The sequence below is a fragment of the Vanacampus margaritifer genome, chromosome 7 (genome assembly GCF_051991255.1).
Source record: "Vanacampus margaritifer isolate UIUO_Vmar chromosome 7, RoL_Vmar_1.0, whole genome shotgun sequence".
NCBI classification, from domain to species: Eukaryota; Metazoa; Chordata; class Actinopteri; order Syngnathiformes; family Syngnathidae; genus Vanacampus; species Vanacampus margaritifer.
The window spans coordinates 17,864,485-18,128,683 of NC_135438.1; the positions used below are offsets into that span (position 1 = coordinate 17,864,485).

The following is a 264,199-nucleotide window of genomic DNA, read 5'->3' on the forward strand; positions in this document are numbered from 1 at the left end:
AGTTGAAATGAGGTTGAAACTTGCTGCTTTTACAGTATGTGTGCGGTGATCCAACTTTCCTTGCTTCAGTGAAAACAAAACCACAGAATTTTCAGTAAGTTAGATAACATTCAGGCAAATGATGCAGCACCTAAAGGCGAAGGAACCAACCACAACAAAAAATGTATCCAAGAAGGAATGACCATGGCTTTTGCTGATTATACAAGCAACAAATAAATAAAATAAATGTACTCTAAATGTTTAAAAATATATCTTTGCTGTGTATTCAATGGTATAGATAACAAGATTTTCAGGGCAAGAACAGTGTTTCTCAATGAACAATTGCATGGAATTTAGAGTGTGTTGTGCATTATAGAGTGCAAAATACAACAACGGAGACCCCGGACTGTTGAGCAACAGAAGTTGGACATCAAGCAAGAATGGGAAAGAATTCCACTTACAATGCTTCAGTTCGCAAACAGTCAGTAGGGATAGACTCCAGCACCACCACGACCCTAATATGCGGTAAATAAAATCAACAAATAGCTAGACATACAATTTGACTAAAACAATTACAGTAGTGAAAAAGAAACAATTTGTCACATCCATTCAAATATTACACTTATTGTATTAAAATATTGTTTACAGAGCCACAGACAAATATTACAATGAATGATTTTATCCAATCTATGACCTGGCCCATCTGTTCACTTTAAAAATCAAATGTGTCCTTTGAGCTCGTGTCATCTACAACTTGGCCTCATACTGAGGCGATATTGTAACGTTTGCTTGTCCAACTCCAGGAAGGAAGGAAGGGTGGAAGGAAGGGAGGGAGGAAGGGATTGAGGGATGGAGGGAGGCAGGGAGGAAGGAAGGAAGGAAGGAAGGAAGAAAGAAAGGAAGGGAGGAAGGGGTTGAGGAAGAAGGAAAGAAAGAAAAGAAGGGAGGGAGGGGTTGAGGAATGAAGGAAGGGAGGGAGGGAGGAAGGGGGAGGGGGAGTTGAGAAAGAAAGAAAGGAAGGATGGAAGGAAGGGAGCTAGGGGTTGAGAAAGAAAGAAAGAAAGGAAGAAAGAAAGAACACCTCCGACCACCAGAGGTCACTATTTGCCAAAAGCGCTCAGTGGTCCTAATAGGTCTCCACTCTTTCACCAGCAAATGTTTATACCTCCATGGTGATGCTCGATGACCTCGCAGTTGGCCAGCAAAGATTCCAAATAATAAGAGATTATACAAAAAATTTTTTTAAACACTTTAACTAATCTCTTTTTTTAAATGAAGCCTTTACATAAATGCTCAGTTTGGATTATATACTGTAACATTGGAATTACTCAATGAGTGTTTAAAATATTTTAGGGGATTTCCTTCTTTAACTCAAAGAGTGTCAAAAATATTAGGAACCTCTCAATATGAATTACAGTGCAGTTTCAAATAAATACCTCCCAGTAAAATGAACATCACCATAAAGTCAGAATTGCTCTCATTAGGTTGTTGTTGTGGCTGGTGAGTGCATTCCAAGCCCTTCCAACCAGAATTAACCCTATGTCAGAAATAGTCGATGCTGTAAATGATAGTTACATCATATGTAGGCCTACTTTACTCATGTGACAAAAAAGACTAAGCACAGATTAGTGGTGTGTGTGTGTGTGGGTTGAGGCGCATGCATGTCATGTGTTTATAACTGTCATGTGCTGTGTGCGTGTCAGTACAGTATTAGGTCCATGCTGTAACTGTAGACAGATGGGAGAAATGGCTGAGACTAATCTAAATGGGTTAATCCACTAAATGGCTGCAGGTTACCCCACTCATCTTCTGCATGTCGTTTGTCATTTCAGGCTGTGTAGACTTTTGATAATGGAATTTAAGCAGAGAGGTGACACATTTTCAGTCATCAGATGTCATTAAGTAGCTATAGCTAGTTATCCTTCAGAAAAAACACACACACACTTACACTGCAAATTTGAGTCTCAGGAATAAACTCTCAGGGCCCTTTTCGTGCCCAGTGCACATGGGTGGAGTTTTCTATCAGTTGGTATTCTCCTAGACTTTCCACAGGTAGGAAGTGTTTGCACCACTGTGGGATGGACTGCAGCCGACTCCCGGCCATTCGAAGCAGCTCCCCTTATTCCCATTAACTCTTTGACCGCCAAAAACGTTTAATGACGTATACTAAAATCCTAATGAATGCCGCCAATAACGTCAATTGACGTCAACTACGTTTTTCTTTCTTTCTCAATGAGCAGTGCAACGTCTTGTGCAGTACTGCCTTGTCATTGGGGTTGTAAAATTCCAAAAAGGCCACTAACTATGGCCAGCAGATGGCAGCATTGTATCTCTTTTCAATGGACTCCCGGTGTATGGAATTACAATGAAACATGACAAATCTGATTAAATAAAACATTTTCAATGATGACGTGAATGATTAAAGCCTTTGTCACATTAAATATAATTCACAGAGCCTCACTAAACAAAAAATATTGGTGTCAAAGTCACTGTTGTGCAGAAAATCTCCTTATCTTTTAAATTTTCGCTCAATGTCACTCAAATTACCTATTTTCAAATGATGATTACTAAAGAACGGAATAAGGTAGAAACATACCTTTTTTTCTAATGAAAGAATGGAACGCGACTTTCCATTTGGTACCCACCATGTATACATGGTCAAAACGCACAATATTCTGTTTGCCTTGAAAGATGAGTTAAAATACTCGGAATCGGCTGGCATTGTCGGGGTTCTTTTTGGGATAATGTTTGACAGTCAAAGAGTTAATCATTCCCATTCCCAGTGTGGTGGAAGCGCACACAATGCGTAGCATTCTGGAAGCACAGATTGACTCGCTGGGGTACGTGCATGAGGTCGGTGCACACAAAGTGTGTTTATGCAAGTAAACTGCAAGATCTCCCCTTACAGATGACGTAGTCATCTGCGCACGTGATGTGGGCATTTTGGAGACCGTGTTGCACCCTTTCCTTTATGTGAACACACCCTTAGAGCTACAACAAAAAAACAAAATATTGCCATCAATAACTCAAACGACATGCCCTGTGTATCCTCTTAACACATTCAAGCCATGTATCATAAATGAATTACCTTAAATGATGACGTTTCATAGCCTTAACAATATCTTATTTGAATACCGTTAACAGCGTCTATTTACCATTTTAAACCTTGCTATTTGCCCTTGTAAATCCCTTAAAACAAAAACAATCATACAGAAATACAAATTAACAGCAAACAATACAGAACCTTGAGCTATAGCGTTGCTAAATTTTTACCAGGGTGCGTCAGCGTGCTCTAGTGGACCAAAACGGTAATGTTTTACTATGCAGTAAATCACACAAACGTGAAACATAACGACATTAGATAACAATAAACCTGACTTTAATACACACCTCGTTCCCTTCTCAACCAGGTGCTAAAATCGTTCACCGAATTAACACTAAACTTCAGATTTCGGTTCTTCTGTGGTGCACGCGCGTCCTTTCTGCCTATGAAGATTGCACGACTAATGGCAGTACGTCGGTTAGCTACGTCATTTCCTACCGGTTCATGAGACCCTTTCCGGTATCCTTCAGAATAAAAGCATCAACCATATTATAATAGCACAACAAAACAAACTAACAAAGCAATTTTGCAATACAAAAATGTAATAACAAAAATAATAGCAGGGTCATTTACGTTGTGCCTTATCCAAAGTGTGTGTTTGGAAATGCTTAATGTAAATTTAGCTACCAGATGATGTGTTGCGTGCCAAAATGTCGTTATCCACACTTTCCACTAGTATGAACTCACATAGATGAGCAGGTCACTTCCTGCAGCACAAGGCCACAAGATATGGTAATAGGGCCTGGGGGATGGTTTCATATTGCATAACGTGAAGCTGATTCATCCTCTCTCTCTCTCTCTCTCTCTCGCTCGCTCATGGCCTACTTTCTTTTTTAAAGGTGCACAACTTCTTTGCGGCCTATTTCTGTCACGCATCGATAGAGGTCAGTGTCTGTCCGCGCGCACGTCAATGAGATCACGCATTCTCTAATCATTGTTCTACACACATCCATTGTGGTGTGCACACACACCGACACACTGACCTAATTTTACAGCACAGCCAACCTACCTCACAGAAATTACTTTACAGTCACTTAGATGTTTTTGGTCTCACATGTAAAATAAAAATAAAAAAGAAAAAAAAAACACTTTTATTTGACATCGTCAACTCAGTTCTTATTACTCAGTTGTTATTCACTCAGTGGTCATAACATTGGTGCACCTGCAACACCTAATGTAGTTAAATAAATAAATAAATACTGTAAGACCCCAGGGTTACCAATTTTCTAACCCGACTATTTGGTCATATAAACACTTATTGGCGTACCTCCTTTGAACAGAACTCTGTTTTGTACATGCGTGATTCGCAAAGTATCTCGGTCTGAAGAACTATTTGGATGCGTGGCGGTCAGCATTTTACGTTACTACTTGCGAAACGAGCCTAACTTGAATACATTGATTTCTCCGTGGCGTTTTTTTACATTATCTTCTGTCTCTATGGCGACAATAGAATTTAGAATTTTGATTAATCATGATTTTTCACTTAATTAAAAATGCTTTTTATCAACTTTTTTCACCCGCCAAATTAGAAGAGGACCTGTTGTGTTAATTGTTTCTACATTTAATGTTTTGAGGACATCTTCGAAATGTTTTGATCCACTGCACACTCTCCTTACCCTCCTTTTCTAATCAGTTAATTACTTGACTTGCATAATTTAAAATAAAATAAAAATGACCCCAATATTTTGACGTGAACAAATATTCTGAACGTCATACGCAAACATTTAAATGCTTTACTTTAATGCAGGTTTAATGCTCAAACACAACCTGCCCTACCTTAAACGTAACCATCCGCTGTCAAACTCAAGGATCATCTGCAGTCAAAATTAATAGTGTGATTAATCTGCGTTAAAACATGATTAATGCGATCATTTTTTTGTGATTAATCAGTGAGTTAACGCACTAGTGACACATTCCGTGCATCTGGCACACAACTGGAAATACACAAGCAGAGGTAAACACAATTGCCGAAACATGGCGACACAGAACTACACTTTAGTAGGAACCCGACTACTTTATTCGTGTGGTGAGTGACATCATGAATATCTTTTATTGGCCACCAAAAAGTGAAAAGAGGAATTGCTATTTTCGCAATAATGTCCGCGCAATGCAGTTTAAATCGTAATATCTGTCTACTCGTGCATATTCTGAACTATTCACAAACAAACAAAATTGCCTGCGTGTAAACATACTGTCAGGGAAGCATTTGATTAACAAGGTTTTTAACAATGTAGTTATACAACTTAATCTATAATAATAAAAATAATAAAAAGTTCCACTTTCATACAAACAGTTGGAGCATTACGTAGTTACATAAAAACAAGCATCGACTGTCCCTCTTGACTATTACGTGGGACGTCACTGTTCGTTCCCTTCTAGGGAATGAAATGTTCCCTGCGGTGTGATGGCATTGCGAATCTGCTCGACACGAGGACATCCATCTTAAATAACGCTAGAGGACACGCACGCGCGCGCGCGCACACACATCCGCTCCTCGGTTACATCCTTACCCCAACCCTGCCTCTCCTTGTGCTGCTGACCTACATACTGCAACATCCTGGTTACATAACCAGCCTGGGCTGTTGATCACTGCGGGCGATGCAGCGCAAACACGCTCAAGCAACTAAGCCCCCCCCCCCCCCCCCCCCCACCACCACCACGCACACACACACCACCGCCACTTCACTTTTCTTTTTAACTGAGTTCATTGCTCAACAACGTGAATGTTAAATTAATGATTAATTATTGTTCAGGACATTGAAGTAGGCTAAATCGTTGGTCAGCGTCAGTTCAAATATTTGTACGGAACATTTAGTCAACATTCCATTCCCAAAAAGTAAAATCCAGCATGTCCGAGGGCTTTGTTCCGCTAAACCTGCTCCCTCAAGCAGCAACAACAGGGCTCACATCTGAATAGTTTGCCCTAATGTACACTGTAGAGGCAAATTATGTAAGCCTCCTCTCTCCCCACCATCCTCCCCGATCCCTTCTCACTGACCTACTTTAACGCTCGTGGCCTTTTTTCCATTTTTTTTTTATAACAGCCTGTGCACAATGCACAGCACCACGGTGGGCTGGAAAAAGGAGTGAGTAGATGATGTGTGTGAGGTCATCGCTCACTGCTATTTTCTGGAGTCGCCTTGTTGTGGAAATTTGTTTTGAATAAAAGTTGAGCTTGTCCTGTTCCTCTGAGACATCCAATACTGTGCATGAAAAAGACAAACAGTTCAGTATGTACTTAATGTCATCGAGACGAGGATGATTGCTCAGGATAGAACACCTCTGCAGTCTTCGCCTGGCATTCCCGCACTGGCTCATACGCGACCCGTGTCAGTGACACCTCGGCCATGGCAACAGCTACTGAGCCATCAGAGCCGAGATCTTCATAACACTTGTTGTGTAACTCTGCTGGTTGCTCAGCTACAACCGGCTGTGTGACAATACGTTCATGGTGTTGAGCAATATTGGGCAACTGAAGATTGATCAAAGCTTCAACTTCTTGTGTGTGAGTCATGTGTCACTTTTTTTGGCTGGAAGGAAAAGGTTTACAAGTGTGTAAAAAGCCAAACCCTGTAAAGGCAAATATTGACCCACAAAGACACTAAAACATGCTCATGGCCTGCTGAAATTTGGGATTTGTTCGTCTCTTAACAAATAGCAGGAGTACAATCAGTTTCATCTTTGCATTACTTTCAGTAACTGTAAGACTTTTACATGAAAATTAAGTGGGATGTTGACTTTGTATGTTGGAACCCGCTTAAAATGTGATCAGTCATTTAAAGGGGTTTATCCAAAATACATGTTAAATGTCAAATGTTGTACAAAGTAACGTAGCATACAAAATTTGACTTTGCCAAGTTTTTTTCAAAAACAATATCCAATGATTATAGCACACGATACTATACATGCTATCAATGGAAAAAAAATTTTGGCGGCGCAATTTTGCTAATCAATGGCTTCATTTGAGGAGCAACTTTCAAACTTTGAGAAGCAAATTTTTTTTTTGCAGGCTAATCGCAGGGAACTAAAGTAAGGGTTTTATTAATCAACATAACGAACAATTGGCAACAATCTTTATTTCTAGAATCAATATTTTTTAAATAGTTTTTAAATTCACATTGTGCAGAGCAGCAAACTATATTTTTATGTTTAGAGTGAAGCTAAATTATCGGGATTTTTTTCCTTTCTTTAAAAAAGAAGAAGCTTTACTTACTTTATAAAATAAAATATATTGCTTTATGTAATTTTATCAAATAAAATGTATAAAAAAATATTAATTTATCTATTTGATATATGTGTAGCCAAATAAATATAAAATAAAAATAATATAAGTACTTAAAGTAGCACTACGGAACTTTTCAACCTTAATAAAATATTTTCATAACTCTTCTGATGAAACATCAACTTAAAACTGGTTGGATTGTAGCTTTGCTATGGCCTGAGGGGGTCTGCATCATTTTTACTGGCACTAACTTTGCATCCAAAATGAACTTTTGTATACTTAAAGGGAAATAATCCAAAGGATACTTGACTCATTCAGCCAATTTCAGCAATAAGAAGTTAATATTTTGTGTATAAATTTCTTTGTGGACATTTTTCAATCAATACCTTTAAAAGCTCTTTTAGCCACTTGTTGACTGAAAATGACATCGTGGTCAAGGCTAAGGTGATGACCAATCATGGCTCAGTTTGTGAATGTCACATGACCACATCCAGAAAACAGGTGAACCGTGATTGGTCGTTACCTGAGCTCTGAGCACCTGTGATGTAATACTAATTTTCAGTGGCAGCAAGTGGCAACATGTGTTTTCAAGGTTTTCATTTTACATGAAAAATATTGAAGTTGTTAAATGAATTCTAGTCATAGTAACGTTTTATTGCTGAAAATGGCTTAATGAGTCAAGTATCCATTTAAGTACCTCAGCTGGGAGCTGATTCATTTTTTCTGTTGGAAAATATCTGCCATGTTTTGGAGAAGATTCTCTCAGTAGGGACGGACATTGCTACAATGCATCCAGCAGCAACAAGCATTACTGGCACTTTCATTGAATGTTTTGCTCATTTCCCACGTTGTGCTTATTGGCTATAATGTGCGGGCTCTTTGAAGTGACGAGAAGGCTCGCGTTCACTTGTTTCATTTGTCACCGACAGCTGGACACAACACTACTTTTGTCTCGAGCAATTTTGCTAGTAATTGTTTATCAATGAGAAGCAAATTACAAATTTTGGTTGTAAACTGCGATCCAAACATGCCAGGTTTTTTTGATGTTAAATCCAAGTCTTGTATTATATTTCATGTAGTCATGCAGTTTGCCAAGTAGAACAATGCACTGCATTGCATAGATAAGCATTGGCTTAGTCTTAATATCGTCTCTAGTTGTGTTGTTTGAGTGTTCCAACACTACACTAGTGACAAACGTGTTTCTTGTCTGATCATGTGGAAGGTACTATTATGTGCGGCATATTTTTGTATTGCAATCACAGTCAACTCAGAAAGTTCTAACATGACAAATGACGTTTCAACAACAGCCTTTTATTCTTCCCCATTTTGAACCTTTACAATCAAAATAAAGCACTTTTTTCTTTCTTCCAAACACTGCGCATATCCATGTGAAGTATAGCCATACATTTTCACTTATGGACAAGCTTCTCTTTTCGGGGGTCTCATTTCCACAAAAGGTTTAGGGGAACGATACAGGTTATACAGTAACACAGAGTACAAATCATTGCATGGGGGATAGCATGAGCAAATACACATCACAACCGAGAAGAGCATCGAGCAAAATGACACGACAAGAAAATGACATATAATAGACAAAATATTAACCCAATATAATAGAAAATAACAATATTAATAAAAATAGTGACCGCAGTATACAAGTGATCAAGACAACTTTACATTTATACAGAGTGGCCAGAGGCAGGCACCTGGAAGGGAAACTGTTGAAGATTGTATGATTTGGATTTAGTGCGGCTGCTTAAGGTCAGTGCACAAGTGGGCATGACAAGTCGTCGGCCAATGTGGGGAACAAGAAGAGACGGCACAATAAAAGAGGCACCTTATGAGAAAACAGCAGCTTTGCTGGTTTGAGATGGGAGTTGTTCTTTTGACACCTGCAACGTGAAGGTGTATCCATTCTGTTGTGTAGTCAGTAAGGATTGCCTTGTGCTTGTCAGCTTTGTATGACTGCATAGTCTTGACTGCTATCATTGGAATCAAGTGTTTGGTGTGCAGGGTTTCCCCCAGCGCTTTACAGGCCAGGCGGGCAAACGTCCACACCGTCCCCGACCACCAGGCTTAGCAAGTTTTCTGGGGGAAAGTTGATCCATTTGTCTTAAGGTGTGGCCTTTTTTTTATTTTTAATTGCTTTGAGTCAATTTACTTTGCAAGTTGTTTAAAGTTTTAAGATCCGATTTTTTTTCTCCCCACATTTTTTAAAAATGTATACCTCATATATGCAAATGTATGTCACAACATTTTACAATCCAAGTGCTTGAAGTGAACAGGACGTGTGGGACTGACAGCTATCCAAAGAGGATCAATATACACGGTTACTGTACCAACAAAAGGTGACATTAAAGAAAAACAAATATTCTTTGGTCAAAGAAATGTTCTTATAATGCCACAATAAATGTGTAATTATCACAAACTGAAAAAATGTCATTCTGTTCCCTCCCTTGTGTGAATGATGTGTTCTTTAAACTGGAAGGGTCTGTTGGAGGTAGGAGAGAATAAAGGGAAACAGGTGACAGTGAAAGTGGATAGAAATCACTTCCTAGCCAGGCCTCATTTTTGCTGACAGGATGAACGAAGCTGTTGATGCTGCAGAGTCCGAAACAACAGCACCTCGCAACAGTTCTTCCACACGCCTCTAACCACTACCGGATGCCTTTTGTGAGTCCAATCTCTCATCTGGCCCGAGCTCGAGCTCCTCAGCGTAGTCCACCTCGTCGTCTGCCTCTCTGCTGATCTGGCAGCTGTTCGAGTTGCTAGGCAGTGCCAGGTAAGGGTGCTGGGGCAGGGTGGGGGACGGGGACATGGAAAACCCCTCCATGTGTGCTCTTATCGCCCCGCTGGACATGGCTCGGTTCTTGAGGCGCAGCTTGTGGGGAAGGGCGGTCGCTTTGACCTCAGCCTGGCACTCTCTGTGCGGCCCGCCGGTTGCTGACGCTTTCTGGTGGTAGCTGCTGATGTCTGAGGATGACGAGGAGGGGGATTCGTCGTCGGTCGAAGCCTCCTTGTCGGAGCTCCGGGGGTCCCCGTCGCTAGATGACGTATCTTTAGCGGAGGAATTCTCTCGGTAGAAGCCATCGGCTCTCGGGCCTCCCTCATAGGTGAGAACCGGGGGCTCTTCGTCCATCGTGTTGAGGTAGCCATTGTGCTGCGAGAACGCCGACAGGCCCTCCTCGGTGCTGTGGACCAGATTGGGAGCAAAAGGGTTCCGGTGCTCAGCTTCCTCCTGACCTCGGCAGCTGTACGGCCTGTGACGGCTCTCGTGCTGCTGTTGGCTGCTGTACTGCGCCTGCAGCTCCTCGGAGTATTCGTACTGCTCGCAGTCCATCGTCTTTGTCCTCTCCAGCTTCTCGGCGACCTCGGCGATGGTCGCCGAACATTCGGAGAACTTTGAGTGCTGGCCATGCGGCTCGTCTGGCCTCTGGCTCTCCATGGGGTAGCAGCCGCTGCTAGAGCGGTACAGGATGACACTCCGTTGCGAAGAAGTGGCTTGGGCGACGGAAGACGAGGCCTCCGAGTGCCCCTGTTGCTGGTAGTCGATGGCAGCTTCGGCCAATTGTGTGCTCTGCTGGTGAGGAGACATCAACGCAGGATGGATGCCGTGGTAAGGACGACTTGGCAATCCGTTGGCCGAGAGCCCGGCGCCATCCAGTCTTGCCATCTCCATGTTATGAGGCTCCTTCTTGATGTTGTAGCCCATAGGTTCGGGGCTGTCCCTTGAGGAGCCATCAGACAAGTCTGAGACGGATCCCCTGGGAGAATACTTGGGGAGCACCGAGTGGCGCTCGCCGCGGCTGGGCTGTTCGGCTTCCGACGAGTCCGAGTTGAGCATCACCTGGGACGCGCTGGAGTAGCCGCTACTTGAGAGGTAGGCGTTATTGGGGGTGCCGCTGCTGCTGCTCCCGTTGCTACTTATGTTACCGGCAGCCGCGCTGCTAGCGATCTGCTGGCTTTTCTCAATGTAGGACGCCGTGCTGATGAGTCCAAAGCGCAACTTGAGCTGCAGTAGTTCTGTTTTTAGACGAACATTCTCCTCATTCAGGGCCATGACCCGGTTCTCCAGAACCATGTCATTCAGACGACGTTTTTCCCGTGAGCGCTTTGCTGCTTCGTTGTTCTTCCTCCGTTTTTCCCAATATGAATCGTCTTTTTTCTCATCGGAGATGAACTCCCGCTTGCGGCGGGATGCCACAGAAGGCTTGGCGCCTTTACCCTGGCGGCTGGACCGTGCCCCGTCCTCGGGAAGAGGGGACGGGAGATCGCCATAGGTAGTAAAACTGTCCACCTCCATGGCATTTTTGGTGCTGGTGGATGAGATGTGGAGATTCAGGTTTTCCATTTTTTCAAGGGGGGCCAGAGTGGAACTCTAGCAAGTGTGTAGGGAAAGGTGCGCAGATATGACACAAAGACTTTGTTTACGTAACTATTTCCACTATGTTGCGGGATCAGCAAAGACTTCTGAATGAGGTATTTGAGCACATCTGAGAGAGAGCCTCATTGATTTCTCTTGCCAGTAGTTTCCTCGATCAGAACGTTCAAGTGTCTAGATTAGCCAAGAAGATTAAAAAGAGGTGGAACTCCATGAACACCTTTGACATTGAACTTATTTTCTAAACAAAAAGTCTTCCAAAAAAGAATTGAGCTTGGATTTCGAGTTGTTTGGTTTCCTTGGCTCACTGCAAGTCTCTGGAGTCTCTCAGCAAGTCAACGGGAGTTTACTGATGTCTTCCCAAATGTTCTGCACAGCTGCGGAGCCCGTCAGGCCACGGCGCTTCTCATCAGTGTCGTACAGAAGATGTAGGTCAGGCTGTCTACTTCAGGCCTCCCTGAGGATCCAGCTTAAATGCCGCTGCTATGTGGAGAGAGAGAGAGAGAGAAAGAGAGAGAGAGAGAGAGGGAAGGGGAGGCAGATAAATAGTTAGATTGGCAGTAATAGTCTCTGCAGTCAGCACATAATCAACATTTCAGTCCAAGCTAGGGGTCCACTTGCACACCCTTCCAAGAACACTCATTATTTCTATTGAAGCTAATTTTAAACTTGTTTTGTTGAATGGTGTTTACAAGAAAACTGGCAGCACAGAAAGGAAGAACATACTTCCCAAAAATTTTATGCGACGCTTGTTTTTCTGGTTTAGTACTGCCTGTAAAGTAATTAAGTGACTATGTATAATTTCACACCGCAATCAGAGTAACAATTATTCTTATTTCCCGACTAACATGAGACGATAAGCTCAACAAGAATAGCCAGTATTTATTGTTTTTTAAATTGTTTTTATTTTTGTATATTCTTATTTTGCTTTGTTACCAATTTATTTTATGGTTGTTCTTTTGACATATATTTAAAATTGAGCTTTGAAGAATTCAAAGATTTTTTAATATATGATAAGATTGTGGTATATCATTTTGATATGAATGTTATGGCACAAAATAAGACACCCGAGGACCAGAAAGTCCCAAGACTTGTGAAAATAAAAATAGAAGACCAAAATAAGATTAAAAAAATAATCAAAGTGTTCAACATGCAGGGATGAATGGGCATGAGGATATGATGGTAGTATTGAGCAGTTGAGATTTTGTAACGATACGTTTTTAAATGGATGAATAACTTTTTATTAATTGTGATTTCAATATTGATCAAAATAATTGTGAATATTTTTCCATAATTTCTCATCCCTATAATGATTTCCAAACAGTCAAGTTTAATAATAAATTACAAAACCCATGTCTAAATTTAAACTATTAAGTTTAGTACCTTCATAACTGTACACTTAGTCCAAACACATGTAGTCAGTTACTTAATACAGAATTATATATTACATTTGTGCTCAACATCTGTGCCACATTCCCATTAAATGTGAGCATCTGGTTATTGCATTACTTAAGCCGGAACACAATGAATTTGTTACATCATCTAACAGTGAGCAGAAAAGAAAAAAAAGTAACCTTGAGCCAGCTTGCGTAATGACGGTAATTCCAGAGCACTTGTTTACTCACACCGGTTTTCTTTGTAAGAAAGAAAGACAATGCTTGCTCGCGAACCAGTATGACCGCCATTTATTTTTCCCTTATATGATCTTGAGTATTGCAACACAGGAGAGAGAGAGAGAGAGAGATTTGGTCACAACAGATGTGGAAAAATTTAGGGGTCAACCCCTCCTCCCCACTACGAATTATTTTCATAAAGACCGCAGTGGGAGGGGAGGGAACAAAGGCGGGTGGGAAGGAAGCTTGCGTACGTCTGTGCTGTCCCACTGACCTAGAAACAACGCTAAGCAGTAAACACTCCTCCCGTCTTTGACAGTACGCCATAAAATAGGTCAGTAGGAGAGCGGGCGGGAGAAGGAAGGACTATTAGAGTGCACTCTATAAATAGTCCCAAAAAAAGGGGGGTGAATGACAGGAGGAATTCACGAGGCTCATCAGGACGATATAAAGAGACAAACTTGATACGTCCATCGCATAAAAACCCGATTATGAAACGATTTGAATGCAACTTCAATATCTATGTGCTAGAAAGAGCCAGCAAAGCAGCACAGAACAATGAGCATCGGAGGCAGATGAAAAATTATAGCTGGAGATGGCATTGACGTCACAGCACACACCCATCGCCGCAGCCAAACTCATGCATAACAGCCTCGCTCTGGACTGCATGGGGAGGGGCTGTTCAGCTTTCCCCCCTTTCTTGGGTACGTGCTCTGAATCGGTCTTGTGTAATGTGCACATCGCGGCAGTTACACTTTACTAAAGAGAACGGAGGGGGGAGGAGGGGGGGAAATAAAATTGAACTGCTTTGCTGTCTTTGTTACTGTAATGTCATCCCTAGTACAGACAGGACATATTCTGTCTTTTCTGCTCTGGATTCAGAATACTTTGAAGCTGTTTCCAGGAACTTTCTACTTGGAGAGGAATGCTTCACCTCTGACCCCTACTGGGGCAAGTGTGAGTCAACAGTGAGGCAATCCCTGCTCCCCTCCTCCAACTTTTTAAGAGATCCAACCACACACGTGGAGCGTCCATTTTGCCCCGCTGCTTTGTCTCTATGGATTCAAAAGAAGATGGGAACGAGAGCCTATGCCACTAACTGCCACCAAAACGTGTGAACTGCCTGTATCAATTTTTGGCAAGTGTTCATATGAAACTCAGATGGGCAAGTTAAAAAAGAAAAAGAAAATAAATTGTGTCCTCTTCACAGGCGTGCATTAGATCCGATTCAATACATCCTCAGAGAAACTGTTGTAAACCCAGAAATGCGTCAACAATCTTAAAAAGCATTTTAGCATTGTATATTATTTTTTCAGACATTTAGTATGGGTGCAGGGGGACTTTATAAAACTGAATTGGCCATCTTTTAAAAAGGCACGCAGCAAAGTTGTTAAAATTTACTTACGGTTGTGCTCATCATCACTCATCATATAGGACAAATGAGCGAGCCCTGCAGAAATTTGCCCTTAGTCCTGACTGAAAGGTCAAAGTCAAAGTCTGAATAGACTTGTATGGCGTGCGTACCGTCACCCAAATACAGGTCTGACCTACATTCAAAAGCAGACTGGGAAAGAGCAACGCAGACGCTCTGAAAACAGACCAGCTGGCAGCAGGCGGGCTGAAAGGGCTCACCAGAATCCTGCCTGCCAGACAAGCCTTTTTTCCATGCATTGCATCACATCCTGAATGTTCACTTGTTTCGTTCTCATTACGCTCAAGTCACGACTATGCCATGTTGGGCATCTTTCGGGAGCAGAAGAATACTGTTTCAATTCACAGGTCCATGCCTGAAACTTGTATTATATATTAAGGCATTCGTGTTGACTTTTTTTTTATACGCCTCCTCTCACTATTATATCACGAATAATAGGCAGGGTGTAAACGGGAATCAATTACAGGACCTTTTGTCCCAGGAGAGAAATTTGCAGCTCCCTGCTGCGTGCTGGTTATGTCATCGCTTCCGACTCCCCCAAGCAGCACTTCGTGCTTTACTTAACGGACATTTAGAATCAAAAGAAGTCATTTTGAAACATCCATCCATGCATTTTCCGAACCGCTTATCATGTAGGAAATTAATCGATTTGTGCTTTACAACCCACACACGTCTCTCGCTTCGCTAAATATTCTCATTTCAATTTATGACCAAAGCTATGACAAAGTGGTAGTATTGAAATTGTCTCCATTATGCTAGCTAAGCGCCATGTGCGGGAATCAAGTGTGTGTAATGTGTACGCGTGTATTATTAGCATTATTAGCCCAAGCAAGCAGCTGCCTCGGTCAGCTCGCTGGAAAACACCACCGGGAGGAAATTACCTCAACTTGACATTGAACACGACATGCGTTTGCTTTGCAGGCTATTTTTGGTCCAGGTATCAACGCAGGAGAGGGGACACACAGACATAAAGTAACAAAAGAATCCAACGTGTTGTTTGTCCAACGGAACGTCTCGAAGTGACGGGCGGGTTGCCGGACTGAGTCGCCATGTGAACAATAACCGGCCATAACCGGTGTGTCCTCTTCTCTAAAAATACTCCGTAAATTTTCCGCATAATTGGTAATTATTGGACGCATCATTATTCATAGAAACCGAGAATAGAAAGGGGGGAAAAAACAAGAGAGAGGGTCGCACCGTCAAAACATACCTTTGAATGGTGGAGGAGGGGAACACAACCTTCAGGCTTCCCCGACACAAAAGCTGTCTCGATCCCGTTTCCTCCTTTTCTTTATCTTTAGACAAAACCGATCCAGAAAAAAAGTTGTTCCCTCTTTGGTGTCTCTGCGCGTTCGGGTCCAAGGTATCTGTCTCCTTGCTCGAGCCGCTCCGTGTTGTGAGCTACCGGACACTTTGCTCCACTTTGTTGCAGCAGCCTTTCTTGAAATATGTGTTAGTAGGTCAGTGGTTGCGTAACAGCGCCTCGGCTGCCTCGTCACGTTTGTGTCCTCTGTGTTTCCACGCGAGAGTATGCGTGTTACATACACGGCACCCGCCACCACCCACCGCGTGTTTCTGTCTCTCCTTCAGCAATGGAGTACATCCATCTTCCAGCGTGGAGTCTCTTTACAACACGGGCAGAAACGCGAACACACGCGCCATGTGAGCCACGACGTGTGGCCTGGGGGGGGGGGGGGGGGGACGCCATTAGCAGTACACTAACTGTTTTGTACACTCCAAATGTAGGTAAGCTACTGTATTCGACATTAAATAGCAGTCACGGACTCACCTCACTACATGATTAGGATCACCAACTTTTTTTTAGGCTGAGAGCTTCTTCTCCCTCATTTTTTGCTGGTGATAGCCGGCCTCCTCAATAGGTGAATTTCCGCAAAGTGGTTTATGGCGTGTAGTGTTTATTATTATTATATTCAGGCTTGGGGAGTAAATACATGTATAGCCGTTACCTAATCAGATTACAAAAAAAATGTAACTATTCCGTTACAGTTACAGGAAAAAACATGTCATCAGATTACAGGTACATTTATTAAAAATGGGGATTACTTCGAGGGATTACAATTTCTACAAAGAGAGTGCGTGCACGCCCGCGCGAGTGGGACCGTAGCTACATGTCGGGGAGGTGGGGACGAACGAACTGACTAGTCGTGTCCTCCACATGCGGGCAGTTTGAAAAAGCTTCACGGACGGGAGGAGGAAATGGCAACCGTTATTCACTGGAACTTACTCGGAGCGAAAGTTTGAGCTGAGAGTCCAGCGGGATGCTACGCGCTGTAGCTTCTTGCTAGCTAGCCCGCTAGCCTACAACCATAATGTGAGTTACACCACCCAAACAAATCTTCCTCCCACCAATTCACTATTTAAACATCATACACAAAATATACACGGCTAAACTCGTGACTGGGATAAAAGTACATTTTGCCGTTAATGTCACACATCGTCATCCTCATTGGATGACTATCTATCCATCCATCCATCCATCCATCCATCCATCCATCCATTCATTCATTCATTCATTCATTCATTCATCCATTCATTCATTATCCGGGAGGGACTCGGAGTAGAGCTGCTGCTCCTCCGCATTGAGAGGAGCCAGTTGAGGTGGCTCGGGCATCTGGTTCGGATGCCTCCTGGACGCCTCCCCAGAGAGATGTTCCAGGCATGTCCCACCGGCGGGAGGCCCTGGGAACGCCTTGGGATCCCGCTTGAGGAGCTGGTTGAAGTGGCCACAAAAATGGCTGGACACAAAAGTTTCTGCCTAATTGAGTGACAGCCCTAGTTGTGTATAATTAATGAGATGTATTTAGTTGAAAAAGTTATTGATCATGCTAATGATGTCTCACAATTCTGTAATTAGTAAACAGATTAATATACTTTTCTATAAAGTGCTTCCATTGTTTACATTTTAAATGATCACATATGCAACATTCCTAGAAAATCACAATGATTCACCACTGATGAGCTATTTATGGAACAGCTACTCATGTGGCCCTTGAGGGCTTCTTGATGCCTGCGGTCACGACGTTGGTCACACCCGTTGTTCGCTGTCATTGTGTGTAAAGTTACAGACATGGACAAAAATATATTCAGCTATCTTTATTACATTAATTTGGCCATTCGACATATTTTCACATAACACAGTGTGATTTGTGCTTTTTGTGTGAAGATATGCGCGGCTTTCTCCCTGCACGAAGTTATTTGCTGAAATGTATGAAATTCTTACATAAACTATTCCTTTTTTTTCTTTTTTTTGTGAAAGCGGGTTTTACTCGAGGTCAAAATGTGTTTTGAGGAACAAAACAAACAAAAAACGATTGATTGCAATCAGCCATCTTTGCAAGTGGCACAACCTGAGTGGGAGGAATCCAGCTTCCCACTTTTTTGCCTGAAAACCCGGGGACGCGAACTTCGCGGCCTGGGCTTTCTTTTGAAGGCGCCAAGGAGTGAGGTTTTACTAATACACTGTATGTACACGTGCGCCAGCTCAAGATAGCTCTGCGTTGGGTCAGGATGTTTTGATGCATGCTTTGATATTGACAAGTTATGATTTGGCTTTGATGGGAGCATTGGCCTGCTATTGCCTGGCAACCAGTTCAGGGTGTACCCTGCCGCTTGCCCAAAGACAGCTAGGATAGGCTGCAGCACGCCTGCGTGACCCTTGTGAGGATAGCGATGTGGATGGAAACAGGAACAAACTGAAGTAAATAGCAATTTTTTGCTCATCTTTATTTATTTGTTGTTGGGTTTTTTTATCTCATAATCTTCTTCATGCATTGATTTGCTAGCTAGCATTGTTTTGAACCTCATACCATACATCTTGTCATTCAACACAAGCTGTGTGATGAGATTGTGGCAAGTGTAATAATATCCAGAAATATATTGATTATGGTCTCCAATGTGATCTTCCTGCAAAACGCCTTGTAGGGATTTTTTCTTGTATGTTACCTAACACTACTTTATGTCCTCACCACTCCCACCATTTTTTTCCCCAAGAAGTTACATCAGCACTGCTTAACCTCACATTCTCGTTTACAACCCTTCCCCGCTCTTTCACGCACACATGCATGCGCACACACCACATTAGATCATGGTTAGGAGCAGAGGCCTTGAATTTGTCTCACTCCTCCCCCCCCCGCCACCAGTAGAATGTTGTTAAAACCACCAACCCCTAACGCTCACTAGACATTCCCTTGGTGAATCTGAATTCTTATTTCCTAACAATAAATGGCAAGATTTAGATCGAAAAAAAAAAATCCGACCCAAACCACTGATTGATGAGCTGAGATGTTTCTCAAGGCCACAGCTGTTGTCTCTCTGATATCAGATTTGTACGCTCTCAAGTTGTTAATATATTCTGAACCTTCATCCTTCCCTCGCACATTGGCCAATCAGTATCCACTGAAGTAGTTTTGAAGTTAAAAATAGCTTTTCTGTGTCTGATGTGATGGATGACTCATGCAGCATCTTGCACCTCGCCCCGCGACTATGCACCATCGCTCACGTCTGCTTCAATTTCAGGAGCAAGGTTACTTGAAAACAATTTATTGTACCATGTAGCATTAAAAGTTGAGCGTTTCCACTGACAGATCAGCTGAAAAATTCAGATATGCTCGATGATATATTGTACTCAATCACACCCGGCCTCTGATGTTTAACATAATGAGGCCTTATAAAGTTATCCTTCTTAGTTACATTTTCCAACTGTCCATCCATTCCACAGCTAGTACCAAGACATGGCCCTTGAATCTCGGAACTATTTACCTCATGCACCTACTACTGTAGATGAAGTGAAAAAAAAAAAGTAAATGATCAGCTTTGTTAGAAATGTTTAATTCATGTGCAGTTAACACACATTTAAGAGGAGGAAGCAATTCATGAACGACTGCCTGTTTGTGTTGAATTCAGTGCTTGTGTCTAAATTCACAAGACTGGGTCCTCGAAGGTCGAATTTGTCGGCTGCATGACGTCACTCCCAGCGCGATTGACAGCACGCACGGACTTATGACTGATTTATACATGAATGGATTGTCGGTCAATGTGCTACCGACAAGCAGTATTGACAATCCATTTATATATAAGTCGGTGCGTGCTGTCGAGTCGCGTCAGGAGTGACGTCATGAATATATATGAATGAGTCACTGAGTTGGATAAAAAATTACTTGTGAACACATTTTCTTTTGGTCCACATGTTTACATATCTTTGTTTCATGAAACATGAGAAGTTGAAGTGACTAAGCCACAGATTTGTTAGCATTATTGTTGGAATCTGTTTTATGACTCTTGTTTACAACACATTTATTTGGTCGAATTTTCTTAAGTTGTCTTATTGCTTAACTTAAAAGACATCAATTAAGTAAACAAGTCTAAATGAAGTACCAGTAGATAATCTTTCTTTCAAATTAATGGTCCCTTTTCCTTTATTTTAGCCTAACCTATATGAGCAAAACATTTATGCAAAATAAATGTGATAATTGTTGTAATACAGACCAATTTATTGCTTGTGTCTATTATAAAATACAGTGCCCTCCAAAAGTATTGGAACAGCAAGGTCAATTTCTGTGTTTTTGTTGTATACAGTTCTGAAGACATCGACTTCACCAGACTGTTGCATTCTTCATTTGAAATATGTTTCCAGGTCTTTACTGCCGCCACTTTCAGTTCTTTGTTTCTGGAGCTTTTTTCCTTCAGTCTCCTAAAATGCATGCTCTATTGGGTTGAGTTTTGTTGAATGCAGAATTCATTCCAGAAGCAGGAGGAAATTGTGTTTTAAATCATAAGCAGATCCTTTCTTTCGCAATATGTTTGTCTTTTCCATTGTTGTGGTAGAGGTTAATCATAGGCTTAAGGTGGAAAGGAATTGACCTTGGTGTTCCATTACTTTTGGAGCGGACTGAATATGGAAAGTAGTGATGGCAGTGCGACACTGAAGCTTCGATACAAGCTTCAAACCCTGAACTACAATTCCATAGAACCACTGCTTCAAAGCTTCTTTTGGTGCGGAAAAAATCACGTGACATATGACGTCCGAAGCAGCGACTGATTCGTTGCCCGAATGAATCACATGCCTGGTTCGCGGTCCAATCACGTGATTCTCGATTCTGACAGGTGACAGGTTGAAACAGTTTTGAATTTGAGCGTCAACCCTTTATGACCACTCTAAACAATGTACTATTCGTGGGTTGTCAGTGTGTTGTTGGTGCTGTTGAATTGTCATTGCCTTGCGTTGTTACATTTGGTCATTCATGGAGCCAGCCAGGAAGAGAAGGTCGTTCTGAAATGTGGGAACACTTCAATCTGATCGCTCCTGATAAGGTAGGTGTGCTGGCTGTTTAAAGTTATGTATATAGATCAGAATCAGAAAAAAACTTTAATTATCCCCGGGGGACAATTATTTATTGATTTATTTTTTCGAAGGGCATTCTTTTTTTCGAGGTGCAAATTAAATAAAAAACGTTTTGACTTGGACGGCAATGGAACCCGAGTTACCCGAGTGGCAGGTGATAATTTTACCACTGAACAACCAATGTTTGGTTGTAAACCTTCTGTAAATAGGCTTTACCTTTTTTACTTTCTTCAATTGATTTGACCTCAGTCAGGTGCATGTGTAGAAACAGTATATGTAATATGATGCACGCCAGCATCGTCGGTCCCGTGCGAGCGAGTTTTCTCGAAATGTGGAGAAGTGGTGAGCAAAAAAAGAAACCGGCTCAATCCAAAAACAGTGGAAAAAATAATGTACCTCAATAAAAATCTTTGAGTGTCCCCCATGGCCCCCTGTCAGTTACACAAGCACACCCAACCTATGCCATATTTTACCAGCACTTTCTCCTCAATAACAAAATACACACATTAACTCTTTGACTGCCAAAAACGTTAAATAATGTTTCGTAAAATCCTATGGAGGAGTGCCAAAGACGTTAAAAGACGTTTTTTTCAAAACAGGTGAAACTAACCATTTTCTATTGTTGATTACTCAAAAACGGAATAAGGTAGAAACAAACTTTTTTTTTTCTGATGGAAGATGAGAGTCCAATCTTGTTTTGGCAGTATGTGTGTTTCCATAGTCCAAACACATAATTTTCTATGGACCTTGAAAGATCAGTCAAAATGCTTAAAATCGGCTGGCACCCACGGCATCCCTTTTCTGAAAACGTCTGGCAGTCAAAGAGTTAATCAGTCTTTAATTGTCAATAGAACATGCTATTCGGTCTTAGTGTGAGTCCCATCAAAGAATTTTCAAAGCAAAGATGCTTTAAATCCACTGCAGCCTTGCAGTTTACCAGTAGAGGTCACTGTAACTGAAGCTTCGAGTAATGAACCTATTTTCAAAACAATTGGCTCAAGTGGTTCAGTGCTTCACAAAAGCTTAATTTGCCCATCACTAATGGAAAGAGGACCTTGAAAACATAATCACATATTAAATCACAATCACAATATTGAGGGAAAAAAATACAATTGGATTATCTTTCAAAATAATTCAGCCCTAGCTCAAATCTTCACACGTTGTTCATTTTCAAACACTCTTGGAGAGCAGCTGCTGAGCGAAAAGCTGCTTGAGTTGAGAGAGGCCGCTGATCTGAGACCCGAAACTGATGTTCTCAACTGGATCCCTTGAAAATGGATTCTCATACTCCTCACTGGACCACACCAGCTGACCTTCATCAGGACCCCAACAGGCTGCATGCGGATGGCTCGTCTTGGAAATGTTTGGCTCGACTGTAGCTACAAGCCGGCCAGCGGATATATGGTCTGATAGGGGGGGACGTTTCACATGGTCGCTGTTACTAACGGATTCTTGAAGTTGTGCATTCTCTTTGTGGTTGAGGGCAACACCAAATGGCCTGCCATGGGACCTGTCTTCAGTCGTGCAGCCTGCAGTGTGTCCTGGCATTCTCAGACACTCCCGCCACGTGCAAATGAGTGAATCAAGACTGCAGGCTTTGAGGGTGAGGCGTGTAGCAGTAGCACCATCTGGCGGCAAAAACAGAAACTGCGTTGAGAGAGATAAATGTTTTTTAATTCTTTTTTTTCTTTTCTTTTTACTGTGGTCTTGTAAAGACCTTTGAGACTAGTGACTTACATATGCAAGTCCATATTTGAGACACTTGTGATTAAATATAAATGGACTAAACTTAGCCCATATAGCACTTTCTACAGGGCAATACAAGTTAACCTGACTTGGAAAAAGTTATGAATAAAATTAATGCTTGTAATGAGAAGTAAAGTACAAATTCACGGATCTATTCTTTAAATGAGTACTTATATTTTGATGACTTTTTATTTTTACTCCTGACGTGAAAACAGATACTTTTGAGTATACTCCTTCATTTGTGAAAAGGCTCACTAACCTCTTAAAGAAAAATAGTGAGAGGTAAAATCATTTGAGATCTTGGTTGACGATTGAGTGACATCTTTGGGGACGTAGAAGGTGGGGAAATAAACGGGGACAGCAGGGACATGGTGGGACATGAACCAGGAAACGGTAATGAAGACTGGGAGAAGCAGGATATTCCCCATCCATGACCGTATTTGAGAGAAATAATATATAAAAAAGAAAAGCTTCTGGCGTTAATTTTTTTTTTTGTGGAATCTGGAGGAGTGGGGGCGGGGTGACTTATGTATGTGTGTATTTCATTTGTTATCATTAGCTAACTTGGAATTTTTGCTAGTCAGTTCACAATTCTAAGCAAATTCGTGAGAATTTTGATGTGGACACCCTTCCGCCCTTCCTAGTACAAGTCTATGAAAGTTATTAAGAGTGAAAATACCTTTTGCGCACCAAAGTTACTCTTTTTCATGGTGTCAATTCATCAAAATGGGTATTAAATATACTGTACTTGTATTTGACAGTAAAAAAAAGAATAAATCGCAGAGTCATATTTTTATTTTATTTTGTTTACTTAAGTAAAAGTGTTGAATCAGTACTTCTCTTACCAGAGTCTTTATTATGCAAGCATCTGTACTTCTACATCAGTACAGAGTATGAGTATTTCTGTCACCTCTGAAAGTCTGCGTAAGTGTATCTCAAATACATTAAGATCAGTTTCCCAACCTTTATTCGGCCACACACTGAACAAAAACAGAAATTTTTATTTATTTTTATTTTTCATGAGATAAAAGCTCTAAAACATATTCAAGACAAAAAAAGCCTGTTCCTCTAAAAATTGATCTCTGAATCAGTTTTGTGAACACTTTACAAAGTAAGGCAAGGCACTAACTCGTGTACACGTTTTGCAGGACAGGAGTTGTAAAGGTGTCAAACTCAAGGCCCATGTGCGTCCACTTCATGTTTCTTGCTAAAATACGACAATTGCTAATTGTCTTCTGAATAACATTGAGTTATGGCAAATGTTTTTTGGTGACTAACCCTTCTTTTTTTTTTCAAATAAATTGAGAAATAGTTGAACAAAACTTTTTACTGGTTTCTGAATTCACAAGTAGCTATCCACAATTTGTTGTGTTTGTGTTAATATCAGGCAATCATACATTTACAATCAATATGTGTTCAGTCATAACGGCCATCCGAGGGAAATGTAACTACATTGTGGCCTGCGATAAAAATGAGTTTGACATCTCTGCTTGATTAGAAAATCGTAGAAAGGTTAAAAAAGTAAAAACTAAATATTATATATAGATTCACTACACAGAGTGCAATATTTCATGGTTTAGTTTAATATGATAGTTTATATGTCTTTGATACTTTAATAGTTCTCAAAGTACTATGATATGCTATAGCTAACCAAGACCTACAATGACACAAACAATAAAAAAAAGAAATCAGGTTGGAATTAACTCTCTGAAATGTAATTTCGCATATATTTAATGAATCAATATAATATACAACTTTCACTTTTTGCGTCGCACTACTTAACTCATTCACTGCCATTGACGGGTATAGACGTCAAAAATTCTATTTATTGAATTATTTCTATTAGTTTCACATTTTTTCCCACTTTTGTTAACAAGAGTATAAAAACCTAGAATTTTTTTATTGTACATTTAGAACAGATATAACATTTGTAATTAATCGTGAGTTAACTATTGAAGTCATGCAATTAATTACAATAAAATATTTTAATCGTCTGACTTCACTAGTTAACTCATAAATTAATCACCAATTTTATATCTGCTCTAAATGTACAATAAAAAAAATTCTAGGTTTTCATACTCTTGTTAACAAAAGTGGAAAAAAATGTAAAAACTAATAGAAATAGTTCAAATGAATTTTTGACGTCTATAGCCGTCAATGGCAGTGAATGAGTTAATTTTCACAATAATCTAATCTAAAGATGCACTTGTATATACCGCTCAAATAAACGTAAGCTTTTTTTTTTATACATTTATTTTTTTGAAAACCAGGATTTTTTTTTATTTAGATACATTTTGAAGAACAAAGCATCGTTAAGTGTTTACTCACAAATGAAGCAGTGTCGGAGCTGGAGATCGCTTGTGGAGGCTCAGCAACTCATCTGCTCCTCACAATCTCCACATCTAGTTTTTAGTACCACCCCCCCACACCCACACCCAACCCCAGCATTCCCCCTCTTTCCTGGGAGAGATTAAACAAAAAAATTCAGTTGTAATGTATGGAAATTATGACTTGCACACAGCACAATATTAGTCACGTGATGTCGGCCATTGGACTGTTATAAACACCATCTCCATGGACCAAAATACTTCACAATAGTCACAATGTCCCCAGCCAATCCCTGCCACATGTTATGTAATGTAAAAAAAAAGAAAAAATGAACCCCCACTGAAGGATGCTGAATGGAGATGAAAGCCAATTAATGCCCTGAACTGAGATTTGTTATGTAACATACACAAACAGAGTGAAAGAGAACGAGAGCATGTGAGGACAGCCGAGTGCTGAAAGTTCCTCTCGGGTCGCGCGCACACACATGCAAGCACAGACTGAAAAACCTCCATTCTTGTTCGACAAACAGCCCGATGGCCAGTAATAAAACCTCCACGCGCACACACACATGCTGCCTACTGGACCTCTTTGTCTCTTGGCCAGCCATCAACCATTCATCTTTTCATGCCATGACAATAACATGATTGTCAGGTAAAATAGCCTTAACAAATGCACTGTATTTGACCATATTGTTGTGTACATGTAGTATCAAATGCACTACTGCAGCAACTGTCAAAAAGTGTCACACATACGAGTACCACAGGTACGTGGCCTCCTAATTATTGAATTAAATACAAATACAATTTACAACGTTTAAAACATGAAATACATTTCAACAGAATTCGAATAAAAAATAATAATTGTGCATTACATTGTTTTACTTTTCAGGTATGGTACATTTTTTAGGTACAGTTCAGTTGTAGGATATTAATTTATTGTTGTAGCAGTATAAAGCTGCACTGCATCCTAATAAAACAAATTGAGGAAATATGCGTTTGTTTGTTTTTGTTGAGTTTTTTTGTTTTTGTTTTTTCATATTTTGCCCCTCTTAAAATATTAAGCTTTCAAAATATCTTATTTGGTTTAGTTGTTCGTGTATATCATTTCTTTCAATTGTAATTTTAATTTATATATATATATATATATACTGTATAACTGTTAATGATTATACATGGCCATAATGATATATTTGCAATTATTTTTTGTAATTATTTATATTAGCATATAATGGATTGAGCACAGTACTTTTATTACTTTAACCATTATTTTTGCTTTTATTCGCTTTGTAAGCCATAAAGGATCATGCAAATATGAAAAAATATATATTTGTTGCAATGTGCTACTGTAAAATAAATTTGCAATGAATACTAATAGTAATGTTAAAAGAATACACAATTAAAAAAAAAATCTAAATGCAAAATTTTGGCTGCAAATATTTTTTAAATTGAATTTTATTGTATCTCCTTAGACTATGGGTGTATCAAATGCTACGGCCAACTGATGTATGTCTGCCTAATGGTACAAATGGTTTAATATGATGCTGTGCTGATGGAAGCAGCACATCAAAACATACGCAAAAGCACAATAAGAAATTGCATAGAGTAATGCGCTTTTAGGTCTTTCTTTCATTCATGTGCCATTCTTCACAGCAAATTGGAGTCTGAGAATTGAAATCAACTCAATTTAAATGTACATGTGAGACCATCAAATAAACCAAAAGTCTTTTTTATTAGAGTTTACCTTTTGACTCTTAGGAGTTAAAAGTGAACTCATGCAAGTTTAAATCATACTCCCATGTAGATTGAACTCTCATTTTTTATTTAAAAAAAATTGGGAAACTCATTATTAGTGTAAACAGTTAACACTTTATACTGGGGGAGGTTTAACCAGTGAATGCATATTTAAAAAAAAAATAAAAAAATAAATAAAAAAAATAAATAAAAAAGTTTTTCAGTTAAAAAAAGAAAGAAAAGAAATATAGTAACATAAAGTCTTTGTTAAAACAAGCAATTAAAAACACTTAGCAAAACTAGTTAAGTACCTTGGCACAGTGCCAGTGCCCTGGGCAGTAGACTATACTCCACTCCAGCGGCTTTTGTCTCTTTAATCATCAACCTATTGGAGATATCTGGCCAACATTCTCATTACTTAGAATCATGTAACAGCACTAATATTATTCACACATGAAGACTGACTTACTGTAAGGGAGACAAAACATAATATGTACCACTTTGACATATCTTTTCATTCTCTTCTACGCCAACACACGTGGGAATCTTCCTTGTCCTTATCTTGGTCACACAAGGACTGGTCCATCCATAGATACAGTATAAACACTACGTCTCATCCACCCTATGAGCCAACGGGAAAAAACATGATCACGGGGCGGCCATCTTGGGACAGGGCTGCTCGATCACTCATAACATTACAGTCAACGGAGCACGGACTTTAAAACAATTGATTGCTCAAATCTCCCAAATTCTCAACCAGTTTTTTTTTGTTTGTTAGATATGACACAAGAGAAAACTATTCAGCGTTAAAAAAAAAAAAGATTTAAAAATTCAGCCTGAATCATAGCTACTTTAATAAATAAGGTTTGTAATGAACCAATTAATTTTAAAATCAAGAATTCAGCGAGTTATGAGTATTTAAGTGAGTAAATCATCCAACTGGTAAAATGGTTAAAATATATATATATATATTTCATCATTTTTTGTTTATGATTTTTTTTTTGATGCACCATTCCTGTGTTTGCAATGTTCGACTGTTTGCACAACATTTGCCCCTATCATCCACCATCAATTTGTATTCTCTTTCTTCATCGAACAGATCAAGCATCACATTTCTTTTCTTACAAAGCTTGGTTTTAATGTTAAATCTCTTCTGCATCAGTACACAATATCCATTAAACACCAGACTAATTGGGTGGTGTTTTTTCATGTAAAAGTGGTATAAGTCTTTATTAGAATTAGACAAAGAAAGCAATAGTCAAGAATTTTAAGCATATGTAAAATGTAAAAAGCGATATAAAAATGTCACAATATCTAACATGTAAAACTTGTCAATAAATATGTTGGTCACTTGACAAAAGACACACACAATGTGTATTTTTTTTTTCAGTCGAGATCCGTCCAGACAACTACACAACACACACACACACACAACACAATACTATACAACCCTGAGTTAAATAATGAATCTAATAATTCAAATCTAAACAACTGTAGTGGAAGGGAAAAATGCAAGGAATGGAGAAAAATAGCAAATAGACTCGATGTGAGTGCCTAATCTTCAAACCTACTCACCTCTCAGTAGGTCTTGTGTTAGTGTTCGAGTTTCCTGTCGACATGCACCATATGTGTACAGTGTTTGCTCATGTTGGTTCATTTACTGGGCCATCATTTATGAGCTTAGTTCATTTTTCACATGATATAAAGAATTTGTCCGTTTATAGATTTGGTCGGACACGTGGATAGTTTTAAGCTTGAAGAATATTTGAATAAAAAAAGACAATTGTTGAATAAATTACTTCTGCTATTTATCACAGGAAATGTACAGGCTACAAGCATATGAAAATAACATCATCAAATTGTATCCTAGCAACTACAAAATTGAAAGCCATTTCGCAACAACAGCACACACTTTAGCTGCACCTGCACATATCTCAAAGAATGAACTTAACTAGATGATAACAATGCTCAGTTTTTGATGGACTCTGCCAGGGAGGGATTCATTTACAAAAAAAATTCAATTGTTGTAAAATTGCAGGGTTGTTGAACTGAACTGCATCGCCCATTTCAATGAGCGAGATAAGTGCTGAAGTAGAAACTCCTCATTGGTACACCCACGCCTGGACTGGCACAAAAAAAATCAGCCCTGGCATTTTGACTTAGACCCACCGGCCCAGCCCGACTCGTGCCGAACATGTAATTCTGTCACTAATGTTTATTGATTATAATTCAGTTTGCTAACTATAGTCGAAATGGATTAATGAACTTGTTCTTCTAAATTGTGGGCCAGTGTCTTGTGGTAAAATGTAGGAAAATAATCATTAAAAAGAAAGAAAAGGTTCCTAATTGCTTGTATTAAATAGGAAAAAAAAAATCTTGACAATAACATGTTCTATGCAGCCCCACTAGTCTACGATATTCTGGTTAATATTATGTAAGTGGAATTTGAGTTAAGCAGCAACATCCAGTTGTTTTTATCATTAACAGAAGGCGGCCATTTTGTCACTACTTGTCGAGTGACAATGACATCATAGTTGCTTGGGTCTCAGGTAACAACCAATAAAAAGCTCAGCTTCAGAAAACAGATGAGCTGTGATTGGTCGTTGCCTGAGCCCCGAGCAACTGTGATGTCATCTTCAGTCGACAGAAAGTGGTAAAATGGCCGCCCCTGAGATGGATAAAAGCAGCTGGATTTTGCTGCGTATCATCATCATATTCCCCAAATGTAATATTAATCAGGATTTCATGTTTGGACCAGTGAGGTCACAAATAACATATTATTGTCAATACATTTTTAAGGTTGATTTCCCCTTTAAACTGTTTTGGGATTATAGTTTGCTGTATATTTAAAATTTTAACTATCACTATACTTTTTGGTGGGTGATTTTTTTTTACATGCCTGTAACTGACACATTGTTTCTAATTGCTTGTATTAACAGTTTAAACAGGGGGGGATGACTGTTTACATCTTAAACGAATACCCCCCTGACAGTGTTAAATAAAATTTAGCATCTTTGTAGAGTCAGAACTGTTGATAAAGCTCCTGTATTGGATTTCATTCAAGATGTGTGCCGAAGGAAGTGGCCACTGATTATGTATCTTGATATCGTCCCGGGCATCAGGTGTGTCTCTTCATATGCAGAGCCAGGTGGTCAGAACGGGAGAATGCCCTCTGACAGAGCACACATTCGTAAGGTTTTTGGCCCGTGTGCTTGCGGTAGTGACGCGTCAGCTCATCGGAGCGGGCGAACTTCCAGCTGCAGCCTTCCCACGAACAACGGTATGGCTTTTCCCCTGCAAAAGTACCAAACATGGTATAATAGTCGAGAAAGTGATGGTAAAGTGTTCTGTGATAGGGCCATTGGACTTACCAGTGTGTGTGCGGAGGTGAGCCTTGAGGTGCGAGCTCTTGGTGTAGGTTTTGCTGCAGCCTGGGTATTCGCAGCTGTGGCTAGCGGGTTTCTTTTTCCCAGTTGACTTTCGCCCGCGCTTCCCCTCCGCCCCACCAGGGGGCATCTGCGGCTCAACCATCTGTTGCTGTACGGCCAAACGACCCGTGGCTTGGTTGTGGGTGTAGTCGCAGAAAATGCTAGCACTGTGGGTAAAGTGAGAGGGGTAGTTGTAGTGTCGAGGGTCAGAGGTCGTGGCTTGAAGTGGGATGAACCTGCCGTCAGGGAAAGCCACCAAAGAAGCATGCTGTGGGAGGTAATGTGAATTGAATTCCCATGACGTGACCTCGCCAAGGCTCCCTGTGCTGTGTCTTTCCTGGGAAAAGCCAAACTGCTCTACTTGATTGGCAGCTGTCGTTCGACATGCCGGGTCATTATAACCTTGGTGGTACACTTGTGGCTGGAATGTTGCAACCGGTGACATAAACTCGGCCATGAGACTGCAGTCCATCTGCTCCTGACCCATATGGTCATTCGCCATGCCTGCCTTGTGGTACACTTGGTCTTGGTTCAGGTGCTGATGGCAGCTCTCATTACTGCAGGCCAGGGAAGGGCTGCGGTCCGGTGAGGGGCTGCTCCACTCAGACAGCAGTAGCTCGATGTCCCAGGAAGCCTGGCTGTCATCATCCAGAAGCTCCTCGCTCATTTGCTGGGAGAGATGCAGCTGCTCGGGGTTGGTAGGTGGCGAGCCGTCTTCACAGTTCCACTCCTAGGATGGTTTGGCACATTGAGAAGCAAATTTAAAAAACACTTTTGCAGAGTTTAATATGTAATACTGGGCTAGAGTATTTTTTAACTCACTAAAAGCAGAGTTAAATTAACACTGTAGGAGTAGACAAGTAACTCTGAGTTCGTTTGATTCTTGAAATGTTAGTCCTGACTGGAATTAGATCTGAGCCATCCAGCTGCAAATTGATAATACACGATCATGATAATCAAAACACACACAGACAAAAAACACTGTCAAATCGACTCTTGAAAAACACTTACTCTTGAAACCATTTGACTCTGAAAATGTTAAAATGACACTTTTAGAGTTGAAATCAACTTCCAAAAATGTAATGCGGCCCTATTTAGGGCTTAAGGATGGACCAATAATTCAAATTTCAAAAGATGTCTATTCAACAATATGCGACCAACTCATGCACAATACCATCAAAGTACATTGTAATGGAAGCAAGTATGCACAAAATGCTAAATTGCGGTTCAATGCATCTAAAAAATAAGGCTTCCCAAGTTCCCACTCACCCACCTTTGTCCAGTTAAAAAATAACTTAATTAAAGAGTAAAAAAAAAATTGATGTAATTTTGGGAAGCATGGTGGAAAAGTGGATAACAAGTCTGCCTCACATTTGTTGAAGTTGTGGGTTTAAATCTTAGTAGATGCCTTCCTTTTGGACAGAGATGGAAAAAGTACTGACGTTCTGTACTTGAGTAAAAGTACAATTATTTTTGTAAAAAAAAAAAAACTTTGGTAATAATAAAAGTACTCACTCAAATAATTACTCAAGTAAAAGTTTTTTTTTTAAGTACAGGCTCTGAAATGTACTTGACGAGTATAAGTAAAAAGTATTTTTACCGGATGTACCCTCCTACGTCAATTTGAAAGATATTAGCTAATGGAGCAAAAAGGGGTATACATCGGCCAGTTGACTGACTTGCTATCAAGTTCAAATGATCTTCTGTTGTGGCGGCGCGCATTGCCCTCATATTTACTGGTTGTTCAAATCTGACCAATTGCACGTCATGTGTTCACATGTCGTAGAGCCAATCACAAGCTGGGATGTGCGGGACCGTGCATAAGGCTTCGTATTATTGGCAGAGCCAGGATACATTGACGGACGCTTTTTCTTCCAGGTCTTCAGGTTTTCATGCATTTAAAGACAAAAATAACAACCTTGTTTTGAAAAAAAAATAAAAAGTACAGAAACTCATGTTAAAATGTAACGGAATAAAAGTAAAAAGTAGGCTAAGTACTCAGGAAAGTACAAAGTACTGAAAAAAAAAACTACTCAAGTAAAGTAACAAAGTATTTGTACTTCATTACTTCCCGTCTCTGCGTTTGAAACAAAATTTGAACGTAGCCTCACTAAACCTCACCCCCTACGAGTCTCTGGCTAGTCGCGCCTTTCACTAATGTGAGCGCGATTAACTAAATAATGTAGCAACGCTAGCATGAGCACTGTAAACAAGGCTACGTTAGCCACAGCTGCTAAGTTTGTTTCATGAGTCCTGACATATTTATAATCATCTTATTATACCAATAAAAAAGCTTATTTTTTTCTCTCTCGCAAAATTCAAAATGTGGTGCACAGGTGTCAAATCCAGATCTAGAAGGAAAAAAAAACTGCTACAGTTTGGCTTTAGGCACAGGTGCTTCTTTTCAACAGCTCGTTTACCTGCCGGTTGAGTAGAAGCACCTGTGAATAAAGCCAAACTGTGGCAGGGTTTTAATTTTCTGAACCTGGATTTGACATCTCTGAAGCAGTAATAAACTTTGTGACTTAGGGTCACTTCTGAATGCTCAGTTGCCGTTTAAAAAAAAAAATTCTTATGCTCAATTGTTTTGCAAATGAGTTGGATTTTTATTTTTTTTTTTTATGGCCTAAACCTGCACGGGTGTGCTGGTGACCAACTATGAATGTGCCTGCTCGTTAGATAGTGAGTTCAGATGTGACGATTAACAATTAATCATTTTCAGTTGTTGTTCTCTGAGAAAATTGATAACATTTCAATTTCAATTGAAAGACAAACTGGACTTTAATATATGTATAATGTGCTCATTGGTGTACATTTTAACTCTTGAGAAGTCCTTGCCGCATTTGAAAAAAAAAAGTAGTTGAAGTTCAACATTATACTATGCTTTCTCTTTTCTAGACTTTCATGGCATTAGGTAATTTACGTGTATATAACAAGTGAAGTTCAAACAATACTTACTTTCATGTCAGGCAGGTTTGAGAAGGAGCTGAAGGAAGGCAGCACAGCCTGGGTGGCAGCCATGAAGAACTTGGATAAGTAGTCAGCACTAGTCAGGTTTTGTTTTCTGTATTTTTTTTGTTTTTGTAATGCCTTAATATCCTCGTGGCCCTCGGCTAAAAGTCGCTCACTCACAAGCTCCCCAAGCTGCTCGTGGCAGTTACAGTTCACGCAGTGACCTGAGAAGCAGTTTGTTAAATTTGCACTATTCCTCTCTGCTATCTCTCCCTCCTCGTTCTTGTCTATCTCTGTCAGCTGGGACTCACACTTCAAATCTCTCTTTTTCATGTCGCTTTGGACCGTTAGGAGGTGGCGCGCTGCCTCAAGATTTGCAATCGTCAAATTACAAAAAAAAACAAAACATTGAATTTTGCATCTACCTGTTCTGCTGCCTCATCACAAATTCAAAGCAGTTGCAGTCAAATTTTTCAAGTTATGACTTTATTTTGGTACTGGCCGCAAATGACTTGCACAAATACTGTCAAAACATACGTATGAATAACTGGGCTTAACTGGATGAACTTGATTAATTGACTAAAATCATAATTACAGTCTACTTTTTATTTCAAGAGAAAAAGTTGTCCAAATTTCCCTCACATATAAATATGTGTCAGACCAACTCCATATTTTTCTTTTACACTTCCTGTAGTATTGTCGTCCCAATACTTTTAGGCCCCATCCAGACGGAAGCAAAACCGGCTTCGTTCCTCAAACAAATCTCATACACACAGAAGCATTTCAAGATATGGCAAGTCTGGAGTGGCGCTGTAACGCAGCCACAGGGAGTTAACGGAAAGCGTAGAAGAATCAGCGAAAAAGACAAACTTTTTTTTCAACTTTATCGCAATCAACAAAACAAACATGGCTTTGCATGTATCAAACCAACATGAAAAAGACGAACACAAGAGAAGTGACAATGGCGGGTGATTCAAGTTCAACACCGCTTGTTGAATGTGGGAATAAAGAAGTAAAATATTTTGCTGCAAAAGCATAAGCAAGCTAAGTAGGCTGCGCAACACGAACTACGACACGGCTATCCGCCATTGTTGTTGACAGACTGACGGTTTGCGCGCAGTCACACGAGAGTCGGCGCATACGTCATCAATGCGTCGTCATCGAGCTTCGACCATTACGTCATCACTAGAGGAGTATCCTGCATATGGTGTCCAGACGGACGCGTACGGGGCGCGTTTTGAAATCTTTCCACTCTGGAGCCCAGTTTCAAAAGTGATCGGTTTCAAGTTCCGAAACCGCGCCGTCATGTGGACGAACGGCCGAAACGGTAAGAAACTTGTGAGGATACATTGAAACTGACGGGGCCTTAGTTTTTCCCTTTTTGTCAATTGTTGTCACATCAGTTGTCCTTGTCACATCTTGTTGCTGTTTGTTTGCTATTTTGAATCAAGTCTATCCTATTATTTGTAACTTTAAATCTTGATTTTGGACTTTGTTGATTTTTTAAAAAAATAATCCAAGTGATGTACATTGTTTGCTTTTTTGATCTCTTTGATGTAAATCAACTTCTTTTTTTTTAAGTGCCTTGTCACATCCATACGAAACGTAATAAAAGAAACCACGGTAAATATGAGTATATGGACAACTGGCCTTTGTGAATGAGCTTGTCACATTCTGTCTTTCTACAAAACAATTTTGAAGCCAGAGTAACGATGAGCTTTGAACGCAAACGACAGGACCACAACTTGATGTTGACTATTTAATAAAACAGGTCACGTACTATGCTCATAATGACAGTATCTTCGTGTGTTGCTTTTATCATGGCTTCATCTGTACAACGTCCATCTCAATCCCAATCAATTACAGTATTATCACTAATCACGTCTCAACCATAATTAATTGTTCCAATAAAGAAACATCTTTACTCATTTTCTCATTGTATTTTTTTTAACAAATAAAATCTAAAATAATGTACGAAATGCTGTAATCCTGATGTTTATTTTTAACTTAATTATGAAATATGAAAATATTAATTATACAATGTATTGACCGTAGGCTACTACAAATTAACCAATATCGAATTGGCTCCTATAATAATATAATATAATATAATATAATATAATATAATATAATATAATATAATGATAATGATAATGATAATGATAATGATAATAATAATAATAATAATAATAATAATAATACAACTTTGAACACACATACACGTAGGTCACGTAGCTTTGACTTCTGAGAAAATGTGTGTTCGAAAGGTGATTATATTCGAGCTAGTTTTTATCTTCTGGCAGGCAGCTGCCCCTGCACAGATAATGCATGACCAGCCCATCGCTGATAATGACTCCCTCTCTTCCCCCCCCCGGGTGATGACTGCACAGACATCATCTTCAGTATCCAAAAGTTGCGCTTGACATCTTCATGCCAAGGAAAAAGAGAACATTCTTAAAGGTCTTGAAATCAAAGAGCTCTTTGCTTTATTTTCTTATCTCCCAATCAACTTTTCGAGGTTAACCTTCAAATTCCCCACGGATGCTACTAGCTTACTAAAAACAAAAATATTATTCTGTGTAATTTGTGGATTTAATGTATTGTGGTGGCAACAACACAGTTGACTAGTAGTTACCTTAACTCACAGTTGTGAGTCTCATTTCAAGTTCTCATGTGTGGAGAAGCATGTTGGCCGTTCTCCCATTTCCTAAAAATGCATGTTATGTTAATTAAAGGCACCACAAGCATAAATGTGATAGTTGTTTGTCTATATGCCCTGATTGACAGGTGACCAATCCAGGGTATACTCTGCGTCTGGCCCAAAGACAGTTTGGATACTATAAGCTCCAGTTTACCCGTGACCCTGTTAAACTGGACAGAAAATTGATGATTTTTCAGTTCTACAGTCCAGTCTAGGTTTATATGTGTACAAATGCACATATATGTCAGCTATTATAAGGCGTTTTGTTGTGTTTTGTTCATAACCTCACATCATGGTCGCAATAAATGCAATGCTTGACCTTCACATTTGTCGCCCCCTGGTGGCAGTTTCTGTTAATGCTAGCTTGTTTCTGCCAGACGCACTTTTTTTCTTTTTCTTTTTCACCCTTTATGTTAATAGTCCGTGTTGTTTGATTCACAGATCCGTGAACGTGCATATTTGATGTGTGTGTGTGTGTGTGTGGGGGGGGGGGGGGGGGGGGCAGATGTCTAACCTAAACATATAGGTCTCTTTTGCGTGTTGATTCTTGTTGCTATGGATACCGAACGACAGCTCATCCACGCCATGGACGGTTGAATTGGGTAAATTACTGAAAACTATAATTTTATAATTACTCCCTGCGAGTACGCGCGTGCGTGTGTTCAAAAATCGCCCCCCGACCAGCAACAACCCCTCGCGCGAACCCATTCTTGTTAGCTTAGCATGATTACTTCAGCGAACAGTACGCGCAAACTGTTATTTCCCCCCTTTTAACCATTAACTTTAACTTCTGTATTAGCAGAGGCGATCAAAGTTCTCACACTTAGGTCAGGAGACGTAGCCTATTGATTAATGATTGAAATGACTGGTTTTTATTTTTTTATTTATCATGTGGAAGAAATAGAAACCAGTGGTACCTGCTTTTTTTCAATTGTTTTTTTTAAACCAAGAGCTAGCATTGGCTCAGGCTTTTAAGCTATTAAAACAACGTGTTTGCTCACAAATGATAACAACTGAAAAAATACTCTTAGGTGTATGTATTTTTTTTTCAGATTAGAAAAGTTTTTCTGGTGTACTAATACTAATAACAATAATAATAATGAGTCAATTAAAGAAAGAAAATATGTTTGTTTTCAAGGTGTATAGAAAAATAAGTAGCTAAGGAAAATTTAAGCCATCTATGTAATATCTCTTTCATCATAAAATCGCAGATTCATTGACTTCAAGCACAAGCTCATCGGTTTAATTTGGAGAAAAAACAACAACATTAAGTCCAGAAGTGGGACGCACAGATGGCAACGTCGTCACAGAGCGGAGTGACAGGAGGCCTGTGGAAGCACCCAAGTGCCAATCAGTACAGCAAGCAGACCCGGGACCTGCTGACATGTGAGATGCACAAAAGACACGCAGCATATAGAAGTCAATACATATTTATGCAATTATATTTGTGGTACCCTATTTTTTTTTAAATATCCCATTCTGTGTACAGCAATGATGCAGGAGTTCACTCTCAGCAACCTCCAAAGAAAAAAGATCAGTGACTGCCTGAAGGGTACGTTTGAGAGCTTTAGGGAAGCAAACCGTATTTCTTTTAAGGATGGGTAATTTAAATGATGGAAGAGGGGCCTACTTTGAACTGCACACTTCCTGACCATCCATTATGGCCAAGTCACTCACTCATATTTTTTATTGCTATGTTTGTGTTTTACGTTTATATTTGTGTTTAAATAGTTGAACAAGAATGTGATCCAGTCGTTACCGATACATTTGACACTGTTACAGATCTCTCTTCTTGCATTAATGTTTTATTGCTGCAGTAAAAGCCTAATATTCCGCCCACAGATGGCTCCGCCTTGCCTCTGACAACCGAGCCTTCATCATCAGCTCCCTCTCTTCAGCCTAAAGCCAGTCAACGCTCCCAGAACCTTCTCCTAGTTCGGCCTTTGAGACGGAGTGCCGCTTCCTGTCGCTCTGGAAACAGCTACGTCCGAGAAAAGTTCTGTCCTGCTCCTGCAAGTATGTTACTTAAAGCCCAAAACAGAATCTACTGTATACAGTATAAAGCTACAATGAAAAACATCAGCAGTTTTGGAGATGACCAATTTGTTATGTCACTTTGCCTCTCAAATGTGCAATTATTATTTTATGAGAGATTATAGGTTGCTTGATGGAAAAGGTTCTGAAATAATTTATCTTGTTCTCATTTTTCTATATCACAAAAACCTGGCATTTGAAGAGATTATGAGGAAAAAAAATGGTTTCATTTTTTCACATGATATGAAAACATGAAATTCATTTTTTTGCAACTCCCCTGACTTTATCTAGGAGACCTAGAAAAAGAGAAGAGGAGGCTTCAAAACATCTTGGCAACTGGACAAGAACATGAAGATGCAGCCTCCCAAAATGTTGCTGCTAATCGGAAGCCTGAAGTGGCAGAGGAGACGGACCGCTATCAGGAAGGTCAGGATGTATGCACATGGCATTGGTACATACAGTATTTAGCAGTGGAAGATCATCCTGTTGCTTAAGTGTCATGAGTTGAAAAACATGAGAGGGTGGTGATTAGCGGACAGCTTGGAATGTGCTGTATGTCGTGTCTCGCCACTGAAGACACGTCGAGTTGAGGTTTCAGTAGGTAGACCTGTGGGTGGCGGTATTAAAAAAAAAGTGTTCTTTTGTAGTTCTGGATGAGATTGAGGAACGACAACAATTCCTGGCTGATATGGCCTCGCTAGGGCAGGATAAGCAGTTCATCCACATCATCAACACTGAGATATCACAGGTAAACATTCAGTGTAAATATGCTTACATTTAAACAATGTCATTAATGAATAAAAAGATGTCTAGATCAGTTTATACTCATTTCTGAACTGTATTGTAGAAAATCAGAGAACTGGAGAAGCTGGATGGCAAACATCCTAATCAGGAAGCCACGTGTGAGCTGAGTGGGGATCACAGATTGCAAGGACGAGCTCACAGTGGCCAAGTCATTGCGTCTTTAAGTCACATTTCATTTTCAATAAATAAACAACAGTAATGTACATGTATCAAATTGCTTTATTTGTCTGCCTTCAAGTCTCGCCATCACTTGCATAATCTTGCTGCAATTGCCATAAAAATGAATCGAATCGCTGAGGGAAAAGATATAAACACACAATTAAATAAATGACAGTTTTGCACATTATCTTCTCCACCTTCGACAACACACACATGAAGCACATTCAAATATAAATTAACACAGGGCTTTCCAAGTTTAAAAAAAGATGAGAACTTGTTTCGCTATTTCTAAAAAATCCCGACGGCCCGTGTGACGTTTAACATGAATATTATGCTCACACAGACGTCATGATTCAACATATTCGGAATAAATGTGATTTGCGTCCAAATAATGTCATTAAATACTGTCACTCTGCTACTCCACACAATATCTTTGCCATGCTTAACAATAGTGAAGCCTAAAAGAGAAAAAAAGGATATTGGGGCCCTTTTTTCGACTCCCCTCATTTCCATTAAAATCCGGCCGGTACAAGCACACACAGTCCTTGACATTGCGGGAGCAGAAATGAACTCGCTTGTTTCTGAGAGATGATTGGTGCACGCAAAGTGTGCTTATACACACAAACTGCAAGACCTTTTCCACTAGGGCATGATGTAGTCTGCAGCACGTGACACGGGCAATTGGAGACCCCGGATTGTGCATATATGTATGACACACGCCCCTACTCCTCCCCACCCCATTCATTTAGTTCATTTCTTCAATGATTCAGAGCGATTGTCCCTCACTTTTGTCATGTTTTTGAATTAAATAAGATGACATCCACCACACACATCTGTGGAGCGCACAATCGGTCTGCCTGCGCCTTGAATGAATCCACCAAAATTGCGTTACATCACTTGCGCCACTAATTAGGCCTGGTGTTACCAAGTCTATAATACTTTTTTTGTCACCAAATTGACAGATGTGCGGCAGTTCAGTCTGGAACGCCCATTAAAGCATAGTGCATCTACCAAATTACCAGCTCAGTGGCCTAGTGGTAAGAGTGTCTGCACTGAGACTGAGAGGTTGTGGGTTCAATACCAAAAGACTATAAAAATGGGACCAATTGCCGCCCTGCTTGACACTCAGCATTAAGGGTTGGAATTGAATGATTCCCGAGCATGGCCCCTGCGGGTCAAATGCGGAGAATGAATTTCGTCCCACTTAGGTGGGTGTGACAATCAGGGGTACTTTAAATTCACAAACATACTAAACTAGACTTGCCGAGGCACAAAAATGACGATGAGCACACTCAATCAATGTTTTCTGTAAAGCAGCTAACATGAAGTCACCTTTTAGACCATATTAGTCACTTTAGAGAAGAGAACCCAAACAGCCTTTGATGAGACATCATCCGATAAACTGCGAACATCAGGGGCCATAAACTCCAAGCTACTTGCCTAGGAGACTGATTAAAGGTCAGTTGAGCTTTGACCAGTGGACCAGTCAGGCAACAGCTAAAGAGTCGGTGCAGTACCGCAGAGAGCTACTCAACAGTTCGGCGAGCTCTTAAAGCACTTGGCTCTTGGTGGAGGAGAAACGCGGTGGCAGTCAGTGTGGCACTTCAAGACATTCATGAGAGTTTCTGAGAACACTTCCAACGGCGCGGATCAACTGTTGTCCTTACGAGGACTTTTTCCAGGTTCTCCTTTGTGACTCAGCCTCTTCAGAACCTTCATGGGTTTGAACTTTGCCCCTTTTTTCTTCTGCTGGTCTCCATCTGACTCCTTGTGGAAGTCTGATGAACAGGGCGAATGACACAATAAGTAGAGGACAGAATGAAGTCATCGGAATAAGAAATGTTTTTGATCCATTTAACTCCACACAAGAAGGTCTTAATTCCCCAAATGTTTTGGTTTGCCTTAGAAAATTTTACAAGAGGCTAAATATTGACTAATATTGACTGATTAAATGTATCTAAAACAGGGACGGCTAACTGCGGTCCTCGAGGGCCGGAGTCCTGCAGGTTTTAGAGGTTTTCCTACTCAAACTGCAATTAACAGAAGCATTATCAGGCTTATGCAGAGATTGCTGATAAGCTAATCATGAATCAGCTGTGTTGAAGAAGGGAAATATCCAAGACATGCAGGACTCCGGCCCTCAATCCCTGATCTAAAACAACAACATTTCAAGTCAATGTCATGACTATACTACCATATGAACGATTGCGCAACACATCAAGGAAGTGTGCGGACCCACCTTTTTTCTTCAGCACAGCTTCCATGAACTTATCCTCCTCTTCCTCCCTGTGAGAAATGTGCTGTTAGAGTTGACAGTAGTGGCACATCACGATGCAGGGCGCCTATGCACTCCCAAAAATATTTATTCATTATTAAAGACAAATATATCTCTTCATCTATCTATGCCAGCGATCAATCATTCCGACAGTATTCATACTTTTAGTGACTTTTTTTGTTTGGTGGTAAAATGAGGGCGCCATGACTCAATAAATGTTACAAAACATTGTCCTAAATGACATGATTACCTTTGCCTGTCCTGATCCATGCTGTTGACTATTTGGTTGCGTTGTTCAATGATGGTCACCAGCTCAGCCATCAGCTGCTGCTCACGGCTCTTGTCCTCCTCAGTCCAGTCTTTCTCTGAAAATGCGAAACACCTTTTTCACATTTTTTTTTTAGGTTGAACGAGCAGTTTATTTCTCCCCACGGCAGAGGAGGCCTTCAATAGACACCATGCGAATGTTTGAGCATTGTACAACTGTATAGCATTAACGTAGCTTACTTCATATTTACTTCAAGCTTATGATATTAATACACACAATAGGCACTTCCTGTGCCTCCACACAGTCACGCTCAGATGGAGCAGACGAGCTTTGCGCAGCTTTGAAACAAGCAGCTGGATAACAAAGGAAAGCGCTCTTCTCTTGAGCCCTCAGCCAACCTGGTTTGTTGAGAAGGCACCTCAGCTCGTACTCCACATCGGCCTGTCTCTCCTCAAGGTTCTGCTGCTTCGCCCTGTGAGGAGCATGAAAAACAATGAGTCGCACTTTTCTTTCAAAGGGAAAAAACAAGACTTAATGCCAAGGAGGTATGTGACTTTTGTGTTATGTTTCAACCAAAAAACAAAACAAAAGATGACGTATGAAACAGTAACTGGTATTGATCCTGGCAGCTGAAAAATGTGCTCGATGGATTGACATTCAAATTGAATTGAGTTTTTTTTTTAGTTATTGAGGTCAAAACATTGTCACAATTGCATCTTGCTGCATTCCAATACGTACGTGTAGACCAGCTCAGCATCCCGCCGGACTAACTGATGTTTCTCATGAATGAGCGTGAACCAGTCAACCAAAAGGCGCTCCTCATCCTCATCTGAAAGCACAGACAATCACCTAGAAACCTCGATGGCATCATAGACACAGGTCGGTTTAATTTGACCTTCTGTAACCTTTTGAATGCATATGTCCAACTGTTTTCTGCACAGTGAGGACAAGCGGTTCAGAAAATGGATAGATGGATGCAACTTGCATTTTGCCTTTCTCGGACTCTTTCAGTCTCTTTGCATCCATGTTGCAACTTGCTGATGACACTCAAAGCTCAGTGGCCACTTCCCCCCTGAGAACATCCTCTTTGAAGTCTTGCAATGGCAAAGTACTGTTGATCAATTGATACATCTTGGCCTCATGATCTCAACAGCAGGATGAAGAGGACATGTATTCATCTTTCCTCATCTAGTCATCCATCAAATGCCTGTTATGAAATTTGCCCTTCAGCTCCTTGTTAGAGAACAGCAAGTTGAGCAAAAAGTATTGAAACATTAAAAGGTTGGACATGTGCATTCAAAGTTGGTTTAAATTATATTCACCTGAAAAGGTTATAGTGCAATTTGGGTTCTTGAAACTGCAAAGTCAAATAACTTTTTGGGAGCAGTGGGTGTTGTTTAGTGTCATCTGTGGTGATGGTGTTTATTTTTTGTGTGTAATTTCCCGACTACAAAGCTCACCTGATTAAAGGCCGCAACAGCTAAATTTAGCAATATAAACAAATATGTACGACTAGTTGTACAGTTAGCCTGAAAAGTCATTGATCTCTACCTTCATTTTCCTCCTCCTGTGCTGTGCACTAAAGCCACCAAAGCCCTCTTTTTTAGTGTCGTTAAACAACAGCCCCACAACTCCTTCGTTACATACTTTCTCAGTCTCGTCGCAATGAGGCAAATTCGCAGAGGAGCATTTGCAGTCCTCTTCATCGCGCAGCATTCCAAGCCTTTTGAAGCCCGTTGGTAATAATAATGAACTATTTGACACTGCTGTCAGGATCCACTGGCAAACCTCAGTAATAGTTGTTCCTGTAAGTGTTACTGTTACGCTTCACTTTCAACATCCAACCCCCCCACTAAACTATGCAAATGACTGATATGAATATTCAGTATGAGGGTGGACTCAGACAGTTTTATTGGTCCACTGTGACGTATTGGGTAAGTTTTATTGGTCAGATGTGACGAGACTATCTGCATAATTAATGGTGGCTTGAAACTTGTCAGTAAAATTTGTGAAATAAACAGCAGGATTCAAAGTGTGGCAAAAAAGTAGCGGCCTATATGAGAGGCACTCTGGCTTCATACCATTGGGGTTGTCTCTGAGCTTCTTCTCCAACTCCACGCCTCTTAACTCCAGCTCATCCAGCCGTATCTCCAGCTGACTCATCTCCCCGTGGATATCTTCCACCGGGATGTACTGATCTGACTGCACCTGGTCAGTTTTTGCATGGTGAGAACCACGTAAGTGCAAGTTTGGAAATATTCTCTCGAAAAAAATGTCAGTGTTCGTACCTTGCGTTTGATAAGTGGGAAGCCATGACCTGGGGCTGGGGGTCTGGAAGGACGAGGACCTTTTGGGGGTTTGCTTTTGGATTTACCACGGGAGGGAGAAACTTTCCTGTTGAATGGATTTTCCTTACAAATGCGCTAAAAGAAAAGAAAAGAGATCATTAGTCTTCATGAATGTTCTGTATTTGTAAATGATTCTGTTACCTTGTGCGAAGGGGTGGCCCCTGAGGCTAATGGGCTGGGAGTGTTTGTGGGCCGTGGTGGAGAAGGTCCAGTCGCTTTGGTCTCGTGGCTGCGACTGACCTGCGGGGTGGCAGGTGCCGAGCTCGCATTTGACGGCGCGGGAGATGCAAGGCTAGAATGAGGCAGAGGCTCAGCGGAAGAGGAAGACGAGGCAATAGATGGCGAACAGATGGAAGGCTCCGAGACGCTTTTGGTGAAACCGAGTTCCTGGTCACTGCCTCCACCGGGGGCCGAACAGGCTTGGGAGGAGCTGTGGTCGGAGCCAGAGGACAGACTCTCCACACTGAGAGCTGGAGAGCAAGAAAATTGATGATAATGTTAATGAACTGAGTGGCAAACAGGGATATAAGAAAGAAGAAACCAAAGGAGCAGAAGGGTGTGAATGTAGATGGAATGAAAAAACAAAAAACACATTTGAAAAACCAAAAACATTATTATTCAGAATAACTTCAGGGTTTCCCCCAGTGCTTTATAGGCCTGGCGACCTGCTGGGCTTTTGTTAATAATAGTAACAATAATATTGTCATGTCCACTAACCTTGGTAAGCAACAGGTGGCTGTGGTGCACGAGGTGCCGGTCGTTTCTTGCTCTTCGCACTTCCTGGGCTCGCCGAGCAGGAGGAGCTTCCGGTGCTGGGGGCCGTGTCCACATTGGAGGCATCAGCCACCTGTGTGATGCTGTACCACGGATGACTCGCCGCCAGGGCTGTCGGAATCGCACTGCCTTCCTCCTCGTCCTTTGCCTCGTTCTTTTCATCCTCATCATCCTCATCAAAGGGGTTGGAGGGTAACGTGGGCGTACTGGACCTGGAGCTCTCCTCTTTAAGAGAACACACAGAGCCTGTGTTGGGGGGTGTTGCCAGTCCTGGTGGGGGAGGGGGAGGGGGTTTCTTCTTCTTGGTTTCTGATTGGACCAAGGCAAGCCAGGGTGGGTCTTTGGGTTTATGTGTGCCAGTGGACAAGCTGGACAGTGAGACAGACACATGGAAACATCACAGAGGTGAAGACCACACATCCAAACAAAGGCATGATGTGGTCAACATTTAATATGATGACAAGACAAAGAAAACAAGTGATGATGTGGTCAGACATACTGTATGAAAACAAAGAAAAATAAACGGGTTCCATAGAAATTCACATACCTTCTTGGAGACTGGGATCTCTCTCTGGGTTTTGGAGGGGTGGGTGGCTTCTGGTGGTCACCTGCAATTCCAGAACATTTGTAATCATCACTCATTTCCACCTGTCAATCATTTTGACAGCACTCTTGATCACGCACCTGCTGCTTGGCTGTCTGCTGTCCGTGGTAGCTTGACTCGTGGGGATGGGCGGGGCGGAGGTCTGGGCTCCGCAATCCGGCGGGGCGCTGGCACTGGTCTGGCGACAGTTTCATTTTGATTGACAGGTTTAGAGGGGAGATCCCCATTCACCTCATTACTGTCTTCTGCCACTGCTTGTTCATTCTCATCCTCATCACTCTCGTCGAAAGGGTTGGGAGGAGAAGATGGGCGATGTTCTTCTTCTGCTTGTCCACTGTCATTAAGCAAATCTGTGTCTTCCAAGGAGACCTCATTGTTTGTTGGTACAGGGGTGACTATGACAGTCACATTAGCTGGTGTGTCAGTGTCGTTCACTTTCCCCACAGGGGATGGAGTCATTTGCTGGTCTGTCTCAGAGGTTGAGATGTAAGGGGTCTTGCTGCGACCTATCCTCACCGATTGGACTGCAATGGGTGGCTTGCTAAGATCTGGTCGGCCATTTTGGTTTGCTGAAGCTTGCCTTGCAAGGTGGTGGGTGCAAACCAAAGCCCCAGACTCACTTCCTTGTTTGTAAGACCCAGGTAGCAAAGTGCTACGACACTCAGTGCATCTGGAAAAAAGAGGCACAGGAGAAGGCTCAGAAAACCAACAGCTCGGACAATCAGATATTACATAATTATTTTAACATAACTAAACACTATCATATATGTCAATTGATTAATTAGTGAGTATATGTGACTTTATTGCCATTAATCTTGTTGTTGTAAGCTTGCCATACAGAACAACTACCAGAAGTTTTTACTAGGGGTGTCAAAACTAGTGCGTCAATTTTGAGTTTATTTAAAGTGTCTTTAATGCCACTAATTTTTTAAACATGCGATTAATGACCACCCCTTACTTTGAAAGCCTGTATTGGGGAAATTCCAGTCGCAACGCAGCAGACATGTCCATGTCAAAATTTAGCAGCAAAAAAATTAATAATACTGTAATGCACATATTTGTGGAGACTGGGGTCAAGTTGTATTTTACAATTTTAAAAATGTGCGGAATTTCACAAGTTACTTCATGCTAAAAATTAGATAGCTCTTAATATGAAAAGAAAAATGCGCAGAGCTGTCACCAACGTCTTACAAATTATGCCATCTAGCGGCAGAAAAATGACCAACACAAATGAATATCACTCGTTTATTGTTTTTTAGCACAGTACATCTTTTTAATTTGAACTTAATCTTGTGAATTAGTATGAAATTGCTGTATCAATGACTTAAAGATGCAGCCACATTTCTATTCGGTTAATATTTTTCCACTTTTATATTAACAAGAGTATGAAAAAATTGAAGAAAAAAAATATATTTTATTGTACATTTAGTACAAATAAAAAATTTGCAATTACACGTGAGTTAACTATTGAATTATTATAGGATTAATTTCAATTAAAAATTGTAATCGCCTGATGGCTGACAACCCTAGTTTTTGCAAAACATCAGGAAAGCAGGATCCGCCAAGACAAGTTTGGAAAAGTTCAGTGCGGAAGAACTTGACAGCCCTGACCTCAATTGCATCATACCTTCGGTATGATCTTGAATAGACATTGTGAGACAGTCCTCTGGTCCAATATCAATGACCTCTGACCTCCCAATTTCCCACAGACACTATCTATCCAGGAGAACGGGCGCTCAGTGCTCACCTGAAGCAGTTTCGATGGTACAGCTTGCTGTCCACCAAAAACCGCTGCACCAGATGGACGTGCTGCTGACAGGCAGTGCAGATGCTGCTGAGTGTGGTGCGTTTCGACACTTCTAGACCCGCCACCTTCGTCTGGCCCGGCTAGTGCAAGTATTTCACAGGCAAAGGACAAGGAGGAGACATCAGGGGAGAGGGGGGGGGGGGTGTTGTTGAGATGCAGAGCAATGAAGGAGGGGAAGATCAAACATGGAGTCAGGATTTGAGGATGTGAATTCTTCATTGTGTTTACCTTGCTACATCTACTTCCTGCAACATCTTCAGCTTCATCCAACAGCATTATCATTTCAAAAGTATAAAAGCAACACTTATTGAATTTAAAACATCCCTTGATCGATATGAAATACACTCATCCTAACTTAATGATTTTAATACGAGTTATAAAAAATAATCACACCACTTAGGTTAGTAATGGTAGCTTTAAATTTACATTATGAAGGTCAAATTTCCAGTATTATTTGAAGGTTTTTAAATTGGGGTAGAGGATATTAGTGGTTAGCAGCAACCTATTCCAAAGCGTGACACACAATGTTAGGAAAATACAACACCACTATATTATGTACAAGAGCAGGTTAAAAAAGACTGACCTATCTGTTTTACTTTCATCTCTTAGCCCCCCACCACCCATTACTGCCTAGGCTCAGGAACAGAGAGTGGAGGGGGGGTCAGATTGGGGGAGGGGGGAGTACACGAAGAGGTAGTGGAATGGATTTCCACCTGAAGAAACGATGACGCCAGTACATGGGAGTGTGAGATGAAGGAAAGAAGATGATGGCATGCCAAAGAGAAGAGAGACAGGATACACAGGCTCTCTTTATGGACTACGACTGTTGTTGCCCTCACAGAGAACACGGAAATATTAAATACATACTGTATTTATATACTGAAAAGGAAAGATGGGATTTTGTGTTTTACAGAGTTAATTTTACCCACAAAATGCACATAACATTATTTCAAACCTCATATATACACACAAATATTGGACAAAGATTGAGTTTGCTTATTCATCTACTAAATGACACATTAGAGCTGAAAAGTAATGCATGCAGTTTTAGAGGAGAAATGAACTGGCCTGAGAAATCACAATCAACACATGCATGAGGAGGACCCTTATTTGACTTATCGTAACTTGTTTTCACAATTTCCTCAAGTCTTTTTCTTACCTCAGACTCATCCTCTTTGTCCTCTAGTGGAGTTGGAGGCCTTTTCGGGACAGGTTCATTTTGACTAACAGAACCGAGCCTCTTCATGCTGGGAGGGTTTGCTGTAGGAGTAGACGATGAGCTCATTTAGCAAACACCTACTGGATGAGTATTATATATAGCATTTCACAATACAGTACAGCATTTGGACTCAAATGTTGCATTTCTGTAAATCAAAATCAAACATGCCCTTTATCCAGCCACCTACAAAATACAACAAGATCAGATTCTGGGTTCAGATCCCAGCTTGGATCTTTCTGTGTGGTGGTTGCATGTATGTCATGCCCTTACAGTTGATATAAAGACTCTACACACACTTGTTCAGTATCTTTTTTTGTGGGGGCGGGGGGACAAGTTAAATCATTTTAAGCTTTTTTTTTTTTTTACAATTCAAATTGGGAACAAATCTTTTCACAAGAACTAAAATTAAACATCTGAGATAATGTGGTTGCACAGCTGTGCACACACTCATAACTGGAGATGTGGCTGTGTTCATAATCACATTCAAACTCATGACAAATACAAACCTAATTCCCAAAAAGTTGGGACACTATACAAATTGTAAATAAAAACTGAATGCAATTATGTGGAAGTGCCAAATTTTAATATTTTATTCAGAATAGAGCATAGAGAACAGGTCAAAAGTTTAAACTGAGAAAATGCCTAATTTTAAGGGGAAATTATGTTGATTTTAAATTCCACAGTGTCACCAAGTTTCAAAAAAAGTTGGGACAAGGCCATTTTCACCACTGTGAGGCATCCCCTCTTCTTACAACAGTCTGCAAACGTCTGGGGATCGAGGAGACAAGTTTAGAAATAGGAATGCTGTCCCATTCTTGTCTAACACGCATCTCTCTAACTGTTCAACTGTCTTGGGCTTTCTTTGTTGCACTTTCCCCTTAATGATGCGCCAAATGTGCTCTAGAAGTGAAAGAAGTGGACTGCAGGCTGGCCATTTCAATACCCGGATCCTTTTCCTACGCAGCCAAGATGTTGTAATTGGTACTGCATGTGGTCTGGCATTATCGTGTTGAGAAATGCAAGATCTTCTCTGAAAGTGATGATGCCTGGATGGGAGCATATGTTGTTCTCCAATCTGAATATACCTCTCTGCATTGATGCTGCCTTTCCAGATGTGGAAGCTGCCCATACCACATGCACTAATGCAACCCTATACCATCACAGATGCAGGCTTATAAACCGAGTGCTGATAACAACTTGGCTTGTCCTTGTCCTCTTTAGTCAGTATGATATAGCGACCCAGTTTTCCACAAAAGAACTTCGAATCGTGATTGGTCTGACCACAAAACAGGTTTCCACTTTGCCACACTCCATTTGAAACAACCCCTGGCCCAGAGAAACGCCTGCGCTTCTTGGTCTGCTTTAAAAATGGCTTCTTCTTTGTACTGTCGAGTTTCATCTGGCAACGACGGCTGGCACGGTGGATTGTGGAAGTATTGCTGAGCCCTTTTTATGATTTCCCTTACAGTAAGCATTCCTGTTTGCGGTGCAGTGCCGTTTAAGGGCCCGAAGATCATGTGCATCCAGTAGGATTTTTCGTCCTTGACCCTTACACACACAGATTGTTCCAGATTCTCTGAATCTTTGGATGATGTTATGCACTGTAGATGATGATTAGCAGGAGCGGTGGGAGGCGAGACAGTTTTGAGAGAAAAAGCAAAAAATAAAACGACAGGGTTGACTATTAAATTAGCCTTTGACGGATTTGGTCGTCAACATAGTTGTGACTAGTCGACTAATCTTGGCAGTCCTAATTGAAGAACAAGAAAATCTATTATTGCCTTCAGGGTCTTTTGTGTACTAACCTTGCGACTTGTTATTGAAGAAGTTGTAGTACTGGGAGACATAGGTTATGACACTGAGCCTGTCAGGAACCTTCATTGACACCATGTCTTCTGGATCCAACAGTGCGGGTATCCCGAGCTCTGCCTCGGCCACCTCAAAGGCCTATGTTAAAGCAAAAACAAGAAAATTGCCAACATAGTCTCTCTTTTGTCTTCAGCAAACATTTGTAATCATCCTTGAAGTGGGGCTATAAACAGATCATGGACACACACAATCGTGCAAACAGCAAACTCATTCTTGGCCAACAACCAGTAAATACTTTGGACTTAAAACCTACTTCGCAAACCATTGGTGTGTTACATCACATCACCATCAGCAGGTCATAAATTAGTGTTTTGTTCCTTTGCCACATGCCTACACAATCACAGTGTCCTAGTAGAAATTAGAGGCTAGGTCCTGCTATATTTAACATCACTGGCCAGGTGTATACATATACAAACTCACACACAGGCCAGTACACGACACATAAAGGCAGGACCAAACCATTATAAACTGTGGTTACATGATGACAAGACATGTGACAGCAGTCTTATGAAGAGGTTGAATATGGGCCGACTGCTTGTTTACAAGATTTGTTGGGAAAGACAACCAGAGAGGAGTTCAGCTCATGAAAACTAAAACAAAAAAGGAAAAAACTTAAATAGTTGCATGCGCTCCTCATTTGCGGTCATAAATGACTTACTCACGCCTAAGCCTTAGGGATATAATCAACGATTTGCTTTCACTCATTAGTCAGCAGATTTTGTTTCGGGTTCTTTAGCCAACGTTTTCAGTGGCTAAAATAGAGGTTGGCGGCAGCAAAGCCCTGCCAAAGTTGAGCTCACACGTACAATGAGGAGACTCCCATTTCAGCACTGAATGTACTCTTGGTATACTGACAGGTTGAAAACTCTTTAACAAGAAAAATATGTTAAGTTTGTGCTGGTTTCATAGTCAGCCCTTATGTGCAAAAAAATCTAATTTTGCATTTCTTGTCCTCTTTTTGTGGTAAGAGTACCGGTACTTGTCAGAAGCGTTGCTTATTTGCTGCAACGGAAGCAAGGATTAGCGACTTGGGAGCAGCTCTGCACCGTCACAGGACAGTGATTAGCCACGTTTGCTATCCAGCCACATCAGAATTCCCACGGTACTTCACAAGTATCAGGGAAAGGGAGGATGGTCATTTAGCACTGTTTTTAACCAGCTAGGAGCTCAGCTGACCTCGCCGTTCCTCCAGCTTCGTGGTCAGACAGACTGAGGCAGATACGTTGACGTGATCAATAAGTCGGTGGAGTCCAAACCTATACGCAGAGGTCAAATTGATTCTGTCTACTGCATATATGGCACGCCACTACTTGTATACCAATGCAAAATGCTTGTAATGTAAATGCACAGTAACACAATTGAATGCGGTGTGCTTGAACCACTTACGTGCGCCTCTGACTACAATATAATAACTCACTGGCTCTCAAATCATCTCAAATTCAAAATGTATTATGCTTTTACAACAAACGTCCTCACACAAAGAATGAACTTACCAGTCGGTTGTTCTCATAGACGTCATCTTTAGACAGTGAGCCAAAGTCTCTGCAACCAGACACACACACAACATCAATTTGTCAGAAAGTGTGTAATGGGACAATTTACAAAGAGAAAAGTGACTACAGCAGATTTGTATTTAGTGACCTACTTCTGTTAAGAACCTCCAAAAAAGGTGTCTGAACGGCACGATGGACAGACCTGCTAAGCATTTAAGCTATTTAACTGCTACAGTTTGCTACTGCAACCCCCAACTCAATGATACAGGGTGGGGGAAAAGGACAAAAGACAAAAAGTGGCAGTGGTATGATTACAAAGGGCCCGGAGTTAGGAAGCCAGGTTCTCCTCAGTAAACATCCTGCTTTAAAGTGGAAAATATCTGAGGTGTTCCTGGATGAAAGCGTGCTTATCCGCATGTTTGCAAAGGCATATTGGAAAGAGTGTAGAAGTTTAAATAACACTGAAGAGGGAAAAACACAGAGAGAGGGCTTGCGAGACTACGTAGGTGGAAATCCCATCAAGGCCAAACCCCCTGAAAGAACTCACACAAGTGACCTGTGTTCATTCAGAGCTGGTCCCAAGCGCATAAACACAAAAAGCAGCAGCTCCATTTTAAAGGCTGGACTTGATGGTCTAGCACACACTGCAACTGTGTCAAATCTGTTCAGGATCATTTTGGAGTGTCACACCCTCATACCGATGACGGATAGTGAACCCAGTCCACCATGACTGTGCTTCATTCCATAGTTTATTTTTGGCAAACTGTGGGTGAGATCGTTTTGTGTGTCATACTAGACACCTGTTGTACATGTGCAGAAGAAGTTAGATTATGCCATTCACAACGTTTTCACAAGGATCAGTGAAAAAATCTGGATCCCTAGTAAAATTTGATTTTATTGTACAATTAATTGTACATTTCCTTTGGGCCCACCACTGCCTACTACAAATCTTAAAGATATTAATAAAAAAAAACATTTTTTGGGGGCATAATCTTGCTGACAGTCAAACCTCAAAGTTGGATAAAAAGAAATTACTTGCGCAAATTTGCAATGATTAATCAACAACTAACTAATCAATAAATATTTTGATAATCAATTAATTGGATAGAAGCTTTGTTGAATTTAAAATGGTCCAAATCCTTGGAATTTCATCTTCTGGACAGTAAATATTGTCTGTTTCCAAGAGTCCCCTATGAAAGCAAAATGTGACTTTTGCAAACATCTGCCTTTATGTTTGCAAACAATGATCAACATATTTTTGCCTATTTTCTGAAATGTTATGGACCAAACCAGTAAGTGAATCATAATTTATGCATGTTTGTGCATTTCTGTCCTGAGATAATGTCCCTTTTTTAAATAAATGGATGGAAATTAAAACTTTTTATATCCCATTCATCGACAAAATAATTAACAGTTCAATTGATTATTAAAATTATCATTAAATGCATATATCTGGTCATCAAAATATTAGCTGTTCTTTGCCCTTGCCTGAAAACGGTCAAACTTACATTGACATTTAATGGGGATGTTTGTATAGATTTAAGCACATGTATACTTACTTACTAATTTATAATCCCAAATTATTTTCGAACTTGTGCCGCGTGCACCCAATTCTTGTTACTAATTGAATACATAATTTCACCCTGGAAAAAACCTAATTAAAACCCCCAAACTAATGTTACAATCATGTCCATGATTTACGTAAACTTCTAACCACAACTGTCTAACTCCATGAGAACGCAGTGGCTGCAGAGACTCACTACAATGGCCATATTAGAGAAGTAAATCCAGTTTGACAGGCAGAGGCCTTGGCTGCAGATTACCCTGACGGGCTGTCTGTCTGGATCAGAGCGAGCCGCACTGGGTGATTGCAGCTACTGTACACACTGGGGGCCAAACAGGGAGCCATGCTGGGACACAAATGGAAGAGACAGAGCTCAAAAGATGACTATTTAGCGCTTAGAAACTGTGCTACTTGCAGAGTTACTGCTGTGCACAGTTCAGACATTTTCCATTCCATTGATTTAGTCATCCAGGGGAAGTTTGCTCTGTGCTCTCATTTTCTGAACCACGGAAGAAAAACTTCCTCCGCATCCCATTTCCCCTTACAAAATAGGCGAGGGATTACTGTCAACAACACCTTGCACACTATACCCCAACAACTGCTAAATGGGCTGCATACACCATACCTTTCACGTAAAGTAAAGTCACTTTTCGATTTTCACATGTGGATTATATAACATAAGAGTTGAGCCGATCTGATAACGGATTGGAAATGTGGGGCCAATCACGTCGTTTTCAGCTAATTGGTATTGGGTGAAAAAGATCTGATTTTCTTTCAATTTGAACAGTCATAAAGCATCATTAGCAATGCATTTTTACACATAACAGCCCGGAATAGAACTTTTATACCCATACTCACTGCAGTTGAATCATCAATACCCCTGGTAACTCCATGCCTGTAACTGGACGATGACCTAACAGCAGGTCACTTAATCAAATAATTGAATGTAAGAGTTACAGAAGTGATTAAGTGGTGGTTACATTCCATTTAGATGAGCCGGTTCACAGCACATGACTGCTGAATAGACTTGCTAGGATTATTAATGGAGTCATCTTTAACACTATGACTCAATGTCAATGTCTCCTGTTCCAACAAATCAAATACGTCGGATGTGGAAAGGGCCCGCTAGGACAAACACACACAACACAGTGTTTTTATATTCTATCTAAAGTGTGTTTGTGTTTATGAAAGCAGAGAGTGGTGTTGTTGTTCCGCGCAGCACAATGCTTGTTAGGCTGTGGTAATTACAGCACAATGAACTTTTTCCCAATGTGTATTACAGTTGATGTTGGTGTCTCATGGATGCTATACTCACATTCACATTACCAAACTAAGGATGTTTAATACCACTTTTTTTCCGGACAGATATCATTATTAGCAGTACGGTACTCAACTCTTGAATAGTCTCTAGTCACTGTTACCGATACCAAGTACTGATACCACTACTTTTGATACATAAAAAAACACACACAAAAACAAAAAATATCCATCCCCTAAAACTGCATGAAATGAATGGCAATTTTATATTCTTCTAATTTGCAGTTCATGATTTTAATGTAAAACAGTCACAAGAGGGCTGCCTATCCCGTTGCGAGTACAGATTCCTTGAAATTAGGCAAGATATCGGCCGGACTTGATACCTGGTATCGGTACTCGCTCGTGCCATGCCTAATAAAATAAATAAATTAATTAATTAATTAAAAAAATATATATATTTCTGTGGTTGGCTATGATATTTCGGGATGTTAACTGCTATGATATGGTATATCGTACGAAACCTGCATAGCGATAAGTTGATTTATTGGTTATTTTGCCGGAGCATCACCATCATCTCAGCATGAACAAAATTATGTGTACTGTGTACAAGCGAATTTGCCGTGAACGGATCTGATTGGTTAATCGCCGGACCAAATCATGCACTGGGGTGGGCATGGTTCCTGCCTCGCCTTCTGTCTTCTTTCACAAAGTTTTCATTTTGTTTTGCCTCCGAAGATAGGCTGCTATCGGCATTACCAGCCTCACCCTAGCCCCTAACATGAGAGCATATGGGCTGTTTTCAAGAAATTGTATTAAAAAAATTGTATTATTTTTAAATGTAGAGAACGAGATTCGAATTGGTAATATCACAACTTTGAGGTGAACTGCCTTAACTATTTGGCACGAGCTTCTGGCGCAGAATTTGTTGGTTAGTACGGCACTTAATTCCATAGTATCACATTTCCACAACCACTGGGAAGTGTACTTACATCAACTCTGGCCTGTAGCGATGTATGATGGCACAAAATGCCAAGCCGTCCCGAAAGGACGTCGACATGTCCTTGATTTCCACATCGTGATAATTTTCACACTGTATCCGACACCACTCCTGAAGAGCCTTCAGAGATCCCATCATCGTGCGGTAGTGTTCCAGGCGGCGTCAGTCATCAGAAGAGTTTCGCCGAGGGGCGACGGGAGCGCCGATACGTCACTTTTAACTACCAATGCGACACCGCGGGAGCCAGCCAAATATTAGCCAACTTTTTCTAAATAGAATTGCATTTTAGTAACAAAATTCTGACCTCCGTGATGATATCTTCACTGGATTTTAATTTCAAGCAGACAGATGGAAGGACACAGCTGATATCCCAAGTTAGTTGCTAGCTCCAAGCTTACAGTAAAGTTCTTACAGCGGCCAACTTTGCTAGCAAGCTAGCAGCGTCCCAGGCAGTACACTACAATGTTTCTTTAAAATCACGACTTTGGGCAGAACCGAGGAAAGATAATTCAATTCCAATCCAAGCAGATGTATCAGCTTCCTCGTAGTGTTAGGTGTGGACCGCAACACGCTTTTTCTTTTTTTTTCTTTTTTTGAGGGGGCTTGGTTTGGCTGTACCGCAGTGGCGGTTATCGCTTTGAGAGAGAAAAAAAGTCAATTGTTATTCCTACGCAACGTTGTTAAAAATCGCCCCAGTCGAGCACAGAATCTTGTCGCCGATGTCAATCCATCCTCGCTTGCTTGGACTGAAGCGTTGGCAACCCTTTAACCTCCACAATGTCACTGATGTTTGATACCGCGCCGCGCCCCACCGGGGGCGCTATGGAGAAACTAGACGTCCATTGGATAATCCCGCGATATTACAAAACAACGCGAGATCTAACCCCTTGTTTGGAATTCCCAGAAGATGGCAGAAGCGCCGCCGGAAGAGAACACCCTCCAGTCGCGTATCAGTAAGTAATATTAAAGATAATGTACGTTTATAAACGTATCAAGATAGTGTATTTACGATAGCCAGTCCTGATTTGTTGCTTTCGATTGTGGCTTTATTAATAATGGTTCCTTTCGACTCAAGAATAAGTGCCATCAAAAAACGTTTGGAGAGTAAACAGTGTTGGGAAAGATTTCTTAATCAATGTGTCATTTTATCTGCATGTTTTCCACGTTTACAGACTTACATACTATAGAACGCGCACTTAAAAATAGGTCGCAAAACAAATGTGGAAGTCTGAATACTAATTTAATTTAAAAAAATGAAGCTGCCTTAACCCAAATGTCATATAGTCACTTGAATTAATGAATCACAAATAGACGCGTACAACGTTGCAATTTCACTTTGATCCTTTGAAAACCGTCACGAGAAATCACTGTCATTCGTAATTAAAAAAACAAGGTGTTTGTCTTAGAATAACTAACGTCTGAAAGAAATCTGCCTCCTACAGATAAGGCCACCAGTCCTTTGAATAAGGACGCCGATTGGCAAAATATCAAAGCGTTTTGTGAGCTTCTCGACAATGAACCTGACGGGTGAGCATTTTAACCATTTGCATACGTACAGCATTTTCCAAGTATCGCAAACCGTTGTGCAAATTCTCCTCACAATTTCAACGCTTCTACAGGTTTTGCTTTGTAAAATCATGCGCTCCATAAACTCATCACAATGATACATGCCTGATCTTTTTTATGTTGATTGTACTAAATTTTATTTTAATCCATAATTTACCACCTGTATGTTTTTAAAAATCAGTCCCCAGCTTGCAACCAGACTCCTGGCCCACAAAATCCAGTCTCCTCAGGAATGGGAGGCCATGCAGGCACTACTGGTAAGGTCTTGCTTACGGTATTGACTTTACCTACTTTTGTTATTTCAACACAATCTCTACAAGTAGGTTTTGTTGTTGTCTCCAGGTTCTGGAATCCTGCGTGAAGAATTGTGGCAAGCGGTTTCACAATGAAGTTGGAAAGTTCCGTTTTCTCAATGAGCTCATTAAAGTGGTCTCACCTAAGGTAACGATTACTGCTGTTTATCACTTCAGTTAGTCTTCCACAGTAAATCAATGACAATATCAACAGGAAAGGGAAACTGCCACTAAAATGCACATTACAGTGTTTTCAGTTGCAGGTTCAACCAAACTTAACCTTGTATTTACAGAAAACAAATATCTAGTTTACTGTATGCTATGAGATGTGTAAACAGCCGTTTAATGGTGAATTTCTGTGGAGGTCAAGATACACACCCACGTATGATTCGTGATGACATGGCCCCGCTTGGTCATCATTGGCTGTAGGTGATCATGCAACATTGCTTGGCCTATCTGTGCTGCAGGAAATTTGGTGCGCTTAGTAAATCGACTTGTGACTGTTGTGATGGTATGTCATGTGATTTTTTTTTTATTATTTGAATCTCTTCATGCTCACTGTCAGGCAAAAAAAAAAGAAAGTACTGTTTTCATTGTACCCTAAGATGCATGGGAATGGGGACAATAACACAATTCTTGTTGATTTCAAGGTGAAAAGAGACAGATTTGCTGAAAAGGCTACCCTCCCTCACCAGTAAAAACCCTTTGTGTTGAATTTAGGAAGAAATATATATATTTAATTTTCAATAAAGAAGGGTTTGGTGAATGCGCAAAGGAAACTGGTGGGTTTCAGTGCCTCCAATAAGGTTCAAAACTACTGGTTCAAACACATGCTGGACAGCTTTCATTATGCCGCAAGTCTGTTGCTAAATTCTTCAACAGTAATATTACAATTTTATCGTTTGTTTGCATTTTCTGAAGAAAAAAAAATCTTCCTCAATATCTCTTTCATAGTACTTAGGTATCCGTGCCCCTGAGCGAGTCAAGACGAAGGTTCAAGAAATGATGTTCAGCTGGACAGTGACACTTCCAGATGAGACTAAGATAGCTGATGCCTATCGGATTTTGAAGAAACAGAGTGAGTCCATCAGGCGTTTGAGAATATCATTAACCAAGTTGAAAGTGTTTATTTAAGAAGCCATATTTCCCCTTGGATGTTTTCATATCTGTTTTCCCTTTTGGCACATGCTGAGCAACAAGCATGATACCATTGCTCCTAGTGATTGCTAATAATATAAGCAAGTGAGTCAATTTTATTTACGTAGCACTTATCGCACTGCCTGCCTGCATTGTCTTACTGTAAAGTAAAAAAAAAAAATATCTAGTCCTACAGGAATGCCTGCCTAAACAAATATCTTTGTCTGCTTTTTATAATGTCTGCAGTGAAGGCAGCTGTTAGTTCAAATGGACGTTCATTCGGACTGCAACGGTGTTACATTTAACTTTTTAATGTTGTGTGAGGAACAGTTAGCAATACAATGACACCAAATCCACAAAGTATGGAGGGGAGTATCACTGAGCACGTTAAATAACCCCTACAATGTATGTATAATGTCATAAGTAACAACCCACTTGCCCCAGGTCGTTTAAACAGGATCCCTGCTGATGACGAAATGTTTATTCAACTATGGTTGATATGTGTCTCTCTTCCAGGTATTGTCAAGCAGGATACAAACGATAATGTGTCCTTCCCAACCCCTCCACCTAGAACTAAAAGCACCATCTTTGAGGATGAAGAGAAGTCGAAGGTATGTATACTTATATGCCTGATTATGAAGAACCATCGAGCAAGGATACTTTTGACCAGTCTGTAATGTTTTTGTTTTTTTTAGACGCTTTCTCGCTTATTGAACAGCACTCGCCCCGAAGATCTAAGAGCTGCAAACAAGCTCATTAAGGAAATGGTCCAGGAGGTGAATCATTTGTTGCCTTATTACCTCCCGCGGTGTACAGCATGAGGCCACACACGTATCTCTTTGAGACACAGTAAACATCTGTTTGTCGCAATGGATTATTTTCCAGACCCACCCACATGACAGGGTAAAATCTGCAATACAAGAGACTATGTCATTTTTTTAAATAAAGTTTTATCCCTTCCACACACTACAAAAACATTTAAAATATGAAAACACACCATCGTATTTATTAGTGCACGTTGTTACTCTGTAGCTGTCAAGTGTTGGGAGATTTAAAGAATGTCAATTGGAAGAAATGAAGACACTCGCACGGTCTTTCTTATAAGATGTGAAGAGGAATAAATTTATTTGTCGTCTTTGCGTGTTCCAAAAATATGAAGACAGATTTAATGTAAGAAAAAACACCTTTGCAAAAATGATTTAATAAAAAAAACAGAGATCTCTGGACATCGTGACAGACTCCAAACATCACGTAACAGGTGGAATTTCAGAGTGTCGAATGTGTCTCTTCCGCGGGGAAGATGGCTTCTTATAGTTAAACCGACCGCCTCTCTTTCATTTGTAGACAAAACGTACTCTCTGGGTACTTTTCCGTGAGCGATGGCGCTAACAGATTCAGGGGTGTGTGTGTTCGAAGCAGATTCTGTTCTCAAGGACCAAATGTGTGTTTTCGCACAGAACACTGAGAAATAATTTTTTAGACCAAACAATATGTTCCAGCTTAGTTCAAGGTCAAATTATACTGAGTTCAACACTATCTCACATCTATAAAACATTTCGACATGGTTAATATAAAGAATTAAAATGTTAATAATGTATAACAATGGTTAATATATGAAATAAAGAATTTAAATGTTAATAATATCTAACAGATGTGACGCTTGCTTGCGTCAATCTATTTATTTTTTATGTACTGGTTGAAATTTAGTGTAGAACTGACACGAAAAACAAAAGAGAAGTAAACATTATATATTTAAACACCAAATTGTCCAACCAAACGATATAATTTCATCTAATGACACTTCGTGAGTTTAATGCTCACATATAATGTGCAATGCCATAGATAGGCTAATCGAAATTAGCATAGATGTTAACGGTTATTATAAACATTCAGACGGTTACTTAACACACGCGCAGCTAAACTTACAAATCACAATTAGAGCCTACAACAATTCTCACAGGTTGGTGGCATCTTTAGTCTCTGATATAAGACAATTTGATGCACATCTCGACACATGGGGTGCAATACGTTTCAATTTAAAAGTTGAATGATTTGATTCAGTAGGATTGCGATTTGATTCAATGTGAGTTTCTTTTTATTTTACATACAGATGAATGAACTTGTCAGTGATGTAAATTTGGCATTTCCTTCAATGACATAGCTCTACAATAAAAGACGATTCGATATGTATCTCAATATATTTTGGAACAATTCTGTTTGATTCAATGCATTCACATATTTTAAATCAAAACTGATTTTCTGATTCAAATCAATTTTTGATACACCACTCACTACTCACAGGCCTTTTTTAATCTCTTCTCTGTGGCAACACCAATTGTTATTACCTCATCTTCTTGCTCTTAGTTATGCTCAGTGTGGCCCAGCATAGCATAACATGATGACACAAATATTTGATGTTCTGGGGAGGACTTGCAGCAGCTTTTACAGGTTGTCAAAATTGAAATGCATAAATTAAAACATTGGTTTGATTTAAATAAGCTATCATTGAACTGAACCATAACAAAGTGCAGTCATTTTGTATGCATTTTGAATGGTCATGATAACCAAATTGATTTTTTTTTCTAGGACCAGAAGCGCGATGAGAAGGTTTCAAAGCGGATAAACGCCATCCAGGAGGTAAAAGAGAGCGTGAGCCTGCTGAGTAAGCTACTGGAAGATTACAGCGAAGAGGGCAGCTCACAGAGCAATCGGGAGCTCATTAAGGTTATAAAGGCTGTGCAGATGAATACACGCCTCAGCTGCAGATTCACACAAATGCTGGAGGTGAGGCCTTGGTTTTATTTAACATCTGTCTTGTCTTAACAGAATCTTTACCAGCGCTGTGAAAAAATGAGACCCACACTGTTCAGGTTAGCCAGTGATACAGAGGACAATGATGAAGCATTAGGTAAGGGAACTAAAATGCTGAGGGAATGAAACGGAAAGGGCCCTAAATGGGACACTATAACCGTTTAATTGGTCAAGCCCTACTGTTTAGATGACAACATTTGGGCTCATAAATAGGTTTTGTGCTTCCAGCGGATATCTTACAGGCCAATGATAGCTTGACGCAGGTGATTAACATCTACAGGCAGCAGGTGAAGGGTGAGAAGGTGACGAATGCCTGTGAAAACACACCTCCACACACAGGTAGGGTCGAAGATATGTGCGTTGGTCACTACATCGATTTTGCCGCCAGATCATCTCAAACGTTGCACGTTGTTTTTGATTCAAAGAGCAAAACAGTAGCCCCACTTTACTGGAACTGACAGGACTGAGTGCACCAGCCAACACGTCTCCATTAAACGCAGAAGCCTCCAACATAGATGCCCTGTCTGAGAACATTGGCAGCAGTCTCCTGGTTGATGAGCTCATGTCGCTGGGTAAGCACAAATTTCTCAGCTAGCGTGTAAAAACCTCAAACTGAGATGCTGGCCGAAAAACGAAAAAATGGGTTGAGTCAGCTTTGTTTGCACAGCAGTTTTGTCTTATTTCCATCGACTTGGACCTGCTGTTAAATAGCTGTCTGCAACCCACAATGTTGAGTCAGTACACAATGGGCTCCATCTGAACCTTTTTTTTTTTTGTATCTATATATAATATTTAACAGCTAATGCGTCACCTTTAATTGTTGTTCATTGTTTCTGATCTCCCAGGACTAAACATCACAGAATCTTGTGAGCTTCAGAACACTTTACAGGTGGGATTTAATACAAGTTCATAAGTTAGTTGAAACACATCACTTGAACTGCTTGAGGCTTTGGCTACACAGGAATCGTTAAAAAGAAATGTAAGAAAAAAAAGAAGTAATATTGAGTGTCATGTACATGGCAATGCAGCAGGTGGTCGTATAACCCAGTCCTTCTCAAATGGGAGTGGGGTGTGCCTAGAGGGGCATGATGTGATGCCAGAGGGAGTGAATGTGACTCCAGGGAACGTTTTTGTTTTGTTTTTGTGTTTTTTTTAGAATAAATTGTAATTGCACATCCACTACAGTAGGTGGCAGTGGTGCTGTCATTTTCAGAGAGTACACAAGGAGCATTAGCGTCTCTGCAGATGTGTACTTAAAACAATTTTATAGACAAGTGATACCAGTATATTATTTATAGTATAGAGCAAAATATAGATACATACTTATTTCAACACAATATTTAAAATGAAAGAGGCATGGTCACCTGTTGTCACATATTTTGTAGATTTACTCGTAGTTATCAATTATTTGCGGAGATTTGCCAAAGGTGGCCTGGCTCGGTCCTTACCCCCTGCGAATAGCTGGGGTTTAATGAGTATACTGAGGAAATTAAACTTGCATGTCAAAGGATCAGTGTATATTTACATTTGCATATGTACAGTACATGTCCTGAATGAAAGTTAAAGCGACGCTTGACAACAACTAAAATGTAGGTTGTTTATATATAAAAAAAAAGTGTACCTTTGTTTTTTCTTCTCCATCAGTCTTCTGCCATTCCAGAATTCTCTGCTCCAACAGTCCCAGCTTCAAAGCAGTGCTTGGACGTACCCCAAGCTTCACAGGCTGTACCAGCGGCACGCAAGGGAATGGATGAGCTCAACCTGCTGGGGAAGACATTAATACAGCAGTCCCTCCCTCCTAAGGACCAGCAGGTCAAATGGTGAGAACCACTCTGTGGGATTCCCTGGTGGAAGATTTGTAACAAATAATTACAATAACCGTACCATCTTATTATATAAATTGTTCAACCACACACTATGTGGACAAAAGAAATGAGACACACCTCTTAGTTCCAACATTGAGGGAACAGAGATTAACTTTTATCTTTATTCCTCTGGTTCAACAAACCTACCAGCAGACACACAAAATCTTATAGAAAATGGAAATCCTGTAAATATAAAGTCCAAGTGTCCCAATGCTAATGTTCATATAGTGATTCTCAAGTCAATCTTGTAAATATATCAACATTATTTCCTTCTTCTGATTGTCGATGTTAACACGCAGGGATAAACTCCAACCTCCGTCCAGAGTCAGTTTACGAGAGCTGCAGACCAAGGCCAACTCTAACTCTGGTCATGCGCCAACTTTAACGTCATCCAGTGCAACTCCTGCATCCTCGTCAGTCCCCGAACAACCCGACATTCTCCACTTCAATCCTACATGTCCATCTGTAGACAAGAGCTTGATGCCAGCTGCTGGCTCCTGTGACCTCTCCTTATCTGATGTTACAGTGCCACTGGAATTAATCCGTCCCAGTAAGTTGAAGCTGCTAGCCCTCGGACATGTTTCCGGATTTAACATCATTTTTGTATTTGTTTTAGGCAGCTTGCTACCAGTGACTGTATTTGACAAACACAGCCTGAGGGTCTTGTTCACTTTCGCCCGTGACTGTCTGCCGTCACGGCCGGACGTGCTGGTGGTGATCATCTCCATGTTGTCCTCAGCACCCACTCCTGTCACTAACATCCGGTTTCAGGCAGCTGTGCCCAAGGTGTGTTCATGTAGTTCTTGGCATCTAAAGTTTGTTTTTATGCTCAGATAAACATAAGGTGTCCATGTGTCCATGCCTAGGTGATGAAAGTGAAACTGCAGCCACCTTCTAGTAGCGAACTCCCAGCATTCAATCCCATCCTGCCTCCGGCTGCCATCACACAGATTCTGCTACTGGCGAACCCTCACAAGGTTTGCTTTTGTCAACTACGTCCATCCATAGCTGAGTGCAATTTAAAGAATCCTTAGTTGCATAGACACATGCAGAAATAAATATCCTTTCTATTTGGATCAAATCTTTTGAAAGGGAAGTCAACCCAAAAAATGTCTTAACAATAATGTTCTATGTGCCCTCACTAGTCTAAACACCATCTCAGGTGGCGGCCATTTTGTCACTTGCTGTCGACTGAAGATAACATCAGTTGGTCAGGGCTGAGGTAACAGCCAATCATGACTCACCTGTTTTCTGAGGCTGAGCCATGATTGGTCGTTACCTCAACCTTCAGCAACAGGGGGCATTATTATTATTATTATTATTATTTTAGGGGCACACTTCTTCAACCTAAATTTGAGGTCACGTTAAAGTGGCAGTTCATCTAAAAACAACGGTGTAGTTCTGTGCACATTTATTCAACTCAGAAGTTATGCTTCAGCATAAACATAATGCACGGGTAAACATGAGCGCTGATGTCAAGTTTAGCAGTGAAGTAAACATTCAAAACTACAGCAGCTAAAGAGCATAAGGAGCATCATAAAGGCTAGCGTTTTAACGTGGACCTCGCTGTTGTTGTCGTTATCACTCAGGTTTCCGCCATGTGGATGAGTAGAACCTGCCCGGTTTCACGCCCTAGCTGCTGTAGCGAACCCTCCTACTATGAATGATTGCTTCAGTGTTCAGCTCGACATTAGTGCTTGTCCAAATGAATGACTCTGTGGCCCTCCCCCGTGTATCTGCGATTGGCTAGCAGTTGCCTTCATTCGCTGATTGGATTGGTTGTATTGAATGACGACAGATCAATATAGGAAGCATAAAAGGCTGGCGTCCCCAAAACAGCTTCCAATCCAGCCATGACGCCGGGCAGGACTGAGCAACTGTGATGTCATTTTCAGTCGACAGCAAATGACAAAATGGCCGTCGCCTGAGATGGATAACAACTGGTGGATTTTTGCTGCTTAACTCATATTACACATACACAATATCAAATCAGAATACCGTGTTTGGACTACTGTGGCTACATGTATTATTGTAAAGAATTTTTTGGGGGGTTGACTACCCCTTTAAAAATATAATGCTCGATTTTCGCTTAACTGTAATAGTTATTTAGTTGTGTACTATAATTCTAGACTGATATTGTCACGTTTCAGGAAAAGGTGCGTTTGCGGTACAAATTGACCTTCAACCTGGGAGACAACTCTTATGATGAATCGGGTGATGTGGACAAGTTCCCCCCTCCAAGCACTTGGGGAAGTCTTAAGTGAGAAAGGACTACCTTGCTGTCTGTCATCTGATTCTTGCTTCCCTAAAGATGTATCTGCTTTGAGGCAAAAGTGCCTCTTCATTATAGGAAATGTTCTACCTGGTGCCTTCCTGATTGTTTCATCCATGTTCTTGTACTTTCTACTCGTGCCTTTTTCTTCATCCAACGAGCTGCTGCCACATTGAAACTTCATCCATTCAATCCAGAGACATTTTGGAGAAGCTGCTCTTTTTCTAAAAAATTTATGTTTGCATTTGCTTATTTTTTTCCACTTGTGGTATGACCTTTGGTATGGGTAGAAAAATGAAGTAGCTCATATGCTCATGAGTGTTTGAATCACATGTGCAGTTACACAGCAAAACAACTGGGTACTCACTCAGGCAAGCACTACCTCAGTGGTTGAGAAATCAAAGCTAGAGTAAAATGTAGCTGCGTGTGTGTGTTTTGACAGCAAAAACAAATTAGATGCTGACATGATTACATTGTCTAGTCTGATGAATTGCCACCATATTCACAAGACACTTCACGGTCCCTTGCACACTTTCCATGAGAGCCTATATAATATATATAAAAAGGGAAATAAAATAAATATATAATACAAAAGCTGTAACGAAGACGATTTTACTGTTTTGCTGACACTGTAATGTTTCATGAGATTGTAATTTATGGTTGTATGTAGTATTGATAAACTGCACATCATACTGATTGTTGTAAAATCTTAAAAACACTTTTAAATATCAAAGTAGTGTTTGTTAGATTATGCAGGTGTACCTAAATATATGACCGGTACATGTGTATTAACATCGTATTATGTGCTGTGACACATTATTGTTGACGACCTTGTACATTTTTTTTTAAACAAAGGTTGACTTTTTGTCAGCATTTCTGATTCACAAACAAGTGGCACAAAATTTGATTTCACTCCATTTTTTTTATTTTATTTCATACATCACTTTACATTCACTTCAATTTTGCACGTGAAATGTCATTTTGACAGGATGTTGCCTTCGCTCTTTTTGCTGCCTTTCTTGACGTTTGTCTGACCCAAAAAGGGACAGCACAAGTCCTAAAATGACACCACTGACACCTGATCAGATTCTACCACATGTGCCTGAGATTCAAGTCATTGTTTCCTTTGTCTAAGTTGTGTAATGTAATATGTTCATGGCCACATCAAAATTATACATTGATTTGAGTAACTTGCAGCATATGCCTATGCCAATTTAATTATACAAGTATTTAAATAAAGAATGATACTGAAGGCAGATTGGATTCTTGTCGACTAAGATTCTTAACTACTTTTAATGTGCTAATCTACGAGGTCTGAGACATAATTTTCTGTATTTGTTGAGTGCTAATGTGACTGCATCCTAACATTAAGCTTGTTAAAGGTCATCTTTTGTAACAATTTCACGCAATACAATAACGGTCATTCAAACATTGCACAGGCACATGCACATTTTTGACAGTTTTACACTAAATTTGGCATCCAACATTTCACAGGCAGATATACTGACCTCACCTGGACATTGTCCCAAACCCAAACAGTCCTACTATTGTGAGGCCCAACAAGATCAGAATTCCAGTTATCCCTAAAGAGTGAAAACACATCAGTGTGTGCAGAGCTTGAATCAAATCATCATATTATATAAATGATTATTCAAAAATATGATAAAATGGAATGCGCTAATCAAAGGCAATAAGTAGCCTACGCGATTCAAGATATGGATGCACAGTCCATAACTACACAGGGCAGCCAAGTTTGAATGTGACTGTGAAGGTGACTTCTGATTCACTGCCCAAGTTAAGAAAATAATACAATAGTGTATACACCCACACAAAATGTTATATAATATATATAAAAACTAAAAATATTGTATTACTGTGAATAAGTGGTGTGCTAACTTTGGTAGATATGAGAGACAATTAAAAGAATGTTCAAGAGATATCTCTTGTCTGTAGCCTGGTGGTCGAGGACAACAGCCCTACATGGGCCAAAATCATTATTTAAAAACTCCACTTTATATAACAGGTGTTACATGACTACATCTTCTAAATAAAATACAACTATAGTAGAAATGATCCCTGAGATTTGAATTCATTTTCCCTTTTTAGGTGTCCACTGATCCAAATTCATTTAAACTTGGACTGCACTCAGCAAGAGGGCAAACCTCCACCCAGGCTAAATAAAGCATCGACACCCAACTCCTGCATATGCATGAATGTTGTAATGGCATACAGTGGTCCCTCGCTACTACGCGGTTCACTTATTGCAGATTTCCTCTATCGCGGATATTTATCCCCCCACTTTCAATAGTGAGTACTGTACCCCATAACATTCTTTATTTATGCTACTATTTGTGTCCTTTTTGTAATATTTGAGTAAATATAAACATCTATTTCTTTCATTCAATACAATCTATTATCTTTTAATCAAAATATAGAATATTTGGTAATAATTAAGAAACGTGCATCATGAGTAAAAAAAAAAACAAAAAGTTTACTTGAGTTGAAAAGTTGAGTTGATTTTACTTGTTCTTACGCCCAATTCACACTGACTGCGGAACGGACGCGGTGCGTTTTCTGTGCGGCATCCGCACGGGCTGCAATTCACACCAAGTACGTTGCGTGAGCTGTCCGTACCTGGAAATCTGCTCCTGACAGACAAGATCACGAGGGTTCACGCTGGTGAGTTCAGTTCACGCGATAACAACCGTGTCTATAGAGTCCTATTGGTAAACAATAGCCACACTTGCCTGTTGTCACATCGATATGCTTTTGGACATGGGTAAGTACGTTTTGTGTTTAAATAGTGTTATTTTGTCATGTTTAATTTATTCTCAGCTCGTCTTTTTGTCTTAAATGTCCGACTCATGCGATGCTGTGTAGTTAGCTAGCTTCCCTCCCCAAAAAATTGAGTTTGCAAACTGTTTTATTTTGAAATATACCGGTTCTACCTTGATGCCGACGCTCGACTTCCTGTCCGGCTCGTGTAATTTCTTCAGCGTCATGAAAATCCGCATACGGCGTCCGGAAAAAAATAGAACGCTTGTGGAAACCTTCCGCAGCGCCGCATCCCTTCCATTGCATATTAAGAAACTCTGCAAGAAGAGCACGTTAAGATGACAGACAGTATTAGCGTTATTGAAGGGGGGCTGGAACTTTTTTTGTTTTTTTTTAACGACCGCTACTACGACCGAAATTCACTGAAAAGTGAGGGAACACTGTACATGTAATTAATGGTTGCTAGCCAAACACCCTATCCCCTTTTCAATAAGAAGAATTCTGGCATGGCACTGGATTTACAAACCTCACCTTATCATTGTGAAAACATGTCTCCTACTCTTAATGTTTTAAGCGAGACTGAAAAAACTGGGTCTGTCCGAGAGTTAAGATGGTACAAAATACCAAAAGTACTCAAAACTACTTAAAAAAAATATATATATAATATATGCATATTGCAATGAGTGGTGTAAATGTTTGTACAATTTCACTAAGGTGGATCAATACAAACTTTGAACAAATAGTCCAAATCATTTCACTACTACGATTGGCTCGCCACCAGTCCAGGGTGCACCCCACTTGTTGCTCAATGCCAGTTCACCCGCAACCCCAATATGGACAAGTGGTCTAAAAAAAGGATGGAAGGATGGAGATATTACTACTAGCGAGGAGAAGGGCCGGAAGGAGGAGGGTTAAACTGGAAACTGGGTTGAACTGGTTGCCCCACGAATCCCATTAACGGGGGCTGAGACATGAGAGGCTGTGGCCCAGCTGGCGGCCCAGATGAAGGAGGAGGCTGGGCAAACTGACCCTGAAGATGACTCGAGTGATCCGTCCCTCCGCCGCTAGGAGACGGGCCTCCACTAGCGGCGGAGTTGTGGCTGCCTCTGTAGCCCTGGTACTGATCCGACAAACTGTGGCTGCTCCTGCTCCGGTCTCTGTTCCGGTCACCGTAGGAGGATGAGGGGTGGTCATTGTTGCGGCTGTAGCTAGAGCGGCCGTCTCTGCTACCGGGACGCATGCGGCCTTGACACTCATCCTGGTACATGGTATTGGGATTGTTGGAGCTGCTGCCACGGTAACGCATTCTGCCACCTGTGAGTAAAAACAGGAAAGTGGTACAGTTTTAAATTTGCTGATTAATCGTGCTCAATGCTGTCCCAAATAACACAAAATCTGTCTGGAGCCACTAAACATTTGAATATTGTGATGTACGAAACAGTGTGTAATGAGGAGCCAAGAGCTCATTAGAGCTGCAATATAACAGAAAAATATGCAGCATCCAGTAGTTTGACATTATTTTATTTTCCCTTTTGTCTTCCGTGTTTGGATTTTTTTTTCTTTTCTGCCTTTCTGTCAAATGTTCTTACATGTTTGACAATTTTATTAAAATATTATGGTAAGATTCTGCCGCTCTTCCTTTTCTGGAAAATGTATGTTTTTTTTAATTTTTCCTGCCTTTTTTTTGCTATCAAGTTTCTGACATTTTTGGCAATTGTGTGTACATTTTATGTTAATTTAGGGGGATTTCCTCCTTATTTTGACATTTTATGGTTCCATTTGAACATTTTCTTTCCTACCTTTTCTTAAATCAATTTTCTGACTTTTTTTGTAGACAATTTATGGGAATTTTCAGGATTTCTTCTTTTGTTTTTTTGACATTTGATAGTGGTTATTTTCTACTTTTCATCTTCCTTTTTGGACATTTTTATGAAATAATTAAAACTTTCATCGACCTTTTTTTCTGAAAACCTAAACATGTACCTAAATCATTCATTCATGTAATAATTTTTTTTTCTAGTTATTTTTTTTCTTCTAAAAACAAAGGTGCTATAGGTGTAATATTAATTTCTAATATATTATTATTTTTTAGATCCACAGGGAGTCACAGGACACCTGTGTTGTACCGCAAACTAGTTAACATGGCGAGTTGCAGCCAAGTAGTAGACTTCGTTTTGCTTCAAGACAAATGTCTCAATAAAAGTTGGGCAACAGTGCACCAAAACAAATATTTCTCCACACAATTTTTTTTTTTTAAAAATCTGGCGATATTTACCACTTCCTCTTCCGAGACCCGAATCCACCATCTGAAGCAGTTTAGGGTTGATGGCCTGATTCGCCTCCTGCAAAACCCGGACAAGGTCGCGGGCCTGCCGTGCGTTCCCAGGAGTGAAGAAGGTGTAGGCAGTGCCCTTGTTGGTACTACGGGCTGTACGTCCAATACGGTGGACATAATCTTCCGAGGAATTGGGATAGTCAAAGTTGATGACGAACTTGATATCCTCCACATCTTTTGAATAAGAAATATTTTTTTAGAGATTGGCAGATATCATGGTTATCAGAAGAAAACGTCGATCGGAATATTCTTGTTCAAAAGCTGATGATTACACATTTGTGGATATTTTGCATCAGATGTTTTGGATGAACTTACCTCTTCTTAAGACATTCGTAAATGTTACTTTCACTCCCAAGAGGATTTACCCTCAGTGATAGTGTACAATAAATTAAAATCCAAAAATCATTCATGGATGCAGCACACTGTATCAACATTATATCTCACTGGCCATCCTCCAAATATTTTTGGGACTGAATAGAAGGTAACATTGATATTAATGTTTACAACAAGAAAGTGATGTTCATAGAAAAGCAGCTTTGCTTGTGAAGCAGAGGCACTGTTTGTAATGCAGCTCCTACCCCTACTGGGATACAATAATAATTCAAATATACTAAAATTACTAATTGAATATGGCTGTGTATCTATCTACCACTGTTTAGTGGACCAAAACAAATGTCACTGTCGTGTGCCTATTTTTCCGAGATATCTAACATATACACTTGTACCATGCTGATCTCTTAATTTTTTGCATGTTTCCCCAACATCAAACACATATAAATATTACTCAAAGACAACACAAGTAAACACGGATTGCAGTATTTAAATTAAGGTTGTTTTTTTTGGGGGGGCCCTGTGTGAAAAATTGATTGCCTCCTCCGGCACTCTAAGGTCACCCTCAGCAGCGATATCCCAAATCAAGTGTTTTCTATAACTACCAGTGAGTCTTTCACATCTCTGTGGAGATATTTTGGCACTCTCGCAGGATTTTCGAGCATAAACAGGTTTTTAAAAAGTTATATCAAAGCATTTCAATCAGATTCAAGTCTGGATTTCAACTTGGCCATTCCAAATTTTAATTTTGTTTGTTAAGCCATTCAGAAGTTAACTTGTTGTTTTCCATTTTTATCGTGATGCGGAGCCCAAGGGCACTTCAGCTTGAGGTCACAAAACAGATGACCTGATGACGAGCAGGATTCATGGTTCCGACAATCACAGTAAGTCATCCAGGTCCTGAAGTAACAAAGCAGCCCCTGTATTTTTACACCAGATGTAGCGAGACACATACCTTCCAAACAGTTTCGCTTTTGTTGTGTCGGTACATAAAATATTCAGATGTGATTTGCAAAAGATGAGCCTTTATTTTCTTTTTTTGGTCAGCAGTTGGAACTCTATGTCATTTTTGCCAAGTCTCTTCCTCATTGTTAAATACTGAATTTAACTGAGGCAAGGGAGGACAACAGTTCTTCAGATGTTCTCCTGGGTTCCTTTGTGACGTCCTGGATGAATTGTCGCGATTCTCTTGGGGTTATTTCAGTAGGTTGGCTACTCTTGACCTCACTTGGCCTACTCTTGACCTCTGTTGCATGTTTTCTCAAATTGGGAATAATGGCCCTAACCGTGATTTGCTGGAGTCCAAAAACTTTAGGAATGACTTTGTAACCCTTTCCAGACTGTTAGAAGTCAATTACTTTATTTCTCATCTGTTGTCGATTTGTTTGGGATCGTGGCAGCTTTTTTTTTAAATTTTTTTAGCTCTTTAGGTCAATTTCATTTTGTCACACAGGTTACTATTTAGGTGAGTTCTTGATCGAGCATGTCTAGAGGTAATCAGGTTTGGGTGCGGTCAATGAAAATTACCTGAAAAATGTGATTAGCCACAGTAAATTCATGATTTATTTACAAGGGTGTCAAGTACTTTTTCACACAGGGTCCAGTAGCTTTGATAGTTTTTCTTTTTTTCTTATAATACATCAAATCAACATTTAAAAACGGCATTTCATGTTTACTTAGGCTGTTGTCAACATTAAAGTGGGGAAACTATGCAAAACATTGTAGGAGAGAGCAAACAATTTTTCAACGAACTGTACATTTGCTTTCTTCAGCTTTGTAACTTCACAAATGAATGCATGTTCACTGCTCATTTCTGGGTCTACCACAGGAGCTGTAAAAATGTAAACTACACTTACTAAACAACAGTTGAGGGAGCCCTGAGCGTGACAAAACCACTATTATCACCTGTTGCTGCTTTGATGTGAAACACTCGGAATAAGTACAACTTTGACTTTCACCTACAAGACAACACTAATTTGCCAGCATGTTTTTCAGCACAAATGCAATGATCTTCACTGGCCAATCTGTGTGAACACAAATTGTCTGTTTCTCATTACAGAGGACGTGGGGGCTCTGAGCGCACTGCTGAGTCTGATCAGATCAAACAAACACTATCTAAATGTAGCTCATGTATGTTATTGAAATACTATGGAAGGCGGATGGAAGTAGCTGTATGTAGCTAACGGAGGGGTTAAGAGAAAGGGGCGGTGCGGTACTTACCCCCTTTGTGTGTCGATCAGTCCTGGTTCAGAGGGAGGGGCCGAGGGTGAGGGAGACCGGATTCTTCCCTCACCTTCTGCGCACACCAGCAACGTCAGACGGGAGCAGAACCGCTAAACCTCAAGCGACACTAACGCAGGTTCTGTTGCTCTCTCGCCACATTGCAGGACCCTCCTCGGGCCCTGGCCAGGACTGGATCCAGACGAGCCCATCTAACACGCTCACTGCCTGTCTGCTTTTTTTGGGACGGGTCGCCGAGCAGACAAACAGGCACCTCCGGCAGCTCCAATGACAGGCTCGTTGGATTCACACACTGACAGTATCGGGCTGGGGAAAGGGGGTCTATGTTACCCATGAGAGGAACAGGGGCTGTAGCCCCTCAAAAACTAGACAAGTATCTACTTTTAGCGGGACTGAGCGTGCGGCGACAGCAGCAGCGCAGACTGTTATAGCTGCCGCATGCTGCCAAACCCTGAGAGGAGAAGAGGGGACAAAAAGGAAGAAAAATATAATAATGGGAGTTTTGACAAGTCAACAACCCTTCACTTATCCCCCCTTCTCGCATGTAATGTCATGTCAACAAAGATCACCACATCATTTTCTTCTGGCTTGTCATTTAATATTTGTGCATGCAGTAACTGTCCTAGACACCACACACAAACAGTATGTATGAGTGAGTAATGTTTATCGCTCTGGCGTGACTACGTAAAACAGACACTCCACTCCGTTCAGGCAGCGTGCCAAAGAGCCCCGCTTGAAGGATGCTTTGTAGCTATAGCAAGAAACAGACCAGTGGACCAGAAAGCCAGCAGCCTCCATATTGGACACTGGACAGCCCCGAAGCTGTCAGGCTGTAACACGTGACAAACCTCCTTGTAATGCCTAGCAATCATTCAAATTCACACGCTCTAATATGAACTCATTCTTAAATAAACAATACAAGACTTTTAATAGGAGAGGAAGTCTTTTTAGATCTGCCAATCAATTCTACTGCTCATTTACCTAGTGATCACACTCAGGGGGTGGGGTGGAGTGTGGAAGGGGTGGGGGGTGGTAGGCTTGGGGGCGGGGGTACATTAGATCATTAATTTGTGTCAACCTTGTGTGCGTGTGAATTCAAGTCAATTCTAAGACAACAAAAGAGGTAAGATATTATTTGTAAATGTGAAAAGACATACCCAGACCACGAGAAGCAACATCTGTCGCAATCAGAATGGGAGCTTTCCCGCTTCTGAATTCTGTCGAAATTGAGAAACAATTTCTGAGACAACTCACAATCAATTCCCACATAACCTCTAACAATAATTAGGGGAGTCGGGCGGTTAATTTTTTTTATCGCTATTAATCCCATGACTTCAATAGTTAACTCACGATTAATTTGATATCTGTTCTAAATGTACAATAAAATGTAAAAAAATTTTTTTTATAGTCATACTTAACATAAAAGTGGAAAAAATGTTCAACTAACAGAATATGGCTACATCTTTTAGTCATTGATACATTCATAATAATTTATAAAAGTGAGTGAAAATTAAAAAGATGTATTGTACCGTAAAAAATGTGTGATATTGATTTGTGTTGGTCATTTTTCTGCCACTAGATGGCATAATTGCATTTGTACGACGTTGGTGGCAGCTGAGTGTATTTTTCTTTTCATATTAAGAGCTAGCTAATCTTTAACATGAAGTAACATGAAATTTTGCACATTTTTTAAATTGCAAAATACAACTTGAACCCAGTCTCTACAAATATATGCATTATTATTAAAGTTATTACTGCGAAATTTTGACGTGGACATGTCTGCTGTTCTCCGAGTATAGGTTTTCCTAGTAAGAGACGGTCATTAATCGTGCGTTGAAAAAAATTGTGGTGTTAAAGAAATTTTAACTCAAAATTAAAAATGAATTAATTAATTTTGACACCCCTGATAATAACTGATATTTTTGTCCAACCTGTGAGCACCCAGTCTCTTTCTGGCTGGCTCTTGTCTCCGTGGATACACATGGCTGGCCACCTAGTGTGGAAAACAGCAGCAGTCAGGTCACCTAACAATAAAGGTTTGACATTTCCACGGTAAGTTATCAAAATCGCAGTCATATTCCTCACCCATCCCTTCGCATCCTTCTTGTCAGTTCATCACAGCGTTTCTTGGTCTCCACAAAGATGATGGTTTTGTTCTCCTTTTCTGCCATAATCTCCTCCATAAGCTGCATAAGTCTACACACACAGAGGGAAAGCGGCAACATTATCCATCCATATTCAATTCTTCCGTTACCAGACAAAATTTGACCCCCGACCCCCATCATTAACTTACAAAAACTTGCAAAGGAAAAAAATAGATGTAAAAATAAAAGTCTACCTCTAGTCTAGTGGGAAAAAAAAAACTCCCTTCAAACACAGTCCTTATTGCATTTTAGCAAACAATTTAGCATCAAAATTAAATTTCCTCTTCTGGATGAATATAAAACTTTAAAATTCTCTGAACGTAACATGAATATGATGCTTTTTTTGTCCTTTAAAATTTTAATAAAATTGCATCCCATGTGGACAGTCCAGTATATTGCATTCTAAGTAAATGTATGGTGCCTCTGGTAATAAAGTTTTTGGCAGGGAATATAAATCTGTCTACGTACAATATCAGGCTTGAGGCGTGTTTGACATTACAATGCCACCCTATGAACTAGAATCACCCTTTGGTGGGGCACTTGTAACAGACAGAAAGGTATTTACTTGGCTATATTACTTAGCCGTGATACATTTATTTCATGCTGCATCCACCACTTAAGTGGATTAACATGTGGATATATCACTCCTTTTGGCAATGTGAAAATGGGAACACCATAAATTTGGCAATGCACAACACAAGTGGCTCTGATTCCATCCATTTTGTCTGAAAGTTTCTTAGCTGGAGTTTTTTTTTCTTTTTTCTTAGCTGGAGTTTTAAAGGCAGTTGCATAAAGGGCATCACTTCTCCCAATCTACTGCATGTCTCCATTTCAAATGTTGAAATAATTTGGCAGTGCTATGGAAGATGCTGGGAAAAAATGTCCCTACCCATCAAGGTTATATTACTTAACTAAAACTAACAATAAAACTAAAACTAAAATTCAAAAAACAATTTTGTTAACAAAATAAAATAAAAACAAAAATGCTTTTTAAAAAAACGAAAACTAACTGAAATTACATTTTATGTTTACAAAACTAAAACTAACTATAATTATAGCAAAAATGTCCTTCGTTTTAGTCTTTGGTAATTAATTTAATGCATGAGCCTTTGGAGATGATTTTAAATGTGATTTTCAGTAAATTTATTCTGATATTAACCGGAATAAGGACCTTTGAAAGTGTGTCACACAGAAGTGACATCATCTAGTAGCAGCCAATAGAAAAGCACCTTCGGATGATGTCGCTCCCATGGTGTTTTTTAAATATACACTTACTATACTTTTTTTTTTTTTAACTAAAACTAATACTGAAACTAACTAAAACTAAGCATCTATTAAACAACTAAAACTAATAAAAACTAACAGAACCACCCTGAAAACTAATTAAAACTAACTAAATCTAAAAAACAAAACGAAATAAAAATTACCAAAAATGAAAATTCTAAAACTATAACAACCCTGCTACCCATAAACTCAGAATTAATGTATAAAATCAATCTGAGCCCTAAAAGCACAATGTGATCAACATAATGGCATATCCATAGATGTCCCCATTTCCTTACTTATGGTCCTTTTCGCTGTCCATGCAGACATCAACAATTTGCAGGATGTTGTGGTTGGCACTGAGCTCCAGGGCTCCAACATTAATCTGGATGTAGTCCCTCAAAAAGTCTTCAGCGAGTTGACAGACATCTTTGGGCCAAGTTGCACTCCACATAAGGGTTTGTCTGTCGGGCTTGGGTGCAGAACCGTGGAATATAAAAGATGAGTGAAACTCGTGACTTCATCAGATCAAATGTAGCCATTACAGCATTCTTTCTCCTACCCTGATTTGTTCAACTATCTTGCGAATCTGAGGCTCAAATCCCATGTCCAGCATGCGGTCAGCTTCGTCCAGCACAAGGTATGTGCAGCGACACAGGTTAGTCTTCCCTGACTCTAAGAAGTCAATCAGCCGACCAGGCGTGGCAATGCAGATCTCAACACCTAAAAGAGGAACGTAAACTGAAACTAAAACAAAAAAAAGTAACGAGACTCCACGTGCGATTGGGTGTGCCTTGCTCAATGGTACATTAGCAACACTCAGAATCCATTTACCAGTTCCCAATTCCAGGATTAGAGGTAAACGGTTGAGGTAAACATTAGTGCTGTCAAAGTTAAAGCGTTAATTGATTAATTAATCACAAAAAAATTACCGCATTTATCATGAATTAACGCAGATTAATCGCACTAGCAATTTTGACCATAGATTAGCCTTTAACGTGACAGCGGATGGCTACGTTTAAGGTAGCACAGGTTGTGTTTAAGCAATAAACATAATTTCATGCATTAAAGTAAAGCATTTAATTAATGTTTGCGTATCACATTTAGAATATCTGTTCATGTAAAAAATATTGGGGTCATTTTTTTTCCCATTTTAAATTATGCAAGTAATTAACCGATTAGAAAAGGAGGAGGATGAGCGTGTGCAGTGGATCAAAAGATGTTGAAGACGTCCTCATAACATTAAATGTCAAAAGAATTAACACATAATCTCTTCAAATTTGGCGGGGAAAAAATGTTGATAAAAAAGCCTTTTTTTATTAAGCAATTAAATGTGATTAATCAAAATTTTAAGATGTGATTAATCTGATCGTTTGACAGCTCTAGCAAACATGCAGATCATAATGAGGAAGAAGTCATAAATGAGCAGATTTTTTTTAGTGTTGTTCTGTTTTTGAAGAGCCTAAACATCATTGACTAAAAGGTTCATTCCAAACTTCTCACATCATGCAGCCAACTGTCATCTAACATACACACCCCTCTCTAGCTCTCGAATCTGCGGTCCTTTGGGTGCTCCACCATAGACGCAGGTGCTTTTGATTCTGGAAGACTTGCCATATTCAGAAGCCACTTGCTGAACCTGCTGGGCCAGCTCTCTGGTCGGGGCAAGGACCAAACACTATTAGGGGAGAGACTTAGTTAGAGATTTCCTGACAACAACAAATGAAGCACAGTGAACCCCGGAAAGTCAATCAGTGTGGAAGTGGAATAACCCATATTTGTTTTACAAAAACCAAGCAGCACATGAACTTACGATAGGTCCATCTCCTCTCTCGAGATAGGGCTGATGATTAATGTGCACAATTGATGGAAGAAGATACTACAGAAAAGAGAAAGGCAGAGCCAAGTCCAGTGTCAGAAACAAACATGAAATTAAGCACAACTTGCAATTAACTCATTCACTGCTGTTGACGGCTATAGACGCCAGAAATTCATTTTAACCATTTCTATTCGTTTAACATTTTTTCCACTTTTGTTAACAAGAGTATGAAAATCTAGAACTATTAAAGTCATGCGATTAATTAATTAAAAATATTAATCACCTGATGCAATTAGAAAAAAGATTATTAAAAATTAGGGGCGTCAGGGACTTCTCTAGTTAACTCACGATTAATCACAAATTTTAAATCTGTTCTTAATGTACAATAAAAAAAATTCTAGGCTTTCATAATCTTGTTAACAAAAGTGGGAAAAAATGTTAAACTAATAGAAATAGTTCAAATTAATTTTTGACGTCTATAGCCGTCAATGGCAGTGAATGAGTTAAGCATTTGTTGTAAAAGTGTTTGAGAAATAAAGTTGAGTTCACAACAATAATCTTGAATATATTCACATTGAATTATTTAATTAGTAAAGAAAAACAACAATTGTATTAATCCTTACAGCTAGAGTCTTTCCAGAGCCAGTCTGTGCAATTCCCACCATGTCCTTGCCACTCAGAGCCAGAGGGAAGCCCTGAGCCTGAATTGGTGTTGGCTCTACAAACTTCTGATGCATGAGCACATCCATCACATATTCTAATGCAAGAAGGGAAACAATAAGTCAGCAGCGTTACTACTAAACCAATAACTTACAAGCTTACAAGTAATAAAGGTCACAAGTTTTGATGATGTAATGCACAGTTTATTGCTGGTGTACTCACGTGGAAACTGTGCCTGTTGAAAAGTGATTACAGGCTTAGGACAGTCAGAGCCTTTGACGGTGATCTCTTTCATTCTACGAAACTCTTCAATTTCATACTGGTGATGTGAAAACGGGATATGACTTACACAAGATTTAGTTTTCATCTACCCGGCAACTATTGCATGCCACTTCAATGAAGCAAATAAGGGAAGCTATAAGATTATGGTAAATTCAATCAAATTAAAAGGTATGTATGTACCGGATTCAAGCGTTGAACTTCTGGGTGCTCAGTGTAGAAGTTCTTCTCAAATTTTGGCAGCTCATCCAGGTTCCACCTCTTCTTGCGGAGACGGTCGCCTAGATTCCCAGTCTTCATGGGTGGGGGGCCATTACTGCGACCACCCATTGGCATAGAACGAGGCCTATGAGGTTACACATACAAGTATGTCACATCATATTGGGTTAAATAGCATAATTACTATCAAGATCATTTTTAAAAGCTGCATTTGCTAGATTTGATTTTACAAAGTAGTATTCGGGCCACAGTGGAAAAAAACAGTAATTATTGAGTAATAACTCAAGTCATAATCTTACCAAGATTAGAGTAAAGTTGAGAAAATTAGGTTGTATATTTAAAAAAATACAGGTAGTGTGTTTTAATTGATTCAATATTGTAATTGCGTTTAACGTCAACAGATGACAGTAGGCAAAAGCCTCTTCTCAAGACTACAAATATTTGCGAAAAGAACAGAAGAGTTACTGCGTTTAGCAGAGAGGCTAGTAAAAATAAAAAACAAAACAAAAACAAATTGAAAAAATACACAATAAGAACATTCAGCACTATATTACTACACGTTTCTCGGCCCCCAAAACGACTTTTCCCCAGTTTGAATACGATTTTGCATTAAGTATTTACGTTTCATTTTACAAAAAAATCAAAAAAAAATTGTGGGCGTGTGTGTGTCTCGATATCTTGATTCCACTTCCAAGTGCTGCTTCAACTTCAACTAATTGGGCCCGCCTGAGACAGAAACAACAACAATGCTGACCGAAGCCCTGCAACTCAAGACGTAAACTTGAAACTACGACACAACTGTGGGCTCTGTTCAAAGTTCCAGCAATGCAATTGGCAAAATGAAACATTTAATGCATTATATTATGCCACATGTGAAAACGATCAGTACCTGTCTCGTCCACTGTCCCTGTCTCTGTAACCATAAGAAGAACCCCGCCTCATAGTTCCAAAAAACAGGACGTGGATCGTTGGCTCGTCTATACGTCAACAGGCTTTTTTACGCAGTAATTCACCCCAGAAGCACGCTTATTTACCTGTAAACACCCGAGACAAATTTAGCACACTAATAGTACACTTTGTGACTAAAATTACGATTAAAAACTGTCCAAGTTTTGACGCGTCACGCAACGCAGGCTAAAAGCAACTTATCTCTACTCTCTTTATTTGCCCCGCCCTCTTCTGAGGCGTAATGTCAACTGATCAGGCAACGTATCTCCAGAATTTGGTGGATTGCTGCGTAAAAATATTTACGTAGAATTAATAGTGAATATAATTCAACGTTTCGTTTTTCGAGACTAAAGGGTGAAGTCACTATGGGAAACGCCTTGGGGTGTCGCTGTGGCAGAAACATTAAATTACACAGTGTAGAAGAAGTAGTCAGTCCCAACATTTTTTTTTTTTAAATTAAGGTATGTAGTCGCTAGTCATTAGTCAATAAAGTAGTATGTTAATGATTTTAGGGACATGCCTTTGCTCACTCAAAATATACGAGTGGATCGTATAACTTCGACCGCAGAGCTCTTCGACAAATATCCACATTTACAGGTCGGTTTGCACAGTTTGGCTAAAGTTAGCAGTCACCACCTAACAACAAGAACATTGTTTCTTACAATAACCTCTACTCTTTGGTAGACTGTTACCTGTATCTATATATATATTGTCGTTTATCATAATCAGACTATTGATTGGTGTCATGCACATTGCATTAACCTAAACGGTGTGAAATGGGGTTGAGATGATGTAATCATGGGAAAACAGCGTGATGTTTAGTGATCTAGATTACTTTAGTGATTTATCTTCGGTCTGTAATATTGCTAGTCTACCTACATTATGTAATGAAACTATGATCATCCCATACTAAGGGTTAATGTAGAGTGCCTTTTACTAGTGTGATGTACTTTATCATATTTTTGAAGGTTAAATATGTTTGTTTTATGTCACAGGAAAATGCTAAAGCCTTTCGTTCCCAGCCGCTCACAGATGTTGACCCTAAGTGCCTCCTGTATGTCCAACAGAGAGAGTTTGCTGCAACGATACCAGCAGATAGTAAGGGGAAAAAATATTACCCATAAAATTGTTTTAGTATATATACAGCATTATCTATTAATGGATCTACCAGTCTTATATGAGCAAGCCAACAAAAACATCACTGATAAAAACGTACAAAGCTAATAATGTTAGCACTGCAGTGTAGTACATAGAAACCACTTCACCAACAATGGTTTCAGTGTAATGTTGAAAGCACCACACACGGACAAAATTGTTGGTACGCCTCTGAAGAAATAACTTGAAACTGAAAAAAAGTAATACTAAATTAAAATGTAATGAATATTACAGGGATGTGATTTTTCCGCTAATTCGCGGAATTCCGCTTTTTTTATCCCCCTCCCCCCCCCAATTTTTTTTTTTTTTTTTTTTTAGTAGTTCATTGTGTATGCACATGACTCCGACAGATAACATCTTCTGCTATAACAAAGACATTTGTGGTATGCTCTAATATGAGTTACTTTTCATTTGGTCATGATACAATTATTTGTTCATGAAATTTGAACTCTTCAACATTATTTATGTGTTAACTTAGTAATCACATTAGTTAGATATGATGATATTCTCAGTGATAGTTTTTAAAAGCAAAGACAGTCCAATGTTTTTGAATGTGACTGATTTTGAGTTTACTAAAACTGCCATTTTATATGGGATAGTTCAATATACATTGAAAATTTATGCTGTTGTTTTGTCTATTTCTTTGTCATGTGAGTGCATTGAAAGTACTTAAAAACACGGAAAACCCATGAGCTCCGGGGCCCCGTGTCCCCCCACCAGGGCACTGCCCTGGACCTAGCTGGGTGCCAGCGGCCCCCAGACCCCCGGCTAAATTTTCAGATAATTTCACTTTGGTCAAATCACATCCCTGATATTAACAAATGGAAATTGCCATATCATTTAGTCCGATTAACCTTTGTTCGATTGAAGTTATTACTGTTTTCTTATTTCAATAACAGAGGGGTACCAACACTTTTGTCCATGTAATTGTATATGTTTTGTGAGCCAGACTCCATGATAGCAGCCCGAATGGAAATTTTGATTATACATGAGTCTTATCTACTGTGCCAGATAACGTTTCAGTGATTGGATCTGAGGATGCCACCACCTGCCATTTGGTTGTGCTGCGACATACAGGTAAAACTTGTTTACTGGATTTCTCACTTGTGTCTTTTTTAAATCACGTTTCTCGTTGTTAGGAAGTGGAGCTGCTTGCCTTGCACACTGTGATGGTTCCAACACTTACGCTGAAGTTCCCCTTCTTCTCAAATCAGTCACATCACTTAGTACCTGCTGTAATGAGGGCAGGTATGAAATGAACATGCAGTACAATTCGTAATTCATTTACTTAATTAACCTCTGAATTTCTCCAAGTAGACTTGAACTCCATCTTGTTGGTGGATTTAAGGATGACGCGATGACATCCCATGAACTCAGCCTTAACATACTGGGTATTGTCTAATTCACTTAGCTGATATTGTCCTGCTAAATAATAACAGAACGATGCTGAACTTAAAGGTCTCTTACAGCAGCCTTCCAGCAACTGAAAGATGATATCCATCTGCAAACGTGTTGCGTCACAGGTAACCTAATGTGCCGATTAAATATTGTCCACATAATGTCATCATTCCTGTCTAATCCATTCATTTCTGCTTTTTTCCCCTCCCCAGAAATGAACGATTTAGACGTCAATGGTGTTCATAAACCTGCAGTTTATGGTGTTGGTATGTCAGTGTTTCCCACACCATGTTAATACTTGGGCGGGCCACTCAAGAAGTTTTCCAGAAACTATTAAAAATATATTTAAAATGCAAAAATAATGTGTCGCAACAGGATATACCGCATGTAACTTTAGTTCGCCGTCACTCACTTGTGGACAGTGAGGCTAGAGGAGACGTAGTAACAGGACTGAGACCCACTTCCCGTCCAATCCACCTCCCATCCCCACCGCCCGAGTCCACCCACCCAAGTAGATTTCAAATCTTTGGGAAACACATAATGTGTATGCTATCCAGCAAGTGATGTTTTAAATGCATTATGCTACATCATTTGCCTTTATTATGTGTTTTTAAGGTGTAAATGTTAAAACAGGCAAAGTGTTCCCTGCTACTTTTCCTTGTAAAGGACCAGCAGAGGACCTGCGGTCAGCACGCACCTTCACAGGGGGACAGGTACCTGAAGCCCATTAATTAGCGCATGTAAATTAATTCACCAAATCAAGAAACCTTTAGATAGTATATGTGAAATGTTTGTTTTGGTGTCACTGACAAAATGAAACTATTGTTTTTTCTCCTAACATCAACTGAATCATGTTTTTAATGTTGTACAGATGGTTGACATTTATGACTCTAGTCGAGGACTTGTAAAAGTCGGCCCTTGCAAGTGGTCTCCTAATCTGGAAATTGCCTTTTGGTTGTCACAAGAGGATGCTATAATTTTAAAGGTAAAAAATCTATAAACAGTTGTTATGACCAGCAATGCAAACTGTGTCGAGGAGCCGCCTCCCGGTGTGTATATTAAGTACTGATTTTTTTTGTTTCCTGATTAAGTACTTGTCCACATCGCCAAAGGCTGAGCCGCCGCACTTTGTCCACCACATCAAATCCACCATCCAGTTCCTCCTAAAGCACCCAAGCTCTGATGGTCTCTTCCCTGGGGGTCAGCCACAGCTCTATCACAGGATTGAAAGCGGCGACTGGGAGAGGATTGCCGCTCAAGTTGATTCTTGATTGATTCTTTTTGGCCATCCAATCACCATCTGCTTTTCTCATTGTGTCTTAAACTGTACCCTAAATCTATCAAATAGCTGTCATGACTCATCTGGCTGGCCCAGTAGAGAAGTAGACACAAACTGCATTCTGTTATTGTCTGCAGAGAAGGTATGCTTCTAGTATTTGTGAGCTGATGTAAAACTTGCACCTTCCTTCTTCTGTATCATGTTAATGGCCCTCTATTATATGCCTCATTATTTTCTTTTCACACACATTTGTGAATCCTTATTGTCTTTATTGCAATTAATAAACTTGTTTTACCGGCTAGTGCAGCTTGATTTAACAAAACATCACTACTCATAACAAAATGATAAACACCTTAAACATGCTTTGTAGTATAAATGTCTTCAACCACCTCTCATCAAGAAGATGCTGACTCGGTATCAGTGATTGAGATGTTATCAACAATTTTTATATTCCTTAAGAAATGATACTTTAGAGTGTTTTCAATTACCGTATTTATGGATTAAAAACACATTTTAGCATAAAGTATAAGTGTAAGAATGGCATTCACTGCCAACCTTCCCAGTTACAATTCCTTTTTGGCATCTATAACTGGCAAAAGCCATGAATGATTAAAAAGCTAAATAATGGTGTACTAATTAGAGCTTCACGATATTGGAAAAACATGACATAGTTGTTGAATATAGCGATATTGAGATTGTGATATTTAACATGTACCTAAAGAAATTACATTTGTTATATAATGAAAGAATTAACCCTTTTTTCATGCGGTGAAATAAGCAAGCTCAATGTATAGATATTGTTCAACTATTGGATGGCGATGCATTTTTAAGTTTGTATCTGACTGATCAAATTCAAATAAAAGCATACAATTCCATATGAAACTTATTGCATGTCTTTGCGATATGCATATTGCATGGGCCAATATTGCAATATTGATATTTTTTCCCGATACATTGTGCATCTCTTTTACTAATGAAATTAATTTAGGGCAACTGTGACATCAACTTTGTGTGGTGGTCTAATTTGTTGTTTATATCTATCATTTTATTATTGTATTAAATGAAGAAACAGTTTTCTTTCATTATAATATATTTGAAAATAAATGCTTAGGATGTACAGCAAATTAATAAGTAACCATGAGAGACTTTAATGAATACACTTTCCTGGCGGTGAGATAGTGTATGTGTTAAAAAGCCATTTATTTGTGTTAGCAAATAAATTAAATTAAGCAAACTATTAAAACATTTTTAGTCACATACATGAAATGTTAGTTTAAATTCCGGCGTGAGAATGTATTCTCTCAACCATCTGAGATGCTTTAATAACATTTTAAGGCACAGTTTCATCCCCTCATCCGTAACTCAATGGTTTGTTTATTAACCCCGCCCAAAAGATGAGCGAGCCAATCAAAATTTAATATGAGCCGGAGCACGCAGATAAACACGCCCCACGAGTACCCACTTGGATGCCATCGCCGACTGCCCACACGAATAGTGTCGAAGCGGAGTCACGGACAAGTGCTGTATCTCGTCAAAGGCTGAACATTTATCTATATGCTTAACCGAACATACAATATGTTCGTATTGTGAGTGTTTTCCGTCGGAAATATTCCGTTATTTTGATGCCGGAATATTTAATATATATTATAATTTGGATATGACGCACGTCGTCTTGTCATGGCTGAATATTAACATTCATTGAACGGCATGTTGTGAGGAAAGTCATTTCCCTCCACGATGCAAGTTAATTGTGTTGCCGTCTGTACTGTTGTTATATAACATCGTGCGTGTTCTATTTAAGGCTCCAATAATGATAAAGGCGTTTGTCCGTCGGTTCCCCTGGGTCACCAATGTTACGTTGTACGGTTGCCTGTTCGCGGGAGGGGACTTTGTCCACCAGTGGTTTTCTCACCGGGACAAAATGGATTGGGAGCATACACGGAATGTCGCCGTGGTGGCGTTCAGTTTCCATGGCAACTTCAATTTCTTCTGGATGCGCTTTCTTGAGCGCCGATTCCCAGGGAATTCCGCCGGGATGGTGATGAAGAAGCTGCTCCTGGATCAGACCACGGCTGCGCCCTTGGCCACAAGCGCCTTCTACACAGGTCGGTTAATGGCTAACTTGCTAATGGACCACTTATTTGACTGCTTGCAACCCGATCCCGATCTGCACTGTTGTTGTGTAAAGGTCGACAATTGTTCTTTGACCGGATAGTATCCACAGTTTGCTACATGTTTCTTCCAATATATGTTTTTGTTTCCCCCTCAAAACTCCACACACAGCACCTCATAATGACAATGTGGGGAACGTTGTTACGATTTTTATACTAATGAAGCAAGGAAGTTCAAAACTCATGAGGGGGGAAAAAAGGAGTTGTTTGTAATGTCAAATGTCATGTTCGCAGGACAAGGCAATAGTGGCCTCTGGACAATTCTGTAAAAGGTGTGTTAATGAAGTGTATGTGTTCCTTTTGTCAGTTTGATTGTGTGGTGTCCTTTGTGTTCATTGTTCAACAGGTGTCAGTTTCTTAGAGGGCAAGGATGATATTATGGAAGACTGGAGGGACAAATTCCTAAACACTTACAAGGTGAGTAGAACAAACAAATTACAAATCTTGTAATCATCCAGTTTGTAATGAAATTGCTGCTGGTTGCTTTTTTATTTCATCTTTGATTGTCATCAATGGATGGTTCATTTGGTGTCATTTTTCTTTTCAGACCGGGCTCATGTTCTGGCCCTTCATGCAGGTAAATATTCAACCTCCTATAGCATTTGACTCTTGGCCTTTAGTGGCAATATATGACTAAGAAAAGTGAATGCTTTACAGCCCCTAGTTACATCTCTCAATGATTGATATTCAAATTTGTTAAACCTAACAGACAAATTAAAGTAGCAATTAACTCATTCACTGCCATTGACGGCTATAGACGTCAAAAATTTATTTGAACTATTTCTATTAGTTTACATTTTTTTCCCACTTTTGTTAACCAGAGTATGAAAACCTAGAAAAAAATATTGTACATTTAGAACAGATATAAATTTTTTGATTAATTGTGAGTTAACTAGTGAAGTTATGCGATTAATTATGAATTTTTTTAATCGCCTGACGCCCGTAATTTTTTTAAAATAATCTTTTCTTTGTTTTGTTTTTTAAAGTAATAAAAAAAAAATTGGGGAACATTTTCAATAATCTTTCTTTTTTTCTTTTTTTTTTTAAAAAAAAGAAAGAAAAGATTATTAAAAAATAGGGGCGTCAGGCGATTTAAATTTGAAATCATAATTAATCGCATAACTTCACTAGTTAACTAACAATTAATCACAAAATTTATATCTGTTCTAAATGTACAATAAAAAAATTCTAGGTTTTCATACTCTTGTTAACAAAAGTGAGAACATTTTTTAAACTAATATAAATAGTTAAAGTGAATTTTTGTCATCTATAGCCGTTAATGGCAGCGAATTAGTTAATTCTGTTCTCACAGAATTACTCACCGTTTCCTTGTTGAATTTGAACAGCGAGCGGCGCTTCGTGCATTTTTATTTGTTAAAGATGTTTGCGCTGCCCCTCCCTCCCTAAGACAAGACGGAAGATGACATTTTTATCCGTTGCGTTGATTGGTCAAAACAATCAGCTTCCTTTCCCGAACAGATCTACCGAGTGAAGTCCCAGATTGATAATGTGAAGAACTCCCTTGAGTGAATCACAGTTATCAATCTGGCTGGCGAGGTTACATTTTAGTTTCTTTTTTAACATTTTCTTTTCTTTCTTTTTTTTTTCTTAAAAAAATAAAAATACAATTCTGACTTTTTTGGCAGTTACAAAAATATTTTATGGTAATTTTCTGTCTTTCTTTTGTTTTGGACATTTTAGGTTACGTTTTGAACATTTTCTTTTCTGTCTTTTTTTTTTTCTTTAAAAAAAAATATAATACATTTTCTGACTTTCTTGGCAATTTCAAAAATATTTTATGGTAAATTTCTGTCCTTCTTTTCTTTTGGACATTTTAGGTTATGTTTTAAACATTTTCTTTTCAGTTTTTTTTTTCTTTAAAAAAAAATATAATAAATTTTCTGACTTTCTTGGCAATTCCAAAAATATTTTATGGTAATTTTCTGTCCTTCTTTTGTTTTGGACATTTTAGGTTACGTTTTTCCTTTCATTTCATTTCCTTTTTTGCCTTAACATTTTTTTTTTTTTAATTCTTTGACATTTTTGGCAATTTCATGGACATGTTATGGTCAATTTCTGCTTTTCCTCTTCCTTTTTAGACATTTTATGATCACTTTTTGGACTTTTTAAGGCAGTTAAAAAAATCTTCTTCTTCTGACAACTTAAAAAATTGGACAAACATTTTTTGGGAATATTTAATTCACAATTCATTTTTTATCTAAATCATTAATTGATTTGAAGAATATTTTATCTAAAAAATACATAAAAAAAAAAGAAATTGACACAGGAGGGGGACTAAAGAGCCTCATGTGGCAGACCCCTGGACTATATAGCATCCCTAAGTTGTTCCAATATTTAACCAATGAAATCATATTGAAAACTAAAATCCTTCAGGAAAAATTCAAAAGTCTGTACTTTGTATGATATAATAGTAGAAAAAAATCTCTCTTTGTCTTCCACAGTTTGTAAACTTTGCCTTGGTGCCTCCATACGTGCGGACAACCTTCAGTGGCTGCTGTGCCTTCATTTGGGCCACTTTCTTGTGTTTCTCGCGTCAGAGCGGCGACGGCACCGCTGGCGCTGCTCTCAAGTGGATGTTCCCCTCCAAAGGGGACGGAGCAGAGAAGACAGACAGTCATGTAAAAAGTCAGGCGCTTGCTTCTCAAGAGCCAGCGCTGAGTCCTTCAGCCAAACAGAAGTGAACCGCACACGAGAAGAAGGTCATGAAGGAGAAAGAGCAGCTCAGGAATCACTCAGGAGTCAACGGTGGTCGAAAATTGCCAAGGTCATCCTGGTTTATAAGCTACACTTATCAGCTGCAATATAAGGTGGGCAATTAGAAAGAATTAAACATATAGTGTCAATAGAAAAGCACTTTTACAATAATTAATACAATAATCTTTAAAAATCAGCAGTCTTGTTACAACTTCTGTATAGTATTTCATATAGTGAATGTATGGTCAGAAGGTGCTCCTCAATACTGTTTTAATGACAGGAGGTCATTTTTCATTTTTTTCCAGAGCACAGTTAACATCTCGTTTTAACGCTCTCACATTTCTTCTCCCGAGAGCTTGAATCAAGACTTTGGTCAACTTAGTGGCTGATATTTAAATACGTGTTTGCTTTATTGTACAGAAGCGCGGAACGTTTGAACGTACTTGCAAATATATTTAAAAGTATTATAAAATATGTTTAAACATACTTGTAGGCTAAATGCTAAGAAATTAGCATTTTTCCCCAATAATGCCATGTTGTATTGACTTGATGCTATTTTTTATCATTTGGCCTGCATTATACCAATACATTCATAAATTAAGTACATAAACATTGCTTATCCATATTTTTTTATGATTTATTATATTGTCTGCATTGCATGATTTCTGTTTGGCATTTTCCCCATAATGCTGTAAACATAATTTATTCCGAATTGTTATTTATTATTATGTCTGCAGTGCCTCTTTTCCCATAATGTCACAGGGTAAATCACTAATGAGTCATGTGACCCTAATCACATATTCAGTAGTTCCATGTTGTGCGCATCAAAACAACCAGATAATGTTTATTACTAGCGTTAGCATTTACTACATACATTTATTAACTTTTTTCTCTTCTGAACTTAAAGTTCAGTTATTGAATATGCAACTCGCGGTAGATACACTTCTCAACTGTAGGGGGAGCCCATAAAACAAGCTGGTGATGTGACCTTCTTTTTTTGTTGTTGCTCTTAGCAGCTAAAGCCGTCATGACAGAAATGTGAATTTGTTGAGCTACTGAAAATGAAAACTTGGAAATGTGAATCTGGGTTAAAATGGTTGGTGCTAATATCACTTTGCATTACAAGCTGCTACTGGCACACAATATCATCTCCACCTTATATGATAAACGTTACCTGGGGGTGTTTCAAGGTACGAATACAAATACGACTACAATATATATTGGATTTAAAAAGTCTACACACCCATGTTCAAATGGCAGGTTTTTGCGATTTAGAAAAATGGGCCTGGTAAATCATTTTAAAAAGTTTTTCTACCATTGATATGAGCAGCTGAGATATGCACAGGTGTGCAAATTAACCATTCACGTGGAAACTCGCGTTGAATGGCAGTCAGCACCGGGGTTAGAATAGTTTGGGATTTTTATTTTATTTTATTTTTTTAAGTTTTGATTGCCGTTTTTTTAGATTAGGTGGGAATTATAGTTGATAATAGGAAACATTTTTGATTTTTTAAATCTTTGACTCTTTTAAATATATATTTTTGTACATTACAAAAAAAACATTTAAGCAGGAGTGTATAGACTTTTTTTATGCACTGTTTGTACTTTGGGGCATGTTTACATTCATCACAACCAAGTATCAGATACATTTAGACAATATGATAAGGATCATATGCAGGGTATGCATAACATACATACACACATTTATATGTAAACATACTGTACGTATATACTGTATATAAATAAATACACATATTGTACCTATAAATGCATCTACTACTTGAATTAGCAAAAAACGACGCTCCTTTCTTTCTGCCTGATAGGAATGTAACAATATCATCTTTACACCATGTCCTCACTTTACCACCTTCATGTGTTCATTTCATGGAACATGCCTCCACATTGTTTTCATCGCATGCTGTATTTTGTCATTGAGACATCTTCATGTGTACAAACATTAGTGACCACTATCAGTATAGTGTATGTAAACGTTTGTTTGTGTATAAAATGTTAAACCTCTGCCAAGACAGCTTTTTGGGCAAGAATTGTTGCACTCGGGTGTCTACAATCATATCACAGGAAGAGGGTGTGAAAGAGTCCTTTTAGTATCCTTAATATAGTTATATTTATTTGATTTGTCTCCTTGACATTAAGGAAAACCTGTAATGACAATGTTGATTGATTGTGTGAAATGTTAATTTCATATATATTAATCCTGAGCTCTTTTATCAGACACCTTTCAACTGTACTGGAATTTATACATTATTTGTAGTATTTTTTAAATGATAGAATTGTTGTGTGCTAATGTCTAATACATAAAGTCAAATTACTGTATTTGTTTTATTAGCTTTTTGTGTACGGCGTGCTGGCTGGTAAAACTACATGCTGCATTGATTTTGATACTATAAAGACAATTTTTGATCAGTAATGTAGTGTTTTATCATATTTGACACTACTTAAGTTATTGTGACTGTGATAGATAAATAATATATATTAAAGAATACATACAACGTACTAGTGTGGTGTGAGTCTTTTATGTCGGTATTGTATTTTGCAGAAATCATTTTGTCCTTAAGTGACCTTTGTATTAACAGTTACAAACTTACTAGCCACAACATTAGGATATACTAGTACATTGAGATGCATAATAGATGAGTTGTGTAAACCTTACAGCATCATATTGAGATGTGTTTATAAAATATTGGCATGATTACCTCATTTTTAAACGTCAAATATTCCATTCAGACATTTTCTATAGTGCTTGTCTTCATTAGAGTCAGCTGGAGCCTATAACAGCTGACTTGGGCGACATGGGCACACCTTGGACTAGTTGGCAGCCATTTTGCAGGGCACAAACAAACATTCACACAAACATATTTTGAGAATTCAGTCTTCAATAAACCAAACATGGGTTAGGGTTGAATGAAAAGGATTTGCAAATCACCATGTTCTGTTTTTATTTGCATTTCTTTTTTTTAATGACAATCACAATGTCCCATCACTGGTGAGTTGGGCTACTCGGGGCCACTGGCGGCTACCTGGTGCCCAACTTGGTGCCCGTGGGCCACGGGCACTAAGTTGGTGACTTGAAAGCTATAGAAAATGGAAGTTTAAATCATTTAAATTAGGCATTGTAAGTAAAATGAAGGAAATCAAAATTTAAAGGCAAAGCTGCCACCAGAACTTATGGTATATTCAATAAGCATACGCCTTGACTTTTTAGCCTATAAAAACACTCAATTGGAGATTTAAATTATTATTATTTTTAACGATTTATAGATTATTTGCAATATTATATATATTTGTGTAGCACTTATTTGTTCGAGCTGCGGTTGTTTTCGAAAGAAAAAAGTAGAGATCGGCATCATCTCGAAGCCAGTGGGTGTCTCCTGCTTTTTCATTTCCTCGTCAGCACTACGCATGCGCCCTGCATCCCCTCCATCCGCACGTCGAGGGACCGACCGAGGAGCCCGAATAAAGATGCTTGGCATCTCAGGCTCAGCCGGCTGAAAATCCATTAGACTAACGTTAAGAAGCGTACATTATAGGGAGCTCTCTGTGCGAACATGGAAATGAAGAAGTCTTTTTCTGACACGGAGCGGACACTCCGGAGCTACGGCGCTGTGTCGCAAACGGCGTGGACGACGGACAAAGGTGAGCACTGAGCGGCATCCCGGGGAAATTCAGTCGCGGAGGTCGACGTGCATGCACACTGAGCTAAAGTCCGACCTGTCGTTCGAAGACAGCGACAATGCGTTGTTCAAGATTGCAATGTGCATTCGTGCCTGATTAAGGCCCATTCATTCCTCTGCTCGCTGACATGCGCAATTTGGACATCCGATTTTATTATTTTTTATCGTATGGAAGGTCCGGATTTCACATTTAAAGAACGCAAAGTAAGTTTAAAGATTGAGACTTCACATTGTTAAAAATGCGAATCATTAAACATAAAAAATATTGTTTATATTTATTTTCACATCTAGTCCAACAGAGTAGCATTTTGGTTCCATAATATTAGCTTGAGATTTATTCAAACGTTTAACTGTAGAAAAATACAATTGTGTAGTACGTGTGGACAATTTTTTTAAAATAAAAGTAGTTTTGTATTTGTTTGCATATTAAGTCTAGCCTCTCTTCTTTCTCTTTCCATGATAGTAAATAACTAATGAGAACTTCAGCCTTACAGGCAATAAATAAATAAATCCTGGTCACTTAATTATTTGTAGCTATACGTTATTATAATATTTCAATTGCATACCATTGTATTTATTACTAATTACCCAAATGACGCAAGAGTTGACATCGTCTGAGATATTCCCCACTGAGGCTAAATCATTACGAGGGAGCACGGTGTGAACTTCGGATACGAGGAAAACAAAAGACGCGGCTATATTTGTAACAATAATCTAAGCTAGGTTTTCATCTCTATGTACATACACAAATGAAAGTGAGGGTGAAACAGAAGCGCATCACCCCCTCCCCGTGCAGGTCTCCTTCAGGGAGGTGGGAGTGCAGTCCAGAGTGTGTACATTGTGACTGCAGGATGTGTCATCAGCTGGATGCCATGCAGATGCTGACATTCACCTGTCGCGGAGACCCCCGCATGCTGCCGACCTGGGATGTATTAATTAGGAGCAAGCAGAGATCGACTCACATGTCAAACTCACTATTAGTGTGAATCTCGAAAGTGGCGACGCAGGTCATTCCTTGTTTTCTTGGGGTGAGAAGAGACAGTTATTTGGAGTGTTGTCTTTTAAAAAGTCCATTCAGCTCAGTGTACACAAATTTTGAGAAAAGGACGAGCCTAAAAGCACTCAGGTTTGTTTTGCATTGTGCTGTTTGCTGGCCACTGTAGAAACTTTGATCTGCTTTCAATATTGGCAAGGGAACAAACAAGCCCTCGTTTTGCTTGTGGTGAGTCAGCTCCGCAAACACACTGACTGCAGTTTGGGTCTCTGCAGAAACTCCAGCCTTCTCACTGAAACATCTTCGATAGCACATGCAGGGTAACAAGTATCAGTGCCCATATGCATGTTTTGATTCTCATTTTTTCCATCTTTAAAGGGACAGTTAGTGATCCCTAGCGCCAGCTAGTGGTAAACTAACCAATTCATTCATTAAAAAAATGTTTGTCAATATTATGCAAAAAATGTTGTATTGCATGAACTTAATTTTTTTTTTTTTATCATAGGTCTAGTAATCGGTAAATATATTACGTGGCTGTATAGTCTCACCTTACTAGAGCTGCCATCTTCCTGCTACGGATGCCCCAAAAACTTCCACTAGCCACTCGTTAGCTGCTCTGGCTAATTCTGGCTGGCTGAGTCTTTCGGCTTCACAACGGCTGCCAAGTCGCCGTCGCTTGCTGAGATGCTCGTTTGCTCGCACAAAAAGGTGGTGGGCTTGTGAAATGTGGTCTGAGCCACTGTAGTACGCATGCTCCTGCTAAATGCTATTCTTTGACCACTAGATGGCGCTAAGGGCTACACACTAGGGATTTATGGTTGTTGTCATTAAAATCAAGACAAGATAGCAAGGTATTGTTTAGTAGCCAATTCAGTCGTGGTTGTTAAGTCTCGCGGTCTAAAAATCTCAGCAAATAAATTCTCACTTTCATGCATCAACACTTCAGCAGAACGTTTTATTTCCCGTTTGCGTTTCCCAGGTCACTCTGACGTTTCCATGGCCGAGAGCACCATGTGTCCAGAGGAGATCGAGGTGGAGATGGCTCGGATCCAGCGCCTCAGGGAGGTCCTAGTGCGTCGGGAGTCCGAGCTGCGCTTCATGTAAGATGCAAAATGTCTTTTTATTTTTAGAAGACCAGATAGAAGGGGGGCATGTCGAAGATCTAATCACACAAAGGTCACAAGAATACCAGCTGCTGTCATCGGATGCTGGATGAAGCCTGTCGCCATTTGCACACGATACATTTTCATAATCAGTCTCTCTATAGAGCACGTTTTTTTTTAATGAAATGTTTTTGTCATTCTATTAGATAAGTATCGATTCTGAACTGCTCCAAATGTGGTACAGCTGTGTGTTAGATTGTGGTTTTGTGATGTGATAGTGCTGGTAATAAGAAGTGGATTATGTCAGGAAAGTCCCTCGTACCTGCCCTTCGCAGTTGATTAGACGCTTTCTATAATGAATTTACCTCATTAACATACAGTAGAAGGATTACAGTTAGGCCTATAGATTTACCACGGTCAATCATTTCACTAGTTGCTTCTTTGTGTTACAGTTCGGAGCCTGCTGCATTTTTCCTTGATCCAGCCACTCACTATTTCCTTTGCTTACTTTCAATAAATAAAAAAATAAATAAAAAACAGATCACATCGGCAAAAAAAAAAAAGCTTTTACATCACAAGTCAAAATGGTGGTCTTACGCCAGGAAACAAGCTCTCCCCTCACTGACAAGTATTGGTTTTTGAAATATTGTAATTTAATTTGTGAGGATTATTTTGATTTCACTGCAGAGGCACAGTTGCGACATGAACATCAATTGGACGTAATTTTGTCTAACGTTCGATGAATGTCCTTAAACAGCCAAGAGGCACTTTTACAAAATGAAGGACTCAAAACCGCATATGTATACAATTTAGTCCTGAGGTCATCAGAATATTTTACATTAAGCTAACCATGTAAAAATTGTCCCGTGGAAAATTTAAATGCGCGACGTGCGAGCTAAAACATGTCAAAAGACTAGCTAGCATATGGCACGTTCGCTAGCACGGACCTGTGGTGGTTTGATCTTGGGTCGAGAGTTAGCCTGGCCAGTGAAGTTTAGGACATTTGTATCCAAAAATTTAGTAATTAGGACAATCAGTGTGATATTTTGCCTATTTTTTTAATTTAGTTAACATTTATGTTGGCCTAATGCATTCCTGTTGCTAAGAAAAATAGGTCAGCGTATCTCCGAGGAGAGCGGAGGGGGCTTTACTCCATTTATATAGATCATGATGCAAGATTGTTAACGGTTAAGATAAATAGAAAACAAACATTTTAAAAATATTTTTTTTTGTTGTTGTTGCTTGTGTGCACTGTGAGATGACCTCACATGACGCCAAGTGACTTTGCGGAGCATTCAAGTAGCCAGCAAAAGCCTCACTTGGCTGCCGCCATGTAGTCCATCTCTCTTTGTGCCAGCCTGCGTTTGACTCCAGCTGCCACATAAACACGAGGACGCGTGTAAAAGTGGCACTCAGAGAGCAGACGCTTCTGGAATCCACTGATAGCACTGAGACTTCAACATCAGGCTGCGGGAGGGAGGGAGGGGGGCTGCGAAGGGAGCAGCGTGGGTAAAGGCGGAGAGACGGGAGGAGGCTGTGCATGAGTCATCAGGCTGATGTGTCACTGAGAGAATTAAACGTGTGGCAGCCGTCACGGAGAGAGAGAAGTGGGGATGTGCGGGGGGGGGGGGGGGGGGGCTGCTGAGGCCCTGAGACGTCAACAAAGTGTGGATTGATCAGTGTCTATCTGCCACACATACCGTCTTCATGACAGGCTCAACAGGCATTTAAGCTCACAAGTCATGTCAATCTGACAAGTCTCACCTCCAAGCAAAAGGAAATAAACACCCTCACAGTCACCATGTCGATGAGAAGTCAATTTGAATGTTTCCATTTTTTTTTTTTTTTACTTATAGAGAGCACAGAACCACTATTATATCTATGTACAGTATATTTTGTCCCTCTCGTGTAGAAAAGACATATGTCAACAAGCTAGTAGCGTCTCACAGTTTTGAGAATTGGGCTCGCTCTCTGCTGTATTTCTTTGTGTAATTTGAGTGCTTGTGTTCAGGTTTACTTTAAATGTGAATGGTTGTTTGTATACGGTATTTAAATGGTAACGGTACTTCATTCAGGGATGTGATTTGACCAAAGTGAAATTATCTGAAAATTTAGCCGGGGGTCTGGGGGCCACTGGCACCCAGCTAGGTCCAGGGAGAAGAGTTTGAAGAGTTCAAATTTCATGAACAAATAATTGTATCATGACCAAATGAAAAGTAACTCATATTAGAGCATACCACAAATGTCTTTGTTATAGCAGAAGATGTTATCTGTCGGAGTCATGTGCATACACAATGAAAAAAAAAATAATAATAAAAAAAATAAAAAAATCGGATTTTTTTTTTTGGGGGGGGGGGGGAGATAAAAAAAAGCGGAATTCCGCGAATTAGCGGAAAAATCACATCCCTGTTCATTTATATAGCGCTTTTCCACCTTACAAGGTCCTCAAAGCGCTTTATATTCGACTACTGATGACACAGCATCAGGAGCAACTGGGGGTTCAGTATCTTGCTCAAGAATACTTCAGCGTGGCCACAATGGCATGGAATCAAACCCACAACCTCTGGGTTGGGAGACGACCACTCTACCACTGGTTCACGCCACCCCCCATTATGTGTCCTGCGATTGTCTGTTGACTGGTCCCGGGTGGCCCAAAAAGTCAGCCAAATGAGGGCAAGTGGGATTAGATCATGGATGGATATACTGTACATACCAGTGTTGCCACAGTTACCTTGAAAGTAACTCAGTTACTTTACTGATTACTCACTATAAAAAGTTACGTGGTTACTTTAGTGATTACTTGCTTTAAAAAGTAAGGATAGATGTCTAATACTTTTGCTACAGTTATCTTGAAAAGTAACTCAGTTACTTTTTACAGCGAGTAATCAGTAAAGTAACAGTTACCTTGCTGATTACTTGCTTTAAAAAGTAAGGATGGATATATTGTACATACCAGTGTTGCCAGTTACCTTAAAAAGTAACTCAGTTACTTTACTGATTACTCGCTGTAAAAAGTAACAAAGTTACTTTGGTGATTACTTGCTTTAAAAAGTAAGGATGGATATACTGTACAAAGCAGTGTTGCCAGTTACCTTAAAAAGTAACCCAGTTATTTTACTGATTACTTGCTTTAAAAAGTAAGGAAATGGACACAAGTGTTTTAACACCCAGTTACTTATAGAGTTAATTCAGATTCATATAAGAGCACAAAATTTGCCATAGCTAGAGTCTTCATATCATATAGTGCAGTGTTTTCTCATACCATATATCATGTCAATAGGTGTATAATTTGTAATCCTAATAAAATAAGATATGAAATTTATGTCTATATTTGCTCTTTAATGTGACGAAACGTCTCTTTTTCTTATAGGATGGACGACATCCAGCTGTGCAAAGACATCATGAGTTTAAAGCAGGAGTTGAGACAGATTGTTGCAGTACCAGGTACACCTCAAGCCCGATCCGATGCACGCACACACTCCTTTCTCACACAATCAAATCAGAGAGGAAAAGAATGACAGTTTTCAGCATCGAGTACGTGTGCATGCGTCACAGTGCTATATAAATAGGACATACACGGGATGGGTGTGAGTGACGCAAGCGAGAGAGCATCTTTGAACACCAAAGCACAAGTTGAGCTGCTTGGTGTTGATTGCGCTGCTGACTGAATGCAACGCAAATTAGACGTCAGCTGCACCTCATTCACCGACACCACCATTAGGCATACCTGTATGGTCTCATCGGCTCTAATAAGAGTTGACGCCCGGACACCCTGTGGCGGGAACTCCTTTCAGCTAGTTGTATCTTGTTCTTTCGGTCATGACCCACAGCTCGTGACGTAAGGTGAGGGTAGAAACGTAGATCGACCGGTAAATCAAGAGCTTTACCTTCCGGTTCAACTCCCTCTTCACAACGACAGACCCATTGAGAATCCGCATCGATGCGTCTGTCAATCTCCCGCTCCATCCTCCCCTCACTCGTGAACAAGACCCCGAGGTATTCCGACTCCTCCGCCTCGGGCAGGATCTCATCTCCCTGACTTGGACAGGGCACTCTACCATTTTCCAACTGAGGACCACGGTCTCAGATTTGGAGGTGCCGATTTTCATCCGAATCGCTTCACACTCTGCTGCAAAACGCTCCAGCGAGAGTTAGAGATCGCGGTTTGATGAAGCCAACAATACCACATCATCTGCAAAAAGCAGCGATGCCATGGCTACACCTAGAAATTCTGCCCGTCAAGGTTATGAACAGAATCGGCGACAAAGGGCACCCTTGGCGGAGTCCAACTTTCACTGGAAATGAATCCGACTTACTGCTGGCAATGCGGACCAAACTCTGACCTCGGTCGTACTGGCACAGGGACCACCAGCCCATATCAGGGGGTTCAGTACCTCGTACTCCCAAAGCACCCCCCCCACAGAACTGTGAGAGACACAGTTGAGCGCCTTCTCAAAGTTGACAAAACACATGTAAGCTGGTTGGTTGGGCGCATTGCTGAAGCTCATGGTATCTCCAATAGAAATCTTTTTTTACAAAGTAAACTCAGCTTAGACTCGTCCGCTTAAGACTCGAGACTTGACTCGGACTCTACTTTTGAGACTTGTGAATGCTACGAGTCTCAATGGTGTGCCTTGCTCTCATTTTCTCTACTCACTCCAAATGTCTGCGTGCATGCGGTTCAGGTGCCGGCTTGTAAGTTGTCCCTCTCTCTCTCGCGAGTCTAGTTTCTCCATACCTTTCCGTGCTCCCGACCAACGTCCAATGTTAATGACGTAGAGTAGACAATCATCAGTATGGCAAACTTTGCGCTTCTGTTTGTTATAGCTTTTACTTTTAAGGACTTTATCCAGCAGAGAGTCGGACTAATGTCAAGGGAATTGAGACTTGACTTGAACTGGGCTGTAGAGATTTGCGCCTCTCTGTCCAGCCATCAGGCACTTCTCATAAGAACTCTAAGAACTCCCCAAAGCTACTGAAGAGATTGCCGACCTTTGCACACTGGAAGAAAAAGCAGAAAGCCTGGCTTTGGGCACTTGCCGAGTGCTGCTTCACTCCCAAAAGTGGAACTCATCTGGCCTTTCTCAGTTCAATAAGATTTCTCTACTTGACGTTGAGGGGAAACTCTTCTGGTCACTAATTACCAGAAGATGAACTATTAACCAACTTACCAATGGCTATTTTAACAGAAGAATACAGAAAGGATGAGTCCCAGGTTACTCTGAATTCCTGAAACAGGAGGGGCAACAACATGCTCTCACCAACCTAGCTAGACCTCACCAAAGCATGCCCAAACTACCATACCAACTAATCCATAAGGAGCACTATGGAGTATCATCAGAGAGCAAGAAGAGATGCAAACTGGGGGTCAGTCAAAGACATTCACGTGCACAGATGCTGACATTGTGGTATTAGTGAAAGAAAATACTGTTCATTTTACCCAGTCTCAAAGGTCCATGACTCAACTTTAGCTTAAGCCACATACTGTATAACACAAGCCTACCTACTGCCTGCTTTTCCTGCTCTGCCGACAGGGGAATTTATGCATTGCGATCATTACCCAGTCTCCTCGCTGGCGCCCACCCCCTCCTGATTGTCCCGGCTGCAGGGGCTACACACAGTTGAAAACGGCATGAAAAGCTGATTTTGCACTCATAGCGAGCAATAGCAGACACACTCACACAGCGGCTGCGGAGCAAGGCTAATTCTTTCCATTTCATTTTCATACACATGGAATAATACGAGCCCTAGAGGCTTCATATTAGCATAAGTATGCAAGCTGTAAGGTCACTTAGAGGTCAATTCTGACAATTCTCAATTTCTCTTATTGTAGAGAAAGACAAAAACAAGAAAGACAAACAGCAAGAGGAGGAACTGATCCTGAAGATCCATAAACTGGTGCAGAAGAGGGATTTCTTGGTGGATGATGCAGAGGTGGAGAGATTAAGGTAGAGCTAAGAGAGGAAATACAAGCATGCATGTGTACTTGAAGTTCAATCAATGTGAATCATTTTAATATTACTGTGACTCAGGGAACAGGAGGAGGACAAGGAGATGGCAGAGTTCCTCATGCTGAAACTGATGCCATTGGAAAATAAACTCAAAGTCAAACAAAGTGAGTGGAAATATTTGAATGCACAAACATACAAAAGCTCACAGGAGAAGAAAACACTTCTAAACTGTAAATGTCTTTCTTTCATTGCATATTCAAAACATCAAGATCCTCCAAAGCCCAAAAGACAAGTCCCAGAGCCTCCGCCCAACAAACCCTTCATCACTAAACCGGGCGTGGCCATTATTAAGGACTGCTGTGGCGCCACCCAGTGTTCCATCATGTAATTGGCGGAGGGCTTTAATGCCCTCAAAACAAATTCAGCAATCATCACTTCTTGCGAATCAGAGAACCTGTTCAAGCTTTATGTTCCACTTGAAGGTGTCTATAAAGCATATTTGCAATACATGTACAAAATGTCAGGGAGTCCAAGTGTTTATGCGCAAGTTGCAACGTAGTTCATCAAGTATAGTAGCTTACAGTAATCCCCTACATATTCACCGTTCAACATTCATAAAACCACCTATTCCGTTTTTTTTTAACATGGACTCAATCCTCAACTATTTGCTATTATATCTAAATAGCAAAAATAGTGTACAGTAATAGGGGTCAAAGAAGCATGTTGTCATCTAATAATAATTATTACCAAGGGAAGTGTTGTAAGATGAGTTTGAAATGATGTTAAAATGTTTTTGTATTATAGTTCTTATAGTTTTAACTATTACTATAGGAAATTCTTAACATCCCGCAGTAAGGCTCAATTTTTATCCTCTGTGAAAAAGGAGGATTACTGTATTAAGTCTAGATTTGTCAAGGCATTCAATAATTGGCATTTCTATTTCAATTTTGTTTTGTTTTACAGTGGTAATTAAAATTTAAAATCAAGAAAGCAGGACTAAAAGCACAATGTCCATAAAGTGAATTTTATTAAACACTGTATTGGGCTTCTTTGACAATTGTTGTAATTTTGGGTGAGCATATGGTAACATCCTCCATCGGTGTTTATCAAAGGAACAAGATTTATATGCAACTAAAGTATTACAAACATTGCATCAAAGTAGGGTTAGTCAAGTCAAACTGTTTCTTTGCTAATGATGACTACTTAACATGTTAGGATGATTGTTGTGCTGGTTCTTTTTCTCAGGTGATGAATATTGTTAACTTGCTCCCCCAGTCACTAAAAATTACAAATAGGATTATTTATTGCAGATCAATGTACGTTTTCCCCAACCCTATCCTCAAAATGTGTCAATTATACTTGCAGAAAATGACCGTCCGCCACCTGTAGGTTTACGTATAAGGATTTATTGGCAACAATAACATTTAAAGCTTAATAAATGGTTTTCCTGGACAACACTAACTCATCCATAACTCAGTTGTAGCAGTGTTTTTACATTGGTGATCAAGTTACCCAAAACTGGTAAGTCGGGTTTTATGTTGGTTTCAATTAAATTTGGGTTATTTATTGTATGTGCAGCTCAAGCCTCTGAATTGTTTTTAAGGATGAACACGACATCTGTCATGCGATCTTGTAAATACCAACATTTCCATGTATGTTTGAGTGCAATACGAACATTTGCATAGCTGTTCTTTATGTTCCTTCTGATAACCATCTGTAGTGCTAGTGAGTTCATGAACTTCTTAAGGATGAAGATGTAGCAGATATGCAGAAAATAAGATCAAACTACCTGTACATACATGTTGAAATAAACGTCATCTTTCAGGAACCTGCCACTAGATTGCATCTTACTGTCAACCAGCGACGTGCGGTCAGGGCAGGCTGAAATGAAAGTTGAAACCGTTTGGCCTTTTCTATTTATTTCATTTCAGAAATCCTACACTGATTTAAAAGTGACAACATTTGGTGATTTTCATACCTCAATTAAAAAATGACTCATCACTGGCCTGCAGGCAAAAATGCAGCAAAAATTATCCTCCTGGAGGCACAGAGCTACTGTGCTTTTCCCAGCCCTGTGATGTGAGTTAGCGCATGCATACTCAGTTTCCCAGTAGAAAAGTCCTTTACGCAAATAGCCAGATTGCTACGGAGTCTTTTTACGTCGATGTATTATTCCTATGGGAACGTACAGTCGCACACTGCATTCAAAACAGTGTACAGCAAGGCGGTAAGACGACGCCACTCTGGAGAATATAGAACTATTTTTACTCCTTTCTTTTGAGGTAAAAGGCCATATTTTGAAGGATGGGAGACCAACGCCTCAGCTAAGGGATCTTCAGCAAAGTAAGGGACAAAGACTTATTCGTACTTTTCACAAAGGTGCAAAAGGAAAGATTGGCTTCGTGGATGTGCTTCGATTAACTGGCTGTTTCACTAGGCCTAGAGCTCACTGCTGTCAACATTAACCAACCAAGAAACTTAAGCCAAGAAGTAATGCTTAGTGAAGTTTATTAACAGAATTGTATTGGTCCCTTAAACAATGTTTGACAGTTGTGGTGTGATAAATTGGGAAGGAGGCGGGATGGTGAGCAAGTAATGATTACATGGCATCTTTGAATTAAAATGACTTTTTTTTCCTTTTCAGTTCTTGAATGCAGAACAACTGGTGTACAAATGAAAAACTTGACAAGCTATACAATTTGTGTTAGTACAAACAGGCTAAGAATTCCTTCATTTCTTTCTTCAAACACAGTCGAACTCCATATAATTGCAATTTATTTTCATTAACCAAAACTATGCAAGTAAGCATATTTTCAAGAGCTCTTTAGAGATGAGACCTGCACAAAGGAAAAGCTAATGTGCTACTGTGCCCATTATGAGAGGGATGCCACTGCACGGAGAGCGCTTGGGTTTACTCAAAAAGTTTTAAATAGATGTTTATCAGAAGAATTACTGCTCCTATTATAATCAAATCAAAATCACTAATTCAATATTTCACATTCCTTGATCAAATAGTGTTCAATTGGGTCTGTAAAGGCCAGAGAAATCTACGCCGCAGCATTTGTAATTTGAATAATTTAGATGAGAGGTCAATAGTTGTCGGAAACGCAAAATGTAGTCGTGTCGTGACACCAGCTCAACGTGTCAACATGTAATGATTGGCCGCTTAAGTAATGGGCGCTTACCCATTCTCTGAATGCTATTCTCTGCCACGGCACATCTGAGGCGCATGACAAACTTACAGTAAACCCACAGCGACTTGTAGCAAAGACAAGCCAGCAGAAAACACATGACGACAAGAGAGGAAACAGACACATGGGGACGTCAAAACATGATAGCCGGGGAGGTACTCTGGCCATTCCTTTGTCGCCGTGGCAAATACAAGCCATTGTAAAAGCCCGGCAAAATCCAGAGAGCCACAGAGGGTTCTCTTATGTGGACGTGACACACTCGTGGAGGCTTCACACAGCCCCTGTGCCGCTCCACTAACCTCCCACATATGTCTATGCCCCAAAAACTCACAGCCATGCACCTCATCATTAAAAAGCAAAAACTCCATGGTGCTCCCCTCGAATCATCAACTCAAGACAGGAGACCACAACAGAAACTACCAGCAACAAGACTGAGAGGGAAATAAAAAAACCTTGAGTACTTCAGTAGCGTCTACAAAGGTGGCCCCGCCTCCAAGAAGCCAAAAACAAGGCAGAAACAAAAGACTTATCACAGGGAATGCTTTTTTTTTTATCATCCATTCCTGTCTGCTGCTGTTGGGTTTATAACACACATCCACTCATGTATGCACACTGTGCATATGTCACACTGCCTACAGTGGAGAACCACTCAAACAGCTAAAAGTACACAGACACTGGCTGCTGGCTTAAAGTTTGTCAAATACGCACAACCCTAGCCATGGTCTTAATCAGAAACAAGGGCCATTAACTTGTTGATGACCTCAGAGGCAACCTGTCATGATGCCTGCAAACGTGAATATGGATGTCTTGGACTTGGGGTTCTTTGGCACCACCTACAAAGTTCTAACAAGAATATCAACTGCATTTTTTTTTTTAATATATAGTTGAACACCACCTTCAAAGCTTTTATTTGATCAAGCTCCTGACCTGAGAATAAGTTTGCTTTAATGTCTTAAAACACAAGTGTGCTGCTATTCATCTTGAGCATCTCTCCAAATGGTTTGTGTGCTGTATGCAGTGGCATCCAACTCGTCGGGATTCCCGTGTGCACTTTCTTGGGCATAAAATGTAACTTTATGAAATTTTAGTAACCTTAACTGGGCTTTACATTTGCAAATTGCAGCAGATCTGCAAAAGGTAAAAATATCAAAAGCTTTGTGAGTACCACTGAAAGAAACATTGATTGTGAACAGATGGAAAAGATTGTGACTAAGAAAAAAAGCAGAATATTAGAAGGCAATGGCAGGAAGCAGCAAAGCCAAAATGCCCTTCAAGAGTGGTTCATCTGCAGTGCAATTAGTGTAGCTACCTCAACTCTCCGACTCAGAGTTACACAGCAGCTCAACTAGTTTGGCTCACTGTGCATGTGTGTGTGTTGGTTCAGAGACCTGATTTGAATGCAAAGTTGGCAGCTAGCTTGATTCTACTGCGGGGGCCTCTTTTGCTGGGACTATCCATGGACAAAGGAGACTCGGTGTCCGTGGCTGCTGCAGGCCCGTTGTCTTTTGCTGCAGCTACTGTGTTGAATTCTTTGCTCTCTGAAAACATAAGCGCAGACAGAGAAGGCACGTGATGAAAGGTGCTAAAAGAAGCGTGACACACTCATCACAATGCGCTTATATTCTCTTCTTACACCTAGTTATCTAATGCAAACCATCATTGAGCCAAGGCTCGTTTTTTACATTTGGAAAAAACTCACGGGAGAGCGAACAAAAGTCGCAAAAGGAAAAAAGGATCTCGTATATATTTACCGGTACTCACACAGTGTGAAATCTGGATCAGTAGCGTTCTATGAAAAGCAACAGGTGCATACACAGGCTAATTGTACCTTCTGCCAGCTGGAGGGAAACCCTGACATTAAACACTGCTAGCATAGACAGACAAACAAAGATGCATTTGTAATACGTTTTCGGACCAATTAAGTGAAACTGCATTATTTCCCACGGCACAGTTGATGATCTCTCACAGCACTTTAGTGCTAGAGAATCACTGACCAAATGGAAATTCTCCATACTCGTGCTGACCTGATGTGTGGGGCATTGGAGGTGTTTTCTCCTCAAAATGAATCAGATCAGCCGGCTGCATTAGGACTGGGTCAGGGTGGAGCTCAGGTGACGGCAGGCAAGATGGTACTGGGCCACAGAGAAGGTCAACTGGGGACGTCAGACACAGCAGCTCAGACACTGGCGCCGCGGTGGCGCCTGGAAGGTAAGGGCGGTTCAATCCATGTTATTGATGGTAAACAAAAAGGAATCGCAAAACAAAGCACAGCAGACAAAATATATAAATTTTCTGGATCAAAAACATTAAAGCAATCTTTTACTTGGACTGTGTGCTTCAGAATGGATGGTGCTTGTGGGACTGTCTCTGGGGCTCTCCACGTTACCTCCTGACTGAGGGCTGCTGGGGACTGAAGCGTTCGCCCTCTCTGCATGACACCAAAACACAAGCCTGTTATCATTTCTAGTACATAAAGGTCGCATTACCGCAATGAAAAGATGCACGGAAGCTTTTGCCTTTCATATCGTTCTTCAAAACGATAATCCTCTTGTGACCGTGCCCTTTGATCCAGACCACCTGATGACGCAACAAACGAAAACAAAAAAGTCAGGGGGAAAAAAAATACAATAAGAAATATATACAATCCAAAAGACGTGCAAAAATGCATAGATAATTGAATTGTCACCTGTGGAATGGCATTGAGCAGCTCATCAGTGCTGGTGTATCCATAGGCACGCGACTCCAGGCCACAGCCAATAAACCTTTTATAAGCTCCATGGAACTCTGACAGGAAGATCTGGTTGTAGTGGTAAGTGTGGAGCAGTGCACGTACGTTACGGGCAAACTGGTAAAGCCTCGTCAGCCTCACCCACTCCTCACTAGGACCGTTTGTGGTGCTGGCAGCTTCAATGCTTTCATCAAGTTCTTCACAGTAAAGCTGCCAAATTTGACAATGAAAACACCTCTTAGTTTAGTGAAAAAAGGACGTGATGTCATTGAATAAATGGCTTCTCTCACTTCGACAAGGTAGGGCAGACTCTTGAGTAGCTCGCTGAGGGAGAGGAACCCATATTCACAAGGGTTGAGTGGGACTTTGTGGACCGTCTGGTAATGCTGGCTCAGGTCATCCACCCTGAGACCTTGGTCGACATCTTTCTCTTGAGACATAAGCAGTGCCAGAAGCTGTGACGTCAGTAAACGCAGAGACTTCCTGTTGATGAGCTGAACTTCCCGTCCTTCTGCGCCATCCACCACCTTGAAAAGCAAAGAATAAGGAGATGCTTGTGAAGGAACAGTGTTTAACTAGATAGGTGTTTCCCAACCTTTATTGGGCAAACACATCACTACACAAAAATGGCCAAAAAAAGTACATCTAATTAAATAATCTTATATCAATGTATTCAGATGAAATCTGGTTACTCTGTGTGATATCTGGGCCTGGTTAGTTGAACACAAAGCTAATATACTATTAGCTATCCATGACATATACTCTGTTTTATGAATGGCAAAATGGGTTAGCTTCTGCCTGTCATTATATGTTGCACATAGACAGCTTAATTTGTAGTTAATACATTAACAATTGTGCTCCACAGGATGGACAATGAAATATGGTAAAAAACACATTACCTTCACAACATGGCAGAGTTTGTTTAGTAACGCCGGCAGGGAGCTGGTGTCGTAGTCCTGCAGTCGTAGACCATAACCAAAGGTCTTGCTGTACTCCGTGAGCAGCTGGTTCACAGGAAGGCTCGAGTTTATCTGAGCTCGAAGCAGCTTGACCAGTTGAGCTGCCAGAGCTTTGATGCGCTCAACCTCTGTTAGGGTAAGCATCTTCTCCTCCCCACACTCCAACACCTGCGGGGTGGAAGTTAAAAAAGTTGACTTGAAACGCACACAATCACATAGCTACTAGTGCCAATCAGTCGTCTCCTCACCATTAGCACTTCAGGGATGGCCTCAAAGAGTTCTATGAGTTTGGTGAAGCCGTAGTAGCTGAGCTTACACTGACGTCCAAAGTGGTGGTGGTAGGTGGGGATGAACTTGCTGAAGGGCATTCGGCAGTGAGGTTGGTGACGGAGGAGGTCAATGACCTCCTTCCCAAAATGCTTTGTGCGCTCCATTTCATGCGCAGTACGCTCTGTGGTTAAATAAGCAGTTTAGTTGCTAATATACATCAGGTTTTCGATCTTTTAAGACATGCCATCATCTGCATATCACCCATTGATCGTCGATATATTGCTATGGCTGCAGCGATGAGGGGGTTGCAGAAATGTGTGCCTCTCCATGTGTATTTCTTTTCTATTGGCAAGCTGAATGAGAGAGGCAGATTGTGTATTTTGCAAAACTAAGTGAACAGATGTCTCGAGGCTTATGAAACGTTGAACAAAGAATCAATGCAAACCCGCTCCTTTAATAATTTGTCACTGTGCAGTCTTATTTAGGAAAGCTCAGTGTGCCATCTTGGCACCCTCTGGTCTACTTGCACACTCACACCAGTGAGTATGAGACTAATGAGTGTGTTAAAATAACTGGAAGATGTGAAGTTAGCAGTACCTCTCTTGGGAACAGAGATGACAGTGTCATTGTCGTGATGTGTGGTGGTAATGGTGCTATCGGGAATCTCAGACAGCAGGTCATTGAGGTCACATGTGCCATAGTCTGCTACATTCCAGTCTCTGGAAAAGCACCTGATGAACATGACACACAGCACATTCGAACCCTGAATTACTCTGCAGCCCCAAACCCAACTTCAATGATATTCTGATATGTTGACGGACCAGTGGTATGCTTGCATGAAGTCCTTGACAGCAACTTGCTTGCTGGCTTGAAATTTGAGAAGTTTTAGTAAGTCTTGAGTGAAACGCTTAACTTGGGCTCGATGAGTAAGGGTCAGCAGTCGTTTTGTACCCATGCCTAGGATCTGAAAAGTAAACATTATGCAAGTACCAATCAATTCCGAGTTGGCCGCACACCAACAACTGCTTGTTCACCAAATTACCAGTAGGTCTGTATTTAAAATGATACCCTCCGGCAAGTAGGCTTTTTACAGTTGTTCAAGCAACATAAAAAAACAGAGCTTTACTTTTAGTTAGACGAAAACAACAAACTTTAATATAATGCATATTGATATATCAGAAGCACGAGTACATTTGTCAAAAACATTGTGGTTAAGGCACAGATGTGCAATACCTGCAGGACATGTGGCACTGCTTCCAGCAGCTCAAACAGCTTTGTGTACCCATAATCGGAGACGCGGCACTGTTTGGCAAAATGATGATGGTAAGAGGGTATAAATTTGCTGATAGGCATGATGCAAGATGGTTGACCCTTTAAGAGGTCAATAATCTCTCTGCTGAACTGAATGAGTTGAGGGTTGCCAACTGGACTCTTGCATCGGTGGAGCCACGGATCTGGAGGCAAACGAGGTTAATAATCACAAGACAGGATAGAAAGTTCATCATCTCCAAAAGTGTTAGTATAGAAAAAACGTTTGAAACTGTAAAATAATAGTTCTCACCAGAGTTTGGTGCTGGTGGTTTGTTGTGAATCCACTTGATGACTTTGTAACCGTTTTGAGCTGTGACTATGGTTATACTGGGGACACATGTGATGAGGTGCTCCAAAGGAACACTACATTCCAGAGTCTCATTGACCAGCTGCAGCCGACTAAACTTTGCTTCATAGCAGTCTGTAAAGCTAAAAGGTAAAATAAAACAACACAGTGACACATTGACTTTTATTGAGGAAAAACATAGTTCAACTAGCCTAAAATATTTTACATGAATTAGAATGGATACGCATAATGTATGCTGTCACCTGAGGAGGGGAAGAGTTCCTTCGTGTGATTGCAGCAGTGCGTGAACCTCAGAGGCCAACGTGCTTAGAGATATGACCACAAATGGAATTGTGTACGAGTCTGGGTCAAAGTCATCCTCACTATGAAATTGAAAGGAAAAGCACCATAATCAATCATCAGACATACATCAAGCTGGCATGTCAAAACTACGCTATTCATATTAAAAGTAAATACAATATACAACTTTAGAGAACGAGAAAACATTTTCAATTTATGATCAGAGATATATTGATAGATCTAATGGCAGATGTTATTGTAAATAGCAAATTAAAAACTAATTTACTGTAGACAGTGTTTCCCACACCATGTTAATACTTGGGCGGGCCACCCAAGTAAACTGGCCACCATCCAAGTAGATTTCAAGAAAATTTAATAAAAAGTGTGTATATATATATATAATTTTTTTTTTTTTTTTTTTAACCGTGTCGCGACTAGATATACCGCATGTAACATTAGTTCACCGTCACTCACTTGGGGATCATGATGTTAGAGGAGTCTATGGGAAACACTGGTAGAGGATAGCCGTTAGCCGAGCGCATGGTTGCGTTGGCTAGCATTAGCGCTACTTGACTATAATTAAACCTACTGTGCACTGCTTTGCCTCATTGCGGGTCATGAACGGGACACATGCGAACTGAATAGAAACAGTTGAATCAAACTGTCTAACCAGTTTTCAAAAGCAGTTCCACCCCTACTGTGTGCGCGCGTGTTTATATCACATCATGGGGACAATTTTCTGGGTTTAACTATTATTGTGGGGACCATGTGTCCTTGTGGGGACATTTTGGTAGTCCCCATGAGTCCAAACCTCTTTTTTAAAGGTCAAAACTTGGTTTTAGAGATTAGGTTTGAATTGGGTTATGGTTGCGGTTAGGGTAAGGAATGGGGGTAGGCAATCATTTTTGATGGTTGGGATTAGGGGAAGGGTCTAGGAAATGCATTATGTCAATGAGATGTCCCCACAAGACATGTGCGTGCGTGTAACTCGTACACGTACTCATACAGCGGCAAGCAAGGTGACTGACAGGTGAAGGAACGAGGTAGTGCGACTGAGTGTTGATGAAGTATGTAAACAAACACGCATATAAATAACCATTTAGCACAGGGGTGGGGAACCATGGTCGACAGCCACTGTCCTGCCCGTTTTCCATGTCTCCCTCCACCAACACACCTGATTCATGAACAAGATCATTATCAGGCTTCTACTGAGCGTGCTGATTAGCTGATCATTTGAATCAGCTGTGTTGGAGGAGGGAGACATGGAAAACAGGCAGGACAGTGGTTCTTGAGGACCATGGTTCCCTATCCCTGATTTAGCAAGCCCAGAAAAAACTAAGGTGCCCATTTTTGCTCATCGCAGCAAACGATAAATCAATACAAATTATTGTGACAGGCCTAAACTATCAATTTAGGCCTATCAATTACATACCTAAAACAAGCATGTGTGTGTACATGCCATGTGTAAAGAAGGACGGATTCTTGCCTGAAATTGGATTGTGTGTAGTGTTGTCTGCAGATAGGTTCATGATACTCTAGCTCCTCAAACACCACAGGGCTGCCGCTTGTTGTGGAGGAGCTATCCTGTGACTGAGAGGAGCCCAGTGGACTCTGACGGATTTGACTGCTGGGAAGAAGGCATACCAGTCTCGTGCCCCCCTGTTCCCGAACAGCCACAACATCAGTCAGCCTGTACAGATCGCTCATCAAAAGCTTACGGTGGAATCTGTAGGTGGGGGTGGAAAAGCAATATATGTAAATAAGGCAAAAATGAAACGCTTCTGTTATTTGTTTACATGTTTGAAGATCAAGATACTTACTTTTTCTCATAGATCTCGGTGAACTTGAAGTGAGGAAGGCAATTGGCAGGTGCCTCCTGAAGAATGCTGCTGACCTCAGAGCTTTAAGGCAAGGCAAGGCAGATTTATTTATTTATGTAGTACATTTCATACACAAGCTAACGCAGAATAAAACATTTAAACACAAAATACAACATATAATGGAAAAATAATCAAGACATTTTTAAAAACCCATAACAATTTAAGACATTTAAAAGCAAAGTAGAGAAATGAAAAAGTAGTTTACCAAGATTACTAGAAGACACATACAGCACAAGAATATGATTTGGAAACAAATGTTTATAAAAATGCTCGAAAAGATCTTATTCATAGGTATAAGGAAAAAAATGAAAATGTCAAATTAAAGAATTACTCAACAGGAAGTCAAACTCTTAACTCCAACCCTCAATTAAGATCTGAAATCGGCGCTCAAAGGGGGTGTTGCCTGGAGGACCGTTGGGTTGCAAATGGGGAGAGGGTTGGGCATGGTCTGGCTGTGATTGACAGCAGCAACTCACTAAGAAGCCGTTTAAGAAGGCGTGTACGGGAATGAGCCGGTGGGTGGCGGGGCGACTACGCCATGAGGAACAAGTACGTATTGTCTTGTGTAATGAGAGGCCAAACAGCCAAATTGTGTTTATCTCAGTGTTTAACCTTAAGATGGCACCAAAGACACGTTTTTTGCCCTTAATTAAAGCTTTAAACAAACATGTACTAAAATGTAAAAATAATGACCAGGACATGTAGACAGCATTTGTAGACACCAGTTTATACAGTTAAATCAGAAAAAAAAAAAGGTTGAATATGTGTTGAGTTATGCTTTAACCTCCACAAAAATCCTAAGCAATAAAACTTTTTGCCTTAACAAGCGTACCTGAGCATGGCCATAGATTTGTTGTGGCCACCTGTGATAAGAGACACCTGGATGCGCTTGCCTCCAATTTTGTAACGGTGAAGTCCACTGACAGCACTGATGGCCTGCTGTAAGGACAACATCTGGATTGTAGCCTTGAGTTGATAGTCTGTATGGGGACTAAGCTCCACTCCTTTTACCTAAAACAACCAAACAACTTAAGTAAAATAAACCACACTCTGAAATTGCTAAGCTTTTGGACTTAAATCAATTTAAGAAGTAGTAACACATTTACTGATCATTAGAGATGGGGAGTAATTTTTTTAGACTACTTACTTTTATCCGTTACATTTTAACATGAGTATTTGTACTTTTTACTTGATACATTTTCAAAAGAAGGTTGTTACTTTTGTTTTTAAATGCATGAAAACGATTAAAATACTTGACCTGGAAGAAAAAGCAGCATCAATGTCTCCTGGCTCCACCAATCATATGAAGAGTTTCAGACAATCCTGGACATACCAGCTTTTGATTGGCTCTACGACATGCAATCACATGAATTGCAATTGGCTAGATTAGAACAATCCGTAAATATAAGGGCAATTCGCACCACCACTACAGAGGATAATTTGAATTTGATAGCAAGTCAGAGTCAATTAGCCAATGTATTTTGCTCCATTAGCTAATATCTTTTAAATTAACGTATGAAGAAACATCTGGTAAAAAATATTTTTCACTTTTACTCGTCAAGTACATTTCAGAGCGTGTACTTTTTTACTTTCACTTGAGTAATTATTTGAGTGAGAACTTTTTTTTTTTTTACACAAATGAATGTCAATACTTTTCCCATCTCTGCTGATCATCATGTTTATTATAGCGATACTGCCAATGATGGACATACCCGCCCATATCGGGAGAACGTGTCACGTAGAGTCTGTTGTAATTCTTTGCGGGACATTCTGTAGTCAAGGTTAGCCACCAGGATTTCCGCTCCATCTGAAAATGGCTGAGGTGGACAGTCTAGACAAGGGCTTCGAGGAGCAGCAAGTATGGGAGATGAGCGGCTAGAAAGGCTGGGTGATGCAGTCCTTTTGGAGAGGGGAAAACAATTGTTGGGAAACAATCAACATTATATCATCTAGTATCATGTAGGTCTGGATACTGTGCATCATGTTCAATTACAACCATTGCATCTCACACTCAGGCAGGCTCTCTTCATAGTCTGAGCATTCATATAAAATAAGATCACCTGGAAGACCAAGAACCTTGGGACAAGACAAGTGGGCTGAAGCTTTTGTGCAGGTTCAGCTTGCTGAAAGCAGATGGCGTGCTGATCTGAAAGTCCACCGAGCGTCTCTCCCCCTCAGCAGGACATTCTGTCCCACTGCAATGATTGGAGCCATCCCTTTTACATCCAAGAGAGCAAAACAATTAAAAATTCATAAACAACTTTTTAGGCTGCAGAGCTCATTTTAATCCGTTTCACAGTTACCAAAATCAACCCTAACATTGCTCATCAAAATCTTTTGGGTTACATTTCCCTTTCAATGTACCTTTTCTTGTATAAGGATTCTCCAGTGAAGCCAGGTTTGGAAAGCTGCTCCAGTGATCCTATCTCACCATTACTATGGGGAGAGGAGGAAGCTGACCGCCCTTTATCAAGGTGCTGGAAACCCGGCTTAGGTTTGCTGTCTGCATTATCCAACTCCTGCATGAAAGAGTGATGTTTGATGTTAATAGATGTATGAATGTATAAATGAATGTATTCATGCAGTGTTGGTGTCATGCTTCGAATCAAACAAAACAAAAATTATGATGTAGTATGGAACAGTGTTTCCGGGAACACCATTCGTTACCAAGGAACAAGTTTTCTCATGGACAAGAACTGCAGGTCAAGTCATTATGAGGTTGAGCAACTGGAAAGGAACATGAAGCAGACTTTGGACTAAACACAGACACACACAAAAAAGGACTAACATACACATACAGGTTCAAGCTTTGCTAAAGCTGTCTATTTGGTTAGTTGCGATCAACTCACACATTAGTACAACGATTTCTGAATTAAAAACAAACAAACATGCAGGACAGAAGATGACACACACAGCTTTGACTACTAATACATGCTAGCCACGATGTTAAGCAAGCAGCTACAAGCCGTTAGTGAAGCCAGACACTGGGGGGGAAAGACTGTACTGCACAGCAGCAACTACAGGGAAATGGAGAGCAGGCACTGACGAGTCTGCTGACCTGATGGGGTTTTGCAGGAGCGCCGCCCGGAGGCCCAGAGCACCCCCTCTTGGGGCTGTAGGGCCTTTCAGGCAGTTGGCCAAGGTTGTAGCATGAGCGGGTAGATCGCCGTGCCCTCCTGGGCGACCGTGGCTTCTCCAGGGGCAGAAAGGAGGAGGATAAGGCTACAGGAGTGGTAATCATTGTGTCCTGACTTTGACAAGGCAGGGGCAGTGTCTGAGGCAGGGGAAAGTGAAGGGACTGAGACTGAAGGTCACGCTCAACACTTGCATCGTCTCTGGGCCGCGGTGAGACGGAGAGGCTGATTCGATGGCCAAACACGTCCTCATTTTCCATTCTCTTGCGGGCACGTGACGCCGCGTCAGGGCTGCCAAAACGAAGGACGGCTGTGCCCTGGGACATGCCCAGCACCTTGCCACCACAGTTGTCTGAGAGGCGGCGGAGCCTGAGCTTCACGGCATTCCACAGGCTCTTATCACAGTTGACAGGAAGGTTGTGCACATAGAGGAGGTTGTAACTGGGCTGAAGGAGGGGAGGAAAAGACAGCGGGCCTGTCTGGATTTGTATGTTTTATACTTAAATGTTGTCCTTTTTAGTAGAAAAAATTGGATGGCCGTTGAGTGATTCATATTAGGAAAAACACGCACATAAAGAGGCTGTTTTAGAAATTAAATGTCCGCTATAAAGTCTATACAAGGATGAGTCTCCTTTCATTGAGGCCATCACTTACCTTTTTCCAAATACTAAATATTTATAAAGGCACATTTTTAATGCCTACCTGCGTTTTGAGAGGCATGCGCAGTGGCAAGTCAGCTGTGATCTCTTGAAAAGGCACGCGAGTGTGGGCGTGCTGCAGCAGGGCCTGGGATGTATGGTTACCATGGACCAGGATTACCTGGAAACCATGGCGATGCCGCAGGTCGCTCAACTCACTTGCAAAGTTTACATCAGCTGTTGGAATTAAGGGTGAAGAACAGTTTATACAATTATCTGGTCAAATCAAGCCTTATGATGACAGAATCTGAGCAGCACGCACATGATACTAGGACAACAGTTGCGGGTGCAGCGTGGGTCTCAGCAAAGCGCCGTAAGCTCTGGCGGAGCTTGTCATCAGCAGCATTCTTGGCTGTTGCATTGATGTGTGCCACAGTAACCTGGTAATGAAAAGTGCATTCATAGGGTGTCTTTCTAATCAAGCAGTGTTTTTCCATTGAGCAGTTTTAGAGCTTACCTGGCAGTTGTTGAGCTCTTGGATAACTGCTTTACATTCCTTACTGATATCACACACACAAATGAACTCTGCCTCACGGTGGCCTTGAAAAAAACGGCTGCGTAGACGTTGTACCACCACCCCAGCAGATTTACCACTAGGCACGCTGCAGTTCTCGATGTCCCAAAACACTCCGACTGGGGGGATGTTCTCTGTACCACCACCTTCTGGTGAACCTGAGCAAAAGAAAACAAGGGTTTTAGAGGTTTACACTGTGAAGGGTTTCAACACTGTAAAGTTTACTTAACACAATTCATCATTCCCTTTGCTTTGAGTGGTTTATGCTGCTCTTGACAAAATTCTGTGAAAACAAGCCTGCAGTTATGAAGGTGAAGTCATTTTTACAACAATGTTGCATCACCTGTTTGGAAAAGATAAAAGTTTTACAATGTGTCTCAAGTGATGTTTTGGTTGCCATTCATTATTTGGGCGCACAGCGATCCACCAATTTATGTACGCAACATAATCACTCACAGCTGTAATTTTGTTATTTTTTTAAGTATAAGTTTGTCAAGCATAGAGGTAATTTATTTATTCATTTATCAAAAATTGAAGGATAGATGCCAGGGCCCCTTTCATTTATAAAACATGCTACAATGTATAAATTAAGTAATTGTATATTGTTCATATATTGTCTTTTGGGGAAAACCTGCTAGGTCACAGGTTTCTGTTAAAGGTGATCAATAATACTTGAATTTAAGATTTTGGGGTATCCCACTAGAATAGATCCACCAGTGCATTGCGCAACAACCGAATCCCATGTAAAAACAAGGGCAATCTGTAGTAAAATTATCATTTTTAAGGCAGTAAATTGAGAATCATCTAGGACAGTGAAATGTTGAGAAATCAGATCCAGACAGAGCAGAAAATGTCGTGAAGAAAGTAATTTTTGTTTCAAAATGTTTTATTATCTTTGACCACCAGAGCTGTGAAGAGAGATTTTACCATTTTGGTTGTAAATATGTGCAACTTGTACATCTAGAAAATATATGAAACCAATCTGTTAGTAATAATGGTAGTCCCAACTACCACATAGCTCCTGCCCCTGAGATTTTGGTTTTTGCACCCCCCCAGCTAATCATCCATCACAATCTTTTGTTGTTGACAAAGATTCCATTTTACAGTTAATGGCTGTTTGTTAGCTTGTATCACTAATGGGTTTTCCATGCATGGGGAAGCAAGTGCGGTTGAAAAATTTGCTCTTTGTCTTGAATCATAAACTGCTGACTTTATTCATGTATTCTTAAAAGCAAATGACTGCAAAGGATTACAGACAAAAGGACTAGATCATTTAAAATAAGTACAAAACAACTGACAATCAGCTTTCATTTAAGACGCATGAATTCAAAAGTAAACTTACCATACTTTTGGCTAGTTTTGCCCTGACTGAGCACCAAACTATCAGATGAGGTGCCACAGCCATTACAAATTGGGATAGAGATTGGGGTTGTTTGGGGAACAGGGATAATGGGCCACATCTTCTCTGACATGGACACAAAAGTGTTCATGGGCTGCAAACAAATGTAAAAAATAAATAAATAATACACACACACATGTATCAGTAAATACAATGAAAGACTCCGCAATACAAAACACACATCTAAGTTACCTTAAGTGATGGTCAAGAAATAACCAGTGTAGAACTTCACCAACCTTCAACAAGCAATCCTGGTAGCAGTGCGCCCCCTTCACACAAAGTGTATTCTCAAAATTTTGGTGCATAGGATTAGCGCAGAGATGTGATGACGTGGTTGTGGTGTTGATGGTGGTAGTAGCAGGGTGATCATAGAGTGCCGTACTTGTCTGGGTTCTTCTGGCCATGGGACTGCAGACCCTACCACAAATATAACAGCCAGAAGAGGCCAGGCAAGAGCCATGCAAGGGAGCCGGGAGAGCAGAAATTGGTGGGAGTGAAGAAGCCAAGAGTGGTTGAGGAGGGAAAGAGACTGGGTTAATTTGAAGAGCCTCAGCTGTGTAGGTGTTAAGAATCCCCGGGAAACAAGTGGTGTGAGGCTGTGCCGAGATGGGCTGGGAGGTGGTGACTGAAGAGAGCCACTGAGATTTGTAGCCACAACAGAGCAGTGGATCATAAGCCTCATCTTTAGGTCCACAATGTTTGTACTTAAGAACATTTGAGGCTACAGAGCAAGGTCCAGGCCTGCCAATGTTACTACTGCTGTAGATGGGCGTTGCCAATGAGCCAGGAGCTGCAATGAGTGGGGCAACACCAGCTATGCTACTACCAGCAATACCTCCACCGTCTGATAATCCATAGCCCTCGGTGATGCAGTAATCACAGTGGGCGCATACGCTTACTTTGGGGCTAGGCCCCTCTTGTTGCTGTTGCGGTGGAGAATGTTGTCGATGGTGATCTTGTTTAAGCTGGGGAGGAAGCAAGCAAGGAGCAGCCAGAGGGAGAGGGGGTAAAGGGAAGATCTGGGATGGTTGGGAAGATGAGGGATGGTGCAGAGGGGGAGGAGGGACATCCTTCAATTCCAAAACAGGTTTTCTGCTGTCCATGTCATTGTCCTAGCAGGGAGAAGAACAATAGATTCAAATGTATGTTTTACCTTAGCAAAGTGTATGATTTCTCACTTGAGTAACAACATTCTATTATACTATTCTGAGACTGAAAAAAAAAAAAACTTTATGCACTGCACACACATTGGTTACTACAGGGAGTACCTTTTTATTCGTTTTTGGTGGGACAGGTGCTTCATTGGTGCTGAAGCAGTCTTTGAATTTCCAGAGAAGAGTCGAAGCTTCCGTTTTAGAAGGGCCGACCCATGGGGAGGTTTTCGGGCTGCATACGGATCTCTCCTTTCCCAGTCCTTCCATCGTCCAACCTGGAGAGGTCTCTCACCATTCTTGGATCGCCCTCCTCTCTCATTCTTTCCTACTAGAAGAAACTAAAATGGGCAGCAGGTGAGACATTGAGTGCATTGACTGTACACTTACGACGAAACTTTAACCCAATAACATTATCCGCAGTGTCGTGCACGTCGCAGTTATAGTCGCTCACGTGGACGGTAGCTGGCGCCAGTCGAGTTTATTAATAATTGTTATTTGCAATTCCGTTTTTGCGCAAGTTAGTAAACTGCACTTGCCTCTGCGTGTTGACCAGACATTTTACTATTAGCTAACGTAAACGACGAAGCCTAGCTAAAAACGTCACATAAACAGTTTACGTTTACCTGGCGAAGCAACGGTTTCGTTTGAGCTAATAACGGCTAGCTTTATTTGCGAAACCGTACACAGCTCGGAGCACTTCCTGTTTGATGTTGCACTCATAATGACACTATCGTAAATACCATTCGATAACAGGAGTCCGTGTGAATACCTGACAATGTTTCGTAAGTCACATCTTTCTCAAGTCGACTGCTTCACTCCTACCAGCTCCCGCGTCGAAACCCCGCACCTTTTTGTAACCTACATTTGCCGGAAAGCACTCGGAACTGTCGCAAATTCGTCTATGGCCCAAATAGATAGATAGATAGATAGATAGATAGATAGATAGATAGATAGATAGATAGATAGATAGATAGATAGATAGATAGATAGATAGATAGATAGATAGATAGATAGATAGATAGATAGATAGATAGATAGATAGATAGATAGATAGATAGATAGATAGATAGATAGATAGATAGATAGATAGATAGATAGATAGATAGATAGATAGATAGATAGATAGATAGATATTTCCTTTAATATTCAATTAAATCAACTTTGATCGTGTTTTAATTTTTTTAATTGAATTATTAAATAGAGTTATTCAATTACTAAATAGAGGCAAACTTGTGTTAAACAATCATTTCCCACAACTACATTACACACTTCATAGACAACCTATGAGTATATATTGCAACACTTAATATATTTTTGGGGATGTTTTACTTGTAGGCCTATATTGTCCAGAGAACAATAAAAGCAAAACTTTTTAAATGTTTTAATTACTTTAAAGTCTCTTAGTCTTCTTGCGTGTAAAATTCTAAGTACTGTACTGTACAGTTCAGCAGATGCTGTAACTAGCCTGGCCACTAGCGCTCCCTGGTGTCTTCTTTGAGGGTGCTATAATAACGGGACAGCAGGTTCAACCGTCATCCCACCGGTGAATGGAGGAGATGCATGAACAATAGCGGCTCAGACTTCTGTTTGTGTTTCTATTTTGCCTTATTTCGCTTAATGAAATAATCTATTTAGAATAAAGCGACTTTTCCCCCCATCCATTTATTATCGTCTCCGTCTCCGTGCGCCATGGCGATTGCCCACGTAGCAACAGAATACGTTTTTTCGGACTTTTTGTTGAAGGACCCCACGGAGGCAAAGTACAAAGGAATGCGACTGGAGCTGGCCGTGGACAAAATAGTGACGTTCCTGGCCGTGGGACTACCTTTGTTTCTCATATCGCTCGCTTTTGCTCAGGAGGTGTCCGTGGGTAAGCCCCTCTGAAAGAAACGGGAATACAAATTTCTTCTTTAGTTATAATTAAAATAAATATGTATTATCTCAAACAAAATGCATTCAGTATTATCAGTACAAATCACCGCTTTCCTTTATATTTGAATAAAATGGTGTATGACGTAGGGCTCCACCCTTTCACTTAAATCACGCCCAGACAGTAGCAGGACCGCATGCACGTTTCGGCTGCAGCATATCCACTCTGTCCAGCCATAATCTTCTTATCATGCCCACTGCCCAATATACATTGACAAAAGGAGCAGTTTAGAACATAATCAGCGATATCAACAGCGTCACCTTGCTGTTTTATTCACATTATATATAATGTGCCGCTGCCACACTTCCTAATGAATTTGTGAATCAAGGGTCTGGCTCGTTATCCTTTTACCTGTCAATCTTAAATTTCCAACTCCATAATTGTAATGGTCAAGTCAGGTGAGGCAATGTTGCATTTTAGAGACCCAACACACCTCTGTGTGCCCAGAAGTCATGGCAGTGTGACCAGGAACAACAATTGAACACTTCAAATAATACTGAGTCACCATATTTTTGTTTGTAAAAGGGTTGAAGTTCTGATATATATATATTTTTCCTGTAGGTTTGAGACTGGAGGGCAATTTCATTTTGTGTTACATAAACCAAGGTCTCAGCAAATAGTGTGGCTACTTTTGATTTATACATCCATCCATCAATCTTGCATATTGCTTTTCCAGTTCATGGTCGCAGGGGCCTGCCCACTCACAAGGCTGACACTTGCTGGTATCAAATGCTTGTGAACAAAGGTTGCAAAGATGTTCGCAGACAGTTTTTACTTGTCACAAAGACATATTCATTTGCAAGCATTCGCCACTCAGTGAGATACCAGCTACTTATAGAGAAAGACAACCATGAACACTCGCATTCACACCAACTGATTGCTGGTAGTTTACTTTCTGGGTCATCTGCACCTAAAATAATCTCTTTTTGTTCTCCCTCCATACTCAAGTTTGGTGTTTTCATTGCTAAACAAAGCAAAATACTACTGCGAGCCAGTACAGAGTTATATAAATAATTTTGCCTTCAAAAAGTTATTGCACTATTAAAGAGAATTAATTTAATAACTTGTCTTTCAGGTACACAAATCAGCTGCTTTGCTCCCACTAACTTCTCCTGGAGACAGGCAGCGTATGTGGATTCCTTTTGCTGGGCAGCAGTACAACAACAAGATGACGGTTCACCACTATGGCTTCACAAAGTACAGTACATGCCATCTACACTCCATTCACTAGCTGGGGGAGTCATCATTGATGCACCTTGATGATAATTATTCGACATACAATACTGTATATGGACACAGTTTTTCAAATATGTCAATCAATCATTACTGTGATGGTACAAAAAACTGCGCATGGTAACATCCACTTGATGAAATCCAGCATTTTCCCATCATGAACCCTGAAAAGTTGCATATGCGTTCTCTCTCTTTTTGTGTAGTTCTTTCCATATATCCTGCTCTCACTGGCAATCCTTGTGTACATCCCTGCCCTTTTCTGGCGCTTCACTGCAGCCCCGCATCTCTCCTCTGATCTCAGTTTCATAATGGAGGAGCTGGACCGCTTTTATAATCGTGCCATTAAACTGGCAAAGAATTTGGCATCCTTGGATGCTAAGGATAAGGATGTTTCTCAGGACTCACAGAGGTAAACAACCCAATATTTCTATCTTCGCAATGAAGTATTTGTACAATTGATTTTTTTGCATGTGAAATGTATTTATTTTCCTTTTCTTTTCTTATTTCATCTTATAACTGATTCTGATTACCTTGTTGAAATGTGGTATTTAGTGTGATCTTCTCCGCAGCAGTGCTCTGGAGCTGGCTGAGGGTTGCTTCAAATACCCTTTAGTTGAGCAGTATCTAAAGACCAAGCGCTTCTCTCACCGCCTGGTGGTCATATACTTGGCATGTCGGGCCTTGACTCTGCTCATCCTACTGCTGGCCTGCCTCTACCTGGGCTACTACATCCGACTGGCCTCCCTTACCGATGAGTTTCCTTGCGACCTGCGTACAGGGGTGCTGACCAATGACAGCAGGGTTTCCTCTGCCGTCCAGTGTAAGCTTGTGGCAGTGGGGGTCTTCAGACTACTCAGCTTCATCAACCTCGGGGTGTATGTGCTGCTCACCCCACTGGTGGTGTACGCCGCTGTCGGACCTGCGCGTCAGAGTTCCAGCTTCCTCCGGCCTTATGAGATGCTGCCAGGCTTTGGTGCTTTGGGGGTCATCACGCCCTTCTACAATGACCTCAGCATCTATCTGCTCTTTCTGCAGGAAAACCTAAGTGAACTGAAATCCTTCAAGTGCCTGCAGGTGAGTCACTTCGGAACAACAATTTAGTAGGGAATTTAACTTATTTGTTTCACATGTCTAATTAACAGGTGCTTGAGTTGCTGCAAGAAGCTGCTGATGAGGGCTTTGATACCATGTGCCTCCTGCGAACTCTGGGCCAGGTGAAGACAGATGTGTTGGATTCTAAGAAGGCATGTCCACGCAATAAAGCAAAGGAAGTCACATCATAACAAAGTCCTCCCAAGTGTGAACAACAACTGACCTGCTCTTGGCTGGTGGTTTGCAATGTAATACATTGAAAATAATTCATTCAGTATTCTTTTAAACTCTTAGATGTTACATGAATTTACTGTACTACATTCTGCCACACATCAACCGAGGTTTGGGATTTGAAGCTTGGCTCTGGCCTTGCTGTGTAATAACAGCCTTGAAATGCTTATCATTAGCTAAACAACATGCTGGCACATGCATAAAGTTGTTCAGTTTTCACAGGTTTCTTAGTTGTTGTTTTTTAAGGCACTGCACTCAAGTGTTATTTACTGTAAGAACACAACTGTTGTACAACACAAAATTGGTCTTCAAGTGTCTTGTATACTGTTTGTGTGCAGTCTTTCTCGATTGTTTTTTTTTTTAATTCTAGATGTGTGTGATGAAGTCAAGATAGGTCTATGATTGTTTTTAAATACTTACATTTAATAAAAACATTGCTTTTCTCAAGTGTATTGTATAATGTTTTCCTAACATTTGTGAATGTGAGCAATGTTTCTGTAACTAACTTTACTGTAACTGGTTAAGTAGTGTATTTATTTTATATCTAAGAGCCTATTCCACTACTTGCCTTTTTTCATTTCAGTGATCTATCTTTCTTTCTTTCTTTCTTTCTGTTTTTATCTATAAAGTACTGTATTCAATGATATGCGACACAAATGGAAAATTGATAGTTCACTGGCTTTGTAACTAGTCTGGATGGGGTGTTAAAATGATGCATTTCTTAGAGCATGTAAAATTTCACTAACAATATGTGCATGTAAATAGCTTGCGACAGTAATGGAATTATGGAAATGACATGAATGAAATGGCTAGTTCATAAACGACACACAATTAAAACTGCTATTCACTATAATGGCATTTTCATTTCCAAATACAGTATTCAAGGAAATATGATTCAGCCTCACACATGTTTATTTTACTCCATAAGCCTTGAAAGAGGGATTCTAACTGTTCATTATTGCTGCATAAAGTAGTTTTAATGTTTTTTTAATTTAATTTATTTTTTTGTTTTTATTTACTGTATAACTGTAGAATAACAGCCTGCTTACAATACAAGTCATGCGTACTTGTTAATCTCATACAATAATACTGTAACCCATAGATATCTTATTATATAACACTAGATGGACCCTGGACTAGGAGAGAGAATTGAAGAGGCGCTGAGTGGCCACCATCTTGAGCCGGGAGTTCCACTGTGGTCCCGTATTAAGAAACAAAGAAAAATAAATCATAAGTCAGTGAATGCTTAAACAATTTTCTAGTGGTTCAGGGTTAGGATTAAAAATGAAAATGTCAGATGTGACTAATACAATACAATGTGCTTTACAAATGTTTCTTCATTCATAAATGTTTACTTTTAAGACAATAGTAAGTTGAAAAACACACAACAGTTAGATTCATGAGACATACATGCAGAAACAATATTAATATTACGAAATATATATTAATACAGAAACTATTTAGCCTACTGCATTGCATTTTATATTATTTATCTATAATATATGTAATATCCAAAGCCTTACATTTTTTAGATAAAGTACCATGAATATAAATACAAACTTTTAATAGTGTATTATATAAATAAATAAATGAAAAAAAGAAAAGAATACTTAAATAAACACGTTTTAATTTCCGATTTCAAATGGCACTCTACCTATTGTGACGAGTGCTGTAGTGGTTTTAGTTTTGAAATGTGGTGCAGTCAAATGTTCAGAAATGTGGATGTGATCAATAATAACAACATAAAATAGTGGTTGTATCATATTGTGTCTCATATTTAAGCTCCCCCCGCAGAAACACAGTGACGATTACCTCATGCAATGCAATGACAATGCAAACGTGTCTGGTATCATGGACTGTATGTCTGATGTTTGAAGCAAACCAATTCGTGTCAAATTGGATAAATAATTCGACAGTTATGATTAATTTACTGGCGCAAAACAAAAAGGCAATGTAACAGTTGGCCGGACCATTGAGAACCAAAATGCCAAATTTCAAAATAAATAAATAAATACAAGTGAAAATAACAACGAATATATAAAATATAATTTAAAGTTTAAATACAAATGTATTTATGTATGTATGTATATATATATACACGCATATATAGTTGTTGTTTTTATTTCCATGTATATTATTTTTTAAATTTAATTTCCGAATTATATATTTATATATCCTTTTTTTTTTCACTTTTGGTCATTTATTTATTTATTTAGCTATTTATTTATTTTGAATTTTGGCAGTTTTGGTCCTCCTTAGGGGACTCCCGGTTCAAGATGGCGGCAAGAACTGCACGTTTTCAGTCCTCAACCAGCCAAGGCTCTCCCTAGTGGTCATTTTTCTCACTCCATTGGAGCGTTTACGTCAGGAAACGCGAGAACCCACCCACTACAGATATCTAAAAAAATGATTGGGTTGATTGGCTAATCTTTTAATGTCGTCATTGGTCTAGACCAATAGCATCTCGGGAATTCAAGCTTGGGTTGTAATTGATTGGTGGAACGGCTTTGTAGTTTAGATCTGGCGGTGAGTGCTAAAGTTTGTTCGGGCCACGCACATTACTCAAAAAGTGTAAGATAACTTTTAGCCATTATTATAAATATTAACCTAAAACATTTGAACATTTCCCTTGCATGCAGGTGAGTCTAACTAAAACATCCGTTTAACTTGTGCGTGGGATAGCCTGCTAGTGTATCTTAATTGCTAAGCCGGCTAAGCTTGCTAAGCCATAATGTTTACTTTCAAATTAAACAATCGTTTTCTCTTCCAAAAACGAATCAATATTTCGCCGCGTTTATGCGATTGTTTTGTGTGTTAATAATGGTCTACTCTTGCAAATGGAATGCAGATTCCTCGATTTCTATGTGTTAGCCGAACTGCAGTGGCGGTGTTGTGAGACAAAAACGTTCAGCATGTTGTGGCATGCGCGTTTTATTATTATTATTATTATTATTTTTAGCTCGGCTCCTATAAACCCGAGCAAACATGGGCGAGACAACACGCAACTTTGCGAGCCTACAAGAGGAGCTGGGTTTCTGGAAAGAGAAGGCTAACGGAGACCAGCAGAGGTAATATCATACAAAAACACGACAAAATAAACTACCGATGCATGTTGATCTTATTATTTTGGAAACGTTTTGCTGTCTTTAGGGCAGATGAAGCTCAGGAGGAGCTACAGGAGTTTCAGCAGATGAGTCGAGATTATGAAGCAGAGCTGGAAACTGAGTTAAAGCACTGTGAAGCTCGGAACAAGGAGCTGCTACAAGACAACAACCGACTTCGTGTGGAACTGGAAAACATTAAGGTTTGATTGCTGAGTGAAACTGGATATTAGGGGTGGGAATCTTTGAACATCTCACAATTCGATTCCGATTTTTGGGTCTACGATTCGATCCAGAATCAATTATTCGATTAAGAATGATTTTTTTAATTCAAAATGATTTGATTGACGATGATTTTTGCTTCAATCTCTAGATGTGCAAGGAATTGTAATGATCTACTCCAGTCTGACTCGCTAATGCTAATTAGCGTGCCACTCGCGCCACTTTTTATCACTCCACACTGCAAAAAAACAGCTTTTTTGGAATAACTTGATCGTGACTATTTCCTTCTTTTCTCTAATGTGGCTACAACTTAACAGTGTATTAGATCGCGAACCACACTGCCCCTCAGTGGCCAAACCGGGTACAACATGAATAGCGCTCCAATTAAAGGCACACACAGACAAAGGCAAGACAGTATAATTTAAATAAAATCGATTTTGGGACATTTAGAATCGATTCTGAATCATACTAAATGAGAATCGCGATTCTTATGAGAATCGATTTTTTTGAGCACACCCCTATTGGATATGTGCGCCTCTACTTTGCAACCTTTCCCAAATCTTTCTTATTATTGTGAAATAATGTCGTCGTAACTGAAATCGACCTCAAAACGAAAAGGCTGAACTGTTAATAAAAAATAGAAAAAAAGTAATATATATTTGATTGTCAATCTATTTGTTATACTAACTTCCTGTTTCATAGAGGATAAACAATACACACAAACAAACAAACAAAAACCCCATCACAAACTCATTATATCCTGTTTTTTACCAGCTGGGATGTCACAAAACAGCTCTCAAATATTTTACAGGAGAAATTCGAGAGTCAGCACACTGATAATTTCAAGCACATCTCCAACCTGGAGGAAACTCTGGCAGAGACAACAGCAGTCAAAGATCACCTGCAGAAATATATCAGAGAGCTCGAACAGTCCAACGATGACCTTGAGAGGACCAAAAGGTCAGCACCTAAATCTCAAGGCTGTAAAAACAGACCCACTATAATCATCCGGGTTCTTATCCAGGGCTACCATCATGTCTCTGGAGGACTTTGAGCAGAGGATGAACCACGTCATCGAGAGGAATGCTTTTCTTGAGAGCGAGCTGGACGAGAAGGAGAACCTGCTTGAGTCCGTTCAGAGGCTCAAAGATGAAGCAAGAGGTAAACACTTGCCATGACATCACAAGTAAAGCCCAAGACAAAGCGAAACAAGTATTGTTTCAGACGCTCTTGCGCAATCTCCTACAGTTTTTGACAAATTCTGCATTTGTGGGAGTCTAAGTCTCCTTTGTTTGCCGTGTACGCGGCAGATCTTCGCCAGGAGCTGGCGGTGCGTCAGAAGGAAAGGCGACCATCCAGCAGCATGGGCAAAGACCTGGATCGAGCAGACCCCTCGGCCCCCGTTACCCCGTCTAAGCCACCCACGTCCTTTTCCACACCCCCTGCATCCAGCATCCGGCGAGGTGAATAGAGATACTTGGCTTTCTTTTCCCCAATGAGGAACTCATTCACTGCCATTGACGACTATAGACGTCATAAATTCATTTGAACAATTTCTATTAGTTTAACATTTTTTTCCACTTTTGTTAACAAGAGTATGAAAACCTAGACCTTTTTTTTGTACATTTAGAACAGATATAGAATTTGTGATTAATTGTGAGTTATCTAGTGAAGTCATGTGATTAACTCTTTGACTGCCAGACGTTTTCAGAAACGGGATGTCGCCAGTGCCAGCCGATTTAAGCATTTTGACTGATCTTTCAAGGTCCACAGAAAATGTTGTGTTTGGACTATGGAAACACACATACTACCAAATGAAAGATTGGACTCTCAGCTTTCATCAGAAAAAAAAGTTTGTTTCTACCTTATTCCGTTCTTCAGTAATCAACAATAGAAAATGGTTAGTTTCACCGAAATGCTCTATTTTGAAACCAAAAAACGGAGAAAACAAGCTTTTTGTGAAACCATGTTATTTCATGCACTCTAGTGAATTGTACACTTCTTTTTGTCCATGAATGATGCCACAAACACCTAAATAGTGCTTTTCTTCTGTAAAACACTACCACCAACAATGAAAAAGTGTTTTTAGATTGCAAAATACGTTTATTTCCATTCAACAGTGTAACAATTTGACAAAACAGTTTCGCAAACTATTTACAAATGTGTGCAACTGTGGTACTATTTACAATTATGTGGATGTTTCAAATACAGTTTTTCTTTTTGTAACGCTCCCATGCGTGCAAGGAGACGCAGCAGGATTTGCACAACAGATTAGTTTCACTTGCGATGGCTCCTTTCACGTGCAGACGTTACACTTTCTTGACGGACTTTTTTTCCGGGGAATAGCAAGTAGCAGACTGTACCCACTCCTCCGATGAATATGCATTGGACTCGGGGCACTCTTCGTCGTCCGATTGAACGTCCGCCTGAGCGTGCTCGGTTGTGCTCCGTGTTTTCCGGTGTTAGCATCGCTAGCCGGTGAACCTTTTATAACGTCGTCATAGCCGCCGTGTCAACGCTTGCAACTTCAGCGTCAACGTCGGAGTCACCATCATCATCATCGATGATGATCATCGTCGTCGTCATCAATGTGCTCTTTAGCGTTGGTCGATGCCTTTCATCTTTGAAAAAAATTCCCAAGTGTGAGCTGCTTGCAACCGGTCGCCATTGTTTGCTTCTTCAGCCATCTAGCTCCGCCTCACGTCTTCTGCTGCCGTGTCAATGCTTCCAACCTCGGAGTCACCACCATCATCATCATCGATGATGATCATCAATGTGCTCTTTAGCGTTGGTCGATACTTTTCGTCTTTGAAAAAAACTGCTCAACCGTGAGCTGCTTAACCGGTCGCCATGTTTTCTTCCCTTCCCCAGCCATTGTCCCCTCCAGCTCCGCCTCACGTCTTCTACTGACGCCTACCCAATCTTGTCAAAAGAGAGTCATTGCTGCCATCTAGGGGCCAAAAATAGTCATTAGGCTCACTAGACCTGCTTGAAACTTTCACCACAGCTGGGCAAGGCTTTACTCCACCCGTTTCAAAAAATAAAAAATGGGTGGACGTCTTTTAATGTCTTTGGCGCTCCTCCGTAGGTTTTTGCAGAACGTCATTTAACGTCTTTGGCAGTAAAAGAGTTAATTACGATTAAAAAAAATATATCGCCCGACACCCCTAATTTTTAATAATCTTTTCTTTAAAAAATAAAATAATATATAATAATAATAATAATAATTTCCCCCCAGTTTTTAATAATCTTTTTTTTTTTTTTGAAAAAATTATTAAAAATTAAGGGCGTCAGGCGATTACCATTTTTAATCGTAATTAATCGCATGACTTCACCAGTTAACTCACGATTAATCACAAATTTTATATCTGTTTTAATACAATAAGAAAAATTCCAGTTTTTCATACTCTTGTTAACAAAAGTGGGAAAAATGTTAAACTAATAGAAATAGTCAAAATGAATTTTTGACGTCTATAGCCATCAATGGCAGTGAATGAGTAAATGATATGCAACAAAAAAAATGTATTCCACAATTTTTTGTTTGTGTGTCAGGTGACGGTCTAACAGGCACTCCTCTCACAACATCTGCAAGAATATCTGCACTGAACATCGTTGGGGAGCTGCTGAGAAAAGTTGGGGTAGGAGATTTTTTGGGGGGGTCTCGCTATTGTTTTGTGTTTTTAATCATAAAGTTTGTGATTTATGTGTAAGATGTCCATGTGCTTTGCGGATTGTCAGAATCTGGAATCCAAGCTTGCCTCGTGTCGAGACTTTGTGTATGACACGTCGGGCCCCCGACCTGCGTTGGCCCCCGCCCCTGCGAGTCCATGTGGTCTCGATGGGGGCGCCGGCATCCAAGCCAGCAGCATGAGCCCCCCCCCACAGTATGACAGGTGAGAGGAGTTCGTAACTATTGAACCATGCTTTATTGTGATTTGTATTCATTTTTTTTCCTAATATTGCTATTTAACATGCGTTTTTTTTAGTTTTTTTAAGCAAGCAGCAAATTCATCTGTATACAACCAATTATTATACATAAATATTTTGATCGCTACATTTTGGCCACAAGTTTTCACAATTTAACCCATATGACATTATAAATATGGTTGAGTACAATGCACCGTATGTATATACAGTATATCGTAACAATGGTAAAGCCGCGCACATCCCAGCATGACTTCAGTTTTTCTCTTTAGTTGAAAATGGCTTACCTTAACTAAAATCCCATGTCGCATTGCGGCCAAAGGTAGAATCCTGGTCAGTTATTGTACCTTTTGGTGCTGTAACTATGAAATCCTTGTGACGGATGCAACATACTAAAGAACGGGGGCGGTTATGCACCAAAAGTATTTGTCAACTGCCAAAAGAAAATAGATTAGTAGTAGTTATGGTAACAAATGTGTGACGGATGTTTAATTTGCTCTAGGGATAGACCTCGGCATGGCCCATTATCGGCGCTGCTATTGGGCATTATGACGAATATCAGTATCGGCCTTTTTGTTTTGTTTTTTGTTTTTAATCTGAAGGCAGATAAAAAATCTAAAACCATTTTAATCTCAGGGAACTTTTAATTAAAAATTTCAGTTAACTTTATAAGAGATGCTGCTAACCCTGGGAACCTTCTGAAATGTCAAAGTTTAAGATTTCAGCTTTTTTTTTAAATTTTGAAATGAGTATTTACTGTAGAAAACTATAGAGAGCTAAGGTATTTACTTGTTTAAGGTTCTATTTAACTTTTTAAGACGTACTGATAACCTTTGGAGCTCCCTGAATATTTTGTTAAAACTTTAAAATGATTTTTTTTTGTCTAAGATATTTTTTTTGTTTAAAAGTCAGATTTTTTTTTAAAATAAACATGCTTTAAGACAACAAAGATTAGCATTTGTATTTTTAAAAACATTTCATATATTTTTTCCCCCTTTTAACTGAAAATGAGTATCGGCTCCAAAAATCGGTTATTGGCCTCCTTGCCTACTAATAACCGGCACCGGTCTTATCTCTAGTTTGCTCTCACAGAAACAAACCCCAGCTAGCTCGCTAATTTAGCATGCAGCATCCTCAAAAATATTTTTGGGGTGGTTTTGGGAAACATTAATCAATAGGCCACATACTCGTGGCTCGGCACAAAGGATTCACCAGTTTTTTTTTTTGTGTGCGTGTTGTTTTTTGACGGCGCCAACACTAGTTTTCATGATTGTTGTTTTTTTCAAGTCTTCGTGCTTGTCTTGCAGTTTAGTGAAGCGGTTAGAGTTTGGACCAGCGCCACCGCGAGGTGTCTCTCAAGGTGGACAGTCTCCACAGGGAGGAGTCAAGATGCTGCTGTGAGGAACCCCCACTTCTTTCCTTCACCTCGCACCATCTCTCTCCCCATAACAACGGAACTTTGAACGTTGAGCTCGTTGAACCCGAAAAGCATTTTCTTTGCTCCTCGCTCCACATGACGTGTGGAATCCTGTTGCCTCAGACACACTCGTATCAGACCATATCATGGGATGCGGCGCGCCGTTTGTATGCTTAACATCCACGTTTGCTCATGTCCATATGGTGAGGAGCTTCAAAATAACACTGCATTGACTTGCCGATTGGATGTGAGGGACCACTTCCATGTAACAAATACTACAGACATGCACACTAGTGGACCCGGGAAGTATTCACAGCGCGTCACTTTTTCCACATTTTGTTATGTTGTAGCTGTTGTAATTCATTTTTCTTGGAAATTCTACATACAACACCCCATAATGACAATATGGGAAAAAATGTTTTAGAAATTTTAGCAAATTTATGAAAAATAAAAAACTGGGATGGGATGTTGTATGTGTAATTTAGAGGAAAATAAAATTATTTCATTTTAAAAAATGTGGAAAAAAGTGAAATGATGTCAATTTCAGGACCATTAAATGGTGAACAATACTAGGTTGCTGTTTAAGTAAAAACCAAAGCTGTGATAAGGGAAATAGTTTTATTTTATTTTATTTTTTAAAAGTTTATTCTTTGAAGCTTACTTAAACTTTTAGGACTAATCAACAGTGGCATATTTTCATTTTTGTCACTGGAGCTTGATTTTAGCAGCATTATAGAAAAATGTTGCTGCCAGGGTTTGGTTTTAAGCCAGTGCTGCCTTCCTCCACATTAGCTCTTTCTCTTGATTTGAAGTGAATATTTAATTTTAACTCATTTACTGCCATTGACGGCTATAGACGTCAACAATTAATTTTAACTATTTCTATTAGTTAAAAAAAAAAAATCCACTTTTGCTAACAAGAGTATGAAAACCTAGAGAAAAGAAATATATTTTAAATTTGGAACAGATATAAAATTTGTGATTAATCGTAAGTTAACTAGTAAAGTCATGTGATTAATTACAATTTAAAAATGTAATTGCCTGACGGGCCTAATTAAAAAAATAAAAATAAAATAAGGGGAGTTTAATCGTAACTAATCGCATGATAATTTTATATCTGTTATTAATGTACAACAATGTACAGTAAAAAAATATAGGTTTTCATAAAAAATGAAATAATTCACATGAATTTTTGACGTCTATAGTCGTCAATGGCAGTGAATGAGTTAATTAGTGCACTCGCTCTACTGAATGTAACAATAGCTCTTTTAATAACTGTGGAATGTGGGGAGGGAAAAAAGCAATAATAGTTGATCAGGTTATTGAGATGCACTGTTTGTAGATTGAGTTGTGTACATTGGATAAACCTTTTCCTGGTTTCTGGGGAAAGAATGTGAAATGGGAATTAGAATAAGGCTTTAACGTGGTTACTGGAGTGGTCAGTATGGCTGCATAGAGAATTTTCTGTGCTGTGACCGCACAATGTACTTGCTGTTAGTTCACTTCCTTGTGGCCTTGTATTCATCTGATGCACTACAGCAAACTTTGAACCCCGTTGAACTGTTTCAATTTGATCTCCACTCAAACATTAAAAGGACAAAACGGTCTGTTTTTTATAGCGTTTTATTTTTTGTGTGTGCAGGTGGTTCAACAATTAGTAGAAAGAAATTGTGCAATGTAAACATCCATTGGTTACATAACTGTATTGGACAGTCAAAGGGTGATTATGATTAGCAGGAACACATTTTATATGGCATTTTATTTGATTTGCTGACAATTATCCCAAAATGCAGCAAGTTGTACAAGGATGTGACCCTAAACCTTTGATAACCTTTTACACGTAAAAGTAAGAAATAGTTATACAAAAATCTCATAACTAAGTACTATTTAGGATACAAAAAGCAGAATGAGTGTAGACGACATGACATCTGCATTTCCAATATAATACGTCGACAGCAGTCACAGGCAAGAAGACAACCGTAGCTGTAGTAGTTCTACATTTACACATGGTGACATCCTATCCATCGGTGAGATACAGTATTGGCTCTGCTGGCAGGTTAGCACGGTAATTAGCGGCACCTATTGTGTACAGAATGTTGCATTATCAGTCATTCAGTGCGGCACAAAATGGTGTAAATAAAAACAGTTAAACCACACAGCAGTGATGCCACCAAATAACTCCCTTTGGGTTGATATTGAGCTAATCCATTCCATTTGTGTCAAGAAAAGTGCTCTGAAACAAGAGTTATCTACTGGAAATGGCAGAAAAAAATTTACACTACCTGGCCCCTTAAAGAGACTAATTTGATTGAACTAAGCATGAAAGTTAGATGTATTATTTTTTTGTGACATGGGCATATTCCAAAATGACATGTCAGATTGATACCTTCACCCCATGAGGAGGACCTTTTGAATGTGTTCCACAGATCTCTGTCTACCTAAATGTGGATTTGAATTCAAAGCTAATGGCGGCCAAATAAACCAGTGTGTGACTTTTCTTTAGCCAGGCAGTGTATATTTTGTTGCAAAGGTGAACTAGAAACCCCAAAAAGCAAAAGGTTAACCTCCATTTTCAAGAGGCAGTATCGTCAAGGAGCTTCTGACATCTGCTTAGTTGGCATCTCATTCTTCATTCAGTCCGCTGACTTTCCATTGAAGTCATTTTGGGATTCCGCCTCCTCCTCAGACGCATCCTCAACCGCCCTCCGACCTCCGCCCATACGACGAGGCGCGCTGCCAAAGGAAGGCTCATTTCCGCGTCTATAAAGTCACAGGCACAAGAAGACACGGCGGGCGCATGAGAGGAGCAGTCACGGACAGTTTGCTAAGCTCTTTTCCTCCGGTATGTCACATGGCTACAGAAAAAAAAAAACGAGTTGATAACGTGCACGGATGATACTGTTATTTAGCTACAAAAGATCTGTTTATGGCATTTCAGGAAAGTTGAGGAATGGATGTTTTTCAGTTTGAAAGTTGGCATAATTCTCTTGGTGGGCTCAATAAGTTAGAAAGAAGAGTGTGCACTGGAAATGAACAGAAGTTGCGGATTCCTTAGAGATAATGAGGAGAGAGTAACTTTTAGAGGTAGCGGTACCTGCTGTGTTACTTCTTGAATTAGAAGTTGCCTCTGGAATACAAAAATAAACACATTTGTATTGCCTGAAGAGCTGATATGATGTACTGTGACGTTACCAGAAAACATTTTCATCCAGTAAAGGTGCTATATGAAAAATATTTGCCAAACAAATTTGTACATTATACTTCACAATAGAGCTAAACTTCTTCCATCTTCCAGCAGGATGAAGCAGTTCTAAAAATTTGCCACTGTAAACTACAAACAAAAAATACTAAGCACTATTATCTTTGTGCTTTTGTAGATAGTGCAGTTACTGAAGAAGTAAAGCCCTTTTCACACTGCATTTAGCAAGGCGCAGTGAAACGTCATCAAACTCATTCGTTGCTGGATGGCACACGAAGAGGATTTCTGCTTTGAATTGAGTTGGTGGACTGATTTGGTGTTATTTTGCCATAATTATTTACAAGTAATGGCAAACTATCCAAGTTCCCGCTGAGCCATTAGTTTTTCCTCTGCTGCTCGTATCCTCCTCCTTAAAATGGAAGTCAACCTTAAACATTTCCTGACAATAATATGTTATATGTGACCTCACTAGTGTAAACATGAGATTCTGATTAATATTGAATTACGTTACAAAGCAAAATCCAGCCGTTTTGGTCCATCTCAGTGGGCGGCCATTTTGCCACTTGCTGTCGACTGAAGATGACATCACAGTTGCTCGGGACACGACCAATCACAGCTCACCTGTTTTCTGAAGCTGCGCTATAATTGGTTGTTACCTGAGACCTGAGCAACATTGATGTCATCTTCAGTCGACAACAAGTGACAAAATGGCCGCCCCTTGAGATGGATAAAAACGGCTGGATTTTGCTAGCCTGGCAAGCCACACCCACTTTCTTCAAAAAGAAAATGGGTCTGGACAGGCAGCCATATACAACGATTCGGCTCCGTCGCCCAATCAAATTCGTCTATTTGCGTGACGTCGTCTTCGTGAGGGATGTCACTCTTCAGTCATCAAGTTTTTCCCGCAACGACGACATTCAACAACGATGTCATTCACTCCTGTCTCTCTTCGGCTCGTGACCAAGTTGGATTTTTACTCCGTCTCCGCAAAAATAAATAAATACATAAAAGACTTCAACGAGTCGCTTTTCTGACATCACGTCCCCTCTTCGCTCATTGGTTCAGTCCACTGTCTGTTAGCTCAGGTTTGCCCCGCCTCAGATAGGACTCACTCTCCGGCAAAGTGAGGATTTTGCTGCTTAACTCATATTCCACTCATACATTATTAACCAGAATGCCATATTGAGTGCAGTGTGAAAAGGGCTTAAAGGTATCGCAGGATGACTGATCCCACTGCACCGGCAACGCAAAGCGCAGCGAATGGAAGTCACTCGTTCACGACGTGAAACTTTTGGTACCTGAGTTTGCTCTTGAGAGAGTTGACCTCGCGACCCATGGCATCGTTGGCCTCGGTGGCTTCATCCAGCTCCCGCTGCAGCTTCCTGCGAGCGGCCGTGGCTCGCTGAGACTCCTCCTCCGACTCCTCCAGCTGCCGCTTCAGCTGTTTCATGCGCACGTTGGCCTTCTCCGCCTGGTGGGGAGTCGATGGCGGATCAAGGATGCGGCACTTAGTAGTCCCCAAATGAATGGAAATCAAGTGATCCCACCTGGTCTTTGTACTGTTCTGCCTGCTTCCTTTCGTCCTCCACCTGCATCATCATATCCTTGAGCTTCTTGTCCTTCTGGCGCACACTCTTGCCAGTAGCCTGCTTCTCCCTGAAAAGCAAGACAAAAGCGTATACTTGCTGGATGTACAGTATGATGAGGCAAAAAAAAGCGATTGGTTGTTCCCCTGTCTCGACCTGCTCTCCTGCTCCAGCTGCTCCTCCAGTTGGGCCACCTTGGCCTCCAAAGCGGCAATGGAGGATTTGAACTTGGACTTGACCTGGTTCTCCATCTCGCTGAGCTTGGCCTTCATCTCCTTGTTCTGGCGCTCCATCTGCTGCCGGGCGCTCTCGTTCTTCTGAGAGGTGGAGCGCTCCGTTTGCAGCTCGTTGTTCATTTGATCCAGCTGTGGGGAGAACACAAGCTGGTACCGGGTACGCGGACCGTTTAGTGAGGCTTGGTGGCGACCTGCTGCGTGCTCTTCCTCAGCCTGTCGTTGAGGATCTCCATGTTGCTCTGCTCTTCCTCCAGTTCCTCTTCCAGCTGCGAGATCTTCGCTTCCAGGCGACGCTTCTCATCCGACAAGGCCGACCTACACGAGTAGCGCGAGTGCGATCAGATGGGATCTAATGATTCCGAATAGACAAAGTGTGACTGACTTTCCGGAGGAGTTGCTGGCCAGCTCATCTGACAGCTCGTCCCTCTCGGCCTCCGCTTGCTTCCGAGCCCTCTCGGCAGAGGCCAGCTCCTAAAGAAACAGGACATGAAACGTGGGTTACAAACAGGTTGATGTCTTGAATGACAAGCCATTTAAGGAATTATTGTAGAAGAACAACTGTTGCTGTATTCAGTATTCAGCCCACTGGTAGGATATTGACACCGTTACCTCTTGCAGTTGCATCAACTCGGCCTCCAGGCTCTTGGCTTTCTTCTCACTCTCCTTAGCCGTCGTCAGGACTTCCTCACGGGCAGCACAGGCATCTTCCAGCTCCCTCTGGAAGTCTTTCATTTGGGCCTGGTGGAAAAGGAGAATAGCATGTTTTATTTACATACATGTACTATGGAAGAAATGGAGTAAGACAGTCTTAATTCTTCAGACTGGACAATTTGGACACTTCTTGAATTTGATTTGGGGAAGGATACACAGATTTGAAGCCAGAAGCTTCACCATTGAGTTCAAATACACACCATTTCTAAAAGGGGAAGTCAACCCCCCAAAATTTCTTGACAATAATAGTGGTACCTCGGAGTTTGAACATAATTCGTTACTGCAAAGTGTTCAAAGTTGTTCAACCTAATGTAAATGCAATTAATCCGTTCCCAAGCTCTAAAAACAGAAAATTCCAATTTTAATTTTTATTTATGTTTTTTTTTTTTTACATTTACAGTACAGTAGAGCATTTAAACAATAAAAAATACCTTACCTTTTTTGTTGTGGTGTGATGACATCAGTGAATGATAAATGCTATGTTAATGCTAGCTTTAGTTTAGTGCTGAGTTTGTGTATTTGACATTGGGCATATTGTTAGACTACTAAGCGGTCCTTGCGTGCGTTGTTTAACGTCAGGCACGTTGTTGAACAGCTAAGGGGGGTCCTCATGCCAGTATTTACGAAAGTAGTCACGGTAGTTACAACGGCGCGATAATCTCCTTCCTAATTCCACTGTGGTTCGTAGCACTGTATGTTTTTCTTTGCTGCCACTGGCACTGTTGTCTTTCTTTGGGCCCATGGCAAAGAAAATTGTCGTGGAAAAAGCAAAATGCACTCGCAAGTATGGAGCACCTTCGGGAGTATTCACGATCTGACTGGAAATGAGCAGTTCATCATCTCAACTACCGCAACGTGAGCATTCGGCATTGCTCGGCTTTGCTCGCCTTCACTCGGCTACCCGTTTTCATGGTACGTTCGGTTTAGCTTGCTTTGCTTGGGTGTTCGAACTCCGAAAATGAGTTCAAACTCCGAGGCATTTTTTACTCAGATATTTTGGTTGAAATCCGATTTGTACGAGTTCCGAGACGTTCAAACTCCGAGGTTCCACTGTATATTATTCTGGTTAATATTGCGTAAGTGGAATATGAGTTAAGCGGCAAAATCCAGCAGTTTTTATCCATCTCAGAAGGCAACCATTTTGCCACTTGCTGTCGAGTGAAAATGACATCACGGTTGCTCAGGTCTCAGGTAACAGCCAATCACAGCTCAGCTTCAGGAAACAGGTGAGCTGTGATTGGTCGTTGCCTGAGCCCTGAGCAACTGTGATGTCATCTTCAGTCGAAGGCAAGTGGCAAAATGGCCGCCTTCTGAGATTGATTAAAAACTAGTGATAGACCAATATGGTTTTTCCAGGGCCGATACAGATTATTTTAAGAGGCGTTGATATTCATTTGCAGTAAAAGAGAAAATATTAGTGTCAAAATAACCCCCCCCAACAAATTTCAACATAATTTCAACACATTTCAACATAATTTCTTAATTTAATTAATTAATGTATTTATTTTTAATATTTAAAAATTAAAAGTGTAGGGAGTTCCCAGTGTCAGCATCATCTTTAATTAAGTGGAAATTTAAATAAATCCATACATGAAAAGTTCCCTGTATGTCACTGAGCGGCAAATGCACGCGAAATTGCGAATGTACCAGAAGCTAATTTGGGTTTTTTGTCAGGGTTTGTAAACGGTTTCAAAAGACCTTTGCAGACAATGAAAAATTGTCTGAATATGTTCAAAATGTCTTTGTGACAAGTAAAAACTATCTGTGAACATCTTGCAAATCCTGATGAAAACCATAAATTTGCAAGCAGTCACCGCTCAGAGAGATACCAGCTTTATTGGCCTTCAGATATGTAAAAAGGCTGATGCCAATATTTGGCAAAGTGACAATTATCGGCACCGATAATCGTCCTGGCCGATAATTGGTCTATCTCTAATAAAAATTGTTGGATTTTGCTTTATAACTCATATTCCACAAATGTAATATTAATCTGAATGTCATGTTTGGACTAGTGAGGTCACATATAACATATTATTGTCAAGAAATGTTTAAGGTTGACTTCCCCTTTAACTCTCACCTGAATCTTTCGGAGCTGCTTGATGGCCTCATCTCGTCCCTTATTGGCTGCATCAATCTGGCCCTCCAGATCTTTCATATCTGTCTCCAACTTCTTCTTGGCTGCTGCAGCTGAGGCCCTCTGCTTACGTTCATCCTCGAGCTCCGTCTCCAACTCGCGGACCTGCAAGGTGCGCAAAATGTTAGATTCCTAATGTTGCCGCAGTAACTTTCTGTGAAATGTGTTCCTTCACCTGCTTGACCAGCTGTCTCTTCTTTTCCTCTCCCATCTCATCGCGTCCTTGCAGATCCCTCTCAAATTGGGCCTTCAGAGCCTGCATGTTGACCTCTAGGCGCAGCTTGCCATCCTCGGCCGCCTGCAGCTCATCCTCCAGCTCCTCCAGCTGAGTCTTCATCTCCTCCACCTGGGCCTCCAAGCCTCGCTTGGACTTCTCCAGCTCATGGACCTGACAATGACCAAGCATCAAGTTCACAAATGACGCATTCAGCGACATCCTGAATTGAAGACAAGTCAAGCTCGTACATTTTTCCCAACATCGTCCTTTGAGCTGATCAGATCCTCCATCTCCATCCTCAGGGCCTTGTTGGCTCTCTCCAGCTCCTCTCTGGCATCCTGGGCCTCATCCAAAGCCCTCGCCAGGGACAGAGCCTTCGTCTCCTTCTCTCTGGCCTCAGCCTCGGCTCGATCTCGCTCGTCTGCATATTTACTGGAGATAGACTTCTCCTCCGCCAGCATCTAGAGGCCAAACATCTCATCATCATCATCTCATCATGTAGCAGTATAATGGAAAACAACATCAACGTGGACAAACCTGGTCAAACTTCTTTTGCTTCTTCTCAAGGTTGGAAACGTTCTGCCTCTGGTTGTCAAGATCCATCAGTGTGTCCTCCAGCTCCTGCTGCAGACGGTTTTTAGTCTTCTCCAATTTGTCGTATGCGGAAGCTTTCTCTTCAAACTGGGTGTTGGTTGCTTCCAGATCTCTCTGCAGACGTTTCTTGCTTTCTTCCAGCAGCTCATTGTTCCCGCACATTTCCTCCAGCTTTTTCTTTGCATCTGACAGCTGTAGGAGAAGAGCAAAATGCACTTTGTGTGTTCTTTAACATTTTGCAACATTTCGCAACCATCTCTGACCTGGATGTTGAGGGTGGAAACGTGTCTCTCAACGTTCCTCTTGGCCTCCATCTCCTCCTCGAGCTGCTCTTGTAAACTGTTTTTGTCATCTTCTGCCTGTCGAAGCTTTGTAGAGAACTGCAGCTTCTGGCGCGTCTCCTCAGCCAGCAACTCCTGCAAAAGCGCCAAGCAGGTCAAAGGTCAGACCAAAACCCTGCTGCTTCCTATCAGAATATTACATTTCTGCTTCAGTGACTAACCTGTGCATCCTGGAGTTGTGAACTAAAGCTGGAAACATCTTTGTTCAGTTTAATGTTCTTGCTTTCAGCTTCATTCAGTAGGTTTGTCACACTCTCCAGTTCAACCTGTGGGGGGGATTTACATCTATTTGTATGGGTTTTTAGCAGTTTGACATTTTTTGTGTTTACTTCAGAGAGCCAATTACAGTGATCTTAGAGCAGCGTTCTCCCAGTTCAGCCTTCTGCTTCTCACTGTCATTGAAGCGGGATTGTAAATCTGTCACTTGACCTTCCAACTTCTTCCTCTTGTGCTCCCCATCTTGTTTGGCTTGCGCGAGCGAGCGCACCTCCATGGTTAATTCAGATGTTTCCTTCTCCAGGGCTTGTTTGGCCTTTTCTAAGGTTGACTTAACCTGGAAGTGGAGAAAAAAAAAGTATTATATCACACAAATCAAGAACATCTATCAAGTGCTCATGTGTGAAATAATGGAGTCATTACTCGTTTTGACTGTTCCAGTTGCTCTGTGAGCTCCTCCACAGCCTGCGTGTGCTTCTGTCTCATTTCATGTATCTGGGCTTCGTGGGTTCGGTTCTCGTCCTCTATGGCTCTCTTCAGTGAGGTCACCTCCTGCTCACGTTTGGCTCTGCAGAGCAGAAAGAATAGATGATGTAGAATCTACTAGAAAAAAAAGTTAACTCTTTAACTCATTCACTGCCATTGACGGCTATTGATGTCAAAAATTCATTTGAACAATTTTTATTAGATTCAATTTTGTTCCCACTTTTGTTAACAAGAGTATGACAACCTAGAATTTTTTTATTGTACTGTACATTTAGAACAAATTTATGATTAATCGTGAGTTAACTATTAAAGTCATGCAATTAATTACAATTAAAAAATGTAACCGCCTGAGGCGATTTAAAAAAGAAAAGAAAAGATTATTAGAAATTAGGAGCGTCAGGCGATAATTTTTTTAAATCGCAATTAATTGCATGACTTCATGAGTTAACTCACAATTAATATATTTTTTTATATCTGTTCTAAATGTACAAGTTTTCATACTCTTAACAAAAGTGGGAAAAAACTAATAAATATAGTTCACATGAATTTTTGACGTCAACAACCGCCAATGGCAGTGAATGAGTTAAAAAAAAAGCTTTTAAAGGGTAAGTCAACCTCCCAAAAAATTAGTGACATTAATATGTTCTATGCAGCCCTACTTAGTCTAAATACAGTATTCTGGTTAATATTGCGTTAGTGGAATATGAGTTAAGCAGCAAAATCCAGCCGTTTTTATCCATAACAGAAGACGGCAATTTTGCCACATGCTGTTGAGTGAAAGTGACATCATGGTTGCTCTGGTCTCAGGTAACAACCAATCACAGCTCAGCTTTAGAATACAGGTAAGCTGTGATTGGTCGTTGCCTAAGCCCTGAGCAACTGTGATGTCATCTTCAGTCGACAGCAAGTGTCAAAATGGCCGCCCCCTGAGATGGATAAAAACGGCTGGATTTTGCTGCATAATTCATATTTCACAAAAGTAATACATTATTAATCAGAATGTCATGTTTAGACTAGTGGAGCTGCATAGAACACATTATTGTCAAGAAATGTTTACGGTTGACTTCCCCTTTAAATGATTTGCTGCCACAGCATATCTGATTTTGTGACAGTATGTGTGACCTGAGTTCCTGCTGGGTGGCGGTGCTGTCCAGTGTATCCTCTAGCTCCGATTTAAGAGCCTCCAACTCTTCTCCCAAGTCTCGTTTGATCTTTTCTGCTTTGTTCCTGGCTGCCCTCTCCGAGTCAAGGTCTTCCTGCAGGTCAGAGATGTGGCCCTCCAGCTCACGGATTTTCTTTAGGGCGTTGTTCTTTTGAGCCGTCTCTTCTTCTAATCTATATTAAAGGAGGAAACTCGTTTATTACACTGGTAACTTAATTAGAGGTCAGGTTAAGCAACATTATTCAATTCAACCATTCACATTTTCTTTGCCCTGTAAATTGTGAACTGTCCCAGATAATTTCAGATGACTAAAGAACTCATCACGAGACTTTACCTGGCCAAGGAATTTTGTAGCTCCTCCTCTTTCTTTGCCAGCTGGGCTTTGAGTTCCGCGATCTGGGCCTGCAGGTCCGCCAGCTGTTCCTGGAGATCGTTTGATTCAGCCTCTAACTTACGCTTAACCTTATCCAGCTCCTGCCGAGTCTTTTCCTCCTTCTTCAGTCGGACTGGAAGTAGAACAGAAGGTAAACCACCCAACAAACTATCGATTATGGAATAAGTCTGTAAATTGAGGTTCCTAAACAGTGATTACCCTCCAGTTCTGAGATCATGGACTCATGTTTATTTTTCAGTTTGGTGAGGTTCTTCGACTTCTCCTCTTCTTCAGCCAGATTAGTACTGTAGTCTGCAACCCTCTCCTCCATCAGCTTTCTCTCCTAAAAAATAAAAAGTACTGAGCCAATGTCACTTAAATGCCATTATGTTTTTCTTTCCTCATTTACCTTCAGCAGCTTGTTGTTATGATCTTCCATCACCAGGATGTCATCTTCAAGTTTTTTGATTTTTCCTTCACAGGTGACCTTCTCCAGCTGCAGCTTTTGGCGCGCATCCTCCTCCTCTTCTAAATGCTCTTCCAATTCCTACAACAATGAGGCGATAACATGCTTGCTTTAACTTGTATTTGGAAAGAATGACGTGAGATAACCGACAGCAACCACGAAGACGGCATTCATCACCTGCATCTGCTGTTGCATCTTCTTCTTTTCCACCAGAAATGTCTGAGAACGTTCTTCCTCTTCGTCGAGTCTTGCCTCCATCTCATGGAGGATTTCCTCCAATTCCTGCTTCTTAGCTGCCAAACGCACCCTCATCTCCTCAGCTTCCGCATACAACTCTGTCTCAGCCTGAAGCTGCTCCTGGAGTGCATTTCTCTCCTCCAAAATCTGAAGCAAATTGTCAGTCAAAGCCAGAGTCAGGTTGAGCAGCTCACGGGAGAATGGGAAGCGAACTTTATTGGAACCCAAAGCGGTACATTTGTGTCATTTGTAGTTTACCGATGTGTGCTTCAAGGTGATCTCGTTCAGCTCTGATTCATACTTTGCTGCGTTTTCTTTTGATTTTTGCAGCTCTTCATCCTTTAGGCTCATCTCCTCCTCCTGACGTGTCACTTGCAGAAGAGGTTTAACCTTTTTGGGAGTGCAGAAAAGAAAAGTGATGTCAATATTAAATATTATGACCTTTAAGTTACGTGGACATGTTGTGGACATTCTGACCTTTGTGAAGAGCCTCCACCACTGCCAGTTTCTAAGTTTGAGGTAGGCGGCACAATTCCTCTGAATGACTTTCATGGCTGTGAGTTGTTGCTGCCTCTTAGCAAATGCCCTTTAAATGATCAATAAAACAAATGCATCACATATGATGCAATACATGCTATACAAGTGCACACACCCATAACCAACACTTATAGATAGACCTAGACCAGCTCTTCTCAAATAGAGGGGGCCCTTGGGGGTACAATGCTAGGGGGCAAGTGTATCCTCAGAGGAAACTTTTGTTCCGCATACACATATTGTAGCTCAATTTTGCCAATTATAATCAAAAGCATTTTGTTTGACATTTTGACATGTTATGGGAAAATAGTACTATTTTCTATAGGTTGCTTATACAAAGCAGATAGGGACATACTATGCACAGTTTTCACACAAACAAATGCAAAAACATGACTGCAATTAGCGCAGGTAACATTTGTTTTCCATTTATTACAACTGTATGCCGTCTTGCCTACACATCAGAGTCATGCTCCAAATCATGAGGTGTGAATCATGTGCGAGAGCTTGCATGTACGTACTTTCTGGCCAGGAAGCCTCGGGTTTGGGCCTGGAAGGCGATGATGATCACAGTTATCTTCAGGTCTCTCTCTTCCTCCAGCTGTGCCAAAACTCCTGTGCGGAAAAATATCTTGCTCTGCCCGATTCTGTACAGATTTGGATCCAGGTCCAGATGTTTGATCTATTGAAAGACATCCATAACTGTCATTGTGACCTTAAATTGAAAGCAGCAATTTTGGACACAATAAAACTAGTTTACCATGAGGCAGCAAGCTTGTTTTCCATCCATAAAACCTTTGGGAATAGCACTTGCTGCCAGAACCTCATAGCTATAAGAGAAATGTTTACAGAAACAATATTTGGATGTAGTAGCACAATTGTGGTTAGCAATAGTCGTATCTGAGCTAACTCACCGCTGGCGAAACTCTTGGAAGACAATTCGATTAGGGAATCCTTGTCGGCAGATTCGAATCCCCTCCAGCACGCCGTTACACCTGAGCTGCTCCAAAACCAGGTTGGCATCCAGTTTCCCTGCCTGAGGAGAACTTTACTTGGAAGGGCACTTACTACTTAGGCTATGTATTCATGGTAACAAAAATCTGAAGTAAATCATGTTTTTTATCAATAGCACATTTTTTGTACAGTAAATATTTTTCTTTACCCTTTTCTCATGGTTCGGAATGATGCATCTGACAAAGTTGGGCTGGGTGTTGTGCAGCGTGGTCATGAGTTTGGCGAGGGACTCCTTGTAGAGCTGTCCCACCGTGCGGAACATTCCCTTTTTGGTCTTTGAGCCACCTCCCATCGAACTGTCTGACATCTTGGCAATGGTGTCAAGTCCCACCACTCTGTCAGCTGAAGCACACAACACGTCAGTCATTGAAACGTACACAACAGTGCATTTGATCACAAATTAAAACTGAACATCACAATAATTAGATCTTAATTTGTCATATTGCATAACTGCACTATATAGACATTTAATGAGATAGGAATATGGCCAAAGCAGGTATGTCAGTGATCTTACAATCTTTCCAGAGGTCTTGCACAAATGAGCTGGATGAATTGTTGAGCAGTGCTGTGACATTGTCATTCAGTGGGTCCATGTTCTTTGTCAGCCAGGCTCTGGCGTTATAGTCCACCTACAAGCAAACAATATTGCTTTAATTAAGATTCAGCAGTACTGCAACATGTATTTCAGCAACAACAACAAAAAGTAACCGTTATGTTAAAGGTGTCCTTTTCCTCTTATCCTCACCTTTCCAGCATAGTGAAGAACAAAAAACTCTGTCTTGTCTTTTAGTTGTTTTGGCTTTGCAAATTTAACATGGTTTCCTTGGGTGTTCATGAGTTTTTCCACAAAGGAGACGTCTGTGGCTTTGGGGAACCAGCACTCTTCATCCAGCAAGGCCAGAATGCCTGGAGGGTTGTTCTGCAAGCAATATGAAGAATTTTACATAACAGTAAGAAAAGCTAGTTGTCAATGTCCCAAGGCAACTAACTCACCGGCCTCTCAATAAGCTCTATGCAGGGCTGCAGATCCAAGCCAAAATCTATAAAGTTCCACTCAATGCCCTCTCTCTGGTACTCCTCCTGCTCCAAGATGAACATGGTGTGGTTGAAGAGCTGCTGGAGCTTCTCGTTGGTGTAATTGATGCACAGCTGCTCAAAGGAGTTGTCCTGCAACAGCCATGAAACAGAACTGAGGATGCCAATTGTCCACAAAAGGGTTAACCTCGTGACATTGGAGGTTGACGTGTCCATACCTCAAATATCTCAAAACCAGCGATATCGAGGATACCCAGGAAGGAGGCCCCTTGACGTTTGGTCTTGTCCAGGGCTTTGTTGACTCGGCCTAGGATCCAGCGGAACAGGCGCTCAAACACAGCCTTCGCCAAGGCTTCAATAGCAAAGTCAGCCTATGCACATCAAACGCATAAAGTCATTTCTTTTATTCATTCTTTCATAGCAGTACACGCTCTGTAGTACCTGCTCTTTGGTCTGGGCTTTTTGCACCACCTCTCTGCCAACTTTGATTCGAGGTGTGAGGATGGCACGAGTGAAGTCTGTCACGTTGATGCCCTGCAGGTGACACACCTTCTGAGCCGCTACAGGGAGGAGGAATATATGTATTATACAATAAGTGGTAGCAGAGTGTTATGTGATTTCCAACTGTATCTAACCTGTGTTGTCAGGCATGGTGGCCTGCTCTTGGTTCCTTTCTTTCTTAAACTCAATGTTTCCCAGCTGCATGACCGTTGAACACACCTTCAGCATATCTACAGTAAAACAGTAACAGTATTGGTAGGATCCATCCATCCATCCATCCTCATCCTTTTCAGAGCAAACTGAGATTTGTGGTACCAATTCTCTCCTCGTCCGTAAAGCCCATGATGTTCATGGCCTCCATCGTCTCCTCGTACAATTCATCATCCTGCTGGCCTGGGATCTGGACGTGGCCCGCAACTAGGAAGCGGTAGTTACTGAAGGGTTCCAGGAGGAGCTCCTCTGAAAAGATCATAACAATAAATCACATTGATATTTTTCAGCTTTTCATCACCATTTCTTCACGTTACGACTTCAGAAATGTGCAGGATTAAAATGGACAAATGAATTACAGAGAAGTATTGATTACCGCAAGTCATGTTTTTGAATCAGAAGTGTCTCTGTCAAAACATTTACCTCGAACGTTGTCCTTGGCACCAGCAATCATATAGTAGAAGATATGGAAGGCTCTTTCTATTTTTGCCTGTCTGATACAACGAGACTTCTCCAGGAGGTCTGAGAACTCATTGATTAAAGACCACAAACAAATTGTCAAGTATATCCTTTGTCTAACTGTGAATGTCTCCATTAGCCATTATGTACTGTATTGCCCAACCTGTGAATCTTACAGTGCTAGTTAGCTGGAGTGAGCACCTCTATAGTCACATTAGCAAGTCCTAAACTACTGGTCGATATGACTTCATTTTTGCTCTGCAGATATAAAACATTGGAGGATACAGGTCTCAATATTGGCTCCAACAATGTAGCCTGTCACATCAAAGTTGATTCGGATGAATTTACCCTGTGTGAATAACAATAAAAGGAGTTAATACATTAAATAATGGGTCTTGCAGAAAAGGCAAGTACAAAAAAAAATCATGTAATCGTAGATATGATTTTTAAGAGTTATTTTAATTGTGAGACTAAATTTTAGGGGAGAAACTCACAAATCGGGAGGAGTTGTCATTTTTGATGGTCTTGGCATTCCCGAAAGCCTCCAGGATGGGATTGGCCTGTAGGAGCTGCTTCTCTAACTCTCCCTGGTGACAACAACACGTTTACACAATGAATGGCCACTGATGGGGGATACTGATTGGGTTGATGTGGGGCTTTCCCAGAATATGATTCATGTGTGTTGACAAAAAAAGACAATAAAGACTCTAAGAAATCATAAATAAAAATGTAGAAAGTATTCTTCAGATCTCAAACTACCTGCAGAAAGCCAACATATTAGAATTCCAGAAAGTTATGTAACCAAAATCTGACCGGAGGTTAAGAGGCAAATGAGGGGAAGCTGATATATAAACAGATAAGGAGGTCAGGTTGGTTCAGCTGAAAATAATATTACCAGCACATTGCTTCTGAGGAATCCTTCAAGTGAATGCAATTGTATGTGCATGTTGCACGTGTTTGCAAACTACAATCACGTTGATCCTACAAAATTAATGTTTTCTCTCAGTAAAGCATCTTTCAGCGTTTGTGGCATGGGTGTCATCCGGGATTTGTTGCTGCTTTAAAAACATGATGCCACAATTTGAAAATATTTTTTTTCCAACTGCCCGTGTTAGTCATGGGGCCTTGGAATCATCATCTCCCTTTTCCCCTTCGCGATGTTGTTGGTCTGTAGGCTCGTGGGTGGAATCAGGCGATTGGAAAATTAGGTAGACTCCACCCCAATGTGCATTGAGCTAATCCACCTGATCAAAGGGCTCTGTGTCAACTTTGAGGTCAGGTCAGACCCTGTCAACCTCCACCTCAATGACTCTTCTGTTTCTATTTGCCTAAAAGGGATAAAACTATCAGATGAGGAGAAAGGTGGCAACGACTGTAGCTTGATTGAAAATAGTGACGTGATAATGATGGAACATGTGTTGTGCAACATGATGGTAGAGCCTGTAAAAGCTGAAAAGATTGACAAGATACAGACCAGCTGATGGACTGAAGATCAGAGCTATCAAAGCAGAAAGGATTGTCTTGTTCATTTAAGCTCCTGGGATAGGTCACTAGAGAAATGAAAACGAGAAATAGAGCACAGCAGAGCAGCAAGAAAGAGAATGGGATAGTTCACAGCAAGGCTTTTTTTTTGTATCAAAGTTTACTGCATATTAGTAAATCTAGGCGGTCCACTAGTGAAGAGAGCCGAAACAATAGTTTTGTTAAGGTGAGGTCATACGCCCACAGTTGACACCAATAAACCAAAAAGAAGCCCATATAGGTAATACACTAATCAGTCACAACATTGGACGAGTATTCATATAAAAGCAAATGGGTCTTTTACGATGGGCTTGAATAATAATAATAATTAAAAAAAAAAAACATTTTATATGTACCAGTATATGAATCCGAAGCTACAATGTCAAAGTATATCTGGATCTAATACTGAATATAGCAGAGATGCATTTAAATTATACTCCAGTTACTGAGTAAGTGTGAAATGCTCAGGCACTGTTAGTTAAAATCCCTGTAAATGAGAATAAAGATGTCTTGTAAAATTGACACACCACAGAGAAGAGTGTTGTTAACAAGCCTACAAAATTTGAATAAATCAAAAACAATCGCCACAGATATAAAACAAGACTCCAAAATTGCCCCACTAAACTTCAGCTATCACTCAAATACATTCTGACAGTATGTACACTAGTTAGCGAGCTAACTGGCTGTGTGAGCTAGCGGGCTGGGCGAACGTATTAAACAGCTAACTTTCTCCGAAGTGTCTCCCACAACAGCAATACTGTAGCCCAAATAACACAAAACAATTAACACTTCGGGGAACATGAATATTTCACGTCGTATATGGCTTTGCTAGCTAGCTGCATGATGTCTTTTTAGCCAAGCTCAGAAAATCTGGACAACTGAAATGGGGAAAAAAAATATAAGGCTACATACAGTATACTGTACCTCAACTATTCAATTCTACATTATTGTCAGTCTTTTCACATGCTTTTCAGCAATTATCTTCAAACACATAATGTATTTCGAAAACAAATCTCTGAATTCACTTTAGATTGTGCACTTTTTGAGTATCAGTGAAATCAACTATCAAATGTTGTTAATGGTTCAGAGTTTTTTTTTTTTTGTAATTTATTTTTATTTTTTATTGACCAACAATGAGTGACAATTGCAAACCAAAACCACAAAACTGGAGGAGGCAAGGAAGAGGACGTGTATAAGGCACAAGAAGAGTAACTGGGCATGCTCACACTGTGCACATTGATTGGTGAGAGACCCTTTCATTGCTGGTGGGGCTTAATCTCATCCCCACCGGCAGTGAAAGGGTGTTCACTGAAAAGGTTTGACACCAAACTCAACATAGTAAACCAGCAACGCTAGTTGGCCCTCACTTGGCCATTCTGGAGGTTTCAAATGTGACTACGAAGTACTATGATCATGCAAATCCACTCTCACTGGGTAACACAGGAAAATCTCATGTTAGGGGAAGCACTCTCTACCGTAAAGATTTGAACTGTGGTGTTGAAAAATAGATGTCAAAAAACGGCTCTTAGGTAACTGAGTGACACTTTCTTCATGCACTTTTAAATCTCAGGAAGAAACAGCACACACAAAAACACACGTCAGGCATTCCCCTTTACTCACGTAGGCAAACTGTGATCCTGATTGTTGCTATTTGGAGGAAATGGCGATATACAGAATTAAACTGTGCAGCATCCTAAATACATTAAGAGTGAGGGAACTGGCTGACAGACCCTTTACTTTTCATTACATCGTGGTGACTTTGCATGCATACTTACAGCACTGCTGTCCTTCTTGCCTTTGTGTGACGACGCCACTACAGCCAAATACTGGATGACTTTCTTGGTGTTTTCTGTCTTGCCAGCGCCAGACTCCCCGCTGCGGAGAGGGGAAAAAATGTCAACGTGAGACCGTAGAGGATGAACAAAGCTACCTCACACGGAAAGAACAGTATCATCCTGGCTCAGACAAGCAGTTAAATCTTAGTTTTAAAGAAATTCATTGCATGATTGTGATGCTTTTAAACACAAGCACATGCCCATCCGTTTTCCAACATTAAATGTGGCGTGTGATCTTAGATCCTTAAGAGAAAGACAGAGTTGAACAATCCCAGGGCCATCAGCCATCTAAGTCATGGCTCCTTAAAAGGCATGGGAGGCTGCGTGCTAAGGCTTGGACGCTCTGAGAGCATCCAATCTATTTTTTCCTGTTCTCATCTGGCATAGACCCACAACATCCAGACACCAACTGCAATCACTTGCAAGTGCTGAATAGATTCTAATAGGCCTTCACATGGTTCATCAAATTGAATCCATGTCCTGCTCAGTATTTATTAGGGACATGTCTAATATTTACAGTATTAAGGTAAGTTTGGAATGAAGAATTGTACATTGATAACTTAGTAATGCTCAATTTGCAATCTTTTCAAAATGATTAAACTTTGACCCCTCATAGGAATAAACCTAAAGCAGACCGTTATTTTTTTTTTTTTACATTTTTGGTTGCATGGCTTTATCCCCACATACGTCCGTTTACGTCTACTTCCAAAATCTACTTTAGTCTGATTCATAAAAAACATTTAGTGCACACAAAGCTTTGTTTCAATGGGAAATAAAACACACCATATGAAGCCAGTTCTGTGATGGCTGCTGCAATAATAACACTGACAGTGTACATACAGTGCATAATAGACACACACACACAAAACACGCACGTCATACATGACATTCCATGTACTTCACCAGGAACATTTCTGCCATATATGGCCCCGACTGCCTGCTTACCCTCAGAGCAGTTGTAGTTTTAACTGAAATGGAAATGTTGACTGCTGGGACATTACTGGGCACGTGTTCAGCTCTCGTGTGTCATTCCACGTTATCAGTTTAAAATATTTCACATCACACGTCACATGGATTGGATTTTCTTACATTAATTTAACCTTGTGTATCCCAGAGTGTTTACACGGATTCCCCTGAGTGTAAAAAATGTTTTCTAAAATGGCCCACACACTTAATGAGATGTAGACAACCAAATTCTTGCAACAAATCCTGGAACGGGTGAGCGAGATGAGGAAGTGGTGTGATTTTTATCAAAATGTATTACAGCATCCAGTGCTGCAATTTTGGAGTAGACGAAGCCTAGAGGGCATCACGGCATGGGGAGAAGAGCACTTCCCCTTCTCATTGGAATTATTAAGTATTAAAAGCTTTTGCTTTGGCTCCTTGTGTACAGTTTGGTATTTGGATAATGACTTGAGTTTTGGGGTATTTTGTCGTGGAATGCCACCACAATGGAATTGAAATACTGTACAACCATCAAGAATGTGTTAGAAGTGTCACATTTTAGCTTTAACTTGACAGGCTTCACGATAATATGGAATGTACCATTTTGGAATTGAACACTTTTTGTGGAGTACATTTTCCCGTAAAGTATTTGAGCAAAGCAAAATTGATAAATGTTAACCATAATTGTGCACGTATCAGATGAAGTCGACAGTCGGTGGACATGGAGCTGCATTGCCAGACCTTCACTGTGACCACCTTCACTTTTTACAAGTTGTTTGTGATCCTTTGTCTTTAGCAAGTTAAATGCATTCTTGTCGGCTGAGATCCGGCAACTGACTTGGCCTTTGAAGAATATTAGAATTCGACACTATAGATATATTTACAATTTTGTTCTAATAAAGTGGAGCCCCTGAAAATGAGATGCAAATAACATCTGTAATTCCTAAATGGCAATTGGAAAAACTATTGTTCCTACTTTGCCATTGTTTATTATTGTACATAAAGGCAAAAATCATTAAATGCTGCCAATGCTCAATCCATCCATAAGTTTTGACCTAACTGTACGTATCATAAAAGCAAACGTTAGATAGCAAAACATAAGTCAAGTCCCGAAAAGATGTTCATCGTTGATGATACAAAATACAAAAAGTGATTTGTTTAAGTTTCACTGAGAACAAAAAGCAGCAAAAATAAAAACAAAAAACTAAAATAAATACCAAATGAAATGCATCTCGTGTGATCCCAAGTTTGCTAGACAGCTTGTCTCTAGATGAGCAATTCAGCTCCTAACAAATAGCTTGAAACAAATAAACAAACAACATGGAGGCCAAACTTTTGGGAGGCTAATGTGTTTTCCAATCAGTGTAAAGGCCAAACTTCCGGACCAAAGGGTCTGAGTGGAAAGCCAGGCCGCAGTCATCGGGGAGCACTACAAACACTTTAAAGCATTTCCAAAGGGACTCTGGATACAAATATCATAGCAGGATGCAGTGTTTGTTGACAAATCAAACCATTTGTGTCCCTTCTACTATTTCAAGCTCACATATTAAGGTTACATTTGTAATTCCATCCTCTTTCCCGTTGGCTCTTGAAAGAAATAGAGGAGTTCCATTTGATTGAATTTGAATTTATGCAAGCATCCTTATGCCAAGCTCAAACTACGCGACTTTTTTTTGTCTTTCACGACAGTCGCGCTGTCAGATTAACCGATTAATTCGTTCTGTGTCGTGGACCGGACGTGCAGTCACACTACAAGTCCGAACCCGACAAGACACAACCCGATCATCGCGTGCTGTAATGCCAAGAGCACCGCGTCGGCACTGATTGTCGGGGAGGCGGAACAAGAAAAGCAGCAGGAAAGTTGCGTTTGTATGAATGGAGCACGCGGGACAAGTGCGGCCGTGCCATTCTGCATAAGCATGAGCGCATTGCTCTCGCTCCCTGCTCCGGTAGTTATCAAACAGTGAAATATTATATTGTATTTGTATATTTTTTGTAATTTATACTGCTTAAATATTTATTCGTATTTGACTTGTTTTAGTACAGTGCATTCGATACGCGCATTCACTCCAAACCGCCTTTCGAGGGGGAGAAAAGCCCGGCCCGACTTCTATAAAAATATACTGTATATGTCTGTCCCAAAGATGCTCCCATCCTTACTTATGCCCAAATCATACTTCAAAAAAATATTAGAACGACAGTCAGAATATTTTTTTGAAGGCTACCCTACACGCCACCGTTTCTCCTCTCTCTCGTCTGACGATGGCAATGTTGGGAGGTGCATGGCTTCCGTCCATAAAATCAAAAATAATGTGACTTTTGTTATTAGTAGAGTATGTGTTGCTCATATTAAATGGCAACAAATGTGCACACTGCGAGCTCAATATATATATATATTTTTTTTTCCGGGTTCACCTGTCTGGCCAAGTCCCATGAGATATCCAGAGGAGAAATAAATATATTAATTCAATAATTAATTAATTAATTAATTAATTAATTAATTAATTAATTAAGGAGCTAGAACGTGCTGGTCAGTGTGTGACTGAAGTTTCGCTCCCTCTCGCTATTGATGTTGTGACACGTCGGTCGGGCCAAAATCGGCCTATTTTCTTGTAGTTTGACCATGGCACAAGGCAGTGCAAAACACAAGCACGCACATAGCCAGTGTGTGACATCATGGAAAAAGGTTCAGGGCAAAAAACGACAGTAGTGACTTTAATTAAAAGTGCCAGATTTTCACTTACGTGCATAGAATGGATTGGTCCTCACGATCTGTAGACAGAAACGTAATGAGTGTTAACGTGTGTTACACATAGACAAAACTGTTTCTTTCCTGACCCTTATGTTTGAGTGAGTTCCTTTTTCTTTAAACACGGCTACTATACTGTATGTCTTAAAGGGACACTTGAGTCATTTAGCCATTTTCAGCAGTAAGAAGTGAATAGTTTGTCCAAAATGAATTTCATGTACAATTAATACCTTTAAAAACAAATTTCTCCACTTGCTGTCAATTGAAGATGACATCACTTGTGCTGAGGAAGTAGGTAACAACCAATCATGGCTCACCTGTTCTGCATTTGGTTAGCAAACCGAGCCATGATTGGTCGTTACCTACTTTCTCAGCACAGGTGAGGTCATCTTCAGTCAACAGCAAGTGGAAAAATAGTTTTTAAAGGTATTAATTGTTCATGAAAAATAATGACGTTATCAAATTCATTCTGGACAAAATATTAACATTTTTACTGCTGAAAATGGCTCAATGAGTCAAGTATCCCTTTAATGACAATGATCCATTTATGAGAATTAATATCATAAAACTAGACATAATATAATTCTTGGGACAACGTCTTGAAGCCATTTCACATGTTTATCTGCGGAACATGAAAGGCTGATGCAAAAATGCAGCAAATGGGATCCTAGTCACGACTGAACTGTTTAGCTTAGTTTATGCTCTGCACCACTTTACTACTCCCCCATGTAAACTGTGAATAGTTTGGCACTGGGTGTAAGATAATGTGCACTGTTAGTCACCACATCATGATAAATTCCACTGGTTCATTGAAAAGAACAGCTGCTTAAAGAGATGGCTGACTCATTAGTGATAGCAGAAAGCGGACAGGCAGTAGAAAAAGGAGAAGACCCCCATCCTAAAACCAGGGGGGAAAAAAATCATGTTTAAGAGGGTGAAACAAAACAGTAGAATTTATTTGTAATAAGACTTTCTAGTACACTACCCTGACCAAACCATGAATGTTTCATGTGTACGTTTTATATAACAAGAGACAGAGAAAGTTTGTCTGATGTTGCTGACAGGTACCCTTTTTATCGTGAACACGTTTAATGGGCTGTAACATCTGAGGACTTGGATGTGTACTTAAGGGATGTGCTGGAGAAAAAGAATGCCACAGAGTCTTTTTTTGTGCAGTAGCCAAACACCCACCCACGCAAACACAAATCTAAGTATTGTGGTGTTTATGTTATACAAAGCGAAACCTATGAATTTTCATTGTTCACATACTATACTTGTGACAGAAAGGAGTTTGTTCTCTCAAGGAAATTAGTTGGATTTAGTCCAAAAGATAATGTACGCGCAAGAACTGGAAAGAAAAAAAATGCTGCGAGACTAAATTAATAGAATTTTGTTATGAGGCATATGGAAAAAAAAACTTGGGATCATGTAATGGTTATGAAAATAAACTTTACACTAGTATTGCGCTAATGCTTAATGGCAATTGTCCATCCATGCATCCATTTTCTTGGCCGCTTTTTCCTCACAAGGGTCGCGGGGGTGCTGGAGCCTATCCCAGCTGGCTTCGGGCAGTAGGCGGGGTACACCCTGAACTGGTTGCCAGCCAATCGCAGGGCACACAAAGACGAACAACCACACTCACATTCACACCTAGGGACAATTTGGAGTGTTCAATTAACCTGCCATGCATGTTTTTGGAATGTGGGAGGAAACCGGAGTACCCGGAGAAAACCCACGCAAGCACGGGGAGAACATGCAAACTCCACCCAGGAAGGCCGAAGCCCGGACTCGATCTCACGTCCTCTGCACTGCGAGGCGGACGTGCTAACCAGTCAGCCACCGTGCTGCCTAATGGCAATTGTATTTTTTTTAATTTTTGTTTACATTGTTTGATCTTCCATTAGGTTGCACATGCCAAAGAGGTATGAGAAGCAGATCCCCACCAATAGAAACACTTTACTAATGCTCATTGACTGCAGTAGTTTTGGAATGAGAGTAAGTGACTTTGCGAGAGACACGACTTGGCAAATCCCAATGAGTGCAAATCTAAAAATGATATGGACACATTAGGAAGTGTAGTTCTTTTTTTAGGGGGGAGCGGCGGCTGTGGGACGGTGGGGTGCCTGGTAGGCCTGCCGTGCCCCATTCTCCAGGCTTTGCTCTCCGGCCCGGAGGTTGTGCCCTGGTGCTGCCGCGGCCTGGGGGAGGTTTTCATGCATGCCAGATCCACCACACCAGCATCTACCGAAATTCAAACACAATCTGCTTCTTCCTCTGGTCGTTGAATCGGTGGAGGCTGATGGCTGTGGATCTCACTCTGCTTCATCTATCCTTTCTTTAGTCTTTCCTTTGGTCTCTTGAGGTCTCCCTAATTTGTTGGAATTGAGATGTTTCTGGGGTTGGTGAAAGATTCTGGTTTGTAACCCTGTGGGTAGAAGGTGGTGTCTGGTCGGTGCTGGATTTCACTTTTCTTTGATCCTTCCTCGGGTCGCCTGACAACTTCACGACTCTAGCGGGATTCTGAAGTCTTTGGTTTAGGTGAAGGGTGTGAGATTTTTAATAGGTTTCAGGTGAATTAATGAGCACAAACTCACACGCACGCACATATGCACACACACACACGCATGCAAGCACGCACGCATGCATTTACATACAGAGAACAATGATGAGGACATGTTGAATCAGTAAGATTACCGAATGAACAATACTGAGCTCTCTCAAAAAAAAGAAAAACAAAAGAAAGAAAGATTAGAGTCTCTTCTTTAATTAGGAAAAAAAGTATATTTCTATCTGTTTCCGTTTTAGAATCTAGCTAGGTTTCATCATTATTCACAAATCTATTTAGAAATGTGAGTAAAAAAGCTTTTTTTCAACATGGCCCTAGTTGATCGCTGTTTCTCTGCTGCCACCTGCTGGCCGTTTGTGTAATGACTACCATTTTTTTCAATTGTTCTTTGCAGTTAAGAGGCTGCATTAAAGCCCTATGGATGCTCTTGCATAAAAAACATTAAAAACGTATAAATTCGTCTTTGGGACACTTAAAATATAACTTATTTATACGTTTTTGGGAGCAAATGAGTTAAGCACACAGACAGAATTTAACGAACAGCAAATATAAAAATGCGGCTGTTATCTTCCAAATTAATACATTTGGCTGAAAATGTAACCCATTTGCACTTTACTTTCTAACAGATGGTGTTTTGCTGATTTAAAACAAAATAAAACAAAACAGTATACTGTAGGCCTATATATTTTGGTCATAAACTATATAGAACATCATATTTGACCATAGCAGCAAACAATAATTCCACATTCTTACACTATTAAATTTTGAATGCCAAACAACTAGGATTGAATGAAAGAAGGACAGGCTGATGGGACAGGAAATACTTTATAGACCCCCACCCATCTCTCAACATAGATGTCAACTCCTCCGAGAGAACGTTTGCACGTCAGCAAGAGATCCAGTGGGCACGACCCCCCCCCTTCCCCGAGTGCACACGAAATGGATTCCATGGGAAAGCGGCCCATCTGAAGTCGTACCACGGCCGAGCTAGCATAGATTCATTTACTGTAAGCACAATTCTGCCACCAACACTACTGGCACCTCCACGAAACACTGACTCTCCAACTGGCCAGTATATTGACAGAGCTACTGCAGACAGAGATACTTTAGGGTCAGATTCTCACCAGTTCTGTGTGGGAATTGTCTTCGAGACACTGGAATAAAGACCATACCTTGCATCATGTTTCTGTAGGCGTTGTCTGTGATGGAATAGATGTGTGGGGGGACTTCATGCCGCTTCTTCCCTTTGTACATATCAACGATCTTTTCGGAGTAAATGGGCAACATCTTGTAAGGGTTGACCACCACGCAGAACAGGCCCGAGTATGTCTGAGAAGAATGAGATGTTTGTCAAACCAGGGGGATAAGAAGGTCAAGGAAGTTGTTTTGAATGTGTTTCGGTGCATACTTACATAAATAAGGCCTGAGAAGTACCTCTCCCGGATATTGTGCAGCACCGAGGCCTCATTGAGGCAGGTGAGCTCGGCCATGTCTTCCACCTTGCTGAACTTGGGTGGGTTCATCTTCTGGATGTCGTCCTTGTTGACTGTCACCTTCTTGCCATTGTCCGCCAGCTCCACCAAGGCCTCGTCGCCGTGCTCCTCCTTGATGCTGGCAGCCTCAAAGCCATGTCTTTCCGAAGGGATCCACACCAGTTTCTTGGCTGCCCAGTCGGCCTGGGCCATGGGGCTGTTCAGGAAGTCCTTGTCAACAAAGAGGAACTTCTCGTCCTCGTTTGGGCCCTTCTTGGACATCTTTGGATCAGGTGGGGGGCGCCAACTGGTGAAGCAAAGAAAATAACGGCATTAAAACAGAAACAAAACTGAAGTGAGGCAGAAAATGGGAACTGATCTTGCGGAGGAAACAGTTAGTTGTGAGAGAGATTTTGACACAACGTTGAAATAATATTTAACATGATAACAGTTAGCCCCACTATAATATGGGCAAAAGAGTAATGGTATTCTCTGATCTTTGTCCTGTCAGTGTGTCAACATATACCATTCACACAAACCCAGTCGTTTCCCCTAAACTTTGCAGATATGGAATTGACTTTTTTTTTTTTTTTTAACTGACGTATCTGAGAAAACTCTAAAAACAGCCAAGCTCCATGACATTTATTAACTCTAAGTCATCATTTAATTGACAATATCCATTTTTACCCGCTAACGCTCCCCCCCTCTGTGTCTGTCTGTCTGTTTGGAGGGGGCTTCAGTCTCGTGTTGTGATGACCATATAAGGGCCCCTTCTCTGGAGCAAGGCTCTTTTCTGCCTTCTTCCTAAACAGCAAGGCAAGTGAAGTTCCAAACAAAGCCCATATAGGGAATAATATGTCTCAAGCTGCCCTTGTCGTTTACTCCAAAATGATAGTAAGGCAGAGAGCTAGAGGGTTGCCTGGGACTTTAACAATCATGCTTCATAACAGCCCCTGGAGGAACCCATTTTTATATGCAACAGCTGATTAAATTGTAGGGAGCACGCAAGCACTATGTGAGAATGTAAAAAGCTTGATACATGCATATGTAACACTCCTCTATTATCAAACTGCCTTGCTTCAGTGAGCATGTAAGCGCTAGCTTTATTGATGTGTCAAATGAGATTGGCCTTTAAACTCTTGAAGACAACTCAGTGATTCTAGGATTATGACTGTAGAGTCAGCTGTCCACGGGCTGCTGCTTTGACCTCCTTTCCTCCATTTTCCTGCACAAGACTGGCACTCTCTAATAGAGTGGGAACGATGTAGAAAAAGCCCCTAAAGCCTTCTAAGAAAACACAACTAGACCTCAGGGACATGGCAAAACAAACCAACCAAAAATGATGTAACACTATTAACAGGAGACAAGAGACAAGCAATGAATGAACATGCTCATCAGGAAGTAATGATGATGCTTTGAGCTGATAACACCAAACAGACTTTTCCTGTATGAGCAGCCTGCTCCTCACACTGTTGAACTGTCCTCACTGCTGTGACTTGCGATAAAGCCTCCTTTTGCTCTATTGTGTCAACATAACGGTGCATGCTGAGGACAGACGCCTGAAATAGAGTTGACAGGAATATAACTTTGATATGACTGACTGGCAGACTTTAACATTGCAATTTTCAACTCTACCTTAATTCCTCTAGAAATAATGCATGTAGTGCAAAACAAAAACAACAACAGCAAAATACCACTATTTTATATATTATAATTAGACCACAAACCAATGTAACGATATGGGACAGCTGCCCTAAAATAACAGGACTGGTAATTAATAACTGAAATCAGTTTTTGTGTATTCCCTTTGAAATTCCCCAGTCTTGTTCAAAATGACAACATGTTGAGAGCTCATTGCAATTGATTCTGCATTAAAGCACCTTTTTGTGGTTAGGATGCTCTCCCCTCATTTTTATGACGATTTGCCCAGTAAATTAGTTAAGCATGGATGTGTAAATTAATGAGAATATTCAAGTAAATGCAGGAGATGGGTACCTACACAGTATGTTTGTTTAAAATTTAGTACTGGTCCCAATTTTAATAATGTTTTATTGCTTTAGTGTTGGGGTGGCACGGTGAATGACTGGTTAGCACGTACGCCTCCCAGTGCAGAGGACGTGGGATCGAGTCCAGGCTTCGGCCTTCCTGGGTGGAGTTTGCATGTTCTCCCCGTGCGTGCGTGGGTTGTTTCTGGGTTCCTCCCACGTTTCAAAGACATGCATGGCAGGTTAATTGAACACTCCAAATTGTCCATAAGTGTGATTGTGAGTGTGGATGGTTGTTTGTCTTTGTGTGCCCTGCGATTGGCTGGCAACCAGTTCAAGGTGTACCCCGCCTACTACCTGAAGCCAGCTGGGATAGGCTCCAGCACCCCCGCGACCCTTGTGAGGACAAGCGGTTAAGAAAATGGATAGATGGTTGGGTGCTTTAGTGTTTCTAATGATTATGAATTCATCACTGAAAAAAAGTAACAAATATGCTCCCTTATTTAATTGGTCACAATTAAAATGTTGCCAAACATAAATGAGAAAACAGCAAATTATTGTTGACCAAAATCCTAATTTCCGTCAAAAATAAACAGAGACGGATGTCAACCCATGAGATAAGGTGACCCTTGTATTTGTGTGGCCTTCGGGTCCTGTGAAGGATTTCACTAATTTCCTCTCTTTTCTGAGCAACATTCTTCCTGCATCTTTTTTAATAAACCTTAAATCAACTCGATCTAAATCACTCTGTGCTTAGATTAGGAATTGCAGGATGGGAAACAATATTAGTTAACAAGCGGCTGAAACTTGACGAAACTTGACTCATTTGTGATTATTAAAATGTCTTTAGGGCTGCAATTTGGTACAATGATGTTAATGTTATGGAATATTTGCGCAAAAGCATTTTTTTTTAATCCTTGGGGCGTCATGTAAGCTGTGAGACTGAGACTGAGTTCCATGACTGCAACATTGCTGTTGTCCAGTTTACACAGTTGTTGAAAAAGGCAGGAAACACTGCAATTAATGAACATTTAGCTTTCATTCCAGTAAAAAGTTTAAAAAGAAATGTCATCACACTTCACTTACGACTGATGTGGTCACACTGCATATGGGCAGTAACAATTATCACAAATACAACCACATTTGAACAGCAATTTCTGTATACACTGACTTCCATCACTTAAAAGTTATGTCAAAGTAGAATTAGTAGAACTATTTCAGTTTTTCTTTAATTGAATACATCCAAAAGTATCGCGTCTGAGACCAAAACAGTCTCAACTTCCTTCTTCAATATTGAGGGTTATTCATTTAGTCAGCCAGAGCAAATTAATTATCAACATTACGACAAACTTGGTGTTCCTTAAAAGCCTCACAATAAGCTCGTTTGACAAGTGCACAAAGCATCAGCAGCTAGACATGCAGCATACTCACTTCAAAGGAAGACAAGGTGTGCCGAGGGCAGCGTTGGATGCAGAAAGCTGTCAAACTGACAAGGTACTCCCCACACGAACAGTCCAAAAGACCGCTGTCAAATTGCGAGTCTTACCATTTTAACAAGTGAGCTGCACGCATGGGCGGAGCTGCACGGACTCACATGGACTGGCCATCCTCCTTGTGCTTTCCTCCTCCAGGAAGTATCATCCCCAAGAGGCATTGGGCATGCGCATTGCTCACTCAGGCAAGTTAGAATGTGATGGCGTGAACCAGGAACTGGATGTAGATAAGAAAAAACACAATGTGTTACATTAGCATGCCATGAGAGATAATTAAGTGTGCCACTGGAAATGATTCAGGATATTATTCTGTCTCAGTTATTTTGAATCCAAAATAATTATTTTATAATAAAAACAATTTTTGTTAATGTATCTATGCCAGGCACATATACTAACAGGCAAAACAATCAAATGCTCAATCAATGCAGAAGGTACATAATTAACCCATATAGCTACTTTTTTGTAAATTGTTTATGGTGTGCTTTCTGATTTGAAACACATGCCTTGGCTCAATAAAAGTTTAGAAACACTGAATTAGATATTAGCCATTGTGATAACTTAGCACAATGAAATGTATTTATTAATTTATTGACTGATAGTTTTATAATAAAGAAAGTAATCTTACATTGCCTGTTATTAAGAGCTAGCTAGCGCTGGCTCAACTTTTATGCTATCAAAATGTGTTCCCATAGCTTTGCTAACGTTGTTAACTGCCAGACTAACAATGCTAAATTAGCTAATGAAAACAACTTACCAAACACACCTTGCTTGTGTTTTATTATTTTTATTTTTTTAAGGATTAGACCAATTATTTGAACACCAGGTTGTTTTCAGACTGGCACAAGATACCTGTTTTTTAAATTAGGTCATGTCACGAAGCTGAGCCGTGATTGGTTGTTATTTGAGTAACTGTGTTGTCAGGAAGTGACAAAATGCTGCCTCTAAAATTGATAAAAATGTTGATGCTTAATTCATATTCCACAAACGCAATATTTATCAGAAAACCGTGTTTGAACAAGTGGGCCCGCATAGAACACATAGTAAAAAAAAAAAAGAAAAGAAAAAAAGTTTTGACTTGGCTTCCCCTTTACTTACAGTGAATGTTTCCCTATTTGCGCTGTGTGGTTGGAGATAGAAAATGTGTCACATTAGTTACACTTGTACGTCAAAATGTCTATCCATCCATTCATTTTGTACAGTCCAAGTACTTATTCATGTCAGGGTTGAGTGGAGTCAGAGCCTAAATTACACGTCACTGAGTTGGGATCTTAACCTACACTGCCTGCACACAACTCAGGAAAAGGAACCACTACACTATCAGATTAAAAAGCCTTCCTTATATGTAGATATATAACATCAGAGAACTTGTTGACATGAACGGAATACGTACCCGGCTTTATTCATCTTTAATGGCAGTGTGGCTTGAATGACATTGAATTTCTCATTTGAGAGGCTGAATGGATGCATACACACTCTATAGATTATGTAATCAACCTCCACTCCTCATAAGGCAAGTCAGCTGTCCCCTGCACAGGAACCCCCTTTGACTGGAAGACCTCAATAAACAAACTCATAATTTAAATAGTGTGTCTCCCACTGTGTGTGCGTGTGTGTGTGTGTACAGATCTTTTGAATTCCACCACCACAAAGAGCGGGACCCCACCTCCTACATCGCCTCCCCGCCCTCTTTCCATCGTCTTTTCCAGTGGAACTTTCTATATAAGGACACCGTACTGTTTGCTCCAATAAATCAAGGTGCGAGTTGATAGCCAGAGTCTGTTCTGGCCCAGAGAGTAGAAGTGCTGGTGTGTGTGTCTATATTCATGCGTGGACCAGTATGGAAGACTGTGGCGCACCCTCTGGCCAACGTCAAGGAGGCAGCACCGATGCTCTCGAATTGGGAAGGTGGGTCGAGCTACGAGGAATAGGGAGGGGTGACGAACGAGACGGTGGGGCAGGGCGGCGGAGGTGGAGGCAAATAAAGCAGGCGATACACTGAACAGGAGTTGCAGTGTGTGCCATATAAGGAGAGAGGTTCTGTTTGGAATCTCGGCAGCTTTCTGTGGTACTTTCAAAGTGTAGCACAGACAAACTCTAAGATCCCGAGTGACTAAATATGGTCCAGTAGCAATTGTGTTGCAATAGCACTGGGAATTATCTTACATCAATAGGGATAATTGTTTTTACTTGGAGTTACTGTAGACAAAGGGTGTATTCTCTCTTCCAGAGGATGAGATTTTCTCCCAGTTCCAGATTTGCATTCACTTAATAATAAAGGGTGTCTTCCCAATGTGGTGATTCCCAGCAGCCAGTGTGCGGTGAGAGATCATCAAGTGTGCTGCTGGAAATTATTCAATTCTCCTTAATTAGTCCCAAAATGATATCGTAGCTATAAGTCATGTAGGCTATCTTTGTCTATATCTATATCTTATCTTTATCTATGCCACAATAAAATGCTTATTACTTAACATGTCTTCACTTTTTGTGACAATTTTGTTTGGTCAAGTGCCATGAGGTTTTTACTTATGTGCCTTGGCTCGGTAAAGGTTGGGAAATTCTAAGTGACTCATTTCCTCCAACCACAAGGATATCACTATTCGTTTTAGCTTTCTAGTAATTTCATCAATGAATATGTTGCTTGCTACATTAAGGTCTCTTCCTCATCACAACTATACACTGCAAAAAAAGAGTAACTAATATTTACTTGAAAAAACTTTTTTTTTTAGCATTTTTTTCACTCTAAAATTCTAAGTACATTTTACCAGTTTATTTAATGATTAAAAAAAAGCTACTCAAGCATTGAGGAATGAATTAATGAACTTCATCTTGGGAGACAGCCACTCTACCACCCGAGCCATGCCACCCTTGCTGTTTGCCACTATACTGCATTGGTACAAGGATTCCACATGACACCATCAATATTCTAACATCCAAAAGGAGCGGCATGGCTCAGGTGGTAGAGTGGCTGTCTCCCAACCTGAATGTTGTGGGTTTGTTCCTCAACCCTTGAGTAGTTTTATATATATATATATATATATATATATAAATAAACTGGTAAAAAGCACTCAAAACTGTACTTAGAATTTCTGAGTGAAAAAACTTTACTTTTACTACTACTACTTTTACTTCTTTTTTTAAATAAATAAAAAAAACATTTTTCAAGTAAATATTAGTCTTTTTTTTCTTCTTTTTTTAAATAGAAGCGCAAACATAACGCTTCAAACTCCATGCAGTCCATGCAATTCAGATACCAGTTCCAGTGCAAATAAAATTGCTTAGTCGGGTCGGGGTAGTTCTTGAAATTTTTTAATTCAAGTTATCCATCACATGTAGCTAAAAGAAAAGACACCTACAATTCTGACATTCAGTGGACATTTGGACAGTGTGGTGAAAAACTTTAAGGTGGGAAGCATTTCAGTTACTTGCAAATGGCTGGCAACCAGTTTTAGGGTTTACCGTCCCTCCCTCTCGCCCAAAGTCAGCTGGGATAGGCTACAGCTAGCTCACCCGTGACCCTAATGAGGACAAGCGGTATCAAAAATGGACGGCTAGATAGTTACGTAGTTGCATGGAAACAGCTTAGTTTAGGTATTTGTTGTTTTTAGGTCTAAGAGTAACTTTTTCTTTGTAAAGTTAATGTCGCAGTTCCCTCGATCCATCCACATCCATCCTATTCTATACAATACCCTGTTCAGGATGATAACAGGTGTAGAAGTCCAACACAGCTAACTTTGAGACTGGTTGACAGTCAATTAGAGGGAAATTGTGAAAAACACAATGAATGGAAATTGATCCGACAGCTGAATCAAAGTTAGCTGTGACCCGCGACACTACCAAGTTCTCTGAACATATTCAATTTGGCGTGGCAGACAGCTCGTCCAAAGAAGAGCATCAAGGTGCAAGGAGCAAAGTCGATTTTGACCTCCAGTTCCAATTCAAGTTTGACTTCCACTACCCACCAATTGGACATTGATGCCTAGTATATATAGTATCACATCTGACGACATTAAGCCAAGCATTTTTGATAAATAAATGGCAGCATGGTGGATTAGCGGACATGCCTGCCTGATAGTCTCTAAGGCCCTTCAGAGTGGAACGTGGATTTTCTTTCCCTGCTTGTGTAGGGTTTCTCCAGGCACTCTAGCTTGAACATGCTAAGGCTGGATGTAATTTCTTGGACAAAACTGTATAGAAAATGGAAAAAAGGTGATAAACACATCTGTCATTTCTTTTTTTCCCCACTATCACAACCATAAATGGCCATCAACTAAATATATTTGTGAATATGTCTGACCCCAATGGAATTCATTCAAGCCCAAGGGCAAACATGAACACACCGTTTTATAGTCAAAGAACACTACATTTAATATTTATTCAAGTGTCTCTTACATACAACAGTTTTATAGTGCGGAGGAGCAGTACCATCAATCATACGGCTAACTGCCAACTGACCAACCACTGTTCATCTTCTTCCACATATATAGCCATTTACAAGAGAGCACTCATATCAACTGCCAATAAATTAGGTGACTCTGCCACTTCAAATAAGGTTTGCTCCAAAGCAGCTTGAGTCCAACACCTCAACATTGAGAGGAGAAAATAGATTTGGAGATGAGGAGGCCCACAATCCAGTTCATCCCAGAAGTGTATGATAGTTTTGAGGTCAGAACTATCAATTTCTTTCACACCAAGCGCCGTGATTTCCATAAGTCACACACATAATTAATCAGGAAAATGCAGCAAAGACATGGTTAAATAATCGTTTCAAAACCGTTCGTAGTTGAAGAATGTTACTGAGGACACAAGTAGGATGTCTATGTTTACAGTCGATGATCAGGACATGAAATAAATGGTCCGCTCTGTAAATAATCAGTTCCACAAGTTGTGTGCGATAAGAATGTAAGGTTCCCTTAAATGGCGAGGAGGAGGAAATGCAAAAACTGCGGGCTTGTTGTTTTGGGTGTTTGTAATGTGCAACGTCTCTTTGCAATTCACATGAGTGATTGTTTTTTGTAAAATTAACTTATTGCAAACCTATTTTGGATTGAATGATCTATCACAAGGTCAATCATATGAGACAATTTTCAAATGGGATTTTGAGAGGGAGTCACAACTGGTATAATGCCCCATTCAGCCCATTTAGCTCGAGGTAAGTGGCTTCAGTTCCCACTCGTATATAAATACATAAATGTGTGAATGCTTGGCTGTCTGCATACATGCCCTGTGATTGACTTGAGACCAGTCCAGGATGTAAACTCTAAAAAGAGAATTTTTAAACCAATTTAAGTTTGGAAAGGGAATTGTTGACCAACTTAATACAAAATTACTTCAAGTGGTAACACACGATTGAATCAAGGTAATCCAAAGTGAATATATTAAATTTATTGTATTCACTTTGGATTAATTTAATTCAATCGCGTGTTACCACTTGAAACAAGTTGGTCAACAATTCAATTTGTAAACTTAAATTGGTTCAGCAATCTCTTTTTAGAGTGCAGTCTGCCTTTTGCCCGATGTGAGCTGGGATATACTTCAGCTCCCCACAATCATGAAAAGGATAAGCATGATCATGCAACCCTAGTTAGAATAAGCGATACAGAGTATGGATGGAATGGAAGTCTAATGGATGGATTGGAATTGCTGGGCATTCCGTACATCAATGTTATGTTTGAAAGTTTTGGAAACCCTGCTTTAGTCTTATTTTGGGCAATAGTGCCATCGTGTGGTTGCACTCAATAAAAACAGCACAGCTCTGAATGGCTTTAAAAACATTTTATTTTAAATACATTAATGAATACAAGGGGGAAACGGGAAGTGAGGAGCCGAGCAAATGCAAACACACAAAATAATATAAACAGATAATGTGTGAATTTGCAAGTTCAAACAAATCAGCATGATAAGATGTATAAGAAAAAAACATAATGGAGATTGAATGGGGTGAGTGAGTCTTTTTTGGTCCACTGTGTGTCGCTTTGTGTGTCAGCTGTCAACTGTGTCCTGTGTTGCTAGCAGAGGTGCCCCTAAGAAATACCTTTCTTCCATCATCACCGCTGTTCAGGAAGTGTGACACCAAACCATACAGAAGAGGCCTGGAAAGTCCAAGAAAAACAAATATATCAACGCTGAATAATACAGTCCCTGACAAAAGTCTTGTCGCTTATCCATTTTGTAGGAACACCAGCTTATAACGTGACTTTTAATTAACCCATTGGTTTTGGAAATGGCTCATATAAAAGCTAAAACCCTCCCAAATGATGTTTAATATCCAAAAATAAATTTGCTTCACTGAAGAAATTTTGATCATTTAATGAACACAGAAAGGTCAGATTTTGCAAGACAAAAGTTTTGTCGCCTACAAAAAGTCATGTGAAAATGAAACAAATAATTGACTTCAAATACAAAAAAAAGTTACATAACATCAGAGAATGAAGTAGTGGTGCTGTGAGATCCATATCTAATATCTTGTATGACTTCCATGAGCTTGAAGGACTGCATCCATGCGGTTCGGCAATGATTCATACAAGTAATGAGGAATAGCAAAGAAAGCAGTCTTACATGCCTCCCAGAGTTCATCAAGATTCTTTGGTTTGGTCTTCCATGCTTCCTCTTTCATTCTACCCCAGACATGCTCAATGGTGTTCATGTCTGGCCAGTCTTGGAGCACCTTGATCTTCTTGGCCTTGAGGAACTTTGATGTAGAGATGGAAGTATGCGATGGAGCGCCATCCTGCTGCGAAATTTGACCCCTTTTATGGTTGGGATAATAAGAGGTAGCCAATACGTCTTGATATTTTAGGCTATTGATATTGCCTTCCACCCTGCAAATCTCTTGAAGGCCCCATACTGGATGTAACCCCAGACCATGATTTTTCCGCCACCAAACTTAACTGTTTTCTGGGTGTATATCGGATCCATGCGGGCTCCAGTAGGTCTTCTGCAATATTTGCGGTGGCTGTGATGTAATTCAACCGAAAATTCATCAGAGAAATCCACCTTCTGCCCAGAAAACAGTTAAGTTTAGTGGCGGAAAAATCATGGTATATATATTTCCAAAACCAATGGGTTAATTAAAAGTCAGGTTATAAGCTGGTGTTTCTACAAAATGGATAAGCGACAAGACTTTTGTCAGGGACTGTACTGTATTGTATTGTTAATTTTAAGGAAAATAAATGGCTGAAGATTGGTGACAAAGCAAATGATCAGTTAAGTATAAAATGTAATTGTCGAAGAAAAAATCTAATAGGGCAATGAATGACACAATCCCTTTGCTAAGCCTGGAAGCTAAAACAAAAATGTGGTTATGTAAGTTGCGTGTGTGAAATATAATGATGGTGAAGATTCATAGATCTCTCCAACAAATGACCAAAGGTCCAAAAGATGCGTGCTGGAAGTTTGTGTGTCCTGGCAAATTCACTTACACCGACTTGGAGCTCATATCCTCAGCAACTCTCAGCTCGCTCGCCAGAAACTGCCTGTCCAGGGGAACTTGGGGTTGGCCTGACTCTGGGATAACAAACAGAGCACAGTTTAGAAATACTCTCTCTTCTCAGCAATGGAGATTGGTCATGTTTCAAAAATGCGCAGCTGTAATCTGAAGTAAAATCCCTGTCAAGTTTTGTTCCACTCAGTTTCCTATTTGGCTTAGCATGTTGACCACACTGCAATGAATCCAGTGGGTTTCATAACAATCTTCTTGAGCAAAACAAGTCAATTGTGACACGTAAGATCAGTCAGGTTGAGACAGGGTTGCCAGGTTTGTGTTCCTGGAACAGGGTGTGATCTTATCTCACTGACGATCTGGCAATCTCAGTGTGCACTACGATTATTATGTAATGTTGATTTAGTGACTTTGTAGTAGTAATGAATAGAAAACTAATGATCAAAACAACATTCAAATGTTGCAGTATTTTAAAATTAAGCGCTGTATTTCATTTTACTAAAGATATTGACAGTATTACATGTGAATATTAATGAACAGTACCTCATGAGTAGATGTAGGGCAGACCAGTTGCAATGTACTCATGATTTGAGCCACTACAATCAGTGATAGGAAGTCAACAGTACAAATATTTTGTTACTGTGCTTAAGGAATCTGTACTTAAGTATCATCTTATTTTATGAATTCTTACTTTTGCACTGTACATTTGATAACGGATAAATTATTTTTTTAAAGTCATAATATAAATATTTTAAGTCCTCAGCAAATGTGATCCTGATTGACTGATTCATTGAGACAGGTACAGCAGCAACATGGAGGAACGTGAACCAACATGCATTAAAGATGATATCACTACAGATTCAGGAAGATATTGCCCATCCACGGCCTTAAACTCAGTATTGTTTGATGCTGTTGACTTCAAGAATGATTTGAAGCAGGCATGTCTTGTGCCAACCTAACCACCAGCGTGCAATAAAAATTGTCAATACATGCAGGTAAGGTGTATTTTTAAACTCATTTGCTAAATTATTTGTTTGTTTGTCAGTTCTTCAGCTAACAAAGCTAAGGGACGCATGTTTTTGTGTCTCCCTTCTCAGTACAAGCACCAGTAAAGCTAAATAGTAAAAGACAGAAAATATTTTGTGTGATGTTTAATTTTCTCAGAACAGGAGTTGAAACAGTACAGTACGTCTACTTTTACCAGAGTATCTGTAGTTAGAACAGAATGTGAGTATATACAGTATTCAGTGTAAAAGGTCTGAGGCTCACCTGCTGTCAGAACCGACGCCGTGTGTCGGTACTTGTTGAACTCCAAGTACTCCCGGATGAGCTCATTGATCAGGAGGTTTTCGTGGGACAACGGCGGACGCTGTTCGCGTTGGTCTTCGAGGGCACCGAACACTTCCGCCCGGATGCGAGCCTTCAGTTGGCCCAGCACGCCGCGGCGCTCCAACGTTTCTCTCACGGCTAAAATGTGTGTAATTTAACGCAATGTCAACATAATCTTGTACAGGGGTCCCTGGAATTTTAATTGAGATAGTGGATAAACAAACTGTAGTCAACGAGAAGTTTGACAAACATTGTCATACTAAATGTCCCCAAAACATAACATAAAACATTTATGTATTTATTTTGTATTATCCCAGTTACAATAACTATGTCGCCTTGAAACACGTTTCAGTAACAGAGGCACGTGTGTGTTTAAATGCTTCGAAATGTCTGAACCCAAATGCACCATAGCTAGCATGTTAGCATACTGGTAGTAATTTATTAACGTCGCGTAAATATTGAAGTACAGTAAGCTGCGTTGTTAGCAGTTGCTCCACATAAAGGGCACCGACGAATAGCTTTATTTGCGAGACTAAAAAGCAAACAAATAACAACAACGAGCACATACCACATTTCAGTTCAGTGATGGTCGCCATTGCAACAGGAGTAAACAAAACAGCAACTCTTCTTCGTGAGTCTAAACGGAATTGACTCGGCGTCTTCTGCCATCTAGCGATTATTCTACTATAGTCTAGTGCGTCTCCAATGTGTCAATCAATGAAAATGTCAAAAAGTGGTTCTCTTTATTTACGTTGTGTCATCATCCGTGAAGAATGAAAAAAATAACAAGCCTATTTTGACAAAGAAATTAGTAGAAAGTACAGATACAGTATTTGTTTTCAAATGCCTGAAGTAATATTAAAAAAGCTGTCAGAAGAATAAATACTCAAGTACAGTACCTGAAAAAAACAAAACAATTTAAGAACAGACTTCCCACCATTGCTCATGCATATAGTAAATAATATTTTATATATATATATATTTGTTACAGTTAATTTAAAAAAAGTACTAAATTATTAATACGGACTTCTACAGTAATGCTTAAAAACCTTGGACATTCATTTATTATTTTACATTTATATATTTCCTTTCCTTTTTTATCCTTTGCTGTTTTTTTAAGTTATTGACAGTCTTTAACAGATATTAAATGTAACGCTAAAAATAACAAGCCTATTTTGACAAAGAAATTAGTAGAAAGTACAGATACAGTATTTGTTTTCAAATGCCTGAAGTAATATTAAAAAAAGCTGTCAGAAGAATAAATAAATACTCAAGTACAGTACCTGAAAAAACAAAAAACTATTTAAGAACAGACTTCCCACTATTGCTCATGCATATACTAAATTATATATATATATATATATATATATATATATATATATATATATATATATATATATATTTGTTACAATTAATAAGTACTAAATTATTAATACGGACTTCTACAGTAATGCTTAAAAACCTTGGACATTCATTTATTATTTTACATTTATATATTTCCTTTCCTTTTTTATCCTTTGCTGTTTTTTAAAGTTATTGACAGTCTTTAACAGATATTAAGTGTAACACTACTATACTGTTGAATCACATACATGTTTATTTTTCAGCACAATGCATACAACAATACAATAATAGTAATTAGTCAGTGAAAAAGGAAAATAGCTTGTTATAAAAAGTATAAATATAATACAATCCTCAATATTGTAAAGACATGTTTTGAAATACCACATAAATAAACTATATGGTTTCTCTTTGAAAAAATTGTCTAAACCAGTAAGACAAAAACAGCATACTGACTTTTCTCCACGAAAAGCTCACAATTCTTTGAATCAAGGATCAAGGTCGTTGAGGACTATCTACACTTTGTAACATCAGCAAAAAAATAGAACAATAGTGAGATCTCTCTACACATATACAGTATATATATGTATGGCCTGAGTTGTGCGGTGGTGGAGAGAAATACACTCACCAAGATTTACTACCATTGTTGAGGAGCGGCATTCTCTTCATTCAATGTGGGTTTTCACATATAGGCATCAGGTTAAATCTGACCAACAAGATTTCTTTGGACTTTATGTGTTTACTTTGACAGAAATAACCAACTGCCTGCCAATGTTTTGGCTCACACAATTGTTTTCCTCCTATTCTCTGACATAAATAATCAAATTGGCTGCTTCAATCTCATTTCTGAAGACACTGAAAACCTCAAATCCCTCACATTCAGCAGGTTGAACCCTCTAGTTGGTCAGTATGTCAGAGTAATTTTGGTCCTCGAAAACAAAGCAATATAGAAATGTAGATGACCTCTTTTTGGCATTCAAGGCTTAAAAATTGTGTAAGTAAACACATCAACATCAAAGCCTGAGAAAACATTAAGTATATGTCATGTGCTTAATGACACCTATATAATACTGCTCCCATTCAAAACAGGAATAACAATCCATATAATTTGTGGTCACGTTCATTCCAGGCTTTGCCTTAATTCTTAAAAAGAATGAACGATTCCACAACTTTATGTATACATTATGAACAGCTTGCACACTCCCAGGATTCCACTGTAGCGTCATTTACGTGTTGATATTCTGAGGTTCTTTTCCTGACTCCGGACAGTATGCCCATATGTGTAAGGACTATGGGCTGTATTGGTAGCATCTCTGGACCCTTAATGACAATGCCCTCAGTTGAGCTGCCACAAAGCTTGGAAGGGACAATTCAACTTTTGTTGAAAAGCCGTGGGAAAAAATGGTGCCAAATTTGCACCAAGGTCCTAGACCAGCCCAGCTTCCCGGCACATTCGGAAGAACTGTCCCTGCTGTGCGATGAGGTTATTTGGAGAATCCATCTCAGTGATGTGGCCTCGGTCCATAACAATCACTCTGTAGAACAGAAAGAAGGGAAAAGGTTTAAGAGTTACCAATATTTACATTTACTGCCAATTTTCCATAACATTGCCATAAGAAATACTGCATATATAAATTTTTAATTGTAATTAATCGCGTGATCTCAACAGTTAACTGACAATTCATGGCAAATTTGATATCTGTTCTAAATGTACAATAATTATTATATATATATTTTTTATACTCTTGGTAACATAAAAGTAGATTTTTTTTAAATTAATAGGAATATGGCTGCATCTTTTAATCATTGATACAGTATTGTCATAATAATTCATAACATTTAGTTAAAATTAAGGAGATGTACTGTACTGTAAAAACGAGTGTGATATTATTTGTGTTGAAGTCATTTTTCTGCCACTAGATGGCATAATTGCATTTGTAAGACATTGGTGACAGCTCAGTGTATTTTTCTTTTCATATTAAGAGCTATCTAATCTTTAACATGAAGTAACTTGTAAAAATTTGCACATTTTTAAAATTGTAAAACACAACTTGACCACAGTGTCCACAAAAATATGTATTGTTACTAAATAATACTGCTAAATTTTGTCTGTTGTGACTGGAATTCTCCCAGTACAGGCTTTCCAAGTTAGGGGCAGTCATTAATCGCGCGTTACAAAAATTAGTGGCGTTAAAGGAACTTATATTAAGATTACTTTGTTACAGTGCACAAAGTGGAACAAACAAGGCCAATGTATGCCATTAGCTGCCATAACTGAATTATCTTCAGTCACCGGGGTATAATAATTAGAACCTTAGTGGTGGTGGAGAAAATGAGAAAGATGACCTAATTTCTTCTTCTCCTGCCTTTCCATACAATGTAGAAAGAAGTAATGCAGGAAAGACGTGTCGTGTCAATTGTGAGTTTTAGTAAATGTCTCTAAAAAATTGGATGTTTTGTGGCAGTTTGGTCAACCCTGATCTCAAAGGTGGCGTCAAAATGTCTATTCTATTCTATTCAATTCTATTCTATATTTTCCATGAAATTGATGGCATACCTTGTGTAATCCATGATGGTGTTAAGACGATGAGCGATGGTAAGGACAGTGCAGTCTTCAAACTGGGTGCGGATTGTGGACTGGATCAGTGTGTCCGTCTCCAGGTCCACAGCAGCTGTTGCCTCATCCAAAACCAAGATTTTGGTTTTCCTCAGCAAGGCTCTCGCAAGGCACACCAGTTGACGCTGACCCAAGCTATATGGATGATAACGATTTGTAGATGGTAAGAACCTAAATTAGATGGATTGTGTAAAATGTACAATTCATGTGTGTACCTGAGATTTTCTCCTCCTTCTGAGCATTCATGGTTGAGTTTGTCAGGCAGGCTGCACACAAAATTCTTAAGGTGAGCAAGCTCCAATGAACTCCAAACTTCTTCATCGGTGTAAATGTCAAACGGATCAAGGTTCATCCGTAGGGAGCCCGAAAACAGCACAGGGTCCTGCGAAAAAGACCCAAGGATAATTTGGTTACAGATCGAATCAAGTTGTTATTATTCCTTTGCTAGTAATCAAAACAGTTTATGTGAGGAAAGCCAGAGCTCGGTTTCTGTTGTTAATAACTTACCTGGGGAATGATAGTAATGCGTGATCGAAGATCATGGAGTCCAATGTTGGCGATGTTGACTCCATCAATAAAGATCTTTCCCTTTGCTGCTTCTAAGATTCTAAATATTCCCAGAGCAAGCGAGGACTTCCCGGCTCCCGTCCTTCCCACAATGCCCACCTGGAACACGTTAGAGATGTTTGATGAATCAAAGAAGTCCCATGCAAGCCTCATTAGGTAAAATTCCTATTATTTTTAAATCACTCACCTTCTCTCTTTCATGAATCTGCAAGGTAATGCCTTTCAAAGCCAACTCCAGGCCTTTGCGGTACTGCAACCCATAGTCCTGGAACTCTATAGTGCCTGTCTGGGGCCAAGCCTGAGGCAAAGAACTGCCTTCTATACTCCAGCTGGCCTGTATGACGCAAAGAGAATGAAATAAGTCACTGTGTACGGTGCAGAATTGTATATTAGCAAAAATATTATTAACAAAACCCATTTAGTAGAGAGTGCGTGTGGTGGAAAACGCTGACCTCTTTCACAGTGTCAGCATACTCATTTACTCTTTCCACAGAAACAATGTTATTTTCCACATCAGTCCATGATCTTACAATCCAACTCAGGATTCCAGTCACCTACAAAAATGAGTTTATTTTCATTACGAACAACAAGAATTCACAGATTCTGAACTGAAACATATTCATACATACCACCATGCACCAGATATGTTGCTTTAATGATGTAGTTTTAAAGAGTAAATAGTCGGGCACTGATATCTCACCTGGAGGGAATGTGACACAGCCAAACCCACGATGCCTGGACTGAGGGTGTCTCTTCCCATTACGGACAGAATGGCAGCTGCTAACACCACTCCATTACCAACAAACTCTAGATTGACTGCCAGCCATCTGTGGATGAATCACTAATTTAATAGTCCTTTATTGACAAAGGTAATACTCATTCTACTTAGTAAAACATTATTATTTTTTTTAAGACACTAATACTGACCGGGTGGCGACAAATCGGGGGAAGTAGGAGGTCTGGTTGAAATCTACCCTGTCATTGGCCTGCACAATAAACCTAGACTGATCCCCAAAGGCCCGGATGACACTGGCGCCCTGCACCGTCTCATTGAAGTGTGTGTAGATGGGGGAGCGGCTCACAGCTTCTAGCCTCCGAAGCTGACAGGAAGTAGCAACGTAGAAGCCCTGTCGCCCACAATGGAAACAATTAATAAATTAATAAAAGAAAACAAGAAAAAGCGCTTGGGGGTTACCAAGAATTGACATTCCTATAAACTGCCAAGTCATATGAAAATTCAAAATCATGAGTTGTGAGCAGAGTTATTGTAGTTTTGGAATTCATTATGGTTAGTTATTTTGTTTTGAGTTTTACTTTTTAAATTAAGTTAGTTCAAATTATTTGTCAGGGCAGCTTTGTCAGTTTTAAAAAATTAGTTGTAGTTATTTAAAAAATGTTTTCATTTAAAAAAAAATGTTGCGTCTTACTTGTGTGCAAGATTTAATAAATACCATGGTCAAATAAAAAAAAAGCAACACACTTCTCACCTCGTGTTGCAAGGTGAGCCATTGGAGCCAAAAGTCAAACACGCAAAATTGTCACCTAGAGCGAAGTCATCTGAAGGTGTTTTTCTATTGGTTGCTGCTAGCTCATTCACTGCCATTGACGACTATACCCGTAAAAAAATTCATGTAAACTATTTCTATTAGTTTAACATTTTTTGATTTCATTTAATTTTTTATGAAAACCTAGAATTTTTTTTACTGTACATTTATAACAAATATAAAATTATCATGCGATTAATTACGATTAAACGCCCCTTATTTTTATTTTTTAATTAGGCCCGACAGGCGATTACATTTTTTAATTGTAATTAATCACATGACTTTACTAGTTAACTAACGATTAATCACAAATTTTATATCTGTTCTAAATTAACAATACATTTTTTTCCCTAGGTTTTCATACTCTTGTTAGCAAAAGTGGAAAAAATGTTAAAATAATAGAAATAGTTTAAATGAAATTTTGACATCTATAGCCGTCAATGGCAGTGAATAAGTTAAATGACGTCACTTCTGTGCGACACACTTTCAAATGTCCTTATTCCGGTTAATATCAAAATAAATATACTTAAATCATATTTAAAATCAACCCCAAATTAATTACCAAAGACAAAAACTAAGGACATTTTCACTACAATTATAGTTAGCTTAAGTTTTGTAAACATAAAATGTAGTTTGAGTTAGTTTTTGTTTTTTAAAAAGCTTGTTTGTTTTTATTTTATTTTATTAACGAAAAAATGTTTTTTTTATATTTTAGTTTGAGTCTATTCGTTGGTTGCGAGTTGAAATTCTTGAGATGGAAGGTTACCTGGACAAAGGCGTAGAGGAATGCAAGTGGCAAGATGATCACAGCGGCAAAGGGTGTTGCCATGAGCACAATGATGCACACTTCCATGAGTTTAAAGACGTAGCTCAGCATCATCTTCAGGCCCTCGGGCACCATGCAGTCAATGGCGTCAATCTCTTTGGCAAAGCGGTTGAGCAAGTTGCCGCTGGGCGTGCACTCAAAGAAAGACATGGGCGAATGCAAAACATTGACCAGCAGGTCCATGTGCAAGTGGCGGGAGGCAATGATGCCGCAGATGGAAATCGCTACGGTTGTACCAAAGATTGCGACGCCTGAGGAGACAAAAAAGATGCTTGGTTATGTTTATTGCAGAACAAACTTGGGAAAAAATGGAAATAAAAGGCAAACATGGATCCTAACCTTGAACAAAACCCAGTGCTCCAAAGACAGACAGTTTCAGGTCGGCATCAATCTGGGTACCGTTAACAATTGGGTCATCGGCCCACATGCTCAGCCAGTAATTGTAAGCCAGCGAGGCTCCTTGCTGAAAGGCGTACAGGAAGACAATGGGAATGATGATGGCCAGGCCTATGGTCTTAAAGTACTTTTGGTACATCTCCAGTCTCACCTGTAGTGGGGGGGGGGGGGGAATAAAATAGTCATCAGCCAATTGATAGGCTCTTTATTTTTTTAAAGAAATCCTTGAATTATAAACTAGTCTTACTCGTCCGGTGTGGGCCTTGTCAACCTCTGTGAGCTTGCCAAGCTCCTCAGGGACCTGTTCCTGCTCTGTTTCAGACACAGGCTCCATATTCTGCAAGTTTGTATTTGTTGTGTCACCCCTGGGACGAAAACGGAGAGAAGTCATCAGTTTCATCAAATTCAGTAAGAAGCTTGCTTTGGCCTGTTTTGTGGGGCTCAGTTTGACCTACCCAATAAGCTGCTCCTGAGACAAATCTCTGGAGAATGGCATGAAATCAACCATGCTGAGACGAGCATTAGACCTCCTTGAGCCAGCTACGAGAAAGTCATGTTTTGTATTATTGAATGTTACTGTATTTGTCTCTTATACACTGACAAGCCACAATATGAAAACTACTTACACAATATAATGGGATTTAAACACTGTATAAAAATGCCTTTACAAAGATTAAAATGCGGAGTTTTGATAGAAACTGTCATTGAGGTATTAATTAGGGCAGTCAAAATTAAAGCTATTAACTCTAGAGATTAAAGCGTTCAAAAAATTAACTCAGTTTTATTTACTTCCTGTGGTGGCCTTAGCCTCTGCTCATGTTTGCGGCCAGACTTAAAAGGGGTCACTGGCAGGAAGATGGATAAACGCGGAATAAAGTTAGTTTTACTTCCTGTTTTACTTGCTTGACACTTGCTGGAGAATTCTAAAAGAATGTGAGCACTTTGCAACGCTGCATTCAAATAGCAGATTAGTTGTATGTCTTTTGCGGATCATCTAAGAGCAAAATAATCTCAAATAAAATAAAATCATCTCACACGGCCTCGCAAACAATTGCGGCTGGAGAAGTTTTGAGAAGATTATAAAATGCAGGTAAAGCCGAGTCCGTTTTGACAATTTTTTTTATCAACAGTTTAATTTAAAGTGAAAAGTAGTGTATTCAATGATTTAAAAACTCTAACAGAACAGTCTTTGAATATAAATATACTTTCTATATGATGATTTTACATCAATTCCAATCTGTTACTCAAGTTAATATCTGTTACAAGCTTTGTAGAACAAAATGTGATTAAATTGTGATTAATTACGTAGTATTGTGAAATTAATCAGTTACATTTTTTTTAATCATTTGACAACACTAGTATTCATATAAAAAATTGTCATTGTTGTATGTGTAGTTTACAGTGGTGTTGAACTGCACTTCATTATACTGAGAGCTAATATCTTAACTCCCTGATGTACCGAAATAAGGTAAACAAAATATTAGAAACAGGTACGGAAACAATCTGATCCGATTTTAAGGTGTACAGAGTTGGGTTATTTTAGGCTTTACAGATGTATCGCATAGCCAAAGGGTGACCGTATTTGACTTACCAAAAAAAGAGGACACTCGGCCCGGTCTCGAGATATATAAATGATACTCAAACTTTACTCAAATTAAAAATTAAACACCCAAAAAATAAAGTCCTTCTTGAACAAAGGATAATGGCATAATGTTCTATGCGCAACCCTTTTTGCTCCCGTGATCCCAATTTTTTTTTTAATGTGGGGGGCTGCCCACACAGCTTTGGACCTTATCTGAACGCTCAGGAAGTGAGGTATGTAAAAAGCTGACCTCTTTTTTTCTCAAATAAACAAAACTTTTTAAAATACAACAAAAATAACAAACAGACATCCCCGCAACATAAAATCTGCATACTTTTCTCTCAATCGAGCAGGCCATGGTTTACCAGCCAGACGGTGCACTCCGCCTCCCATTTCCCAATAAAAATCAGACATTTTCATAAAATTTATACGACGCCCAAACAGGATTGAAAAGTGGACATTTGGTCACCCTAATATAGCAAAAAAACATTTAAAATGTCAGGACATGGATAGACTCCTCCTCACTCACCTCTTTGTATGGCGCTTTCCTTCCGGTCGGTGCTGGCAAAGGTATGTATGAAATCCGCAAAGGCGCCACGGCGGCTGAGGAGTTCCTGGTAAGAGCCGCTCTCTGTGATTTCTCCGTTTACAAGGACAAGGATGAGGTCAGCTTGCGGCAGGAAGCTCATCCCATGGGTCACCAGGATACGGGTCTGCAGGGCCGCACAAATGAGAGAAATTGGATGAATGCACAATCCAACACTACATTGTGGCTGTCTGAAGACAAGAAAGTCTGCCAAAGTGGCGGTTTTTGTTTTGTTACAACAACAATGCAGGCAGCAATCTTGTTAGTGGTTGAGGTGTTGTGAAAACGCAATTTCTCTGTGAGAAATCGGCTGCATTCTACCTTGTCTCTAAGCACTCCTTTGGGTCCGATGACTTTGTCGAAGATGTGCTGACCAACGTGTGCGTCAACAGCAGACAGTGGGTCATCCAGCAGGTACACATCTGCCTTCCGATAGACAGCTCTGGCCAAACTCACTCTCTGCTTCTGCCCACCGGAGAGGTTTAGGCCCTGTAAGGGAAGACTGTGAGACAAAGTTCATAGAATTGAAGACCGTATAATAAAACATCTTTACCTTCTCTCCGATTTCTGTTGCATCGCCAGCAGGTAGGATGTTCAGGTCAGGCAGCAGGGCGCAGGCCTCCAACACACGGTGGTACCACGTCTTCAGCTTTTCACGGCCGAAAATGATATTGTCTTGCACTGTGGCGTTTTGTATCCAGGCCTGCTGAGGCACATAAGCTGTAGAACCCTGCAAATAGGCATATTAAAGAGAAGGCTCAATGTGTGAATGTATTTACAGATGCAAACATAACGAGGGCTTAAATGTGGAGAATACTCTGTCGTACCTTCACAGTGACGCGGCCGCTTCTCTTCTCCGTTTCGCCAAGCATGGCAGACAGTAGCGACGACTTTCCACTGCCCACATGTCCGACCACAGCCACAAGGGAACCCCGCGGCACACGGATGGAGAGTCTGTGAACAGAAAAGAGAAAAGTTCTGTTTGTCACTCCTGAGTCACTTATAAAGTCAGTCTTTTTAAAGGGTAAGTCAACCCCACCCAAAATTCTTGACAATATGTTCTATGCAGTCCAACTAGTCTAAATACAGTATTTTGGTTAATATTGTATTAGTGGAATATGAGTTAAGCAGCAAAATCCAGCCGTTTTTATCCATCTCAAAGGGGGCGGCCATTTTGCCACTTGCTGTCGACCTAAGATGGCATCACAGTTGCTCAGGCAACGACCAATCACAGCTCACCTGTTCTCTGAAGCTGAGCTGTGTTTGGTTGTTACCTGAGACCTGAGCAACTTTGATGTCATCTTAAGTCGACAGCAAGTGGCAAAACGGCTGGATTTTGCTGCATAACTCATATTCCACAAATGTGACGAGTGAGGTCACATATAGCATATTTATTGTCAAGAAATGTGTAGTGTTGACTTCCCCTTTAACTACCGGTACTCTTGATAGGTCTTACTTTTTAAGACATGGAGGGCCCTCCGCAGCCCAGCTAAAAGTTCCATTTTCAATCAGCACATCCTCGCCATCTAAGCAGGAGAAAAGAAAATGAGCCATAAAATGATGCATATAGAGATAACACTTTAAAAGAAATGCCCCTTCAAGAGATTCATCAGAGGGCTGTCAGGCTGCAATTACAAGTAGATTTACTTCATCGTACGAATTACAGTCTGTCTGAGCAAGTGTTGACAGATGTGAGACAGAAAAGTAGAGCATGTTTGCCTAATTTCTCTCCCCATAAATCTAACATTTGAATTCTTGCGCTGATTTATGTTCAACCGCTAAATGGGAGCATCCTGTCATTACTTTGTCTGTCTGTCATCCTGGAGGCCCAGGAAGTGACAGTGCACATCATTTATGTCAAAATATTGTGCTCCACAAACACAAACAACTAAATCTTGCGGTATGCCTACATTTATTATGACAGTCTTTATAGGGGAAATAGCAGCTTCTTCCTCTAGTGTAATCATTTAAACATAGGTGGGGTTCTTACCAGAACTCAATGGAGCCTTCAAGACATTGTCCTCTTTGAGCTCCTCTGAGGACAGATATTTTCCCAGACGTTTTAGTGAAACCACAGCCTGGAACAGAGAAAGTAGTTCATCCTCTGACTATACACCGGCCGGCCACAGCATTATGATCTCTTGCGAAATCCAGTGTGATCTAATAGAGCTGTAGCAAGGTTTTGAATGGCGCTGTCAGTAACGATTTCATTCAAGTAGTCTGCCAGAGTGTTTTTGCGCCATATCGTACTTAGAGCTCTTGAAATATTTTGGTTACCTCATTTAGCTACATGCGAGTCAAAATATTACACATGGCCTCCAGTATGTGGGTGTGCTGTTTTAAGATTACATTTAAAGGAAGACATTGTTGGAGATGAGCGGAGCTCCAAAAGAAAAGTAATGCATTATATTTTTATAGCGCTTTTTTAGACACTTAAACACGCTTTAATGAGGAATAGATTTTACATTATTCATGCACTCACTCATTCACACTGTGGTGGCAGTAAGCTACTGAACGACCGTCTCTTCACCCTGAGCCATGGCCGTCTTCCAAAGTATTGGACCATAATAACTAAAAGCATCTCTGAATGTTTACGTGGTATACTAAGGAGAGATTGACATGTGGATTTAAGATGTCTGTCTGGTGTATAGTTAGTTGGCATGTACGAAACATAAGGCAATGCAGCACCATTATGAGAGTTAAAAAACAACAACAAGTAATATATTAAAATCGATACTGTACTTGCCGATACTTGTACAAGCCAATGGAGAGACTTGTAAACTGGAGTGATGTGCTGGTACATGTTTGTTTTTGTTAGAAGTCTAGTTGCAGCATTTTTAATAAATCTAAGTTTGTCAAATGTTTGATTTGTTAATTTTGGGAGAAAAAAAGAGCATTACAGTAATCTGAATGACTAAAGATTTCAGAATGAATACATTTTACAGAGTCTGATACAGATAAAAATGATTTAACTTTTGAAATGTTCTTTAAATGATAAAATAGAAAAATCGGAAAAAATTATTTTCAAGGTTGAGTCATCAAAAATCACGCCATAGGTTTCTGATGTGCTCGCTGGGTTGTACAGAGACGCCTGAGAGAATTCGTATAATTTAAAAATAATTGTGTCTCATCAGCAAAAGATTTATATGATAAGTTATGTTGTTGTATTATGGAACCAAGTGGGAGCAAGTCGTCACACGTAGACAAGAGATTTTAGGATTGCAATTAGACTGATGTTTAGCAGCGTATCTGATGATCAAAAGCATAGTGATAAATTAATAGCTCACTGGCCATTATATTTATTTATTTATGAAGGCTTATGCATTATTTTGGAGCGTAAGAACAAACAATACGATGGCAATTTTGAGTGTATGCTTACCTGCATGGTTGTGCTTATTGCAAATGGAAGCTGGCTAAGTGGGGTCTTCAGAATGTTGATAAGCGCCATTGAAACAAAAACCTTCTGCGCATCCAGGATGTTTTTGTCATCAAGCATTATGTAGACTCCAAACATCGCGAAAGCAATCTGGAGGATGGCAACACATACGATTATAGAAATGCAGAAATGCGCCCACACTCACATTCACACAATTAAAGCCTTCAATGAACATAAAATACATATTTTCGGAATGTAAGAGGAAGTTGACGATAACCCATGCAAGCACCCGGAAAATATGGAAGTACCATTCAGCAAGGCTGGAGTCCAGATTCAAACCCCCAACATCAGAACTGCGAGGCAGATGGACTAACCTCAAATAAATATATACTGTATTAATTTATTGTAGTTATAGATTGCACCTGTAGCTCTGCATTGCATCATACTTAGCGGTATTTCTAAATATAAATAGCTTTCACTTATTCGGTGCTTTTCCCCCTTCACGGTATTCAAAGCGCTTCAACACTGTCTCCTCATCCACATACCAACGGTGCAGCGTTGATATTAGTTTTGTGCTTTTATGGTGCTTTGTTAATAAAAAGTAAAGTCTCTTGAGTTAATGTGTTCAAATCTTACCATGAAAGAAGAAGAATTAAAAGATGCAATCGAGATGGAATAAAGGATCTGGGATTTCTTCAGGGCCTTCAGCTCTTTTTCTCGATAGCCCAACACTTGTTCCAGAAAGGCCTTCTCCCAGGCATAGAACTTCAGAATCTTTATTCCATTCAAGATCTCATTCATGAGTCTGATGCGGCCATCCATGAACTTCATTTGAATCTCCTGTTAACCAGAAAAACGTGTGTCTTAACTTTTATTTATGCACAACAAATAGCAAAAAATGTGTGTGAGCATGGATCTCTTCTCTCAATACAGCATAACATTTTTCTTCTTCTTCTGAATATAATAGAACTTTTGAATATAGTAACAATTCATGACAGTTTTGCAATTAAGGGCCAGAAATGCGGTCACAATGCAGTACTGGGTTTGATTAAATTAAGACTTCAAATTCACAAAAACACATGACGTCTCCGAGAATTGCGAAACCTGATCTATCCAGTCATTGTTGTATCGCACTATGAAGGGTGGACCAAAAGACAAGACAAAGTGTACCATCCAAGCCCCAAACCCACATGGCTCCTCGGCTACTATCTAAACCAGATGTGACAATCTGGACCAAACAGGCAACACGAGAGCTGCGCTGAAAGAAATCGTAAGGATTCCTGTGTTATTATTATATTTAATAATATTATTATTGTTTTACCTGCAGCTTGCTTCTCTTCTTTGCTATCAGTCCATTCAGTGGGAAAATAAGGATGACTGTGGCAATTCCTGCCAAAGCTGATGGTCCAAGTTGCTACCAAAAGGAAGGCAAGCTATCGTTATAGTAGTAGTAGTAGTACAAGAAGTTTCAGTCAGACAAATCAAATGAGAACATTCTACATTCACATACTTGCCACAGGAAGAAAAGACAGAGGGCAATTTCTATAGGGGCCAGCCAGACAGCGTTGAAGTAAACCACAAAGTCCATCAGCTTCTGGGTATCTGCTGAAACCAGATTTACAATCTCTCCAACCGTGCAGGTTCTTCTGGCAGAGCTATTTATCACCAAAGACTGGAATGACAACAAAAGAGACATTCTGTTTTTTGTTTTTTTAAGAAATGATATATGCTGATCTAAAGATGTGAATCCTACACTATATGGAGAAGTGTCTTGGAAAAATGAATGAATCAATGAGGGTTGGGCTAGACGTCTTAACCAAGTCTTCATCTTAACATGACATTTTATTTTTTGACGTCTGTCAGAATATGGTGGAATAATGAGCTTTTGGGTCAGAATACACAATGCTCACCTTCCTGTAAACAAGGCCCATAACAGCAGTCTTAACCCTCATTCCCACTGTGAAGCAAGTGTACATGTACTGATGGTTGAAGAGGGACTGGAGGCAAGAGAGCAGGAACATGAGAGTGGCGTAGAAGTAACCCTTCCACAATGGCGCATCTTCATCTCTCATGAAGCCCAGGAGAAGGCTGAAGACAGAGCGGAGGGCAGAGTTTGCACATTTGCATGCACCACTTACACAAATCAAAAAGAATCAGATACAATTTCCCTGTCAACAGCATTCAAATTCAGACTTTCGTGTGTCTAGTGATTGCGACACAAATTCACTTCAATTAAAACAAAGCGGCTTTGTTTGCGCAACATTGCTCAGCCTGCACTCACACCATGCCAGCAAGTGTCTTATTGTGGTCTGTCTGTGTTTGTGCCATTCACAGACCTACGCTGTGTGCCATACTGAGGCAAAGGGCTGCGGTGTCGTCTACTTCTTGCTTACAAATCCATGACTCTAATTAACACTTCAAATAAATCAGTGTTTGTGCCTGAAAAACAACATTCCAAGTCTCACCACTGGAGCAGTACAGTGAGAGGAGGCCTTGACTTGCTGTCATTGTTGCTAGATTACAGAGTTTTGTTTGGTTGTCTTTGACACAACTGCCTACAAAACGACAATGACATTAGTATCTGGGATAAATATGTCTCATGTATTTATATCCGAATTTAAATTTGAATGCGATGTTTTTGTTGGGCGTATTTTTTAAATCATCATAACATTTTTGTTTTCAACTGAATTCCATCCAGGTAGGTTGAGTCCAAGTTGAGGTTTGGAGCTTTTGGCAGCTGCTTTACGCAGTACATTGAACTCAGTGTCATTTGGTTTGTGGGGCGCAGGAACAACACAAACTCAACAGTTTCTATTTCTAAATATAATGACTTATATAACTGCAATATACCTCAAACCTCATTTTTCATTTTTATTTTATTTTTTTAAACCAAAACTGCTCAATTTGTGTCAGACGTGTGTTCACAAAATCTTCAAAACAGCTCTTTGTGATCTTGGAGCCCCCCAATATCAAACAGCATTAACCTTACACTTAGAGAATGGACACAAGTATTTGGACACTGTATGTGTAATGTGAGGTGTCCCAATATTGTACTTTGGTCCATATAGTGTAACCCAAAATTCTCATATAAGACAAATTGCTGTGCTTCGTCTTACCTCAACACCTGAGGAATGGCGAACATGAAGGCATCATGGAATATGATACACATGGTACCAGTAAGGAAGTATGGACCAAACTTGCGTGCCAGAGTTCTGAACAGAAAGAAGCCAGAGCTCTGCTCTTTGTGAAGCTTCCTGAGGAGCTGAGCTTGGTCGGGCAACCTGCTCCCCAATGCCACACCTGATGTCAAGGCCTTTTCCTGCCTGACATGGGGGTAAGAAACATAGTCACACACATGCTGGGGCCCATTATTATTATTTACTATGCAACACATTGGCTCCATCTTTATGCATTGTAGAGTAGGAATGCATTTGTAATCTTAGCACAGTCACACTTTGTCTGGACCATTAAATCAAGTTGGGTCAAGATGAGAGCTGGCTATAGTGAAAAATATGAATTGATTGAATTTATTGGAGAAATGTTCTTTATGGTGACATTTTGAGAGCAGTGGAACGGATGATATTACAGGCCACATGAGCAGGTTGGTGAGTACTGTCTAACTCAGGGGTCAGCAACCTTTCCTGTCAAAAGAGCCATTTTAGGCCAAATAAATAAGCAAAAATGTGTCTGGAGTCGCAAAATATTAAATTATTGTGATGAAGGAAACAGTGTGTTAGGGTTAAACTAATGTACTGAGGTCGTAAGAGGTAAATAGAGCTGTACAATAACACAAAAATATGCAGCATCCAATGCGTAGAGATTCATTTTCTTCTACCTTTCGTCTTCCATTTTTTGATATTTCTTGGAGTTCATTTTTCATACATTTTTTGACTTCTGTCAAATTTTAGACATTTTTGGCAATTTTATGGACATCTTATGGTCATTTTCTGCATCTCTTCTTCCCTTTTTAGACATTTATGGCTATTTTTTTTACGATTTTGTTCTGCCTTTTTTTGCTATCAGTTTTCTGACATTTTGGGCAATTTTGTGGACATTTTATGGTAATTTCCGGGATTTCTTCTTTTGTTTTGGGATATTTTATGGTTGCTTTTTGAACATTTCTTTCTGCCTTTTTCGGGGGCAATTTTGTGGACATTTTATGGTAATTTTCGGGAAATCTTTTATTTTCTGCCTTTAAAAAAAATAAACATTCTGACTCTTGGCAATTCTAAAGACATTTTATGGTAATTCGGGGGATTTCTTTTGTGTTTTGGGACAATTTATGGTTACTTTTTGGACATTTTTAGGTAATGTTTTAAAGTTTTTCATCAAATCTTTCATCTCTCTTTTTCTGGCCATTTTTAAATTTGGACGCTGACATTTTTTGAATTTTTAATTATTCATTTTTAATCTAAATTATTAATTCAATTAAAAAATATTTAATTTAAAAACCAAATATATAAAAACAAATAATATTTTCTACAACATCCACAGGGAGCCACAAAAGAGGAACTAAAGAGCCACATGTGGCTCCAGAGCCGCAGGTTGCAGACCCCTGGCCTAACTCAATAGGTGCATACACAATCAGAAGAGATTATTAATGAGCACAGCATGTGCACTTGTGCACTGCTAACATTTTACTAATGTAATCTGTGGTGTTTGCTCTACCTTTTGATGTCAGCAAAATCAGGTTATGTCATCAGGGATATTATGAAATAATGATCTAATCACTGGCATGATACAACTTGAATAAAAAGTATTACAAACCAGAGAAATGTTTGTACATGTGAGTTTAATCTGAATGTTTTTGTATTTTTATATATCTTAATTGCATAAGTTTATCTCACTTTTGAATTTTGGCACATTCCACTGTCCAATCCTCTTGCAGCACAGAAATAATCTTATGTGACGTGTCTTCCTCTCTCAGCGTCCATAGATCTTCTGCTTCCAGAGGAGTGCGATATCCCTTCACAACAAGTCTGAGGAGTAAGCGTGGTGATGATTCACACATAATTATCAACAGAACACACACACACACACACACTTGTAAACAAGTACAAATGTTGCTGGGCTGAGTCATTTGTGGGCTCAAAAAGGGCGGTTTTGAGGACCTTACCCAGTAAACCACCAGAAGAGAATCTTGGACAAAAAAGAGGCGTCTTTCACAGGGCAAGGATTCTGCAACAGAAATAAGAAAACAGAGTGATTCTTTTTTTAACCTTAAATGCTAAGCCTCTGCGCTTTTACCGAGTATAATAGCAAAGAGTGTATTTATGAAATGCAAATAAAAGGTGTTTCAGAGTAGAGGCTATGAGCTCCCACGAGTCAGCATCCTGTAAATAGAGCCCAGTGTTAGCACAAGGTATAAATGACGTTTGAGGTCAAAAGCAGCAGACGGAGAGGAAATGTGTCATCGCAAACTGTCCTATACATACGCACACAGACACACACGCACACACAAAAAGTTTGCCTGCTCAACCATATGTTTCTCTGCATCCTGCCACCCCCTCACCAGGCTATTTGCTCTCTTTATACCAACACTCCAACATTTCATCCTTCACTTCCTCTCTCACTGTGAGTAAGTCTAACCAGAGGAGGAGAAGGAAGTGGAGGAAGAAGAGGAGGACACACCAAGGAACAACCAATGGGTGTGTCCACGACGCCAGTCTGTGGCTTCTACACCGCACCAGCGGCCAGAAATCTGCTAGGGACTTTTCCAGCTGTTTTTATGGTTTATCACCAGGGAAATATTACATCACAACACTGTTTGATTGATGAGAGTCTCACTTTCAGTGACCTGAAGGAGGTGGTTTGGTAGGCAAAATATCAGGAACAGCTCTCAATATGACATTGTGCAGTTCTACACTACTGGAAACTACCATAAAAAAGATGTAGTTTATATTGTAACAAATACAAATAATTAGCTTGTGAAAAAAAGGAGCTGTATGACGACGTATTACGGTCAATTAGCGAGAATGAAATGAGAAAAGACAGTTGACAAGAGAATCCTGAAGCATGACGTCTGTGGCAGCATTTACGTAATTCGTCAACCAGTCACGTTGAGTTCCGTTGTGACGCCAGGGTACACATATAAAGTGCACACTTGTTTCGGTAAACGGTAAATTGACTTTAAAGCTGCCATGAATGTCCTATTTTAGGATTCTCTTGTCGATTGTCATCGTGACGACGACTTATAATTTCGTCATGACGAATTTCAATCTTGTCATGATGACTTTAAATCTCGTGTTGTCATATTTTTTTTTCTCGTTGGGTGATAGTACGCCGTCGTAGAGCCGTGTTCAGTGATTGCTAATGAACAATTCCGAGCTTACGTCACAATTACGTCACACTGTGAAAAAAAGCTATCCACTTATTGAAAAGCATTGGACTTTGGATCGTTCTAATTTGATTTGTGAGGATTATTTAAATTTCAAAATGTGATGTGATACCGTTTGACTACTAAAACAATCTGCTTGCAATGGCAAAAGTGTGATAAGAACAGAAATTGGACGTAGTTGGTCGAATGTTAGATGAATATCCTTACATGCGGCCAAGAGGCACATCTAGATTTATACATTATTATGAAAGAATCAAAACTGAGTAGGTATACAATTTAGTTAATAGGTCATCTGAATATTGTACATTATAATAGTAATGTAGAAACTGTTCCAAAGAAAATTAAAGCGTGCGACGTGCTAGCTAAAACGTGTGAAAAGACTAGCATATGGCACGTTAGCTAGCATGGAGCTGCGGTGTTGGTTTGATCTTGGATTGAGTTAGCCTGGCCAGCCAGTCAACACACTTTGAATATCCTATACATTTGTGTCAAAAATGTTAGCGATGGATGATTGGAGTGATGTTTTGCCTATTTTTATTTAGGATATATGTTTGCCCTCGTGTTGCTAAGAAAACGTGCGGCCGACAAGAGAGGAGGGGGCTTTACTCCCTTTATATAGCTAATGATGCAAGCTGGTTAATGCCTAAAATATGTAGAAAACAAAATAATACATTTTATCACACTCAAAAATTCTTACCACTTAGGAAGTGCTCACTACAAAGCACCGTGGTGTTATTAGCCTCCACTATTTCACAGCTTTTACACGTTCAGGGTCTATGGGAAAAACATGGAATGGTGTTTTCCACCATATTGTGGTTGGAACATCCAATCATACAACTAACTTTAAGGCATGATTTTCTGAGAGCTTTATATGCCAGTCACAGGTAAACTCAATACAATATGCCGTTGTTTTTTATAGTGTAAGGGGCATTGCATTGAAATGTAAAAAATGCCCGATGTTAGGAATTGTTGTTTCAGGTTCCACTGGACATTGAAATACGTGTGTCATGTTAACGGTATGCAGGAGGACAAGTAAAAACCACACATGCTTGTTCACACTCTCCTCACAGGAAGCTAAAGCAGTGAGGTGAGAAGGTGAGGAGGTGAATCACATCATTGCCTCCAAAAGGCACAGTGTCCTGCAAAAAAAATTTTTGAACCACAAGATGCTCAGGTAGGATAACACTGGAGCGTTTTAACAAAAGTGGGATACATTTTCCTCTCCCTACCTTCTCAAAGACTTTTTTCCCCTCTGGAGGCAGGTCGGCAAAGCAGCACAAGAAGAGCTGGACCAGTTGAATGGTGAAGTAGGAGAAAAAAGCCAAGTATCTCACAATATCTGAGTCAATGCCCTGTGGAGTAAGTAAACAGCAACCTTTAGAGACCACGATGGCAACACATGAGTCAGTGAGTTGATTTGGTGTAATCTATTACAGGCACGTTTTGTAAGTCTGACTTATTTTCTTTAAAACCGCAAAGGCAATTAATGGTTTTGTGGATGGAAATGTCAAAGCAAAACTAACATTATATAACCAGCAGTTTTCAGTAGCATCAACATGTTGTTTTGATGGCTTAATCTCCACCAAATTTCCTCAACAAATCACACAAAATTCCATTGACTTCATCTATCTTCATTATGGTTTTGAGTGCACTTTCACCAGAGTCACAGCACTCAATGGACTTTCCCATTTATTTCCTTTTCCCCCATACGTGCACACATTATAGCACATGATAAGGTTTAGACTGTACACCCACAACACAGATGCAATAGTCAAGTTTTAGAGCATGGTTGCGCTAAATATACACAAAATATTGTCATATAAATGTTGTAACATTTAAATATGTAAATCGGGAAATTGTGGTTTTAGTAACCGCCGTGTGACTTTCAATTAAAGGATCAGCTGTGATATAAACTACTTATATGTTTCTGTATGCAGAACCTTTTGTAAATGTTATTCTTGTCATACAGATATACACAAGCTGTTTAGTTTGGCACGTTTTCTCTCTTGGGTCAGCGCCACAGCCACAGCTAGTTTGTTGTGCAACAGTATGGGTATGTATGCAATTCAGAACTATGGTAAACATAAACAATTTTCTCTGAACGCTATGGAGCCGTGCCCAGAAAGGGGTTACAATGTCACCAAATGGATTTTTTGTCATATAGAAAAACAAGGTCAAGCTGGTCGGAAGTGTGGGTGAGAAAAAATGTAGGTCAAGTAAGAATGGCCAAGGGTCCACAAACATGAACCCTGTCTTAAGCCTTCACCAATGTCACTTTCTTCACATATGTTTTAAATGTGTCAGGAAAATATGTGACAGCAAAGTGTCTGTGGCAATAAGTACATTTTACAGTATACTGTAGATTTGTTACATGTTACATCATCGTGATTTCCCCAAGGTTTTCTTCTGGTACACCATTGGTGTAAATGTGAGTGTGAATTGTTTTCCTTACATGGCCGGGCTGTACCTCACCTATACCCAAAGTTTACAAAAATTGGCAGGGTACAGGGCACATATAGGCAAACCCATATTAAAACCTGTGAACAACATAGAGTCCTCTATTAAACTAAGATGCATGTTTTTGAAATGAGAAAACCAGACTTCTCGCAGGAAGGCCTGGCAGACCTGCTAACCACTAGGCCAATGTGCTGCAAATTATAATGAATCATGTTATTTATAATTGTCATTGGCAGTTATAAGGACGCCATTGGAAATGAGATGGATAAACGTTTAATAAGTATAAACAATAAATGGAGAAAATAAATCTAATAAAAAGCTATTAAAATCTCATTCATGTGTTACTGCGTCTTTCAGATGAAAATAAGACGGGCTGGAATTGAGAAAGAATTGAATATTATGCTGTAGATAAATGACACAAAAGAGAAAAATGGTGTCCGTGTGTGTTTTATAACATTGAAATCCAAATGTCTGCCCAAAGTGTGAAAGCTTGAAGTGTGTATTATAGATTAACATCTGGCAGTGCATTTACAGTGAATGAGCCAATAGCGCCAGCGCTGACGTTCTTCTGGTCTGACCCTGCACTGCCATGGCTCACCAGCATTTATCCCAGACCCATTATTACAACCCCCAAGCAGTGTGGGAACGTCACACTCAGGGCGATAAAACAAAAAATATGGATGCGTGTTTGTTTGTTTTTTCTTTTTTCTTTCTTTTTAGAAATGCAAACGAAACGGCCCCATGGCTTCGCACACCCAAATATAAACTTAGCCCCATTCAACAATGATTGCAGTGTTTCACAGCAGGCACAGGAAGAAAAGAAAAATTTAAACGCATGCAGGCTTGACCAGAATTGGCAGTGTCATCCCCCAACACATGGTTAATGTTCAGTTTCTTTGGTTTAAAATGGAGGATGAAATAACACTTTGCTGACATAGCATATAGCTCAAGCTGCGCTCTTGGAAATGTGTGTCTAGACTATGGGCAGCAGCACATTTGATTAGATATGACTGCATGCTATTTGAACCTACAGGTTCAATGGGGACAAACCTGATATATAAAACAATCATAATAATGGAGTATTGCAATCAATACATAACAATAACAACATACCTCATCTATGGCCAGCTGGATTTTTGCTCTGAGAGGCACCAGGGAGCAAACAACAGCCAAGACCCAGAAGAGGAAGAGGAATACAGAAGAGCGACAACCTCGTATTCTTTCCAACTGGATGATACATAGAGCCAGAATCTGAACAGAAACAGAGAGAGGGAAATGATTTATACATTTATAGGGGAAACTTCTTGCCAAAGCTCGCAAAAATAGTGCCAAACTCATACTGAGGCTTGGAATTCTGATATGATTTCTACCAGTTAAAGCAAACATTAACACACATTTCATTTTACTATGCTGGAGTATTTTATAATGTGACTTGCTTTCATGAGGCCAGAGAGTAAGGCAGCACGCTTCACTGATTCGGTGGAAGAAAACAAAGCGCTCTTTTAAACATTTTTATCGCCAATTTTACTACAAAGAGAGCTGAAAAGTTCAGCTTGGTTTGATCAGTACTGGTTCTGGCAATTTAGTTGGCAGGATTTTCGCTCGCCTGGCTTAGCCTAAAAATTTTTTTTTTAAAAACTTTAGGCATAGATAAAACCTCTCATGTTGTTTTCTACAAAATAAGTGTCAGTGTTTGGGACGCAGTTGTCCTCAGTGGAGTCATGCGTTGGGTGTTTAGCCACTATCCAAGTGGTTGGCCAAATGAGACGTCACACTACTGGGCCAGCTCACCAAGTGGGGAAAAAGTAAATTTAGGTTTCCAAAAGAGCACCACATTGGTTAACCTGGGATAATCCACAGTACAGTACTGCCTATTAAAGACTAGTGGTAATAGGATTTTCCCATCAACAACTTGATATGGGGAGATTTCCGTGTGCCCTCACTGATGTAAACAACATCGCTGGCTTCCCATTTGAACTTGTTGTTTATGTGTTTGTGAATGTATCTCAGCAGGCACTGGGCGGACAACATGTTTTGCCTTTCTCTGACAAATGACATCATCAACTAATATCTCTTACCAGACGGGATTCAGTCAAATGTTTTAACATGCCTTGAACACAAGAATATTTGACTGAAAGAGGCTCACATTGTGTGGGCTTACAATAATACTCATTTTGTGAGACTCAGCATTAAATTAATAAGTGGTAAAGTGGTATTTACATTGTTTGCACTAGTGTGCAGTCAGTGGTATAAAAATGCATTGTATTGTGCATGATATCATAGTGTGTCAAGGTACAAAATATTCTGAATGTCTCAGCAGGCCAATTGTAGGTGGCAGTTCTATACCACTGCCAAATACAACAACAATAAGGGATTTTTCGGCCAATCAGTGAGTAAAAAAAAAAGAAGAAAAAAGATAATTGATCAGGATTTAATCGGAAGATGGAGCCATACAGTATATCTATTTAAACATCTTTTAGATTTACTCTCCAGTCGACTGGCCCAGCCCATTAATAGCAAAAATCTGTGTGTAATTGACGGCAATTTATTTTGACCCCCCCCCCCCCCCCAAAAAAAAAAAATCACTGATTTTGTATATAACGCAAAAATATTGAGCTAATCAAATCAGTGTAAAGTCTAATATTCTTGAAAAAAAGGATGCATCTAAACAAGAGATATATCAACAAACTTTACTTTTTAAAAATTATCATTATACTGATTATGGTTCACAATGTGAAATTCCTCTCACATTGCGCAATATACAGTGCATTCATTTCACACTACACATAAAGCAGACCACATGTATCTGTCTTGATGCAGGTTCTGCCAAAGGCTTGCAGCCATGCAGAAAGCTGTATTTCAGCCACCCCTAACCACCAAAAGAAACATTTGCATTGCGCTCAGAAATACGTTTAGACTCATTTTCAAAAAAATAATAAAAATACTGCTCTGCTGTTATGGGCTGGAATAGTGGAGGTTGAGATGGCAGGCCACTTTATAGGGTTGCTGCAAGGATTGTCAGTGTCTCGACTTTGGACAAATACTGAATTAAATATTTAATTTATAAAATTGCGCTGTGCAATTGAAAGTCCCTTTTATGACTTGCCATATTACTGTAAGCCATCAAGCCTGTTTGCATCTACTGTATGAGTAAGTGGGTGGAACTAAATCCGTCACTGAGCCCAGAGTAAATTCCCTACCTTATAATTACGCTGGAGGTTTACAGGAATGATGAAGGCTCAACTTTTACAGTATGTCATGGGATGGGCGTATTGATATTGTTGTATCGAATCCATATACCCAATCCCACATACTGTACTACTCATTTGGGATCAATTTCCCCCAAAAAATATTGATGTTAACTAACAAATAAGAATTGTGGGCGTATAGATCACTTTTAACTGTTCTTAGATATATTACTTCAACTACTATCCTGTATGTTGATGTACCCCATATATGGCAGTGTATTGCTCTGGTTTGTGCCACGTGACAAGGAAACGTGAGCCATAGCATCAAACGTACGACTCATCGTTGACACACCAAGCACCAATGTGAAGAAAGTGTAGCTTGGTGTCGTGTTTTTCTACACCACTCGATAAAGTTATGCCAAAGTGCCAAGTGGATGACAAAACAGTTTAAGGCAGAAACTGTGCGAGCAGCGAGTTGTTCAAACACCTGAAGACCAATAAAGGTCAAATTTAATATGTTCATTAAAATGCTGTAAAATAAAATGGGTTGGCCTGAGCGAAAAATCTAGGATGCTGTCACTACTGAATATTTTTTAGAATTCAATTGCTTAATCGACTAATCGGAATATTTTTAATTTTGCACTAAAGCGTGTTAAAAAAAAATCCCCTTATTTAACCAGTCATTGGTGGTTATTTCATACTTTGTATTTGAATATAGAGATTATAAAGGGGGGAATGGGGGGGGGGGTGATTGATGTAGCACTATGCTACCAGTTCGGTCATTGTTTTCCAAAGTGAAAATAGATGTTTGCAAATGTCTTATTTTGATTAAACACAGAAGATAATCAGTTTTCTAAAGGCCTACAGAAATCAATGAACAATAACTGTTGATATGCTGAAATCAGAGGACTTGGACATGATGATTACTGAAATATTAAAATAGTTGTTAATTAATTTGATAATCGATTACTTGTCAATTCATCAATTAATTTTGACAGCTCTACATCCCACTCCATCCCTGAGTATCAATATCATATCAAATCCAAAATGTGTGACATCACACACCCCTATAACAATCACCATCCTGAGTATATCTCACATTATCATGTTTGCTGGCTCTACTGATGTGATGTATGATAACCCCCCCACCCCAAAATAAATGAACATCTCTGAAATCAACCCTCAACACAAGAGATGTCTTAGTGCATCTTTATCCCAAAGCATGCTTGTGTTTATTCGGGAGTCTGCAAAGACCACAGGTGGGCAAGGCTGTCTGGGTTGGGGAGCGAGAAACCAAAAAAGGCCTGCACAGAGTGGGAGCTTTGTAAGTAAAGCAGCAGTGCCTGCCTGGATGTGCATCTGACTGCATTGTGATGCATCCATCAGCCCAAGTTTTGTCAAGGTACACAACTGTCATACTGTGACTGTGCAGCTTTAAAGCTTTGTGCCCCCCCCCCCCCCCACACACACAAACGAGACCATGGTCATGAATGAATGCAACGTCCACGTATATGAAAATTTCACACCCAACTACCACACACACAGTGAACTATGCCTTTACGTGCACTATTCCCACATGAAACTGTAAATGATGCAAGAAATACTCTGCACCAAGATGATTGATGGTCAAATATAAACATGTTTGCAGGGTAATGCAATATTTACATTGACTGCGACACTATAAATCTATCCTTAGTTATTTTGCTTTTCACCTCAGTGTCTTGTCAGTGAATGATACACTCTATATTCTTTCATGTGTTTGCACATTAACGTGTGAGCCATATTCCCAGAAATTTCTCGTTGCCCTCGGCAACACCAGAGGAATGTCTGACGGGTGGTTTGAGGTAGAATCAATAGTGTTTACTCACTTACGCTAAACAGAGAGATTTAAGGAATCATCATACTGTAGGACTGCTGATGGTTGGGAATGCATTGATGCAAATGCCTTCATGGTATGGTAAAATTATCTATAAAAAAAAAGCAACTTAAAGAGAAAAAAAGTTTCACATCAAGCTGATAAGACTGTCCAACAATTCACGTTCACATGGACTCGACAAAATACTGTAATATGCGTGCCAGGTCAGAATTTGGCAATGTCACTTTGGGGAAAAAAATATTAGACACGTAGGGCCTCCACAGTAAATCAGAGGTGTCCAACCTACGGCCCAGGGGCCACTTGCGGCCCACCATACATTTTTTTGGTAGCCCACGGCAGCTATTTTTGACATGGCCACAATGCTATTTTAATAAAAAGAGGGTGGATTCAAAAATTCGAGCTATGCATAGACACACATAGATTTAGAGCTAAAATAGTAACTGAATTTCTGTTTGTGACACTGTGGAGATCGTTTCAGAAACAAATGTGGTTTCATCCACTTGCTGCTTAGTGTCAAGGTCCGTTTTGTGAAAACATCACATTAATAAAGTGTGATCAGTTTACTACAGATTAATCTTGTTGTGGTTCAGAATATCGAGTTGGGATTCAGCTGCTGCTCAATGGAGAGGCAGCTCTATTATAGTGACAGACTGGTATCACCCCAAAACCTAAAAAATAAATCCTGAACTATTTGCCTTATGACCTTTAGCAGTAGCACTACATTATATCAACAATGTGTAATTGCTTTTTTTTTTTTCTTTTTTTTTTTACCGTGATTAATTACGGAAGATGATAAGGGCCACTGAAGAGAGAAAAAAAAATTGGACAGGATTCTCACTTTATTCTCAGAATTCTAACCCTTAAGCAGTATTGTGATTTTTTTTTTTTAAATAGTTCTGACCAATCCATTTCAAAATAAAATACCGCCCACAAGTTGTGAGAATTCTGACTTTATTCTCAGAATTCTGGCTTTATTGTGAGAAAGTCAGAATTCTGACGTTATTAGTATTACTATTATTCTCAATTTAAAGTCAGAATTCTGACTTTAATGTGAGAAAGTCAGAATTCTGACTTTAATGTGAGAAAGTCAGAATTCTGACGCTATTAGTGTTACTATTATTCTCAATTTAAAGTCAGAATTCTGACTTTAATGTGAGAAAGTCAGAATTCTGACGTTATTAGTGTTACTATTATTCTCAATTTAAAGTCAGAATTCTGAGAATAAAGTCAGAATTGTGATATATGATAACCCCCGGCCCCCCACCCCAAAATAAATGTCTCAAAATCTCTGAAATTAACCCTCAACACAAGAGACGTCTTAGTGCATCCAAAACATGCTTGTGTTTATTCGGGAGTCTGCAAAGACCACAGGTGGGCAAGGCTGTCTGGGTTGGGGAGCGAGAAACCAAAAAAGGCCTGCACAGAGTGGGATCTTTGTAAGTAATTCTGACTTTATTCTGAGAATTCTGACTTTAATGTGAGAAAGTCAGAATTCTGACCTTATTAGTGTTACTATTATTCTCACTTTAAAGTCAAAATTCTGAGAATAAAGTCAGAATTCTCACAATTCTCACTTAAAAGTGAGATTCTGAGATTAAAGTTAGAAGTATCACTTTATTTTCAGAATTCTCACTTTAAAGTCAGAATTCTGAGATTAAAGTCAGAATTTTGACTTTAACGTGAGAATTCTGAGAATGAAGTGAGAATCCTTCCAAACTTTTTTTTCTCTCTTCACTGGTCCAAATCCTCTTCCGTATTTAATAAATAAGTTGAAGTAATACAATAAAAAAATAAAATTAAAATTAAAAGTGGCCCTTGCATCTTTCTATTTTTCTGTATGTGGCCCTCAGAAGAAAATGTTTGAACACCCGTGCACCAAAGTGGCCATTTTTGAAACTGTCTTTTGTATTACCTCCGGAGGCCTTTCACGTATGTAGGTAATAAAACTCCCCTGGTCACAGTAGAAGTGCCGGACATTTTGTTAGAAGATGGTTATGAACATTAATGACCGCGCTGTGACCTGCCATAGTTATTTAGGTTGTATTGCATCCCATCCTTGCACTTAACATGTCCGCCTTTTTCACATATGACCACTTTAGACAGAAGCAATATTGGTGCTGTTAAAATAAATTAATACTTGAAGCAATTAATTAAACCTGTTTTCAAATGTTTGTGTTTCAGCCTGTAAATTGACACTAAAACTGGATAAAACCATACTTTGAATATGAGTAAAAATCATTCTCACATGCTAATGGAAATCAACCATTTAGCTATAATTGCATTTAGATTTGATTGTCAAAATGTTCGCTAATGTACATTTTCCCTCACTAACAAAAAAAAAGGAAGGGAACAAAAGAATTCAAGGAAAGCCTTCTTTTTTTTTACCACAGTCATGCTGCGTATGATGGGGCTAAGAAGGAAGATCATGTGCTGCTCGATCTCCTCACTCCTCTCCAGTAAGATGTAGAAAAACTCCACAAAGCCAAAGGAGGCCAATAGAAATCCGAGCACCTAAATGGGACAGTGAGATCAGGTTCAGGTTTTATTGAACTAAATTGTCAAGTATATTCTTTCCACAATGCAAGACTCACCATCTTAGCGATACAAAGGGAGGACACCTGAATGCGTCCATGGTCATGGCAGTAAAGATGAAGGCAGTAGAGGGGGGTCAGGAACCACAGATAGACACAGGGGACCCACACTAGAACTGTGTTCTGAAAACACTGGGTCAAGTCTGGATTGGCTGTGTACCATGTGCGGTTCCAGTCCTGCAAGACAGATAACAAACATTGACTTTTTCCCCCCAAGCATATTATGTTTGAAAATGATCAATGAAGCACAAATAATGCACTGCAAGATAACAATCATCTTAGAAAGTGAGAAGAATAGGTCTTAAATCCAGAGAATGCAGACTATGTTTTAGCATTCCTAGCGGGCCAGAGTGAAACCACAAACAATCAACAAAATTGTGAGTGAGTCCAGGCTGGATTGTGTGTGAGGAGGTTTTTCTTTCTCTGAAAAGCTGAGTCAGCCTTCAAATGTGTTTGACCTTGTCACCATCATTTTAAAGTAGGACAAAGCGAGACAAAGAGATCAAAGATTATACCAGAAACCAAGTTTGCTCACAAAAACACAGGAAAGCATTTATTGGCCTGTTTATTTATAGATTACATAACATTGGCACATTTGGCAGAATCAAAGACTTTCGCAACAAAATAACATACTAAGTGGCTTGTTGTTGTCGTCTTGCGTTTTATTGTTCATCACCTCAATGGCCTGCAGGGTGTCTGGCTCTGCTAACAAGATGCCAAAGGAAGTGGTTTAAAAGTTCCTCGTATGGAAGCACAGATTGGCAATGCTAAATTTGGGAGAGCGGCTCAAAGCCACAATGTCATTATATAACAACCACCCATGCACAGCTCTGTCATTAAACCCTTGAAGGTGCACTAGTTCAACAAATGTGGATTGAGACACTTAGTCATTCCAAAGGAAGTGAAAATGAAAGAACATATGTGGCTCTATTTTCTTACACAGCGAAATTCTAGCGCAAAGCTAACTATCTGCATGGGTGGAGTTTTCTTTCTTCTGGTATTTTTGAAGATGCTCAAAGATAGAAATTTGCTTTTGCACCATTGTGTGGGTGAACACAGCTAATTTGATTCCTGGCTATTGGAAGCAGCTCTTCTCATTCCCTTTCAATTCTAACCTTGCCAGCAAGATGAATTCTCGCGGTATTTGTGAGATCACAAACTCCAGAGAATACATCTTGTACCGCTCCCGCTGATACATTTGCAGCCGACCTTTCTTAGGTCGGACCAATCAGGCATTGAAAACCAATAAACGCTGATGGCGGTGGGAAACAAACAAACCTAACAGACGAATGGATGCTGCAATTAATTATTTTCTCGCCAAATTACTCACCGTTTCCTTGTTGAATTTGAACAGCGAGAGGCGTTTCGTGCATTTTTTATCTGGTAAAGATGTTTGTGCTCCCCCCCTACCCCGAAAAACGAGATGGAAGGTGAGATTTTCATCCGTTGCCTTGATTGGTCAAAACAAATGCGCAAAGATGCCGCATCGTCCAATCAGCTTAAAGTATTCTACAGCAAGTCCCGCTTTGAAGTACCAGATTGATAATGTGAAGAACTCCAGTGAATCACAATTATCAATCCAGCTGGCGAGGTTATTTAAATTCAGTACAAGAAAGACTTTGGTCTACATGGCGGTATCATGACGGACGCGCACGCTATGTTTGTTTGTAAGGACTCGCTGGATGCTGTTGTCACATTTGTGAATGAGCTAGGATGACATCCACCACACAATTAGTGGCGCGCAAAATTTGCCTGTACTTTGATCAAATCCACCAAAATTCTGTTAGACCACCTGCGCCACCACTTATTGCTAGCTTTTAGCTGGTCACTTAATGCTAACTTTTAGCTAGTCACTTCATGCTAACTTTTAGCTGGTCTAACATCTATTCTACCCATTGCCACCAAATTGTCAGGTGTGTGTGCCGATGTGTAATGTGTAATAAAAAAAACACCATCGGTCTGCCGGAACGCCCTACAAATTAATAAAACTAGACATGATAAACTAGACTTGCCCCAGCACGAAATTGAAGATGCGGCAATTTTTACGCTGAGCACATGTGCCCCTTTGCACCTTCAACAACTCACACTCCATTGGTAAGACTTGTGGAAGATGTTGAAGTCATAAAACAAACATTTATGAGGTCAAAGGTCACTGATGTTGGCCTGGCTCACAATCTCCCTTCTATTTCATCCCAAAGGTGTTTAATGGGACAGAGGTTCTTTTAGAATTAAAATTCTAGGAGAACAAAGAGCTTAACTCCTAATGACTTAATTGATGAGAAGGCGTGCTTACATTTTTGTTGTACAAAGCGTGCGTAAAAACATCAAAGGAGTGAATGTTCCAGCATGAATAGCGATTAGTCTCTGTTTACCATAAGTTGCCACTGCTCATAGCCTCTGGAGCCAAAAGGGTGTGAATCATGGTCTGACTAGCAGCTACCTGTTTTACTTTGAATTACAGCTGTATGTTTGTCTGTCTTACCACAGAGTCATATAAGTTTCCCAGCAAAATTTTTCCAAAAAAAAAAACAACCTCAAAAAAATATCAAAGGTCAGTGTTATGTAATGAAAGGATTTGCACTCACTGTGCATCTGTGGACTCTGTAAGTGCATTTAGGTTCATTTAAACAGTATTACTCTTGAGAGCGAGTGAGTGGGCGGCAACTTTCACAGACTCTTCTGACTCCTGTGGTCAATGGCAAAGGGATGAACAGAACGCTTTCATGAGGACGCACACCAAACATTTTCTTGTACATTTCACGTCTTATCCACTTTCTCACACTTGACTGAAATGGTTTCAGCAAACCATCAGCTTGGATGCCACAAGGCGTCTGCTTCATATGACAAACACACTGATGTGAAGACGAAACTGCTAAACCCTCCTTGCACCATATGGATTTAAAGCTGTAGCAAGTAATTAAAAAGTGGAATTGAACCTATTGCATGTGAATATTGTATAAGTACATTTCTACTGTAAGTTTCCAGCTTCTACACAGCTGGGCTTTGTATGCTTCAGAGAAATTCCCATCACTACCGCAAGGCTGTGACCAAAACGCCAGCAATGACGTTGTTTCATAGGTATGTGTAAGGTTCATTACTACTACAGTTAAAAAGTGAAGGTACTTTGTAGCAAACGACGGAGAAATGCAAACACAAGAACAATACAAAACATAGTCTTCACTCTTACAGAGCTAAACACTTGACATCTTCACTTTAATGTGATACCTGTCATATTTTACTTTCATTTTCCTAACATCATGTGATGGTCGTTGAAATGCTTGCAGGGTCGAAAAACAGAAAGTGCTGTAATGAGAACCAGAAACATAGAAAGGGGGCGTGATGAAAGCAGAGTGAAAAGAGGCAAGTTCTGACCGTGAACATTCCAACTGAAGTACAAACATTGTTTTTAGCTGAGATATGGAAGATGGAAATCTCCTAATGCATAGAAGCGACATCTCCAACTTTGAACTTTACAGTCCAGCAAGCTGCAACATGCTGGGCTACTCTCCTGCCACACTTAATGTGGAAAACAGCCTGTTAAATTCCCACGTGGACTACAAGAAGCGAGACTAATTGACAACATATTTGAGGGCAGAAAGTATCAGCCTCACATGGCTAGTGTTGTTTTTTTCCCCTGACATGACAAATAGCAGAGGGAGAGGGGAGGAAAGGACAAAAGGATTGCTGAGACTCACCCACAGAGGGTCCAGGCCACTGAGTCGGCAGAAGGCATCCATCCACTCGCTTGCTGCTTCCCCTCTGATCCTCCACTTGTTGGGGTGGAACCGTCCTGCTCTTCACACACCTTCAGCACCCGTGTGTGTCCCAGTCAGGATAAAGAATTCACTGTGCGTCCTTGATGGATCTCTCCTCTCTTTTGAATGCCAATATTTCTAGTTAAGCCTGTCCTTGCTAAAGTGTCTGAATGGCTCAGTGTTTATTAGCGAGTGCGTGTTGGAGTGTGCGACTTGTCCTCCCTTTTAAAAGAACATCAGCTCTCAATGAAGGTTTGCATAGATTTGAACTGCTGCTGCCCTGAGAGCTTGTGTAGTTCTGACTCTCACCCTGCCTGCCTGCCGGTTTATGAGTGTGTCTCCTTGTTAGGTGGGTGGAAATATTTCTCTTTCTCTCGCTCGCACACCCTCTCCTCTGTCCCACATCTGCTGGATTTCAATCAAAACACCAAAGCTACTCCCCTCAATGGGATGACGGTCCCCTACCCCGAAAAACTCCTCCTACTTTCCCCTCACTGCCTCCTCTCCAAGTTCTTCTCCTAGCTTTTTTTTGCCCACATCTTACACATCACCTCATCTGACCACGCAGTTTGTGCAACTTATACAATTTAAAGCATCATTCAGAAACTGTCCAAGTCAGATATGACCAACTCAGTCGCTGTTGGGTGAACAAACTTGCACATTTGTGCAGAAACCACTTTGTGAGTGCGCAGTTGTAGCATACTGGTATTGATTTTTTTTTCAGTTTAAACAGAATTACGAGTACGTGCTTTTTTTGTGGGGCTTGTAGTGTCACATGAATTTCCAAGTATTAGTAAAAAACTGCTGATATAAGGCAAATAGAGGACAAAGTTCATTAATAAGTTATCTACGCCAGTTTTGGAAATTGAAGTAGAAACCCTAAAATAATCATGGTCTGCTGTCACGAAGGCTAAAAATGACAAATACGACTTGAAACATTTCAAACACAGCTAATGAAGGAATTATTCCTTTAAGAATGTCCGCTTTCAGTCCTCTTTTGTAGTCCAGCTGTTTGAGAGTACCAAGCTTCATCGGAATTGTATGTCATCCTCAGTGGACGGCAAGGTCACTGAAGGACATTTGTTCTTCACTCTCCCACTGTGGCCAAAGGCTGCAAGGCCATATGGACTAGAGAGAGACAAAGAAAGTGTTTTTGTAACTAAAAAGGCAACAATGTAAGCCAGTTGGTTTTAATACATTGTAGTTGTTAGTGATTGCCTGAATTACATGTAATGTGCAGATCAAAAGGGCAAACAACAACAATATCCAGTTTTGCCTGCTCATAAAGTGCCAACATATAAATAAATATGCGTCATTTCCCCTGTGCGGGTCGTGAAAACGAAATAGTCTCAAAACATATTATTCAACCCCACGTATGTTGAAAAAAGGGCAAATATCTTTAGTGCTCTTCATGGTCTACTGAAAAGCGTCATCCAATTGCGCGATTTTGGTCACCCTGGTCAAGACACAAGGGAAAAGTACAGCACAACAGCTGTGCAGGAAAGTATGACAGTCTGACAGTCTTAGCTGGGACTAAAACAAGCAGCATCATAGCCGCAGAGAGAAACATGGAACGTTTGGCAAGAGGGACGACCACTACCTGATCCTACGTCTGGACTTGCAAATATGAGATTATTATTCTTAAAATGAGTCATCACGTTATGTTCTCAACCAGACTACACAGCAACATTGCCAGTGTTAGATTAACACTAAGAGTGTTAAATCTAACACTAGAAAAGTGTTTATGTGTCCTCACCAATGAGTGCAAGTCTTACACTTTTCAAAGTGTTATTTTTTGACACTTAACCAGTGTTACTGCAACACTGTATTGTGATAAAATTCGACACCGGTAAACACTGAGTGTTGAAAGTACTCTACACTAGAGTAAGTGTTAAACATTTAACTTAAATGGTATTTCATTTATATAGCGTTTTTTCTCCTTACAAGGCCCTCAAAAGCATTTAACACTTTAACTATTGATGACATAGCATCACGAGCAAATGGGGGTTCAGTATCTTGCTCAAGGACACTTTGACATACAGTAGTCACACTGGCCTGGGAACAAACCCACACTCTCATGGTTGCGAGACGACCACTCTACCAACAACAACTGGATGTATCGCTATTGAAATCTCGACAGCAAAATTGGAAAGGTTCTCCTTCAGCGGAAATGAGGGCGTGGTCTATTTAACACTCAAGGTAGTGCTATTCAGGTTACACCCAACATCCACACCAACACTCACGGAAATTTACTCTGAGTCTAACTTTTTATCTTAACAGTATTACAATAACACTGCTTACTGCATATTTGATCGAACACTGAAAATTTAAGATTTTCTGTGGAGGGAGTTTTTACTCATTAGGCCCTGATGCTAAACGGAAACCCTCAATGGTATGTTTGACTGTATGTCGTTAATGATTGAAAATCAAAAGGTCATCAGATATTTTGACAGTTAAGATGTCCCCAAGTTTATGCTGCTGTCTTCAATGTTCATGTAGCTGTCAGAAGGACCAAAACAAAAATAGTGTCCATGCGCCATACGAATGTTGTTATGTCTCACTTCCGCAGGTCAGCCGTGGCAGGAAATGGTCCGAAATGCCTCAGGCGTGCATATGTGTGCCTGCAAAACATGCTGCAGTGTTTACAGTACATTCGTAAAATGACACAAGGGGCACTGATTGTGATTTGGCATAGCTTCCCTTTCTTTCTTTCTTTCTAATATTTTCCCAATATATATTTTATTGGTCAAATATAAAAAGTGCAAGGTGCTATATTGAGTAATTTATGTCTGAGTTCCTGTTCTTGATGGCCCTCTCTCATAAAGCCTCATGGGAATAACTTCTCTGGACTTTTGGGCCACTCATGATTGTGCTCCATGCATCCTGTCGAGCAGCAAGTGGAATGTTTGATGTGGCTAGGTAAAAAATAAATGTATCCATTTCTATACCAATTATACTCATAAGGGTTGTAGGTTAGCTGGAGCCTATCCCAGCTGATTTTTGGGTGAGAGGCCATAGAGGCAGGGTACCCATTTGGAGGGGAGATATCAACAAAAACACATTCACAACAATGTGCAATTTAATGCCTTTGATTAATCTAAAATGCATGCGTTTGAAAACTGGGCTAATAAGTGTTGCCCTCAGAGACAACTATTAATGAGCAATTAGCAAATCTGCTGATCTAAATGCCCTAGCTGGGTAAAAACTCATATTTCACTTGAGCCGTGATGTTTTATAATCAGTTACAAAATGGTATGTGTAGCACTGTCATTGGAAGACAAATTGGACTTTAAAATCAGGAGGAGAAAGTACTGTTGCTTTCCTGTAACTTACCAAAGTAGTTACCGTAGTGGTTTCATATTTAAAAAAAAAAAACCTCTGCAAATTATGTAAATGTCCTGAGCGAATAATATAGACTTTTCTATTTAAGGGGAGCAATACAGTATTTCATCACTTTGCAAAAAGGATGGAAATGGCTGTCCTGAACACTTTCTTCCAGAAGAGGCAGGAACATGTAGAGTGACCTAGAAGAGTGGAGGTAGGAGGGGCACAGGTAGACTACATCTTGTGTAGACGGTGTAATCTGAAGATTAGTGACTGCAAAGTACAGTAGTGGTAGGTGAGAATGTAGCCAGACAGCATAGGATGTGTGTATGATGACTCTGGTGGTGAAGCTATATCTGGAGAAAGCTTATGACAGGGTGCCCAGAGAGGAACTGTGGTTTCGTATGAGGAAGTCAGAGAAATGTGTTCAAGTGGTGCAGGACATGTATGAGGACTGTAAGACAGTGGTGAGGTGTGCTGTAGGTGTGACGGAGGAGTTCAAAGTGGAGGTGGGACTACATCAGGGATCAACTCTGAGCCCCTTTTTGTTCGCAATGGTAATGGACAGGATGACAGATGAGGTTAGACAGGAATCTCCATGGACTATGATGTTTGCAGATGACATTGTGATCTGTAGTGAAAGCGTGGAGGAGAAGCGAGAGGCGTGGAGGTTTGCGCTGGAAAAGAGGGGAATGAAGGTAAGCCTTAGCAAGACGGAGTATCTGTGTGTGAATGGGAGGGACCCAAGTGGAAGCGTGAGGTTACAGGGAGAAGAGACCAAGAAGGTGGAGGAGTTCAAGTATTTAGGGTCAACAGTCCAGAGCAATGGAGAGTGTGGAAAAGAAGTGAAGAAGTGTGTGCAGGCATGCCGGAACGGGTGGAGAAAAGTGTCAGGTGTGATAGTATAAAACTGTGGTGAGACCAGCGATGTTGTTTGGTCTGGAGACAGTGCCACTGAGGAAAAGACAGGAGGCAGAGCTGGAGGTGGCAGAGATGAAGATGCTGAGGTTCTCTTTGGGAGTAACCAGAATGGATAGAATCAGGAATGAGTACATCAGAGGGACAGCACATGTTAGAGTCTTTGAAGATAAAGTCAGAGAGGCCACACTGAGATGGTTTGGACATGTCCAGAGGAGAGATAGTGAGTATATTGGCAGAAGGATGCAGAGGTTCCAAATGCCAGGCAGGAGGTCTAGAGGAAGACCAAAGAGGAGGTTTATGGATGTAGTTAAAGAGGACATGAAGGTAATTGGTGTGCGAGCAGAGGATGCAGAGGACAGGGTTAGATGGAGGCAACTGATTCGCTGTGGCGACCCCTGAAGGGAAAAGCCGAAAGAAAAAGAAGAATACTTCATCACTATTGCTGCATCTAGAGCAATAATAATAAATCGGTATAGAGTCGTGCCCAGTTAAGGCCAAGAAGCATGCAAACTACTGTTACAGGCCAAAGAGGGGACAATGTAAACAAGCCAGTGCACGTCTGGTCTGTAAATAGGACCAAAATAAGGTTGGTGTCGGCGGATGGCCCAGCGACAGACTGTTTACAGCAGTTGGCAGTGGAAGACGGCCCAGCGTTGAGCTAGTGGGAGACTGGTAAAAGCTGGGCTTTTTGTGGTCATGGCATGTAGTAGTAGTAACATGGGGTTGGCTGCGGGGGTGGCAGTGCCTCAGCCAGCCTGTGGTGGTGTGGTGTGGTTAACCAGTCTAGGTCATCTACACTTCCTTTGGCCTCTGTTCCTGGGAGGAAAAACAGTCTAGTCAAAATAATGGTGTCATTTTGGCTTCGTATACATTCTAGCATGGGGAGACAAATTTAGCAACAGCAAAGCAAAGGGAGGCGCCAAAAAGTTAGGAAGAAAGTGAGCAAAATATTTGTTCTGTTTTTGCTCTCAACTGTTAAATAAAAGGTCTTAAATTAGGAACTCATCTTCACTGCCGCCTGTAAATTCAGATCAGCCTACCCAAGCTATTATAAACAGGGTTTGTCTTCCGCTTGTCTTTGTGTTGTTTTACTCGTGGTGCCATCTTAATTTAAAGCCTCATAAATTTTTCAGCTGAGCCTGAATTTTGACACAGGAGCTGTGTTGTGCCGGGCACATCATATATTATTTGTGTACCAGACCTGTTTAATTCCTGTATCTGTACTCCAGACTAGCCTCACATTACTCTGTCAGTGATATGAGTCCAAAGGTATTTACCACCTTTCCTGGCTTGGTACTTGTTAAGATGCTCACTCGCTACACAAGTAGAAGACATTTGCGGGTAATTGTGTCAAGAATAGATTTGAAAAAAAAAACATACATGCTCATTTTTACTCTGAGCTAATATGGATGACGTTGTGGTGGCTAGCTTAATAAAAACAACAACTGGTAAAAGAGGCCCCAACATAGCACAACATTACAAACATGGCAGTATAGTTTTAAGTACCGTATAATGTTTCAAGGTCACTGCACCTCTACGCACCTGTCAAAAAGTTTGCTGATGAGACTTCAGTCAATTGGCCTTATCAATGACAGTGACAAATCTGCATAACGACAGGAAGTGGAGCGGCTGGTACTCTGGTGCAGTTGACACAACCTCAAGCTCAACACGCTCAAGACCATAGATATGATCTTAGATTTTTCTTGAATACTTACCGTCACAGCCGCCTCCCACGCTGTCCAGCTGCCCTGGGTCAACCGTTGACACTTTTGAGTTCCGTCTCATTTCCGTGACCGTCTCACAGGACTTCAAGTGGAAGGCCAACGCCAACTCCATCCTCAAAAAGACCCAGATGTGCTTCTTGTATGTCAAATCAGATAACTAGTTAAGTTCATTTCACGCAATTATTCATTTGCATTATTAATTTAATTTCATATTTTAAAGACTGTAACTACTTACTAACTGGAATGGAGTCCAGTTACCCTGATTCAACCTTTGTGAAGTACCAAAACCTGGAAGACTAAGAATTTACACAGACAATCGAAGAAGCACTTTTCTTCTTTTCTCCCCTTAACCTGAAGTCAGCAAATCTTGACACAGTTATTGGATTGTGTTGGCATGGATGCGTGTGGGTAGAAGATGTCAAGAGAGGAATAAATGAGCAACATCTGCTTAGACAAGAGGGATAATTTAGCAGAATCCCACGCAACTTGTGTGAAGCGCCTCCTGTCTTCATCTGTCTCCTGCTTTTGCTTCATTTTAACAAATGTTTGCTGTGAAGAATCTGTTGGATAACACATTTCATTAGCTTTTCTCAAAGTCTCTAATTTGAGTAGAACATCTCCTGAACATCTCACACACTGTTTTGACGTTTCTTTTTCTCCACTGTTTATGGCCTGAATGAAACGTGGCAGTGATTAGAGAGAGAAAACTAACTAACTAACTAACTAACTAACTAACTAACTAACTAACTAACTAACTAACTAACTAACTAACTAACTAACTAACTAACTAACCAACTAGAAATTCAGTGCCATTTATGGTTTACACTTTGTGAGACAGCGTCTAAAAATATATTCTGTGATGAATTTGGGTTACATAATCTTTAAAACAACTTTTTCTTACTGAAGTCTTATGTTAGGTAAGAGTAATGAGACAGAATGCAACAATGTTTCTAGACCTGTGGGTGGTTCCTCAAAATAGCATCACTTTTTTTTTTGGACTCAGTCTTATTTTGTCCATGTTTTGACTTTGCGTCATGGACACATTTGTCCACTGTGTTTTTACCATTTCAAAATGTTTCCTTGTTTTTCCTCCTGTGCAGTAATTATTTCAATAACTTGTTTTTTTTTTAATGTCATGATGTAATGTAATCTAATTATTAAATTCCACTGCCACCTGCTCCAATTCAATCAAATGCAATGTTATTCATGGAGATATTCTATGGAAGAAAAAAACAAATGTTCTCATCAAATGGATGGGGAAAAAGTTAAATAGACCAAATTCTGGTGGAAGAGGCAAAGTTTTTTTTTTTCAATTACTTTAAAGGCCTTGTTCAAACGTAGCACACTTTTTGTAAAACCGAATATCCCGCCGCCTCCATCACTGCAGTCAGGCCAGCTTCCACTCGAAAAGACGAAGTCAAGCCAGCCGCCCCAACGATTGTTTATACTGTTTATTACAGTAGCATGCCGACATGCCGCTGCGTTGGCCACCTTCAAAGTAAAAGCTGCAAATAACACCTGGTTTAGGGTTGGAAAAAAAATCATTTATATCAAAATAAAACTTCTTTGATAATTGAAATTTCAACCATTATTGCTGATTTTAAAAAATCATAAAAAATTCAAAGTTTGTTATGCCAGGACCGGACCACTTCTAAGAGACACTACACCGGCCTTTGGCTGCATACCTGGGGTGGTTTAGTGTTCTGTAGCGCTGGTCTGGTCCTGGGATAACAAACTATACATTTAAAATTTTTTACGATTTTTTTTTAAAAATCAGCAATAACGGTCGAAATTTCCATTTTCAAAGGGGTTTTATTTTGAAATGCAACATCAGATTTTGGTCAAAGTACTTTTTTTTTTTTTTTTTTTTTTTTTTTCTTTTGTGGGAGATCTCAGTATTGATCATTTGAAATGTCATCATCATTGTTCTCCCTTTTTTTTTTTTTTTTTTGTATGTGTGTTTGTGCGTGTGTGCGTGTGTGCGTGCGTGTGTGTGTGTGCGTGCGTGTGTGTGTGCGTGCGTGCGTGCATGCGTGCGTGCGTGCGTGCGTGCGTGCGAAAAAATAAATAAAGAAATAAGAATTCCCATACCGTTCACCTAAACCGAACACTTCAAAATCCAGCCAGAGTCGTGGGGCCGCCAGGAGACCCAAAGGGGTCAAAGTACTTTGGTTGGACACATGGGTCGATGTAGTGTCTCTTAGAACTAACTGGTCTGGTCCTGGGATAACAAACTTTGAATTTTTTATGATTTTTTCAAATCAGCAATAATGGTCAAAATTTCAATTTTCAAAGGAGTTTTATTTTAAAATGCAACATCAGATTTTGGTCAAAGTACTTTGGTTGGACACATGGGTCGATGTAGTGTCTCTTAGAACTAACTGGTCTGGTCCTGGGATAACAAACTTTGAATTTTTTATGATTTTTTCAAATCAGCAATAATGGTCAAAATTTCAATTTTCAAAGGAGTTTTATTTTAAAATGCAACATCCGATTTTGGTCAAAGTACAACAACAACAACTTACATACACACCACATAGTTTTAAAGACACACACAAAAAAAGCATCCACACCTAACACTTAAGTGTGTTTTTAAGCACATTCAGAGGGCATCCATACCAGAAATTGGAAAAGTACTGACATTCTCTACTACACTACAATTACTTGTGTAAAAAACAACTTTGGTAAAAGTAAAAATACTCACTCACAGGCTCTGAAATGTACTTGACGAGTAGAAGTAAAAAGTAGAGCCAATCACAAACTGGGATGTAGGGCTTCAAATGATTGATGGAGCCAGGAGACATTGATGGCTTCTTTTTCTTCCAGGGCAAGTATTTTATTTTCATGCATTTAAAAACAAAATTAGCGACCTTGTTTTGAAAATGTATCAAGTAAAAAGTGATACTCATGTTAAAATGTAACGGATAAAAGTAAAAAGTAGTCTAAAAAATAAATACTCGGGAAAGTACTGAACATGTTTTACTCAAGTACAGTAGCAAAGTATTTATACTTTGAAGTATTTCTACTTCCGTTACTTCCCATGACCGATCCATACTTTTTTAGATCGCATATGTCACCTGAGAACACATTTTGTTACAGGCAGTGACGTGGAGGTTTGTAAAAGAATCGTGTTTAATGACGGAAACTGCGCTTTCATGTGGATGACAGGTCAAATTCATGTAAAATAAAATATTTTGTTTTGTGAAATACCCGGCTGCTGTATGGACAAGGCCTAAACCGGCTAGTGTTTTTTTTATGTCAGTGAGTGAGTGAGTGAGACTGACCTGAACGTGCCTCTTGTTGAAGAATGCAGAACTGGGACTGTTGAATACATTTTATAGAATATATATTAGAGGAAGACAACTTGTGTAAGAATCTAACATAGTAATAACGGTTGTTTGCATATCCCTCACTAATTTTGTAGAGCATCTGTAGTCACTTGAAAGCTTCAGCCTAAAAACGCAAATCTTCAGAGTAAACACAGCAACATTATTTTAACAATGCTCAACAGGATACTGTGGCTTCTGCTGTCTTAACTCAAAACATAAGTGCTCCTACATGAAAATAAAAGCGAGTGGAAATCCATGGAACAGTGCTCTGTCACTAGTTTCCCCATAATGTGGATTACTCTCTCCCTAATAGAACTTGGAGCCAGACTCCCACTCAATCTAGCTTCCATTGACGCACAATGACATTAGAATCATAACCACACTGGAGTGCGGCATTAAAAAAAAAAAGGTCCTTGCCTTGTTAATGATCGCTGACTGAGCACTTCTAAAAATATCAGCAAGAAAAACTGAGGAGGCCAGGATTGCGGTTATGGCATTTATAAAGAAATTATCCTCTCCCACGGAGCTATAAAACGTCTTCAGGGTGGGGTACAAATAGCTGAAGACCGATGTGGTAAAATGCTAAAGTGACAAACTGCAGATGTTAATGTTCAAGATGCCACATGAGCAAGCCACAGTTCACTGAGGGTTTTTCTTTTAAATATTTGGGATCCTTTCAAGCCCAATGACTAACTGTGAATGTGAGTAAATGAATATACCATCAAAAATGAGATACTGTAGTCCCAGTTGAGTCATCAGTCATATTTTCCAACAAAATTAAATACATTCCCAAATACTGCTATAAAAACTGTATTAGCATGTCCACTTTCCTTCATCTAAATTTAAAAGAATAAATATCATTATACACTAAATGTATATATCTTCCCACATGGCATACTGTATTCAAACAGTAGCACACACCATGTAACACCTCACTGCAAGGCCATTTGTACTAGAGTACAGTATGCACTGGTATGCAGTTAACTCACAGTTTGCACTCAGTAAATCAAAAAAATGCATGCCACATCCTTGGGCTAACAGGAAATTATGTTTAAATGACATGCTGCAAAAATGAGCGTGCCATCACACATTAAATATATTTGTTTCCCTAAATGTTTCTCCCTCCCTCAAATTTCTATAGTTGTAGCCTTGACATTTTCTAAATGCATCTCATCCTTCAATTCAGCATATTTTAATATAAACGGTCTGAATTGCCTTTTCGATAGGTTCATTTAGTCAAGCTTGTTGACATAAGTGCAGCATAATTTCAAGGACTTTGAATAAATGAACACAATAATTTACAGTATATCATGTTTAAACTGAGCTTTACGAAGCAATATGAGCATTTCTGGGCTTTCTGGGTGAAATGTTCTCTTGTAGTAAGTTAGTAACGTTTGAATTAAAGTATTTGAAAACAGATTTTCTGCCTGACAAACAGCTATAAAGTGATTAAAATCTTGATAAAAAAAATAAACCATACCTGTCACTTATATTTAATACTTTGAATTATCCACCGATTTGTACAGTCAATGACAATGACTTGAAAAGGATCCTCAGACTGGAATCAGTATTTTAAGTAATAATTGGCGATGCTTGGCTGTAATAACACACAGGAAGTTTAACACCAACTTCCCCGTCTGGATGATTAAGATATGATTATTTTTTTAATGAACCCTACTGAACTACTGATTTTTTATGAGACACTTTTTTGTTTCATCCCCAAATCATTACAGTTTTCTCAATAAAGACAACTAAAATGTGCATCTTTGGTGGAAAAAAAACAAAACAAAACTGAGGCCATATGCCAGACAGACATGGGCCATTTAACTTTGACCAGACGTCGCTATATACACTCCCCAGTGTCCATGAAAGCAGTGGTTTTGACTGTGTGGCATTCTCTCCAGCACACAAAATTGTGAAGTGTAAACAATCCAATAACGCCAGAAAAATCACTTCCCTCTGGTTTTATTTGAGTACACTGGGTGAAAAATATTGGACGGCTATTCACTCAATACAAATCTGAAAATGAAATCTTTTTGGATACCTTTCATGAGATCTCATGCTGTTAGGCTTTTTAAAACAAAGTTAAGCAATAACTTTCCTAACCCAGTTTTGTCACAATTTTGGATTGTTGATTGCAGTAGGGCTCTGTTTAGTTCTGTTTCTCAGAGAAAGTTACTGAAAAGCTAGGGAGCATTGAAGATTTCAGCCGATCCTTTGTTTTGATCTATTGGATTATTCTTGTAGCATCAGATCGCAAAAATCAAGAATCTTTTCTTTTTTTTAAATGAGCCATTACAGGCCGTAATTTTATACTAAAATAACAAAATGAAATAAAAAAGTGTTAAAAGGTCCTTGAGGGCCTTTTTTGTGATGCTCCCACTACAAAAGGGCAATAGTTTTCAGACTGGATTTGGGTTCCGATTTCCCGCTCTCTGTCTGCAGATGTGACGTCATGTGCGCGTTGTTTAGGTGAAGAAGGGAAAATGCAGTTTCATTTTCCGGCCACTGTAGCAATTTGAAATTCAATTTTCTGCGTTCAGTGGCTTTAAAGAAACAGTCCTATTGCTGATTTAACATCAACCAACATTATGGATTCTGAAGGCCCTTAGTAGATTAGATAGACGTGGAATTATTTGCTTTGGACAAAAAATAACATCCACATACGAGTATAATAAATGAAGGGAATAGACTTTTAGTGCTAAATTAATACGATTTAATGGAACAAATGCCCGCTAAAAACAGCTAAATAAACCATCACCAATCATAAACCAAAACCGGATTACATATACTGTACAGGAAAGTTAACTGTAGTCTTATTTTATGTGAAAACTCTCACCTGACAAGCACAAGCAGTAATCTCCCTCTGCAGATCAGATCATCAAAGTTATGGGAGAGTAGCTTTATTTTCAGTTGCATTATTCAGTGGTTAACTTCGTTGACACTTTTATGGCTGTTAGGAATGTTACAAGTTTTGACTGCACAATGATATTTATTTTGATGGTGACATAGTTCAACCTTTGATAGTTGACATGATCACCAAGAAGATAGGTCTCACTGTACAGCACTTTTCTGTGCCGTGTTCTCTATATGGGGAGTGCAATGATGTCATGAACACTTCCGAACGTCCGACCTGACTTATGATTTCTAATGATTGTGATAAGATACACTTGACTGTACATCTTTCTTTCTTATTTTTCTGGAGAGCTCAGTGTTCATTCGGTAATTTTACCGATTTGACATGTCATCATCATTGCTCTCTTTTTTTCTTTTGTATGTGGGTGAGCTTGTGTATGTCCGTGTGTGCGTGCGTGTGAGTGTGTATTCATTAGTTCACCTAAAACCTATTAAAAAATCCCATACCGTTCACCTAAACCGAACACTTCCAGCCAGAGTCGTGAGGCTGTCAGGAGACCCGAGGAAGGATCAAAGAAAGGAACGTGAAATCCAGCACCGACCAGACACCACCCACCACCCACTGGGCCACCAACCAGAGTCCTTCACCAACCCCAGAAACATCTAAATTCCACCAAATCAGGGACTTGACTGTACATCTAATCTGAAGCATTTCCGTTTTACGATTAAAGCTGCTACGAGACAGGATAGTTACCCATGCAGAGAAGCTTCTTGAAAACATTCTTTGTAGAAATTTCAGCAACGTGTTAGATGCCCTCCTGAACACACACGGCCGACTCTACCAACAACGATATAGGTTACCAAGTTCCTTGAAATAAAATATCATATTAAGTCCCAAAAGAGAGACCAGCCCTGCTCATAATTTGGTAAATTAGCAGTTATAAACAATATTACATACAAGAGAACAGACACAGACGCGGAACACACACTTAGGTGTCCTAGTCAGAGACCAAATGAGACAAGACCTGTCACGTCTCCTCGCAGTGAAAGCAGACGTTGTTGACTCACTGTAGTCTAGGGGCTCTTTGCCTGCGTCCCACCACAGCTATGCACTTGTCTGACCAGAACCTCGGAGCAAGGCTGTGCAGACTTACATTTGTCCACAGAAGCATGCAAGCATTACACAAAGAGGCACGTGTTGAAGCGTAGACAGCCTTTCTCCAGGTCTCTAGGCTGCTCTTTTATTCACACGTCAGTCAAAACAATCTAAAAGAGCAGGAAAACATGTACTTTGAGGCTTTTGTTGCATGCATACATTTCTAATCTGCTTTTTTTCATTGTATTTGGAAAGTGTTGAGACTTTCGGCCTCTCTCCACAAATCCTCCAAAAACCAAAAATCCTCCATTTTTAGGCCCCAATTTGAGGGAATGTGCATATGGCGGTTTAGGGGTCGCGGGGTCGCAAGTTCAAGAATAATGTGAAAATTGGGAATGGTTTTGGATGATATGTCTCTTCACTTGGAGATCACTTTCACTGTGCTATTGAGCGAGGTATTGAAACCGTGACAAGCAGGGGCAAAAAGGTACCAGGCACCAGGTAAATGATTCCTCACAATAACTAGTAAGCAAATGTACACTGCAACACTTGATTTCTATAGCACTCTTCCAGTGTTTACATTTTCAAACAATGGCTTCTAAAACATTCCTAGAAAATCCCAATGTCCCATCAATGGTGAGTTTTCAGCGGTCCTTGTGGGCTACGTAGTGCTCATTGACATCATGTCGGTTTACAACTTACATGAATTGTAATAATTCCTTTCCAACAGTCTATAATTTTAGATTTTTTTTTTGTCCAATCAGATTTTGGCTTCTGTATGTTGCCATGTAAATGTAATCTGAGCAGGATATTCACAATCCCAACTGCTTGCGTCAGAAACACACGCCATAGAAATAGCTGTTTCTTTTCGTCTTCCGATTTCATAATCACCACTCGGTGTCTTCACGATCGAATTTTCACAGTGAAGTTGGCAGTACAGTATTATTCCATCCTCTGATTGGTTGAGCTAAAATCCCCTAGTTATGTTTAGACCTCTGATTGGTTGAAAGAAGTATGTTCACCAAAGATTGATTTACAATGGATGACAATGTCATATATGATTAAAAAATCGTTTTCAAGGCACACTTTCCCCCCCAAAAAAGGAAAAAAAATAACTGTATGTTGTAGGATAGGTCAGCTGACACCGTGGCTCTCTACCTGTCTTATTTCAATCTGGAAAAGGATTTACAGTGTTTTGTACTTCCAGAGCAGCAACAACTAGTTAGTTCTGAAAAGCAAAAGAGGATGGATTTTGTCTTTAAATAATACAGTAAGTGTCGCTGGTCAGTACAATTTACTTTATTTCAAGTTGCAGTAACTATTGATTGTGAACTGGTGTATATATAGTGTAGAGATTTGGAGATGATGTTATGGAAGAAAAAGGTTGAATATGTTTATTGCTTTAATGGTATTCACATAAAGTACACAAAATGTCTCTCTCTCTCTCTTTCTCTCTATAATTGCCACATAGTTCTATTGTGTTTTATTTTGTGTAGTTGCGATGCAATAGTACGTGGTATTATGAGGTGGATTACATAAATTGCTGTAAGTCCCCACTGAAGGCCCATGTCCCTCTGGGAACAGCAACAGTTACGTTAACTACCCCAAACCAAGGGATATGTTTAAATTCATTTTTGGTATACTGGTGTTCTGTGGTTATCTGTTAGTCTAGCAGGATTAATGCCTGTTGCATATGTGCAAACACACACACTCCTGCATAGAGGATACGTCAGGCCACACAGATTACCTATGCAGAACCACAAATGTGTAGCCACCCGCAGTCAGACAGACAGTTTGGGAAACACATAACCGGTGTCTCACCACAAACACACAAATACAAACACAGCATACCAAGCCATTCAACGATCCTGTTTACTCGTGACCATCACCGCTCTGCAGCAGTCGAGCCATCATTCCATAGATTCCTATGTAATAACACTCACTATTTTATAGGCTTTGTTAAAAGCCATTTCTGCTCTTTAGGTAGCACTCAACCAAGTATTGCGCCACCAAAAATACTCAACAATAAGGATCAGTGAATGATGGCTACATTAAATGTACTGCCGGAATTTAAAGCATATTTGCTACTTCTACATTAAAATATAAAGAAGCATTGTTTTTATGTGAAAACTGCTCACTACAAAGACTCAATCAACTTCAATCTTATTTGTGCAACAGCGCCATCTGCAGACCACTGGCAGTTACTCGGTTTGCCCCACAAAGCTCTGCAAGTCAACTTCAATTCCAATGCCATATTGTCAAGTTTTATCTTACATAACAATCGTTAACAAAGGATTCACTCTGCATTTGTTTGACCTAGGAGAGAAGACAGTGCCCTGCCAAGACGTAATCACAGTATTTACTGTATTTAGCTAAATGTGTGGTTTCCTCCCACAGACCGATGAATAAACTAGGCCAACAATGTGAACTCTGTTCCTATTTTTCTGCCTGCCTGTTCTGCCATTTTGGTTTTGTTGCCACAGTTCTTTGGTGAATGGTGGTGGGCGGAGCCTCCAGCATCACACCTGATTCCAATGATTATCAGCTGGGTATTTAGGTGCAGCAGCATCTTAAGAAAGTAAGTTGCCATATCATTATATTGCTTTTCTATGGAAGCGACCGCGTGGAACTGCCAATGTGGCGTAAACAGCTTTGACTGGGCTATGTTGTTCCAACGTGTTGATAAAGTTGTTTCAACGTATTGGTATTTTTCGAACATATGGGTAAAACGTAGACTAAATGCTAAAAACTTTTTTTTTATTCCCCCATAATGCCACTGGGTATTAACTTTTTTTATGTATAATTTGTATTATTTCTTATGTATAACTTTTATTAACTTTCAATTATTGCATTTCCCAAAAAGTATAACATGTAGGCCTATTAACTTTTTTTTTTTTTTTTTTAAATGTGTAACATGTATTAACTTTCAATTGCGGCATTTCCCAGTGGCATTAGGGGAAAATACCCCTTGGCATGATGGGAAAAATGCTATGTTTGTAGCATTTGATTTTGGCCTACATTTTACCAATACGTTTGAACAACTTCACCAATATATCTTGTATCAATTAAGTTTTCTTTTTTTCTTTTTTTTTTTAATGTATAAAGTGTATTAACTTTCAATTTTGGCATTACCCAGTAGCATTATGGGAAAAAAGGTGATGACTAAAATGTTTTTAGCATTTTGCCTACATTTTACAAATACGTTCAAACGACTCCATCAATACGTTCAAACGGCTTTACCAATACATTGGAACAACTTTATAGTAGTACGTTGGAATGAGCCTACAGCTGTTTACACCACATTGGCAATTCCATGCTTCTGTACTTTTCACCGCTTCTACACTTGTTCTTCATCTATATTTTATCTTGTATCAATACTTTTACCCTTTGTTTTTAAATCCTTGTGGTGGTGATGCAAAATGACTGCAACCCATATGAGTGCTTGATCTTTCTACAACTGATGATGGCTTTGCTTTATTATACACAAATGATTGATTGATTTGATAACAATTCAGTCCCCAAAAAATTAGGTCTTCAGTCCATGTGGTCTAGATTTTATCGCCTTTCTAAAATGTGCTCCAAATGTGCACTTTGGCTCTGGAGATAATCCTGGATTTTTCCCAATTTCCCTGGGTGAGTTTTTCTTTAATCTGAATCTTGTAAACATACAATTTAAAGTCCATGATCAAAATTCTCAGTGATTCCCGGGTAATGTCTACCTCCAGGCTGTGCCTCCAAATCAAATATGAATTCTACTGGGAGCCGGTCAGATTCCGTGTTTTGGTTGTTGTTTTCCTTCCACTGTGACTTTACTCTGTCCACCTCTTTTATTTTTTTGTTTGTACTTGATTATTTATTCATGTTGTAATTTTTCATTAAGTAATTCGTATTTGTTTGACACGTTTACCTGCAGACAAGAGTTGCTGACGGGGACTAAGCTGAAATGACAATATTACCAACTGTCATCAACTAAACTGAGCGTTTTTGAATTTAGTAAGACATTTTAGTGAGACGCTTGGGATTCTGCTTCAATTAGGATCTTTGTAATTCTTGGAGGCAGGAAGACAACTGTTGTGATCAAGTACTTTTATTCCTTTTTTTCCCTCCTGAATGCTACTTTTTTTTTATCGCCTTACGTACAGCCACTGGTACAAATGGTAGTTTATTCAGTTTTATTTCCCACAACTTTTTAACACCGCATTGGTTGATGTAGCCTGGAAACCAATGCAGTAATCTTGGCAGATCATTGGGTGGCAGTAAAGCACTGTTTGAGGTGGCAAAGAAGTATTGCGCAATTATGGTTACGTCATCAGTTAGCGACGGGTCGAGGAGCGGACATTTCAATGACAGTTTGCTTCTTTTTTCTTTGCTTTGTTTGATAACTTAGATGGTAGGACCATAAAACGGGGTCATGCAAAGAACCGCATACACTGTGTTAAATGACTGGAGAAACAGGGTAGTCCCACTGATTGCACGGCGGAGCTCAAAAAGCAGAGGTAAGTGCACGCTCAGAGCGAACAGCTAAAATGCTAAGCATGCTAAAAACAAACGTCTTGTATTGTAGCGTGGCTATCTATTTTTACGGTTGTTTCTTAAGTTTTCAACGTTATTAAAGTGTGTCTCGTAAAACGGAGAGAATAAACATTCATGGGTGGGGTTATGTACCTTGAGCTCCGAAGACAGATGCTTAATGTGAAACTATCTGTCTTCAACTCTTCATAAATCTGATTGCAGCGTCCCTGTGGAGTTCACGTAATTACAGTGTGGTCCCGCCCCCGCGTGACAGGACAGAGAAGCAGATGCTTGACCGCATCCTCCGTGTGGACCATGCAGGTGAATATGGTGCCAATCGTATCTACGCCGGCCAGATGGCAGTGTTGGGCAGGTCTAGTACTGGAACTCTCATCCAGGTAAGAGAAGAATATGTTCTTCGCCTCACGATGCAGTCATAATTCAGACTTGTGAAAAGAGATTGAATGACCTTGTGAGATAAGTGGTTCAGGTAATGGATGGATTTCAAAATTAATTTTAACCTGGCAATATTCAGAGGAAGCTTTTAAAGGACTTTCAACTGAAGGACTGATGTTTGTATTTGAGGCCCCAAGACTGCGCTTTGTCTGCCACTCAAACTCCAGGGTTCATTAAATCAGACACACCTACACTTATGGACAGCACTTCATCAGTAAATAAAATAATAATGTTCCTAGACTTTAAGTTGTTCATTCTGTCGTTACTTCGATTTTTGTGAGATGTTGTTTCTTCTATTACAGGAAATGTGGGATCAAGAAAAAAAACATCTTGAGAAATTTAATGAAATACTTGCTGAGAACAGAGTCCGGCCTACAGCACTGCTACCACTTTGGAACGTCGCTGGCTATTTCTTAGGTTGGTACCACACCACACCATCAGAACATTGAACTAAAGTGTGACGTTTGTAAATTGAAGTCTTCTGCATTGTACCTGTATTTCATTTCTAATTGAATGTATGTGAAGTTGTACAAGTCGTAGGTAACATCTTCATGTGCTTCATCACATGAATCTTGATATATTAAAGGTGTCCGATTATACGCATCTCAAAAAACATTTTTTATATATTGTTTATGTGATTATGCTTTTAGTAAAGTTGTAGTCTCTGTTTTAAAGGGGCATCTACTGCAATGTTGGGCAAGGAGGTGGCCATGGCCTGTACTGTGGCGGTGGAAGAGAGCATCTCTGAGCACTATAACAGCCAGATAAGAACTCTGATGGAGAAGGATCCTGACAGATATACTGAACTATTACAAGTGAGGGCTCTCTTTTGTTATGCTTGAATATTAAAGAAAACAAACACGCAAACAAACAAAAAAAACAATAGATTATTATATGCCGCTCTCTGCCACAGATATTCATTTGTGCATAGAACACATTCCACCGGTTTACATTTGCTTCGAAATACATTTGACATGTTTGAAGATAATTGCTGAAAACACGTGCAAAGAGTAGGAAGGAACTATGTAGTACACAATATGCTGTCGTGGTAAACTCTTTGTCACCATTTTAGTTTTATTGATTTTTGTTTTTGTTTTGTCACACTTAATATTTGAACTAATATTTGAACTTTGACCCACACAAATAATTCATTTAGTGCAACTTGAAATTTTTTAACTTTATGTAAACTCATTTCTTAAGGTGACACAAACCGATTACTTCAAGTGGTCCAAAATTTAAGTTGGCTTTATTACTTAAAATAAATCATTCTTTTATTTTAACCTGAATGTTTTTAATTAATTTAAAGTATATACTATACGGCCAGTCACCGTGCCACCAATTTAACACGTATAAAATGTAATTTAAATTAAAATTCACAAACACATTCATTCATAAACACATTGTTGTTTCAATTGTTGGCTCAATTATAATTTTGGGCCAAATGGCTAACATTGTACTTGAAAAAATTAAGACTGACAGTCCATTGTACAATCAACCATAACACTGCCTTTTTGTATTTGAAAGTAAGAAATAAAAAAGACAACCAAGAACACAAATTCATTAAACAATAAATTAGAATGTGTTTGGTGTCAAAATGTATTTAAAGTATTTGTATTTAATTCAATTTTATATACTGCATGTATGGATGTGGATGACTGCTTAACGCATCTCCCTCACAGTTCAGAGGTTGTGGTTTTAAATCAGTGTGTGGAGTTTGCATGTGCTTGCTAATAACTTTCTGGTTAAAACTGAAATGACTGCTTGCTTGCATTAAGTACTAAAAACAACTTAATTCTTTTTATTTTCGGAAATAATTGAGAAATTTAAAAAAATATATGCATTCACACAATTTAAAACATTTCAGGTAACACTAAATGTATTATTTTACATGGGACAAAGCTCAAATCCTACATGTGAAAAAAAAAAAAAATCCCACTTCAATTTTTTATTTTTCTTTAACACTCATAAATATTGTCGCAAACTGTGTACCAGTATATGAAAACAAACAAACAAAATCAACAACAAAGGGAGTCGTATTTCCGCATTACTTCAAAATATTTTTAAGTTCATCCAATATTTTTTCCCCAATTTGTATTTATGTGTAGGCATAAGAAATATGTTATGCAAAGTAGCATCCAGTTTTCCAGGTTATAGTTAGTGCTATTTTGTTGACAGCTAAGTACGGCTTTGAGAAGGATATTTCACAATTCTGAAGCCTATTTTTATGTACTCGTTTAAACTTGCTAGTGTTGTTAACAACACTCTTTTCTCTGGTGTTTAGATTTATTTTCATTTTATTGGAACCTTTTTTTTTATTTTTATCATTCTACTGTAGACACACATTTCATTTTTAGCCCAATTGAACAGCAGGTGGCAGTACTATCTACTACTTAGCCAGCCAAGCAAGTTTGTGGATTGAGAGATTGTGGTAGACAAACAGATAAATAACGGATACAAAACATGTTACAGCATTTTAAAGACATTTTTAGTGACAACAGCCAGTCTTCAAAGAATAACTGAAATTATGTCTTAACTCATTTATAGGGCTATGGGGAAAAAAGTGAGTTAATTTGACCACAAAAAGGTCTCAAAACTATAATTAATTCATTTAAAACCATATTTGCAGCTCGACTGTTTGTGTGTCACCGTCCAGCCTGCATTATATCAGGATATAAACACGGGCGGAATTTGGTCATATTGCTTGTGTTTCCTTAAAAAGTATGGGACATGTTTCAAGCTATTGTTGCAAATGGTAAAAAGCCTCACAGCAGTTTTCACTCTCTTGGCATTGTATTCGCGGTGAAACTGAAATGAATCCACTCTGGAAATTTTTATGAAATTCATTAAGCTTAATGGGGTTTATACAGCGGTCTTGCATACATAAAAAAAAAAAAAAAAGAAGACTAATTTGGCTTTGGTTCTGTGTGCGTGTTGTGTCTATTTAGGTTATAAAAGAGTTCCGAGATGATGAGATGGAGCATCACGATTTAGGATTGGAACATGATGCTGAATCAGTAAGTATGGGGTTCTGTTGGAACAATATGTCGCTCAATATCTAGAGTGGATATAACAAATCTACACAGCCCTGTTCAAAGTCCAAGTTTTTGTGATATAAAGAAAAGAGACCGCGTGTCCTAATTTTTCCTATCATTAATGTGGACCTATATATGTACAGGTTGAACCCAATTAACCAATCACATTCAAACTCATGTTAAATAGGAGTAAGCACACACATGCCACAATTAAACATACTTATGATTAATCCCATTCATAATTCATAGTAGGCTTTTCCTGGCATTTTTGTAGTCACATCTTGTAGCACATGAGCCACAGAGAGCTTCCACATCATCAGAGGGATCTTATTCTTTAAAGGTATTGGTGAGGGGAACGGTACAAAATTATTTTCAAGACATATAATAATAGAACACAGTGAACCCGTTTATTTTCAATGGAAGTTAATATGGCACAACAGGGACATTTTTAAGACCTGCATTTCAGGGCGGCTTCCAAGAGGCTGAAGGCAACATTGAAGGAGCTGCCGTACTTTCTGGAAAGTATTGGCTGTTTGTTTTCACATGAGTTGTATAGGCTATGGTACTGTAGGTCACATTTAAAGTTCAAAAAAAGTTTTGAAATAATTTAATTTCAACAGGGCTGTGTAACTTTTTATATCCTTTATTTGATGCAGTGAATACAGTGCAATGAACCCCTGGGACGGCCCGCGAATAGAGAAAATCAATGTAAATTTATTAAAATTATAAAATTTATTTATAAATACCCCCTTACTTTATTTATTTATTGTTATTTATAGGGGGAGGAGGGTCTGCGAAAAGGTGGAAACTTGTGTGTCTAACAGTGGGATCTAACTGTATTTTTTTGGGGCTTTCTGAATTTGGTGCTGATTTTGTCATTTTGATTTAGGTACCTGGATACTGGCTACTTAAAAATGTCATCCAGCTGGGGTGCAAAGCTGCAATTTGTGCTTCTGAACGTGTGTGATTTTGTATAAAATAATAATAATAAAGTGCTTGTTTTAATACTTTGGCTGATTTTTTGTGGTTATTATACACAGTTGCAAGACAAATTAAGTGAACTCTTGGGATTTCTGGCTTTCGGCAATTCCTGATTACTGAATTGGTCATAAAATGCGATCAGATCTTCACATAATTCACCAAAATAAACACGTTTTTCTTAACCTAATACTACACAAACAATTTCCTTGTTTTTACTAAACACAACACATGGATGTCACTGCAGAATGTTCAGGGGGAATTTCAGACCATTTCAGTTTAGCAATATTCTCGGGATAACTGATGTGAATTACTCTCAAAATCAATCCCAAGCAGCCCAATCGAGTTAAGGTCAAGACTCCAACTGGACCACTCCGGAAGGTGTATTTTCTTGTTTTGCTCTGTTACTTGGGTCCTTTGTGTTGTTGTGCTGTTGCATCACCCATCTTCTGTTACGCTTCAATTGGCAGACAGATGTCTTGAGTTCTCCCGCACAATGTCTTGCTTTGGGAATTTGTTTTTCCATTGAAAATAGTAATCCATCCAGTCCCAGCAAAACAATCCCAAACCATGATGTGCCCTCCATCATGCTTCTCAGTTAGTATGTGCTTTTGATCGACCCCCCCCCCCCCCCGCCCCCGCCCCCACCACCACCACATTGAATGTGCAAAAAAAGTCATCAGAGAAAAGGGTGGCTATTTATGTATATATTTATTGTATTATTTTCACCTTTTTTTCTTAAGTACATAACTCCACATGTGTCCGATAGTTGTCGTCATAGTTTTGATGCCTTCAGTGAGAATCTACAATGTACATAGTCATGAAAATAAAGCATAGTATTGAATGACAAGGTGTGTCCTGTGCTTTATTCTATTTTTGGTTCCAAATGTTGTTTGTTTGAATAAATGTAGGCCCCAATGTGCACTTTACTATAGTATCACTGTTTTTATTTTGTTTCAACAAGTTATTTGAATAAAGCACAATTCATGTTGATTCTTTAAGATGCAGATGTGCAATTTAAAAATTTAACAACATGCCTCTGACAAATGGTTGTCTGTCGTGCCCCGTGCCAACCCCCCACCCATACCCCATCTGCCAGGGCCCTCAATCCCTTCTTGCTTGGGGCCCCTGGGCACCCTTCCTACGCCACTGGCCACAGGTGCTTCTACTTGTTTACCTGCTAGTTTGCCAAGGAGCACATGGATGCTCCACAGCACTATACTGGTAAAGTCCACAGCGCAGAATCCAGGTCCAGAAAGTAAAAAACATGCCACAGGTGCTTCCACTTGTTTACTTGCCAGTTGAGTAGAAGCACCTGTGGCAGGGGGTTTATTTTCCAGACCTGGATTCTGCACTGCTGACTTTACCAGTAGTGCTGTGGAGTATCCATGTGCTCTTTTGCAAACTTCAAACCCTGTAGCAAATGTGTTTTGGACAGCAGTGACTTCCTCTGTAGGACCTTCCAACAACATCAATTCATTTTTAGTATTTTACTTTTGAACAGAGATTTTCGCATGTTCCAGAGAGTTAGCCAGCATCTGAGTATTTTTCTTCACCTCATTTGGTATTTTACGCTGTGCTCTTTCTGTACCTGCATGTGACGGCCATGCCTAGGGAGAGTAGAAAAAGCGTGAAACTTTCTTCCTTTAAAAACAATCTGTCTTACTATATGGACTCTTGAACATTAAAGTTTTTATAGATACTTTTGTGACCCTTTCCAGCTTTATCCAAGTTAACAATTATTAATTGTAGGTCTGCTGGAAGGTTGTTTTTGTGTGTGTGAGGCATGGTTCACATCGGGGAATGCAAACTCTAAACTTTTTTTTTTTTTGTGGGGGTCACGGAAGCTCCAATCTTCTGACATTGATAGACAGGGTGTTGAATAAAATCCTTAAATCATATAGTTGTTTGTATTGTTATTATTTTTGCATACTTTGTTTGTTGTGACTTAGATGAAGATCATCACACATTTTATGACAAAGTAGTAGTACCAAGTACAAATGAAGGACATTCCAATAGTGTCATAGTTTTTCTTGAACTGGAAGTTGTACTTCTATTTGAGTGTACAATTGGCCAATTAAGTTCATTTTGACGATCAAGCAATTCCCTATCAATACACCCAAGTCCACTTTTAGTTTATTTTGATGATCAATCAAACATCAACATTTTTACCCACAAAACCATACATTCAATCTACATTACTTTTCTTGGTTTCATGCCATGATATAATTTGCTGCAAGATTTTATTTATGACTGTTAATATGTGAAATGGTAAGCACTACTAGGATCGATACCTCTCATACTGTATGTCTTTGGCGTGTTTGCAGCACGTGTTTATTCTCAACAGTCTTCATCTCAGCAGAAGGGTCAAAGGTCAGAGCAGAGTTGCAGCCTTTGATCTATTTTCTTTTGCATGAGGTCAGAGCAGTTATTTTAGCTGAGGTGCATTGCACATCAGATCTGACCTTAAGGTTCAACGGGTCACATGGCCGCCATTTCCTATAAATAATCTTCTTCTCTACTGTCCATCCTTTCAACTAACGCAAAAAATGGTATGCTTGTTCCAATGACATTGGGAGACAATGTATGGGCACGGGGTGAATGATTGAAATCTGCAACAGAATAGTATTTTGCATATGGTTTAAATGGAATGGCAGCTGTTATCTTAAGGCATTTGATCACTACATCTTCCTACAAGAGATGAACTGAATTGTATTTAATAAATATAATGCTAAATACTATTTAGAATATTTACATACAGAGAGATGTAGCAGCTATAATCATCATCATAATAATAATATATTTTTTCTATATTCAGAAAGCTATGATTTGTTTTCTTGTCAATATGGCCTTGTAAAATTGTTAACAAGATGTGGTATTATTTCAGTCCCTTATTCGTAGTGCTCTGTTTTATGCAAGGTGCACCTGTTTAAAGTGCACCTCTGGCGTCAAATTTCGAGGTATTGATGGGGATAACGGAGCAATATTGTGTAGTTTCATAAATATCTGGGCCCGGTTGTTCAATTCTCTGTTATTTTAACCACTGTTTAACCCCTTACCGCCGGTTAAATTCTAAACCCACCATTAACTAACCGACCGTTAAATAGGCGTTGTTCAAAACATGGTTAGTCACGCTATTAGTTAACGGCACCGTTAAAATTAACCGTGCCGTTTATGGCATTGGTTAGCACAGATATATCCCACAATTCCTCTTTTTGTTTACTTCCGGGTCGGCAAAAGGAATGGACACTATCCAAACGACTAACCAACCAAACGTTATTCAATCAATGATTGAAGCAAGTTTATTTATTTATTTATTATAATTTTTTAATTCATTATAATTAAATGTTTCTTCTGTGTTTATTTTCAGTGACTATTTTGTGTAATATTTTTGTAGCATAGAATATTGCATGTTTTTGTTTAATTTTGTTTCTCATATTTTTGTCAGTTTTTTTTGGTCTAACGTAATTGTATTTTTGACTGATTTGTATTTTTTTGTGTAATATTTTTTGATAGAATTGCTTTTATTTGTGTTGTTTTTGTATTTACATACTTCTAATATGTGTGTATTTTTTTATCTAACACTTGTAATGATTACTAATATTTGTAATTACTGTTTTTCATTAAAATTAATTAAAAAAATATTATTATAATATCTAATTTTAAAAACGTTAATAATTAGCCGCTATTCACAGTGTTGTGGTCTGTTTGATTATTGACGTGAAAGCAAACAAGAAACATTACAAGTAACCTCTCTTTGGAATCACCTTCCACTAAATGTTGGGCAAGCTCCCTCACTGTCCATTTTTAGAACTCATCTTAAAAAAACACATTTTTATTCTTTCTCTTTTGACTCATGAGACTTGGCATTGTATTCCTGTTAAGCGGTAGCGTGCGTATAACTCTTCATCAGAATAATCAGCAATGTCAAAGCCAAGCCCTCGATACACAACGGGCATCATGAAGGCAGCATTAGCCACGAACACAGAGTTAACCACACTGTTAAAAAGTTAACGGCAAGTTAACAGCTGGTTAAAGTTAACAGAGTTTTGAATAACAAGATAACAGTGCCGTTAACGGTCAGTTAAATCTACTTAACCAGTGGTTAAAGACATAACCGAGTTTTGAACAACCGGGCCCAGATCGTTGTTGTTTTCATACATATTGTCATTTGTTGTCATATTTTGTCATATATACTGCTTCGGGGATGGACTCGTACCTCAAATCCACAATCGCTTTTTTGAAAGCATGTCCTACATACAAATGAGCTAACGGCAATGAAGCATCAATCTTTAGTTAAAGATGTTTACGTACTTAAACCACTAGTGTCCCCACCATAAACTGTCAAACGGCAGAGCACAAGGTAATCTTCATACCATCCATCTGTTTACTAACGCGCTTATCATTTTTGACTGATTTTAATCCATCCGATGGTGGCCATAGAAGCTGCTAGCTAGCGCTAAACTAACCAGTGTAGTTTCATGTCCTCTCTGGCATGCAAATGGCCAAACAACTGGCAGTAAAGGTACAGTGGCTCCAAATTAAATGACTTATAACTAAATTGTGAAAGAACTGTAAATACTGTACAATATTACCCAGATCAACATTATTCTGTCTTCAGTGTGTACGTGTGTATGTGCGCGCGTGCGCATGTGTGTGCGTACGAGAGAGAGAGCACGAGATAGCGATAGAGAGAATTATCAACATTCCTTTCTTACGTTGCATTTAAAGGAATTTTCGGATTTTGGCAACAGAGAATAAAAAAGTGCAATAAAACTGAACTAAACTGGGACAGTCTGAGACAGCCATAAATAATTGTCATTGTAAATCTTGTGTCGCAAGAGTCATAAAAATTTTCGGATACAGGTAGTAATGCCCTTTGGCTTCAGCCTCTCCAGACTCTTCAGTGGCTTGTCTGCGGTTTATGGTAACCAATACTCCACATTGGTTTTGTCTGAAGCACTGATTTATATGTTATACGTTTTTTTACATGTCTGACAGCTTTCATTCTTTGTGAATTGACTTTTTTTTTTTAACGGGCTTCATCTCATACTGGCCCTTGAAAAATGATGGATTATTGTACTGTATCACTTTATTGTACAGTATGATCTTGGTTTCATGTGCATTGAGCACCAGGATAAATTCCTCACTAAGTAAAAGCAGACTTTTTTTAAAGCTAAAATATCAACACCAGTACACATTTCACACAATTGGAGCTGTCTTAAAAATTGTGCCAGTATAAACCTAAACCCTAAAGTATGATGTACTGCAAATAACTAATAAACATATTGTAAAATTAATAGGCCTACTTATCTAATTATGTCAATCGAAACTGAGAAATAGTATCTTTGTGAAGATGTATTAGATCTCATTAGATTCTCCAGTTGTACCTAATTTTGTGGCCAGTGAGAGGCGCACATTAAAGGCTTAAAGTAATCTTTGTGTATTTTCTATACAAGCATATACAATACAATAAATAAATAAAAAATCTCATTCAATTACAGTTTGACTATTAATCAAACTAGATAGATAGATAGAAAGACAGATACAATACTTTATTCAGTACTGCTGAGTAACACAAAATGATCTCAGGAGGTTTTTCAAAATGTAAATTATTCATTAGTTGCAACTCAATTTTCATTGAACATAGTGGTGCATAATGATACAAAGCTCAAATTTCATATGCACATATCGAGTTTCCCCAGAAGCATCTTGAGCAGACTCATTCAAGCTTCTCAAACATTCGCTTATCGAGGTCAACTATTCACATTACGCCGCAGCGCGGGCTTAAAGAACACCCACACACAGTGAGGCAACTTCATAAATAGTAAACAGTACACATTCTACTGTCCAATTTGGCATGCCTGGCGCATACATACCTAGTGAATCATGTCATTGGATGCTTTAGTTGAGGGATCCGAAAGGTGATGTAACCCATTGTACATGCAGCTATAAACTACATTTAGGAAAGTAATTGGTTTCCCCCTAATTGTTAAAATGTTTTGTGTGTGTGTGTGTGTAGCCTGAAATACATATGACCATAGTTTGAGACCAATGTTGAACACGATTAATATTACATTTTTGAACAATGCATATTTAATAATAGCTTTTAGCAGCATTAAACGGATATTATACAGTATTTAAAGAAAGACCCGTTGATGAGCGTGTTTGTATGTTCAGCATGGTGTGGCGTCATGCTGGTTATAAATTTATGTATACATACGGGGCTAGTGGTCATCTGCCCCCAAGGCCACTTTGGGGCTAACACACTTCAAACTGTTCACTGGAGCACATTGCGTCCCTCTGCCAGAGTAGTGGCTTGCTCCAGTCACATGAGAGTGCAGGCTAGGATTATAGCCCTCCAGACACCATGTCAATTGCGGAATTTAAGGAATGGGTTGAACAACATGCCATTTTTCAGCATTTTTCTGACATAGGACTGGCTAATGTGCCATTATCATTTACAAAACTCCACAAAATGTCAGGACATAGCAAAAATAAATCAGAAGGTTGTCTTAGTCCATCTCCTTCTTTATTTCTGTGATAATTAGAAATGTGCCTTCCTGATGTCACCATGTGTGGTTTATGTGGTTTATGTGTTATGATAAGTTATGATAAGTCTTTTGACTTTTGATTGTTAACCTTGCCAGCAAGCTGAATTCTCGCAGTATTTGTTCGCAAATACTACGAGAAATACATCTTGTACCACTCCCGCTGATACGTTTGCAACCGACCTGACCAATCAGGCGTTGTTTAGGGCAGAACGAAACCAGGAAGCGCCAAGGAGGGTCGGGGAGACAAACAAAGACGAATGGACGCTGCAATTAATTATGTTCTCACATAATTAATTACAACCGGTGAGCTGTGATTAGCCTAAGAAGGATAAAAAAAAACGGCTGGATTTTGCCTCATTACTCCACAAATGTAATATTAATCCTAATGTCCTGTTTAGACTAATGAGGTCACATATAACATATTATTGTCAAGAAATGTTTAAGGTTGACTTCCCCTTTAATGAAACGAATCAGCCTGGTAGTATTATTCACATCGCTTCACTGCTGCAGTTCAAATTATGAACCATGTTTCTCATGTGAACTACTGTATATGAATAAGCTTTCACTGCAGATGACAGCACAAAGTTTATGTAAATTTGGGGCGTATTGTCAAATTAAACACAAAAGAGGAGAGGTACTGCACCTTTAAGAAGGGAACTCATGATTTCTACACATTATTACATAAATACAAGATCTTCAGTAGTGGTTAAATATATATATATATATATATATATACATATATAATTATTTTTATTTTTTTACGGGTTTTTTTATGCTTGCATACATACGGTGGATGTGATAGGCTGTTCACTGTTTACCCGTAGGGAAATTGCTGCTCTGGTTGGAAAGAAAAATATATCCAATCCAGTAAGAAAAACTAAATAGCAGCAATAGGCTACCATCTCTTAGTTAGTGATATGCTGTTGTTCTGCTGATAGATCTTCAGTAGCCTCTTTTATTTTATTTTTTTAGCTATTTCAGGTAATCTGTTAAACAGACTTTTGCACTGATTTATGAGAAGTTTGTCTAGACAAGTGAAGGAATGAAGAATTGTTCAGCTTAGGATATCAAATTCAGTATAGTGATGTCTTTGGGGTCCATTTTTACTGCATTTAGGTGATATGATCTCAAACACACATTTTACTAGCTCTGTTTTCTTTCTGGCTGTAGTTTAAAATAGCACGAATGCTTGAACATAAGTCAACAATTCCTCTTTTTCCCTGGCCATAGCAAAATACTTGGTCAATGATTCTGTTTTGTTTGTGCTGTATTTCTTGGTCATTATAATGCTCTTGATAATCGCAAAAGACTGTCCGCTGTTTGACTGAATACAATAATAATAATTACCAATCATTTTTACTGATGTTGGGTAGAATCATATTAAAATGTCTTACATTTTGAATGTGAGAGGATATCTAGACCTTTTAAAGGGGGGAGTAGTTGTGAGTGTTTATTAATGTAATACATTTATTCTTAGGGTTTGCGCCTTACTCTTTACTCTCCAAACATCCAGCATTCCCTTCAGCCCCATAGACCCACATTGCCTTTGTATACTTGGCCTTTCAAGCATCCATCATTTGCTGTGATTGGCATGTTAGGATGGTGTGCATTTCATTGATGAGAATTTCAGAGCCCCAAGGCTCGTGATCGGCGCTATGTCACCACTGAGTTATCCCATGGGTACAGCAGAGGATCAGTTTCAAACGGTCTGTCTGTCTTCATCAAACGCACTCTCCAAGAGTCTGCAAGCTCCAGACTGACTTGGATCAAAACGCAGCCACGGGTAAAAGCGTTATGACACTATGCTTAAAATGTCTCAATCAAAAGCGAGGAAAGAAATGCTTTACTCTAACTTTACAGTACACAAGTCTAAGATAAAATCTGAGTTTCTATTTCAAATGGAAATAAAACAGTCAAATGCTGAGCAGTGAGTACTGACTAGCCTTAATGTTATGATACCTGTACACCTGCAAATGAATTTTTAATTATGAAAAAAACATCTCAATTTCTTGTTTTTGTATATGTTGCTGTATTTTTATGGTTTGCTTCAATGTGTTGTAACCTTTTAAAAGGGAGAAACTATGTCCAGCATGGACCGCGTTTGGAGAGTCGAGCAATCAGAGGATTATGAGGGGAGAGGGAATAGAAAGAAAAGGACGTGGGGGGCAGGCGGGGAAGCATGTTCCTGGGCTGCGGTCAGATGGCAAAGTGCTTTGCTGCTGAATGTGTGCAAAGAAATATGTTAAGGAGATCTTTTCTCCTCAACACTGGTCATCCAGTACCTCCCCTTGATGTGAGTCGTCAGTTGGAGCTTCAGGAAAAAAATGGGAGGAACTCGGATCCATATGGTGGCACTATAAAGCTCAGTGATGATTTGCGGGCTTCATCGAAACATCGTCAAATCGCTTTTGCCACTCAAGACTGGCATCATCTTTTTACACCTGCTACTGCTGATTTCGTCATCAGGCCTGCATTATTTTTTAAAATAGGTATGTCCACTTCTTATTTTAACATTATCCAGCAGATTATATCTCTTAATTGATGAATTATAATAAATTAAGTTTTTATTGCACAATATTATCAGCAGACATGAAGATACTTGGCCAGATTGCTTTCTTGCTTTTGCTGGGGGAGAGTTGGAGTAAGAATACAAAAGTTCAGTCCAGCAAGAAATCTCCACATGGGACCCAAGCAGGCAACGGCGTCCAGCCTTTACCCGAGGTTGTAATCTCTGCTGGGAGCAGTTTGAACAACAGAGCTACTGGAGGTACCAGTGGTGGTAACTCTACAAGGGATGATGCTGCAGGAGCTCGGGTCGCTAAACAGCAGACAGATGAAATGAGGTTGCACTTTCTCAAGAATCCGCATGTTACGTGTAACGATGGGACACCAGCTGGGTGAGACGAAATGGAAATTCGCCTTTATTTCATATTTCATCTTTTAGTGTCAATTCAATTCTCCTTGAATGATTATTAAAACTATAATAAGAGCATAATTTTGAGATGCAAGCTGAAGCGCAACATCAACTTGTGATTTTTGACTTCAGGTTTTACCTAAAAGAGATCAGAGGAAGCCGCAGATGGCTGTTATTTCTGGAAGGTGAGTATTTCAAAAACACTCTGGTTAATTTGGTCCCCAAGATGTCAGCTTGTTTGGCGTTGACGCCCCCTTTGGAATTCAAATGGGGATGTCATCTTCTGTTTTTCTCCTTTTTTGGTTGCAGTCAGCCATCTGTGTGTTTCGGATTAGAAATACGCATAGCTGATGCTTCAACTAGATCTCTTTCTCGCTCATATAGTCTACATGGTGAATTTGACTCTAATCAGAGTCTATTTTGACCCACTCTAAACAGAGTCAAATTTACAATTGGATGAGAGTAAAATATTAGTGAGTATTTTTACTGTGTACAAGAGAGTTTGCCTATCCCATGAAAAACTACTCAGAAATTCAAAGTAAATTTTGCAAGGAGAGGATTTTGACAACATTTTACTAGTTTATCTAAAAAATAATCATACAAATAATCATAAAGGCACTCAAGGGTTGAGGAACAAACCCACAACTTCAGATGGGGAGACAGCTAATCTACGCCCTGAGCCATGCTACTCCTACTGTGTGTTAGGAAATTGCTCGTCAGCTGGAATCTTTGTACCTCCAAGACCAAAATCATTCTCCTTTTGGATATTCGCAAACAGTATGAGTGGCGTAGCTCAGGTGGTAGAGTGGCAGTATCCCAAGCTAAAGGTCGTGAATTCGTTCCTCAACCCTTGTGTAACTTTTTTTTATTTAAATAAACTAATAAAATGTACTCAAGAAATGTTCTTCTAAAATTTACTTATAATTTCTGAGTGAAAAAATTACTAGGTTTTTGTCATTGGATAGACCAATTTTATTGTATACAGTAAAAATATTTTGTGTAAAATTTATTCTCAATATTTTACTCTCTTCCACGTGTAAATTTTACTCTGTTTAGAGTGGGACCAAATAGACTCTGTCTCGAGTAAAATCTACTCTGCAAGATTTACTGTGTACCTTTTTTGTATTTTGTAAGTTAGTGGTAGTAGAATCTGCTACTTCATTATGACAAAGATCAAATGTGAAAACAGCATTCGTTAGCAGTATCAAATTAAAGGATACATGCTTGAGTCAAGACTGCAGGTGCATTGCCCTCCGACTCACATTCATCACACACTCTGTGATTGACTAGCTTCTCATTCTGTGCCCGGATGTTTAATATTAGTCTTCCCTATTTTTTAGGTGGTTGGTGCTGCTACAGCAAAGAGACCTGTGATTCCAGGTACCAAAATATCCCTCGACTAATGAGCTCAACGGGTTGGCCCCAGACAAAAACTGGCAAGTCAACTTATTGTCATACACACGCCCATAATCAATCTTCGTATTTGCATGTTAAGCACTAGAGAAGAAGCTGTGATTGATTACTGATTGCTTGATTTACAGGACGTGGCATACTGTCATCGCAAGTAGCAGAGAATCCTTATTGGCACAACACAAACCTTGTGTAAGAACCTCTGTAATCGCATTTTTGGATAATTGCGGGATGGTTTACAGCTCATGGGTTCATCACTAGAGTGAATGTGTCCTTTTCTGTAGAGTCATCCCATATTGCTCCAGTGATGTCTGGAGCGGCACTGGGCCTGCCCCGACCGCTCCTCCAAATCAACGACAAGGAAAAGAGAAAGAACGGAATAGAAGTACAAATGCAAGTGCGTCTCCGCAGAAAGAAAGCTAGATGTATTTTGTCAGCTAATAACAATAGCGCGCCTGCATTTAATGTCTGTATTTCTTACTAGCTGAGTATGCTTTCATGGGATCGCTCATCATCCGAGAGGTCATCAAAGACCTTATTCCTAAAGGGATCAAGCAGGCCAAGGTGGTTTTGTTGTCTGGCACTAGGTAAACTAATTTCACTGCTCAAGCTGTGATGCTGACTGCCTTTTGTAAATAAATCAATATCTGATGATCATCACGGTCTCTGCTGCCTAAAATAGAATCCTATATTAGTTTGAAATAACTTTTGTGAGTTGGCATGTTGGACCAGCTGCCCATTAACACCATTCCCAAGCACCCTGTGATTGACATTTGATCAGTACACTAACCCCAATCAGACAAGTGGTACAAAAAAGGACGGAGCTGGTCTGTCCACCCATTAGCTTTGATACCGCACAAATACTGCGGACTAGAGTTTCTTTGCAAAAGCCACTTAACAATAATTCTAATCTTCCCTGCAGTGCTGGGGGCACAGGAGTCTTGCTGAATATCGAGAGAGTGGCCAATTATCTGGCGCAGCTTGGTGCAGAGGCGCAGGTCCGCGGTCTGGTGGACTCTGGTTGGTTTCTCGAAAGTAAACACCAGAGATCACCAAACTGCCCTGAAACAGTCACCTGTTCACCTGAAGATGCTATCAAGGCCGGCCTAAGGTACAAATTGCCAAACAAAGCCTGGCTTTATATTTCTCTGCAAAATGGTAAGATCTGTTGACGTTTATAACACCAATAATTTTGTCAGGTTGTGGAACGGTGTGGTGCCTGATAGGTGTCGTCGGCTATATAAGAAAGGGGAGGAGTGGCAGTGCTTCTTTGGCTACAAGCTGTATTCTACCTTGACTTGTAAGTGGCCTTCAAAAATAGATTAAACGTATTCAATAGCTCAGTGTCAAGAGCAGAAATGCCCTGTTAATTATTTGATCCTTGACAAAAATAGCTCATAAAAGTTTAAGTTAAGAACTGATATCTACCCATTTTCATGATTTTCTTGATAACCAAAACTACTTTAGTTCTTACATCAACTATTGCATTAACAAAAACAGTGCTTTTAGGGATTCCATTTTTTTAGTCCCTTATATCTCTTAACATAACATAACTAAGGGACATAAGAGAAAGAAAGAATTTGCTGAATGTCCATATCCATGCCTCCAGATTGCTCGAGAGTCCTTAATTCATTTCAACTCAGCGATAGAATTTCTCAGCATTACTTCTCTCAGTTAAATGCTGCAGTTACAGCACCCCTTGTTTTGTCTGCAGCCCCTCTATTTGTTGTGCAGTGGCTGTTTGATGAGGAACAGCTGAGGGTGGAGAACATCTACATTGGAGGCCAGCACATGAGCAATAAACAGTGGCAATACATACAGAACCTAGGCAGGGAGTTGAAGAACTCCTTGAGAGATGTCACGTATGTTCCAAAAGAATAATTTGGTGGAGCATATTATAATTTAGTAACGACCCTACAAATGACTTGCCCTTTTTTGTTTGTGTGATCCTTTAGAGCAGTATTTGCGCCTTCCTGCCTCTCCCATATGGTAATCACCAAAAGGTATGATGTATTCATTACACACTAGAGTATAATTTTTTATGAACTTTTGTACCCATAAAATATTTATTCCTAAACACCAGAGATGGTTGTTGATACCTTACAAGTTGTCACGGCTCACTTTTGTTTTTAACTCATTCACTGCCATTGACAGCTATAGAAGTAAAAAAATTATTTTAACTATTTCTATTAATTTAAAAAAAAAATCCACTTTTGTTAACAAGAGTATGAAAACCTAGAATTTTTTATTGTACATTTAGAACAGATATAACATTTTTGATTAATCAAGAGTTAACTATTAAAGTCATGCGATTAATTACAATTAAAATTTTAATGGCCTGATGCTCCAAATTTTTTATCTTTTCTTTTTAATTCATTCACTCCCATTGACGGCTATAAACGTCCAAAATTTATTTGAACTATTTCTATTAGTTTAACATTTTTTCCCACTTTTGTTAACAAGAGTATGAAAACTCATGAATTGTTTTATTGTACATTTAGAACAGATATAAAATGTGTGATTAATTGTGAGTTAACTAGTGAAACCATGCAATTAATTACGATCGCAAATTCTAATCAGCTGACGCCCCTAATTTTTAATTATCTTTTTAAAAAATATTTTCTTAAAAAAAAAAAAAAAGAAGAAAAGATTATTAAAAAATTTGGGGCGTCAGGTGATTAAAATTAATTGTAATTAATCGCGTGACTTCACTCGTTAACTCATGATTAAAAAAAACAAAACAAGAGATTATTAAAAATTAGGCGGCAATGGCAGTGAATGAGTTAATTGCATCCACTTATTTACTCTACCACTTGTTGTTCTCTCAGCAACTGGATGACTTTCCAAGTTCGAGGCACATCTCTGCCCCGGGCCCTGCACTGCTGGGACAGGAGCTTGGAAGCCACACGTAACAACAGAACTCCAGCCAAAGGCTGTCCATTCCACCTAGTGGACGGTTGCCATTGGCCTCAGTGTAACCCCACCTGCCCCACGCTGGTGGACCAGGCAACCCAACAAGAGCTCACCTTTCTCCAGACGCTGGTAGCCATGGGTCTTGACCTTCGGAAGCTGGGCTTGAATCCTAAAAGAGACACAGATTTCCTTGTAAGCATGGATAGCAATGGTGACTAACATAAGTTAGAAGAGAGGCCGAGTCAGGTGATCACTTTTTATGCAACCAGCAAAATAATAAAGAAACAACGGTCACAAGGTATGCTCCAAGTGGTCAAGCTTTTTTCTCTATATATTTTCCTTTAAACTTGAACATGGTATGTCTTTCAAGTTCTGGCAATGGGTATGCAAAACAACACACTTTAAATCTTGAACTGAGCATGGTAGAAAGGAGTGTCACTTTTATAGGAGACATGATGATCCTGCAAAATGTCAGCATTAAGCATCACTTGAACAATCGTTTTTTTCCCACCATGTTTAGCAACTTTTTTTTTTTAAAACTAGCTTGGCATGTATATTTATTTATAAAGTTCTACCCAGGCATTTGTCAGTTTAGTCATGGATTTTTTTCACCAATCTACCATTATTATTTTTTTTTATGTTGAATATTTGTAACATTTAATGTACAGACATAGAATTGCTATCTATTCAACTAACTCAAAACTGTAAACATGCATCCCCAACACATTGACTGATTTTTTTCTTTCTTGCTTATCTATAGCCCACAAGGCTACGCCAACACATTTATACACATAGTTTACTGCATGTTAAATTAATCGCTTTCTTACATTTGTTGGCTTTGATGTATTGACCTTTTGCACGTGACGTCACAGTCCTCATGGGAACGCCCCCTACTGGACGCTGGACGGCAAAAGAGCCACTTGCCTGTATTGTAATCATTGAATCTCGTACAGCGTAAAGTCCTTTATCTAATCAATTATATTATAAAATGGTCATATTTTGCTGTGCGGTCGGTTATACAGACAGACAGAGGAGTAAACCAAATGTTGCTTTTTATAGCATACCTACTAATGAAGACAAAAGACGTAGATTGATAGCAGCAAGCAACAGAAAGGACTGGCAGGCCACAAAGTATTCACGGATTCACAGCATTCCAATATAGAATGGACAATTTAAAAATAAGTCAGCTAGCATGATAAACAAGTTTTACCTTTGCATTACGAGGTATATTGTTCCCCGGTGTGAGCGTAGCATCTCGTCCCAGAGACTCAGCCAGCGACAAGCTTTTGAATCAGCCCCGGTGTAAGGAGAAGAGACGGCATTTACTACATAATGATAAAGGTCGTGCGCTGTGACTTCCGGCAAAGTCGGCAATTTGATTAACTTGGTAAAAACAGCAGGCAACAGAAGGTAAGGGGCTGCTTTCAAACTAGCGATCTCCAACTTAAGTAAATATTGCGTCCCGACTAAATGTGCGACTGACAGGCGACCTTCGGTTGAAGTAGTAGATTCCATGGCTCTATGGGCAATACAAACTTTTAATTTGTAAAATAGCAGTCGCTAAATCACTAAGTCGCTCTGGGTCACGTGCACTTCCATTCAACAATCATTTCCTTCCGCCATTTGTCATAGGGCAGTCACGTGATCACGTGCCGTCGGTGCAAATGGTCAATATAACAAGGGTAGTAATATGATTCAGTCAAATGTATTCCCAAGACTCAGTTTGAAAAAATAGTCTCTGTGTTGTTGTTTTTTTAAGAGGGCATGATTAAAAATAAACATGATTAAGTTATGCTAACAGTGCTACTTTGACCCCTGGATTGGCTGGCAACCGGTTCAGGGTGTACCCCGCCTACTGCCCAAAGTCAGCTGGGCTAGGCCCAGCGCCCCGCAACCATTGTGAGGAATCAGCGGTCAAGTAAATGGATGGATGGATGCTACTTTAAACACTGCATTCTGTCTTTCATATTGTACTTACATTCTTCTTCCATCCTTTTCTGTACCACTTATCATCATTAAAATGGGGGGGGGGGGGTCCATCATTAAGGTTGCTGGTGAAAGCTGAGGTACATCCTGGATTGGTTCCCAGCAAATTGCAGTGCACGTACAGACAGCACACACTTACACAACACACTCACATTTACATCACACCATCAATAAACCTAATATGCATTGTGCATGTTTTTATTATGTGGGAGTTACCCACAAAAAATCCACGCAAGAACTGAGAGAACATGTGAACTACTCACAGGAAGACCAGAGTTCAGATTCGAACCCCCAAAACCAACCTCAGAACTGTCAGGCGAGTGTCCTATTCACTGGCCACCCGGCCAACTAAAACAATAAGAAAATAAGAAAAGATGCAATGAAAAGGGTAATCATTCGATTAATCATGTTCTTAATCTTATTAAGAGGAAGCGAAAATTGTTCGAAAATTACAAACAAACATTACAAACAAAATCTAAACTGTGTAGTTATTCATCCACACCACGCGAAGGCGCTCATTTAAATTTGATGTTTGTATTCTTAGGAAATCGAGATTTAAATCACTATTTTAAAATTAGAATAAATACTTGAAAATAAACAAAATTGTAAGCGTAATTAATTACAAGAAAACAGAGTAGTTATCGAAAATATTAGAACCGGGATTTGATTTTATGATTCTTAAAGGATGGTTACATATTCCCCACAATGCATTGCGACCACTTTCTACTTCCTCTTTCCGCCATATTGCAAAACCGGTGAGATGTCTTTTCATTTTGTCATGTACAATCCATTCTATATCTACTTCATCTTATTGTTAATACTCGTGTGGTTATAATAACCGTCAAGTGTATTTATGTGGTAGCGCTTTAAAGTGGCTATTGTCCATTTCTAGCACTTCACGGCGTCATTTGAGCGGCTTTTTCTCTTTGCCATCCGTTCTCCTCAGGCCGACCAGTGCTTGCCTTAAAGGCGTTTTGGAAATGGCTAACTGTTTGCAAATCCTTTTTTAACTGAGCACAGTGTGCGTCTCTGCTGCGAGTACTTAAAAAATATTGTACTCATTAAAGCCTCGACATTTGGACGGCGTCTCTGACTACATCATAGCGAACCACTGCTAGCTTAGAAACCCCCGCAAGACAACAGGGTCTGTGATGGACCGTGCTAAAATGTATAGATAAGCTTGCGTTTGTACCATGGTGCGTTTATCGTTCAATTAAATTGCAACGAAACTGCTGTTTGCTATTTCAGTGGGTCGCTGTTGGTCTTTACTGCTAAATGCCCAGAATTGTTGCGAGTGAATTTTCTAGTACCGTTTTGTCTATAAACAGTTATACATCCAGTGGCTGTAACAACAACTAACATCTAAACAACCTTGTAATAGAAAAGATGAATAAAATAAACTCAGTTGGCCTATTGAGTGTTGGAAAAGTTCAGTTTGGTAAATCTGAGAGGCTGTGAGTGATTGAGAAATTAAGACAAATGAGTGAAGCTATGCTCTTCCTTTCGATTTTTGGAAGTAAATGTAAAATTGGTATCTTAATTAAACATTTTGTTTGCTGCAGGCATCATGGTGCGCATGAACGTTCTCGCAGATGCTTTGAAGTGCATCAACAATGCTGAGAAGCGTGGGAAGCGACAGGTCCTCATCAGGCCATGTTCCAAGGTCATTGTACGTTTCCTAACTGTCATGATGAAGCACGGTAGGTGTTGGTTACCTGTGTGGTTTGCAATACAGGAGTTCACACATTGGCCAAAATTCCTTTAACTGGTATTTTTGTTGTAACATTTTTCCAGGTTACATTGGTGAGTTTGAGATCATTGATGACCATAGAGCCGGAAAAATAGTCGTCAATCTCACAGGAAGGTTGAACAAGGTATTGACCCACTTCACTGACCAGCTTCCTAACTTCTCACTCTGAAGTTACTAGCTTAATGACTGTTGCTTTCACACTTACTTGCTTGATGCCAATTTATGGTCCAATTCTAATGCCAATGGAATATTTGTGCTTTTGTTGCCTGTAGTGTGGCGTGATCAGTCCACGTTTTGATCTCCAGCTCAAAGAATTGGAGAAGTGGCAGAACAACCTTCTGCCCTCAAGACAGTTTGGGTGAGAATCACATAGTTGGCAATACATTGTACCACTTTTTGGGTGTGATATGGTATAGTTTTTTTTTTAACAGACTGTATGGTCCGGATGTCAGTTTTTGGGCCATGGTTAGATGCGTTTTGGGGCGTAAAAAGAACTTTTCTTTACCTCAAAATGGGGCGAAACAAACACTATAATCATGTAAGTTCCTTTTGGACCAAACATAATTTAAAATAATATATATTATAAAATTTGTTTGTTTATTTATTTTATTTTTGTTGGCAAAAACTAGGAGTTGGAGTGCAGCTTGGGCACTGCGCAATAGGACGATCATTTATTTTTTGGTACAAAATAAGAAAATGTTTAATCATAAAAAAAAAATAATAAAAAATATTACAACAAATAAAATTCTTTGAAACACTATAATTATGCAAGTTCGAAAAAAATATTAAATTGTTTTTGTTTAAAATTTTAAAAAAGGTGCAAATGAATACATTTAAACAACTCAAAAGATTAGTTTATATATATATATATATATATATATATATATATATATATATATATATATATATATATATATATATATTAATTACGATTATGCTGATTTTGCAATTGTTGAGTGTAATAATTGTAATTGAAATTCGATTAATTGCACAGCCCTACCTCAAAACTCTTAATTTTGCTTGTCAGCCAAAAATGCCTTTTTTTGTTGTATATTTCAAGTTAACTAGTGGAGTGGCAAAATCGATCGAAATTACATCACAACTTGCCTCGAAATCAAAGAGTATGGACGATCCTCCTTCCCCCGCTCTCACCCTCCTCCCAGGTGCAAAAAAAGAGCAAATGAGGACTCCGATCGCGCAGCATATTGACCACGTTTGCATGCAGTCAGTATTCGGGTTAAGCTCGGAATTCCGGTTTCTGAAACATCCAAGATTATCTGTTTACATGAATGGCAGACAGTTACCCGTATACATGGTAATTGTGCTGTATCGGAATGCCCCGTTTGCAAGTGTGACACATGGACAACGTAATTACGTAAATAGACATTTCAGCTTTTAAATGTCTACGTTTAATAAAATACATTATATTTATGTGACTCACTGCGCGAAGTAATGTAATTGGTTTCCATCGCGCTCCAAAAGTGTGGTTCTTGGCTGAGTTGTCATGTTTGTTTACATCTGCTAGAGTATTTCTGGTGGGTTGCACGCCTTATTTCTATGTATACACAAATATACACATTAGCATTGTGGCATTGTTGCCGTAGAGACAGAAAATAACGTGAAAATGCCGCAGATAAATCAGTGTATTCAAGTGAGGCTCGTAACGTGTGGGACGGCACTGCACGCGTACAAATAGTTCCTGTGATGCGAAGACCCAAGATTCATTGCGAATAGAAATAAGCGAAGAAGATGAAAAAGACAGACGCGGCACACGAGTTAGAAGCCACTCCTGATTCTTTTAAATCACCACTGTGGAAAAATTTTGCCTTTTATATTGTCAACAAAAAGACAACAGTGCGGAAGCTATGCTTCGACATGCGCGTAGGAAATCACCATCGCTATCTATCCTCAATTGCAATAAAACTTCCACAAAACTCAGCTCGCGCAAAAGCTAACGCTATAGGGCTATTTATAGCAGCAGACCTGCAGCCTTATTAGGTGGTGAAAAACACTGGATTAAAATATTTAACTGAGTGTACTTAGTCATGCTGCACAATGCCTAGCATGTCGCATCTTATAACAGTGTTGCTCTCTAAGAACGCGTCAAAAAGTTTGTGGGGTGGTCTGACATCAAGAGCAACTCAGTTAGATGATCGTTACACCACCTAACTGGGTGGGGGGCTGGGATGGAAACATGTCTATGAATCATACACAAGTGATGGAAACTGGACAGACAAAATACAACCATACCTGTAACCACAAATAATGCCAAAAACATTGTCAATGCATTAAATGCAGCTGGATTGTTAGATTTAAATTTGACCATCAGTGCCTAATGTGATACATTACAAAAGAATAATAGAAATTGTTTCTCTTGTATGCAGCCCATCTTTTGAAATGACCCTAAAATGGAAAGTCAAATCGAATCAAGGATTTGTAGAATTGTGCCACCCTTAGTGTTAATGCAACTCTTGAATAGTGAACTGCCTCATATACCTTACACATTTTGCGTGATTGATGGATGTGGTATAAATTATGTACATCAAACTCAACCATACAAAAATACGTCTTATGTTGCATTTGGTCAATCTTTCACCCCACTCTAGCACGAGCGATCGACGCAGGATTTATCCAACTGTATTGAAATGCAGGGGGTAGGGATTTTGAAGTTTAGTACTGGGGCTCGGCACACATCCCTAGCTAGTACTTAGGCTGACATTTTAGTATTTGACAGCACAAAGCTCTGAAAGTTCCCTTCCAGTCAAGGCATGTTTGACTGCAGCACTATTTAGTGCCCACCGCCTTTTCATCTGTTCTTGTGGCATCACACCTTTGTAGGGGTGCGACAATCTGATGCGCCTCGGGCTGCATCTGCCCTCAAACTGATACATACCTTCTTAAGTGTGCCGTTAAAGTATTTGTGACAGTTGTACTGGTGACATTTTTCTTGCACTTATGCATTGGATTGAGCGCATTATCTGGCTGAGGTTCTATTAACTTTTGAACAAGCTTGACGTGATTTAGGTCTTAATGCGCGTTTGATCTCAGAAAGCGGTTCTCTATTTTCCCCCCTCATTAGTGCAACGTGTGTATAATTCTGCTTACAAACTCTGCTTGTGTGATTACATACAATCTATGTATGTACAATCAATGTAATGAACAAGCAATCTTATTTATATGAGTACAGTGGTAATGTAAATCTAAATTTTAAAGTTCAATGTGGCTGTTGGCAAGGCATTACAGAGTAATGCTCTTTTTAGCATCTAAGCTACCCTATACAATAATGAGGATTCATTCCTTTGATATTTAGTAATCAGATCTCGTACCCAGTTGGAACACGCTAGTTTTCTAAATAATTAAAATTTTGTTAATTAGTCTGAAAATGGTTCTTTAATTACAACACCTCTTTTTACATATGGCCGTCATACAACAGCATAAGTCATGGCTTCCTGGAAGTATATCAACTTTGGTTGGGTAAATCAATTCATTATTGATACATTGTGAGACATTTTACCTGTTTTTTTCTTTTCCTTGGCTCAAAGGCTGGGAAAGACTGCCCTAGACTTAAGCAACCCAATAGTAAAAAGTTATCATTACAGTAAATATGTAAAGCTTCTGGTCAATGAATAATAATTTTTAAAAATGTAGACAAAAATCAATTCAATGCTTTGATTCCTATAGTTGTCTGCACCTGGCTCAAGTGCCTTGTGACGTGTTCCTTAGTGTGCAAACTAATTGCATGCCATTCATATTCCTGATGCAAATGTCACGAGTTGAAACATTAATATGAGTGTTGGCGCCGCAGGTCAAACAGTACATAAAATGAGGACCCGCTCTTATTTGCTTCAAGTGCTGTGAATCGGATCAATTCACTGAAAATAGGGATTGATATTAATCAATAAAGTTTGTTTACATCAGAAATTCTAGTTAAGCTCCTTGTAAAATGTACTTAGAATTTCTGAATGCATCAACCTTTACTGAACTTTTTCAAATCAATATTACTCCCCATTTTTTTCAGTGTACTGACATTTTGTCGGCTACTGTAGTTGAGATGTGCTGCACTTTTGACCTTGTTTGTTATGGAGAATGTCAAGTTTTGCATAAAATGTCATTCATGTGTGTGCATGTTGCAAAGTACTGTAGGCTAACATAACAGTTTGTGGAATGTACCGAGTGGCTGTTGTTCATCTTTTGTAAATGCGAAACTGCGAATGGGCATTTGTGGCAAAACGCAGAGCTGCCAAATATTACAGAAGTCACTAACGCTAACACGTCATGATTGAGCTTAATATTAAAATAAGAATGACCACAGTGGCTGCTGCTCTCAAGGGGCTTTAGTTTTCTCTGCTCAAGTTGTGCGAGCGGGGGTCTCACGTAACTGATGAGGAAAGAGTCCTGCTCGTGTGTGTGTGTGTGTCGCAAGGACATTTTATTTTATGTATTTATGGTCCTAAATTATTTAGGGTGTCAAAGAACACCTCCTAATCCGGGATGCCAATAGTCCTGGAAAGCAGTGTTAATGAGGCTTTACAAATTATTTTCACACTGCTTTACAGAATGCATTTGTATTTGCTATGTGGTTTAATCTGACAAATGGTGAATTTTGGCCGCCTTTTCTCATTTTCTCCAGATACATTGTACTGACCACCTCAGCTGGCATCATGGACCATGAAGAGGCCAGACGGAAACATACAGGAGGCAAAATCCTTGGATTCTTTTTCTAAAATGTAAACTGGAAATAAAGTCAACCAGTGAAAAGTTCTTCATTCTCTTGACTTATTTCATTTAATTTATAAAAGATTTCTAATTTCAATATAAGAATTGAGGTGGATTTCTTTAGATTCGATATTTAATTGAAGAATTTAACTGCTCGCTGATCTACTGTAATTTCTCAAATATGCAAAAATTGTTTACATGCATCTCGGAAATTGACCTTCGCAAGCTGTTTTTTGTTTGTACTTATGTATTTTACAACCCTTTGATTTACTGGTAGCCATGCTAAAAATAAACAAATAAAATTATTAGCTAGCTGCATAGTATTTGATAGATTTGGATTTCCAATCCTGGATGCCAGAAACATGCATGAAATGCATTTACCGGCCCTTTGTTCCATTGGGAGCACTGGGCAAATATACTCAAGTGATAGTGTTAATAATTGAGAAATTACGGTAATTGTTTTTTCTAATGTTGGCCGCGAAAGGTGACCGTGTGACGCTGTTGAATGAAAATACTTTTGAGCTGCTCACGTCATCTATTCTAGCTTGACATTGTCTGTTAAAATACAGTAAAAGGGAGCTGTTTTTCTGAAACACTCACTATATGAATGTGTACATAGCGACCTTGCTAGCACTCCAGTTGCTGTTAAGTGTGAATTCTTGCCATATGTTGTGCATCTTGTGTAAAGCCACAAATGTCTGCCCATGACCATTTACAGTCCTATGTGTATTTTGTCTTGACAACTGCAAGGCGGTTGGAGACATTGACCGCACAATATAGGTGAGCTAATGGAATATCGCTGTCCAAAATGCTCCTTGTGGACTCGAAGCACACATACTGCGTCCCTCATGACTTCACATCACTACACTAATAATGCTGCGGCTGTTTAGATGGTTGCTTTTCTGCTCCATTGGCAGATGACATCTAGATTTGACTGACCTGTTTATCGTTGTAGCAGGACACCCCAAAGTCTCTTAAATGTTCACTGTTTATTACTATCTTTAAAAAAAAAAAAACTTTTAACACTTAGGCCTTGTAACATGGATCAGAAACTGAAAACAGCCCCTTCAGAAGACTGCCTTGTCTCTCATCTGCGGATAAAGGTGCACAACCAGTCAGCGTCTCACCGTGATTTTTCACGGCCACATAATCGACGATGGGTCACGTGCAAAATGCAGGCATAGTTGAATAACCCACCAAGTTAAATACATAAAAAAATGAATAAATGTTTGGCCTGCTATGATAGTAAGGTAGAGGCAACTATATTGTTAAATCTAATGAGTGAACAATTAACCAAGTCCGTTAAACGCCCGACATTTTCCTTTCCCTTCAGGTACTTAAGTGAAAGACTTAGTGTGTTTTTTCTCAAAGTGGCCACACGATGGCAGTAGCGACCTCTGGTTTGAACACCAGTACAACTAATGCCGCATCAGCATGTTCGGCAAGCAGTAGTACCAATGATGATGAATTCAGAGAGATAACTCAATTAAAATTGGAATAGCGGTAAATGTAAGCTAAATTTGTTATTCTGGGGGGGAAGCACCAAAACTGTTTTTCAGGTTAGTAACTGGGAAATTAGTGGCCTACTCCATTAAATTTGAATGTTAATGCTTATCATCATCTTTTTGTTGATTGTTACGAGAGCTTTTGACTTTGGATCTTGTCGTTTGTCCAATTATCCAGAATAACATTTGTCAATGTTCTTTTACATCAAAGTCATTTTTTTGCTCTCGCCTTTCCATTTATCCGTAAACACTGTTGTTTCGAGGTGAATTACGGGTCACGCATACGGTTACTATGGTGCTTCTCACTTGCTTTCCTTTTTCACATGCTCCCTCTGTCTGTCTGCCTTATTTAACAGGTTGATCCAGGTTGGTGGGAGGTTTGGCTGTAGTGCACGTGGGGTGAAATATGATGAATGGGGCGGTTAGCAGGCAGTGAATTTATAGCTGTGAATGCAGCCATCCATCGTGGCGCGCACCTCGTAGCTGTCCTCAAGGGCGTCGCGCTCCCCCAGAGTCCCAACTTAGGTGACTAACCTGGGGATCCCTCTGCTGCCGCTGTCGAAGCAATGAGACGCTGCTGCTGTGGAAGCAATGAGACGCTGCAGCTGTCCTCATTGTATGTTAACCAATGGTTAATTAGCAGGCATTGAGCACAAGGCAGTTAATGTACACATAATAGAGAGAGGCCAATGGGTGCTAGTGAGAGGCTGAGTTTATTAATCAGGCTTCTCAATTGTTCGCCATCGATCACCTTGAGCATACGCTGCAGTCTGGATATCTCTGTGGACGACGTAGGCTGTTGAAGTGTCGATCACATGATAAGAGGTGCTAAATGATGAGTGTTCATTGACATTGAGCAGGAAATGTAAGGCTTTCTCTGCTGGCCTGAATTTGGCTGCGCTGTTAAGAATGTTAAATATTTTGTCCAATTAGATTTCAGCCTCTGTCCTGCCATGTGAATTACGTTTCAAATCGGTCCTCACATGACATCATTTCTGTGCTCTGATTGGTTGGTCAGAGCAAAACTTGTAATGGTCTGTTTTGACTAGCAAAATATGAATGTAATATTAGAACATCAAACCTTTGTATGACCCCAAAAATATATTTACTCTTTCTTCTCCAAAATTCTGAATTTTGCAATTATAAATGTAAAATGTAGAGGTTTAACTTTAAATGAATAAACAGCCTGTTAAAAACTAGGGGTGTGCCAAAAAAATCTATTCTCATAAGAATCATGATTCTTATTTAGTACGATTCAGACTCGATTTTAAATGTCCCAAAATTGATTTTATTTATATTGTTTTATACTGTCTTGCCTTTGTCTGTGTGTGCCTTTATTAGGAGCGCTGTTCATGTTGTACCCGGTTTGGCCACTGAGGGGCAGTGTGGTTCCACGCGGTCTAATACACTGTTGAGTTGTAGCCACATTAGAGAGTAGAAGGAAAATGTCACGATCAAGTTATTCCAATAAAAAAAAAAAATTCAGCGTGGAGCTGTTCTTTTGAGTGCTAAAAGTGCAGCGAGTAGCGCGCTAATTAGTGCTAGCGAGTCAGACTGGAGTAGATCATTACAATTCCGTGCTCATGTATAGATTGAAGCAAAAATCATTGTCAATCAAATAATTGTGAATCAAAAATCGTACTTAATTGAAAATCGAATCTGAATCGAATCACAGAGCCCAAAATAGGAATCGAATCAAAACGTGAGACATTAAAAGATTCCCATCCCTAATAAAAACTGATGTGACTTTATTCTCAGCCAAGCTCTGGTGAGGTGAGCCTCGCTAGACCAAATGAGGCTGGTGTGGGTTAAAGCTGGCTTCCAATGTTTAAATACAACACCAAGCAATAATTAAGTTGAGCCATAGATGGGAATTGTGAACGACTGCATGGAAAAGGTGAAGAGTGCAGTTATATTAATGTAATATAAAACAGAGCAGACAAACCGCTCTCATCATAACTTGTTTGCACATTCTTCAGACATTTCTGCCAACTCGGAGGAATGCTGTTTACTGCATGCTCAGCTTAACATGGTGGCTGCATCACAGGAAGTCATTCCTACATGGGTTAGCACAGTATTGTCCATAAAAAAAACATTTACACATCTACAAGCTAAGGAAGCTATCAAAACTCTTTTATAAAGATAATGCTTCGATTGGATTTGTGCTGGCAATGATGTCATAATTATATGAAGAATATCTTGTATATGTTGTTGGAGTTAACCTTACATTGATGTAGAATTGCCTTGCATTATACTGATAGCTATTTTTACTGATAAGTAACAATCACAAAGTAGAATGAAGCTCATGTATTAGATCTCAATTGATGATGAACCTTTAATTAAAGTGTCTGCTAGGTGTCTTGACTATTGCTGCTTTCTGTAACATCACATCAAAAAAAGCTAGCCAAACCCAAACATCCTGCTGCTTCTAAAACGCCATGTTAGCTAACGTTAGTAGCTAGCCGGCTTGACAGCAAACAGCAAACTGCAGCGCGATGGAAGATTCCAGTAGAGGTTTGACAGGCAGGCGAGGCTGAAGAGAGCAAGGTGGTATCCTTCTCAAGATGATGCAGAGAAAGTTCCAAATCACCATTGGCAGTGGTGGAAGTTAGCAGCTTATGAGCTGCTAATAGCTAGCTGCTGAAGACATTTAACATTTTCAATTTATATTTTTACTGTTTATGAATTTACTTATAAGTATATATTGGACATATAACTGTGTATTGTAATGAATATAACTGTGATAATGTGTTGTGAAGTATATTGGAACTTTTCACTCCCTTCCAGCTGGTGAGATAGGAATGTACATGGGAGTCAAGTTCTCATGGAGATAAGAATGTATGTCTTAAAAGGGAGTCAAGGTCTCATGGCATTACCTGTCTAATCATATATTTCCGGGCTGGACTCCCGGGGAGTTGTAGTAAACATGTCGGTATATCACATGTGTCTGCCCATTATAATCACTAACCCATTGTGTGTCTGAGAGGTGGGGAGTAAGTTTTTTATGTATAAAAAAGGTTGTGTGCTGTCAGTCAGACACACTCGAGGCTTAACATTACCTTTGAATGTAAGCAATTTCTGATGTGTCTTTAAGAGCTCTTAAAATAAATTCTTTGCAAAGAAAGCTTCTTCATAAGATCTCATATGCAATTATTTTGAACATGCAAAGATTACACTTAATATAGTAATCAACTAATACCTTCACTGCTCATAAAGTAAAATGCTCAGCTTACGGATAACAGGCGATATACAGTTTAAAAATAGTAATATTCTTATTATTTTAAAATATGAGTCTCCGTGTATCACTGAGTTAAAAACATAATAAAGTGGCTCACCAGAAAGTAATAATTTTTAAAATATTTTTTTAAAGCTCATAAAAATCATCTGAAAGCCGTTTGTTTTTAAGGGTAACGTAAAACAAGTTTGAAATGATATTAAAGTGTTTTCGAATTACAGCTTTTGGTATATTTAGTGTGTAAACTATTAATATTGGTATTTATAAACACATTTTTAAGGGTAGTATTCTTCGCTCACAAATATTCGCTGGGATTAGGCACCAAGCCCTGATGCAAATACAGTAGCTAGAGTTCACGTTAAAGATTGTCATGTTATTTCAGGAACGTTCAGAGTCCTATTTAATGTTTGATGGATACCATCTGCTAATTTCTGGGTCTGCTTATTCTTGACAGGCGGCCAATCGCCTTGCTTGTCCATGTGCATTCACTTTGTAAGTCAAATAAATCATTATGCCGTGTAAACATGAGCATTATACACTACAAAGACTGCAAAAATACTTTTCAATTTAAGCAATAATCTTTATAGTATTCCTTTGATTATTGCTCAGTATTTATTTATTTATTTATGTCCCTGGCTATTTTGTTACACTTGTAGCAATAGTTGGCATTTTTTGTTGTTGTCTGCAATCTTCATTGTTATACTGTTATTTACCAGGGTTGCGTGTCTACGTGCAGCTCCTCAACTCACTTCAACAAAGTTTCCTGCCACAAGGTTGGCAAAAGATAACTGGAAAGCACTACATGAAGGTCCTATCATTGCTTTAACATAGTTTCTTAAGACAACGTCAAAGCATATTAGACATGGCTTTGGCCTGAAAACAAAAACATTGACTAGTTGAGTTTGTCAGCAAATAAAGAGGATAGGTTGTTATGACTGTTTTGGGTTGGTTCATGGGGTCAATGTGATACGGATGTATGATGCTTATGCAGTTATTATGTCCTTTATGATGAATAATTATGCTTATGCAGGTCAGGTGGTCATTGTGTCAGGTCTGCAGAGACTATTGATGTTTTTAAGAGGAGGTTCAAGACACCTTTTTAGTTTGGCATTTATATGATATTTTGACCCCTTTTTATTTTATTTGTATAAAAATTTAATTTTTTGTGATTTTTTAAAAATTAATTTATTATTTTTTTATATTTATAATCATATTGTCTTTTAGCTTTGTTTTTGCCTTTTATTCTGTTTTCTTTTAGCGTCTAACAGTTTTTATTTGGTTAAGTTTTTAGCTCTAGTGTTTTCCTCCAGGGGGAGCCTCCGCACTCGGAGGGATGGCTGGTCTTCTCCTGCGGGTGGGCGGTAGACATTGGGGCCCCTTGGGCCTGGGGGACTGTGGCGCGATTCACTCTGTGTGGGGTGCGCCGCGGTCAATCTGGGCCAGGGGTTTCTGGGATGACATCGTTCTCAGTGTGGATGAGCTCCTCCTATGGGTGCCTTTCCTCACAGGGTTTTTCTGTGCCCCACCATGTTGTGGTGTGTGTGTGTGTGTGTGTGTGTTTGTGGGTATGATCATGGAGATGTTGGGGGCAGGGGCTTTTCTTTTTATTGTACTATGGACAGGTCTGGGCTGGCACAAATAATCGGCCCTGGCATTTTGATTTAGGCCCATCGGCCCAGCCCGATTCCTGACCATCCTTGGCTAACACGTAGCTCTACCACTGATTTTTATTGGTTCAATTTGCTCTCTATATTGTAAATGGATTAATTGCTGCTCCCTCTAAAGTGTGCGCTGGCCTCTTGATTTTATTGAGTAACACCACATCAGCCCCAAAAGACACCAGCCCACCGGGCATCTGCCCTGAATGCCAGATGGCCAGTCCAGCCCTGACTATGGATGTTTTAATTGTGCAGCACCTTGCGTTGCATTTTAATGTATGAAAAGTGCTATATAAATAAAGTTCTATTTGATTTGATACAGAATTGTATATTGTCCTAGCAAGTTTTACTGAATGACGTTTTAGCCAGTACAGTACGTCGAAGTTTCTTAGCTGGGGTTCCTCTCAGCACGTTAAAGTTTCTTTGATGCAAGCTTTCTTCTGTTTGTTGTGCATCCAGGCCTGCTTGCTGTTGTGACTTTGTATTTTTGGATATAAAGACCCCGTTTCTCAACTTCCAAGTCTTGTCTGCATTTCAATCCTAATTCCACATCTCACGTGACATACACTGAAAAAAATGATAAACTCAACAATATTGTTTTTGCTCCCATTTTTTTGTGAACTGGACTCAAGTATCGAAAATGTTTTTAAAAGCCATTTTCCTCAATTATTGTTCAGAAATCTGTGTGAATCTGTGTGAGCATTTCTCTTTTGTTGAGATAATCCATCCCACCTCACATTTGTGGCATATCAAGATGCTGATTAGACATCATGATTATTGTACAGGTGTGCCTTGGGCTGGCCATAATAAAAGGATACTCTGAAATGTGCAGTTTGGTTAATTGGTGGGGTCAGAAAATCAGTCAGTATAAACAACGTGCAACACATCTCATTTGCATAGAGTGTTTCGTCAATATTTTTGTTCATTGTAGGCTCCCTGAAAAAAGTCTACATACAGGGTGAATCTGCAAGTATTCGGGCTAACGCTATATTTCAACAATTTCAACAGAGGAGATGATGTTGTCTCAAGCTTTAGTGTATTAATTACTTTTAGAGTCACTTCTCGGATACACATGAATTTTCCAACGACATCATCATGCCACCACCGCCTAGTAAAAGTTGAAACATAGTTGACAGTTCAACTACATTTCAACTTTTACGTTTCAGAGGGGCTGTGTGGTCAGATACAATATAAATCAAAGTGTTCTGGGGCTTATGTTAATGCTTTTAGGTTTCATTCAAGCGTGTCATTGTATTTGTAGAAAGAGATCACAGCTGTAGGAATGTGGCTAGCGGCGTTGAGGGGATGTAGGGGTGGTGCAGGTTCTTGGAGATGTCTGAGGTCAGAATGTGTTGACAGCTTCCTGAGGCAGATGGGAGCGCAAAAGATGCTATGCCTCACAACATTGTATTTGTCTATAAATAACACTTTCCAAGGGTTTGTTGCAGGAAAGAGGTGTTGGATGGACGATAGCGAATGTGTGTTCATGTGGCACCCATCTGTATTGAAAAATAATTACATTTGCAAATATATGCAAACACAGCAGGCCGTATCTTAACTCATTCACTGCCATTGACGCCTATAAACGTCAAAAATTCATTTGAACTATTTCTATTAGTTTTTCCACTTTTGTTAACAAGATATGAAAACCTAGACACTTGTTTAAATAATCTTTTTTTTTTGAAAGAAAGGATTATCAAAAATTAGAGGCATCAGGCGATTCATTTTTTAAAAATTGTAATTAATCGCATGACTTCAATAGTTAACTCACGATTAATCACAAATTTTATATCTGTTCTAAATGTACAATAATTTTTTCTAGGTTTTTATACTCTTGTTAACAAATGTGGGAAAAAAATGTTCAACTAATAGAAATAGTTCAAATGATTTTTGGACGTCTATGGCAGTGAATGAGTTAAAGTGGAAGACAACCTTAAACATTTATTGATAATAATATGTTATATGTGACCTCCTTTGTTTAAACATGACATTCTGATTAATATTAAATTTGTGGAATATGAGTTATGAAGCAAAATCCAGCCGTTTTTATCCATCTTAGGGGGCGGCCATTTTGTCACTTGCTGTCAATTGAAGATGACATCAATGTTGCTCAGGGCAGAGGCAACGACCAATCACAGCTCACCTGTTATCTGAAGCTGCGATGTGATTGGTTGTTACCTCAGACCTGCGTAACTGTGATGTCATCTTCAGTAGACAGCAAGTGGCAAAATGGCCGCCTCCTGAGATGGATAAAAACAGATGGATTTTGCCACTTAACTCATATTCCACTAACACAATATTAACCAGAATACCATATTTAGACTACTGGGACTGCATAGAAAGTATTATTGTCGAAAGAAAATCTCAAACAGCATTGAGAGTTATGATTCTTTTAAGTGTACACGTCCCATCATAAAAGACATTTAAATCAAACTCTCACCTCCCAGGTTTGAGAGGCAATAATGACATCGCTCCATTGGGTGCTCTAACCACCATCAGCATCACTCTGCCTCATCCTTTATAGCTTGCAGGTGCAAAGGTCAAAGGAGCTGTGATACAGACAGCTATCCCATGATGTAGGTGCCTCCCTCTTCACTTGGCAGGCTCCATATTGATTTGATTAGTTGCTAATTAGAACTTGGCAGGCTAGGTTGGGTGAAAAGGAGATCGCTCAATTAGCAGGGTGTCAGAGAATCTAATCTCCCCCGTCTCCCCCCCCCCCTTCTCTTTGCCTTCCTGCTCTATCACACATCTCCACGCTGTTTAATGAGTATAAAAGATGAAAGAAGAGGGAGGGGGTGCTAACTCTGCGCAAAGACATAGCACATTCTCCAGGAGCTAAAAGCATCCAGCCCTGTAATCCTTAAACTAATCTTTGCTTAAAGATGTGGTTTGTGCGCTGTAAAGAAAAACGCCGGCTTCCAGTGGACGTTTGTTTGGGCACATTGCCTCCAGCGCGCCTTGATGCTTGCACCATTCTCCTCTTCTGGCAGAACAACTGACTAACACACGGGCTGTTGCAGCTTTAGAGGTGTGCCTCTGGCAACCGGAGTTATGAGCTTTAACATCCTCGCTTTGTCTCTGTCAAGAAATCGCTTTTATTGTTGTATTCTTTTCTAACTAGAGGGGAACCGTAGTTTCTTATGAAGACAATTTTGTCCCGTTTCCACTGAGAAGGCCAGCAGAGTAGATTTCATTTTCATAATTTGTGTTGCTATTACCAAAGGTTATGTAGAGCAATGCTTCTCAACTGTTGCTACCCTAAAACCCATTTTTCCCCCCACTTTTGCAAAGTCAGTTCAGAACAAGAATTTTTTTTGTTTTAAAATAGCCTCTGAAAAGACATGGTAGGCTATTATATCTTTAAATGCTGTTTGAAATGAATTTCACATACAGTGTTCCCTTGTCTTGGGGTTAGGTTACAAAAGATACTTTATGTTTTACATTTATTCTAAATGTTTGAAGGCTCTAAAACCACTCACTACACAGTTGATACACTTCGAGGCATTTACATTTTCTCACATTTCTATCTTGTTTAAACATTCTCAATGTTCAAACCTTCATAAGGTACATTACTGTAAAAAAAAAAAAAAAAGCAAAATTGCACCAAAGAAAAATCCAAGTTTCAGCGAGGCAGCAAAAAGTGAACCGCGTTATAGCGATAGAACACTGTACCACCAAAACCATATGACCCAAGATGGAGTGACACACTATTTTAAACGCAGAAAACTAGTGATCATATTTTGATTTCTAAAACAAGAGGACACTGGGCCCCTGGCCTCAAAATACTTAATTCAAAGATGAAATACATATAACTATTTTAGCGTATGCTTCCTCTGTATAGGTAGAAAATAAAACAAAATACGTAACTCTCTTTCAAGTCTTACTTGACAAATGATCAAATGTCATAATGACGTAGTGTTCTAAACCCAACCTTCTTTGCTTCTGCAATTGACCTTTTTTGATTTTATAATTTGGGGGTGGGGGCTCAAACTTACACTTTTACACTTGTACTTCTGCTGTTTGGGAGCGCAGAGCGTTACCAGTAAGCTACAATTCTGGGCCGCCAACACAGCTCAGGACCTTGTTTGAACACTTAGTGAAGTGAGGTACGTAAAAAGCTGACCTATCTTTTTCTAAAAAAATAACATATAATAAAACATGGATGAGGCATGGATAGCCAAGAACATACAACATATTATATACTGTATGTTGATATAACGGACGTCCTCAACTGTTCCCATATCATAATAGGGATACTGACAACACTACTAGTTATAATAGAACACAAGGTGACTATTTAGAGTCAACATCTGTTGTCGTTACAGTATTGATCCCGCTCATTGTATGCGCTATATTTTCCCTTCAGCATTTAGAAGTTCTAAAATAACTGTGAGTACTGAAGAGGGTCTTCTGCACAGATTTAGTCATAACTGTTTTCATTTCCTTATTTCCTCAGTAGAGCTTTGTTCTGCGGATGTATCTTTGTGAGTGTTATCGTAATTTCTGCCAGGTGCAGTCATGACTGAAAAACCTCCTCTATTCCTCAAATGAGCTTTTGTTTTATCATGTTATCTCATGTCCGGTCAACTCCGGTTGAACTGTTTACTGGAAACTGTGTGGTATCGCCCTTCAAGATAGTATAAGAATATTGTAAGTCCCCTGTAATCTTCGCACTTGTGAGAAGCTGCAGCCATTGTCTGTAACTCACTTGTGCCCGGAATATTCTGGAGAAATAAAAGCTTCGAAGGAACTGTTCATCAATCTCCAGCCTGTATCCAGATAATCAACATTCTCACTACCCGAAGGAAAACAAACACGCGGAGGAAAAGTTCTCCTCCACAACAGTACTTTATTATGAAATAACATATGTGTGAAGATCATAGTCCTCACACAAGTAACACATTTATATAAAGGCTTGCTCTGTCAGTGTCCTTGTATGACAGAGCAGTGCTTTAAAATGACTAATTACGTTCCTGTGTATTTCATTTACGCAGTTTCACACTCCCTCTTGTATTTATTCTCAGTAATTCCCTTGTTTTTTATTCTGCTTAGTGGCTTAGCAAATGTGTGCTATGACCAGGAAAATATTGTTGATTTAAGTATGTTCCGGCATCTGCTAGACAGCTACAACATATATTTTAATTGTCAAGTTTTAATATAGACAACAACAGAATTGGAGTATAAAGTAACATATTGGGCAGTAAGAGAGAATACTGTAATAGGAGCTTCAAAATTGGTTTGTTATTTACAAAAAAAAAACGGCACCATTTTAAACTATAGACCTTGCAATTGTGACTTAGCGGCAGGAAGTTTCACTTCTGTTTTCTTTTTTCCCCTCCTTAACTCTTTCACTGCCAGACGTTTTCAGAAACGGGATGTCGCCAGTGCCAGCCGATTTAAGCATTTTAACTGATCTTTCAAGGTCCACAGAAAATGTTGTGTTTGGACTATGGAAACATACATACTACCAAATGAAAGATTGAACTCTCATCTTTCAAAAGTTTGTTTCTACCTTATTCCGTTCTTCAGTAATCAACAATAGATAATGGTTAGTTTCACCGAAATGCTCTGTTTTGAAACAAAAAGTGGAGAAAAAGAGCTTTTTGTGAAACGATGTTATTTCATGCACTCTAGTGAATTGTACACTTCTTTTTGTCCATGAATGAAGCCACAAACACCTAAATAGTGCTTTACTTCTGTAAAACGCTATCACCAACAATGAAAAAGTGTTATTTGGTTGCAAAATACGTTTATTTCCATTCAACAGCGTAACAATTTGACAAAACAATTTCGCAAACTATTTACAAATGTGTGCAACTGTGGTAATATTTACAATTATGTGGCTGTTTCAAATACAGTTTTTCTTTTTGTAACGCTCCCATGCGTGCAAGGAGACGCAGCAGGATTTGCACAACAGATTAGTTTCACTTGCGATGGCTCCTTTCGCGTGCAGACGTTACACTTTCTTGACGGCCTTTTTTTCCGGGGAATAGCAAGTAGCAGACTGTACCCACTCCTCCGATGAATATGCATTGGACTCGGGGCACTCTTCGTCGTCCGATTGAACGTCCGCCTGAGCGTGCTCTGTTGTGCTCCGCGTTTTCCGGTGTTAGCATCGCTAGCCGGTGAACCTTTATGACGTCGTCATAGCCGCCGCGTCTACGCTTCCAACTTCAGCGTCAACCTCGGAGTCACCATCATCATCATCGATGATGATCATCGTCGTCATCAATGTGCTCTTTAGCGTTGGCCGATGCCTTTCGTCTTTGAAAAAAATTCCCAAGTGTGAGCTGCTTGCAACCGGTCGCCATTGTTCGCTTCTTCAGCCATCTAGCTCCGCCTCACGTCTTCTACTGCCGCGTCAATGCTTCCAACCTCGGAGTCACCATCATCATCATCGATGATGATCATCGTCGTCATCAATGTGCTCTTTAGCGTTGGTCGATGCTTTTCGTCTTTGAAAAAAACTGCTCGACCGTGAGCTGCTTGCAACCGGTCGCCATGTTCTCTTCCCTTCCTCAGCCATTGTCCCCTCTAGCTCCGCCTCACGTCTTCTACTGACGCCTACCCAATCTTGTCAAAAGAGAGTCATTGCTGCCATCTAGGGGCCAAAAATAGTCATTAGGCTAACTAGATCTGCTTGAAACTTTCACCACAGCTGGCCAAGGCTTTCCTCCACCCGTTTCCAAAAAAATAAAAATAAAAAATGGATGACGTCTTTTAACGTCATTGGCGGCCCTCTGTAGGTTTTTACTTGACGTCTTTTAACGTCCATGGCAGTGAAAGAGTTAATTGTATCATCCATCCATTTTCCGACCCGCTTTTTCCTCACGGGGCTGCTGGAGCCGCACACAGCTGGCTTCGGGCGGTGGGCCTGAACCCTGAACTGCTTGCCAGCCAATCACAGAATGTTGTATCTTTTTTTTTTTTTTCTTCCAGTATTGCACTGTTGGTTCACAAATGAACCCCATCTGTCCAATCAGCTCACCACCATCTAAACAGGGAAGTCATTGTCAAAACAGATCAGCAACTGTATGTGACTATAATCAATGTTGACATGCACAAACACTTAGGGCGAAACCTTGTCTTTTATAAGAAGACTTTACAGATTGATAGAATTCAGAGTCCACTATATAGTGGATATAGGAAGAATTTTGTTATACTGCCAATGAACACTTACGCCTACATTTACAAAAATATATAACAGCTCTAGAAACGTCTTCAGAGTCAAGACTGGCTTTCACAACCCCGGTAACCTTCTGCTTCTGCTAAACCACACAGGCCCTGCATTCATTAGTTAACTTCACACTCTTATATAATATTTACACGTAGTAGTTAATGGGACTGCAGATGCTGAAGATTGGACCGGGTCCTGGCAGTGGGGGAGCTTCCAAAGCTCAAACCTGATTGACCGTAGCTTTCACGCAGTCCATTTTGTCGTAGAGCAGCTAGTCGAAAATGTCAGCAACCTGCCAGCTGTTGGTGCCAGTGGAAGTTGCCTGAAAGGTCCTGAGGCAATTTCCTTTAAATAAGCCTAGAAAACAACCTGTCTCTGGTGCAAATAGTCGCCCGTTGTGTGTACACTAGAAAGACTTTCTAGGGATAACGTTTACAGATGTATCCTATCATTCATACAGAAAGAATTTTCAATTATTCTAGTGGCGGTTTTGGGGTGATGTTGTGGGCAGATTCTACCGGACGATGTCCAAATATATCAGACGACTGTTACACGGCAACTTTTAAAAGGTTGACAAAGGGAGAGGGGAGGCTCTTTTCACATTTGAACTGGTTAAGTTTATATTCTCTGTACCTGGGAATCGATACCAGTACTCTGTAAATGTGTTTACTCACACATGTACTTATTCAGTTTGAAATCTAGGCCTGTTTAGTTGAACACAAAAATGTTACTGTATTCTCTTGTATAAGTGGCAAAAGATGGATACACACCGGTTAAAGTGTACCTTCTGCCACCTAGTGGAATAGCTTTTAATTGTTCTTTCTGTTGCCATTTATTGCTGACATAGATGGATGAACATGCATAGAGTGGTTAGGAATCACTCTTAAACAGTAGTGTAGGACAAATGCCACTACTGTAAAATGATTTCATATGGAGTGCAGACTAAATTCTGATAAGATTCCCAATTAATTCCTGCATGTGCTTACCATTTTCTGCCTTTCTTCCCTTACAGCATAGGGTGGGTAAATTTAGTTTCTTGCACCTCTTGCTGTCTTCTTCCATTTTAAAAGTCATCATTAAAACAGGGAATGTCGTGTGTGTGCATGTTAAATACAGCCATCAAGTAAATTCCAAAAAAGGTCAATCAACTATGTGAGGATTTTAAGCAGTGTTGGGGAATCAGAGAACCCACGCAGGCTGTGATGTGAAGGACGTGTGTGTTTAAATGTGCGCCTGTGTATGTGTGTGAACATCAAGTGACAAAGAAGAATGGGGACATGGGCAGGTCCTGGTAATGAAGGACTGATAAGTCCTTATTTCCTGGGCTTGGGTTAATTACGCCTACAGATAAAGGGTAATAAATTGTCACGGGGTAATGGCAGGAGCCTGGACTGGGCCCTGTTCCACATTCATCATGACTGGCGACGCCAATGAGGCAGAGAGCAGCCAGGTCTGAAAGGCGAGGAGAGCCTGGCGGGAGGGTGGGGAAAATGTGAGAAAAGAGACAGGGACATGATCAGGCATTTTTGCCTTTGTTTTTTAAGAAATGAAAGAATTCCACATATTGAGTCCAGTACCTCTAATCCATTGGCCCGTACCACTCCTTGTAGCTCTGGATGTAGAGTGCAGTTTCAGGCGTGCCTCCACGTCGAGTGGACTTAAACATTTGACTCCGCCCACATGGAGTTTTCAAAATTGTTTAAACATTTTTTTTCCAAACAAAATTTGCAGATTTTATGATACACCGTCTTATGAAGTAAAATTATTATTATTATTTTTAAAACACATTATGGAACATCAAAAATTACACTCATGCCTCAGTCAGCCAGGGCGGAGCTAACTAAACGGTTTGAGGAAGAGGCGGAAGTGCAGTACTACATGTTCCCAGCAGATAGCGCATCCCTGGACAGTTGAGGTTAGTATTAGTTAGTATAATTTTCGTGTTTAAAACATACTGTAATCGTTATGTGGCAAGGTTATGGTTAGGTTTACATTGTAAATTTAGAAAAGATATAAAAATTGTGATTAATCGTGAGTTAACTAGTGAAGTCATGTGATTAATTACAATTAAAAATTTTAATCACCTGTCGCCCCTATTTTTTTAAAATAATCTTTTATTCTTTATATAAAGATTAAACAAAGAAAAGATTATTAAGGCCGTCAGGCAATTTATACTCTTGTTAACAAAAAAAATATTGTGTCTTCTTTAACCATGTCAAGGACTGTGTGACTT

At 39.7% G+C, this 264,199-nt stretch overlaps 18 protein-coding genes across 35 annotated transcripts; 10 read left to right on the forward strand and 8 right to left on the reverse strand.

Annotated features, from left to right (window-relative positions):
• Positions 1–8,594: 8,594 nt before the first annotated feature.
• Positions 8,595–16,293, reverse strand: nfil3-5 (nuclear factor, interleukin 3 regulated, member 5). Its single transcript, XM_077570458.1, has 2 exons — positions 15,941–16,293; positions 8,595–12,168 (listed from the first exon to the last, which is right to left on the reverse strand). The coding sequence occupies exon 2, from the start codon at positions 11,653–11,655 to the stop codon at positions 9,955–9,957; it is 1,701 nt and encodes a 566-aa protein (XP_077426584.1). The 5' UTR covers positions 11,656–12,168; positions 15,941–16,293; the 3' UTR covers positions 8,595–9,954.
• A 13,299-nt stretch (positions 16,294–29,592) lies between these two features.
• On the reverse strand, positions 29,593–33,546 carry klf1 (Kruppel like factor 1 (erythroid)). Its single transcript, XM_077571241.1, has 3 exons — positions 33,282–33,546; positions 30,267–31,053; positions 29,593–30,189 (listed from the first exon to the last, which is right to left on the reverse strand). The coding sequence occupies exons 1-3, from the start codon at positions 33,342–33,344 to the stop codon at positions 30,014–30,016; spliced, it is 1,026 nt and encodes a 341-aa protein (XP_077427367.1). The 5' UTR covers positions 33,345–33,546; the 3' UTR covers positions 29,593–30,013.
• A 2,925-nt stretch (positions 33,547–36,471) lies between these two features.
• Positions 36,472–39,015, forward strand: c7h22orf23 (chromosome 7 C22orf23 homolog). 2 transcript variants are annotated; one of them, XM_077569828.1, is made up of 7 exons: positions 36,472–36,578; positions 37,188–37,362; positions 37,466–37,528; positions 37,819–37,992; positions 38,302–38,436; positions 38,658–38,758; positions 38,858–39,015. In XM_077569828.1, the coding sequence occupies exons 2-7, from the start codon at positions 37,269–37,271 to the stop codon at positions 39,011–39,013; spliced, it is 723 nt and encodes a 240-aa protein (XP_077425954.1). In that variant the 5' UTR covers positions 36,472–36,578; positions 37,188–37,268; the 3' UTR covers positions 39,014–39,015. The 2 variants fall into 2 exon arrangements, with proteins under 2 accessions (XP_077425954.1, XP_077425955.1); XM_077569829.1 differs by lacking the exon at positions 36,472–36,578 and adding an exon at positions 36,614–36,718.
• micall1a (MICAL-like 1a) lies at positions 39,016–56,245 on the reverse strand. Its single transcript, XM_077569822.1, has 17 exons — positions 55,753–56,245; positions 55,441–55,668; positions 51,631–51,679; positions 50,074–50,215; positions 48,209–48,309; positions 46,990–47,129; positions 45,323–45,912; positions 45,186–45,246; positions 44,582–45,006; positions 44,006–44,334; positions 43,805–43,939; positions 43,598–43,724; positions 42,255–42,345; positions 41,915–41,988; positions 41,499–41,613; positions 41,213–41,259; positions 39,016–40,751 (listed from the first exon to the last, which is right to left on the reverse strand). The coding sequence occupies exons 2-17, from the start codon at positions 55,584–55,586 to the stop codon at positions 40,624–40,626; spliced, it is 2,700 nt and encodes an 899-aa protein (XP_077425948.1). The 5' UTR covers positions 55,587–55,668; positions 55,753–56,245; the 3' UTR covers positions 39,016–40,623.
• A 28-nt stretch (positions 56,246–56,273) lies between these two features.
• Positions 56,274–66,650, forward strand: LOC144054648 (ADP-ribosylation factor-binding protein GGA1-like). The gene is made up of 17 exons (XM_077569823.1): positions 56,274–56,401; positions 56,891–56,975; positions 57,196–57,271; positions 57,357–57,455; positions 58,262–58,385; positions 58,961–59,055; positions 59,140–59,220; positions 61,031–61,168; positions 61,271–61,352; positions 61,484–61,594; positions 61,681–61,827; positions 62,101–62,144; positions 62,900–63,075; positions 63,420–63,670; positions 63,737–63,906; positions 63,987–64,097; positions 65,271–66,650. The coding sequence occupies exons 1-17, from the start codon at positions 56,356–56,358 to the stop codon at positions 65,382–65,384; spliced, it is 1,950 nt and encodes a 649-aa protein (XP_077425949.1). The 5' UTR covers positions 56,274–56,355; the 3' UTR covers positions 65,385–66,650.
• A 703-nt stretch (positions 66,651–67,353) lies between these two features.
• Positions 67,354–80,607, reverse strand: LOC144054649 (putative ATP-dependent RNA helicase DDX17). Of its 3 annotated transcripts, XM_077569825.1 has the most exons (13): positions 80,347–80,607; positions 79,422–79,584; positions 79,182–79,278; positions 78,923–79,056; positions 78,294–78,359; positions 78,017–78,158; positions 77,043–77,203; positions 76,780–76,952; positions 75,159–75,269; positions 75,005–75,066; positions 74,231–74,290; positions 70,443–70,676; positions 67,354–69,481 (listed from the first exon to the last, which is right to left on the reverse strand). In XM_077569825.1, the coding sequence occupies exons 1-13, from the start codon at positions 80,397–80,399 to the stop codon at positions 69,048–69,050; spliced, it is 1,890 nt and encodes a 629-aa protein (XP_077425951.1). In that variant the 5' UTR covers positions 80,400–80,607; the 3' UTR covers positions 67,354–69,047. The 3 variants fall into 3 exon arrangements, with proteins under 3 accessions (XP_077425951.1, XP_077425952.1, XP_077425953.1); XM_077569826.1 differs by lacking the exon at positions 74,231–74,290; XM_077569827.1 differs by lacking the exons at positions 67,354–69,481; positions 70,443–70,676 and adding an exon at positions 73,228–73,524.
• Positions 80,608–80,798: 191 nt separating this feature from the next.
• Positions 80,799–84,538, forward strand: ntan1 (N-terminal asparagine amidase). Of its 3 annotated transcripts, XM_077572060.1 has the most exons (10): positions 80,801–81,002; positions 81,401–81,503; positions 82,572–82,637; positions 82,700–82,808; positions 82,878–82,951; positions 83,030–83,083; positions 83,171–83,224; positions 83,574–83,671; positions 83,830–83,943; positions 84,050–84,538. In XM_077572060.1, the coding sequence occupies exons 1-10, from the start codon at positions 80,922–80,924 to the stop codon at positions 84,227–84,229; spliced, it is 933 nt and encodes a 310-aa protein (XP_077428186.1). In that variant the 5' UTR covers positions 80,801–80,921; the 3' UTR covers positions 84,230–84,538. The 3 variants fall into 3 exon arrangements, with proteins under 3 accessions (XP_077428185.1, XP_077428186.1, XP_077428187.1); XM_077572059.1 differs by having other exon boundaries at positions 80,799–81,002; positions 83,030–83,224; XM_077572061.1 differs by lacking the exons at positions 83,030–83,083; positions 83,171–83,224.
• A 1,179-nt stretch (positions 84,539–85,717) lies between these two features.
• LOC144054748 (mpv17-like protein) lies at positions 85,718–91,637 on the forward strand. The gene is made up of 4 exons (XM_077570016.1): positions 85,718–86,342; positions 86,755–86,825; positions 86,956–86,985; positions 88,871–91,637. The coding sequence occupies exons 1-4, from the start codon at positions 86,048–86,050 to the stop codon at positions 89,108–89,110; spliced, it is 636 nt and encodes a 211-aa protein (XP_077426142.1). The 5' UTR covers positions 85,718–86,047; the 3' UTR covers positions 89,111–91,637.
• Positions 91,638–92,532: 895 nt separating this feature from the next.
• Positions 92,533–102,698, forward strand: bmerb1 (bMERB domain containing 1). The gene is made up of 6 exons (XM_077570017.1): positions 92,533–92,777; positions 94,789–94,909; positions 98,283–98,356; positions 100,746–100,860; positions 100,945–101,027; positions 101,133–102,698. The coding sequence occupies exons 1-6, from the start codon at positions 92,690–92,692 to the stop codon at positions 101,249–101,251; spliced, it is 600 nt and encodes a 199-aa protein (XP_077426143.1). The 5' UTR covers positions 92,533–92,689; the 3' UTR covers positions 101,252–102,698.
• Positions 102,699–103,354: 656 nt separating this feature from the next.
• Positions 103,355–119,556, reverse strand: marf1 (meiosis regulator and mRNA stability factor 1). 3 transcript variants are annotated; one of them, XM_077570013.1, is made up of 27 exons: positions 119,457–119,556; positions 118,802–119,025; positions 117,770–118,645; positions 117,477–117,627; positions 116,078–116,292; positions 115,883–116,000; positions 115,625–115,797; positions 114,847–115,368; positions 114,153–114,307; positions 113,849–114,004; positions 113,501–113,687; positions 112,621–112,799; positions 111,729–111,809; positions 111,395–111,634; positions 109,872–109,991; positions 109,573–109,751; positions 109,245–109,465; positions 108,833–108,975; positions 108,609–108,742; positions 107,990–108,192; positions 107,682–107,909; positions 107,073–107,309; positions 106,741–106,992; positions 106,571–106,631; positions 106,378–106,482; positions 106,079–106,207; positions 103,355–105,592 (listed from the first exon to the last, which is right to left on the reverse strand). In XM_077570013.1, exons 2-27 carry the CDS (start codon positions 118,952–118,954, stop codon positions 105,435–105,437), a joined length of 5,376 nt encoding a protein of 1,791 aa, XP_077426139.1. In that variant the 5' UTR covers positions 118,955–119,025; positions 119,457–119,556; the 3' UTR covers positions 103,355–105,434. The 3 variants fall into 3 exon arrangements, with proteins under 3 accessions (XP_077426139.1, XP_077426137.1, XP_077426140.1); XM_077570011.1 differs by having other exon boundaries at positions 106,079–106,255; XM_077570014.1 differs by lacking the exon at positions 114,847–115,368 and having other exon boundaries at positions 106,079–106,255.
• A 649-nt stretch (positions 119,557–120,205) lies between these two features.
• LOC144054747 (pannexin-1-like) lies at positions 120,206–123,980 on the forward strand. The gene is made up of 5 exons (XM_077570015.1): positions 120,206–120,557; positions 121,693–121,814; positions 122,054–122,259; positions 122,420–122,924; positions 122,993–123,980. Exons 1-5 carry the CDS (start codon positions 120,377–120,379, stop codon positions 123,131–123,133), a joined length of 1,155 nt encoding a protein of 384 aa, XP_077426141.1. The 5' UTR covers positions 120,206–120,376; the 3' UTR covers positions 123,134–123,980.
• Positions 123,981–125,674: 1,694 nt separating this feature from the next.
• Positions 125,675–133,453, forward strand: LOC144054734 (nuclear distribution protein nudE homolog 1-like). Of its 2 annotated transcripts, none has more exons than XM_077569982.1 (9): positions 125,675–125,812; positions 126,133–126,241; positions 126,324–126,477; positions 127,308–127,456; positions 127,521–127,657; positions 127,807–127,959; positions 130,049–130,134; positions 130,235–130,389; positions 131,728–133,453. In XM_077569982.1, the coding sequence occupies exons 2-9, from the start codon at positions 126,159–126,161 to the stop codon at positions 131,819–131,821; spliced, it is 1,011 nt and encodes a 336-aa protein (XP_077426108.1). In that variant the 5' UTR covers positions 125,675–125,812; positions 126,133–126,158; the 3' UTR covers positions 131,822–133,453. The 2 variants fall into 2 exon arrangements, with proteins under 2 accessions (XP_077426108.1, XP_077426109.1); XM_077569983.1 differs by having other exon boundaries at positions 131,708–131,830.
• On the reverse strand, positions 133,445–162,309 carry myh11a (myosin, heavy chain 11a, smooth muscle). Of its 6 annotated transcripts, XM_077569979.1 has the most exons (43): positions 162,213–162,229; positions 158,574–158,940; positions 158,334–158,490; positions 154,591–154,618; positions 150,842–150,941; positions 150,687–150,713; positions 148,040–148,132; positions 147,831–147,894; positions 147,510–147,608; positions 147,192–147,335; positions 147,011–147,106; positions 146,817–146,935; positions 146,594–146,746; positions 146,334–146,507; positions 146,086–146,259; positions 145,855–145,969; positions 145,489–145,682; positions 145,241–145,362; positions 145,087–145,156; positions 144,848–145,008; positions 144,273–144,381; positions 144,054–144,185; positions 143,736–143,942; positions 143,502–143,639; positions 143,312–143,435; positions 143,054–143,225; positions 142,680–142,892; positions 141,495–141,639; positions 141,202–141,408; positions 141,017–141,121; positions 140,778–140,930; positions 140,458–140,706; positions 140,169–140,381; positions 139,879–140,091; positions 139,647–139,808; positions 137,468–137,596; positions 137,241–137,329; positions 137,050–137,173; positions 136,779–136,987; positions 136,584–136,692; positions 136,335–136,507; positions 134,932–134,964; positions 133,445–134,597 (listed from the first exon to the last, which is right to left on the reverse strand). In XM_077569979.1, exons 2-42 carry the CDS (start codon positions 158,913–158,915, stop codon positions 134,952–134,954), a joined length of 5,820 nt encoding a protein of 1,939 aa, XP_077426105.1. In that variant the 5' UTR covers positions 158,916–158,940; positions 162,213–162,229; the 3' UTR covers positions 133,445–134,597; positions 134,932–134,951. The 6 variants fall into 6 exon arrangements, with proteins under 6 accessions (XP_077426105.1, XP_077426102.1, XP_077426104.1 ...); XM_077569976.1 differs by lacking the exon at positions 134,932–134,964 and having other exon boundaries at positions 162,165–162,309; XM_077569978.1 differs by lacking the exon at positions 134,932–134,964 and having other exon boundaries at positions 162,050–162,260.
• A 5,559-nt stretch (positions 162,310–167,868) lies between these two features.
• On the reverse strand, positions 167,869–171,546 carry cep20 (centrosomal protein 20). The gene is made up of 4 exons (XM_077571060.1): positions 171,447–171,546; positions 170,819–171,016; positions 169,530–169,614; positions 167,869–168,200 (listed from the first exon to the last, which is right to left on the reverse strand). Exons 1-4 carry the CDS (start codon positions 171,472–171,474, stop codon positions 168,098–168,100), a joined length of 414 nt encoding a protein of 137 aa, XP_077427186.1. The 5' UTR covers positions 171,475–171,546; the 3' UTR covers positions 167,869–168,097.
• Positions 171,547–172,457: 911 nt separating this feature from the next.
• On the reverse strand, positions 172,458–204,311 carry abcc6a (ATP-binding cassette, sub-family C (CFTR/MRP), member 6a). Its single transcript, XM_077570993.1, has 31 exons — positions 203,858–204,311; positions 200,163–200,339; positions 199,957–200,082; positions 193,621–193,758; positions 191,280–191,402; positions 188,830–188,891; positions 188,561–188,692; positions 186,830–187,036; positions 185,624–185,801; positions 185,224–185,385; positions 185,035–185,127; positions 184,350–184,553; positions 183,717–183,863; positions 182,328–182,415; positions 181,794–181,863; positions 181,165–181,291; positions 180,891–181,067; positions 180,659–180,826; positions 180,281–180,464; positions 178,625–178,709; positions 178,417–178,534; positions 178,113–178,320; positions 177,714–178,024; positions 176,331–176,530; positions 176,104–176,230; positions 175,856–175,957; positions 175,591–175,737; positions 175,344–175,502; positions 175,052–175,218; positions 174,777–174,971; positions 172,458–173,754 (listed from the first exon to the last, which is right to left on the reverse strand). Exons 1-31 carry the CDS (start codon positions 203,897–203,899, stop codon positions 173,646–173,648), a joined length of 4,533 nt encoding a protein of 1,510 aa, XP_077427119.1. The 5' UTR covers positions 203,900–204,311; the 3' UTR covers positions 172,458–173,645.
• A 15,360-nt stretch (positions 204,312–219,671) lies between these two features.
• coq7 (coenzyme Q7 homolog, ubiquinone (yeast)) lies at positions 219,672–226,177 on the forward strand. 4 transcript variants are annotated; one of them, XM_077570845.1, is made up of 6 exons: positions 219,672–219,745; positions 221,954–222,077; positions 222,438–222,552; positions 222,811–222,950; positions 225,081–225,149; positions 226,057–226,177. In XM_077570845.1, the coding sequence occupies exons 1-6, from the start codon at positions 219,702–219,704 to the stop codon at positions 226,132–226,134; spliced, it is 570 nt and encodes a 189-aa protein (XP_077426971.1). In that variant the 5' UTR covers positions 219,672–219,701; the 3' UTR covers positions 226,135–226,177. The 4 variants fall into 4 exon arrangements, with proteins under 4 accessions (XP_077426971.1, XP_077426972.1, XP_077426970.1 ...); XM_077570846.1 differs by lacking the exon at positions 219,672–219,745 and adding an exon at positions 219,776–220,800 and having other exon boundaries at positions 221,902–222,077; XM_077570844.1 differs by lacking the exon at positions 219,672–219,745 and adding an exon at positions 221,446–221,663 and having other exon boundaries at positions 221,902–222,077.
• A 9,111-nt stretch (positions 226,178–235,288) lies between these two features.
• On the forward strand, positions 235,289–240,155 carry notum2 (notum pectinacetylesterase 2). Its single transcript, XM_077570119.1, has 11 exons — positions 235,289–235,596; positions 235,746–235,798; positions 236,954–237,049; positions 237,155–237,215; positions 237,308–237,420; positions 237,508–237,610; positions 237,946–238,134; positions 238,223–238,323; positions 238,738–238,885; positions 238,979–239,026; positions 239,852–240,155. The coding sequence occupies exons 1-11, from the start codon at positions 235,289–235,291 to the stop codon at positions 240,153–240,155; spliced, it is 1,524 nt and encodes a 507-aa protein (XP_077426245.1).
• A 2,409-nt stretch (positions 240,156–242,564) lies between these two features.
• Positions 242,565–248,433, forward strand: rps15a (ribosomal protein S15a). Of its 2 annotated transcripts, none has more exons than XM_077571602.1 (5): positions 242,565–242,677; positions 243,485–243,622; positions 243,717–243,796; positions 243,945–244,030; positions 248,303–248,433. In XM_077571602.1, the coding sequence occupies exons 1-5, from the start codon at positions 242,608–242,610 to the stop codon at positions 248,394–248,396; spliced, it is 468 nt and encodes a 155-aa protein (XP_077427728.1). In that variant the 5' UTR covers positions 242,565–242,607; the 3' UTR covers positions 248,397–248,433. The 2 variants fall into 2 exon arrangements, with proteins under 2 accessions (XP_077427728.1, XP_077427729.1); XM_077571603.1 differs by lacking the exon at positions 242,565–242,677 and adding an exon at positions 242,732–243,066.
• The last annotated feature ends 15,766 nt before the right edge of the window (positions 248,434–264,199 follow it).

Coding starts and splice junctions, on each gene's coding strand:
- notum2 (XM_077570119.1), top strand. CDS start 235,289: ATGAAGATACTTGGCCAGATTGCTTTCTTGCTTTTGCTGGGGGAGAGT. Junction 235,597..235,745: donor AACGATGGGACACCAGCTGG/GTGAGACGAAAT, acceptor TTTTGACTTCAG/GTTTTACCTAAAAGAGATCA. Junction 238,886..238,978: donor AACTCCTTGAGAGATGTCAC/GTATGTTCCAAA, acceptor GTGATCCTTTAG/AGCAGTATTTGCGCCTTCCT.
- coq7 (XM_077570844.1), top strand. CDS start 221,579: ATGCAAAGAACCGCATACACTGTGTTAAATGACTGGAGAAACAGGGTA. Junction 221,664..221,901: donor GCGGAGCTCAAAAAGCAGAG/GTAAGTGCACGC, acceptor ATCTGATTGCAG/CGTCCCTGTGGAGTTCACGT. Junction 222,951..225,080: donor GATATACTGAACTATTACAA/GTGAGGGCTCTC, acceptor GTGTCTATTTAG/GTTATAAAAGAGTTCCGAGA.
- marf1 (XM_077570011.1), bottom strand. CDS start 118,954: ATGGAAGGACTGGGAAAGGAGAGATCCGTATGCAGCCCGAAAACCTCC. Junction 109,466..109,572: donor ACCACCAGCACCAAACTCTG/GTGAGAACTATT, acceptor GTTTGCCTCCAG/ATCCGTGGCTCCACCGATGC. Junction 106,993..107,072: donor GTCTGCCCTACCTTGTCGAA/GTGAGAGAAGCC, acceptor CAAATTTGGCAG/CTTTACTGTGAAGAACTTGA.
- klf1 (XM_077571241.1), bottom strand. CDS start 33,344: ATGGCTGCCACCCAGGCTGTGCTGCCTTCCTTCAGCTCCTTCTCAAAC. Junction 31,054..33,281: donor CAAACCTGCCTGACATGAAA/GTAAGTATTGTT, acceptor AAACCATCCTAG/GAGTGGAACTGTGAAGACGG. Junction 30,190..30,266: donor TCACCTCCGCACACACACTG/GTAAGTCCAATG, acceptor GTACTTTTGCAG/GGGAAAAGCCATACCGTTGT.
- LOC144054734 (XM_077569982.1), top strand. CDS start 126,159: ATGGGCGAGACAACACGCAACTTTGCGAGCCTACAAGAGGAGCTGGGT. Junction 126,478..127,307: donor TGGAACTGGAAAACATTAAG/GTTTGATTGCTG, acceptor AATATTTTACAG/GAGAAATTCGAGAGTCAGCA. Junction 127,960..130,048: donor TGCATCCAGCATCCGGCGAG/GTGAATAGAGAT, acceptor TTTGTGTGTCAG/GTGACGGTCTAACAGGCACT.
- bmerb1 (XM_077570017.1), top strand. CDS start 92,690: ATGGAAATGAAGAAGTCTTTTTCTGACACGGAGCGGACACTCCGGAGC. Junction 92,778..94,788: donor GGCGTGGACGACGGACAAAG/GTGAGCACTGAG, acceptor TGCGTTTCCCAG/GTCACTCTGACGTTTCCATG. Junction 94,910..98,282: donor GAGTCCGAGCTGCGCTTCAT/GTAAGATGCAAA, acceptor TTTTTCTTATAG/GATGGACGACATCCAGCTGT.
- LOC144054649 (XM_077569825.1), bottom strand. CDS start 80,399: ATGAGGCGGGGTTCTTCTTATGGTTACAGAGACAGGGACAGTGGACGA. Junction 78,159..78,293: donor AGAGAGGAGATGGACCTATC/GTAAGTTCATGT, acceptor CTCCCCTAATAG/TGTTTGGTCCTTGCCCCGAC. Junction 77,204..78,016: donor GATTCGAGAGCTAGAGAGGG/GTGTGTATGTTA, acceptor TTCCTCTTTTAG/GTGTTGAGATCTGCATTGCC.
- rps15a (XM_077571602.1), top strand. CDS start 242,608: ATGGTTACATATTCCCCACAATGCATTGCGACCACTTTCTACTTCCTC. Junction 243,797..243,944: donor TCACAGGAAGGTTGAACAAG/GTATTGACCCAC, acceptor TGTTGCCTGTAG/TGTGGCGTGATCAGTCCACG. Junction 244,031..248,302: donor CTGCCCTCAAGACAGTTTGG/GTGAGAATCACA, acceptor CATTTTCTCCAG/ATACATTGTACTGACCACCT.
- abcc6a (XM_077570993.1), bottom strand. CDS start 203,899: ATGGATGCCTTCTGCCGACTCAGTGGCCTGGACCCTCTGTGG. Junction 200,340..203,857: donor GTGGCCTGGACCCTCTGTGG/GTGAGTCTCAGC, acceptor TCTGTCTTGCAG/GACTGGAACCGCACATGGTA. Junction 175,738..175,855: donor ATGCTGACACTGTGAAAGAG/GTCAGCGTTTTC, acceptor TGCGTCATACAG/GCCAGCTGGAGTATAGAAGG.
- myh11a (XM_077569976.1), bottom strand. CDS start 162,190: ATGCGTGCAGCTCACTTGTTAAAATG. Junction 148,133..150,686: donor CAGGATCACAGTTTGCCTAC/GTGAGTAAAGGG, acceptor TGTTGTCACCAG/GGAGAGTTAGAGAAGCAGCT. Junction 146,508..146,593: donor CTGGTTTTGAGATATTTGAG/GTATGGACACGT, acceptor TGGCTGTTGCAG/GACAACTCCTTTGAGCAGCT.
- LOC144054748 (XM_077570016.1), top strand. CDS start 86,048: ATGATAAAGGCGTTTGTCCGTCGGTTCCCCTGGGTCACCAATGTTACG. Junction 86,343..86,754: donor CACAAGCGCCTTCTACACAG/GTCGGTTAATGG, acceptor ATTGTTCAACAG/GTGTCAGTTTCTTAGAGGGC. Junction 86,826..86,955: donor AATTCCTAAACACTTACAAG/GTGAGTAGAACA, acceptor TTTTCTTTTCAG/ACCGGGCTCATGTTCTGGCC.
- cep20 (XM_077571060.1), bottom strand. CDS start 171,474: ATGGCGACCATCACTGAACTGAAATGTG. Junction 169,615..170,818: donor GGCGTCGGTTCTGACAGCAG/GTGAGCCTCAGA, acceptor TTGTTATCCCAG/AGTCAGGCCAACCCCAAGTT. Junction 168,201..169,529: donor GATATGAGCTCCAAGTCGGT/GTAAGTGAATTT, acceptor TGGACTTTCCAG/GCCTCTTCTGTATGGTTTGG.
- c7h22orf23 (XM_077569828.1), top strand. CDS start 37,269: ATGGCAACGTCGTCACAGAGCGGAGTGACAGGAGGCCTGTGGAAGCAC. Junction 37,529..37,818: donor GATCAGTGACTGCCTGAAGG/GTACGTTTGAGA, acceptor TTCCGCCCACAG/ATGGCTCCGCCTTGCCTCTG. Junction 38,437..38,657: donor GACGGACCGCTATCAGGAAG/GTCAGGATGTAT, acceptor GTTCTTTTGTAG/TTCTGGATGAGATTGAGGAA.
- micall1a (XM_077569822.1), bottom strand. CDS start 55,586: ATGATGGGATCTCTGAAGGCTCTTCAGGAGTGGTGTCGGATACAGTGT. Junction 51,680..55,440: donor CGCTACAGGCCAGAGTTGAT/GTAAGTACACTT, acceptor GTCTGGTTGCAG/AGACTTTGGCTCACTGTCTA. Junction 44,335..44,581: donor GCCACCTGTTGCTTACCAAG/GTTAGTGGACAT, acceptor CTTGCTCTCCAG/CTCTCAGTGTGGAGAGTCTG.
- LOC144054747 (XM_077570015.1), top strand. CDS start 120,377: ATGGCGATTGCCCACGTAGCAACAGAATACGTTTTTTCGGACTTTTTG. Junction 120,558..121,692: donor TGCTCAGGAGGTGTCCGTGG/GTAAGCCCCTCT, acceptor CTTGTCTTTCAG/GTACACAAATCAGCTGCTTT. Junction 121,815..122,053: donor CACCACTATGGCTTCACAAA/GTACAGTACATG, acceptor CTTTTTGTGTAG/TTCTTTCCATATATCCTGCT.
- nfil3-5 (XM_077570458.1), bottom strand. CDS start 11,655: ATGGAAAACCTGAATCTCCACATCTCATCCACCAGCACCAAAAATGCC.
- LOC144054648 (XM_077569823.1), top strand. CDS start 56,356: ATGGCAGAAGCGCCGCCGGAAGAGAACACCCTCCAGTCGCGTATCA. Junction 57,456..58,261: donor TTAAAGTGGTCTCACCTAAG/GTAACGATTACT, acceptor TCTCTTTCATAG/TACTTAGGTATCCGTGCCCC. Junction 61,353..61,483: donor GGACAATGATGAAGCATTAG/GTAAGGGAACTA, acceptor TTGTGCTTCCAG/CGGATATCTTACAGGCCAAT.
- ntan1 (XM_077572059.1), top strand. CDS start 80,922: ATGCCTTTGCTCACTCAAAATATACGAGTGGATCGTATAACTTCGACC. Junction 82,952..83,029: donor ACTCAGCCTTAACATACTGG/GTATTGTCTAAT, acceptor GGTCTCTTACAG/CAGCCTTCCAGCAACTGAAA. Junction 83,944..84,049: donor AGGATGCTATAATTTTAAAG/GTAAAAAATCTA, acceptor TTCCTGATTAAG/TACTTGTCCACATCGCCAAA.